This window comes from Ranitomeya imitator, chromosome 3, assembly GCF_032444005.1.
Source record: "Ranitomeya imitator isolate aRanImi1 chromosome 3, aRanImi1.pri, whole genome shotgun sequence".
Taxonomy (NCBI): Eukaryota; Metazoa; Chordata; class Amphibia; order Anura; family Dendrobatidae; genus Ranitomeya; species Ranitomeya imitator.
The window spans coordinates 236,221,084-236,509,441 of NC_091284.1; the positions used below are offsets into that span (position 1 = coordinate 236,221,084).

At 44.7% G+C, this 288,358-nt stretch overlaps 1 protein-coding gene across 1 annotated transcript; it reads right to left on the minus strand.

Annotated features, from left to right (window-relative positions):
- Positions 1-8,268: 8,268 nt before the first annotated feature.
- Positions 8,269-186,851, minus strand: CD34 (CD34 molecule). Its single transcript, XM_069756296.1, has 8 exons — positions 186,649-186,851; positions 114,841-115,029; positions 69,266-69,537; positions 62,712-62,786; positions 50,715-50,850; positions 47,545-47,591; positions 15,071-15,232; positions 8,269-12,448 (listed from the first exon to the last, which is right to left on the minus strand). The coding sequence occupies exons 1-8, from the start codon at positions 186,722-186,724 to the stop codon at positions 12,266-12,268; spliced, it is 1,140 nt and encodes a 379-aa protein (XP_069612397.1). The 5' UTR covers positions 186,725-186,851; the 3' UTR covers positions 8,269-12,265.
- Positions 186,852-288,358: the final 101,507 nt, after the last annotated feature.

Here is a 288,358-nt window from a genome sequence, read left to right on the forward strand (position 1 = left end):
AAAGTTCTCACCACACATCTAGATAAGTTCTTTTGGGGGTCTAGTTTCCAAAATAGGGTAACTTGTGGGGGGTTTCCACTGTTTAAGCACATCAAGGGCTCTCCAAACGCGACATGACCCCCTCAGACCATTCTATCAAAGTCTGCATTTCAAAAGTCACTACTTCCTTTCCGAGCCCCGACGTGTGCCCATACAGTAGTTTATTCCCACATATGGGGTATCAGCATACTCAGGACAAATTGGACAACAAATTTTAGGATCCAATTTCTCCTGTTACCCTTGGCAAAATAAAAATTGGGTGTGAAAAGCTCATTTTTGTGAAAAAAATGATTTTTAAATTTTACGGCTCTACATTATAAACTTCTGTGAAGCCCTTGGGGGTTCAAAGTGCTGATCACACATCTAGATAAGTTCCTTGGGGGGGGTTCTAGTTTCCAAAATGGGGTCTTTTGTGGGGGGTTTCCACTGTTTAGGCACATCGGGGGCTCTCCAAACACGACATGGCGTCCGATCGCAATTCCAGCCAATTTTGCATTGAAAAGTCTAATGGCGCACCTTCCCTTCCAAGCTCTGCCATGCATCCAAACAGTGGTTTACCTGCACATATGGGGTATCAGCATACTCAGGAAAAATTGCACAATAACTTTAGGGGTCTTGTAACCTTGGAAAAATAAAAATTTGGTGTGAAAAGGTAATTTTTGTGGAAAAAATATGATTTTTTAAATTTACAGCTCTATGTTATAAACTTCTGTGAAGTTCTCACCACACATCTAGATAAGTTCCTTCAGGGGTCTAGTTTCCAAAATGGGGTCACTTGTGAGGGATTTCCACTGTTTAGGCACATCAGAGGCTCTCCAAAGGCAGCATGGTGTCCAATCTTAAATCCAGGCAATTTTGCGTTGAAAAAGTCAAACGGCGTTCCTTCCCTTCCGAGCTCTGCCATGCGCCCAAACAGTGCTACCACCCACATTTGGGGTATCAGCGTACTCAGGACAAATTGCACAATAACTTTTGGGGTCCAATTTCTCCTGTTATCCTTGGAAAAATAAAAATATTTGGATCTGAAATAATTGTTTTGTGAAAAAAAGTTAAATGTTAATTTTTTTTTTAAATATTCCAAAAATTCATGTGAAGCACCAGAAGGGTTAATAATCGTCTTGAATGTGGTAATGAGCACGTTGAGGGGTGTAGTTTTAAGAATGGTATCACGTCTGGGTATTTTCTATCATATAGACCCCTCAAAGTGACTTCAAATGTGATGTGGTTCCCAAACAAAAATGGTGTTGTAAAAATGAGAAATCGCTGTTTAAATTTTAACCCTTATAACTTCCTAAGAAAAAAAATGTTGGTTCCAAAATTGTGCTGATGTAAGGTAGACATGTGGGAAATGTTACTTATTAAGTATTTTGGGTGACATATCTCTGTGATTTAAGAGCATGAAAATTCAAAGTTGTAAAATTGAAAATTTTCAACATTTTTGCCAAATTTTATTTTTTTTCACAAATAAATGCAAGTCATATCAAAGAAATTTTACCACTATCATGAATTAAAATATGTCACGAGAAAACAAAGTCAGAATCACCGGCATCTGTGTAAGCGTTCCAGAGTTATTACCTCATTAAGGGACAGTGGTCAGAGTTGTAAAAATTGGCCCGTCATTAACGTGCAAACCACCCTTGGGGGTAAAGGGGTTAAAAACATTGTATATTTTATTATTATTTGCTTGTGCAAACAATTTCACAGTACTCTCCAGAAATACTGAGTCTCAGCCATGTTGTAGAATGACTCTAGTTTCAAGAGTTCCTTACTAACCTCTAGGTTTGTACAATAGTGGTTTCTTTGTTATCTGTCCCATAACGGAGTCTTAGTTTTCATAATTATGTGTGACCCTTAAACCTTTGACTTGTTTATTCTCTGAGCCATGGCCTAGGGATAGAATTAAATATATCCAGCTGTTGAATGTTCATTCATCTTGCCACCTCCACCATTATGGCCAGGTACAGACTAAGTTTTTTCACGGTCCATACATGGGCTGCATTTTCCAGACTGACCAAGGTTCTCCCAACCTGAACTTGTAACCTCGTATGTGACTTCATGGCTGTAACTTCGGACCAGGAGACCCATGATAAGTCTGGACATTGTGGTGCATTTACGATCCCAGAAATATGACCTTCTGAACCTGGCCTTTTTCATATACAGTGGGGCAAAAAAGTATTTAGTCAGTCAGCAATAGTGCAAGTTCCACCACTTAAAAAGATGAGAGGCGTCTGTAATTTACATCATAGGTAGACCTCAACTATGGGAGACAAACTGAGAAAAAAAAATCCAGAAAATCTCATTGTCTGTTTTTTTAACAATTTATTTGCATATTATGGTGGAAAATAAGTATTTGGTCAGAAACAAAATTTCATCTCAATACTTTGTAATATATCCTTTGTTGGCAATGACAGAGGTCAAACGTTTTCTGTGAGTCTTCACAAGGTTGCCACACACTGTTGTTGGTATGTTGGCCCATTCCTCCATGCAGATCTCCTCTAGAGCAGTGATGTTTTTGGCTTTTCGCTTGGCAACACAGACTTTCAACTCCCTCCAAAGGTTTTCTATAGGGTTGAGATCTGGAGACTGGCTAGGCCACTCCAGGACCTTGAAATGCTTCTTACGAAGCCACTCCTTCGTTGCCCTGGCGGTGTGCTTTGGATCATTGTCATGTTGAAAGACCCAGCCACGTTTCATCTTCAATGCCCTTGCTGATGGAAGGAGGTTTGCACTCAAAATCTCACGATACATGGCCCCATTCGTTCTTTCATGTACCCGGATCAGTCGTCCTGGCCCCTTTGCAGAGAAACAGCCCCAAAGCATGATGTTTCCACCACCATGCTTTACAGTAGGTATGGTGTTTGATGGATGCAACTCAGTATTCTTTTTCCTCCAAACACGACAAGTTGTGTTTCTACCAAACAGTTCCAGTTTGGTTTCATCAGACCATAGGACATTCTCCCAAAACTCCTCTGGATCATCCAAATGCTCTCTAGCAAACTTCAGACGGGCCCGGACATGTACTGGCTTAAGCAGTGGGACATGTCTGGCACTGCAGGATCTGAGTCCATGGTGGCGTAGTGTGTTACTTATGGTAGGCCTTGTTACATTGGTCCCAGCTCTCTGCAGTTCATTCACTAGGTTCCCCCGTGTGGTTCTGGGATTTTTGCTCACCGTTCTTGTGATCATTCTGACCCCACGGGGTGGGATTTTGCGTGGAGCCCCAGATCGAGGGAGATTATCAGTGGTCTTGTATGTCTTCCATTTTCTAATTATTGCTCCCACTGTTGATTTCTTCACTCCAAGCTGGTTGGCTATTGCAGATTCAGTCTTCCCAGCCTGGTGCAGGGCTACAATTTTGTTTCTGGTGTCCTTTGACAGCTCTTTGGTCTTCACCATAGTGGAGTTTGGAGTCAGACTGTTTGAGGGTGTGCACAGGTGTCTTTTTATACTGATAACAAGTTTAAACAGGTGCCATTACTACAGGTAATGAGTGGAGGAAAGAGGAGACTCTTAAAGAAGAAGTTACAGGTCTGTGATAGCCAGAAATCTTGATTTTTTGTTTCTGACCAAATACTTATTTTCCACGATAATATGCAAATAAATTGTTAAAAAAACAGACAATGTGATTTTCTGGTTTTTTTTTTCTCAGTTTGTCTCCCATAGTTGAGGTCTACCTATGATGTAAATTACAGACGCCTCTCATCTTTTTAAGTGGTGGAACTTGCACTATTGCTGACTGACTAAATACTTTTTTGCCCCACTGTATATGAATAAACCTTTCCCATTTTAGGTCAATTAGAATAACCATATGTTAGGACTGGCGGAACGCACCAAATTACAGTAATAGAGAATATGAGGTGCGTTCGCAGTCCGGGGTCCACCGTGCAGAGATGACACCTGCTGCTGAGTAATGGCGGACGGACGCTTGCTCACGCATGGGTTAGAGCTCACCCAGTGTGAATAGAAGTGAACTCTGTTGCTTCACAGAGCCACCACAAATACGCTGTGCCCTGTTAGCAGTCACAGGGTGCAGCTGAAAGACATTAGTGGGATCCCTATGAATCACCCCCACTAAACTGGTGATTGGACTCGCTCTGACCCTCGGTGGCTTTTGAGCCTGCGTCTGAGGATGCAGAGTCCAAGCGGGAATTCCCACCCTGCACTGACCGGTTGTCAGGAAAGCGCAGAGATTGCGCACGGAGCCGCAATGGCGGGCACTGCGAAGAGACGCTGTAACGTGTGCTGAGTGTGCAGGTAGCACTGCTGGGTGCTAGGTAGCTTCCACCATTCACGAGCAGTCATCAACACAAGGAATGGGAATGATTAAGGAGCTTTCATCCATCGACAGACATTCAGCTACACACACACGTTGACAAATTTGCACTAGCGCATGGTCGAGCAGCCAGGTGAACCTTTTATAGCAGTAGCAGACCAGGACCTTCCAGATGGTCCAGTAGGAAATGCAACAGGACCTGAACATGTGATCCCCGAGCTCCAATGGGAGGTTGTCCCATGGGCATGCTCAGTATGAGAAAAGCGGCACTTAATCCCAGAAAGGCCTGCTTGCTGCTGATCAGTACTGGCTACAAAGACAGAGCCTGGAAAGGCAGCACTAACCAGTCGCACAATGTCAGCTTGAGCCAGACGCTGGGACTGACGTCTCCACTGAGCAGGTTCCACCGCAGCAGACATGGTTCAAGATTCCCCTTGTGCAGCAGCGGGAACTCGACACCTAACACCATAATTATTAATATTTGCCAGAGTGATGAGAGAATGTTTTAAGGCATTTTTATTACTTATTGCAAAGTCAAAAGTTTACATACACTAAGATTACTATGCCTTTAAACAATTCTGGATAATATCATTTGTTTAGAGTCTTCTGATTCTGTTTTTTAGGCAACATCTGAGTTAATTAGAGACAAACCTGAGGATGTATTTTAATATTTTAATGCACACCTAAAACCCACTGCTTCTTTGTATAACATCATGGGAAAGTCTAAGGAAATCAGACAAGATATCAGGAAGAGAATTGTGGGCTTAGACAAGTCTGGCTCATCCTTGGGTACAATTGCAAGAAACCTGAAGGTGCCTCATTCATCTGTACAAATAATTATACGCAAGTACAAACAAGATGGGAATGTCCAGCCAACATACCTGTGATTCAGGTTTGTAATTGCTATTATTTAAATGTAGCTTTTTTCCTTTCTGGCCAGCAAGCATTAATGTCTGTTAATGTCTGTTTCCTTGCTGGCAGCTGTTGTGTTGCTCATCAACTAATGTTGTTGTTTACCGCTCCCACCATCCTTTAAATAGTCACCTGTCATGATCCCAATGGCAGGGGATCACAAAAGGACAAGCACAAAAACAAAACAAGCTCTAGGGTGATGGAACCTGAGCTGACCGTGATCCTGAACCTAACACACAACTAGCAGTAGCCGGGGAACGTGCCTACGATGATTCCTAGACATCTCGCGCCAGCCGAAGGATTAACTTCCCCTATCAGAAGAAACACAGACCTCACTTGCCTCCAGAGAAACACCCCACAGAAATAGCAGCCCCCCACATGTAATAACGGTGAAATGAGAGGAAAGCACATACGTAGTTATGAAAACAGAATCAGCAAAAATGAGGCCCGCTAAAGCTAGATAGCAGAGGATACAAAAGTGAACTGCGCGGTCAGCGAAAAACCCTACAAAAAACCATCCTGAAATTACTTGAACTCATGTGCCAACTCATGGAACATGAGGAGTAATTTCAGCCCACTAGAGCAACCAGCAGCAAGGATTCACATATCTGCAAGCTGGACTAAGACAAAAATTAAGCAAAACGTGGAACAGGAAAATCAAAACTTAGCTTGTCCTGAAGATTGCAGAAGCAGGTAGCAGAGATAAAAAGACACACTGATTACATTGATAGCCGGCGAGGAAATGACAAGAAAGCCAGGTTAAATAGGAAACTCCCATAACCTGATGGAACAGGTGGAAACCAAAGACCGCAGAGAACACAAGTCACCCAGTACCATCAGTAACCACCAGAGGGAGCCCAAAAACAGAACTCACAACAGTCACCTGATGCATCAGCCGACTGTTGGTAATAGGGCTTTCTATGTAGACCAGCCGTGGAGTTGCAGCTTTCTGGTGTCTGCTCTTAATCTGCTTCTTCTGTGGATTTTGGGGTCCTGTTTACGTATTCTCCGTGGTATGGAGCTTGGCAGCGGAGTATGGAGCAAAGTTTTTGGTATTTACCTTGTCTGTCTCGTGCTTGTCACTATCCCATTTGTTTGTACCATCTGCAATGGTGAGGCAAGTGTCCTTGTCGGCCAGTGTACTAGCCAGGGTATTGTGAGGTGATAGTTATGGATGAGGTATGTGATGGCGGCAGGGGGAAGAACCCACTTAGGGCTTTAGAGGAGTGCAGGGACAAGCTCAGGTTGGAGCTCAGGAGGTGTCCCATTCCTTGTTCCCTATTGTTAGGGCCTTCCTCTCTACTTTACCATCCCATTGTGTGTGCATTGTGCCGTCTTCTGGAATGACCCCAGTTGGGTTATGACAATACCGCTCAGGAAGGAGACAGGTCTTGTGTCCCAGAGATGAACGTGATTTGGTCCGACATGTGCATATCAACCCACGGACAAAGCAAAAATTGAACTTCTTGTATATAATGACCATTTTTACATTTGGAGGAAAAAGGGAGACGCTTGGAAGCCTAAGAACACCATCCCAACTGTGAAACACGTGGGTGGCAGCTTCATGTTGGCGTTATTTCTGAGGATATTGTAGAGTCAATGATAAAAATGAAGGGGTACCAATAACGATGAGCAGGACTATATATATCTATATAAATAATTATGTAAACATCTTTGAAATGCTCACAAAATGTGAAGACTTGACCATCATATCGATAACAGCATGTTGTCCATCCCATTTAAAAATCATGGTTGTTAAATATATGGGCCAACTTTTGCTGCTTTATAGGCTCAACTCATCTCTGAAGACTTTCCACAGGATTTTGAAATGTGTATGTGGCAATTCAGTTAAAAGACAAATTCTGAGGTTGTGCGCTGATGTTAGATGAGAAGTTATGTATCACAACTTGCCATTCCATTTATCCTAATAGAGTTGAGTGGGTTTAAATACAGAACCCTATGCAGACTACCTGAGTTTTTTGTTTGGAAACTCTAAATCATATCTTCATTGACAACACTTTGTGCACAGAGACACTGTATTCCTGGAACAGTAGGGGACTTTCCCTATAGTTTTGCCTCAAAAGTGGCAGCATGCAATAGTCTAAATTGTGCTCATATGCTGTAGCATCAAGATTACCATTAACTGGAAATAAGGGACTTAACAAAACATTGAAATACCGTACCATGCCATATGCATTTTCCGCTGGCTTTTTTCATTAATGGGATTGTTCCACAAAGTACATTTTAAGTTATAGATCTTGGAATAACAATACGCTGTACAATTGGAATAGTTAAAAAAATGTCTGTGTCAAGATAATCTTATAAATATGCCCCTGTTATGTACTGTGTAATGGCTGTGTTTGACTATGCAGAGCTGCTCCGGTTCATGGTCAGCACATACCACTGCCCCAGACCAGAAAAATAAGATAGCATAAGTCAGTTATATTAATTGAGTGTACAAATGAAACAGCAGGGGCTTGCAGCTGCTGCTTTCTGAGGTAACACATTTACCTGCCTGAAGTAACACATTTCCCTTCCTGTTTTATCACAGGAGTGAGTGTTTCTGCCATATCATCAGTTCTGAGAGCTCATCATAAAGTTCATGACATATAAGCTTAGGGTTGCTGGATCTTCTATGAAGAATGAGCATGTCATTTCTTTTAATCACTTCAGGGTTTCAGAACCCCGAGGCTGTTAAAAAAGTGACATAAAACAGAACATTTACACAGAAATATCATTTTGACATTGATGTGCATTATGTTCATTTAATGGGTTTTTTCTGTGGCTTTTTTCAGGCAGATACTCGGCAAAATCAGCCTGAAAAAGACGTCATGTGCACAAACCTTTGATGTGTCTCTGTACAAAGGGAGCAGTTTATACTAAGTCCCTCCTCTGTAGTCGTAATTGCAGTATTGAGTGCTTGTAAGCGAAAAGTGAATATATTGAGAAGTCTGATGACATCTTCTGTACTGTAAATATTATGATTAAACTTTACTTATGTGCACAAAGTGTTGCTCAATAGTTATTAAAAAAAGACAACATACTTTGAAATATAAAGTCATTTATTGAAAGAAGAAAATTATAGCATCACAAAGCTCAGAAATATAGAACAAATCTTTAGGAAAGCAACTGGAAAATTTTAAGAATAAACTTTAAGGCTAAGTTCCAACAATGAGTATTTGGTGAGTTTTTGTAGCATTTCGACAACAATTACCTAAATTACATTCCATGTGCATTCGTTTTTTATGTGCATTTTTCCCCCAAAAAAATTTTTTGCTGCTTTTTTGTCTTTTTCTGGTAGATCATGTCTTAAATAAAACTGCTTTGCAACTTCCTGGTAATTGCCTTTACCAAAACTATTGATGAAGGTCCCTATTCATTATTGCTTTTGCACCTGTGTTTTTTTTACAATTTTTTTGTGTTTCACGCCTTTTTTTTGTTTGCACTCAATTCACATCTTTTATAAAGTCTATTTTATATGTTTCCACCTGTTTTTGCTTTACGCTTTGTGGGTGGAGTCTAGCAATTGCAGATGTTTTAGCCTGATTCCTCAATTGCGACTTTTTAAAAAGTTACAAAATTTACCCCAACTTTGCTACAGTCCTGGTGTATTTTTGAGTATGCCAAACTTTAAGTGCAATTTTTTGTGACTTTTTGTGATTTTTTACTTAGCGCCATGTTCAAGAGTTGCATTTGCCTTTTTGATGAATTTGACACCAAAAACGGCAACTAATTCCACAAGGCAGAAAAGGAAAGTTATTTAAAAAAAATGAAAATGATTTATTGGCACCAAACCAGTGGTGTCGGCACTCAGATTCAAAGGGCTCTCGAGTTGACTCCTTGACTTCCTCTTGATGTTCAATTTGTCCAAAGGTGGGGACAGTGACCCAGCGCTGATTGGGCACCAGAATCACATGTCATAACAACTGCATGAGAGCCCCCGGAACTCAAGTGCCGACACCCCTGGAATAGCGCCAGCATGCTAGGTGAGTATAAGAATTTTTTTATTTTAACGGGGCCAAACGTGGGGCATGGGAAGGGGTTGTCCAATTAGTGGACAACTTCTATAAAAGGGCTTTCCTACGAACAAAGTTAATTTTAATCAGCATTTCAATCATTAGATCTTTAAATAATAATAGTAATAATAAGTTCCATAATTGTATGTGTGTAAATAAAATGCTCCTGTGCTGAGATAATCTAATAAATGTGCCCCTGCTGTGTACTGTGTAATGGCCGTGTCTATCCATACAGGAACATGGTCTGATCATACCACAGCTCCTGGACTTGGAGGGACGCAAAAGAGTATACAGAAAGGACCGCATGGGATCATAAGATTATCTCAGTACAGGAACTTTTTTTTTACACATCCAATTGTTGAAATTATTATTATTCCAAGATTTATTGAGTAAAATGTACTTTGGTCATGGGAAACCCCTTTTAATGACAAGTGCTGATGATTTTAAGACCGCGGCATGCCAATTAATGCTTCAGATGTTACAGTGGAACACAAAAATTGAAACATGCAACATGTCCATTTCCATTGTGGACATCCTGTTTGCATGTACTGTACTATTAAAGAAGAAGGAAGCAACTTTGCAGTAGGTCTTACTTGAAAATGACCTATTGGTTTGCTTCTGAAGCACCTACATAGACTGTGTACCGCATATTTATGGTAACAAACAGCAAAAAGATTTTCTGTTGCGTAATCCAGAGGTCTTGCTTTCCAACATAATTTGTTCTGTTTGTTACCTACTTTTTTGCTTATATACAGTAGGTTGCCATTCACCTACTTTGTGGTGACATATACAGTATTTGGAAGGCTGACTAATATATTTGTTTTCTGTCACCATGAAGATACATAGTCTGCAACTGCAAGGGGCTGTAAAAGTAAAACTGAATTAAAAAAAATAATTGAAAACAAATTGTTCACAAAGTTCAGCATAGCCTTTAACTTGCCAAGTGTTTGAGATGAAGCCTCTCTACAAGTTACCATCAACACAATGCACACTAGAGTCCTTTTTTGTAATCTTCACAAACTGCAATAAAATTCAAACTTTATTATGATCATAGGAACAGTAATGTATTAAAAAAACTGCTTCCCATAGAAACCAATTCAAAATATGTGCCTAGATTCTAAAAACAAAAACACTGCTCTTTTTTTTACTAATTGTGGACATAATCACAATATACATCTATTACTAGTTGCAGAATACAAGATTAGTGGACAATCCACACCATTAATGGACCAGTGTCCGCGTAGGTAGGTGTCTTCTAAAGGTGTGATATTTATAGTGATTTAACGTCTTGATTTGCTGTGAATAATAACAGTACGACATGCCCTTTTTTGACAAAAAGATGATTTAATATACGCAGCTAAAGCTCTTTCAGAAAATTTCAAGAGTAGACGTATAGGGTACTAACTTAACCCAGCCCATACACACTGCATTTTATATGTTACGATCCTTTTTTATACACCATTTGGTAGCCCCTCCAAAAACTGCAAATTAAAGAGTTATCATGGTTTACCCTTAATCACCTCCATTTATTTTTAGACAAATTAACTGATACATACAGGTAGCCATTTCTTGAATTTTTGGGGCGTTTTTTTTTAACAGTGCCACTTCTGTTCATGGTCGGTGTCTAGTACTGCATCTCAGCTCCAGTTATAGTTATCATTTTTATAGCTGTAATTATTTTAGAAAATGTCTCTCGCCAGCTGCTCTTGTAACAGATTATTGGTCCCAGCTTTGGAAAACTGATTCTATGATTATGACATTTTTAAAGAGAATCTGTAATTTGCTAAAAAAAAAGCTGAGTTTAAAACTCTTTTCTGTTTTGTGCTGTATCATTCCATTGTTAATATATTCACATTTGTTTTGTATGGTGCACAGAATGTGAAATCTCTACTTTGCAGACCCACAGGGTGTTTTTTCATAATCTTCTCTGGGGGCATGTACTTTCAGATACTGTCATTCACAGTTCAGCAGCAATTTCACAGTCTCAGATGCTGCTTAGCTGTGATTGGCAGCATTTCGTAGGGAGGGTTGTAAGTACACGCCCCCAAACAATATTCTGAAGAAACGCCCAGTTGGACTGTAAAGCAGAGATTTCACATACCGCGCTCCAAAAGAAACAAATGTGAATATCTCTGTAATGAAGTGATGCAAAACAAAATGTAAAAGTTCAGAAGAATAACGGGAGCTCAGGGATTTTTGCTAGGTATTTAACGCAATTTTTTGAGAAGGTGACAAGTCTTTTTGAAATAAACATTAAGGCAGGGCTCATATAGACATTTTTTTGTTCACTCAACCACATTAAGTTTACATGCCTTAGATATGGTTAAAAATAAGAATGTTAATAAAATACCGTAATTATGATTAAACATCATCAAAAAAGTTGAAACGTATATGACCCAAAAACGTGACTTTTGTGTCTATTAAAATGTTGTCCATGTGGGTACTTGGCAGCAATGACTAATACATCTCTTGCACTGTATGGATGAATTAATGTTTCACCATGCATTTATTAAAAGATGGATATATTGCATCAATGTAAAATTAAAAAATTTGGCTATTTTAATTGATAATTGATAACTTATAAACTGATAGTATGAAAGCATACATGCATTATGTACAAAAATACAGACAGAGAACTTTATATACATTATTCAAATTTTGCCAGCTAATGTTCAAATGAAAGTTTCATACGCTAGGTCACCAGTGATATTAGAGTCAGTGGACAACATATTTTAGATTGAGTGGAAAGAGAATACAAAAATGTTTTTAATGGCTGTTGTAGGCTGTATTGGTGCACCTGAATTTCTAGCTGATTGCATCAGAAAATCAAATTATTAACTGTGTTTGTGATAGAAAATCAAAGAGATAAGGGAAACACAACCTTATAAGAGTTCATCAGATCATAGAGTTCGTAGATCACATTTTTTTTTTTTAGCAACCCTTGACTATAATAATCAATAACAAATGGTATAGTCTGTATCTCCCTTGATGACCAAACAACATTGTATATATTTGTGTACCCATCTTATAATTCAGTATCAGAAACATTGTGTTTCTTAGTTGAATGGCCATTAGTTGCAGTAGGAGACACGGATTGTCCTGTTCCATTCTCCTGGGTCCCACTGTTCGGTTTGTCCTGAGGATGGGAAGATACAGACACCAGAGTGTTTCCTTGGCTGTCCGTTTCGGTACAGTATGGGTCTTCACCCTACACAGACATACAAACAGCAAGCAGGGTTAGTGTGGAAGACATCACAGCCAATCAAAATCTTTAAGCTGTTTCATGCATTAAAAGCAGAAAACTTGATGGCTGTTAGAAAAACTGCATTGTGTAATGATCCACTTATGGCTTGATATGCACTAAGCTTTACATCCAGCATTATTAAGCCGAAAACAATGGAAAGGAGCACAATAAATGTTGCAGACTAAAATGAATACAGTATTATATGCACATTAATGGCACATTTAATTTCTATACAACACTCACATTATAATGCCCAAAGCCTGCTTACTGTCTTCTGTATTAGGATAAAATACATAACAGTTCTACAGTAAGCTGCAGTAAATACAACCTCACTCACCCACTTACTAGTGGACATAGACAGAAGAGAACCCCTGTGAAAAATCAACATATATACCCTTTGCTCAATAGCTTCCCAATTCCCACTGCTTTGGAAGTGGAAATGAACCCTTATACCTCTTGGGCCCATGTGCAGCTGCCTCATTTGCACCAATGATATGTCCGTCCATGATGCCTAAAGCAACTCTGTCATCATATTTCATAATGTATTTCTAGATAGACCTAAAACCTGATGAGGCTTGTGAACTTACTTTGAAAATCCATTGTAAAGTGGTTCACTAATACTTTCTGAAAGTTTAAACTTATTCTCAACCCACTTAGCCAGATTGAGAATTCCACAGCATCGCTCCTCCTTGCTGCTGAGATCTCACACTGCTCAGTACAATCTGCAGCAGGCATGCAGAGTGGGTGGGAGTGAATACACTTGAACTCCTTGGCTCTCAATCTAAAGATGGACTTATACAGTGCTCATTTTCATATCATGATAATACAGCGATTCTGACTTAGATTTTCATTTTAAGTACACCTCATCATGTCTAAAAGATCTATTTAACAATGTGTGTAGTATGTGAAATCTTGTGACAAGTTTAAGCCTGCCCCATACCGAGCAGACAATGGCAGAAAATGCCATAAATAGCCGTGGGTGGAGCTCGACCCATGGCTGTTAACCTGTTATAAAACATGCTAGCATGGGATCATGCTGTTCCACACGTTCAACAGCCTCCTGTGACAGGCTCTGCCATCATGGCACTCCGTTGAAGCCCAGCCTGTGGTTGGACTTCAAAATACACTTTTATATTGCTGTACATAATAAAAATCAAAGTATTGCTGTATATAATATAGGTGATCAGAGATGATCACATGTTTAAGTCTCCTGAGTGGATTAACATAAAAAAAGTTATTACAAATTTTAAAAACATAAACATTTGAATTAGCATACTTTTCACCCATTAAAAATAAAGATAAGACTACACATATTTAGTATCAATACATGCAAAAAAGGTTAATCTATCAAAATCTAAAACTAATTAATAACCATATTGGTAAACACCGCTAACAGGAAAATTTGAAAACACCAAAATGGCATTGTTTTTGTCACTGCAATACGACAATTGAAATATGAAGTGATAAAATTGCTGTATCTATTTCAAAATGGTGTCAATAAAAAATGACTGCTCACCCCGCAAAAAACACAAGCCCTCACACAGCTCTAGCGACTGAGAAATGAATATGTTACAGGTCTCAAAACCAAAACTAATTTACTAATTTTGTTTATCACTAAAATAGTAAAAAAAAATCTATATATATGTTTGATACCTCCATAACCCTACTGACCTAGAAAATCATGTTGGCAGGTCATTTTTGCCAAACAGTGAACGCCATAAAAACAACCCTCCCCCCCAAAAAAAAAAAAAACAGTTGGAATTGCATACATTTATGTGGTCAGAAAAATAAAAAAGCTATGGCTGTTCAAAAATGAAGAAACAAGAAATGGAGGCGTTAGAAGGGTTGTCCACTACTAGGACAACTCCTTCTCAATTATTCACCCCCCTCAATTATTCCCTCCCCCCTTCTCTACTATCTTTACAGGGGGAAGTATTTGCCCCCTTGAAAATAGTAATACCTATACTCACCTCCTGTGCTGGAGCATCCCAGCAGTGTTGGCACTCACGTTTCCAGGGCTTCAATGCCATTGTTGTGACACGTGAGCCCAGCACCCAATCACCACTGGCATCAATGTCCCCTCCTACAGACAAATTGAATATGAAAAGAAAGTCAGGGCTGCAGCTGGTGCTGACTTCCTCTTGATTACTTATATGTCTGAAGGTGGCGACAGTGACACCAGCGGCGATTGAGTGCCGCTCTACCGCACATGAGACCCCAGGAATGCGAGTGCTAACAGAACTGGAATGGCGCCAGCGGATGAAACTTGGATAATTTTCAATACGCTTGTGTGAACCTGATCTCAGAGTGCAGTTCTGGGACTCGAGATCCTTAACAATTACATAGGGGTTAAGGGTTAAGGTAAAAGAGGTAAAGTTTCATATATCCAGTTGTCATATATCCAGAGATTCTCTTTGAACACAAACTTTGATAGTCTTCAGTTCAACTGTTTTTCCAAAAAGTAAAAATAGCTTTTTTATACTTTGTGAACATATTAATCAGATTCTGTATTTTAGGTGATGGAAAAGAATACACAAAATGCCATCTCTACTATTAGGTGCCATTTTGCCAGCTGTATAAACTAACCAGTCTCTGTCTTCCTGGACTCCAGCTCTCTCTATTGGAAAGAAAGTATCCAGCCAGAATAAAAGCCGCCAACAAGACACCGCAAGTGACTAAGGCAATCATAGTTTTTTGTGATCTTGTCTGATGATCAGATATTTGTCCCCATTTCATCTGGATGGGTAACTGCAAATGAAAAATGAGGAAAAAAAGGTAAAATTGTTAAATATTTATGAACAGATGAAGGAGTGAAACTGAATAAAGAAAATATTATGTTAAATAGTGTCGCTACTCTTTTATTCTGTATTTCTTCTATCATGAATACATACAGTAGACCCTCCCAGCAGAGGCCTTCCATCCAGCCAAATCCGACCCCCAGCTTTGCACTGATGAAGGGCAAACATCCTGAAACATGTGTCTGCAAAAGGAGTGTTAGGTTTGGCTGTTTACCTAAGTCATGTGGCAAGGCTCAATAGATATTGACTTTTAGGATTGCTACACCTAATAGGTGACACTAGAGTTCAAGTCCTCTTCCTCTCTAAAGAGGATATTTGCAAAGATTACATCACTTATAGTATCTTGATATCAATCAAGAATACAATTATTTTATCATATTCTCAACCAGCACTCAAGAGTTAAGGCCTCCAAAGCTCATTCTTCACCAGTACTTGTATATAGTTTGTTTTGATAATTTAAATTCTGGAACTGTCCAGTAATCTAATATGATTTCAAATAAAGTTGCTTTCACACACAGGTTTCTTGGAGTAGAAGGCCCATCTATGCGATCTCCCGACCTGAGTTAGGTTCTTGATGCAGTGAGGTCAGGTTGGGAAACTCAATGATTGGGTTGGGACTTCATATGGCAAAATGGTCTGTGATTCACGAATGTCACACACAATTCATTGCAGAAAAGAATTACCGTAGTTGAACTGATAGGCCATATTGAAAATTGGTAGTCTCACACAGTCAAAAAAGCATTGCTGGAAATTTTGAAATCCATTTTGAGCTCAATCTGTTACAGAAATAACAGATTTTCACCTCAGATGTTTCTTTTTAATAATGCATTGGAAAACCTTGATGGATAGTTTTCCAGACGAGATGGAAACCCCCAGAGAGCCAGATGTATTTTTCAACAAAAGGGTAATAGACTAGTAGGAGCTGAAGTAAGAATGCACCACTTTTCTATATCTTATATTGGGCATCAGCATAAATACATAGAATCCAAATAAATTTAAAATTAGGATAATTCCAGTCCGCACCTATATTTTGGTTTCTATTTGCAATATTTTATGCACAATATATTCGGATGGATCATTCAGTGGACCCTATTCATTCTTACAAACTGATACCAATATGGTTCATACAGCACCAGACAATATTATCTGTAATGATTAGTTTTATAAAGAATCAGTCATTGACTGGATCCTGCTTTGAAAAAATGATAGAAGATATCTACTTGTCATCAGTTTTTAGCTTAGAGAACTTACATTCCCTTTATATGTACAGTATCTAAATTGTTAGTAATCCTGTCATGATCCGTTCCAGGGTTTAATCCTGTCTTCCTTTTTTCCGGGTGGATCGTGTCAAGGGTTAACTTTGCTCTGCCTCATTCTGGGTTCAGGTTTGCTATTTGGCACCGATGCATCCTGCTGGCGGTGTCAGCTATAGTTCTGCCTTCGGTGTGTGAACCTGACTCTGGTAGCTCTTGATCTGTCCTGCTGTGATCCCTGACTTATACCGTGTCTGTTGACTCCCTCCGTCTGCCCTTTTCCCAGTGTTTCCCTGTTTGTTGGTTTGATTCTCTGGTTTTTGACTTGACTCATATTCGGACTCGGTCCTGCCTTCTCTCTTTGTCTTATCTGCTTCTGACCGTTGCTGAACCCCCTGGCTTGTTCCTACCATGTATACTGCTGCTACTATTGGTACTTCTGTTTCTGACTTTTTTTTGACTTGGCTTGTCTGACTACTCTCTCGCCACTTGGTGGCATCTGTGCTGCTGCTCTGTGTGTGCTGTCTCACTTCCCTCTCTAGCTCCCCCTGGTGGAGGTTGCACTATACTGCACTGCAGCAGCATGACAATCAAGCTTTTAATTCTACAATTGTTGTTTAGATTCTATTGAAATTCTATTATAATTCAGTATAAAAATGATACAACCATGCACATAGTTTACACATTGATTCAGGTTATGAAGTAAAAATATTCATGTATGTTACATGTTGAATACTACAAATATGAATACAGCTATATGAATATGACCACCTACTGTATATTCAAGATTGAATTGTATGAGTGGTGAGATACTGCCTATGCAGGACCACAACACTATTCACTGTCTATGGGAGCAATTGTAAACATGCATACTGCAACTCCCATAGACCCAGAAATGTGAATTTGGCAGTGGTCATGCATGCAACACTAACACTCCAGGGACATGGTAACTCTGTTCTTGGGAGAACTCACAATTGGTACTCATACATTTATCACCACTAATGTAAAAAGGTGTTTTTTGTGGGATAATCTTTTTAAGGAACATACCATGATTAGTTCAGCAAGTCCCTAAGGCATTCAGCTCATTGAATCTAATGCATGTGCAATTAAAATGAGTATTAATAAAATAATTTGATTAGCCCTGGTTTGTCTTGTGTAGACAGTGATTTTCCACCACTAAGGGTATTTAACCCCTTACTGCCAAAACCAGTTTTCACCTTCTTGACCAGGCCAAATTTTTCTGTTCTGATCAGTGTCATTTTATGAGGTAATAACTCTGGAAAGCTTCAACATATTTAATTTAAGTTTATATGATTTACTAAAAAATTAGAAAATTTGATTCCAAGCTTTGAGTTTTTATGCCCTTTTAGAGGTATGACTATCTGTTGTAATTAATAAATAGCATTTGCCCCATGTCTACTTTCCATTGGCATCATTTTTTTGCAAAAAAAAAAAATATATATATTTATAAATATATTTTAGAGGCGTTAAATAACTAGTTTATTAGGGAACAATTCACATTTGAAGTAACTTTTGGGGGCTGATATGTCAGAAAGTGGTAGTTACATGAATACATCATCAGAACCACCATCAGTGCATAAATACATCACTGGAACCAAAATTTGAATATTTGTGAAAGGATTTTGATTTGGCAAGCCCTAGAGTTATCAAAACAGTAGACAACCACCACAACTGACACTGTTTTGGAAATTACACCCCTCATGAAATAACAAGGTGTGTGATAACTATCTTGAACCCACAGGTCCTTCAAAGAATTTTGTAATATTGGAACCTGAAAATCCCAGGCGTTTCTGTGAGCCCCACAACATCTTTTGGCAGGCGACCCGTCGGCCGTCTGTTGTGCAGGCCTGTTTTAACCCCAGATTTTTTCATATACAGTACATAAGAATAGCTAGACAAATGGGAAGCCATAATTTATTGTGCAACTTCTCCAAAGTATGAGGATACCCCATATGTGTTTGAAAACTACTCTTTGGGCATACGGAAGGGAAGGAGCACTACTTGAATTTTGAGCGCCATTTTGGCAGGAATAGATTGCGGATGACATAATGAACTTATCAACAGCAGTTCAAGAATAGTTTTTATTTATTTATTATTTACATTGTTCACCTTGCGGTAAAAGTGATAAGGCTGTTTTATTCCTCAGGTCAGTACGATTACAGCGATACCACATTTATATAGTTATTTTAAGTTTTGCTACCATCACACTAAAAAATAAATTTTTTTGCATTATTGTATTTTGAAGACTTTAATGTTTTTATTTTTCTTCTGACAAGTCATGTGTGGGTTTCTTTTTTGTGGGATCAGTTGCAGGTTTTTTTGTACCATTTTTGGGCACATAATATTTTTTGATCGCTTACTATTCCACTTTTTGGGAGGCAGAATTAACAGAAAACAGCAAGTCAGGAACTGCTTTTTTATGCCATTCACTGTGTTATAAAAGTGATGAGACAGCTTTATTCTTTGGGTCAGTACAAATACAGCATTATCACATTCATACTGTCTTTTTTTTTAAAGTTTTGCTGCTTTTCCATAAGAAAAACAATTTTGTCTTAAAAAAATAGTTTTTGCGTGGCCTTATTCTAACAACTGTAGCCTTTTTATTTTGTTGCAGATAGAGCTGTATGGTGGCTCTTTTTTGCCGACAATATGACATTTTTAGCTATACCATTTCTATTTAAAAACGCCTTTTTATCACGTTTTATTCCACTTCTTGTCAGCTGTATGATGAAAAAATATAGTTTTTTCTACATTTTTATTTTTTATAGCAGGGGTATCAAACTGCATTCCTCAAGGGCCGCAAACCATGCGGGTTTTCAAGATTTCCTTAGCATTGCACAAGGTGCTGTAATCATGATGTGTGTAGGTGATTAAATTATCGCCTGTGCAGTACAAGGAAATCCTGAAAACATGACCTGTTTGCAGCCCTTGAGGAATGCAGTTTGACACCCCTGTTTTATCGTGTTCACTGTAGGGGTTAAATAGTGAGTGTAACAGGCCACTGTAGTTGGTGTACCTGGAGGTAATTATTTGACCTCAGGCTGCCAAGACAACCATCAGCAGGTGCCAATCGGATGGGGAAGGCAGCCGCCTCCTTCTGCTAGCCTTCTAAATGCTGCAAAAGCTATTGAGGTTCAGGTGTGGGCTCCTGGCGACAATTGTACGGGCACAGCTCTTGTGCCTGTACAATCACCATGATGTACTAGTACATCTAGGCTCGGACTGGCCCCCAGGGTAACAGGGCAATCCCCCGATAGGCCTCTATGCAGATCTGAGCCCCCGCAGTACTTGGCATAATTCACTTGATTCACTCTGTACAGAAAAAAGCAGCATCATATCATTCATTAACTAAACTACCCAGTTTATTATTATATAGAGATATAGGTAAATTTGTGAATGGGGGTAGTGTAATATTGGTATGCAGGTGAAAAGTGGGCCTTGGCACCCCAGTCCGCCACTGGGTACATCCATTTGCAGGAAGTACCTGCAAAATATGGCATATCGGTAAGTCATAAATTGGTAAGGGGTTAATGACCCCGCAGGGCCTTATACCTCAGCACATCCTTTAAACAGCACTTAGGAATAAGTGTGGAGAACATACTGGGGGTGCCAACTGCCACGCTGTTGCATCTGCCATGATCATTTCAAGCACTGATTGTGGACATTTAAAGGGGTTGTCATCTACTTAGGCAACTCCCTCTCAATCACTATGTTCCTCCCCTATAAAATATCAATACCTATACTTACCTGCAGTATCAGCATCGTTCCAGTAGGGTTGACACTGCAATCTCGATGGTCGCATGCCACTATGTCATGAGATCCCTACACCCAATCAGTAGCCACTTCACTATCCCCTACACATGCTCTCACTTCCTCTGGATGTGTGTTTTGCCCATAGGAGGGGAGCATGAAGAGGCCACTGAGTGGCTGATGATGAAACAATATCACAGGATCCCCAGGAGAGCCAGTTCCGACACCACTGGCACCAGACGTGAGTATAGGTTTTATTATTTTATAAAAGGGAATCATATTGGTTGAAAAGTGCTTTTCTGAGTAGTGGCGAATCCCTGTAATATTGCAGTTGTCACTGTCAATAATGACAATGGCCTTTAGAAAGCGAACGCACCAATATTATCTCCATATTTACTCAGTGCGTTCCGCCAGCCCTAACAGTATACTAGCGCCAGGGTCTGGCTAGTAATGGCGGACGAACAGCGACTGCAGCAGTTCATCCTGCAGCTGGAAGGCAGGTTGGCGGCTCTCGAGCGTGCAACCTCAGCTGTGGATGTTACCGCAGTTGCTGTTCAGGCTCCTAGCGTGGCTGCAGCAAGTTTGTCCACTGCCACCCCTGTTCCGACCTTATCCTGCCTTCCGCTGCCTGATAAATACTCTGCTGATTGCAAGTCATGTAGGGGATTCGTGAGCCAGTGCGCAATACACCAAGAGCTCCTGGCAGCACGTTTTCCCACAGAGCGGGCAAAGGTGGAATTCATTATATCCCTTCTGTCAGACAGGGCGTTGGAGTGTGCTACTCCGTTGTGGGAGCATGTCGAACATGTGCTGCAGAGTGGTCCGTTGTTTCTAAGCACACTAAAACAGGTCTTTTTAGGACCTCGAGTCAGCCATGATACAGCGCTCCAAATGCTGGCAATGACCCAGGGCTCATCCATGGTCAGCCATTTTGCCGTCCACTTCCGGACTTTAGCATCTGAGCTGTAGTGGCCAGATAAAGCCCTCATCCCTATATTTTGGAGGGGGCTGGCTGATCATGTGAAGGACGCTTTGGCCACCAGGGAGATTCCCGCCACACTGGAGGAGCTAATAACTGTATCAACTCACATTGACCTTCGTTTTAGCGAGCGGAGGTTAGAGCGAGCCCAGTGTAGGCATCCGAATCACATGAGGCCATGGAGGTGTCATAAGCGGGATCGAAGTCCCAGACCGCTCGTGCACTCAAGGTCTGTCATGTTTGCCGGCAGTCAGGACATCTTACCTCCAGATGTTCCCAGAGGTCGGGAAAACGTCAGCGTCTAGTGGCTGTTGGAGGAGGTACACTAGACACAGTGATATTTTTCTCAAAACTGTCCTTCAAGGGGACAATTACCATAGGCCCATCCACTCTTACAGTCGAGCTTTGCGTGGATTCTGGGACGGAGGGGAATTTTATGTCCTCTGCCTTTGCCCAATGCCACACAATACCCCTGGTGATGCTCGCCAAGCCGGTGACTGTATGAGTGGACACTGCCCTCACAAATAGCACACCAGACCATCCCATTTTCATTATCTATATCTCCATCCCATCAGGAGATTATTTCCCTTCTTGTCATTCCCGAAGGAATAGATGAGATTCTGCTAGGGATACCCTGGTTACGTTACCACTCCCCTCATATAGAGTGGTCCTCAGGGAGAATTTTGGGATGGAGTGAATCTTGTGAGGGCAAATGTCTGAGGGAGTGCGTTCAGGTAGCTACTGCTGAAGTACCCGCAGATCTTTCCTCTCTCCCCAAGCACTATTGGCCCTATGCCGACGTTTTCTCCAAGAGGGCTGCAGAGACGCTTCTGCCCCACCGCCCCTATGACTGTCCTATTGACCTCTTGCCTGGTGCAGAGCCTCATTGGGGTCGAGTCTCTCCCGGAAACGGAGGCGATGTCCCAATACATCCAGGAGAATCTGGCAAGAGGATTCATTAGGAAGTCAGAAGCACGGAGAATTAAGTCCATGCATTGATTACAGGGGTCTTAACGCCATCATCGTTAAGAACAAATACCCTCTGATATCAGAGCTATTCGATAGGTTGCGGGGAGCGAGGGTATTTACTAAACTTGATCTGCGGGGTGCTTACAACCTGATTCGCATCTGTGAGGGGGACGAATGGAAGACGGCATTTAACACCAGGGACGGGCACTATGAATACCTGGTGATGCCCTTCAGGCTCTGTAATGCTCCTGCCATTTTCCAAGACTTTGTGAATTATATCTTCCGGGATATGCTCTCCACCTCGGTTGTAGTCTATCTGGATGATATTCTCATCTACTCTCCAGATATAGACTCCCACCGGAGAGATTATTGCAAAGTCTTTGACCTCCTATGGGCAAACTCCCTCTATGTCAAGTTGGAGAAGTATGTGTTTGAGCAGGAGTCCTTGCCTTTACTTGGCTATATCATCTCCACCCAGGGATTGGCTATGGATCCTGCCAAGCTACAGGCTGTGATGGACTGGCAGGAACCCCATTCTCTCAAAGCGGTGCAGCGTTTTATGGGGTTCATTAATTACTATCGCCAGTTCATTCCCCACTTCTCAACTTTGGTAGCTCCCTTGGTTGCCCTCACCAAAAAGGGAGCCAATCCCAAATTGTGGTCGGAGGAGGTCTCCAAGGCCTTCCTCTCTATTAAGTCCCACTTTGCTAGCGCTCCCATTCTACATCGCCCTGATGTAGATAAACCTTTCATAATGGTGGTGGATGCCTCATCTGTCAGTGCCGGAGCAGTCTTATTCCAGAAGGATGCTCAAGGTCAGAAGCATCCTTGCTTCTTTTTCTTTAAGACCTTCACACTGGCGGAGAGGAATTATTCCATCGGGGACAGGGAGTTGCTAGCTATGAAGATGGCCTTCTCGGAGTGGAGACACCTCCTGGAGGGGGCTCATTTTCCATTCCAAGTCTATACTGACCACAAAATGTGATTTACTTGCAGACTGCCAAGCGGCTAAATTCTCGCCAGGCTAGATAGTCCTTGTTCTTCTCCCATTTCCACTTCACTCTCTGTTATCTGTCCGGGGAGAAGAACATCCGTGCCGATGCTCTCTCGCGCTCCGCAGTATCATCAGTGGAGGAGGAGGAGCCTCGGTTAATTGTCCCTTCAGAGAGCCTGAGGACCGTAGCTCCGGTTTCGCTAGAGTCTGTGCCCCCGGGCAAGACTTTTGTGGCATCAAATTTGTGACCGGAGGTTCTCTCTTGGGCTCACTTGTCCAGGGTGGGTGGACACTTTGGGACCAAAAGGACATCTGAGCTTCTGGCGACAGGGCCGCCATCAGGGCATTACAGCCGTGACTGGCGTATGGGGCCCGGTGAGCAGAGGGGGCCCGCAAGCTGGACACAGGGGGGGGGGCAGAAAGCTGGACACAGGGGGGGCAGAAAGCTGGACACGGGGGGCAGAAAGCTGGACACAGGGGGGGCAGAAAGCTGGACACAGGGGGGGTAGAAAGCTGGACACAGGGGGGGGGCAGAAAGCTGGACACAGGGGGGGGGCAGAAAGCTGGACAGGGGGGCAGAAAGCTGGACACGGGGGGCAGAAAGCTGGACACAGGGAGGGGGCAGAAAGCTGGACACAGGGAGGGGGCAGAAAGCTGGACACAGGGGCAGAAAGCTGGACACGGGGGGCAGAAAGCTGGACACAGGGGGCAGAAAGCTGGACACAGGGGGCAGAAAGCTGGACACAGGGGGCAGAAAGCTGGACACAGGGGGGCAGAAAGCTGGACACAGGGGGGCAGAAAGCTGGATACAGTGGGGGCATCAAGCTGGACACAGGGGGGCATCAAGCTGGACACAGGGGCAGAAAGCTGGGCACGGGGCAGAATGCTGCGCACAGGGGCAGAACGCTGGACACGGGCAGAAAGCTGCACACAGGGGCAGAAAGCTGGACACGGGCAGAAAGCTGGGCACAGGGGCAGAAAGCTGGACACAGGGGCAGAAAGCTGGACACAGGGGCAGAAAGCTGGACACAGGGGCAGATTGCTGGACACAGGGGCAGAATGGAGAAATGGGGCATGATTGGAGACACAGGGGGCAGGATGACAGACATGGCGGCATGACTGGAGACACTGGGGCATGACTGGAGACAGATGGGGCAGAATTGAGACACAGGGGGCATGATTGGAGATGGGGCAGAATGATTATACGGGCATGATTGGAGACACTGGAGGCAGGATTGGAGACAGATGGGACAGGATCATGGGGTAGGATGGATACGATGGAGACAGATGGGGCAGGATGGGGAGATCATATGGGGCAGGATGGATACTCATTAGGGCAGGATGGGAGAACATATGGCTGACGCCAGGAATGAGACACACGGGGGCTAGGATGGCGAATATTATTACCATAGGGGCTAATTAAGGGATATTATTACTGCAGTGATGTATTTATTTTATTTTTTGAGTATACTGTTCTAAATGGGGGGGCGGTCCTATTACTGTGTAGAGTGATACTATGTCGCCTTCTTCATGTGGTGTAATGTAGAAGTTGGGAAAATATAGTAATGTGTTCTGCAAGTGGAACTCGAGATAACGGTGTTATTTCCTGCAGAGACGAGTCCTGGCTGGATGAAGTGATGGCAGTCTGTGCTGGATGAAAGATGAAGGACTTCACCTAGAGACGTCACTGGTGAGTCAGTGTGTTACCTATACACTGACACTATACACTGTATACTATATACAGAGGTCCTGTGTATAATGTCACCAGTGATCACTGGATTACCTATACACTATATACAGAGCTCCTGTGTATAATGTCACTGGTGATCACTGTATTACCTGTACACAGACACAGACACTGCATACTAAGTACAGATCTCCTGTGTATAATGACGCTGATGGTGATAGTATTGTGTTTTTTTTATTATTGATCAGTATTGTAGTATTCAGTCACTATGTGGTGATAATATGTGGTCTGGTCATGATGTTGTGGTATTTGTTCCTTGTATTTGATATTATTCGATCACTGTGGTGGTAATATGTCATCTGGTCATGGTGTGGCGGTATTTGTGCCTTGTAGATAGTATTATAGGTCACTGTGGTGATATGGTGTCTGGTCATGGTGCTGTGGTATTTGTTCCTTGTATGTGGTATAAAATATACCTAAATTGTATTGCATATTTTAACAAATATTTAATAGGTTACAGTAGAGTAGGGCCTGGCCAAAAGTGTCTACCTTGTCATTTTGGTGGCTTAAAAAATCTTTTTGCCAAACCAAAAGCTGCCAGCTATATGTGTGATCTGGTGATGGGAACGGTTAATGTGTGATAGGTGAGAAGTGGAGTTTTTCCAAGAAATAGTCGTGGGACTGTGGACAGTTTGAGGGGTGGAGAGTGGAGGTGGGGCTGGGGTGGAGCCTGGGCGGAGTCTCAAGGGGGCCACCGAAATTTTGCCAGTATGGGGCCCTGAAATTTCTAGTGGCAGCCCTGTCTGGCGAGGACATACTGGTGGCCGCATATGGCCCGTGACGTTGGAGATTATATTCGGGCTTGTGTCTCCTGCGCCAAAAATAAGTCTTCTCGACAACGGACCGATGGGTTAGTTTACCCCCTGCCGGTGGTGGACAGGCCCTGGGAGATGGTCGGCATGGACTTTGTGGTGGGCTTACCCAAGTCCCGTGGCTACACCATTATTTGGGTAATCACCGACCATTTTTCCAAAATGGTGCATTTGGTGCCTCTTCCACGGCTACCTTCTGCACGGGTCTTGGCAGCGTTATTTATGAAACACATTTTCCGCCTACACAGTATGCCGGACAAAATTGTCAGTGACCGGGGTCCCCAGTTTGCGTCTTGGTTCTGTCGTCTACTCACCATCGAGCTGAATCTCTCTTCAGCAAACCATCCCGAGATGAATGGGTTGGTAGAGAGGGCCAACCAGACTCTGGTCACATATCTGCAACATTTTGTTTCTGCCAGGCAAGATGACTGGGCATCCTTGCTACCGTGGGCGGAGTTTGCGCTGAACAACGCTGTAGCCGACTCGACTGGGCAGACCCCATTCCTCCTTAACTACGGCCAGCATCCACGGGTTCCTGTGCCAAAGCCTGTGTCTACCAGCGACTCCAGGATGGCAGACTGGGCTGTGGAGGCACGTGACATTTGGGACCGCAGACAGGATGGTATCCGGGCCTCCAAGGAGAGAATGAGGGTCTCTGCCGATGCACATCGGCGCCCCGCTCCGACCTTTGCTCCTTAGTGTGGCTCTCGGCCCATAATATCAGGCTGCAAGTTGAATCCACTAAGTTTGCACCTCGCTACTTGGATCCTTTCAAGGTCCTGGAACAGGTTAACCCTGTGGTCTACCATCTGGCCCTTCCTCCACACCTAGGTATCACCGACACCTTTCATGTGTCCCTCTTAAAGTCCGTTCACATGTCCCGTTTTTCTGAGTCATCTGCCGGGACATCGGGTTCATCTGCTGGGATTATGAGGTGAACGCTATCTTGGGGTGTAAGGTGGTACGTGGCAAAAAATTTTATTTGGTAGATTGGAACGGTTAGGGCCCAGAGGACAGGTCCTGGGAGTCTGCTGAGCACATTCAGGCTCCGCTGCTCATTGCTGCCTTCGAATGTTGCGAGGTCCAAGGAGGGTGGCCCTAGGAGTGGGGTAATATTAGGTGTCGAGTTCCTGCCACTTCACAGGGGGAATCTCAAACCACCCCCGCTGCGGTCTCCCATTCTTCTCCGGCCGCAGTGAAGCCTGCTCAGCAGAGACATCGGTCCCAGCATCTGGCTCAGGCAGATACTGTGCGCTTGGTTACTGCTGATCTTCCAGACTCAGCCATTGTAACCAGCACTGTTCTGCAGCGAGCAGATTCTCCTGGGACTAAGTCCTGCTTTTCCTCTACTGGGCATGCCCATGGTATAACTTCTCATTGGAGGTCGGGGGTCACATGCTCAGGTCCTGAAGCAGTTCTTATTGGACTACTAAGAAGGTCCTGCAGAGCTTCCTCTATAAAAGGTCCGCATGGCTGCACAGCCATGCGCTAGTATTAACTTAAGTTCATGTGTGTATAGCCACTAGAATTCCGGCACCTCCGGAGAGGAGTTTGCGCGTATGAATTCAGGGCTGGCGTATAGCCTCTAGAATTCCGGCACCTCTGGAGAGGAGTTTGTGTGTATGAATTCAGGGCTGGCTTATAGCCACTAGAATTCCGGCACCTCCGGAGAGTAGTTGTTTGAGTGCTGTTGCTGACTGTGTGACCACTATATGCTCTGTTAGAGAGCTGTGACCCTCTGTGAGGTTAACAGGGGACAGCGTTATCTTTTATCCCGGCGACTCTGTAAAGCAACGGAGTTCGCTCCTATACAGACCAGATGACGGAACCCCTGTCTGTTCAGGCATAATACCGCCATATAGTGCCGCCATTTACTAGCAGCAGGTTCCACTCCTGCACGGTGGACCCTGGGCTGCGAACGCACCAATATTATCTCCATATTTACTCGGTGCATTCCACCAGCCCTAACAGCTAGCTTTCCCTTCTGAGTCCCTTTTGTGCCTATACTTCAGTATCATCATGTATGTCAATGGTGTAGTGGGAAAGACCTACTCAATTTACAGGGTGAATGTTTCTAGCAACACAAGCTGAGCACAATATATTGTGCACTAAGCTGGGATATTTGTAATTTTCACTCTGATAGCTTAAAGGCTCTGACAAAGCAACATGGCTACCAAAACCCAATCTAGCAAAAGCCATGCTCCCAAAGACAAATGGCCACATACCTTGAGAGCCATGCAATATGCCCAAACTCCAGTTAGCACTCATGTTTGACATTTCTGGAGCAGTAAAAACCCATTCAACCATTAACGTCACTAGGAGCACCAGCTTATTATGAATTTTTGTGTACTCAATAATATTTGCAGCTTTCACTCTACGTATTCCTTTACCTGCTTATTTCGGTAAAACAACTTTGTGGTCAACATAGCCACTGGACGTATAGATGAATTCCCTGATGAAGGGGTGGAATTTCCAAAATGGGGTCACATGAGAGATTTTTCTGCTGTTTTGGTAGGAGCTCTGTAGATGTCACCCACAGACGTCAAATAGTGCTCTACCACTTTGAACTTTGTCATGTGGCCAAATTGTAATTTCTATTCACATACTGTATGTAGTATTACTGCTTTTTTAGAGAAATTGTGTAACAGAGTGTGTTCTATTTTTCTCTATTACAAAAAAATTGTAATATTTTATGTTCCCAGCCGAGTTATACAAAATTCAGTAAACACCTGTGTTGTCAAAATGATCAATACATCCGTAAATAAATTTCATGACGGGTGTAGTTTTCAAAATGGGAGTTTCTTGTTGGGGTTTTATGCTTTCCGAGCACCTCAGGGGCTCTGCAAATGGTGCACACAATATATTGAAGCAAAATCTGCATTTGAAAAGTCAAATGAGGCTCCTACCCTTCCGAGCTGTGCCGTAGGCCCAGAGAGCATTTTCCTACCCCACATTGGTATTACAGTACTCTGTAGGAATTGCATAATTAATTGTGGAGTTCATTTTCTCCTGCTACCCCTTGTATAAATTAAAGGGCTAAATGTCTGCACTGATGTCCATCGCAAGAAGATCACAAACATCTACACATAGAAATGAATAATCCCTAAGTGAACTCTTAGTTTACAGAACTGTCAATGGGAAGTCCTGAATTCTGTGTGAAATTAAAAAAAAGAATATAGTAAAGTATATATAATAACAAAATCCACCCAAATGAATAAGTTACAAAAACATGAAGTTCTTAGCTTGCAGCCAGTGCAAATTGCTAACAGATTTTCATGAGCTCAATGTTACCATTTTTTTTATTACTGTGAATCCTGTACAGCATTGTTCTATTTGTCTAGGTTGTTGGATTAATTTGCTCTTTGCACTGAATCCAAAGATGTTGGGTGGATCCATCGAATTTAAAGGTTATAAAACTAGTCACACTGTGCACTAAAATGAACTGCGTATGCCGAATGGATCTATGAAAGTACTCTGCTGACAGATTTGGTATTCTGTACCTCTGTCCAATGTTAAAGGTATATTGATAACTTCGGCCTTAGACAACATTTTTCTAATTTTGGTTATAGACATTACCACAATGAATTTTAAACAAAACAATTCAGGTGCAGTTGAAGTTCAGACTTTCAGCTTTCATTTGAGGATATCCACATTAAAATTGGATGAAGGGTTTAGGAGTTTCAGCTCCTTAACATGTGCCACCCTGTTTTTAAAGGGACCAAAAGTAATTGGACAGATTCAATAATTTTAAATAAAATGTTCATTTTTAGTGCTAGGTTGAAAACCCTTTGTTGGCAATGACTGCCTGAAGTCTTGAACTCATGGACATCACCAGATGCTGTGTTTCCTCCTTTTTGATGCTCTGCCAGGCCTTCACTGCAGTGGTTTTCAGTTGCTGTTTGTTTGTGGGCCTTTCTGTCTGAAGTATAGTCATTAACAAGTGAAATGCATGCTCAATTGGGTTGAGATCAGGTGACTGACTTGGCCATTCAAGAATATTCCACTTCTTTGCTTCAATAAACTCCTGGGTTGCTTTGGCTTTATGTTTTGGGTCATTGTCAAACTGCAGTATGAAGCGACGACCAATCAGTTTGGCTGCAGTTGGCTGGATCTGAGCACACAGTATGTCTCTGAATACCTCAGAATTCATTCGGCTGCTTCTGTCCTGTGTCACATCTTCAATAAACACTAGTGATCCAGTGCCACTGGCAGCCATGCATGCCCAAGTCATCACACTGCCTCCGCCGTGTTTTACAGATGATGTGGTATGCTTTGGATCATGAGCTGTACCATGCCTTCGCCATACTTTTCTCTTTCCATCATTCTGGTAGAGGTTGATCTTGATTTCATCTGTCAAAAGAATGTTCTTCCAGTGCTTTGCTGGCTTTTTTAGATTTTTTTAGCAAAGTCCAGTCTAGCCTTTTTATTCTTGATGCTTATGAGTGGCTTGCACCGTGCAGTGAACCCTCTGTATTTACTTTCATGTAGTCTTCTCTTTATGGTAGATTTGGATACTGATACGCCGACCTCCTGGAGAGTGTTGTTCACTTGGTTGGCTGTTGTGAAGGGGTTTCTCTTCACCATGGAGATTATTCTGCGAACATCCATCACTGTTGTCTTCCATGGGCGCCCAGGTCTTTTTGCATTGATGAGTTCACCAGTACTTAATTTCTTTCTCAGGATGTACCATACTGTAGATTTTGCCACTCCTAATATTGTAGCAATTTCTTGGATGGGTTTTTTCTGTTTTCGCAGCTTAAGGATGGCTTGTTTCACCTGCATGGAGAGCACCTTTGACCACATGTTTACTTCACAGCAAAACCTTCCAAATGCAAGCACCACACCTCAAATCAACTCCAGGTCTTTTATCTGCTTAATTGAGAATGACATAACGAAGGGATTGCCCACACCTGTCCATGAAATAGCCTTGGAGTCAATTGTCCAATTACTTTTGGTCCCTTTAAAGACAGGGGGCCACATGTTAAGGAGCTGAAACTCCTAAACCCTTCATCCAATTTTAATGTGGATACCCTCAAATGAAAGCTGAAAATCTGAACTTCAACTGCATCTGAATTGTTTTGTTTAAAATTCATTGTGGTAATGTCTATAACCAAAATTCAAAAAATGTTGTCTCTGTCCAAATATATATGGACCTAACTGTAGAATCATTACAAACAGAGTGATCTATTTCAAGTGTTTATTTCTGTTAATGTTGATGATTAGGACTTACAGTCAATGAAAACCCCAAAGTCATTATCTCAGTAAATTAGAATAATTACCAAAAACACCTGCATAGGCTTCTTAAGTGTTTAAAAAAGTCCCTTAGTCTGTTTCAGTAGGCTCCACAATCATGGGGAAGACTGCTGACTTGATAGATGTCCAGAAGGCAGTCACTGACATACTCCACAAAGAGGGTAAGCCACACAAGGTCATTGCTAAGGAAGCTGACTGTTCACAGAACACTGTATTCAAGCATATTAATGGATAGTTGAGTGGATGGAAAAAGTGTGGTAGAAAAAGTTTCACAAGCAACCGGGATAACTGCAGCCTTGAAAGGATTGTTAAGAAAAGGCCATTCAAAAATTGAGGAGACTCACAAGGAGTGGACTGCTGCTGAAGTCATTGCTTCAAGAGCCACACACACAGATGAATCCAGGACATGGGTTCAAGTGTTTTGCATTCCTTGTGTCAAGTGTTATGAAAGGCAATTCAGTACTACAATGGACATAGCAGTCAGAGCACATACAGTGATCTGACAATAACCCAAAATCATAGAACGAGCTCTGAGACGTGGGAACTCTGCAGACCGCAATCCCTAATCCTCTCCAAACAACACTAGAGGCAGCCGTGGATTGCGCCTAACTCTGCCTATGCAACTCGGCACAGCCTGAGAAACTAACTAGCCTGAAGATAGAAAATAAGCCTACCTTGCCTCAGAGAAATACCCCAAAGGAAAAGGCAGCCCCCCACATATAATGACTGTGAGTTAAGATGAAAAGACAAACGTAGAGATGAAATAGATTCAGCAAAGTGAGGCCCGACTTTCTTAACAGATCGAGGATAGAAAAGGTAACTATGCGGTCTACACAAAACCCTAAAGAAAACCACGCAAAGGGGGCAAAAAGACCCTCCGTACCGAACTAACGGCACAGAGGTACACCCTTTGCGTCCCAGAGCTTCCAGCAACAAATTAGACAAGCTGGACAGAAAAAATAGCAAACAAATAGCAAAGAAGAACTTAGCTATGCAGAGCAGCAGGCCACAGGAATGATCCAGGGAAAAGCAAGTCCAACACTGGAACATTGACAGGAAGCCAGGATCAAAGCATTAGGTGGAGTTAAGTAGAGAAGCACCTAACGACCTCACCAGATCACCTGAGGGAGGAAACTCAGAAGCCGTAGTACCACTTCCCTCCACCAACAGAAGCTCACAGAGAGAATCAGCCGAAGTACCACTTGTGACCACAGGAGGGAGCTCTGCCACAGAATTCACAACAGTCAAGCCACTCATGACCAATGGAGCAACTGGACTGTTGCTCAGTGGTCCAAGGTGTTGTTTTCAGATTAAAGTAAATTTTGCATTTCATTTGGAAATTAAGATCCCAGAGTCTGGAGGAAGAATGGAGAGGCGCACAATCCAAGCTGCTTGGTGTCTACTGTGAAGTTTCCACAATCAGTCATGTTTTGGGGAGCCATGTCATCTGCTGGTGTAGGTCCTCAGTGTTTTATCAAAACCAAAGTCAGCACAGCCATCTACCAGGAAATTTTAGAGCACTTCATGCTTCCCTCTGCCAACAAGCTTTTTGGAGATGGAAACTTCATTCTCTAGGAGGACTTGGCATCTGTCCTCGCTGCCAAAAGTACCAATATCTAGTTTAAAAGCAACAGTATCACTGTGCTCGGTTGGCCAGCAAACTTGCCTGACCATTGAGAATACAGTGGGGCAAAAAAGTATTTAGTCAGTCAGTAATAGTGCAAGTTCCACCACTTAAAAAGATGAGAGGCGTCTGTAATTTACATCATAGGTAGACCTCAACTATGGGAGACAAACTGAGAAAAAAAAATCCAGAAAATCACATTGTCTGTTTTTTTAACATTTTATTTGCATATTATGGTGGAAAATAAGTATTTGGCCAGAAACAAAATTTCATCTCAATACTTTGTAATATATCCTTTGTTGGCAATGACAGAGGTCAAACGTTTTCTGTAAGTCTTCACAAGGTTGCCACACACTGTTGTTGGTATGTTGGCCCATTCCTCCATGCAGAACTCCTCTAGAGCAGTGATGTTTTTGGCTTTTCGCTTGGCAACACGGACTTTCAATTCCCTCCAAAGGTTTTCTATAGGGTTGAGATCTGGAGACTGGCTAGGCCACTCCAGTGAAATGCTTCTTACAAAGCCACTCCTTCGTTGCCCTGGCGGTGTGCTTTGGATCATTGTCATGTTGAAAGACCCAGCCACGTTTCATCTTCAATGCCATTGCTGATGGAAGGAGGTTTGCACTCAAAATCTCATGATACATGGCCCCATTCATTCTTTCATGTACCCGGATCAGTCGTCCTGGCCCCTTTGCAGAGAAACAGCCCCAAAGCATGATGTTTCCACCACCATGCTTTACAGTAGGTATGGTGTTTGATGGATGCAACTCAGTATTCTTTTTCCTCCAAACACGACAAGTTGTGTTTCTACCAAACAGTTCCAGTTTGGTTTCATCAGACCATAGGACATTCTCCCAAAACTCCTCTGGATCATCCAAATGCTCTCTAGCAAACTTCAGACGGGCCCGGACATGTACTGGCTTAAGCAGTGGGACACGTCTGGCACTGCAGGATCTGAGTCCATGGTGGCGTAGTGTGTTACTTATGGTAGGCCTTGTTACATTGGTCCCAGCTCTCTGCAGTTCGTTCACTAGGTCCCCCCGCGTGGTTCTGGGATTTTTGCTCACCGTTCTTGTGATCATTCTGACCCCACGGGGTGGGATTTTGCGTGGAGCCCCAGATCGAGGGAGATTATCAGTGGTCTTGTATGTCTTCCATTTTCTAATTATTACTCCCACTGTTGATTTCTTCACTCCAAGCTGGTTGGCTATTGCAGATTCAGTCTTCCCAGCCTGGTGCAGGGCTACAATTTTGTTTCTGGTGTCCTTTGACAGCTCTTTGGTCTTCACCATAGTGGAGTTTGGAGTCAGACTGTTTGAGGGTGTGCACAGGTGTCTTTTTATACTGATAACAAGTTTAAACAGGTGCCATTACTACAGGTAATGAGTGGAGGAAAGAGGAGACTCTTAAAGAAGAAGTTACAGGTCTGTGAGAGCCAGAAATCTTGATTGTTTGTTTCTGACCAAATACTTATTTTCCACCATAATGTGCAAATAAAATGTTAAAAAAACAGACAATGAGATTTTCTGGATTTTTTTTTCTCAGTTTGTCTCCCATAGTTGAGGTCTACCTATGATGTAAATTACAGACGCCTCTCATCTTTTTAAGTGGTGGAACTTGCACTATTGCTGACTGACTAAATACTTTTTTGCCCCACTGTATATGGCGTATTGCCAAGAGGAAGATGAGAGACACCAGACCCAACAATGCAAATGAGCTGAGGCTGCTATCAAAGTAAACTGGGCTTCCTTAACACCTCAGTAGTGCCACAGGCTAATCACCTCCATGCCACGGCGCATTGATGCAGAAATTGATGCAAAAGGAGCCCTGACCAAGTAGGGAGTGCATTTACTGAACATACATTTCAGTAGGCCAACATTTCGGATTTTAAAATCATTTTTCAAGCTCGTGTTATAAAGTATTCTAATTTACTGAGATAATGACTTTTGGGTTTTCATTGGCTGTAAGTCATAATCATCAACATTAACAGAAATAAACACTTGAAATAGATCACTCTGTTTGTAATGACTCTTTATAATATGAGTTTCACTTTTTGTATTGAAGAACTGAAAAAAATTAACTTGATTATGATATTCTACTTTTGTGAGAAGCACCTGTATTACAATGCATGGACTGATCACATGTCTCCGGACCCTGAGCATGCCAACTTTATTTATTTTTATGAGGCTGTCATGTGCGGGGTTGTAAAATATGTGGCCAGTCCATGTATGATACTGAGGGGCGATCTAATAACCATGTATAAGTATATAAGGGGACAATACAAATATCTCGCTGAGGATCTGTTTATACCAAGGAAGGTGACGGGCACAAGGGGGCATTCTTTGCGTCTGGAGGAGAGAAGGTTTTTCCACCAACATAGAAGAGGATTCTTTACTGTTAGGGCAGTGAGAATCTGGAATTGCTTGCCTGAGGAGGTGGTGATGGCGAACTCAGTCGAGGGGTTCAAGAGAGGCCTGGATGTCTTCCTGGAGCAGAACAATATTGTATCATACAATTATTAGGTTCTGTAGAAGGACGTAGATCTGGGTATTTATTATGATGGAATATAGGCTGAACTGGATGGACAAATGTCTTTTTTCGGCCTTACTAACTATGTTACTATGTTACTATGTACTGTGATACAAGATCGGACCAATGATCACGTATGTCTGCAAGATCCCTGATACACATTTTTGTAAGAAAACTCTCAGTATAAGGGCAGGTGCAGATGAGTGTATTTACTGTCCGAGTGCGATGTGACAAAACATTTAAGAAAAGTTCAGCTCGGCTACCAGAACCACAGATGAATGGTGGCCCAAACATCCACTGTTTGCTACGCTGTTATCTGCATGACAGCATGGCAAAAATTGCCTCTGATCGGCAGTAAGATCATTACCGCTGTTCAGAGAGCTGTGGTTCCCACGCTGTCAGATGAGATGTGGGAACACAGTCTCAGTGACCAGCGGTAACCTTGATGTTGTCACTGCTAGTCACTGAGGCTACCTCATTCTCCCATGGCTTTCTGCCTGGAGTGGTCGCATCATGGCACCGTCCAGGTTGTAAAGCACATATTGCAGTCATGGATTATGACATGGGACATCTTAACTTCAAACAAGTGAGCAATATGGTTGCTTATTATTTTCTGTATTTTATAGGGGACAAGTGTTTCAATGGAATAGGTGTAAGGTGAGTATAACCTTGTTATTTTTAAATAAATTTGTAAAACGGTGTGGATTTTTTATTTCAAATAGAGGAATTTATTCTAATAATATCAGTCCACAAAATCTACTGATGCCAATGTCTCCTGTAAAAAAAGAAAAATAATAAACAGCGATATCCCTCACCTGTCCGATTTGAAGATAATCCATAATGTCCCACAACAATTCAGATGATTTTGAGAGAAGTCACATCAGTGACCACTTTCCCTATCATCAGGTTTTCACTGACAGGAGTGTAATTGGTCCTGCAGTGTACAGCATTAAGCTCCTGTGAGAAAATTCACCGGAGTTCATAGCTGACTCACTGATTGAATTATCACGCAGCGAGCGGTGCCATAAGTGAGTTCACCAGGGTTAAGCTGTTTGATACGAGATCGGTCCGATGATCAAAGAACTCTGAAAGAACCTTTGTACAAAAATTCTCAGTATAACAGTAGGTGTAGATGAGAGTATTTGTTGTCTGAATGCTAACCGACAAAACATTGGATCACACTCGAAGCAATGTTAGTCTATGGGACTATGCAAATGTTATTATTATTATTTAGTATTGTTATACATTTTTATAGCGCAATTTATTCTATGGCTCTTTACATGTGAAAAGGGGGCAAAAATAGACAAATACAATAAACATGAGCAAGAAAACAAGGCACTAACAGGTACAGAAGGAGGGAGGACCCTTCCCGTGAGGGGTCACAGTCTGCAGGGGATGGGTGAGGATACAATAGGAGAGGGTAGAGCTGGTCGTGTGGCGGTTCAGTAGGTTGAGGATCACTGCAGGCTGTAGGCTTGTCGGAAGAGATGAGTCTTCAGGTTCTTTTTGAAGGTTTCTATGGTTAAGCAAGAGTCTAATGTGTTAGGGTAGAGGATTCCAGAGTATGGGGGAAGCACGGGAGAAGTCTTGGACCCGGTTATGGGAAAAAGAGATAAGAGGGGAGTAGAGAAGGAGATCTTGTGATGATCAAAGGTTGCATGTAGGTAAGTACCAGGAGACCATGTCGCAGATGTATGGATGAGACTGGTTGTGGATGGCTTTGTATGTCATAGTAAGGGTTTAGAGCTGTAGCCTCTGGATGATAGGAAGCCAGTGAGGGCTTGGCATAGGGGAGAGGCTGGGGAATAGTGGGGAGACAGGTAGATTAGTCAGGCAGCAGAGTGTAGGATGGATTGGAGTGGTGCCAGAGTGCTAGAGGGGAGGCCATAGAGTAGGAGGTTGCAGTAGTCAAGGCGGGAGATGATAAGGGCGTGCACTAGTGTTTTTGTAATTTTGTTGTCGAGGAATGCGCGGATCTGGGAAATATTTTTGAGAGTTTGGGACAGCAGGAGGAGGCAAGTGCTTGGATATGTGGCTTGAAAGAGAGGACAGAGTCATCGAGGATCACTCTGAGGCACGGAGCATGCGGGACTGGGGAAAGTGAGCAGCCATTCACATTGATGGATTGGTCTGGTGGAGGGGTAGAATGAGATGGGGGAAAGATGATGAATTCTGTTTTGTCCATGTTCAGTTTTAGAAAGCGACCAGAAAAGAAGGCTAAGATAGCAGACAGACAGTGTGGGATTTTGGTGAGTAAGGAGGTGAGGTCAGGTCCGGATAGGTAGATCTGCGTGTCATCGGCATAGAGATGATACTGCAAACTGTGGGATTCTATGAGCTGTCCCAGGCCGAAGGTGAAGATGGAGAAGAGTAGGTGTCCCATAACTGAGCCTTGAGACACTGAAAGTTCGGTCTGTTAGATATGACGAGATCCAGGATAGGGCCAAGTCTGTGATGCCAAGAGATGATAGAATCTGTAGCAGGAGGGGATGGTCCACAGTGTCAAAGGCAGAAGACAGGTCCAGGAGAAGGAGGACAGAGTAGTGTCGCTTGCTCTTGGCTGTTAGTAGGTCATTGGTGACGTTAGTTAGGGCAGTTTCAGTTGAGTGATGGGGTCGGAAGCCAGATTGTAACCGGTCAAAGAGGGAGCAGGAGGAGAGGTGGGAGGACAGTTAAAGATGAACATGTTGTTCTAATAGTTTTGAGGCATAAGGGAGAAGAGATATTGTGCGATAGCTAGACACAGAGGAAGGGTTGGCGGATTGCACTAAAAATATTTATTAGAGAAGTGCAATCGCAACCCGGGGTCCACCGTGCAGAGATGTAGAACTGCAGCTACTGTGAACAATAACGGAACACACAGTGAGCGATTGCTTTCACACACTGAGTTAAACGTCACTCAGTGAACAGCACATGAAGCTGTGTCACTCGCACACAGAAACGGAATAGATGCTCTGCTATAGAACTGTGTCACTCGCACACAGTAACAGAATAGGAATGACGCTAGATATGATCCCTGTTAACCTCACAGGGTAACGAAGCCTGTACACGGGGTAAGAATCAAACAGTGGTCACACAGTCAGCAAAAGCATTCAATCAACACCTCTCCGGAGATGCGGGAATTCTTATGGCTAAACGCCAGCCCTGATTTCATTCAGACAGTCTCCTCTCCGGAGAACTGGAATTCTAATGGCTTACCGCCGACTCTGAGCACATGCTGATAAAGACCACACTATTGCAATGTCCCATACACACACATAAAGAGATTGATACTAGCACACCAGCGTGCACCCCAGAGGACCTTTTATACGTTCAGGTCATGTCCAGTCGGACAGGACCTTGCTTGTGGACCAATCCGGAGATGCCGCATCACCAGAGCAGCTGACGACCGACCATCAATAAGACATCGCAACATCATGAGCATGTTCAGTAGGGTGATTTCTGGACATAGCCTCCAGAGCATCTGTTTGCCGCTGGTTACCATAGACTTGCCTGGAAAGCCAGCAGTAACCAAACGAACAGCACAAGCCTGAGCAAGATGCTGGGACCGACGTCTTTGCTCAGCAGCACCCACAGCGGCCAAAGCTGAATTTGAGACCGTAGTGGAAGACAAGGCTTGGAATCTACCCTGTGCAGCGGGAGAATCCCGGCATGTAACAAACTCGTTACCTGCATTAAAGCCAGCTGTCTTACATAGTCACCTTTATAAAAGACACCTGTCCACAGACTCAATTAATCAGTTAGACTCTAACCGCTACAACATGGCCAAGACCAAAGAGCTTTCTAAAGATGTCAGGGACAAGATCATAGACCTGCAAAATACAGGAATGTGCTACAAAACCATAAGTAAGACGCTGGGTGAAAAGGAGACAACTGTTGGTGCGATAATAAGAAAATGGAAAAAATCCAAAATGACTGTCAATCGACATCGATCTGGGGTACAATGCAAAATGTCATCTTGTGGGGTATCCTTGATCATGACAAAGGCGAGGGAACAGCCTAAAACTACACGGGGGGAACTTGTTAGTCACCTCAAGGCAGCTGGGACAGCAGTCACCAAGAAAACCATTGGTAACACGTTATGCCTTAAAGGTTTAAAATCCTGCAGTGCCCACAAGGTCCACCTGCTCAAGAAGGCACATGTGCAGGTCCGTCTGAAGTTTGCCAGTGAACACCTGGATGATTCAGTGAGTGATTGGGAGAAGGTGCTGTGGTCAGATGAGGCAAAAATTGAGGTCTTTGAAGGAAGAGAAATGCTGCCCATGACCCAAAGAACACTGTCCCCACTGTCAAGCATTGAGGTGGAAACAATATGTTTTGGGGGTGTTTCTCTGCTAAGAGCACAGGACTGCTTCACCGCATCAATGGGAGAATGGATGGAGCAATGTACCATAAAATCCTGAGTGACAACCTCCTCCCTCCGCCAGGACATAAAAAATGGGTCATGGCTGCGTCTTCCAGCAAGACAATTACCCAAAACATATAGCCAAGGCAAAAAAGGAGTGGGTCAAAAAGAAGCACCCCTTCACCCCAAAGCCTGTTTTCACCTAAGTGACAGGGCCAATTTTTACAATTCTGACCACTGTCACTTTATGAGGTCATAACTCTGAAACGCTTCAACGGATCCTGGTAATTCTGACACTGTTTTCTCGTGACATATTGTACTTCATGATAGTGGTAAAACTTCTTCGATATGACTTGCATTTATTTGTGAAAAAAACAAAAATTTGTCGGAAATTATGAAAATTTAGCAATTTTCAAACTCTTAGTTTTTATGCCCTTAAATTAGAGAGTTATATCACATAATATAGTTAATAAACAACATTTCCCACATGTCTGCTTTACATCAGCACAATTTTGGAAACATAATTTTTTTTTGTTAGGACGTTATAAGGGTTAAAAGTTGACCAGCGATTTCTCATTTTTGCAACAAAATTTGCAAAACCATTTTTTTACGGACCACCTCACACTTGAAGTGACTTTGAGGGGTCTATATGACAGAAAATGCCCAAAAGTGACACCATTCTAAAAACTGCACCCCTCAAGGTACTCAAAACCACATTCAAAAAGTTTATTAACCCTTCAGGTGCTTCACAGGAATTTTTTGAATGTTTAAAAAAATTGAACATTTAACTTTTTTTTCACAAAATTTTTACTTCAGGTCCAATTTGTTTCATTTTACCAAGGGTAACAGGAGAAATTGGACCACAAAAGTCATTGTACAATTTGTCCTGAGTACGCCGATACCCCATATGTGGGGGTAAACCACTGTTTGGGCACATGGCAGAGCTCGGAAGGGAAGGAGCGCCATTTGACTTTTCAATGCAAGATTTGCTGGAATTGAGATCGGAGCCCATGTCACGATTGGAGAGCCCCTGATGTGCCTAAACAGTGGAAACCCCCACAAGTGACACCATTTTGGAAAGTAGACCCCCTAAGGAACTAATCTAGATGTGTGGTGAGCACTTTGAACCTCCAAGTGCTTCACAGAAGTTTATAATGTAGAGCCGTAAAAAAATTTTTTTTTATTAATTTTCACAAAAAATGATCTTTTTGCCCCACATTTTTTATTTTCCCAAGGGTAAAAGGATAAATTGGACCCCAAAAGTTGTTGTGCAATTTGTCCTGAGTACGTCGATACTTCATATATGGGGATAAACCACTGTTTGAGCGCATGGCAGAGCTTGGAAGGGAAGGAGTGCCATTTGACTTTTCAATGCAAAATTGGCTGGAATTGAGATCGGACGCCATGTCGCATTTGGAGAGCCCCTGACGTGCCTTAACAGTGGAAACCCCCCACAAGTGACCCCATTTTGGAAAGAAGACCCCCTAAGGAACTTATCTAGATGTGTGGTGAGCACTTTTAACCCCCAATTGTTTCACTAAAGTTTAGAATGTAGCATTGTGAAAATTAAAAAATCATTTTTTCTTTCCACAAAATGATGTTTTAGCCCGCAATTTTTTTTTCCCAAGGGTAACAGGAGAAATTGGACCACAAATGTTATTGTCCAATTTGTCCTGAGTACGCTGATACCCCACATGTGGGAGGGAACCACTGTTTGGGTGCACGGCAGAGCTCGGAAGGGAAGGAGCGCCATTTGAAATGCAGACTTAGATGGATTGGTCTGCAGGCGTCATGTTGCATTTGCAGAGCCCCTGATGTACCTAAACAGTAGAAACCCCCCACAAGTGACCCCATATTGGAAACTAAACCCCCCAAGGACCTTATCTAGATGTGTTGTGAGAGCCTTGAACCAACAAGTGTTTCACTGCAGTTTATAACGCAGAGCCGTGAAAATAAAAAATATTTTTTTTTCCACGAAAATGATATTTTATCCCCTATGTTTTTATTTTCCCAAGGGTAACAGGACAAATTGGACCCCAAAAGTTGTTGTCCAACTTGTCCTGAGAACGCTGATACCCCATATGTTGGGGGGAACCACTGTTTGGGCACACAGGAGAACTCGGAAGGGAAGGAGCCCTGTTTTACTTTTTCAAAGCAGAATTGGCTGGAATTGAGATCGGACGCCATGTCGCGTTTGGAGAGCCCCTGATGTGCTTAAACAGTGGAAACCCCCAATTATAACTGAAACCCTAACCCCAACCCTAACCCTAGCCCTAACCCTAGCCCTAGCCCTAACCCTAGCCCTAACCCTAGCCCTAACCCTAACCCTAGCCCTAACCCTAATGGGAAAATGGAAATAAATACATTTTTTTACATTTTATTATTTTTCCCTAACTAAGGGGGTGATGAAGGGGGGTTTGATTTACTTTTATAGCGTTTTTTTGGCGCTATTTATTGCAAAAAATAGTTTTTGCATCACCACATTTTGAGAGCTATAATTTATCCATATTTTGGCCCACAGAGTCATATGAGGTCTTGTTTTTTGCGGGACGAGTTGACGTTTTTATTGGTAACATTTTCGGGCAGATGACATTTTTTGATCGCTTTTTATTCCGATTTTTGGGAGGCGGAATGAACAAAAAACAGCAATTCCTGAATTTCTTTTAGGGGGGGCGTTTATACCGTTCCACGTGTGGTAAAATGGATAAAGCAGTTTTATTCTTCGGGTCAGTACGATTACAGCGATACCTCATTTATGTAATTTTTTTTATGTTTTGGCGCTTTTACACAATAAAAACTATTTTATATAAAAAAATAATTGTTTTTGCATCGCATTATTCTGAGAGCTATAACTTTTTTATTTTTCTGCTGATGATGCTGTATGGCGGCATTTTTTTTGCGGGACAAGATGACGTTTTCAGCGGTGCCATGGTTATTTATATATGTCGTTTTGATCGTGTGTTATTCCACTTTTTGTTCGCCTGTATGATAAGAAAGCGTTGTTTTTTGCCTTGTTTTTTTTTTTTTTTTTGCGGTGTTCACTGAAGGGGTTAACTAGTGGGATAGTTTTATAGAGCGGGTCGTTACGGACGCGGCGATACCAAATATGTGTACATTTATTGTTTTTTTTTTTTTTTTACATAAATAAATGGATTTATTGGGAAATGTTTTTTTTTTTTTTTATTTGGGGATTTTTTTTTATTTTTTTTTTACCCATTCTATTTTTTTTTTTTTTTTTACTTTCTAACATTGTCCCAGGGTGGGACATCTCTGTATTAGATCAGATCGTTGATCTGACACTGTGCATAGCACACTGTCAGATCAACGATCTGACAGGCAGCTTAGCTGGCTCTCCAGCGCCTGCTCTCAGCAGGCGCCGGCTAGCCAGGTCACTTCATGACCCGGAAGGAGTCCGGCGGCCATCTTGGATCCAGGGACTCCTTCCGGGTCACCGGAACAACGCGATCTTATTGCGTTGCTCCGGTGGGAGAGCGCAGGGAGCCCCCGTCCCTGCGCGATCCCCCTCTATGCCGCTGTCACTACTGACAGCGGCATCAGAGGGGTTAAATGCCCGCGATCGGCGATAGCGCCGATCGTGGGCATTGCTGCGGGGTGTCAGCTGTCGTATACAGCTGACACCCGCACCCGATCACCGCGGCGCTCAGCGCGAGACCGCGGTGATCGGTGCGCCGTACTAGTACTGCTGCTGGCACTAATGCATTGCCGGCAGCGCAGTACTAGTACGGCGCATGTCGCGAAGGGGTTAAGGTCATGGAGTGGCCTATCCAGTCTCCAGATCTTAATCCCATAGAAAACCTGGGAGTTGAAACTCTGAGTTCCTAAGCGACAGCCTCAAAATCTTAATGATTTAGAGATAAAATGCAAAGAGGAGTGGACCAAAATTTATCCTGACATGTGCGCAAACCTCATCATCAACTACAAAAAATGTCTGACTGCTGTGCTTGCCAACAAGGGTTTTGCCACCAAGTATTAAGTCTTGCTTGCCAGAGGGATCAAATACTTATTTCTAACTGCAAAATGCAAATAACTTTTTATATGTTATACAATGTGATTTTCTGGATTTTATTTTTGATATTCTATCTCTCAATGTTAAAATTACCCTACCCTTAAAATTATAGACTGTTCATGTCTTTGTCAGTGGGCAAACTTACAAAATCAGCAAGGGATTAAATACATATTTCCCCCACTGTAAGGTATATTACTAAAATACAGCTCTGGCAAAAATTAAGAGACCACTGCAAAATGTTCAATTTGTCTGATTTTTCTCTTTTCAGGTATATTTTTTTAGTAAAATGTAAATTGTTCATTTATTCTATAAACTTCCGACAACATGTCTCCAAATTTCCAAGCAATAAATTTTGTATTTTTTTTCTGAAAAGGAGAAATGGTCAAAATGAAAAAAAAGCCCCAGTGCTTTCAAACCTCAAATAACGCAAAGAAAATAAGTTCATAATCACTTAGAAACAACAATACTAATGTTTTAACTCTGGAAGAGTTCAGAAATCAATATTTTGTGGAATAACCATGATTTTTAATCACAGCTTTCATGTGTCTTGGCATGCTTTCCACCAGTCTTTCACACTGCTTCTGGCGCAAAAATATAAGCAGTTCTTTGTTGATGGCTTGTGACTATCCATCATCCTCTTGATTACATTCAAGAGGTTTTCAATGGGGTTCAGGTCTGGAGATTGGGCTGCCAATGACAGGGTTTTGATGTGTTGGTCTCTTAAAGGGAACCTGTCACCCCGAAAATCCGGGGTGAGGTAAGCCCACCGGCATCAGGGGCTTATCTACAGCATTCCGTAATGCTGTAGATAAGCCCCCGATGTAACCTGAAAAGGGAGAAAAAGACGTTATATTATACTCACCCAGGGGCGGTCCCGCTGCTGGTCAGGTCGGATGGGCGTCTCCGGTCCGCTGCGGCGCCTCCTATCTTCTTTCCATGACGTCCTCTTCTGATCTTCAGCCACGGCTCCGGCGCAGGCGTACTTTGCTCTGCCCTCTTGAGGGCAGAGGGTAGTACTGCATTGCGCAGGCGCCGGAAAGGTCAGAGGCCCGGCGCCTGCGCACTGCAGTACTTTGTCTGCCCTCAACAGGGCAGAGCAAAGTACGCCTGCGCCGGAGCCGTGGCTGACGATCAGAAGAGGACGTCATGGAAAGAAGATAGGAGGCGCCGCAGCGGACCGGAGACGCCCATCCGACCTGACCAGCAGCGGGACCGCCCCTGGGTGAGTATAATCTAACGTCTTTTTCTCCCTTTTCAGGTTACATCGGGGGCTTATCTACAGCATTACAGAATGCTGTAGATAAGCCCCTGATGCCGGTGGGCTTACCTCACCCCGGATTTTCGGGGTGACAGGTTCCCTTTAAACTTTGCCAGAGCAGTATATAAAGCATTGAAAATGTGGATGTATTAGCACTGCTAGCCTGGCAGTAAAAGGTGATTATTAGGAATTAGTTACTAAGCCTCATAGTAAAGTCCCCAAAAAACTCAATACGAATAAGATAAATTAAGTTGTTTTAGCTTCTCATGATTGACTTTATGGCTTTCTGCCTAATGCACAAAGATTGGTAACTATTTGCTTTTCATAAAGGTTGCCCATTTTTCTTTAGCATGGCTCATATTTTCATCGTAATATGTAGACATTCATACAACCTCTTGCCTTACAAATCTGCTAAGTGCAGCTCGTAGATCATTTTTTTTTCAGTTGTAACAGAAGGCATTACTCGTCTACTTTCATTAGAAGTCATGTCATTGACTTCTGTTGTAGTATTTATATGTGGCTATGGCTTACAATGTCTCTATAGGTGAAAAGCACAATTTTGGGGCCTTATACATTAAGACAAAATAAAGTATAGGCGTGACTGTCACGGGCAGCCTAGGTAGGCAAAGCTAATAGCCCGGGCCCCTGCGATATCCCTCAGACTAGGGAAACCCTGTCTGTCCATCTCCCAGAGATTACACTGATGGTGTGCTTGTCTGGGCCGCCAGGCCTGACCCTAACTCCTGTTTCAGAACTAATCTGAAACCTCCACCCTCCACCCAGTGATAATTCCACACACCAACCCCTACAGAAAGCACAGACAGGGAAAACCAAAAATGCACCACACGGCAAACACACTCAGGAAAACACTATAATGTGCACAGGGCAAAACAAAACACAAATAGGAAGGATCAAAATGACAAAAGATCATACACCACCAGATATGATATTTGCACTCCAAGACCACCACTCCGAACCGAGATCACCAGGTACAAGACACAAGTTATAATCGGCGACGCCCAAAGTTCAGAAGAACTATTTAAAGGCCGTGGGCGTGACCTAGCCTCCAATCCGAGTACCAGCTAGATTAACCCCGGACAACCTAGATAAAATCTAGCCGGCGCCACTGAGAGCATAGTTGACGAACGAAGAATTACAGCTGTCTGTCAGACGCTCTAGTGTGAACAGCGTCCGACATGACAGTGACCTACAGTCTTATAATTTGGTAACAAAGCATTGCATAGTGTTGCTATGTAAAATCTTGAATTACCATAACATTTTATATCATTCAAGTAAGTTAAAGGGCAACAATCTTTACATTTTTAATTCATAAATCAATAGTAAACATGAAATTAAACTAAAAGTGAAACATGTCTTACATGAGAAGTTTGTTTCTTTCTTCTCCTGGTCTGATCTTTTACTCTCACTCAGTGAAGACAGATTTTCCCATTACTGAGATATAAGAGTTGGTGTTCATAAAGTTCTATGGACTTCTATGAAGCCACAGTTACAGATCTCAATAGAACTTTATGAGCGCCAATTGCCACCTTCTATCTCAAGTAATGAGATAGTCTATTCACTGGAAACAGATTTTACCCATGAATTGAGAATTTTGAGAATGAAAGATCAGTCCGGGAGGGGAAAGAAGCGGATCACTGTGAAAAGATATATTATAAAGTTGTTTTTTTTAATTTTCACATGTATTACTGATTTATGGAAAAAATAAAACGTTGGTCAGTTACTCTTAAAGCATTTTCAACATATGACACTGGCAAATGCAAGGAATACAAATCATGACACCTGCAGCGTGACAAGGTCAAAGTCAGTATATCTTTTGAGATGTTGAGGGTACCAAACAGAAACATGCACTCAGTGAGTGTTTGCATTCACATAGGAGGAAGGAAGTTATTCTTAGGATAAAGTCCAAGATTTAACTGTGATAACTTATGGAAAAACATTCCCTAACAATGAGACATTTCTGTCTATAGAGGAAAAGAGTGTTTTTATTTCCTTTGACCTGTTAGTTTGAAGAAACTTGGTTTTGTAGAAACTTGGCATTTGTTGTGGACTGAATTTTTTTTTCAGGCATTGAATAAATATTTGTTGAACTGAACAGATGAAAGATCTTGAAAAAAAAATGTGCATATGCATGATGCATGATGAGAGGAGAATAAGCCACTGCCATACACTAGAAATGAGTGAATTGTTTCATGCACCTTAGGTCCACATTCTAGGACAGTGCTCTCTAGTCATGGACAGGAGCTGCCGAATTTCTTAACCCTCAGGAATCCTTGGGCTTGGGCTCATCTTTCGATTTACTGTTTTGGCATGTCGTCACCTTGAGTGCCACAGATGACGTCACACCAGGTCAGTGAGTCAAAGGAACATGAAAGGTAAGGAAATTCTAACTGCTCCTGTCCATGGACAGAAATCACCAACCTGGATGGTGGACCGAGGTTGCGCAAAGCAATCCACTGATCTCTACCATACGCCTCACCCACAGAGGCTAAAGTACTAGTCATATGAATTCAAACTGCTGATCCCTACATCATCTGTCATGGAAAAGTCTGGATGTCCCTCATACACATTAGATAGTCAGCTAATCATCCTGATATTGTTTTTTTCAATGTTATGCACATAAACTTTAGGCATATTATTCTGTCAGTTAACAGAGTCACAGTGTGTTTTCAAATACATTTACCTGGTTAATAGATGTATATGTTTCATTTTTAAGCCTGTATTTGGCATCTGAAAGAATAATAATATTATTTTATAAAATTTTTGTGAGAATGAGCATTACAAAGGAATACATGACATTTTTAATAACAATATCAGCACCCTGGTAAAACAGTGTACATACATTGTGAGTCAGCACACCACAATTAATGATTACTTGAACTGCGTTATTGCCCTAAATATTAAAAACATAAAGTATTTAGTTAGTGTTTTTTGATCAAAGAGTGCAAAAGCCATTTAACCACGTCAAGTTTACCTAAATATTGTTCTATAAGATGTTTGGAATAACTTCACTACCAAGCTCCTTCAAAAACTATATCCAAGTGTACCTAAAAGAAATGATGTTTTGAAGGCAAAAGGTGGCCACACCAAATGTTGATTTTGTTTTGTGCATCTCATTTGTTCACTCATTTAATTTATTTTTATGAGAAAAAAATGCAATTAAAATATTTCTAATCCATTTTTACTTTGTCAAAAAGTTTTGCAAAGTATACTCCTTAACTATGAAGTTGCAACACAAAGCAGAAAAAGTGGAAACAACATTTTGAAAATATCTCAAATTATTCAATATTGAGTATTAGTGCCACTCACAGAAATACACGCGCTTACACGCCTTGGCATGCTATCAATGAGGTTGTTAATAGTTGTTGGAGGAATGTTCTGCTACACTGCATACTGTCGTGGTTCCACCCCTCAGTATGTCTGGGATGCAGTTACTGACAGCTTGGCCGTCCAATCTGTTCCAGGGGCGTGCTGAAGCTGTCTGTACTTTGATTGACAGCTTATCCATCCAATCTGGTACAGGGGCATGCTGAGCTGTCCGTGTGTTGATTGACAGCTCCAGTATCCAATCTGTGACTGGGAGGCGTCGTCTGTCTCCAAGTGTTGACTATCCTGGGGGATTGCCATGCTACTTAACTGAGCTGCTTCTCCCAGACCTCTGCCAGACCTACATTCAGCTTGTGAGGTTTGTGCTCCCTGTGCCTTGCGTTCTGTATGCTTGATCATTTGCTGCCTGACGTTGGACTTCATTCTGACCATCTGACTATTTAATTCCTTCTGCTCTGATCTGTTATCCCCCTGGTATTCTGACCAAGGAACGTTACCTGACCACGCTTTTGTCTCTTCGTTCTGTTTATGACATATTCTTCCGGCTTCTGAAATTGGACTCCTTGACCATTCTGACTCACGGCTTGGCTGTGGGAAGTGATTAGCGTCACACATACACTTTGGCATGCAAATAATCAAGCTGATGGCAGCTCCCTTTGTAATTGATAATTAGTGATATCTGAGATTTCTTCAATATGAGACAAATCCAAAGGCATTGCAGACCATGGTAAAATATTTTGGTTATGAAGGCTGTGCACAGTAGCTCAAGCAAAATGTGGTCTTGTGTTGTGCTGAAAAATCACTCCTACGACACTTTGGAGAAATATCCATACCACTGGTTCCAACAACAAAGCACTCTAACTCCAAACTGTTAGAATACCTAGAATTAGGATTACAGAGGTGTGGATACCTTAAACTATGCCACTACACACAATAAGGGAGTAGGACTGGTGTAAGGTTCCCCGACGAATGTATGTGGGCAATGTCATGAAGAGGCCTTCATGAGGGAACACCTGTCCTACTTCTGGGATCATGGTGTAGGACAGAACAATGAATGGTAGTCATATCCTTATGGCCTTCATTTCAAGTACATTAACATTGATTTGGTCATCAAAAGAGTGTTATGGCCATTTCTCTGTATTATTCCAGTAGTCAACACAACAACTCCAAGTGGCATGTTGCAGGTGCTAATGTGAGCAGCCTCTATGGTCTAATGCCACGTTCACACGTTCATCATTTGCTCAGTATTTTATCTCAGTATTTGTAAGCCAAAATCAGGAGTGGAACAATCAGAGGAAAAGTATCATAGAAACACGTCACCACTTCTGTATATATCTCCCACTCCTGGTTTTGTCTTCAAAAATTAAGTAAAATACTGACCAAATACTGAATGTGTGAATGTGGCCTATTTGTGCTACCATGGCTTGCAGCTTCTCGAGACTTGACTCCCCTTGAGCACATCTGGAAAGTGATTGGCTGGCAACTGCAAAAGGAGAGGCAGAGGCCAGCAGTGAATCTTGATGATTTGTATGCCCAATTACTTTCAACGTGTCCGTACATTTCCCAAATAACAATTGATAATCTCATTAATAGAATGCGAAGGCATGTTAGTGTGTGTATTTCTACACATTGTACTCCTACTCTAAATTGAATAAATTGAGATGTTTTGAAAATTTTGTTTCCATTTGTCATTATTTGCATATCATTAACATGTCTATTGATTCTGTGTTGTCCACAAATCCATGACTTTTCCTTGGTGTAGCAATACCAATGTTGAGGCAGGTATACATAAGTACTGTATATACATCATGTACACAGGTGTCCATAAGTATTTGGACAATAGAAAACCGCATCCGCATGTCCTTGCAGAACATCGCATTACAGACTCATGTGTTTTAAAATGGAGTTATCTTCCTCCTTTATGTTTTAAAATCTTCCATATGTTTGGAAAAGCTTTTATTCCATTTTACAATCTAACTTTAAAGGAGTTAGGCCAATTTATGCACATTCAGCCATTGCATTATAAGTGAGGCTAGTCATGCCCCCTCACACCAAACTGAGCCAAACTCTTTGTATAGCCTCCCCATCACACTGAAATGAGAAAGAGCCTGCAAAGAGCAGGCAAGTAATGGCAGACCTCAGTGATATGCCTTCACTTTATGAGATGGGAAAATCTCTTTAATGATATCCTTCACTGAAACTAAAATGCAAAACCTAAACACCAGAGAACATTTCTAGATCATTACTTTGTCACTATTTTGCTCAACTTTTCCTCACGGTGAAGGTGTTTTTAATTGTAGAAGTTTCCACTTCAAAATCCTGTTTACTAAGTCAGCTCTAGTAGAGTGAAAAATTGAGAAACTTACTCTTAAGAAAGTCCACAATTATTATGCAAACCCTCAAACAGCTATTTTGACTCACATATTAATCCTCGGTGTAGATATTTTGAGTGTTTTGGAGTTATACAACTTCTTTTGATGTGTTTTTTTTTTATTTTTTACTTGAGTAATATTTTTTTTAGCTTACCTTCTGAAGTTGGAATCCAAAGGATACATCTTGGTTGCACTTCTGAGGTGTGCACGGTTACATTACACTGAGGGGTGCTCATTATATTACACAGAAAAGATCGTAGGTGTTCTTTCTTGTCATTATCAAGTTTTTCCTGCAAGTGAAGATACATAATCAATATTATCTTAAAGGAGGTGTCCAGGACTTTTGGTATTGATGAAGTATCCTAAGGATACACCATGATTGTAAGTCTGTGGGGATGTGACACACAGCACCCCGGCCAAGCACTTGTTCCCACTGGCGGCGGTTGGAAGTACTCAGTTACATAGCAGCACAGGATACTATAAAGTGGCCTCAGCTGGGTACTGCACATTCACTCCCTGTTCTAGTCATTAGGAGGCAGATGTGCAGTATCTTCCCACAGCCACCATACAGCTGATGGAGCTGTGCTGTGCAGCTGTGCAACTGAGCACTTTTGGCTCTAAATATACTAAAAGGCTATGTGCACAAATTGCGGATTAGGTGTAGGAATTTCTGGTGTGGATTCTGCCTCTCCTGGCAGAAAACGCACCTGCGGATTTGTCGCGGTTTTTGTGCGGTTCTGCAGCGTTTTTGTGCTTTTTTGCTGCGGTTTTCTTGCGGATTTGCTGTGTTTTTTACCCCTGCGGTTTTCTATAATGGAATGGGTACAAAAACGCTGCAGATTCACAAAAAAGAAGTGACATGCTACTTCTTTTAAACCGCAGCGTTTCCGCAGCGGATTTTCCGCAAAGTGTGCACAGCATTTCTTTTTTTCTCATTGATTTACATTGTACTGTAAATCAATTGCGGATCTGCAGCGTTTCTGCACCGCAAAAAATGCTGCGGATCCGCAGACAATCCGCAACATGTGCACATACCCTTAAAGTCAACCAGGGACCAAGTCTCATAGTTGACTAGTCAAAAAATCTGGTCATCTCTTTGTATGTTTGTCTCATAAATGCCGCAGTGTTTCAGAGTCAAACATACCTGGTAGAAATCACACAGCCGCTGTCTAATACCAGCTGTCAGGTTCACTTTAATTGGCCCTATATGAAATATACCCTAATATTTGTGTGCCTAAGATAGAAAATTAGATTGTGAGCTACATGAGGATAAAATAAATAGGGGATAAATAATGCAATTGAACTAAAACCTAAATATTCAAATAAACAGAGTAATCTAATTCCAACATACGTAAAAAATAACAATCCCTGCCAAACTAACAGCTTCATGCCCATTTGTTCAACCAATGCTGATGTCACAAACTGAAGTATAATAAAGAGAGTGGAGCTGCTTTAGGCTACTTTCACACTAGCGTCGGATTCGGCCCGTCGCATTGCGTCGGGCCGAGATTCCGACGCTAGCGTTTGTTGTGCCGCACAACGGGTGCAGCGGATGCATTTCTCCGGCGCATCCGCTGCCCCATTGTGAGGTGCGGGGAGGTGGGGGCGGAGTTCCGGCCGCGCATGCGCGGTCAGAAAAAGCGGTCCGTCGGCTGCAAAAAACATTACATTTAACGTTTTTTGCTCCCAGCGGTCCGCCACAACACGGCGCAACCGTCGCAAGACGGTTGCAACGTGTGTCAATACGTCGCAATGCGTCGGTAATGTAACTCTATGGGGCAAAAACGCATCCTGCAAACAACTTTGCAGGATGCGTTTTTTCCCCTAAACGACGCATTGCGACGTATTAAAAAAAACGCCAGTGTGAAAGTAGCCTTAGCGGTTAGAATGGGCAGGGCGGCCAGTCCCCTTCATACACAGCTCTGATAATGTGTTAAAACAAGACACACTAAATTTTATCAAGGACAATGTGCAAGTGGAACTCCTGGGAACGGCACATGTGAGGATATTTATTGTGAACTGAACAAATCCCTTTAATGAATCTTACATATATTTTATATTTTGTAGACAGGCAGAGATATTTTTTGGAAAAGAGAAAAAACACTAGATATCTCTGGTGATTACAAGATTTCCATTACAAGAACCTGGTTAACAAACCCAAATTCTCAAGATTTGACAGCAGTTAAATGGGTTATCCACTTTTTTAAATGGATGATCTTGTCCTTAGGATAGGACATCAATCAGACAGGTGGGGTGCAACACCTGGCACCCCACAGATCAGCTGTTCCCGGGTGCCAGCAATGGAGGCCGGATTTGATCAATTGTGGATGGAACAGCATAACTCTGTCAACTCTATAGTGGTCACAGAGGGGTAGTGTTCATCTACTCCGCAGCTGATAACATCCATCCATTGCCAAGACACAGTGGATCGGTGGGGCTATAAGGTGTTGAAATGACTCCAATCTGATATTGATATATCATCAATATGAAATTAGTAAACAAGCCTTTTAAGTATTTTTCTGTAACACCTGCATTGACTTGGCTTATTTCCTGCCTTTGTTCCATTCTAATGATAAGACCTTATTTTCATAAAATGTCGTACAAATTTGTTAAAGATTACTTTAACTCCCTTTTTTGTTTTTGAAGTCATTATACAAAACCGACACTATTCTGGATCAGTGCATAACACTGCTCAGAAACAGGAATGCCATTATGTTTTTAACAAGGGTCTAGGCTTTCTTCCATGTCCTTGTGTCATTTATAGAACAATTATAGGAAGGAGGCAAAAATCTGCCCCAAGGGAATATTTACTTGTGAAACTTTGCTAGAAGTAATAGCAGAGGAACTTGTGTTTACAATATGTCTGGCAAGAAAATGTTTGACATTTATACAGTGGGGAAAATAAGTATTTGCTACACTGCCGATTTTGCAAGTTTTCCCATCTACAAAGAATGAAGAGGTCTGTAAATTTTATCATAGATACATTTCATCTGTAAGAGACAGAATCTAAAAATCAAAAACAGAAAATCAAACTGTATGCTTGTTAAGTAATTACTAGTGATGAGCGAATATACTCGATACTCGAGATTTCCCGAGCATGCTCGGGTGTCCTCCGAGTATTTGTAAGTACTCAGAGATTTAGTTTTCAGCGCCGAAGCTGAATGATTTACATCTCTTGGCCAGCTTGATTACATGTGGGGATTCCCTAGCAACCAGGCAACCTCCACCCACATGTACTCAGCCTGGCTAACAGATGTAAATCATTCAGCTTCAGGGCTGAAAACTAAATTTCCGAGTACTTACAAATACTCGGAGGACACCCGAGCATGTTTGGGAAATCTCGAGTACCAAGTATATTCGCTCATCACTAGTAATTACCGTAAATTGCATTTTAACGCATGAAATGAGTATTTGATCACCTACCAACCAGCAAGAATTCTAGCTCTCACAGACCTGTTAGTTTTTCAAGAAGCACTCCTACTCTGCACGCATTATATGTATTAACTGCACCTGCTTGAACTCATTACCTGTAAAAGAGACACCTGTCCACACAATCAATCAATCACACTCCAACCTATCCACCAGGTCCAAGACCAAAATTGTAAAGTTGCACAAGGTTAGGATGGGCTACAGGAAAAACAGCTTGGTGAGAAGAAAACAACTGTAGGCACAATTATTAGAAAATGGAAGAAACACAAGATGACTATCAATCTTCTTCGGTCTGGGGCTTCATACAAGGTTTGGCTTCGTGAGCTATCTGCACAAAAGCTGTTCTACTCTGCATGCACACATGGATTTTTCCTCTCTGAACCCTGTTCACACAGGTAATATACAGATGATCAGGTTTTTAAATACATCAGATAGGGATTGCATACATCAGTTAGGACTGCTCTGATATGGGTATACCGTGAAGTTTGGTAGAGCAGCTTAGTATACATTTTTTGCAAAAAACGTATCAACCAAATACCCTGTTTTTTACATCTTTTACTAGCACTTGCGGATTACTGCAATTTTTTTCAAACTGAGTGTTTTTGGTTTTACTATTCTCTTTTGTGTCTTCAGGTTTCTTGGTGGTGTGTGAACATGTTCCTACAGACTTGTTCACTGTGCAAGTAGCCCATGTGTTCCTGTTTCCATAATTGTTCTCTTGTGTCTACAAGACTGGGGAGTTATCCACCACTCCTCTTGGGCTATCTGCACAAAAGCTGTTCTACTCTGTATGCACACATGGATTTTTCCTCTCTGAACCCTGTTCACACAGGTAATATACAGATGATCAGGTTTTTAAATACATCAGATAGGGATTGCATACATTAGTTAGGACTGCTCTGATATGGGTATACCGTGAAGTTTGGTAGAGCAGCTTAGTATACATTTTTTGCAAAAAACGTATCAACCAAATACCCTGTTTTTTACATCTTTTACTAGCACTTGCGGATTACTGCAATTTTTTTCAAACTGAGCGTTTTTGGTTTTACTATTCTCTTTTGTGTCTTCAGGTTTCTTGGTGGTGTGTGAACATGTTCCTACAGACTTGTTCACTGTGCAAGTAGCCCATGTGTTCCTGTTTCCATAATTGTTCTCTTGTGTCTACAAGACTGGGGAGTTATCCACCACTCCTCTTGGGCTATCTGCACAAAAGCTGTTCTACTCTTTATGCACACATGGATTTTTCCTCTCTGAACCCTGTTCACACAGGTAATATACAGATGATCAGGTTTTTAAATACATCAGGTAGGGATTGCATACATTAGTTAGGACTGCTCTGATATGGGTATACCGTGAAGTTTGGTAGAGCAGCTTAGTATACATTTTTTGCAAAAAACGTATCAACCAAATACCCTGTTTTTTACATCTTTTACTAGCACTTGCGGATTACTGCAATTTTTTTCAAACTGAGTGTTTTTGGTTTTACTATTCTCTTTGTGTCTTCATCTGTAAGAGACAGAATCTAAAAATCAAAAACAGAAAATCAAACTGTATGCTTGTTAAGTAATTACTAGTGATGAGCGAATATACTCGATACTCGAGATTTCCCGAGCATGCTCGGGTGTCCTCCGAGTATTTGTAAGTACTCAAAGATTTAGTTTTCAGCGCCGCAGCTGATTGATTTACATCTCTTGGCCAGCTTGATTACATGTGGGGATTCCCTAGCAACCAGGCAACCCCCACATGTCCTCAGCCTGGCTAACAGATGTAAATCATTCAGCTTCAGGGCTGAAAACTAAATTTCCGAGTACTTACAAATACTCGGAGGACACCCGAGCATGCTTGGGAAATCTCGAGTACCAAGTATATTCGCTCATCACTAGTAATTACCGTAATTTGCATTTTAACGCATGAAATAAGTATTTAATCACCTACCAACCAGCAAGAATTCTAGCTCTCACAGACCTGTTAGTTTTTCTTTAAGAAGCACCCCTACTCTGCACGCATTATATGTATTAACTGCACCTGCTTGAACTCATTACCTGTAAAAGAGACACCTGTCCACACAATCAATCAATCACACTCCAACCTATCCACCATGTCCAAGACCAAAATTGTAAAGTTGCACAAGGTTAGGATGGGCTACAGGAAAAACAGCTTATTGAGAAGAAAACAACTGTAGGCACAATTATTAGAAAATGGAAGAAACACAAGATGACTATCAATCTTCTTCGGTCTGGGGCTTCAAACAAGGTTTGGCTTCATGGGGTAAGGATAATTCTGAGAAAGATCAGGAATCAGCTTTGAAATACATGGGAGTACCTGGTCAATGACCTGAAGAGAGCTGGGACTACAGTCTCAAACATTACCATTAGTAACATAATAAGCCGTCATGGATTAAAATCCTGTAGGGCACGCAAGGTTCCCCCTGATTACACCAGCACATGTAAAAGCCAATTTAAAGTTCGAAAATGAGAATCGCGATGATCCAGAGAAGGCATGGGAGAAGGCTATGTGGTCAGATGATACAAAAACAGAACTTTTTGGTATCAACTCCACTCGCCGTGTTTGGGGGAAGATGAAGGATTAGTATAATCCCAAGATCACTGTCCCAACCATGAAGCATGGTGGGGAAAACATCATACCTTGGGGTGTTTTTCTGCAAAGAGGTCAGGATGACTGCACCTCTTTGAAGGGAGGATGGATGGGGTTATGTATTGTGAGATTTTGACCAACAACCTCCTTCCCTCAGTGAGAGTACTGAAGATGAGTCATGGCTAGATCTTCCAGCATAACAATGACCCAAAACACACACAGCCAGGGCAACTAAGGAGAGGCTAAGTAAGAAGCATTTCAAGGTCCTGGAGTGTCCTAGCCATTTTCCAGACCTGAATCCAATAGAAAATCTTTGGAGGGAGATGAAACTCAATGTTCCACAGTGACAACCCCGAAACCTGGAAGATCTGGAGAAGATCTGTATGGAGGAGTGGGCTGAAATCCCTGCTGCTGTGTGTGCAAATTTGGTCAAGAACTACAGGAAATTTCTGACCTCTGGTACTGCAAACAAAAGATGCTGTACCAAATATTAAGTTTTGTTTTTCTATTGTATCAAATACTTATCTCATGCAATAAAATGCAAATTAATTGTTTAACCCCTTTCTGTCATTGGACGTACTATTCCGTCCATGTGGGGTGGGCCCTACTTCCCAAGGCCTGAATAGTACGTCCAGCGCGATCGGCCGCGCTCATGGGGGGAGCGCGGCCGATCGCGGCCGGGTGTCAGCTGCCTATCGCAGCTGACATCCGGCGCTATGTGCCAGGAGCAGTCACAGACCGCCCCCGGCACATTAACCCACGGCACACCGTGATCAAACATGATCGCGGTGTGTCGGCGGTATAGGGAAGCGTTGCAGGCCCCAGATCCAAGATGGCCGCGGCATCCGGGTCCTGCAGGGAGGGAGGTGGCTTACCAAGTGCCTGCTCAGAGCCGGCGCTAGGTAAGCCCGCAGTGCTCTAAGTCAGATCGCTGATCTGACAGAGTGCTGTGCAAACTGTCAGATCAGCGATCTGTGATGTCCCCCCTGGGACAAAGTAAAAAAGTAAAAACAGTAAAAAAAAAAAAATTCCACATGTGTAGAAAAAAAAAACCTAAATAATGAAAATAATATATATATTATTCCCATAAATACATTTCTTTATCTAAATAAAAAAAAACAATAAAAGTACACATATTTAGTATCGCCGCGTCCGTAACGACCCAACCTATAAAACTGTCCCACTAGTTAACCCCTTCAGTGAACACCGTAAGAAAAAAAAAAAAAAGAGGCAAAAAACAACGCTTTATTATCATAACGCCAAAGAAAAAGTGGAATAACACGCGATCAAAAAGACGGATATAAATAACCATGGTACCGCTGAAAACATCATCTTGTCCCGCAAAAAATGAGCCACCATACAGTATCATCAGCAAAAAAATAAAAAAGTTATAGTCCTCAGAATAAAGCGATGCAAAAATAATTATTTTTTCTATAAAATAGTTTTTATCGTATAAAAGCGCCAAAACATTAAAAAATGATATAAATGAGGTATCGCTGTAATCGTACTGACCCAAAGAATAAAACTGCTTTATCCATTTTACCAAACGTGGAACGGTATAAACGCCTCCCCAAAAAGAAATTCATGAATAGTTGGTTTTTGGTCATTCTGCCTCACAAAAATCGGAATAAAAAGCGATCAAAAAATGTCATGTGCCTGAAAATGTTATCAATAAAAACGTCAACTCATCCCGCAAAAAACAAGACCTCACATGACTCTGTGGACTCAAATATGGAAAAATTATAGCTCTCAAAATGGGGTAATGCAAAAAATATTTTTTGCAATAAAAAGCGTCTTTCAGTGTGTGACGGCTGTCAATCATAAAAATGCGCTAAAAATACCCGCTATAAAAGTGACTCAAACCCCCCTTCATCACCCCCTTAGTTAGGGAAAAATTAAAAAATTAAAAAAATGTATTTATTTCCATTTTCCCATTAGGGTTAGGGTTACGGCTAGGGTTAGGGCTAGGGTTAGGGTTAGGGCTAGGGTTAGGGTTAGGGCTAGGGTTAGGGTTGGGGCTAGGGTTAAGGCTACAGTTAGGGTTGGGGCTAAAGTTAGGGTTAGGGTTGGGGCTAAAGTTAGGGTTAGGGTTTGGATTACATTTACGATTGGGAATAGGGTTGGGATTAGGGTTAGGGGTGTGTCAGGGTCAGAGGTGTGGTTTGGGTTACCATTGGGATTAGGGTTAGGGGTGTGTTTGGATTGGGGTTTCAGTTATAATTGGGGGGTTTCCACTGTTTAGGCACATCAGGTGCTTTCCAAACAGTGCTCCTTCCCATCCGAGCTCTCCCGTGTGCCCAAACAGGGGTTTACCACAACATATGGGGTATTGGCATACTCAAGACAAATTGGACAACAACTTTTGGGGTCCAATTCCTCCTGTTACCCTCGGGAAAATACAAAACTGGGGGCTAAAAAATAATTTTGGGGGGAAAATATTTTTTTTCATTTTCACGGCTCTGCGTTATAAACTGTAGTGAAAAACTTTGGGGCTCAAAGTTCTCACAACACATCTAGATAAGTTCCTCGGGGGGTCTAGTTTCCAATATGGGGTCACTTGTGGGGGGTTTCTACTGTTTAGGTACATTAGGGGCTCTGCAAACGCAATGTGACGCCTGCAGACCATTCCATATAAGTCTGCATTCCAAATGGCGCTCCTTCCCTTCCGAGCCCTCCCATGCGCCCAAACGGTGGTTCCCCCCCACATAAGGGGCATCAGAGCACTCAGGACAAATTGGACAACAACTTTTGGGGTCCAATTTGTCCTGTTACTGTCGGGAAAATACAAAACTGGGGGCTAAAAAATAATTTTTGTTGTAAAAAAAGTTTGTTTTATTTTTACAGCTCTGCATTATAAACTTCTGTGAAGCCCTTGGTGGGTCAAAGTGCTCACCACACATCTAGATAAGTTGCTTAGGGGGTCTACTTTCCAAAATGGTGTCATTTGTGGGGGGTTTCAATGTTTAGGCTCATCAGTGGCTCTCCAAAATGCAACATGGCGTCCCATCTCAATTCCTGTCAATTTTGCATTGAAAAGTCAAACGGCGCTCCTTCCCTTCCGAGCTCTCCCATGCGTCCAAACAGTGGTTTACCCCAACATATGGGGTATCAGCGTACTCAGGACAAATAGTACAACAACTTTTGAGGTCCAATTTCTTCTCTTACCCTTGGGAAAATAAAAAATTGGGGGCGAAAATATAATTTTTGTGAAAAAAAATGATTTTTTATTTTTACGGTTCTGCATTATAAACTTCTGTGAAGCACTTGGTGGGTCAAAGTGCTCACCACACCTCTAGATAAGTTACTTTGGGGGTCTACTTTCCAAAATGGTGTCACTTGTGGTGGGTTTCAATGTTTAGGCACATCAGTGGCTCTCCAAATGCAACATGGTGTCCTATCTCAATTCCTGTCAATTTTGCATTGAAAAGTCAAACGGCGCTCCTTCACTTCCGAGCTCTGCGCCCAAAAACAGTGGTTTACCCCCACATATCGGGTATCGGTGTACTCAGGACAAATTGTACAACAACTTTTGGGGTCCATTTTCTCCTGTTACCCTTGGTAAAATAAAACAAATTGGAGCTGAAGTACATTTTTTGTGAAAAAAAAGTTAAATGTTCATTTTTATTTAAACAATTTGCAGTTTGCAGAGCCCCTAATGTACCTAAACAGTAGAAACCCCCCACAAGTGACCCCATATTGGAAACTAGACCTCCAAAGGAACTTATCTAGATGTGTTGTTGAAACTTTGAACCCCCAAGTGTTTCACTACAGTTTATAACGCAGAGCTGTGAAAATAAAAAAACATTTTTTCCCATAAAAATTATTTTTTAGCCCCCAGTTTTTTTATTTTCCCAAGGGTAACAGGAGAAATTGGACCGCAAAAGTTGTTGTCCAATTTGTCCTGAGTACGCTAATACCCCATATGTTGGGGTAAACCCCTGTTTGGGCACACGGGAGAGCTCAGAAGGGAAGGAGCACTGTTTTACTTTTTCAACGCAGAATTGGCTGGAATTGAGATCGGACGCCATGTCGCGTTTGGAGAGCCCCTGATGTGCCTAAACAGTGGAAACCCCCAATTATAACTGAAACCCTAATCCAAACACACCCCTAACCCTAATCCCAACGGTAACCTTAACTACACCTCTAACCCTGACACACCCCTAACCCTAATCCCAACCCTATTCCCAACTGTAAATGTAGCCCCAACCCTAACCCTAATTTTAGCCCAACCCTAACCCTAACTTTAGCCCCAACTCTAACTGTAGCCTTAACGCTAGCCTTAACCCTAGCCCTAACCCTAACCCTAACCATAGGCCTAACCCTAGCCCTAACCCTAACCCTAGCCCTAACCCTAACCCTAGCCCTAACCCTAGCCCTAACCCTAATGGGAAAATGGAAATAAATACATTTTTTTTAATTTTTTTATTTTTCCCTAACTAAGAGGGTGATGAAGGGGAGTTTGATTTACTTTTATAGCGTTTTTTTAGCGGATTTTTATGATTGGCAGCCGACACACACTGAAAGACGCTTTTTATAGCAAAAAATATTTTTTTGTTATCACATTTTGAGAGCTATAATTTTTCCATATTTGGGTCCACAGAGTCATGTGAGGTCTTGTTTTTTGCGGGACGAGTTGACGTTTTTATTGGTAACATTTTCGGGCACGTGACTTTTTTGATCGCTTTTTATTCCGATTTTTGTGAGGCAGAATGACCAAAAACCAGCTATTCATGAATTTCTTTTGGGGGAGGCGTTTATACCGTTCCGCGTTTGGTAAAATTGATAGAGCAGTTTTATTCTTCGGGTCAGTACGATTACAGCAATACCTCATTTATATCATTTTTTAATGTTTTGGCGCTTTTATACGATAAAAACTATTTTATAGAAAAAATAATTATTTTGCATCGCTTTATTCTGAGGACTATAACTTTTTTATTTTTTCGCTGATGATGCTGTTTGGCGGTTCGTTTTTTGCGAGACAAGATGACGTTTTCAGCAGTGCCATGGTTATTTATATCAGTCTTTTTGGTCGCATGTTATTCCACTTTTTGTTTGGTGGTATGAGAATAAAGCATTGTTTTTTGCCTCTTTTTTTCACGGTGTTCACTGAAGGGGTTAACTAGTGATATAGTTTTATAGGTGGGGTCGTTACGGATGCGGCGATTCTAAATATGTGTACTTTTATTGTTTTTTTTTTATTTAGATAAAGAAATGTTTTTATAGGAAGAATATTTTTTTTGGGGGGGGAATTTTTTGGGGAATTTTTTAAATTTTTTTTTTCATACATGTGAATATTTTTTTTTTACACTATAACATTGCCCCAAGGGGGCATCATGTTATAGTGTAAGATCGCTGATCTGACACTTTGCTGTGCACTGTGTCAGATCAGCGATCTGATATGCATTTCTCCTGGCTTCCCGGCGCCTGTTCTGAGCAGGCGCAGTGAAGCCACCTCCCTGCAGGACCCGGATGCCGCAGCCATCTTGGATCCGGGCCTGCAAGGAGCAGGAGGAGGTAAGAGACCCTCGAAGCAACGTGATCACATCGCGTTGCTCCGGGGGTCTCGGAATCCCACAGGGAGACCCCTACCTGCGCGATGCTTCCCTATACCGCTGGCACACCGCGATCATGTTTGATCGCGGTGTGCCGGGGGTTACTGTGCCGGGGGCGGTCCGTAACCGCTCCTGGCACATAGGGCCGGATGTCAGCTGCGATAGTCAGCTGCGATAGCCCCCCGTGGGCGCGGCCGATCGTTATGACGTACTATCCCGTCGGTGGTCATATGGGCCCACCCCACCTCGACGGGATAGTACGTCATATGTCAGAAAGGGGTTAAGCGCACTTGGGTTTAGACACGATCTCGGGCTTTTGATAAAAAAAATCTTTTTTTTTCACAGACACAAGACTTATCTATTGTAATATATGGTGCTATTCACATGTCCGTGTTTTTTTGTTTTTTTTCACTCAGGCATATTTCTGCACAGTGAAAGTTGTGTGAGCTTTTTCTATGGGTGTTCAGGTGCCCCTGACAACTGGTACATATATTTTTAGTTGCAATTGTGGAGAATGTGCCAATGGTTTACCATACAGAATAGTGTTCAACTATTGTTACTGTTTAGAAACTCACACAAGTTGTTTCGTCTTCATACTGAAAGCAAGCCACTTGCGACATTGATGAAAGGTTTGTAAGGCCTAGGCAAGTCTGCAAAACGAAAAGAAAAGACATTTACGATTTTTTTTTTTCATTTTTTTGTATTGTACATATATCCAAATCTGTATTTCTATAGAGTAAATGTATGTTCAATAAATATTTTCATAATGGCTAAAGTTCTTATTTTCTGTATGCTGCAATACATACTTTAATAAAGTATGTCTGTCTACTGTACTATGCTTTCCTGTTTAATGGCAGCAGGAAATGGGAATAGGTCTGTTCCCACAACTTTTCTAACAGCACAAAAAATGCCCTTTGCCTATTAGGCAATGACAGAGTTATGACAGAATACAGCAGACTATATATTATAAAGGGATTTAATGACCCAGATAAGTGACTGAAGTGGACATACACAAGTGGTCAAAATTGTTGGTACCCCTCAAAAAAAAAAACACAATGGTCACAGAAATAACTTAAATTTGACAAAAGTAATAATAAATAAAAAATCGATGAAAATGAATGAATGAAAGGCAGACATTGCTTTTCAACCATGCTTCCACTGAATTTAAAGAAAAAAATAAAACTCATGAAATAGGCATTGACAGGAATGATGGTACCCTTAACTTAATATTTTGTTGCACAACCTTTTGAGGCAATCACTGCAATCAAACGATTCTTGTAACTGTCAATGAGACTTCTGCATCTCTCAACAGGTATTTTGGCCCACTCCTCCAGAGCAAACTGTTCCAATTTTCTCGTGTTTGAAGGTTGCATTTTCCAGACAGCATGTTGCAGCTCTTTCCACAGATGTTCAATAGGATTTAGGTCAGGGCTCATAGAAGGCCACTTCAGAATAGTCCAATGTTTTCCTCTTAGCCATTCTTGGGTGTTTTTTAGCTGTGTGTTTTGGGTCATTATTCTGTTGCAAGACCCACGACCTGCGACTGAGACCAAGCTTTCTGACACTGGGCAGCACATTTCTCTCTAGAATCCCTTGATAATCTTGAGATTTCATTGTTCCCTGCACAGATTCTAGACACCCTGTGCCAGATGCAGCAAGCACCCCCAGAACATAACAGAGCCTTCTCCATGTTTCACAGTAGGGACAATTTTCTTTTCTTGATATGCTTCATTTTTCCATCTGTGAATATAGAGCTGATGTACCTTGCCAAGAAGATCCATTTTTGTCTCATCTGTCCATAGGACATTCTCCCAGAAGCTTTGTAGCTTGTCAACATGTAGTTTGGCAAATTCCAGTCTGGCTTTTTTATAATTTTTTTTTCAACAATGGTGTCCACCTTTATTGTCTTCAATGAAGTCTACTTTGGCTCATACAATGATGGATGGTGCAATCTGACACTGATGTTCCTGGAGCTTGAAGTTCACCTTTAATCTGTATAGTAGTTTTTCTGGGCTCTTTTGTTACCATTTGTATTATCCGTCTCTTTGATTTGTCATCAATTTTCCTCCTGTGGCCACATCCAGGGAGGTTGGCTACAGTGCCATGAATCTTAAAGGGAACCTGTCATCCCCCCAGGCATTTTTTAACTAAAAGAGGCATCTTGTGCAGCACTAATGCAGCATTCTGTCAAGGTGACTCTTTTAGTTCGGGTCCCTGCAAACGTTGAAATAATCGCTTTTATAATTTGTCCCTGATACCAGTTTCCGCTGCCCCTGGAACTTACAGCGTAGGCGCCGGGGCCGCAGCAGAACACACGGGCGACTGCTGCGTGTTGACTTCCTCAAAGCGGTCTCTGTTGCGGCTGCTGCTCCGACCACGGAAGGTCGTCCTGGAAGCGAGGGACGCACCCCGGTGGTCAATGACAGGGCAGTAAATCCGGGAGCTCCAGTGGGACATTAATGAAGGCAGAGGAGGCGGAGCCCGGGGCGCAGAGTATTGAGTGACGGCTGGGAGGTGTTTCTGTCTGAGGAAAAGACATGCTCCCAGGTCTATTTCAAGGTATAAGGGCAAATTATAGAAGTGATTATTTCAGCGTTTGCAGGGACCCGAACTAAAAGAGCCACCTTGACAGAATGCAGCATTAGTGCTGCACAAGGTGGCTCTTTTAGTTAAAAATGCCTGAGGGGGTGACAGGTTCCCTTTAAATTTCTGAATGATATGTGCAACTGTAGTCACAGGAACTTCAAGCTGCTTGGAGATGGTCGTATAACTTTTACCTTTAACATGTTTGTCTAGAATTTTCTTTCTAATCTCCTGAGACAACTCTTTCATTCGCTTCCTCTGGTCCATGTTGAGTGTGATACACACCATGTCACCAAACAGCACAGTGAGTATCTGTAGCCCTATATACAGCGCCCACTCACTGATTCCAAGATTGTAAACATCTGTGATGATAGTGGACACACCTTGATTTAACATGTTCCTTTTGTCACATTATTTTCAGGGGTACAATCATTTCTGTCCAGGCCTATTTCATGAGTTTTATTTTTTTTCTTAAATCTGTGGAAGCATGGTTCAAAAACAATGTCTTTCTTTCATTTGCTCATTTTCATAGATCTTTTATTTATTATCACTTTTGTCAGATTCAAGTTATTTCTGTGACCATTGTGGGTTTTTCGGTGATTACACAAAGGGTGGCAACAATTTTGACCACGTGTGTATATGTAGCAACCAATGAGTTGCAGATGAGATGGGCAAGCAAAGTGCATCCTTCAAGAATATTGAGACTTCATAAGTCTTCAATACCAAAGACTCATGAGTCTGCTATATTCTTTGGACCATCTGGGCAACAGTAGAATTGATGTGCCTCATACAATTCTTCTAGATCTTCTTGCTAGGGCTCACTCACACAAGATACATTAGATGAGTATTATCTGATGTTTTGACAGATAAGAATCAAATTAATGTTATTCTATGGGGCAGTGCTGATCAGCGTTTTTTTAGGTGTAAGTCAGATCGCACTCATCGAGTCAAGTCTATGGGTGTGTGGAAATCACTCTGCCCTCTGAGTACTGTCCGATTTCCGCAAACTTACACAATAGAGAAATCTTGTTCTCCATCTTCTCCACACCTCTACTATAATTCTCTTCCAGAGAGAATTGGATCACACTAAAGGTACCTTCACACTAAACGATATCGCTAGCAATCCGTGACGTTGCAGCGTCCTCGCTAGCGATATCGTTTAGTTTGACACGCAGCAGCGATTAGAATCCTGCTGTGATGTCGTTGGTCGGGGCTAGAGGGCCAGACCTTTCTTTGGTCGCAGGCTCTCCCGCTGACATCGCTGAATCGGCGTGTGTGACACCGATTCAGCGATGTCTTCGCTGGTAACCAGGGTAAACATCGGGTTACTAAGCGCAGGGCCGCGCTTAGTAACCCGATGTTTACCCTGGTTACCATCGTTAAAGTAAAAAAAACAAACACTACATACTTACCTATCGCTGTCTGTCCCCGGCGCTCTGCTTCTCTGCACTCCTCCTGTACTGGCTGTGAGCACAGCGGCCGGAAAGCAGAGCGGTGACGTCACCGCTCTGCTTTCCGGCTGCCCGGCGCTCACAGCCAGTACAGAGAAGCACAGCGCCGGGGACAGAGAGCGGTAGGTAAGTATGTAGCGTTTGTTTTTTTTACTTTTAGGAAGGTAACCAGGGTAAACATCGGGTTACTAAGCGCGGCCCTGCGCTTAGTAACCCGATGTTTACCCTGGTTACCGGCATCGTTGGTCGCTGGAGAGCGGTCTGTGTGACAGCTCTCCAGCGACCAAACAGTGACGCTGCAGCGATCCGGATCGTTGTCTGGATCGCTGCAGCATCGTTTAGTGTGAAGGTACCTTAAGGTAATACTTGGCTCAAACTCTGAAATGAATTTGATTTGAGTGCCATTTACATAATCAATCAGATTCTCTTGAATGAGAGACTCTACGTGCATGTGTCCCTGGCCTTAAATGAACATATTGGTGACTTACGAGGGGCGATCCAAAAGTAATGATAATCGGTTATTTCTATTGCACACAGAAATTAAAATAAAATGTTTTCTTCTCTCTTAGGTACCCACTAGTCCAGGAAAAAAAAATCACTTAAATAGACCATGATTCCCGGGAGCTACATTCATTTGAATATGAACTGTCGAGGAGTGAACATCAAAATGGAAAAAAACGAGCTCAGAGCTGTCATCAAATACCTCTGCTTGAAAAAAATTACTACCAAAGACATACACAGCGACTTGGTGGAAACATTGAGGGACTCTTCTCCTCCATATTCCACAGTTGCATGCTGGGCCAAGGAATTTAAGCTGGGAAGAACATCGACGGAAGATGAACATCGTGAAGGACGCCCATCCACGTCCCTCAATGAAGAAAACGTGAAAAAAGTTGAAGAAGTTGTATTGGCAGATCGAAGAGTGACTATCAGGCATGTAGCTGAGGTCACAGGGATCTCATATGGCAGTATTCAACGAATCCTTGCAAAAGAATTGCATATGAGAAAGGTCTCCGCGCGTTGGGTGCCAAAAATGTTAACCGACAAGCAAAAGAAGAAACGAGTTGACATTTCAATAGCAAATCTCGAAAAGTTCCAAGCAGACAAGGAAAATTTTTTGTCACGTTTTTTGACCATGGACAAGACCTGGATCCACCACTTTGATCCCGAAACTAAACAACAATCGATGACGTGGAAACGAGCCGATGAACCGACGCCGAAGAAATTCAAAGTGTCAAGCTCAGCAGGGAAGGTTATGGCGTCTGTTTTTTGGGACGCTGAAGGAATTATTATGGTGGACTATTTGGAGAAGGGAGCCACTATTACGGGCTCCTACTACGCAGAACAAATAAGAAGATTGTGGGAGGCTATCAAGGACAAAAGGTGCGGCAAACTGCGGGCTGGAGTGCTGTTTCACCAAGATAACGCGCCGGCTCACAAAGCTGCAGTTGCCATGGCTACCATTCAAGAAGCGGGCTTTGAACGGGTCAAACACCCCCCCCTATTGGCCAGATCTAGCCCCCAGTGACTTCTTTCTCTTTCCTCGGCTCAAGGAACACCTCCGGGGCAAGAAATTTGATGACAATAGCGACGCGATAGCCGCTGTTGGGGATTTTTTTGAGGGTCAAGATCAAGAATTTTTTCTAAGGGAATTCTAAGTTTATAAAAGAGATGGACTAAATGTATAGACTTGTTAGGAGACTATGTAAAAAAAAAAAATTTGACTATATTCATTGTGTTTAGTATTGATTATCATTACTTTTGGATCGCCCCTCGTAAATATTTAACTTATTGCCTTTTGTCAGTGTATGATCTATGGGTTCTGACATTCAGGAACCGCAATATCAGTGTAAGGCCAGGATCACACTGGCATTGATTATCTAATGCTTAAGAATCTTGATACCCCAAGGGTCAACAAAGTGTGATCCGATTCTCTCGGATGTATGAATCATAGCATGGGTGCAGAGATGAGGTATACTGTAACTTAATTTCTCCATCTTCTCTATTGTCTGAGTCCACGGGAATCGGACAGCACTCAGAAGACATCTGAGTGCAGTCCGATGTTTTACATGCACCCATAGACTTGAATACTCATTCAAACTTGCCAAGCCACTTTGCAGCATGCTGAGTTCTTTTCCACACACCAATTCAGTCTGTGAAAAAAAAAAACGGATCTGCACTGCTCCATTATATAACATTGGTCTGAGTGCTGTCTGATAAAACATCAGATAGCAGTCGTTCGAGTTCTATGCTCATGTGAGCGAGCCCTCACATGAGTAAATTTGCTATAGACATAGAGAAATGACCACAATTCTGATTTGTCCTGACCCACTTCTCACATATGAACATAAACGTGTCCATTTCAGCGGTGCCTTTCCTGCAAATGTTACTTCCAGCAAATGGCTCAGGCACAGGAGCCATGACTGGGCCATATGGAATATGTTGGCGCTACTGTAGAGCAAACATCAGATGCAACTATTAAAAACTGAGATAGAGTTGAAATAAAATGATCTATTTTTCCATTAAAAAAAGTTTAATTTTGTAACAGCATTAAAAAAAACTCATAAAGCCGCAAGCACAAGACAATGGTTTCTTCCATTTGTCAGCTTATGCAAAATTTCATCTATAAAATAAAATATACTGCAAAATGTCACTATAAAAATAGACAACTCATAGTGTAAAGAAAACAAGCCTTCATACCGACGCATTGATGAAAAAGTTATGGCTGTCAGACAGCTGGGATGCATAAATGGAAAAATCCTTGTGGTCCACAAGGCCAAAATAGACCTAGTTCTGAAAGATTTAAGTCAGAATGAGGTCCTCCATGAGGTCCTAAAGAAGAGATACTTAATACAATGCAAACGATTTTCCCCATGGAAAATCAACAAGGTAATACGGTACAGTTTTTATGACTAATGACAGAGAATAATTTCGAAGCAGGGTCAATAAGTGCTCTTACCAATGGAACCGATATCCAAAGGTCAGGGTCAACTGTTTTTATTACCATAAACATAGCAATCAACAATGATGATTGTAAAATTAGATGGAAAGTACTAATTCCGATACATGAATGACGCATCTCAACACATACTCACAATGATGCCTGGTGCCGCTGTTGCCTCTGAGGCTGTAGGTTGTACTCTGGTCGGTACAATATGTTTCATTGTTGTGGTCCTAGTTGATTGCACACTCAGAGTTGTCGGTTCTGTACTCGTGGAGGTGATGTTTTCACTATTCTCTACAATTAGATTTCTGCTATTAGTCCCTTCAGTTGTCACAGTTGTGACGGATCCTTGAGGAACTTGTGTTGGAGTTGAGGTTTGGGTATGTGGTTCATTAGTTGCAGCTAATTTTGTTGAAGTTGGTCCTGAAATTATTTAACCATGAAGTTATAGTCAAATGTTAAAATTTTACTAATGCAAAACAATTACTTTATCAATATTATCTCATTGCAAAACAAAATTCAAGAAAGAAAGGGCCTATGTATCTATGTATCTGTTCCAGGGTCCATGGAGAGAGGGCACAGCCTTACCTTTATCAGTAGGCAGTCAAAAGCTGCCGCTCTATGCTCTCCTGAAAAGTGGAAACCTATCATGTCAAAAAATTCTATTAATTTGCAGATATGGGATTAATATGCAGGTTAATAGCGTTCTGAACCCATCCGGAGCTGGGACTTAGAGTTCCACTGCCAAAAGAAATTAACTTTATTCCATCCGGCAGGGTTTGGGTTCAGTCACAGGGCGGCGCCGACGCAGGTTCAGTTACAGATCAGAGAGCAGCGGCTGTATCTGTGCACAAGGAACTGGCTGACAGCCGGCCCTAAAGCTGCGCTCCTGTCAGTCAATGTTGAAGGCGCGTTACAGCCGCCCGCCACTCTCTATACACTGAGCAGTGACTGAATCCGCACAGGCGCCGCCTCCCCGTGACTGAACCTGACCACTCTCGGAAGGAATAAAGTTACGGTAACTTCCTTCTAGCAGTGGGGCTCTAAGTGGCGGTGCTGGGTAGGTTCAGAACCATATTGACCTACAGATTAACCCCATACCTGCAGGTTAATAACATTTTTTCACGTGACAGGTTTCCTTTAAGGGGTTAGAAAGTTAGCCCAATTGTCATGGAAAGGGCATGAAGGGAGAGTAAATCTTTTCATTTGATTTTTTTTTCATGGAAACCCAGTTTGTTTTATGCATGCCACAGCAATTAAGTTTTACAGTTTCTCATTAAAACGAAGAACATGTTAGGAAAGCAGCTAATATGTTGCACATGTCATCCCGCTGTATTTTTTTGGCTTCATCTACTGTATCTGTAAATAATTTTAAATCCTCATCTGCAGAAAATTGGAATACAATATTTTAATCTGTCACCAATACTGACATAACTGCTTGAATTAATAGTTGCATTCCTCATTCAAGAACACTTGTTATATCTGTTCTCATAGCTCAGAGCTGTATTGTGCAGTTTTTCCATTATTCTTTCTAAATATATTTACAAATAAATTGACAACTTGGTGTTACCATTCCCTACACAGTCTGGTACTCAGCACTCATTGGACAGCATCAGAGTATTTAGTAACATTCCCCCCTCCCCCCGACTGATAATAGACAGTTCTTAATTTAGTTATACATAATAATTTATACATAAATAATTTATAATTTATATATAAATTGACAACTTGCCGTTACCATTCCCTACACAGTCTGGTACTGTCAACACTCATTGGACAGCATCAGAGTATTTAGTAACATTCCCCCCTCCCCCCAACTGATAATAGACAGTGCTTAATTTATTTATACATTTCTAGTAGGATTAACCCCTTAAGGACCGAGCCACCTTCTACGTTAACCCATTATCTACCAATGTCCTTTTTTTGGGACACCTAATCTTTAGCTTCTAGCAACAAAGATTTTATAATTTTTATAATTAGGTCCAATTTTTTTTTGTTGTGTTTGTACAATGAATGTTTTCAAAATAGGATATCATGTCATTGTCATTTTTAATTAAATATTGGGACGCCCTTTTCTGAAAAATCAGAAAATTTTAATTTTGCAAATAATGGGTTAATAGCTGAGCCTCATTTTTTAAATCTGACATGTGTCACTTTATGAGATAATAACTCAGGAACACTTTAACATATCCCAGCGATTCTGAGAATGTTTTTCGTGACATGTTGTACTTGGGGAAGAAAGTAAAGGAACTGGATGCACAGGTAGTTTTTTCTTCTATCCTTCCAGTAGACGGGCATGGCACCAGGAGATGGAACAGGATCCTTGATGCAAACAACTGGCTAAGACGATGGTGCAGACAACAAGGATTCGGATTCCTGGACCACGGTGTGAATTACTGGTATGATGGACTCCTCGCCAGAGACGGACTACACCTCAACAAACCTGGGAAACACACATTCGCCAGAAGACTCGCTACACTCATCAGGAGGGCGTTAAACTAGAAGAAGAGGGGACGGGAAGAAAAACATTAGACTCGAACAAAGACGACCCAGGAAAACATACTCTGAAGGGAGGTAAGAACATTTCTAAAACAATCCACAGTGAGGAGATTGGAACAAAACAAAATCCTCTAAACTGCATGCTCACAAACGCCAGAAGCCTGACAAACAAGATGGAAGAACTAGAAGCAGAAATATCTACAGGTAACTTTGACATAGTGGGAATAACCGAGACATGGTTAGATGAAAGCTATGACTGGGCAGTCAACTTACAGGGTTACAGTCTGTTTAGAAAGGATCGTAAAAATCGGAGAGGAGGAGGGGTTTGTCTCTATGTAAAGTCTTGTCTAAAGTCCACTTTAAGGGAGGATATTAGCGAAGGGAATGAGGATGTCGAGTCCATATGGGTTGAAATTCATGGAGGGAAAAATGGTAACAAAATTCTCATTGGGGTCTGTTACAAACCCCCAAATATAACAGAAAGCATGGAAAGTCTACTTCTAAAGCAGATAGATGAAGCTGCAACCCATAATGAGGTCCTGGTTATGGGGGACTTTAACTACCCGGATATTAACTGGGAAACAGAAACCTGTGAAACCCATAAAGGCAACAGGTTTCTGCTAATAACCAAGAAAAATTATCTTTCACAATTGGTGCAGAATCCAACCAGAGGAGCAGCACTTTTAGACCTAATACTATCTAATAGACCTGACAGAATAACAAATCTGCAGGTGGTCGGGCATTTAGGAAATAGCGACCACAATATTGTGCAGTTTCACCTGTCTTTCACTAGGGGGACTTGTCAGGGAGTCACAAAAACATTGAACTTTAGGAAGGCAAAGTTTGAACAGCTTAGAGATGCCCTTAATCTGGTAGACTGGGACAATATCCTCAGAAATAAGAATACAGATAATAAATGGGAAATGTTTAAGAACATCCTAAATAGGCAGTGTAAGCGGTTTATACCTTGTGGGAATAAAAGGACTAGAAATAGGAAAAACCCAATGTGGCTAAACAAAGAAGTAAGACAGGCAATTAACAGTAAAAAGAAAGCATTTGCACTACTAAAGCAGGATGGCACCATTGAAGCTCTAAAAAACTATAGGGAGAAAAATACTTTATCTAAAAAACTAATTAAAGCTGCCAAAAAGGAAACAGAGAAGCACATTGCTAAGGAGAGTAAAACTAATCCCAAACTGTTCTTCAACTATATCAATAGTAAAAGAATAAAAACTGAAAATGTAGGCCCCTTAAAAAATAGTGAGGAAAGAATGGTTGTAGATGACGAGGAAAAAGCTAACATATTAAACACCTTCTTCTCCACGGTATTCACGGTGGAAAATGAAATGCTAGGTGAAATCCCAAGAAACAATGAAAACCCTATATTAAGGGTCACCAATCTAACCCAAGAAGAGGTGCGAAACCGGCTAAATAAGATTAAAATAGATAAATCTCCGGGTCCGGATGGCATACACCCACGAGTACTAAGAGAACTAAGTAATGTAATAGATAAACCATTATTTCTTATTTTTAGTGACTCTATAGCGACAGGGTCTGTTCCGCAGGACTGGCGCATAGCAAATGTGGTGCCAATATTCAAAAAGGGCTCTAAAAGTGAACCTGGAAATTATAGGCCAGTAAGTCTAACCTCTATTGTTGGTAAAATATTTGAAGGGTTTCTGAGGGATGTTATTCTGGATTATCTCAATGAGAATAACTGTTTAACTCCATATCAGCATGGGTTTATGAGAAATCGCTCCTGTCAAACCAATCTAATCAGTTTTTATGAAGAGGTAAGCTATAGGCTGGACCACGGTGAGTCATTGGACGTGGTATATCTCGATTTTTCCAAAGCGTTTGATACCGTGCCGCACAAGAGGTTGGTACACAAAATGAGAATGCTTGGTCTGGGGGAACATGTGTGTAAATGGGTTAGTAACTGGCTTAGTGATAGAAAGCAGAGGGTGGTTATAAATGGTATAGTCTCTAACTGGGTCGCTGTGACCAGTGGGGTACTGCAGGGGTCAGTATTGGGACCTGTTCTCTTCAACATATTCATTAATGATCTGGTAAAAGGTTTACACAGTAAAATATCGATATTTGCAGATGATACAAAACTATGTAAAGCAGTTAATACAAGAGAAGATAGTATTCTGCTACAGATGGATCTGGATAAGTTGGAAACTTGGGCTGAAAGGTGGCAGATGAGGTTTAACAATGATAAATGTAAGGTTATACACATGGGAAGAGGGAATCAATATCACCATTACACACTGAACGGGAAACCACTGGGTAAATCTGACAGGGAGAAGGACTTGGGGATCCTAGTTAATGATAAACTTACCTGGAGCAGCCAGTGCCAGGCAGCAGCTGCCAAGGCAAACAGGATCATGGGGTGCATTAAAAGAGGTCTGGATACACATGATGAGAGCATTATACTGCCTCTGTACAAATCCCTAGTTAGACCGCACATGGAGTACTGTGTCCAGTTTTGGGCACCGGTGCTCAGGAAGGATATAATGGAACTAGAGAGAGTACAAAGGAGGGCAACAAAATTAATAAAGGGGATGGGAGAACTACAATACCCAGATAGATTAGCGAAATTAGGATTATTTAGTCTAGAAAAAAGACGACTGAGGGGCGATCTAATAACCATGTATAAGTATATAAGGGGACAATACAAATATCTCGCTGAGGATCTGTTTATACCAAGGAAGGTGACGGGCACAAGGGGGCATTCTTTGCGTCTGGAGGAGAGAAGGTTTTTCCACCAACATAGAAGAGGATTCTTTACTGTTAGGGCAGTGAGAATCTGGAATTGCTTGCCTGAGGAGGTGGTGATGGCGAACTCAGTCGAGGGGTTCAAGAGATGCCTGGATGTCTTCCTGGAGCAGAACAATATTGTATCATACAATTATTAGGTTCTGTAGAAGGACGTAGATCTGGGTATTTATTATGATGGAATATAGGCTGAACTGGATGGACAAATGTCTTTTTTCGGCCTTACTAACTATGTTACTATGTTACTATGTTACTATGTTACTTCATTTTGGTTGTAAATTTTAATCAATATGATTTGGATTTGTTTATGAAAATTTGACAACAAAAAATAAAAATTTCACAATTTTCAAACTTTGAATTTTTATGCTCTTAACTTAGATAGTTTAGATAGTTCTACACGCAAAATAGTTAATATATAACAATTAGCACATGTCTACTTACATTAGCATATTTTTTTGTCAGAATGGTTCAAAGTTTATCAGCAAATTTCCATTTTTCCAACAAAATTTACTAACATTTGAAGTGACTTTGAGGGACTATATAACATAAAATATCCAAAACGGACACCAATTTAAAAACTGCAACCAGATGAGTGATGAAAATCACATTGAAGAAGTTTATTAACCCTTTAGATGCATCACAGGAATTTAAACAATGAGGAAGGAAAAAAAATAACATTTTACCTTGAAATGTTGCTTTAGCCCTAATTTTTTCATTCATCAGAATAAGAGGAGAAAATGGGAGATTAAATTTGTTTTGCAATTTCTCCTGAGTGCGACTGTACCCCATTTGTTGGGCAAAACTATTGTTTGGGTGGATAGCCGTGCTCAGAATGGAAGGAGTGCCAATTGACTTGGAGAGCAAAAATGTCTGGAATAGATAGTGGATTACATGTCACATTTGCAGAGTAACTGATGTGCTTAACCAGTGGAAACCCTCAACTCTAACCCCTTTTTAGAAACTACAGCCTTCAAAGAACTTGTCGGTGAGGTGTAGTGAGCACCTTGAACCCCCAAGGCACTTCACGGAATTTTAAAACATTGGACCATAAAAACAAAAATTTATTTTTTTCACCAGGAATGTTGTTTTAGCCCCAAATTTTTCATTTTTACCAGCATATTGAACCCTCAGGTGCTTGTGGCGGTTTCCACATTTTAGGCACATCAGGGGCTTTGCAAACACAACATGGTGTTAGGGTTTGGCGGAACGCACCAAATATTTGTTTATAAAGTAATAGGTGCGTTCGCAAACCCGGAGTCCACCGTGCAGGAGTAAAACCCACTGCTAGTAAGTGACGGTACTATATGGCGGTATAAGTGAACTCTGTTACTTCACAGAGACACTTAAGACAAGAGAACGCTGTGCCCTGTTAATCTCACAGAGGAACACAGCTACCAAATAGAGCGAACAGTGGTCATGCAGTCAGAATAGCACACGCAAAACTCCTCACCGGAGGTGCCGGCATTCTAGGGGCTAATTTCAGCCAAACCCTGAAACCACATACATAAGACCACACTGGCGCTAAACACACAACTTAGTTGATACTAGCGCATGGCCGTGCGGCCATGCGAACCTTTTATAGCTGCAGCGACTTCAAGACCTTCCTAAAGGACCAATGGGAACTGCTACAGTATCTGAGCAACTTCAGGACCTTCCTAGAGGACCAATGGGAGCTGCTGCAGTACCTAAGCCATGTGACCCCCGACCTCCAATGAGAGGTCTTACCCTGGGCATGCTCAGAAGGGGAAAAGCAGGACTTAGTCCCAGAGACATCTGCTCGCCGCTGACCAGTACTGGCTACAATGGCTGAGCCTGGAAAGGCAGCAGTAACCATCCACACCGTATCAGGCTGAGCCAGACGCTGGGACCGACGTCTCCACTGAGCAGGCTCCACTGCGCCTGGAGAAGAATGAGAGACCGCAGCAGAGATGGCTCGAGATTCCCCCTGTGCAGAGGTGGGAACTCGACCTATAACAGATGGTATTGACTATCTATTCCAGACAATTTAGCAAAAATTAAATGGTGCTCCTTTATGTTTTTTCCCATAAATGTTGTGTTAGCCCCATAGTTTTCATTTTTACAAGGATAACAGGAGAAAATGGGACATACAATTTGCTGTGAAATGCCTCCTGAGTACGCCGATACCACGTATGTGGGGGAAAGCTACTGTTTAGTGCATGGCAGGTCTAAGAAGGGAAGGAGCGCCCCAGGTCCATTTTGTCCTGTTGATTTTTGGAGTGCAAAATTGTCAGGAAAAGATAACGGATGGCATGTCGCATTTGCAAAGCCCCTGATGTACCTAAACAGTGGAAACCTCCATAAGTGATTTTATTTTGGAAACTATACTCCTCAAGGAACTTATATAGGAGCAGAGAGCATCTTCACAAAAGCATAGGTGCTTCACAAAATTTTAAATCATTGGACTGTGAAAATTAGTAATGATGTTTTTTTCTCCAGAAATGTTTTAGCTCCAAATTTGTAATTTTCACAAAAATAACAAGAGATTATTGACCACATAATTTGTTCTGCAGGTTCTCCTGAGTAAGTCAATACCCCATATGGGCTCAGAAACTCTTATTTGGGCAAATGGCAGGGCTTGGAAGGGAAGGAGCGCTATTTGATTTTTGGAGTGCAAAATTGTGTGGAATAGAATGTGGACGTTATGTCACATTTGGATATCCACTGAGGTAACAAAACAGCAGAAACACAAACAAGTGATCCCATTTTGCAAACTACACCTCTCGAAAAATTCCTCGAGGGGTGTATTCAACATTTTTAACCCACAGGTATTTCACAGATTTGTATAACATTGTGTTAGGGCTGGCGGAAAGCACCGAGTTAATTTGAGAGATGTTATTTGGAGTGTTCGCAGCCCGGGTTCTGGCAAATGGCGGACCTATATGGCGGTAGAAACGCACTCTGTTACTTCACAGAGACGCTGTGCCAGATTTCACTCTGACCCTCAGTGGCTTTTAAGCCCGCGCCAGAGGACGCCCCGAGTCAGCAACTGAGACCTTCGCAACTAAAAATGCGGAACCCTGTTGACTTCACAGGAGTATCCAGCAACTGCCGAGCTGAAGGCAGTGTGTGGCAAAACAAACATACAATCTCCTCACCGGAGGAGCCGGTATTCTAGGGGCTTATTTCAGCCAGGGCCCTAAATCCATGCACACAATCTCCTCGCCGGAGGTGCCGGCATTCTAGGGGCTTATTTCAGCCGAGTCCCTGAACACACATAAATGTGACCACACTGGCGCATGCACATAACTGATTCAATACTAGCGCATGGCCGTGCGGTCATGAGAGCCTTAAATAGCTGCAGCAAGTACAGGACCTTCCAAGAAGGACCAATGAGAGGCTGCTACAGAGCCTGAGCACCTACAGGTCCTTCCTAGAAGGACCAATGGATTTAGCTGCAGTATCTCAACATGTGACCCTCAATCTCCACTGAGAGATCTTACTCTGGGCATGCTCAGAACGAGAAAAGCAGGACTTAGTCCTAGAAGCATCTGCTCGCCGCTGCCCAACACTGACTTCAATGGCAGAAGCAGGAAAAGCAGCAGTAACCCTTTGTACAGAGTCAGACTGAGTGAGACGCTGGGACTGACATCTCTGCTGAGCAGGCTCCACTGCGGCAGGAGAAGAATGGGAGACTGCAGTGGAGATGGCCCGAGATTCCCCCTGTGCAGAGGCGGGAACTCGACCCCTAACATTACCCCCCTCCTAGGGCCCCCTCCTTGAGCCTCACTACGCTCGAAGGCAGCAATGAGCTGCGGAGCCTGAATGTGCTCAGCAGGCTCCCTGACCATAACCCTTCCAGTCCACCAAATAAAATTTTTTGACACGTACCAACTTGCACCCCAAAATAGCGTTCACCTCGTAATCTTCTGTAGACAAACCCGATGTCCTGGCAGATGACTCAGAAATCCGGGCTTAAGGAGGGACACATGAAAGGTGTCGGTGATACCTAGGCGTGGAGGAAGGGCAAGACAGTAGACCACAGGGTTAACCTGTTCGAGGACCTTGAAAGGACCCAAGTAGCGAGGTGCGAACTTAGTGGACTCAACACGCAGCCTGATGTTACGGGCGGAGAGCCACACTAAGTCGCCAGGAGCAAAGGTCGGATCAGGGCATCGGCGGAGGACCTCATTCTCTGCTTGGAGGCCCGGATGGTATCCTGAGTTCGGTCCCAAATGTCCCGTGCCTCCACTGCCTAGTCTGCCACCCTGGAGTCAGCAGAAGACACAGGCATAGGCACGGGAACCCGCGGATGCTGGCCATAGTTAAGGAGGAAAGGAGTCTGACCGGTGGAGTCGGCTACAGCGTTGTTAAGCGCAAACTCTGCCCACGGTAGCAAGGATGCCCAGTCATCCTGCCTGGCAGAAACAAAATGTCGTAAATATGTGACCAGGGTCTGATTGGCCCTCTCAACCAACCCATTCGTCTCGGGGTGATATGCCGAGGAGAGATTCAACTCAATACTGAGTAGACGACAAAGCTCTCTCCAGAACCGAGACGCAAACTGGGGGCCCCGGTCACTGACAATTTTGTCTGGCATACCGTGTAGGCAAAAGATATGCTTGATGAACAACGCTTCCAGAGCCCGTGCAGAAGGTAGCCATGGAAGAGGCACCAAGTGAACCATTTTGGAAAAATGGTCGGTGATCACCCAGATAATGGTGCAGCTACGAGACTTGGGTAAGCCCACCACAAAGTCCATCCCAACCATCTCCTAGGGCCTGTCCGCCACCGTCAGGAGGTAAAGCAACCCAGCTGGCCGTTGCTGAGGAGACTTGTTCTTGGCGCAAGAGACACACTCCCGAACATAGTCCGCGACATCACGAGCCATATGCGGCCACCAGTATGTCCTTGCCAGTAACTCAGATGTCCTTTTGGAACCAAAATGTCCATCCACCCTGGATGAGTGAGCCCAAGAGAGAACCTCCGGACGCAAACTGGATGGTACAAAAGTCTTGCCCGGAGGCACAGACTCAAGCAAAACCGGTTCCACAGTTCTCAGGCTGTCGGTGGGGACAATAAGCCGAGGCTCCTCTTCCTCCTCCTCAAACGATACAACAGAGTGAGAGAGAACATTGGCACGAATGTTCTTCTCCCCAGAAAGAAAATGGAGGGTGAAATGAAACCGGGAGAAGAACAAGGACCATCTGGCCTGGCGAGAATTTAACCACTGGGCTGTCTGCAGGTACACTAAATTTTTGTGATCTGTGAAGACTTGGAAGGGAAAACGAGCTCCCTCCAAGAGATGTCTCCACTTCGAGAAAGCCAACTTCATGGCTAGAAACTCCCTGTCCCCGATGGAATAATTCCTCTCTGCTTGTGAGAAGATCTAAGAAAGGAAGAAGCAAGGATGCTTCCGACCTTGAGCATCCTTTTGGAAAAGGACTGCTCCAGCACCAACAGATGAGGCATCCACCTCCATTATAAATGGCTTATCTACATCGGGGCGATGTAGGATGGGAGCACTAGCGAAGTGTGACTTAATGGAGTTAAAGGCCTTGGAGACCTCCTCAGACCACAATTTGGGATGTGCTCCCTTCTTGGTGAGGGCAACCAAGGGAGCTGTTATGACCTGGTGGTCAGGACAATAATGGACCTGGTGGTTAAGAGCACACGGAATGACCTGATAGTTACTGATAATATAGGACGAGCTCTGAGACGTGGGAACTCTGCTGACCGCAATCCCTAAACCTATCACACACACTAGAAATAGCCGTGGAGTGCTCCTGACGCTCCCTAGGTGCCTCGCCACAGCCTAAGGAACTAGCTAGCCCTAAAGATAGAAAAATAAAGCCTACCTTGCCTCAGAGAAATTCCCCAAAGGAAAAGGCAGCCCCCCACATATAATGACTGTGAGTAAAGATGAAAATTACAAACACAGAGATGAAATAGATTTAGCAAAGTGAGGCCCGACTTACTGAACAGACAGAGGATAGGAAAGGCAGCTTTGCGGTCAGCACAAAAAACTACAAAAAGACCACGCAGAGGGCGCAAAAAGACCCTCCGCACCGACTCACGGTGCGGAGGCGCTCCCTCTGCGTCCCAGAGCTTCCAGCAAGCAAGACAACAATCAAAATAGCAAGCTGGACAGAAAAATAGCAAACCAGAGAAAAACAAGCAGGAACTTAGCTTCTGCTGGGAAGACAGGTCACAAGAACGATCCAGGAGTGAACTAGACCAATACTGGAACATTGACAGGTGGCATGGAGCAATGATCTAGGTGGAGTTAAATAGAGCAGCCAGCTAACGAATTAACCTCGTCACCTGTGGAAGGAACCTCAGAAGCCGCAGCCCCACTCACCACCACCAGAGGAAGCCCATGGACAGAACCAGCCAAAGTACCATTCATGACCACAGGAGGGAGCTTGACAACAGAATTCACAACAGTACCCCCCCTTGAGGAGGGGTCACCGAACCCTCACCAGAGCCCCCAGGCCGACCAGGACGAGCCAAATGAAAGGCACGAACCAGATCGGCAGCATGAACATCGGAGGCAAAGACCCAGGAATTATCTTCCTGACTATAACCCTTCCATTTGACCAGGTACTGGAGTTTCCGTCTCGAAATACGAGAATCCAAAATCTTCTCCACCACATGCTCCAACTCCCCCTCGACCAACACCGGGGCAGGAGGATCAACGGATGGAACCACAGGCGCCACGTATCTCCACAACAATGACCTATGGAATACATTATGGATGGCAAAAGAAGCTGGAAGGGTCAAACAAAACAACACAGGATTGAGAACCTCAGAAATCTTATACGGACCAATGAAACGAGGCTTAAACTTAGGAGAGGAAACCTTCATAGGAACATAACGAGATGACAACCAAACCAAATCCCCAACACGAAGTCGGGGACCCACACAGCGCCGGCGGTTAGCGAAACGTTGAGCCTTCTCCTGGGACAATGTCAAATTGTCCACCACATGAGTCCAAATCTGCTGCAACCTATCCACCACAGTATCTACACCAGGACAGTCCGAAGACTCAACCTGCCCTGAAGAGAAACGAGGATGGAAACCAGAATTGCAGAAAAAAGGCGAAACCAAAGTAGCCGAGCCGGCCCGATTATTAAGGGCGAACTCAGCCAAAGGCAAAAAGGACACCCAATCATCCTGATCAGCAGAAACAAAGCATATCAGATATGTTTCCAAAGTCTGATTAGTTCGTTCGGTTTGACCATTTGTCTGAGGATGGAAAGCCGAGGAAAAAGACAAATCAATGCCCATCCTAGCACAAAAGGCTCGCCAAAACCTCGAAACAAACTGGGAACCTCTGTCAGAAACGATGTTCTCCGGAATGCCATGTAAACGAACCACATGCTGGAAAAACAATGGCACCAAATCAGAGGAGGAAGGCAATTTAGACAAGGGTACCAAATGGACCATCTTAGAGAAGCGATCACAAACCACCCAAATGACCGACATCTTTTGAGAGACAGGGAGATCCGAAATAAAATCCATAGAGATATGCGTCCAGGGCCTCTTCGGGACCGGCAATGGAAAAAGCAACCCACTGGCACGAGAACAGCAGGGTTTAGCCCGAGCACAAGTCCCACAGGACTGCACAAAAGAACGCACATCCCGCGACAAAGACGGCCACCAAAAGGATCTAGCCACCAAATCTCTGGTACCAAAGATTCCCGGATGACCAGCCAACACCGAACAATGAACCTCAGAGATAACTCTCCTAGTCCATTTATCAGGGACAAACAGTTTCTCTGCTGGGCAACGGTCAGGTCTATCAGCCTGAAATTTTTGCAGCACCCGCCGCAAATCAGGGGAGATGGCAGACAAAATTACCCCCTCTTTGAGAATACCCGCCGGCTCAGGAACACCCGGAGAGTCGGGCACAAAACTCCTTGACAGGGCATCAGCCTTCACATTCTTAGAGCCTGGAAGGTACGAAACCACAAAATCAAAACGGGAGAAAAATAGCGACCAACGAGCCTGTCTAGGATTCAACCGTTTGGCAGACTCGAGATAAGTCAAATTCTTGTGATCCGTCAAGACCACCACGCGATGCTTGGCTCCTTCAAGCCAATGACGCCACTCCTCGAATGCCCACTTCATGGACAACAACTCTCGATTGCCAACATCATAATTGCGCTCAGCAGGCGAAAACTTTCTAGAAAAGAAGGCACATGGTTTCATCACCGAGCCATCAGAACTTCTTTGCGACAAAACAGCCCCTGCTCCAATCTCAGAAGCATCAACCTCGACCTGAAACGGAAGCGAAACATCTGGCTGGCACAACACAGGGGCAGAAGAAAAACGACGCTTCAACTCCTGAAAAGCTTCCACAGCCGCAGAAGACCAATTGACCACATCAGCACCCTTCTTGGTCAAATCAGTCAACGGTTTAGCAACACTAGAAAAATTACTGATGAAGCAACGATAAAAATTAGCAAAGCCCAGGAACTTTTGCAGACTCTTCACAGATGTTGGCTGAGTCCAATCATAAATGGCCTGGACTTTAACAGGGTCCATCTCGATCGTAGAAGGTGAACAAATGAAACCCAAAAATGAAACCTTCTGAACTCCAAAGTGACACTTTGACCCCTTCACAAACAATGAATACGCACGAAGGACTTGGAACACCATTCTGACCTGCTTAACGTGAGACTCCCAATCATCCGAGAAGACCAAAATATCATCCAAATATACAATCAGGAATTTATCCAGGTACTCTCGGAAGATGTCATGCATAAAGGACTGAAATACTGATGGAGCATTGGAAAGCCCGAATGGCATAACCAGGTACTCAAAATGGCCCTCGGGCGTATTAAATGCTGTTTTCCATTCATCGCCCTGTTTAATACGCACAAGATTATACGCACCACGAAGATCTATCTTGGTGAACCAACTAGCCCCCTTAATCTGAGCAAATAAATCAGACAGCAGCGGCAAAGGGTACTGAAATTTGACTGTGATCTTATTAAGAAGGCGGTAATCAATACAAGGTCTCAAAGAACCATCCTTCTTGGCGACAAAAAAGAACCCTGCTCCCAATGGTGACGACGACGGGCGAATATGACCCTTCTCCAAGGATTCCTTTACATAACTCCGCATAGCGGCGTGCTCTGGCACAGATAAATTGAACAGTCGGCCCTTAGGAAACTTACTACCAGGAATCAAATTGATAGCACAATCACAATCCCTATGAGGAGGTAGGGCACTGGATTTGGGCTCATCAAATACATCTCGGTAATCCGACAAAAACTCCGGGACTTCAGAAGGGGTGGATGACGAAATAGACAAAAATGGAACATCACCATGTACTCCCTGACATCCCCAGCTGGACACAGACATAGATTTCCAATCCAATACTGGATTATGGACCTGTAGCCATGGCAACCCCAAAACGACCACATCATGCAGATTATGCAACACCAAAAAGCGAATATCCTCCTGATGTGCAGGAGCCATGCACATGGTCAATTGGGTCCAGTACTGAGGCTTATTCTTGGCCAAAGGCGTAGCATCAATTCCTCTCAATGGAATAGGATACTGCAAGGGCTCCAAGAAAAAACCACAGCGCCTAGCAAACTCCAAGTCCATCAAATTCAGGGCAGCGCCTGAATCCACAAATGCCATAACAGAATAGGATGACAAAGAGCAGATCAGAGTAACGGACAAAAGAAATTTCGACTGTACCGTACCAATGGTGGCAGACCTAGCGAAACGCTTAGTGCGCTTAGGACAATCGGAGATAGCATGAGTGGAATCACCACAGTAAAAACACAGCCCATTCCGACGTCTGTGTTCTTGCCGTTCAGCTCTGGTCAAAGTCCTATCACATTGCATAGGCTCTGGTCTATGCTCAGATAATACCGCCAAATGGTGCACAGCTTTATGCTCACGTAAGCGTCGATCGATCTGAATGGCCAAAGACATAGACTCATTCAGACCAGCAGGCATGGGAAATCCCACCATGACATCCTTAAGGGCTTCAGAGAGACCCTTTCTGAAAATTGCTGCCAGGGCACATTCTTTCCACTGAGTGAGTACAGACCACTTCCTAAACTTCTGACAATATATCTCTACCTCATCCTGACCCTGACACAGAGCCAGCAAGATTTTCTCTGCCTGATCCACTGAATTAGGTTCATCATAAAGCAATCTGAGCGCCAGAAAAAACGCATCAACATCACGCAATGCCGGATCTCCTGGCGCAAGGGAAAATGCCCAGTCTTGAGGGTCACCACGCAACAAAGAAAATGATTTTCACTTGTTGAACAGGGTCACCTGAGGAGCGAGGTTTCAAAGCAAGAAACAATTTACAATTATTTTTGAAATTCAGAAACTTAGATCTATCCCCAAAAAACAAATCAGGAATAGGAATCCTAGGCTCTAACATTGGATTCTGAACCACAAAATCTTGAATGTTTTGTACCCTTGCAGTGAGATTATCCATACAAGAGGACAGACCTTGAATGTCCATATCTACACCTGTATCCTGAACCACCCAGAGGTAAAGGGGAAAAGAGAGACAAAACACACTGCAAAGAAAAAAAATGGTCTCAGAACTTCTCTTATCCCTCTATTGAGATGCATTAGTACTTTGGGCCACCTGTACTGTTATGACCTGGTGGTCAGGACAATAATGGACCTGGTGGTTAAGAGCACACGGAATGACCTGATAGTTACTGATAATATAGGACGAGCTCTGAGACGTGGGAACTCTGCTGACCGCAATCCCTAAACCTATCACACACACTAGAAATAGCCGTGGAGCGCTCCTGACGCTCCCTAGGCGCCTTGCCACAGCCTAAGGAACTAGCTAGCCCTAAAGATAGAAAAATAAAGCCTACCTTGCCTCAGAGAAATTCCCCAAAGGAAAAGGCAGCCCCCCACATATAATGACTGTGAGTAAAGATGAAAATTACAAACACAGAGATGAAATAGATTTAGCAAAGTGAGGCCCGACTTACTGAACAGACAGAGGATAGGAAAGGAAGCTTTGCGGTCAGCACAAAAAACTACAAAAGACCACGCAGAGGGCGCAAAAAGACCCTCCGCACCGACTCACGGTGCGGAGGCACTCCCTCTGCGTCCCAGAGCTTCCAGCAAGCAAGACAACAATCAAAATAGCAAGCTGGACAGAAAAATAGCAAACCAGAGAAAAACAAGCAGGAACTTAGCTTCTGCTGGGAAGACAGGTCACAAGAACGATCCAGGAGTGAACTAGACCAATACTGGAACATTGACAGGTGGCATGGAGCAATGATCTAGGTGGAGTTAAATAGAGCAGCCAGCTAACGAATTAACCTCGTCACCTGTGGAAGGAACCTCAGAAGCCGCAGCCCCACTCACCACCACCAGAGGAAGCCCATGGACAGAACCAGCCGAAGTACCATTCATGACCACAGGAGGGAGCTTGACAACAGAATTCACAACAGGGAGCTACCAAAGTTGAGAAGTGTGGAATGAACTGGCGATAGTAATTAATGAACCCCATAAAGCGCTGCACCGCTTTAAGAGAATGGGGTTCTTGCCAGTCCATCACAGCCTGTAGTTTGGCAGGATCCATAGCCAATCCTTGTGCAGAGATGATATAGCCTAAGAAAGGTAAGGACTCCTGCTCGAACATACACTTCTCCAACTTGGCATAGAGGAAGTTTGCCCGTAGGAGGTCGAAGACTTTGCAAACATCTCTCCGGTGGGAGTCAATATCTGGAGAGTAGATGAGAATATCATCCAGATAGACTATGACCGAGGTGGAGAGCATATCCCGGAAGATGTCGTTCACAAAGTCTTGGAAAATGGCTGGGGCCAATATTGCTTGGGGAGAGAGGATGGATCTGTGGGTACCTCAGTAGTAGCAACCTGAACGCATTCCCTCTGACACCTACCCTCACAAGATTCACCCCATCCCAGAATTCTGCCTGAGGACCACTCGATATGAGGAGAGTGGTAGCGTAGCCAAGGTATCCCCAACAGGATCTCATCAATTCCCTCAGGAATGACGAGCAGAGATATTATATCCTGATGGGATGGCGACATGGACAGAGTAAAAGGGATGGTCTGGTGTGTTATCTGTGAGGGTAGTGTCGACCCATTCACCACTCGTACCATTACCGGTTGAGCTAGCATTACCAGGGGTATTGCGTGACGTTGGGCGAAAGCAGAAGACATAAAATTGCCCTCCGACCCAGAATCCACGCAGAGCTCTACCGAGTGAGTGAATGAGCCTATAGCAATTGTCCCCTTAAAGGACAATTTGGAGGCAAACATCGGCATGTCTAGTGTACCTCCACCTATTACCCCTAGACGCTGACGTTTCCTTGACCGCTGGGAACATCTGGTGGCAAGATGTCCTGACTGCTGGCAAACATGACAGACCTTGAGTGCACAAACGGTCCGGGACTTAGATCCCGCTCGTGACACTTCCATGGCCTCATGTGACTCAGGGACCAGGACCGGAGATTCCAGAGGTTTGGCGAAGGTGGGTGCCAGCCCAAACCTCTGCCTACACTGGGCTCGCTCTAACCTCCGCTCGTTAAAACGGAGGTCAATACGAGTAGAGACAGCTATTAACTCCTCCAGTGTGGCGGGAATCTCCCTAGTGGCCAGAGCGTCCTTCACGTGGTCAGCCAGCCCCCTCCAAAATATGGGGATAAGGGCTTTATCCAACCACTCCAGCTCAGATGCTAGGGTATGGAAGTGGACGGCAAAATGGCTGACCAAGGACAAACCCTGAGTCAATGCCAGCAGTTGGAGCACCGTGTCATGGGTGACTCGAGGTCCTAAAAAGACCTGTTTCAGAGTGCTCAGGAACAGCGGAGCACTCTGCACCACATGATCGCCATGCTCCCACAGCGGCGTAGCCCATTCCAGAGCCCTGTCCGACAAGAGAGACACAATAAATCCCAAATTTGCCCGCTCTGTGAGAAAACATGCAGCCAGGAGCTCGAGGTATATAGCGCACTGACTCACGAAACCCCTACAAGATTTACTTTCTTCAGAAAATTTTTCTGGTAGCGGGAGGCGAGATAATGTCGGAACAGGGGTGGCAGTGGACAAGGTTGCTGCAGGCACGCTAGCAGCCTGAACAGCAACTGCGGTTACATCCACAGCTGAGGTTGTGTGTTCGAGAGCCGCCAACCTACCCTCCAGCTGCTGGATGTACCGCAAGGACTGCTATATGTCCGCCATTTACTAGCCAGACCCTGGCGTTGGTATTATGTTAGGGCTGGCGGAATGCACCGAGTTAATTTGAGAGATGTTATTTGGTGTGTTCGCAGCCTGGGGTCCACCGTGCAGGAGAGGACCTGCTGCTGGCAAATGGCGAACCTATATGGCGGTAGAAACGCACTCTGTTACTTCACAGAGACGCTGTGCCAGATCTCACTCTGACCCTCGGTGGCTTTTAAGTCCGCGCCAGAGGACGCCCCGTGTCAGCAGCTGAGACCTTGGCAACTAAGAAATGTGGAACCCTGTTGACTTCACAGGAGTATCCAGCAACTGCTGGGCTGAAGGCAGTGTGTGGCAAAACAAACATACAATCTCCTCACCGGAGGAGCCGGTATTCTAGGGGCTTATTTCAGCCGGGGCCCTAAATCCATGCATACAATCTCCTCGCCAGAGGTGCCGGCATTCTAGGGGCTTATTTCAGCCGAGTTCCTGAACACACATAAATGTGACCACACTGGCGCATGCACATAACTGATTCAATACTAGCGCATGGCCGTGCGGTCATGAGAGCCTTAAATAGCTGCAGCAAGTACCGGACCTTCCAAGAATGACCAATGAGAGGCTGCTACAGAGCCTGAGCACCTACAGGACCTTCCTAGAAGGACCAATGGATTTAGCTGCAGTATCTGAACATGTGACCCTCGATCTCCACTGAGAGATCTTACTCTGGGCATGCTCAGAATGAGAAAAGCAGGACTTCTGCAATGGCAGAAGCAGGAAAAGCAGCAGCAACCCTTTGTACAGAGTCAGACTGAGTGAAACGCTGGGACTGATGTCTCTGCTGAGCAGGAGAAGAATGGGAGACTGCAGCGGAGATGGCACGAGATTCCCTATTTGCAGAGGCGGGAACTCGACCCCTAACACATTGGGCTGTCAAAATGAAAAGTTAATTTTTTCCCACTAAAATATTTTTTCCCCCAAGCCTTTAATTTCAAAAGATATAATAGGAGAAAACAAACCACAAAATTTGTATTCAATGTTTCTTGAGTACGGCAATGCCTCATATGTGGAAAAGCTCAGAAGGGAAGGAGGGCCATATCGGAGTCCAGATTTGCCTGGATTGGTTTGAGGGCACCACATCACTTTGGCAGAGCCTCTTGACGTGTCAGGACAGCAGTACCCCCATAAGTGACAAACTACACCACATGTGTTTTACAACATTTTATACCATTGATTGGTGAAGAAAAAAAATTACATTTTACCAGTATAATGTCGTTTAAGCCCCAGATTTTACATTTTCACAAAGAGAAATAGGTAAAATTATAGCATTATTTGTAACACAATTTCTGTTGAATGTGGCAATATCCCATATGTGGCTGTACAGTACTAATTGGCCACACGACGAACTTCGAGGGACAGAGTGCTATTTGACTCTTACAGAACGAATTTTCATAGAATACCGTAGTTTACAGACTCCATATATAGAGCCCCTAAGTGTAGAGAAGAGCAGAAACTCCTCTCAATTGACCCCAATTTGGAAATTACACCCCTCTGGGAATTTATCTACAAGTGTAGGGAAGATTTTGCTTGCAATATATGTTGTTAAGGGAAAATACAATTATGCCATTGTAATGCACAGAACATTGTAGTGCCTAGTAGGTTGTAGTGTCCGGTACATTGTACCCAGATTGTGCTTCTGGAGACAGGCACCCCTTAAATTAAGTGGGTCTCCTCACTACAGTAATGCCAAACACGTGGATGCTAACAGCGGTTTAGGCACATCGTGGGGCTCTGGAGGTGGGGTATTAGGCAGCGCAGATTTTGCTGGATTTCTTTTGGTGGGAGCCACTTTACTTTTCCAGAGCCTCTGTGCTACCAGTAATGTGGACACTAGACCATCCTATATTTCTGTTAACAGATGACGAGCCTGAGTGAGGATTTGTTTTTTCTGGGATGAGTAGAAGCTTTTATTGGTGGTATTTTGGGATACAGAACATTTTGGATCACATTTATCATATGCTCTACACTGATCACTTACATCAGGGTTCCCATCTTAATCTACAAATAGGTGATTCAGATGAAACCCCAAACAGACTCATTCACCCTGATGAGGCAGCAGAGTTACTCCAGACTCTACGTGGCTTTTATTTGGTGGTATCTGGCTTTTAATAGGTGCACAAACCTGTGGTAGACTGCGCTTTTATGCACATCTAAAAAGACGGGCACTGCCAGATCATAGGCCAGACGGCATCCTCAGTGTCTCCATCAGCCTCATTATACGGAATCTTTTGTCTGGGGTGCCATCTGAATCACGTATTTCAGAGATGATGGAAACTCCAGTGCAAGCACTCAGCGCAGAGTGCAGGATAAATGTGAGCTGACCCTTACTGCGATCTTTGGGAGGTAGAACAAACAAATCAAAAGCTTGTCAAGAATTGGATTTATTTATTTTTACACCGTTCCTCGTGGTATCTGTGATAAGACAACTTTATTCTTCAGGTCGGTACGATTACAGTGATAACATATTTATATCTATTTTAATGTTTGGCTGCTGCCACAGACTAAAAACTTTCTTTTTACAAACACAAGTTTTTGCATTGCCATATTTTGAGAGCTGAAGCAGCGTTATTCTTTGGGTCAGTAGGATCACAGTGATACCACATTTATATAATTTTTTTTATATTTTATCGCTTCTACACATTAAAAATTATTTTATAGAAAAAAATATTGTTTATGGATCATTGTATTCTGAGAGCTATAGCTTTTTTATTTTTCCATTGATGGAGCTGTATTTATTTTGCGGGACAACATGACGTTATTAGTGATACAATTTTTATTTACATTGTTTTTTTTATTGCGTTTTAGTCCACTTTTTTCCAACTGTATGATGAAAAATCACAGTTTTTTTTTTCTTCAGTGTTCACTGTAGGGGTTAACTAGTGTGAAAGTTCTATAGATTAGGTTGTTCCGGATGCAGTGATACAAAATACAGTGACTTGCAAAATTAAATCCCCCATAGGTAAAATGCCAATTTTGCTACATTACAACCCATGTTTATTATATATTATTGCATATATAATATATGTATATTTTTGCAATCTGATTTGTGGGTGATGCAACAGCACTAAATAGTCTAAATTGGTGAATTGAAAAAATATAGGCATAAATGAAATGAATAGTATCAAATAACCAAAAAATTGGCATGTGCAAATTTCCAATCTTTACAAAAACCCAGCATCCTCTAACTGTGTGCAAAAAACAGCAGCCATGGGATATTCTAAGCAGCTCTGATGAAAAAGCTGGAGGCCCCCAAAGCACGAGAAGATTATAAGACAATAGCAAAGTGTTTTCAAGATACGCTTTCCTCAGTTCGAACTATAATTACAAATAGCAGTTGATAGGAACAGTGGAGGTCAAGATAAGGTCTGGGAGACCAAGCAAAATTTCAGTGATAAGTGCTTATTGGATTGTTAGAGAGGCACAGAACTCCTGCTTGACTGCAAAAGACCTTCAGAAAGATTTAGCATACTCTGGAGTTGTGGTACATTGTTCTACTGTTCAGAGACATCTGCACAAGTATGGCCTTCATAAAAGAGTCATCAGAAGAAAATTTCTGTTGTATCTTCACCAGAAAATTCAGGGGCAGAAGTAGACAAAAGAACATCTAAACAAGCCTGATGCATTTTGGAAACAAGTCCTGTGGACCGATGAGGTTAAAATAGAACTCTTTGGCCACAATGATAAAAAGGTATGTGTGGAGAAAAAGGGGCAAAGAATTTCAGGAAAAATATCTTGCCAACTATTAAGCATGGTGGTGGATCAATTGTGCTTTGGGGTTGTGATGCAGCCAATGTCACTGGTAACATTTCATGGGTAAAAGAAAGAAAGGATTCAATGCAATTCCAACAAATTCTTGATGCAACCATAACATCATCTGTAAAAAAGCTTAACTTGAAAAGAGGATGGCTTCTACAAATGGATGATGATCCTAAACACACATGACCCCCACAGTCCCCTGATCTGAACATCATTGAAAATCTGTGGCAATAGCAGTGCATACAAGGTGACCCAGGAATCTCACAAAAATGGAAGAGTTTTACAAGAAAGAATGGATGAAAATCTCTCAAACAAGAATTGAAAGACTCTTGGCTGGCTACAAAAAAGCATTTACCAGCTATCATATTTTCAAAAGGGAGTGCTACTAGGTACTAACCATGCAGGGTGCCCAAACTTTTTCAGCGACCCCTTTTCCTGTTTGCAATTTTTAAATTGTAAAAGATGACAATAAATATATATATATATATATATGTATATATATATATATATATATATATATACATATATATATATATATAGAGAGAGAGAGAATATATATATATATATCTATAATATAACGCTGGGAGCGTCACTCTGTCCGAAGCCTTTATAGACTGCGCAAGTGTCGGCGCAGTCTGGACCCCACAGAGTGACGATCCCAGGAGATCGCGGTATGCGTAAGCACTGAACGCACACCGCGATCTCCAACGGAGAGGCAGGGACGTGGCAGGAGGGTAAGTATAGCTATATTCACCTGTATGTCCCGTTCCAGCGCTGCGCGCCGCTCCATCTTCCGGGTCCTCTGCCTGTGACGTTCACAGTTCAGAGGGCGCGATGACGTGCTTAATGCGCGCCGCCCTCTGACTGAACAGTCACAGTCAGAGGACCCGGAACACGGAGCGGTACGCAGCGCTGGAATGGGACAGACAGGTGAATATAGCAAGTGTCGGGGGCCTGAGCTAGCGGCGACTCCGGCACCTGACCTCCACAGCGTGCCGGTGTCCCTGCCTGCTCAGGCCCCCCAGCACTCGGCGCCCAGTGACAATAGGTGAGTATGGTATTTTTTTTTTAGATATCGCAGCAGCATACGGGGCATATACTATGGAGCATCTTATGGGGCCATCAACATTTATGGAGCAGTGTACGGGGGCATATACTATGGAGCATCTTATGGGGGCCATAAACCTTTATGGAGCAGTGTACGGGGCATATAATATGGAGCACCTTATGGGGGCCATAAACATTTATGGAGCAGTGTATGGGGGCATATACTATGGAGCATCTTATGGGGGCCATAAGCCTTTATGGAGCAGTGTACGGGGCATATACTATGGAGCATCTTATGGGGGCCATAAACCTTTATGGAGCAGCGTATGGGGCATATGGATGGGAGCAGCAAATTACAGAACGGTGGCGCAGGATGGGAGCAGCACATGACAGAACGGGGGCGCATGATGGGAGCAGCACACAACAGAACGGGGGTGCAGGATGGCAGCAGCACATGACAGAACGGGGGTGCAGGATGGCAGCAGCACATGACAGAACGGGGGTGCAGGATGGAAGCAGCACGACAGAACGGGGGTGCAGGATGGAAGCAGCACATGACAGAATGGGGGCGCAGGATGGGAGCAGCACATGACAGAACGGGGGTGCAGGATGGAAGCAGCACATGACAGAACGGGGGTGCAGGATGGAAGCAGCACATGACAGAACGGGGGTGCAGGATGGAAGCAGCACATGATAGAATGGGGGCGCAGGATGGGAGCAGCACATGACAGAACGGGGACGCAGGATGGCAGCAACACATGACAGAATGGGGGTGCAAGATGGAAGCAGCACATGACAGAACGGGGGCGCAGGATGGGAGCAGCACATGACAGGATAGGGGCGCAGGATGGGAGCAGCAAATGACAGAATGGAGGCGCAGGATGGGTGCAGCACATGTCAGAATGGAGGCGCAGGATGGATGCAGCACATGTCAGAATGGGGGCACAGGATGGGAGCAGCACATGTCAGAATGGGGGCACAGGATGGGAGCAGCACATGACAGAATGGGGGCGCAGGATGGGTGCAGCACATGACAGGATGGGGACGCAGGATGAAGCAGCACATGACAGGATGGGGGCGCAGGATGGAGCAGCTCATGACAGGATGGGGACGCAGGATGGAGCAGCACATGACAGGATGGGGGCGCAGGATGGAGCAGCTCATGACAGGATGGGGGCGCAGGATGGAGCAGCACATACCAGGATGGAGACCATATACCAATATAAATGCTCGCCACCCGGGCGTAGAACGGGTTCAATAGCTAGTATATATATATAGAGAGAGAGAGAGAAAAATTGGAACAGCATCTAGTGTTACCTCAAGTATAATGCAGAGCTTTCCCAACCAGCAATCAAATGGTTTCCAATAATAGAGTAAAAAAAGGAAAACAGCACAAAAAAGTTTGAAAAAAAGTGGACTGCTAAAGAAAGGATATCACATCCAAAAGGTTGCCACGCCATTTGGGCAATAAAGTCTACTTTTTATCAAACTTTTTTGTGCTGTTTTCCTATTTCTCTCTCTATATATATATGTGTACACAGTGGGTACAGAAAGGATTCATATCCCTTTAAGTTTTCACTCTTTGTTTCATTGCAGCCATTTGGTAAATTCAAAAAAGTTCATTTTTTCTCATTAAATGTCACTCTGCACCCCATCTTGACTGAAAAAAAACAGAAATGTAGACATTTTTCCAAATTTATTAAAAATTAAAAACTGAAATATCACATGGTCATAAGTATTCAGACCCTTTTCTCAGTATTGAGTAGAAGCACCCTTTTGAGCTAGTACAGCCATGAGTCTTCTTGGGAATGATGCAACATGTTTTTCACACCTGGGTTTGGGGATCCTCTGCAATTCTTAATTGCAGATCCTCTCCAGTTGCATCAGGTTGGATGGTGAACGTTGTTGGACAGCCATTTTCAGGTCTCTCCAGAAATGCTCAATTGGGTTTAGGTTAAGGCTCTGGCTGTGCCAGTCAAGAATGGTCACAGAGTTGTTCTGAAGCCACTCCTTTGTTAATTTAGCTGTGTGATTATGGTCATTGTCCTGTTGGAAGGTGAACCTTCTGCCAAGTCTGAGTCCAGAGCACTCTGGAAGAGGTTTTCATCCAGGATATCTCTGTACTTGGCTTCATCCATTTTTCCTTCAATGGCAACCAGTCATTCTGTCCCTGCAGCTGAAAAACACCCCCAAAGTATGATGCTGCCACCACCATGTTTCACTGTTGGGATTGTATTGGACAGCTGATGAGCAGTGCCTGGTTTTCTCCATATATACTGTTTAGAATTATCACCAAAAAGGTCTATCTTCGTCTTTTCTCAGTCTGGGAGTCCTTCATGTGTTTTTTTTTTTAGCAAACTCTATGCCGGCTTTCATATGCCTTGCACTGAGGAGAGGCTTGCTGCACTGATAGTTGACTTTGTGGAACTTTCTCCAATCTCCCTAATGCATTTGTGGAGCTCAGCCACAGTGATCTTGGGGTTCTTCTTTACCTCTCTCACCAAGGCTCTTCTCCCATGATTGCTCAGTTTGGCTGGGCAGCCAGGTCTAGGAAGACTTCAGGTGGTCCCAAACTTCTTCCATTTAAGGATTATGGAGGCCACTGTGCTCTTAGTAACCTTGAATACTGCGGAAATCCTGTTGTAACCTTGGCCAGATCTGTACCTTGCCATAATTCTGTCTCTGAGCTCCTTGGCCAGTTCCTTTGACCTCATGATTCTCATTTGGTCTGACATGCACTGTTAGGTCTTATGTAGATAGGTGTGTGTCTTTCCAAATCAAGTCCTATCAATTTAATTAAACACAGCTGGACTCAAGTGAAGGAGTAGCACCATCTCAAGGAGGTTCACAAGGAAATGGACAGCATGTGACTTAAATATGAGTGACTGGGCAAAGGGTCTGAATACTTATGGCCATGTGATATTTCATTTTTTCTTTTTGATTAAATTTGCAAAAATTTCTACATTTCTGTTTTTTTTTCAGTGCAGAGTGTACATTAATGTGAAAAAAATGAACTTTTTTGAATTTACCAAATGGTACAATCACAAAGAGTAAAAAATTTAAAGGGGTCTGAATACTTTCCGTACCCAATGTATATTTATTTATTTTTGCCTAAAACACAAAGGAAATATGTCATCTTTAACATTAGGCCTTTTAGAGATTATTTCATCTTCAACTTGCTTAAGTATCCACAATAACAGTAATTTTGACCAGGGGAGCCAAACTTTTACATGCCTCAAAGTACAACCATTATGTTCATGAACATGTAGGAAATGTTGAGAGGCACCTGAGAGGCTTCATTTTGAGCATGTGTTCTGATATGTGTTTTCTTAGTGGGTGCGTAGTACACCCCACATATTATTATTTGCATGCTTCACATGTAATAACATCAATACTGTGAGTAGTACTACAGTTGCTGAAGAAGTTAATTTTAAACTCTTTATTAGTGGAAGTGCAGGTTTTTGTGTTGACCATATAGGGACAAAAACACCATGTTTTTTTGCCACATTTGAAGAACCATTAGTTGATAACTAGTTTTTAGAAGTCTTATTTCTATTAGTATGATAACTTGGAGATATAATGCTACCTAGAGTAAGGTTTAAGGTCCAGGTTTAGACACAAATGTGTAACCTATTTGTAGAATATTTCTGAAGGAATTATCAGTGTACAAAATAGGTAAATATATTTTAACAATATTTGTAATTTCATAGTATGAATTACTATATTGAGCGGAAAAAATTGTAGGATAATTTTCTGTATATTTTGTCTTCTTTTTTGCATGTAAAATATTGATTTTCTGAATTTGAAATTAGGGATCTTTTTTGCCCAGATTACAATTTGCTCTGAATATCCTCTTTTCAAAAATCGGTTATCTATAATGACAAGCTCATGTGAATATTATTTTCTCACAGCCGCGCCATATGATGAGGATGTCATCTATGAAACCTCCATACCAAAAAACATCAGACACATAAGGGTTAAATGAGGTACATAAACTAATCTTCCCACCAATTCATAAAGATATTGGCTAGCAAGGCTGAAAAATTTACACCCACAGAACAGCCTTGGCATTGTAGAAAAAAATTGTTCAGAAAAGAAAAAATATTGTTTGAGAAAAAAAGGTGAGTAACATCAAGTATAAATTGCTCTCAATCCTCAGAATAATCAGTACATTTGCACATTTCATCAGTCAAAGCAACTAATGCTAATTATGCAATATTGAGGTCTATAATGCCTTTATATCACACGTTATCAAAGTATAATTTTCCAACTGTTGAATGCCCTTCATAGCATTTAAAACATGTTTAAAATCATGAATATAGCTGCTGGAAAATAATTGTACCAAAGGTTGAAGTCTGTCATCTAACCACTCACTGAGATTTTCCAACAAGGATCCGATAGCAGACACAATAGGTCTGAATGATGGTGGAAATTTCTCTTTGGGAGAGAATGGGATTTAGGAGTCCTAGGACAGGGACGATTTCAATATTCAGCTTAATTAGTTGTAATACGTTTTAATAAGACCAAGGTGTATGCTTTTATCCTAAGTCATATTGCAAGACTCGATAAAGGATTCATTGTGACTTGTAGGATTGCTGCTTCCATGAGGTGGCGCTGTAGAGTTCAAGTCCTCTTTCTCTCTGAAGAGGCAATTTGTGCCTTCATCCAGAAGTTTTGCTAAAGATTCCTTAATATGGTTAATAGGATCAGAAACCAATGGCTTATAAACCATGCAATCTTTTAACATTAACATTAACTGGACTTCGTGACTGTAGTGGGTAAAACTCTTGATTAGTTAGCCTTTTGGGAAAATTATGATCATGTAATTTTAAAGACTCTTATGTTGATTAATTCATTTTCAGTAGTAGGTTGACTAAAGTTTGGTTCATCAGAAAAAAATTCAAGTTTAATTAAACAAACATATGAGGTCCCACAGTTCCCCCATGCACACAAAATCCCCAACAGTGAACCCAATCAACATCAAAACAATATGGTGCCCTTTAGTATCCATACACAAAATGAATTCCACACAAAGTATGGTGTTCCACAGTGACCCCTCCACAGTATAAGAATCCCAGTCAACCACCACAGTATGATGGTCTCCTCAACCACCCACACAGTATGAAACCTCCACAGCTCACCCCCACACTGTATGATGGACTGACAATCCTCCCACACAGCATATTGACCCTATTAGCTCCTTCATACATTATGATTCCGCCACAGTTTCCCCCCTTGTAGTGACTGACAAAATTAAACAAAATAAATAAATTCTCACTTAGCCTCGTTCCCTTGATGCACTGCAGGAGCGATCTAGTGATGTTATTGCAGTATTTTATTTAACTGCATATGCTTTCTGAGGATCTCCATTCGGCACCAGGTGCCTGAAGTGTTGGGACCCATGTGGCTGTGTGGGCTGTTCTTATTAGGGGTACACCACTGAGACAACACAGTTTAAGTTTAATTAAATAGGCATGTCAAAAGAGATGACAGTGCCTCTTTAATCCCTTAAGGACCAGAGGTATTTTTGGCTTTGCATTTTCATTTCTTGCAGCCCTTCTTCCCAGAGCTTCTTTTATTTTTTGGTCATAATGACCATGTGAGGCTTGTTTTTGAGGGACGAGCTGAACTTTTGAACAACACCATTGGTTTTACCATATCTTTGTACTGGAAAACAGTAAAAAAAAAAAGTGCAATTCCACAATTGTTTTTTGCTTTGTTTTACTAGGTTCACTAAATGCTAAAACTGACCTGCCATTATGATTCTCCAGGCCATTACGAGTTCATAGACACCACACATGTCTTGGTTCTTTCTTATCTAAGTGGTGGAAATAAATTCCAAAATTTGCTAAAAAAAATTGCGCCATTTTCCGATATCCATAGCGTCTCCATTTTTGCGATTTCAGGTTGGGTGAGGGCTTATTTTTTGCGTGCCGGGCTGATGTTTTTAAAGATACCATTTTGGTGCAGATATGATCTTTTGATCGCCCGTTATTGCATTTTAATGCAATGCTGAGCGACCAAAAAAGACGAAATTCTGGCGTTTTAACTTTTATTCTTGTTACGCCGTTTAGCGATCGGGTTAATTCCTTTTTTATATTGATAGAGGCGATTCTGAATGCGGCTATACCAAATATGTGTACTTTTTATTTTTTTTTTTATTTTGAAAGGGGCAAAAGGGGGGTGATTTGTATTTTTATATATTTTTTAATTTTTAAATATTTTTAAAAACATTTTTTTTTAACTTTTGGCATGCTTCAATAGTCTTCATGGGAGGCTAAAAGCTGCCATAACCCGATCACCTTTGCTACATGCAGGCGATGATCAGATTGCCTGTATGTAGCAAAATTGTGGACTTGCTATGAGCGCCGACCACCAGGCGCCGCTCATAGCAATCCGGCAGTAACAACAATTGAGGTCTGCTGGAGACCTATGGTTATCATGCCAACCCATCGGCGACTTCTGGTCATGTTACAATGGGTGCTGATGGGTTGGATTTCCGGTGCGCTTGCCGGAAGTGCGTGTTAAATGCTGCTGTCAGAATTTGACAGCGGCATTTAATGGGTTAACAGCTGCGAGTGGTTCGCTATTCCACCTGCAGCTGTTGCAGGCACATGTCAGCTGTTCAAAACAGCCCACATCAAAGGAAGGGTGTCTGACATCGGTATACTATTACACCTGATATTGGAAAGGGGTTAAAAAGAAAACAGCTTGCTTTCAGTGCTGGACTGGTTTGACAAACATTGCAAGACAGCTATCCATACTTCTACTTTCTACTTAAAACTAGAATAATAATTACAACTTTCTGTTAGAAAAATTATAAAAAAAATTATAAAAAAGATTAAAAAATAAGAAGAATGCTGGCCTAAAAGCTTCAATATGTTTCAATACGGAGTTTAGAGAGGACATTTTTATAATTTTCAAGATTTTTTTTCTGTTAAAGAATCATACAGATAGTTTAACATTAGACTAAGTGATAACATGAATAATGAATTATATTTTCAGGAATTGCTAACAGCTTTGAAGATTAAAGGCCAGCCTCCTAGAATTACAAGTGGTATTACTAAGAGTTAGGAAGGACATTATGGGTTTAGAGGGAGGAAGGTGGAGTATTACAAAGTAAATACTTAGTAGTGCAGAAAAATCTTGGTGACGGTAATTGGTTTTGGTAACAAGGGTGATGAAAAGCTTATTGAGAATGTGACTATGAATAGAAACAGATGGGTATAGCTTTGGTGATACGTACTAGTTAAAGGCAAGAATGAAATGGGTTTCCCAGGCTTACGACATTGATGACCTATTCTCTGGATAGGTCATCAATATCATATAGATGGGGGCTAGCAATTTAAACTAAAAAGGTAAAATTGATTTAAAGAAACTTTAATCATCCCCACACCGAGCATGTATTTCCCATATTTAATTGTATTTTAGAACATTACCTTATTTTTCGCTTTGTAAGACGCACTTTATTTCCCCCAAATTTGGGGGGGAAATGGGGGTGCGTCTTACAAAGCGGATATACCTTGTCTCCCGGTACTTTCCTGCACGCAACCTCCGATCCTCACAAGATCTCCTTCTCTACTCCCCTCTTATCTCCTCTTCCCACAAGATTTCTGTCGTGCATCCCCCCTACTCTGGAACTCTCTACCACAACATATCAGACTCTCGCCTACCATCGAAACCTTCAAAAAGAACTTGAAGACCTACCTCTTCCGACAAGCCTACAACCTGCAGTAACCACCGATTGACCTAATCGCTGCACGACCAGCTCTACCCTCACCTACTGTATCCTCACCCATCCCTTGTAGATTGTGAGCCCTCGCGGGCAGGGTCCTGTATTGTTCAAGACTATTGTACTTGTTTTATTATGTATGCCCCTCCTCACATGTAAAGCGCCATGGAATAAATGGAGCTATAATAATAAATATTAATAATAATAATATACCGCTTACCGTTACCATTGCAGGCTGGGATGAGGGGGTGTCCGCCGCCGCTGCCCAGGTTGTCCACTTCTGCGCAGGGTGATGCTGGAGTCTCCGGTGCTGTGGGGGGCTCTGCCGACATTTTGTGAAAGGCCAGAGCCCCCCGGCAGTTCGTTTATGCTTTCCTGTGCGACGGACTCCAGGAAAATGGCCGCCGGGACATCGGGAGATGAGATTTCAGCGCTGAGATTTCATCTCTCGAGATCTTGGTCCCAAGATCTCCATCTGCACATGAGCCGCCTCCCGGCGGCCATTTTCCTGAAGTCCACCTCATAGGAAAGTATGGACAAACTGCCGGGGGCTCTGGCCTTTCACAAGATGTCGGCAGAGCCCCCCGCTGCCCCGAAGACACCCCCGCAGCACCGGAGGCACCCTTGCAGCACCGGCAACACCCCTGCAGCACAGAAGACACCCCTGCATCACAGGGACCCCCCTGCAGCACAGGGCACCTGCACACCCCCTCATACCAGCCTGTCTCCTCCAGCAGCGACCCTGGGACCCCGCTTCACTGCAGCCACCACCCCCCGGTAAGCAATAAGATGCATGGATTATTAGAAGAAGTTTTTTCCTATTTTTCTCCTCAAAATATGGGGTGCGTCTTATAATCCGGAGCATCTTACAAAGCGAAAAATACGGTAAATCTATCCAGATCATTCCAGAAAATGATATAGAAGCCTTGTGTGAGTGCATTTATGGCTGTGTTCAACTGAGTGCCTAAAATATCAGACCAAATCTACTATATAAAGCTGAATGTGTGTGTGTGTGTGTGTGTATGTGTGTATGTCCGGGATTGGCATCTGCACCGTCGCAGCTACAGCCACAAAATTTTGCACAGTCACACGTCTGGACCCCGAGAGCGTCATAGGCTATATTGTGAGGCGAAATTTTAACCCCGCGCGTTCCAATTCACCAAACAATTTTGCCCCTATCTACATAATGGGGAAAAAAGTGAAAGGAAAAGTGTTGGAGGCGTCGCAGCTACAGAAACAAAATTTTGCACAGTCACACGTCTGGACCCTGAGAGCGTCATAGGCTACGTTGTGAGGTGAAATTTTAACCCCGCGCTTTCCAATTCACCAAACAATTTTGCCCCTATCTACATAATGGGGAAAAAAGTGAAAGGAAAAGTGTTGGAGGCGTCGCAGCTACAGAAACAAAATTTTGCACAGTCACACATCTGGACCCTGAGAGCGTCATAGGCTACATTGTGAGGTGAAATTTTAACCCCGCGCTTTCCAATTCACACAATTTTGCCCCTATCTACATAATGGGGAAAAAGTGAAAGGAAAAGTATTGGAGGCGTCGCAGCTACAGCCACAAAATTTTGCACAGTCACACGTCTGGACCCTGAGAGCATCATAGGCCATGTTGTGATGTGAAATTTTAACTCCGCGCTTTCCAATTCACCAAACAATTTTTCCCCTATCTACATAATGGGGAAAAGTGAAAGGAAAAGTGTAGGAGGCAAATTGACAGCTGCCAGATGTGAACAAGGGGGACTTAAAGAATGAGAGCGATGGCGCAAAAGAGTATATACCGATCAGTTGCTAAGGTGGGGCCCCGACATGAGATACTCACCACACATGGGGATATGAACACACACACAAAATGCGCCACACACTACCACGTGCTTGAACACATATATCACCCTCAGCACACATTTCACCACACATACACCAACCTCGCCACATAAAAGTCGAAACACAAAAGTCGCCGCTCAAAACTCACCACGCGCAAAACTCGCCACATGCAAAAACTAGGCTCCCGCAAAACTCGCCACAAGTGCAAAACTCACCTCATGGAAAACTCGCCACACGCAAAACTTGCACACGTGGAAAAATTGCCACATGCACAAAATTTGCAACACATGCAAAAGTTGCCTCACACAAAACTTGCACATACTCAAAAGGCACCAGACATAAAACTCACCACGCGCAAAACTCGCCATGCGCAAAACTTGCTGCACACAACTTGCTACACTAACCTGTTACATGCAACTCGACACACAAAAAGTTGCTACACGCATGTTGCCACACAAAACTCATCTCACAAAAGTCGCTACATGCATGTCGCCACACACAACTCTACACACACAACTTGACAAACGAAACTCGCCCTAAAACACACACAAGTCTGGTATTAGCCTTCAAAAATAAAAATCTGATTAATAAGCAGACAAACTACAAGAGCAACAAATGTACCATATAGGAAATACAGCAGCTGTCAGTCACATGACCTGTCTATTATGTGTATGTGTGAGCTAATATATACTGCCAGGGGGAGGGCTTCCTGTTGGCTGGGGATTTATCAGGCTGCCAATTTATCTTACAAATACTGAGGTAAAAATACTGAGCAAATAACGTGTTAACGAGGTCTAATACAGGAGATCACACAGGTATATACTATATACAGGGGAGATGACACACAGATATATACTATATACAGGAGAGATAACACACAGGAATATACTATATAGAGGAGGAGATGACATACAGGTACATACTATATACAGGAGGAGATGACATACAGGTATATACTAAATACAGGAGGAGATGACACACAGGTATATACTATATACAGGAGCAGATTACCTACAGGTATATACTATATACAGGAGGAGATGACATACAGGTATATGCTATATATAGAAGATGACATACAGGTATATACTATATACAGGAGGAGATGACACACAGATATATACTATATGCAGGGGAGATGACACACAGGTATATACTATATACAGGAGGAGATGACATACAGGTATATACTATATATAGAAGGAGATGACATACAGGTATATACTATATATAGGAGGAGATGACATACAGGTATATACTATATATAGGAGGAGATGACATACAGGTATATACTATATATAGGAGGAGATGACATACAGGTATATACTATATACAGGGGAGATGACACACAGCAGGTATATACTATATACAGGGGAGATGACATACAGGTATATACTATATACAGGAGATGACATCCAGGTGTATACTATATATAAGGGAGATGACAAACATGTATATACTGAGGTGAAAATGAGAGGTGTGAGGTGAAAATGAAAAGGTGTGAGTGCAAAATGAGAGGAGTGAGGGAAAATAGTGTAGTGATCGGAAAATGACAGATGTGAGGTCGAAATGACAAGTGTTAGGGGGGAATGAGAGGAGTGAGGGAGAAAATGAGAGGTGTGAGGGAGAAAATGAGAGATGTGAGGGGGAAAATGAGAGGCGTGATGGGAAAATAAGAGAAGTGACGTGCTATAACTAACCACAGATATTTACTATGCCCAGGCAACGCCGGGCTCTTCAGCTAGTACTTACATAAATTACAGACAGCCAACACTGTCTCTGTATAAAGCTGCATATGCTTGTCCACACAGTGGACAAGTACAGGAGTGGCCTAATATTACAATCACTACTGTGCTCCATAAAACAGTTTTTCTGTGTGGAAAGCTGTGTGCCCTAGTATATAGGCTAAAATTAGTCTGTGAGCGGTCGATATGTGCATATAGACAGCAGAGGGCCTAAAATACAGCTGTGTGAACCTAACTCCATGTGACCACAACTCCAGGAGACGTGAAAGCTGAGTTATTGGGTCCTCACATTGAAGTTGGCATTGACTGGTGGTTATCAGTTACCAGTAGTTTTCTTTCTACGATCAAAAATATAAACTTTAGGCCTCATTCAGACACCCGTGACTCTCATATTTGTTCTATCCATGTTTTTATTGGATAGAACAGGTACCCATTATATTCTATGGGGCTGTTCTCAGGTCCATGTTTTTTTGCAGGTGGTCCACAAAGAATCATGGAGACATGTCTGTTTTTGATCCAAGTCAAAATTACCTATACAAGTGTATGGGTCTGTGAAAATTAGACAGTACATGGATGGCATCAGTGTGTCATCCATGTGATTTCAATGTTAACTTTGTAATGAATAGGAGAAGCTTTGTGACTTTTTTTATCATAAAGTGGATATGAAAGCATATACAACCCATTTAAAAAGCTAGTTTTTTGTCATTTAAAAATAAATCATACCAAGAAAAATAATTTCAGGTCTTTTTCTATATTTAATGTCAGCCTTAATCTTTATAAATCCATTGAGAAACAACCTGAATTTTAGGGTATGTGCACACGTGTAGAGCTCCTCTGCGGATTTTTCCGCATCGGATTTGATAAATCCGCTGCGGTTTTTACTGCGAATTTATCGCGTTTTCTATTGCGGATTCCTCTGCGGATTTACATCTGCAGTTTTCTATGGAGCAGATGTAAAAACGCTGCTGATTCTGCACAAAGAATTGACATGCTGCGGAAAATAAAATGCTGCATTTCCGCGCGTTTTTTTCTGCAGCATGGGCACAGCGTTTCTGGTTTCCCATAGGTTTACATTGTACTGTAAACTCATGGGAAACTTCTGCGGATCCGCAGCTGCGGAAACGCTGCGGATCCGCAGCAAAATTCGCAAAGTGTGCACATACCCTAAAGAATGTAAGTCCGCAAGGACAGCGTCCTCTCCCCTCTGTACCAGTCTGTCACTGTAAAATTGCTTACTGTAAACAATATCTAAAACTCTATATGTAACCCCTTTCTAATGTACAGCACCATGGAATTAATGGTGCTATATAAATAAATAATAATAAATAATAATAATAAAGGGGTAAAATAAAAGTAAACTAAAATAATGTGGTTGCATAAGTGTATACACTCTCATATAATTAGAGATGTGCCTGTGTTTATAAGTAGCCAGTCACATTTATACTCATGATAAATAGCAGTCTGTGCACAGCTGCCAACATTTACAAGGATCCTAATTAACTCTATATTTAACTCTATATAAAGTTTAGCTGTTATATTAGGATATTACTGACCTGTTCTTAGTTGCATTTTACAGGAAAAGACGTGGTCCTTAATCAGCTTACAACACAGCCAAGGGATATTATTATTGAAAGTTATCAATCAGAAGAAGGGTACCAAAAAAAACCAAGGCTTTAGATAAATCATGGAACATTGTGAAGATTGTCAACAAGAAGTGTCTTACATTTGCCACAATAGTAATATTAACTAGAACTGAATGTCCCTCAAACATTAATGAAGAGATTAGAAGAAAATGAAAGGCTGCCAAACAACCTACAGCAACATTGAAATGAGCTGCAGGAATTTCTGGCACATACTAGTTGTAAACTGCATGTGACAACAATTTCCCATATTCTTCATATGTCTGGCATGTGGGTACGGTGGTAAGATAGATGCCTTTTTTTCTTAAAAAGAAAAATATCCAAGCCCTGTTACGTTTTGCCAAAACCTACATCAATCTGCCATAAGTATGTGTGAAAATGTGTTATGGTTTGATGAGACCAAGTTACAACTTTTTGGTCATAATTTCAAAAGCTATGTTTAGCACAAAGCCAACACTGCATATCACCAAAAGATTACCATGCCCGCAATAAAGGCAGCATTATACTTTGTGGCCTGTTTTTCTGCAGGTAGAAATAGAGCTTTTCTCAAGCTGAAGAGAGTTATGAACAGTTGCAAATATCAGTCAATTTTGCAGCAAAGCCTTCAGGCCTTTGCTAAAAACCTAAGCTAAAGAGGAATATCACCTTGCAACGCTGAGTCACATCTCACACACATGCCGTGAGTCGGGGAATTCAAGTAGTCTGAGGTCAAGAGCCATGACGGTATGCCATAAATCGAGGGAAGAGACAAAGGCACAGTCAGGTTACAGTCCAGGGTCAGAATTCCAATGTCAGAGTGTGTCAAGGCAAAAGGAGTAATACAAATGGGTAGTCAAAGGGCAAATCCAAGCTCCGGCAACAAAGACCAGACTATTAGGCTATATTCACACTTTGCGGATTTTGCTGCGGATCCGCAGCGGATTTGACCGCTGCGGATCCGCAGCAGTTTCCCATGAGTTTACATTTCAATGTAAACCTATGGGAAACAAAAAACGCTGTGCACATGCTGCAGAAAAATCCGCGCGGAAACGCTGCGGATTACATTCCGCAGCATGTCACTTCTTTTCTGCGGATTTTCAGCTGCTCCAATAGAAAACTGCAGTTGAAAATCCGCAGAAGAAAACGCAGTAAAAACCGCGATAAATCCGCAGTAAAAACCGCGATGGGTTTTCACTGCGGATTTTGCAATTCCGCTGCGGAAAAATCCGCAGTGGAATCTGCAAAGTGTGCACATAGCCTTAGAGTTCAGAACACAGAGCAACACACCACTGAATTGAAAGCTAGCAATAGTCCCAGCATAGCCAACTAGCTAAATGGCCAAGCAATCACCCTGAAAGGGTGACACCAGAAAGATTTCCAGCAGGCCTCATCAAATTGGGCTGCAAGTAAATCCCATACACAAAACTGACAGCTCAACAAGCCTCTGTCTGCATACTATAGGATGACCAAGCTGTCACTCACAATGCTGACAGCCCGGCATGCCACTGCAATCCATAGGACAGCTGAGCTTTCACTCACTGCATCCCTAGGACATAGTGATTACCTGGATGTGACAACCTTTTACCTCGACAACAACCCTAAAAGTACCTCCACATCAATAAAAGAATGGCTTCGCCAGAAAACGATCACAGTTTGGAATGGCCCATCCAAAGCTCTGACCTGAATCCAATTGAAAATCTGAGGATGACCAGAAGAGGGCGCTGGACAGAGGAGATGTTCTTGCACTCTGAAAACCTGGAGTGCTACTTTAAAGAAGAGAGGACAAAAATGGACAATTCTAGATGTGCCATGTTGATAGACTCCTACCCAAAAAGACAGAATGTTTTCATAAATTCACAGCGTACATGAACAAAGTATTATTTTAACCCCTTCCCAACCTTTGACGCACCGTATGCGTCATGATGAAAACCTGTGCCAATCCGACCGGTGACGCAGCATATGCGTCATGGCCGGATTGGGCGCCTGCAGCCCGGGTGAAAGGGTTAACTGTAATTTCACCTGGCCTGCAGGGACAGGAGGAGTTGTATTTTAGCCCAGGGGGGGTGGCTTCACCCCCCCCACGTGGCTACGATCGCTCTGATTGGCTGTTGAAAGTGACGTTTCACTTTCACTTTCAATCAGAGCGATAGTAATATTTCACCAATGAAAATTGGTGAAATATTACAATCCAGCCATGGCCGATGCTGCAATAGCTTCAGCCATGGCTGGAGATCGTGATCTGACCCCCCAACCGCCATCAATCGCCTCCCCTCCGGTCCTCCGTCTTGTCATTTCATGTCCTCCGCTCCCCTCCGTCCTCCTGTCCGCTCCCCCCGCTGTCCGATCACCCCCCCACTGTCTGATCCCCCCATCATACTTACCGACCTCCCTTGTCCCTCCCGGCTGCTGCATGGGCGCCGCCATCTTGGAAAATGGCAGGCGCATGCGCAGTGCGCCCGAGGAATCTGCTGGCCGGCAGATTCGTTACAAGTACATTTTGATCGCTGTGATAGGTTCTATCACAGCGATCAAAATAAAAAAAATAATAAATAACCCCCCCTTATCACCCCCATAGGTAGGGACAAAAATAAAATAAAGAATTTTTTTTTTTCTTTGCACCACTAGGGTTAGGGTTAGGGTTAGTTCACACTGCGTCTAAGCAGTCCGTTAGACGGACTACGTTACACCACGGCATACACGCGGTGTAAAGTAGTCCGTTACGGCCACCATTGACAGCAATGTCGGACGCACCACTAGCGCACGCCCACAATGGGTGTACGCTAGGGATGTGCCATCATTGAGTGACGGACCCGGAGACGCGGGCTGCAGCGTTTCCGGGTCCGTCACTGCTAGCGCAGATAGAGCTAGCAGATGCTCTATCTGCGCTAGCGAGATGCAAACGTCAGCACTTGCGCTAGCAGCAGCCCGTTAGCATATGTGCTGAATGGGCTGCTGCTAGCGCAATGTGAACCTAGCCTTAGGGTTAGGGTTTGGGTTACGGCTAGAATTAGGGTTAGAACTAGGGTTAGGGTTAGAATTAGGCTTTGTGCACACAGTGCGGATTTGGCTGCGGATCTGCAGCAGATTTGGCTGCGGATACGCAGCGGATTGGCCGCTGCGGATTTGTAGCAGTTTTCCATCAGGTTTACAGTACCATGTAAACCTATGGAAAACCAAATCCGCTGTGCCCATGGTGCGGAAAATACCGCGCGGAAATGCTGTGTTGTATTTTCCGCAGCATGTCAATTCTTTGTGCGGATTCCGCAGCGTTTTACACCTGTTCCTCAATAGGAATCCACAGGTGAAATCCGCACAAAAAACATTGGAAATCCGCGGTAAATCCGCAGGTAAAATGCAGTGCCTTTTACCTGCGGATTTTTCAAAAATGGTGCGGAAAAATCTCACACGAATCCGCAACGTGGGCACATAGCCTTAGGGTTAGGGTTGGAATTAGGGTTAGGGGTGTGTTGGGGTTAGGGTTGTGGTTAGGGGTGTGTTGGGGTTAGGGTTGTGATTAGGGTTATGGCTAGAGTTGGGATTAGGGTTAGGGGTGTGTTGGGGTTAGTGCTGGAGTTAGAATTGAGGGGTTTCCACTGTTACGGCACATCAGGGGTCTCCAAACGCAACATGGCGCCACCATTGATTCCAGTCAATCTTGCATTCAAAAAGTCAAATGGTGCTCCCTTCCTTCTGAGCCCCGACATGCGCCCAAACAGTGGTTTACTCCCACATATTGGGTACCAGCATACTCAGGACAAACTGGGCAACAATTATTGGGGTTCAATTTCTCCTGTTACCCTTGTGAAAATAAAAAATTGCTTGCTAAAACATCATTTTTGAGGAAAGAAACATGATTTTTTATTTTCACGGCTCTGCGTTGTAAACTTCTTTGAAGCACTTGGGGGTTCAAAGTGCTCACCATATATCTAGATAAGTTCCTTTGGGGGTCTAGTTTCCATAGAGGGGTCACTTGTGGGGGTTTTCTACTGTTTAGGCACATCAGGGGCTCTGCAAACGCAACGTGACGCCCGCAGACCATTCCATCAAAGTCTGCATTTCAAAAGTCACTACTTCCCTTCCGAGCTCCGACGTGTGCCCAAACAGTGGTTTACCCCCACATATTGGGTATCAGTGTACTAAAGACAAACTCAGCAACAACTATTGGGGTCCAATTTCTCCTGTTACCCTTGTGAAAATAAAAAATTGCTTGCTAAAACATCATTTTTGAGAAAAGAAACATGATTTTTTATTTTCACGGCTCTGCGTTATAAACTTCTGTGAAGCACTTGAGGGTTTAAAGTGGTCACCACACATCTAGATAAGTTCTTTGGGAGGTCTAGTTTCCAAAATGGGGTCACATGTGGGGAAGCTCCAATGTTTAGGCACACAGGGGCTCTCCAAACGCGACACGGTGTCAGCAAACGATTGGAGCTAATTTTTCATTCAAAAAGTCAAATGGCGCTCCTTCCCTTCCGAGCCCTACCGTGTGCCCAAACAGTGGTTTACCCCCACATGTGAGGTATCAGTGTACTCAGGAGAAATTGCCCAATATATTTTAGGATCCATTTTATACTGTTGCCCATGTGGAAATGAACAAATTGAGGCTAAAAGAAATTTTTTGTGAAAAAAAAGTACTTTTTCATTTTTACGGATCAATTTGTGAAGCACCTAGGGGTTCAAAGTGCTCACTATGCAACGAGATAAGTTCCTTGGGGGGTCTAGTTTCCAAAATGGGATCACATGTGGGGAAGCTCCAATGTTTAGGCACACAGGGGCTTTCCAAACGCGACATGGTGTCCGCTAATGATTGGAGCTAATTTTTCATTCAAAAGACAAATGGCGCTCCTTCCCTTCCGAGCCTTGCCGTGTGCACAAACAGTGGTTTGTGACCACATATGAGGTATCGATGTACTCAGGAGAAATTGCCCAACACATTTTAGGATCCACTTTATCCTGTTACCCATGTGAAAATGAAAAAATTGAGGCTAAAAGAATTTTTTTGTGAAAAAATAGTACTTTTTCATTTTTACGGATCAATTTGTGAAGCACCTGGGGGTTTAAAGTGCTCACTATGCATCTAGATAAGTTCCTTGGGGGGTCTAGTTTCCAAAATGGGGTCACATGTTGGGAAGCTCCAATGTTTAGGCACACAGGGGCTCTCCAAACGCGACATCGTGTCCGCTAATGATTGGAGCTAATTTTTCATTCAAAAGTCAAATGGTGCTCCTTCCCTTCCGAGCCTTGCCGTGTGCACAAACAGTGGTTTGTGACCACATATGAGGTATCGATGTACTCAGGAGAAATTGCCCAACACATTTTAGGATCCATTTTATCCTGTTACCCATGTGAAAATGAAAAAATTGAGGCTAAAAAATGTTTTTGTGAAAAAAAGTACTTTTTCATTTTTACGGATCAATTTGTGAAGCACCTGGGGGTTCAACGTGCTCACTATGCATCTAGATAAGTTCCTTGGGGGGTCTAGTTTCCAAAATGGGGTCACATGTTGGGAAGCTCCAATGTTTAGGCACACAGGGGCTCTCCAAACGCAACATGGTGTCCGCTAATGATTGGAGCTAATTTTTCATTCAAAAGTCAAATGGCACTCCTTCCCTTCCGAGCCTTGCCGTGTGCACAAACAGTGGTTTGTGACCACATATGAGGTATCGATATACTCAGGAGAAATTGCCCAACACATTTTAGGATCCATTTTATCCTGTTACCCATGTGAAAATGAAAAAATTGAGGCTAAAAGAATTTTTTTGTGAAAAAAAAGTACTTTTTCATTTTTACGGATCAATTTGTGAAGCACCTGGGGGTTCAAAGTGCTCACTATGCATCTAGACAAGTTCCTTGGGGGGGTCTAGTTTCCAAAATGGGGTCACATGTTGGGAAGCTCCAATGTTTAGGCACACAGGGGCTCTCCAAACGCGACATCATGTCCGCTAATGATTGGAGCTAATTTTTCATTCAAAAGTCAAATGGTGCTCCTTCCACTCCGAGCCTTGCCGTGTGCACAAACAGTGGTTTGTGACCACATATGAGGTATCGATGTACTCAGGAGAAATTGCCCAACACATTTTACGATCCATTTTATCCTGTTACCCATGTGAAAATGAAAAAATTGAGGCTAAAAAATGTTTTTGTGAAAAAAAGTACTTTTTCATTTTTACGGATCAATTTGTGAAGCACCTGGGGGTTTAACGTGCTCACTATGCATCTAGATAAGCTCCTTGGGGGGTCTACTTGTGGGGAAGCTCCAATGTTTAGGCACACAGGGGCTCTCCAAACGCGACATGGTGTCCGCTAAAGATTGGAGCCAATTTTTCATTGAAAAGTCAAATGGCGCTCCTTCCCTTCTGAGCCCTGTCGTGCGCCCAAATAGTGGTTCCTCCCCACATATGGGGTATCGGTGTACTCAGGACAAATTGTACAATAACTTTTGGTGTCCAGTTTCTCTTTTTACTCTTGGGAAAATAAAAAAATTGTTGCTAAAACATCATTTTTGTGACTAAAAATTTAAATGTTCATTTTTCCTTCCATGTTGCTTCTGCTGCTGTGAAGCACCTGAAGGGTTAATAAACTTCTTGACTGTGGTTTTGAGTACCTTGAGGGGCGCAGTTTTTAGAATGGTGTCACTTTTGGGTATTTTCAGCCATATAGACCCCTAAAACTGACTTCAAATGTGGGCCCTAAAAAAATGGTTTTGTAAATTTTGCTGTAAAAATGAGAAATCGCTGGTCAAATTTTAACCCTTATAACTTCCTAGCAAAAAAGAATTTTGGTTCCAAAATTGTGCTGATGTAAAGTAGACATGTGGGTAATGTTATTTATTAACTATTTTATGTCACATAACTCTCTCGTTTAACAGAATAAAAATTCAAAATTTGAAAATTGCAAAATTTTCAAAATTTTAGCCAAATTTCCATTTTTTTCACAAATAAACGCAAAAATTATCGACCTAAATTTACCACTATCATGAAGCCCAATATGTCACGAGAAAACAGTCTCAGAACCGCTAGGATTCGTTGAAGTGTTCCTGAGTTAAAACCTCATAAATGGACACTGGTCAGAATTACAAAAAACGGCCAGGTCTTTAAGGTCAAAATAGGCTGAGTCATGAAGGGGTTAAGGATGGGCATATTTATGCAACCACATTATTTTATTCTTCTTTTTCAGCCAGAAAATATTTGTTTTCCAATTGAATTATACAGATTATGAGTTTCATTAAAAGTAGAAAAAGTTCTGAAATTATTCTTTGTGATTTTTTACATGACAAAAAACTGGCATTTTAACAGGGATGTATAGCATTTTTATATCCACATGAAAATCACAGATGGTAAAAAATGTCACATGCACCAAATGCTGTCACCAGAATCTAAAATACTGATGAAAACTGGTCCATGTGTTTTTAAGTAGAGACAAAATCACATGATGTATGTCTGAATGAGGCCTTATGTGGTCTCTTTTTATCATTAAAAAGAAATACCAAGTGACCAAAATCAATCCAGTGAAAGGACAAAGCTAATACGCCCAAGCTTCATTTTTATTGGAGTTGATTATGCTTATACTGTAGTACTGTAAGGAGGAAGACCAGGCTGCAAGTATCTGTATTGAGTCGGGTCTGGAACTTGTTATGATCTGGTGGCCTTGGAGCAGCATGAGACGTACTCTGGAGAGGGTGGTCCCTGTACTGACCGCAAACCCTGAACCTAGCAGCGCAACTAAAAGCAGCCATGGGGGGTACCTAACACTCCCTAGACCCCTCGGCACAGCCTAAGATCTAACTACCCCTAAAGACAGAAACAGGAAACCTATCTTGCCTCAGAGAAAATCCCCAAAGGATAGATAGCCCCCCCACAAATATTGACTGTGAGAGGAGAGGGAAATAACATACGCAGATATGAAATCAGATTTTAGCATAGGAGGCCATACTAGCTAAAAAAGAAAGGATAGAACAGAGTACTATGCGGTCAGTATAAAAACACTAGAAAATATCCACCGCAGAAAATACGGATCACCACATCTGACTAAAGACATGGGGGGTATATCTGCATCTCCAGAGAAATAGCTAGGCTGCAAAAAATCCATCACAGACCAAGCTGGACAAGACAAAAACATGAAAATGCACAGAACTATAAGGTCCACTGCAGGTGGACAGCAAAAACAAAGTCAGGACTTATCTTTGTAGAAAAACACAGACACTGGAAAGACCAGCAGGGAAGTGAATCCTTCAAGAACAATGGACAACTGGCACTGACTAAAGGATCCTGCAAAGCTATGTACCCCAGTCAGTCCTGCAATTAGTAGATACACATGTCCACTCCTGCAATCCAGGCACAACTGCATTACCCTCTACAACCACCGGAGGGAGCCCAAAAGCTGAATTCACAACAGGAACTGCTGAGGCTGCCTCCCTTGTTTACCAGGGGAAGACAAAAAGGAGTGGACAGGGGCACTGACCCGGAAACTGGGAAAGCGGTTATAAGTGAAAGCGCGCGCAGCGACGTGCAGTTTCCTGTCGGCGGTGACAGATGCAAGGTGCATTCGCAGCGGGCTCTGAGGGGTGCGCAGAAAGGCCGCGACGATGCCAGGACGATGCTGGAGCCCACCGCAGTAATAAGGAAAGAGCCGGGAGCCCTGTTCAGTTAAGCATCCCAAGCCAGCCTAAGAGCCAGGGCAGAGTTCAGGACTATGCGCTGCTACCCTTGTTGTCGGACCGTGGTCTGCAGGACCTTGCTGGAGAAGCAGCGCGCCAGTGGTTGTCGGCGCTTCAGTCTTGGCGGGAAAAGACAGCGCGCAGCATAGAGAGAAAAGTGCAGAGCGCCGTGTAGCTGACAGAGATCGAGGTGCCGTGTGCTTCATGACTGTGAGTACAGCGCACGGGCCGCAAAGAGAGAACTAAGTACTGGATAGACTTTTGTAACCCACCTTACCAGCATATACTTCCCAACCCATGGGAGAGCCTGATTGTGCTGCGGCCTTGTTTGCTTCCGCCGCATATGTTCATGGACTAGGGGCTCATTGGAAGGTACCGGACACCGACCACTGCCGTCAGAAGATGGACAGTTTTTTGCAGGACCCCAATGGAACAGCACCGCGCCAGCTGTTTGTTGAGGTCGTCACCTGCTCTTGCCACGGCCTGGAAGACGACTGACAGGCAAAGTTGATCTAACATAAACTGCCACTATCTTTTCCCTTGTTTTCACTGACTCTGCACATGTTTTTACAGTTGAACTGTTTTTGTACTCCCTACATGGAATATTCCCCTGTTAAGTAAAATTGTTGACCCTTGCTCTGTCTCCTGTCCGTCACTGCATCCCGCAACCTGCTTACAGTACAATAATGTCTTCCATTTGCAAAGGTGGCCATAAAACCATGTCTGTTGTCTAATGGATCTAAACAATGCACTAGAGATCCAAGTGATTTATCACAGAAAACATTATGAGCTGTAATGTGCAGCATTAAATGTACAGTATAGTATAAGAAATAATGGGTCCATTACCTGTAGCTATGCCATCTGTAGGTCCTGATAACCGGGTTGAGGGCGCACTTGATTGTTTAATGGTAGTACTGTGTATGGTCTCTTTAGTAGACTTAATTTCTGTGAAAATCGTAGTGGAAACAGTGGCTGCAACAGATTTTTCTGTAGTAGTTGGTAGTGTTGTGGTTGTTGCTGTGACATCAGCAGATACTGAAAAAGATTTAAAAATAGTAATATAAGTGAATATTATATATAGTATACATATATACTGTATATACAGTACATACCAAATGTTTGGACACACCTTCTCATTTAAAGATTTTTTCGTATTTTCATGACTATGAAAATTATACATTCACACTGAAGGCATCAAAACTATGAATTAACACATGTGGAATTATATACTTAACAATAAAGTGTGATGTGAAACAACTGAAGTTATGTCTTATATTCTACGCTCTTCAAAGTAGCCACCTTTTGCTTTGATGACTGCTTTGCACACTCTTGGCATTCTCTTGATGAGCTTCAAGAGGTAGTCACCAGGAATGGTCTTCCAACAATCTTGAAGGAGTTCCCAGAGATGCTTAGCACTTGTTGGCCCTTTTGCCTTCACTCTGGGGTCCAGCTCACCCCAAACCATCTCGATTGGGTTCAGGTCTGGTGACTGTGGAGGCCAGGCCATCTGTCGTAGCACCCCATCACTCTCCTTCTTGGTCAAATAGCCCTTACACAGCCTGGAGGTGTGTTTGGGGTCATTGTCCTGTTGAAAAATAAATGATGGTCCAACTAAACACAAACCAGATGGAATAGCATGCCGCTGCAAGATGCTGTGGTAGCCATGCTGGTTCAGTATGCCTTGAATTTTGAATAAATCCCCAACAGTGTCACCAGCAAAGCACCCCCACACCATCACACCTCCTCCTCGAGGCTTCACGGTGGGAACCTGGCATGTAGAGTCCATCCGTTCACCTTTCAAGTGTTTATTTTTTATAATATTGATGAGTATGGCTTACAGCCAATGAAAACCCCAAAGTCATTATCTCAGTAAATTAGAATACTTTATAACACCAGCTTGAAAAATGATTTTAAAATACGAAATGTTGGCCTACTTAAATGTATGTTCAGTAAATCCACTCAATACTTGATCAGGGCTCCTTTTGCATCAAATTCTGCATCAATGCGGCGTGACATGGAGGCGATCAGCCTGTGTCACTGCTGAGGTGTTATGGAAGCCCAGGTTGCTTTGATAGCAGCATTTAGCTCGTCTGCATTGTTGGGCCTGGTGTCTCTCATCTTCTTCTTGACAATACCCCATAAATTCTCTATGGGGTTAAAGTCAGGCGAGTTTGCTGGCTAATCAAGCAGAGTGATAGTGTTGCTTTTAAACCAGGTACTAGTACTTTTGGAAGTGAGGACAGGTGCCAAGTCCTGCTGGAAAATGACATTTCCATCTCAAAGAAGCTTGTTGGCAAAGGGAAGCATGAAGTGCTCTAAAATTTCCTGGTAGATGGCTGTGCTGACTTTGTTCTTGATAAAACACAGTGGACCTACACCAGCAAATGATATGGCTCCCCAAACCATCACTGATTGTGCAAACTTCACAATAGACCACAAGCAGCTTGGATTGTGTTAAATTGTGTACCTCTCCACTCTTTCTCCAGACTCTAGGACCTTGATCTCCAAATGAAATGCAAAATTTACTTTCCTTGTGGAGTGTGATAAGGTACCGTCACACTGAAACGACGCTGCAGCGATACGACAACGATGTCGATCGCTGCAGCGTCGCTGTGTGGTCGCTGGAGAGCTGTCACACAGACAGCTCTCCAGCGACCAACGATCCCGAAGTCCCCGGGTAACCAGGGTAAACATTTTATGTTACTAAGCGCAGGGCCGCGCTTGGTAACCCGATGTTTACCCTGGTTACCAGCGTAAACGTAAAAAAACCAAACATTACATACTTACATTCCGTGTCTGTCCTCCGGCGCTTTGCTTTCCTCTGCACTGTCAGCGCCGGTCAGCCGGAAAGCAGAGCGGTGACGTCACCGCTGTGCTTTCTGGCTGGCCGGCGCTGACACAGGATGCAGGAGGAGTGCAGAGAAGCACAGCGCCGGGGACAGACAGCTGAAGGTAAGTATGTTTTTTTTTTTTTTAAGTTTACGCTGGTAACCAGGGTAAACATCGGGTTGCTAAACGCGGCCCTGCGCTTAGTAACCCGATGTTTACCCTGGTTACCAGTGAAGACATCGCTGAATCGGCGTCACATACGCCGATTCAGCGATGTCAGCGGGAGATCCAGCGACAAAATAAAGTTTCAGACGATCTGCTACGATGTACGATTCTCAGCGGGGTCCCTGATCGCAGTAGCGTGTCAGACACAGCGAGATCGTAACGATATCGCTGGAACGTCACGGATCGTGCCGTCCTAGCGATCAAAGTGCCACTGTGTGACGGTACCCTTAGTGACTGCCTTCTGGACATCTGTCAAGTCAGCAGTCTCCCCATAATTGTGGAGCCTACTGAAACAGACTAAGGAACCTTTTTAAATGCTAAGGAAGCCTTTGCAGGTGTTTTTTGTTAATTTTTCTAATTTACTGAGATAATTACTTTTGGGCTTTCATTGGCTGTAAGCGATTATCAACATTAACAGAAATAAAAACTTGAAATAGATCACTCTGTTTGTAATGACTCTATATAATATATGAGTTTCACTTTTTGTATTGAAGAACTGAAATAAATTAACTTTTTGATGATATTCTAATTTTGTGAGAAGCACCTGTATATAGCATAATGTACACATAGTCCTTGTTATTTCTGTGCGCTATATGTGGTTCCAGTCCTCAGTAAAATATAAAATAGAAAAAAACATCCATGCCAGTACTTTTAATATTCAAAGTACAACATACGCGCTACAACATACATACAAGGTCAACAGGTTGATTTTAATTTTTGCAAAAAATATGGATTTTCTATTTTAGTTAAATACAATTGAGACCAGAAGTTACATACACTATATAAAAAGACACTTATGCATGATTTTCTCAATATCTGACATGAAATCAGAATAAGCCTTTCATGTATTAGGTCAATAATGATTACCATAATTCTTAATATTTGCCAAATGCCAGAATAATGAGAGAGAGACACTGTTTTAAGGCATTTTTATTACTTAAAGCAAAGTCTAAAGTTTACATACATTTCATTAGTATTTGGTACCTTTGCCCTTAAACTGAATGACTTGGGTCAAACGTTTGGGCTATCCTTCCACAAGCTTCTCACAATAGTAGGTCGGAATTTGGGCCCATGCCTACTGACAACACTGATGTAACTCATACAGGTTTGTAGGTTGCCTTGCTCGCACCTGCCTTTCCAGATTTTCCCATAGATTTTCAATAGGATTGAGATCAGGGCTTTGTGTTGGCCACTCCAAAATATTGACTTTGTTATCCCTAAGCCACTTTGTTACCATTTTGGCAGTATGCTTTGGGTCATTGTCCATTTAGAAGATCCAATTACACCCAAGCTTTAACTTCCTTTCTGATGTATTGAGATGTTGCTGCAGTATTGCCACATAATCTTCTCTTCATAATAAATCTTCATAATTTTCTCATTATGCTATCTATTTTGTGAAGTGAACCAGACTCTCCTGCAGCAAAACAACTCCACAATATGATGCTGCACACCTTGTTTCACAGTTGGGATGGTGTTCTTAGGCTTCCAAGCTTCTCCCTTTTTCCTCCAAACATGACAATGGTCATTATGCCCAAAATTTTAGTTTCATCAGACCACAGGACATGTCTCCAAAATTAAGGTCTTTGTTCCTGTGTGAATTCGCAAACATTTATCTGGCTTTTTTATGTTTCTTTTGGAGTAATGGCTTCTTCTTGGCAGAGTGGCCTTTCAGCTCATGTTAATACAGTACTCCTTTGACTGTGGATATTGACACAATCTTACCAGCTTGCGCCATCATCTTCACATTGTTTTTTGCTTTTGTCCTTTTTGTAGATATGCACATGTCGGACCAAAGCATCTCTGGGACACAGAACCCATCTCCTCACTGAGTGGTATGATGGCTGGACATTCCCATCTTGTTTGTACAGATGAACGAGTCACCTTCAGGTATTTTGAAATTGTACCCAAGGATGAGCCAGACATGTGAAAGTCAACAATTCTCTTCCTGATATCTTGGCTGATTTCTTGAGAGATTCCTATGATGCTACACAAAGAAGCAGTGTGTTTCAGGTGTGCATTAAAATACATCCACAGTTGTGTCTCTAACTCAGATGCTACCAAAAAATCAGAAGCTTCCAAACACATAACATCATCATATGGGCAGTCCAGAATTGTTTAAAGACATAGTAATCTTAGTGTATGTAAACTTTTGACTTTGTAGTGAATAAAGTAATAAAAATGCCTTAAAACATTCTCTCTCTCTCATTATTCTGGCATTTAGAAAATATTAATAATTATGGTAATCCTAATTGGCCTAAAACAGCAAAGGTTTATTCTGATTTCATATCAGATATTGAGAAAAACATGCATATGTATCTTTTTATATAGTGTATGTAAACTTCTTGTTTCAACTGTAAATAAATATGACATAATTAGACATGGACCCCTCTACAAAACCATCACTAGCCTTTAAACTCGACAGCTAAGGCTAGCTTCTTAAAATGAAGAGAGAAACACATTCCCAATACTGAAAGTGCTTCACAAGGTGTTTCTTTATCAGACCTACCCCAAATCCACTCAAGATGTTAAATTCAAATTTCAGTAACTGCCACCTCCCACTAATTCCGGAGTTCAAAGCTATTTATATTGGCCATTGGTCTGGGTTAATGCAGTTTTTGGTGCAGTTTATGATGAAGTTTTCTTAGTTTAGGTTAGGAGAACATCAGTAAACTAGAACATGTATAACGGATACATTGATATTTCTCTTTTCTTTTGGACTGTCTCCTGGAATAATAAAATAATAAATAATAAAAAAACTGCATAAAATAATTAATCCAAAGGAATTTGGACCTTGTAGCCTGCCCCTTACATGTGCTTTTTCAACTATATAGTTAACACTTTCCTACCTAAATAACAGGATGGGATTTCATAGAGTGTTATCTATATATAGTGCTGCATAACTGAGTACTCCCCTTTGAAAAGTAAGATTTGAATCAATATCTCACTGAACACAAAAACAATTTCCAAAATTTTGACAAGACTGAGTTTCATAGAACATTTTAGGTTAATAATATAACTTTTGTTACAAAATCTTCAGGTTTACTCTGATGCAAAAATGAATACACCCACATCAAAAACTATTACATCTAGTATTCTGTATGACCTTTGTGACGACACTGCATTTATTCCTAATTAGGCCAGACGTATTTTCCAGTAGGTCAAGAGACATAAAACATTGATCATATGAACATCCTGAAAGTTGACTCTTGAATTTATGTATATTGCACGTGTGACGGCACAGCATTTGTTCTTGAGTAGGCCAGACATTTCTTTCGGTGGGTCTAGACACCTAAGTCATTGTTCGTATGAACCTGAATGTTGACTCTTGAACTTATATTTGTGGCAACTTATTGTGCTGCTATCCTTGGAAGACAGGAACGCAAAGTAATTGAACAATCTATGCTTGCTAAAATGTTGATTACCCATTGTATAAGTCCATGCAGATTGTTTAACTGTGAACATTGATGGAAAAACTATGTAGATTGATTGAATGCTCGAACAATGAGAGTTGACCTCATCCCACCTTTCCCTCTGACTTGTGAATGATGGCCTGAAGGATAGATGTGGGTATAAAAAGAACCTCTATGCTATTGCAGGGAGACTCTACATGACAGTAGAAAAGACACCATGGCTCCAACCAGAGGAATATAGATTTGAGACACTCTATGGAAGTCAGCTAAAGAGACCACGGCACCAAGCTGGAGGAATAGACAGATGTGTGATTTCGATCATTGTTTCATTCGAAAAGTACAGGTTTTTGCATCTTTTTAGCACCAAAAGTCGCAAATGCTTTAAAAAGTTGCAAAAATGCACTGAATTGAACACTCCTCTCGAAACCCTACTTCAGGCAAGGACTGGAGTGAGAGAAGTCAAAAAATGCAACATTTGGTGAAAGTCGCATTTCATGAATTTGACCCATCTGGAGTTTAGCAAAGTTCTTGAGTAAAAATAATAATAAAAAAGATTTAAAAAATAAAGATTAAACATAGAGGGACCGAATCATCAAGACCAGCATGTTCACGCCAGTCTTGATGATGAGATGGGTTGGAGTAAAATGTTTCTGATTCATGAAGAGACATACACCTCTTCGTGAATCAGGAGAGTCAAATGAGTGGCTTACACCTCTGTGTGCACCTCGTCACAAATCCTTCTTCAGTCCATGCTGGAGTAAGATTTGTCGCATAACAAAGACCATGTCACATCCTTCCCCAGCCCTACTGACTTTGTCAGAGTCGAGCGAAAATGGCGGAGAATGGAAAGGTTGCATCATTTTAGTGCTGCCTCCAAGTTTACCAAATTTTGTGACTTTTCAAAGCTTTTTACACCAGAATTCAGGAGTAAAGGCTTTTATGAATCACTCCCATAGGGTATAAGGCAAAAATACTAAAGCCATTAAAGAGGAGTAAAATACTAAAAAAAAACTGGAGATATGTGAATGATGAGGCCAATATATGCAGTATATCAGCTTATATATCCGTGTAATTGCGCAGTCCACCATTTATTTTGTTCACATTCTTAATAGTGACAACCACCGTCTTTTTCAAAAACGAATGAAAGGTTGGCATTACATCATAATGGACTAGTAATTTATTCTTGTTTAGAGTCCTGACCTGTAAAATTATATATGATTAAAGGATTAAGCCACACAAAAACGTATCTTTGCCATCGCGCTGATCTCTGCCAGATGTGTTTCTACAGCTTACTCCAGATGCTATATAAACATGCGCTCTGGGCTAGTTCTGTGGAATGCCATTAACCTTTTTTCTGAAACAGTTAATTTACTTTTTCTTCCCTCCCCATTTTTATTTTTTTTCCTGTTAGTTAAGAATAACATTTTTATTACTGATTTACAGTACATGTGCCATTTAAAACACAAACATTTCTTATATTGAAGGATAACATCGCATATTGTACATCTATGTATAAGTTACACCTTTTATAAACTTCTTTCAAAATATGTGATGAATGGAAAAAGAAAGTCTCAGTGAAGACAGGCAATGGGAAGGTTTGTGATGAGGTAATTTTCCAAACGCTGTTCTCAAATCTAGGAGTTCCTAAATTACACCTTCATCCATCAATCCTACGTCAGCATCATGCATAAGCTATGTAGCAACACACTATCTCTCAGAAGAGAACGGGGGATGTGCCTGGCAGAATTTACAGCCAATTCTGTTTTTTTAAACTTTGAATTTTTCAAATATCTCAAATAATTTAATTAGATAGAAACATGAAAATAGCTCCATAAATCTGGTGACCTTTTCTCATTCGACCTGTAATCTATATGAAGTACTTCAGGTAGTCAATTAACTAGGGATATATAAAGTTGTAAATTACTAATTGTTTTTGTCTTGGTCATGCAGGGGGAGATTATTGATACTGGTGTACTGTAAAAATGATGAGTAGTATAAAGATTAAACTTTTTTTACCTATATAGGCGTGCCAATATTTCCAAGAAATTGCAGTACAAAGCAAGAGAATAATGTAAAAATCTCCATAAAAGAAAACTGCAGCTGGCAAATGGTAAAATGTAAAAACCCATATCAAAGTTTGTATGCACTCTATGGATTTTGCCAGTGATTTTATTTGGAGATTTTGGCAGGAAAGACAAAATCAGTAAGCTTGTCTACTTCTAAGGAGGTTAAAATATGGATGCATAAAATACTTTCTTTCCAAGTGAATTAGGTCTTTAAAAATCTCTTTATACTTGGTGAAAAAGAAGTAGTAGAAAGAAAGCTGTGGAACTGAAAAAGAGCAATGGGATCTAAGCTGGTGGTAAGTGGTAATTTGGTGCGATAACATTTGCTCACCTGGTAGAGTTGTGTGATACACAACAATAAGAACTTGGAAGTAATCAGCTGCTACAGACTCATGGGTTGAAAAACCATAAATGCTAAGGGAGAGAATAAGTTGTTCCAATACACTGCTGACAAAAATCCACAGGAGACTTGATAAATAGGGTGTGGTTTTTAATATTTACGCGTTTTAAAGACACATGACTTCTTCATCAGGCTAAACCACACTGGACGACTTTGAAAAGCATAATTAGCAAAAACCGCATCTAATTATTGAGTTTCCTGGATTATACCTGTGGAATGTCATCAGCAGTGCAGAGGAACCACTTAGTCTCTCCCTTGGCATGCTGAAAAAAAAGACTCAGCATGTGAATTTACCTAGCAAATTGCCTCGATAGCCAGTCTACATCTTCAGATAAGTTTGGGAGCTTCAGATAATTTGATATTCTTCACATTCATACATGCTGTCTACGAGTAGATATGTTTTACCTAACCCACTGAAATGTGTTTCCCCTTTCTCTAAAATATCCAAATCCTTGAAAGGAGAAAGCAAAAAATGTATTTTAATTTGGACAGAAATGGTAACAGCTTCCAACGCTTCCAGTGTGTTCTCTAGAGAATTCCAACACAAATACATTATATAAACTAGTTTATATAAAAATGTAATTATTCTCAAATCAGAGACATCAGTCATATACATGCCAATGCCGAACTCAAATTGACCACCCCATTCTTAACGTCAGTCACCTCATCAGCAAAACAAATTGCCCATCATGTTCTGAACGCCAATGACCTTAATGACAAGCAAATTGCCCACCATATTCTGAACGCCAGTGACCTTAATGACAAAACAAATTGCCCAAAATATTCTGAACACCAGTGACCTTAATGGAAAAACAAATTGCCCAGCATATTCTGATCGCCAGTGACCTCAATGACAAAACAAATTGTTCACCATATTCTGAACGCCAGTGACCATAATGACAAAACAAATTGCCCACCCCATTTTTGAACACCAGTGACATTATTGACAAAATAAATTGGCCACCCCATTCTGATAACTACTAGTGATCTCAATGACAAAACAAATTGGCCACCTGCTTTTGACTGTAATTGTTTGCTTTACTTAGCTAGAAATCAGATAAAAAGTACCTTCTACAGTATGTATTGGTTTAGGTTAACTATAGGTTTGTAATTTAGGAACCGAGTTATGGCTGCTAGAACCATATTATTAATCATATTTTTCCAAAGATTTAATGATTGTGAATGAATAAAAAATTTAAATTAAGCAGTGACAGAATATCCTGTAATAAAGAATGAATAAAAAAGAATGCTCTGCTTGAAGACTGTATTTTCCTACTAATAGTATATACATTATCAAACAGTAGGGCAGATAATGGCTCGGCATGGGGGAAAAAAAAGAAGTTATAATGTCTATTATGCAAATGTTACACTCAAGAGCTCAAGAGGTCACCTTCAAGAATACAAACAATTCTGCACTGAATAGAAAGAAATTGTCATATAATGTGTATGAAAACACTGTAAGAAGCATCTAAGAGAAATGCTGCTTTTAGATGATCTGAGAACGATTAACGATTCACCACTTTAAGATCATCTATTGCTGAGAACATTGATAGTTTACAAACCCAATTCCAAAAAAGTTGGGACACTGGGTAAAATGTAAAGAAAACAAGAATGCAATGATTCAGAAATCTCTTATAGCCATATTTTATTCACAACAGAACTTTATCAACTTTATTTACATTTTTCAATTTTATTTGAAAAAATTAGCTAATATAGAAAATGATGGGAGCAACACATCTCAAAAAAGATGAGACAGGTTTAACTAAAGGTTGGAAAAATAAGTGGTACTAATGAAAAATAGCTGGAGGGTCAATTTTTATCTAAGGCACATGACTTTATAAGAAGAGCATGGTAGAGAGGCAGAATCTCTCAGAAGCAATAATGGTCAGAGTTTTGCTAATCTGTGAGCAACTGTGTCTATAAATTGTGGAACAATTTGAAGAACATATTCATTAAAGTAAAATTGCAAAGACTTTCCCAGATCTACAGTACATAAAATCATCATAAGCTTCAAAGACTCTGGGGAAATCAGTTACACAAAGGACAAGGACAACTATCAATATTGTATGCTTGAGATCTTTGGGACTTCAGGTGACACTGCATTAAAAACAAGCATGATTTAGTAATCACTGAATGGGTTCATAATCACTGAATGGGTTCATAAATACTTCCAAAAATCAATGTATGAACACAGTTTTCCTTGCACGTAACAAATGCAAGTTAAAGCTCTATCACACAAAAACAGCAGATATCTACGCCCTACCTCCATGCCGAGTTTTAATTTTGTCTGGTTATGATTGCCATATTGTCCACCTGAATACTCTACACAAGCAGATTCTTATGCAGATCAGTGTCCAGCCCATAGTCCTGAGCAGCTCATTTACATATAAAAAACATAGATTCCTCTGGAATAAAACAGATATTAAATCACAAATGTCAAGGTGTCATTTTATTCAGCTTCCTATGACCTACAGGCCCATATACAGTAGATGGCTTAGGATGGTTGATCCTACTGACAGATTCCCTTTAAGGCTAATTTTATCCCAATGATTTTTTTCTTACCCTAAAGTTTATTAAAAGTTATATTTAATAGTTCTTTCCTTGGAATGGGGTTGCATTAGTACTTATGGCATAGGAAGCTCACACATCATGAAAGGCACTACCAATGGTGAGCATTATATACAGGTTTTAGAACAACAAATGCTTTATCCCGATTACATCTATTTCAAAGAAGGCCTTGCATATTTCAGCAAGACAATGCAAAAATACATACTGCATCCATCACAACAGCATGGCTTCACAAAAGAAGAGTTTGGGTGAGGATCTGGTGCCTGCAGTCCAGACCTTTCACATATAAAAGAGTTGAAACCAAAAATCCAGCAAAGAAGTACTAGGTCTGTTGAGCATCTAGACAAGAATGGGACAACATTCCTCTCTGAAAGCTCCAACAATTTGTCTTCTCACTTCTCAGACATTTGCAGACTGTTAATGGTTGACACGGTCCTGTCCCAACATTTTTGAGATGTGTTGCTTCCACCAATTTCTAAATTAGTTAATTTTTTCTAATTTTTTTAAATGGAAAAATGGCAAATTTTCATCTTCTGATCTGTATTTTATCTTCTGCTGTGAATAAAATATGGCTATCAGAGATTTTCAAATGATTATGTTCTTGTTTTCTTTACATTTTACACAGCGTGACAACTTTTTTTGGAATTGGGGCGATACAAAAATTATTAATTTATACTAAAAAAAAAACACTCACTACAAATTTTATTTCCAGAAAAAACAGCAATTTCCAGCATAAATTATTATAAAATATCTACATGAATTTCATTATTTTCCAGTATTTGTTATGTACTTAAGCTGACCTAGACCTCATAAGATTGTTAAACATCTGATGATTCATCTTAACCCAGCATGATCTGAGAGAGCCCTAAAGCAGTGCTTCCAAAACTGTGAGGCTAGCCAGCCAAGTGTTGGTGAGGTGTATCTGGGGAGGCATTTTTCATAGAACTGATCATTTGCCGTACAATGCTTTAATTGATGTTTAGCAACTCTTCTGGTTCATTTCATACTTATTGTAATGGTATACAAAACCTACAAGAAACAAAATGAGTAAGAACCCTGCTGTAACTAAATAAGCAAAAAGCAAAAGTGCATTTAAAGAACACGGGTTTGTTAGCAATACTGTTTTTGATCAAAAATAGCATAAAAGCCATTCCACCGTCGACAAGGTTACCCTGATCGGGACGGTCCTATGCTGTCTAATATTAAAAACCTTACCATGTTTCAGAGTTGATCTCAATGTGTGAATAAGGGCAGACAAAAGAACCAGGTCCCGACCTATGGACACCAGTCTGGGGAAGCCTTTAAATGTAATTTGCAGCTCAGAAGAGCTTTTCTTTGTATTTTTGCATTCTTTGCAAGCTGTGGGGTGGCCTCCCTCTTCTGAGCTGGAAAATACATTTAAAGGCTTCCCCAGACTGGTGTCCACAGGATGGGACCCGGTCCTTTTGTCTGCCCTTATTCACACACAGAGGTCAACTCTGACACATGGTAAGGTTTTTAATATTAGACAGCGTAGGACCATCCCGATCAGGGTCACCTTGTCGATGGTAGGATGGCTTTTATGCTATATTTGATCAAAAACAGTATTAATAATAATAATAATAATTTTATTTATATAGCACCAACATATTCCGCAGCGCTTTATAAATTATAGAGGGGACTTGTACAGACAATAGACATTACAGCATAACAGAACTCACAGTTCAAAATAGATACCAAGAGGAATGAGAGCCCTGCTCGCAAGCTTACAATCTATAGGAAAAGGGGAGACACGAGAGGTGGATGGTAACAATTGCTTTAGTAATTCGGACCAGCCATAGTGTAAGGCTCAGGTGTAAAGCTGCATGAACCAGTTAACTGCCTAAGTATGTAGCAGTATAGACACAGAGGGCTATTAACTGCATAAAGTGTATGAGAACATGATGCGAGGAACCCAATTAATCTTTTTTTTTGAATGGGCCACACAGGGATAGTTAGGTTAATGTGTTGAGGCGGTAGGCCAATCTGAACAAATGAGTTTTTAGGGCACGCTTAAAACTGTGGGGATTGGGGATTAATCGTATTAACCAAGGTAGTGCATTCCAAAGAATCGGCGCAGCACGTGTAAAGTCTTGGAGACGGGAGTGGGAGGTTCTGATTATTGAGGATGCTAACCTGAGGTCATTAGCGGAGCAGAGGGCACGGGTAGGGTGGTAGACAGAGACCAGAGAGGATATGTAGGGTGGTGCTGAGCCATGGAGTGCTTTGTGGATGAGGGTAGTAGTTTTGTACTGGATTCTTGAGTGGATGGGTAACCAGTGTAATGACTGGCACAAGGTAGAGGCATCGGTGTAACGGTTGGTGAGGAATATGATTCTGGCTGCAGCATTCAGGACAGATTGGAGTGGGGAGAGTTTGATAAGAGGGAGGCTGATTAGTAGAGAGTTACAATAGTCCAGACGAGAATGAATAAGTGAAACAGTAAGAGTTTTTGCAGAGTTGGAAGTAAGAAAAGGGTGAATTCTAGAAATGTTTTTGAGATGCAGATAAGAGCGAGCCAGTGATCGGATGTGGGGGGTGAATGAAAGCTCGGAATCAAGTATGCCCCCTAGGCAGCGGGCATATTGCTTTGGAGTAATTGTGGAACCGCACACGGAGATGGCAATGTCAGGCAAAGGTAGGTTAATATAGGGAGAAAACACGAGGAGTTCAGTTTTTGACAGGTTCAATTTCAGATAGAGGGAGGACATGATGTTAGAGACAGCGGTAAGACAATCACTGGTGTTTACTAAAAAGGTTGGCGTGATAACTGGAGAAGAATTGTATAATTGGGTGTCGTCAGCATAGAGATGGTACAAATCTACTGATTGTTTGTCCAATAGGGGCAGTACACAATGAGAAGAGGAGGGGGCCTAGGATTGATCCATGAGGAACCCCAACAGTAAGGGGAAGGTGAGAGGAGGAGGAACCAGCAAAAGATACAGTGAAGGAGCGGTCAGAGAGATAGGAGAACCAGGAGAGAACGGTGTCCTTGAGGCCGATGGAGCGGAGCATAGTGAGGAGGAGCTGATGATCCACAGTGTCGAATGCTGCGGAGAGATCCAAGAGAATTAGCATGGAGTAGTGACCATTAGATTTAGCTGTTAGTAGGTCATTAGAGACTTTAGTGAGGGTAGTTTCAGTAGAGTGTAAAGAGCGGAAACCAGATTGAAGAGGGTCTAGAATAGAGTTATCTGAGAGATAGCGGGTAAGACGGGAGTGGACCAGGCACTTGAGGAGTTTATAGAAGGGAAGGGAAGATTAGAGACAGGTCTATAATTAGTGGCACAGTTTTGATCGAGGGATGGTTTTTTAAGTAATTGATGTATGATGGCATGCTTAAATGAGGATGGAAAAATACCGGAAGTGAGAGAAAGGTTGAATATTTTTGTTAGGTGAGAGGTGACAGCCAGGGAAAGGGACTGGAGGAGATGTAACGGAATGGGGTCACTGGTGCAAGTGGTTGGTTGCGAAGATGCAAGGAGCCTGATTACTTCTTCTTCTGTAACTGGTTCAAAGTCAGAGAGTGAACTAGATGCAGTGGGGGAGGGAGGACAGTGCATGGTATGAAGAGATTGGGAGATGATTTCCTGTCGAATGTGGTCAATTTTTTCTTTGAAGTAATTGGCCAGATCGTCAGCATGGAGATCTGTGGTTGGGGCCTGCACTCTTGGGTTGAGTAGGGACTGGAAAGTGTCAAAGAGACGTTTAGGGTTATTGGACAGCGAGGTGATGAGGGTGTTGAAATAGGTTTGTTTGGAGAGGTGAAGGGCAGAGTTGTATGTTTTTAGCATGAACTTATAATGGATGAAATCTTCGGGTAGATTAGATTTTCTCCACAGACGTTCGGCGCACCTGGAGCACCGCTGCAGGAAACGTGTTTGCAGCATGTGCCACGGTTGTCGCCGTCTGTGCTGAGTTGCTTTATGTATAGGAGGAGCAGCTTCATCCAGGGCACTTTGCAGGGTTTCATTGTAATGCTTCAGAGCAGAATCAGGACATGAGATGGAGGAGATTGGGGCCAATGAGGACTGCAAGTTCTTCATAAGTTTCTGGGTGTTAATGGCCTGTATGTTTCTATAAGTGTGGAAAGTGGGGGTGACCTGAGCGGGATGGCAGTTCTTGATAGAGAATGAAAGAAGGTTGTGGTCAGAGAGTGGGAGAGGGGAGTTTGTGAAATCATCCACTGAGCAAAGCCGGGAGAAGACCAAGTTGAGGGAGTTTCCATCTTCATGCGTTGGAGAGTTAGTATGCTGCGAGAGGCCGCAAGAGGAGGTTAGAGATAAAAGGTGAGAAGCAGCTGGGGAGAAGGGAGAAGCAATGGGGATATTGAAATCACCAATGATGAGGGTGGGGGTGTCACAGGAGAGAAAATGTGGAAGCCAGGTGGCAAAGTGATCCAGGAACTGATGAGAGGGGCCGGGAGGACGATACACCACCTCCACTTGCATGGACAAGAGGATGTAGAGTCTGACAGCATGGACCTCAAAGGAAGGGAAGACAAGTGAGGGTACTTGGGGGATAACTTGGAAGGTACATTTGGGTGAAAGGAGCAGACCAACGCCTCCACCTGCTCTGTTGATCTTGGGGTATGAGAAAAATGTAGTCCACCATATGAAAGAGCAGCAGCAGCGGTGGTGTCTGACTGCTGGATCCAAGTTTCAGTAAGAGCCAGGAGATTAAGAGAATTAGAAAGGAAGAAGTCATGGATGAAGGAGAGTTTATTACATACAGAGCGAGAATTCCAAAGGGCAAAATTGAAAAACACAGAAGGCATGCATGGAATATTACTAAGGTTAGAGGGGTTTCTGAGTGTAGCAGTTGGGAGGTTTGATTGGCTATAACATGGTGGGCCGGGGTTAGGAGAGATGTCACCAGCGACTAGGAGAAGGAGGATAGAAAGAGTGAGCAGATGGTTAAGTGATTTGTGAGAGCGTCTCTTGTGTTGGATGGTGGGACTGAATGGATCTGTGCTCTTGAGCAATGTGAACAGAGCATGAGTGCTATACATAGGAGAGGCAAGGACAGAGGGGCCGATATGGATGGAGTGTAGAGAGTTAATGCAAATTAAAAAATGCAGTATTACCAAGAACCCTGTGTTATTTAAATACATTTTTACTTTTTACTTATTTAACTACAGCAGGGTTTTTAGGTTTTTACTCATTTTGTTCCTTGTAGATTTTGTATGCTTTATGGCCAATGTGAACATGTGCTGCATGTATACCAACTTAAACCAAGCTCAATTTTTTTATTGTAATGGTATATTTAGTTCAGAAGAAAAAAATGGGAACCGTGGAGACATGAAAGTCAGTGGGTGCTCTTGTCCGCTGGCTTGGTTGTCTTTAGGAAGACTGCATGGGCCAGGGCTCTTCCAATTGATGGCCCGTCCTTCCCCATGGGCAGAATACTACTCAGACAGCCCAGAGTGAGGGTATAACACTGCAGTAATACTTTATTGGGTCACCAACAGTCAGCAACATATAGTAAAGTCCTAGCAAATACATCACGCTGGTTTTACGAGGTTTAGAATATCTGCGACTTCGAACCAAACCAGTAGCACTCCGCTTTTGGTGGGCACCCACAGAGAGAAAGTAGTGGCAAGCTTAGGAAGCTGACCAATTACAGTGAGGTATGTAGTCAGGGGACCTAATTGTCCCACCCTAGGTTCTCAAAACATCTTCATGGGTACAGTGATGGGTAGTGGAGCAGATTTGTATTCCATGAGTTGGTGCCTTGGTTCTTTGGCTGCTTTTCTATATGGAATAATTAAGAATAAACGTTGTGTCATCACAGGAACATTTCAGAGTTGTGTAGGAAACAACATTCACTACATATGTGAGACCCAAACATGATGTTGGCCTGTAAGGTGAGGCCCAAGCTTTTTCTTGGTCTGTCTGATGAGGCCACATTAAAATTAGTTTTAGAAGCACGATCCTAAACAGTGTAATATCACTATAGCCATCAAGTTGCACCATAAATGTTCAGTGGAGCAAAGGTCAGATGACTGTGAAGGGAAGTCCATAACCCTTTTCTGGTCTTCAAGTACTTTGTGTAATACTTTGATGTGTTATTCAAAATACTTTGGTGCAATTCATTCTAACGATAGTGCTAGATATAGCATTATTACTACATACGTGATACATTTCATTACTGTATATAGATTGGAATTGCCATGTAGCGACTAGTGATGGGCGAGCACTAACATGCTCGGGTGTTCGTTGCTTGGGTAGAGCAAATTGGAATGCTCGGGTGCTCGACTCGAGCAACAAGCCCAATGTAAATTTTTGGAAACTTGAGCATTTTTCCGGCGTCCCCCCAGCTGTCTTCAGAGGGACTAGTAAATGGGGAAATCTATGGGAACAGTGCTCAAATGACATGACTTTTGGATATGGGATGGACCCCACTCCTTCTTAAAACCACCATAACTACTGTAAACCTAGGTACTAAAATAAATACACAAAGCGCATTATTTTGGTTGTCAAAATGGCCACAGCTTTTATTCAAATCACAGGATTAAATAATAACAGTAGGAGTCAGGTGGAATGCTAGTAAATTGGGATTCACAAGTACTGCGATATCCCCAGCTGTCTGACATACAGCATCAGGACAGAGAGCCATAATGGGGCGGCACGCACTGGCTTGCCATTCAAGCAGAGCCAGTAAACTTTTAGGGCACCAATGACCCTATTATCCTCACTCCTGTTCTTAACCACTGTGCCCGCCCCTGATTGATGTTACCATTACAACGTCCTTGAGGCTGGCCACCAAAGCTGAGCCTGCTCACCACCATGAGGTTTTACATCCTCTATTAGTCAAAATGAGTCCACCTTAACTTGTCTGCAACTTCCACCTGACTCCTAAACCGCAAAGCCGTGACGGGTTATAAATTCCAAGTCTCATTTGACACCTTTTTTTTTTTAATAATTAAATCATTTTTGTAAACTTAAAAACTAGGAGTCCCTACAAAAGCATTAATGGGACTAAACTTGGCAAACCCCCGACTCACAAAGAGTCATCCTACAGCGCTCAGGAGAGGAAAAACCACGTGTGGCAGAAACCTCCAGGGAACCATGGCTGAAGGATTGCCCTCCCCTTGGGCTTAGAAGGTTACCACAAATAATAACTCTTTATAGTCAATATACAATTGAACCTGGTACAAGATATACAATGACAAATTCAAAAATACAATAAAGCATTTATCATTATACAAGCAATAATTAAAAAGTTTAAGGACAGAGATGATAAACAGGGCGGGAGGGCGGGTAATGTTTCCTCCTGCCCATCCTGTGAGAGAAAGAGGGAGAACCAGAGTTGCCTCCCCTATATAAGCCCCACCCTCCTCACAGTAATACACCAGGCACAAACATCTAAACTAAGTCTTAAAGTAACAACTCTCTTGTTTAAAATCTACACTGCAATACAAACAAAGGCTGCAGGAGTTCTCAGTCCACCCATCCCCAAGTCATGTCCATTTCCGTCTCCGGTGGTTTCTTGGGAACAGCATGGGGAAGTCCCCTGGAAGCATTTCTAACTCCTAGGTCACTGCTGTGAACAATGTTTTCAAAGTCTTACGCCACTTTTACAGACTCACAATAAAACATACAAAAACAAAACCAAAATGGATTTTCCTGGGAAATATATTAAGGAACATCCTTTCCAGGCTAATGACTTGTATATAAAGCAAAATAAATAACTGAAAACAAAAATGCTCCTCCACACCTTGGGCTATGTTCAAACATAGCGTTTTTTATGCGTTTTTGAACTTCAGCATTGCTTTCAACCAAAACAAATGCATTCACTGGGAATTGTCATTTTAACATTTTACAACCTTATCTGGCCATGTGGTGTGTGAAACATCATCAGACACATCCTGTTTCATTTATGAAGGAGGGACTCTGAAAGTCATAAAGTCTATTTTTATAGTGCCATCAGGCAGCCTTTAATATTCTTAAAGGGCCAGCAGTCGGCCCTCACTATTCTTAGAGAGCCATCAGCTGGCTATGCTTTGTTGTTCCCATTATTAAACAGTGGGTCTCCTATACTGTTTTGCGTATGCAGTGAGTGGCAGGGCTGCCCAAAATTTGGATGCACCCCAATACCCCTTTGAAGAGACATACAGGAGGGCCTCCTGAAAACAATGTTCCCATTACTAGGAAGTGGGTCTCCCATACTGTTGGCCTATGCAGTGAATGCAAGGGCTGCCAAAAATTTAGATGCACTCCAATGCCCTTTTTAAGAGATGTACAGGAGGGCCTCCTGAAAACAATGTTCCTATTATTAGGAAGTGGGTCTCCCATAGTGTTTGCCTATGCAGTGATTGCAATGGCTGCCAAAAATTTGGAGGCACTCCAATGTCCCTTGGAAGAGACGTGGAGGAGGGCCTCATAAAAAAAATGCTCCCATTAGAAAGGAGCAGGTCTCCTAGACTTGTAATGCCCATGCACTAAGTGTATGGGCTGACCAACATTTACCCTTGGGGGGTATACATAAACATACTGTATACCAATTTTTTTTTCACGGGCATCATAAACACCCTTTAAAAAAATTATGTGGATGTTGCATCACGGACCGCAGTCACCCTGGTGATAAGGTGGTGGAGGATGAGGATGAGTAGAAGGAGGAGGACAACAGCAAATAGCCAAAATCAGGAAGGGTATACCCATGTGTGGGTGTGAAGAGGTGCATGGGAATACACCTCCCAAAAAAAAGACACTGGATTTGAGTTTATGTTATGCTGCTATCATTCGGTGGTGTTGAGAAGTCTGGCCCAATCCAGCCCTTGTTCATTTTTATAAGAGTCAGCCTGTCAGCATTTTCAGTTGACAGATGGATGTGCTTATCAGTTATAATTCCACATGTGGCACAAAAAACCTGCTCTGACAAAACGCTAGCAGCAATGCAGACCAGGACCTCCACGGCGTAGAGAGCCAGTTCATGCCACGTATCTAGCTTGGATACCAAATAATTATAAGGTACAGAGGAATCACGGAGGACGTTGGTACAATCAGCAAGGTACTCCCTCAGCATCTTCCCAACTTTGCACTCCTTGTGAGTGTACCCCATGCCTCAGGGCCTGTGCGATGGGAGGGTCTGAGAAAACTTTCCCAGCACTTTGACAATGTTCCCCTGCCTCTGCTGGATTGGAGTTGTGTCTCTCTTGCCTGTATTCCTTCATTGTCCCACGAAGTGTGACCTCTGCCGCCAGCGTTTTCAGATGGAAATTTTTTAATAATTCCGCGACAAGGGCCTTCTGGTACTGCCCCCATTTTAGTAGACCTGTCCACCTCGGGAATAAGAGACAGAAAGTTCTTGTAGTGTGGGTCTAAAAGTGTCACCAACCAGTAATGACTGTCACCCAAATTTTTGAGAATGTGAGGGTCACATTCAGCGTAACATAATCTCAGCCATGCGTACCAGACTGCTAAATGGCAAGACTTCTGTGTCCTCATCAAGAGGACACTGACCATGTTCTTCTCCTCCTCCTTGTCCTCAGGGCATCCATGCTGAACAGGCGGTATGACAGTTGTGTAGGTAGTACTGTCTATAGCGCATAAAATTAGCTCCTGTTCTTCCTCCTCCTCCTCTTCCTCATTGTCACCCAATCCACATTGGGATGAGATGAGGCTGGGCTGTGTGTAATTACCCTGTACGGTTCCTTGCTCCATGTCATCGTGCTCAGCCTGCAATGCATCCTCTTTGATTGTGAGCAGAGAGCATTTCAAAACACAGAGAAGTAGGATGGTGAACCTAATTATGGTATCATCGCTCAAAGTTTTGGAGGATGGTACATATCTCTGACATCCATGTCCACTCCAGAGGTCTTATGTGTGGAGTCTGAACTGAATACGGAGGGCCTTGTTAATGCTGGTAGTCAACAACTGCCCTCTTCTGCTCACAAATCTTTTCCAACATCTGCAGTGTAGAGTTCCAACACGTGGGGACATCATACATCTGTCAGTGAGCTGGAAGCTGCAAACGATGCTGAAGCATGGCAAGGGTGGCAGAAGCTGTAGCTGATTTTCTAAAATGGGCACACAGGTGGCATATTTTGACAAGCAGATCTGGCAGCTCCAGGTAGGTTTTGAGAAACCGCTGAACCACGAGGCAAAGCACATGGGCCAGGCATGGTACGTGTGTAAGCTCGTCTTGCCTCAGAGCTGCCACCAGGTTCTGGCTATTGTCACACCCGACCATGCATGGCTATAGGTTCAGTGATGTCAGTCACAGATCTGCCTGCTCTTTCAGAGCTGTCCACAACTCTTCAGCATTGTGCGGTTTGTCACCTAAGCAGATTAGCTTCAGCACAGCCCGTTGCCGCTTGGCTGAGGCTGTGCTGCAGTGCTTCAAGCTTGTGACTGATGCGGTCATTTCGGAGATTGAGGCTGAAGAGGAGGAGGATGAGTTGCAGAAGCTGTAGACTGTGGGGGCAACCCTGATTGACCTAGGGCCTGAAATCTTCAGCGTCAGGAGGACATGTTCCATCCCAAAGTCCAACTAGGTCCCGGCTTCCACTATACCCAGTTTGCTGTCAGCAAAATTTACCATCCCTGCCCACAAGCACTTGTCCACGTGTCCGTGGTTAAGTGGACTTTCCCAGTAACTGCATTGTTGAGGGCATGGCTAATGTTGTGGGACACATGCTTGTGTAATGCGGGGACAGCACACTGGGAGAAATAGTGGTAGCTGGGGACAGAGTACCAAGGGACGACCGCCATCATCAGGTTGTGGAAAACATCTGTCTCCACGAGCCTAAAAAGCAACATTTCGAGCGGAAGCAGGTGCATAATGTGTGAATTCAGTAGTGTGGCCTGTGGGGCACTGGCTGCGTATTTGCGCTTGCGTTCCAAGGACTGGGGTATGGACAACTGAACACTGTGCTAGGACAAGGACATGGACATGCTTGCTGATGGTGCTAGTTGAGTGTGTGCAATGAGTGAGTTCCCAAGCAGAGAATGGAGTATCTGTCCATATGACCACAATAAACCGTACATTCTGTAGAGCTGGCATTTAAGGAAGAGTGGACAATGAAAAGCCTTTACTTACACAGAAAAATTGTAAGGCTCATTTACAATTTGCCAAAATACATGTGGGAGACTCTCCAAATGTATGGAGCAAGGTGCTATGGTTAGATGAGACAAAAATGCAACTGTTTGGCCAAAAAGATAAATGCTATGTCTAGTGCCAAATCAACACAGCTCATAAATCCAAGTACACCATCCCCACAGTGAAACATGGTGGTGATAGCGTCATGCCATGGGTATGTTTTTTTGCAGCAGGCACTGAGAAAATGGTCCGAGTTGAGGGGAAGATGGATGTTGCAAAATACAGGGGTATTCTTGAGCAAAACCTGTTTCAGCCTGTCTGTGATTTGATTCTGGGATCGAGGTTCACCTTCCAAAAAGATAATGAACCAAAGCATGCTGCTAAACCATGTTGTTTAAGGGGAAATGTGTAAATGTTTTGGCGTGGCCTAGGCAAAGCCCAGACCTTAATCCATTAGTGAATCTGTGGTCAGACGTGAAGATAGATATTAACTAGAGGAAACCATCTAAGGCCCCTTTCACACTTCAGTGTCTCCGATACATGTAGTGACAGTTTTCTCACGTACCAGAGACACTGACACACGTAGACCCATTCAAATTAATGGGTCTATGCACATGTCAGGGAGTTTTCACGGACTGTGTGTCCATGTGCAAAACACGCAGACATGTCCGTTTTCACCCGGACACATGGGCCGCAAAACGTGCCACACACATATGCATAGATGGCCACCAGGGGAAGTAGCGCTACTGTAAGCCGCTGTTCCCTGGTGGCTGGTGCTGAAGCCGGCTCTCATCCATTCTCCCCTGCTCTGCTGGCGAGCAGCGCGAGCTGGGGAGAATGAATGAATGAAAAACCCGATGTGGGGTGCCCCTATGTTTTTAAACCAACCCGGCAAAACTCATAGTTGCGGGTTGCTATTCTCAGGCTGGTAAGGGGCCATGGATAATAGCCCCCTCCCAACCTAAAAACAGCAGCAAGCAGATGCGCAGATGTACAGTTTACGACCGGATGCAACCGCCCCAGCTGTAAACCAATGGGGAATGAATGAGAAGCAACGGGCACTGGCTCAGTAACTAGTGGTGACATCACTGAATCTGTGTTCGCTGCTGGCATGAACTCCTGTGACCTCAGGACCTTGGGAGAATACAAGTGATGAGGTCACAGCAGTTCAAGCTCTGTCACAGTGACCTCATCACTCATGCATTCTCCCACGGTTCTGAGGTCACAAGAGTTCATGCCAGCAGCGAGCACAGATTCAGTGACGTCACTGCTAGTTACTGAGCCTGTGCTTGCTGCTTCTCATTCATTCCCCAGTACTTTGCAGACAGGGCAGTCACATCTTAACAATGCTCCAGTTGTAAACGGTACATTCCCCAGATATGGCTTACGCCATGGGACTGAACACCAGAAAGGTATTGTATTTTGCTGGTTCATTATTTTTTTTTCAGGAGATCGAGGGTGTCACTTGGATTAGCAGAGTAATAAGGTTGGCAAAACTGTGTGGTGTATGATTTCATTAAAATACTTTATTCTTACTGTGTGGTGTTTATTTAACCGTTTACCAACTATAGGATTAGTAAGCCGGACTTACTATGCTGGGCTTAATGTCACCTTATAATAGGAAGGTCACATTAACCCCCCATTACCCCACTTACCACCTCTAAAGAGCACGTGGGAAAACTGGGCAAAGCTCCAGAATTGGCGCATCTAATAGATGCGCCTTTTCTGGGCTGCTGCAGGCTGCTGTTTTGAGGCTAGGGGGGTCATATCCATGGCCCCTTACCAGCCTGAGAATAGCAGCCCGCACCAGTGAGTTTTGCCGGGTTGGATTAAAAACATAGGGGGACCCCACGTCGGGTTTTTCATTAATTCATTCTCCCCTGCTTGGGAGGATTTGACCATGAGCTTCATGTTATGCCACTGAATTATCACAATGTTCGTCGGGAGCTTCATGATATGGGTTTCAATGGCTGAGTATTTGCATGCAAGTCTTGTGTCACCAAGCATTGGATGGAGTGGTATAAAACACTGCAACTGAACTGTGGAAGATTGGAGATATGTTTTTTGGACAGACAATCACGCTTTTCTTTCAAGCAATCTGATGGATAAGTCTGCATTTGGACACTGCCTGGAGAACATTATCTGCCTGACTGCATTGAGTAAACTATAAAGTTAGTGGAGAAGAGATTGCTTTAGGCCTGTTTTTCATTGGTTGGCATAGATTGCTTAATTCTAGTGAAGGGAAATATTAATTCAGAATACCTGGCAGCTGTATGCTTCCAACTTTGAAGAACCATTTTTGGGCAGACCCTTTCTTATTCAAGAGTGACTATGAACCAGTGCCCAAGGTAAGTTCTCGAATGGCATGCTTGGGTAAGTTTGGTGTGGAAGACTTGACTGGTCTGACTGAGCCCTGGCTTCAATCCCATTGAAAACCTTTGGGATGAACTAGAATAGAGATTGTGAGCCAGGTCCTAACAGCAGTGTCTGACATTATAAATGCTCTTCATGAAAAGTGGACAAAAACTCCCACAGACAAACTTCCTGGAAGAGTGGGAGGTGTTAAAGCTGCAAAAGGTGGACTCACTTCATACTACTACCTATGGATTTAGAATGGGATAACATGAAAGCTCCAGGACAAGTTCTTTTGGTCCATATAGTGTATAAGCTTCTGACCAAAACTAAGGGTGATTTAATTTCTGAGATCAGGAAGCTACAGAGTTGTGATCTGTACATGTGTCCATGCTAACACTTTCATTATTGCTTTGAATAATAAAAGTGCTGATCCATGCTGTCGATACAGAAGACTTCCATAAACAGTACCTCTGTCATATCAAACTTAATGCAGCCCTGAAGCCACATAAGCACTTTAGACTCTGTAGATAACATCTGAAATTCTCTGTTCTTGTTCTCCTGAGCTGTGAGGTCTGATGGGCCGAAATCTCAGTGATGGAGCTCAGCATCTAATCTAATCTTACAGTTGTTTTTTTAATGAACATTTGCTTTTTTAGCAGGGAGATTAAACAGAGTCCAAAACAAAGCTCATAGTTAAGGCATGGCGGTGACGTGATGGAAGAAATGGATGGCCAGGTCTGGGAGAGCTGCAGACTCAGCGGTCTCACAGTGACTGAGGGTTAAAGGTGGGGCGGGCTAGAAGTACGAAACAACAGTCTGCCAATGCCAGAAGTCAGAAGGATACCTACTTTAAAGTTCGGATGTACTTTTGCATTGGTGTGCGTAGATGACTAGTTTACATTACGTTACTTTCAAATGTACTCAATTTACGGTACTATCAATTCTTACAATTTACTATGTTTATTTTTCAGCTTCCAAAGGAAATACAGAGACCTTTTATTCTATCAATAGGTTTAACTAAGGTCAGATACAGTACTTAACCAACCTGTCATCACAATAGGCATAATACAGAAAGATAAGAAAATGTGTATTTGGTTATAGAGATGATATCTAATAACAGGACGACCCAGTGCTCAAAGGATCAGGGTGTTGAGCATGCCTATTCATTTTCTAGGTGGGACTAACATACAGTCATAAAGCTGCAGGTGCATAAGGTGATGATTATGGGGATGCAGATTAAATTTAGATTTCCCACATTCATAGGATATAGAAATGTGTCCATGGTCAACAAATATACGTGGTTTGAGATTCCTTTCTGGGAGACTTCCTCTTAGATTTGTCATGTAACCATCCTACTATTGTGAATATCAAAAATTGTTAATAAAAACTTAAATAAGAAAATATTATTATAACACATGCAAGATTTTATTACAGTCATGCAAACCTAGGATTTTAAAACATACCAAAAAGGTGTCAATATGCCAATTACTCCCTGGAGCAACAGAGCTGAAGTGGTTATCCAGGTCTATATATTTTTTTACTAAGAACTAACAGACAAGAAGTTGTTAACATCCTGCCTATTGTGCCAACCTTTGCTGGCTCAGAGCAGTCCCAGACTGCTCCTACATGTGACTCAGCTATTGACACCGACAGAGCAGCTCCTTCTCTTCCACTTTGTTGACGGGGCATCACTGCTATCACTCTGCCTAACTGCAGGGAGCATGATGTTGGCAGTCACGCCCTGCCGACAGAGCAACAATGAAGAAAAAGATCTGCTCTGTTGACGTTGAGTAGCTGAATTGCCGGCAAGAGCGGTCGGTTACCACTAGGAGCCGGCGCCGGGTAGAACAGACAGGTAGTTGGCTCTGTTAGCAAGTACCCGTTTGTTAGTTTTTAGCCTCGTAGAAAAATAAAATATAGTAGTTTTTGGACAACCTCTTTACAACCTCATGAATCTAAGATTCTGGAAGACATGACATTGCTGCGAGGAATTTCTACTTTCTGAAGAATATTGCTCTTATGGCAGACTTATGTCCCTTCATTATAGGGCATTTTACTTAAATGACTTGAGTTGTATCTTACTATAAACAGACATGACATTCCTTCTTGCCTTCCCGACACTCCTATCTTCCCCTTTTAAATTTAAATTTTGCCTCTCTCTTTACCTTCTCTCTCTCTGCGCTCTGTACTCCCCCTCTCTCTTCTCCCTGACTTGCTGGTATCTTGCATATCTTTTCTATAGCTAGTACCATGTCAAAGATTTGGGGGTTCAATAGCAATGGGGAGCATGCATCCTGCTGTCGGTTAACAACTTCATGATACCTACTGATTTGTACGTTTTGAAATTTTCCTTTCTAACATGTTAATTATTGGCTGCTTTGTACCATATTACACACAAGGGTTCTTTTCTCCCTCTCTCATTATGACCTCTTTCACTTTTTTTTGCCTAAAAAAAATAATTTATAATAAATGAATATGCCAGACTCCGCATATACTCAATGGTCTCCCTACTGCTCCGTTTGCATGGCTGACTCAAGATTTTCTCACCCTGGTTACCTATATAATACTCATCATTTGAAACAACTAAATATACATCACCTTCAATTTGTGCTGCCTGATGACAAGTCCATAGACAGCCAGGACACAAGGAGATGTCAAAGATTACATTATTTTTCCGTCAAATACTTGTGTCAAAAGAAAAAAAATGGTCCCTGAAATTTCAGAATTCTTTCTATTTGTTAAACATCATTTTTCTTCTTGAAAATATTTTTGGGAAAAAAAAACATTTACCCTAATTTTAAGAGTACATGTTTGGTTATGTGTAGCAATGGGAAATTACTAACATTATCCTTGACAGTGATATTAATTAAGCCTCATCAATCAGTAACGATGATGAATGGCTACAGATTTTCTGCTCTCTGAATAGAGACTGAGTACAATGTGACTTGGAGGCCCGAGACATATCTTGTTTAAAGTTTAATATCCTGTAGCCCACCCAAGAAAGTTTATTTAGTGTAGGTATTGCCTAATTAAACCATGCACACATGCTAAACATTTTTAGAATTCAGCTATAGGGTATCTATCTAACCTTCTATGTACAAGAAAGTGTACTGGTAATACTCACAAGCGGCGTCTGATAGTGCCGCCATAATTACATGAGTAAGAACAATTCACTCTTTTCACTCTGTTTTAATAAAAATGAAATAACAAAAAACATAACCCAAGGTAAAGTATGAGGACCCAGAGCACTATCATAAAGCAAAAAAAAATGATGTATAGAGCGCAGGACAAAAATTATAATGAATAAAATATAGCTTTAATTGCAGACTAGTTGGCCTGTTTGAAATTTTCGCACAGTGGTTGTCGGGGGCACAGGCAATTTCAGGAAAATTAAGCTGGTCAAATGTAAATGTATTTAATGAGATTATGAACACAGAAAGGTATGTGTCTCACTGACATATATATATATATATATATATATATATATATATGTTTTCACGAACATTTGAGCCCATGGATCCATTGTATGTCCATTTTGCATACGGATGTCGCACGGATGTTTACATGTGAGAAAATTGCATCCTCGCACTGCACACGGATGACATACAGATCACTGTTCAGGGAACATTTCTGCGATTGTCGTCAGTGTAAAACGGACCGATTTTTTATACGTTGTGTGTGACTCCAACCTAAAGGACATCCCCCAACATTAAACATGATGGTATTTTACTTACTGATCAGAAGGGGTCTGACTGTCAGGACCTTGCAAAAGAACAGGGGCAGCAGCATTTTTTCCCCTCCACAGCAGCACTGCCATCTGTCTTCAGTGTAGGGAAGTGCAACACAACCCTATGTATGTGAACGGAGCAGCTCCCTGTACAGCAGTGCCACTTTGACAGTAAAAATGATGAAAGAGAATTGATCCCATAACTGAGCGTATTTACACCATTGTATAATAATTGGGAATATCCCTTTAAAAAAAAAGTAATATCTGCAGATTATTTTACCTTTTTCTTTCCCTACGGTTGGATTTTTTATTTCAATCTTTGCAAGGTTGTTTCCACCAATCACTCCCATCGGGAAAAAATGTACAGTCTGAGTTATGTCAACGCTGCAGTTTTTTACTTGGAAAAAGAGGTGACTCCAGGTCACCAATAAGCTGCAACCTTAGAAGGAAGATAGACTTTTCAATGACTGTCCAATAATACGGAAAATCTGATGGTTCAGAACCTGTCTGGTCCCTTTTAGGTTGCATTAATTTATATCTTCAGTTTTATAGGGAATCTGTCACCTCATTTTGGCCCTGTAAACTGCGTCCACCACCATTAGGGGCTTATCTACAGCATTCTGTAATGCTGTAGATAAGCCCCCGATGTAACCTGAAAGATAAGAAAAACAAGTTAGATTATACTTACCCAGGGGCGGTCCGGCGTGGTCCATGTCCGATGGGCGTCACAGGTCCGGGTCCAGCACCTCCCATCTTCATGCGATGACGTCCTCTTCCTTGCTCTTTGCAGGTCCTGCACAGGCGTAATTCTCTGCCCTGTTGAGGGCAGAGAAAAGTACTGAAGAGTGCAGGCGCCGGGAAAGGTCAGAGAGGCCCAGCGCCTGGGCACTGCAGTACTTTACGCTGCCCTCAACAGGTCAAATCAGCACGCCTGTGCAGGAGCCTCAACAGAAGCAGGGAGGATGATGTCATCGTATGAAGATGGGAGGAGCCGGACCAGGACCGCGACGCCTATCGGACCCAGACCGCCCGTGTGTAATCTATCTTGTTTTTCTTATCTTTCAGGTTACATCAGGGGCTTATCTACAGCATTATAAAATGCTGTAGATAAGCCCCTGATGGCGGTGGTCGCAGTTTATAGGGCCAAAATGAGGTGACAGATTCCCTTTAAAGCAAAAGTCTTAAACAGGTAAAGTTTTACTTTTATTCTACTTCCACTTATGTAGAAAATATTTTATATGTACCTGCCTAAAATCGGTTGGGCAAGGAGTTTGGCAAGCTGGAAAGCCGCCAAGGCAAATGTTAGGATTTGTTTTAGCTTTGTATTAGTATGCTTTGGGGTAGTGTGGTGCCACCTGCAGGTCATTTTTCCTTACTGCAGTTTTATGAAAATTAATGTTTAAAGAGTATTTTGTGATCACATCATGGATGTGTGGTTTGTTTGGTTATATTCTTGCTGAAGGGGGCAAGTTTACCTTTCAAATGGTGTATCATTTGTGTGTGTGGGTGCAGTATGAACAGCAGATACAACATAATCACCGAAAAAGAGTGTTTTGAAATAATATAGAAGGATACATTTAAAAAGACATGGGCAGTGTCAGACTGGGGTGCCAAGAGTAACAAATTTACCTATATCTCTATATAATAATAAACTGGGTAGTTTGATTAATGAACGATGAGATGCTGCTTTTTTTTCTGTACAGAGTGAATCAAGTGAATTATGCCAAGTACTGCTCATACAGTGGGGTTGGGGGCCCACCGAGGGATTGTCCTGTTACCCTATGGGCCAGTCCGAGCCTGGACATTGGTATAAGTATTCAACACAATAGATCAGGGCCACCATTAGGGCATTACTACCCTTACTGGAGCATGGAGCCAGATGAGCAGAGAGGGCCTGCAACGGGCCCCCTCTCTTCTTCTCAACGGGCCCCAGCGGCAGGATTCTGCCGCTTCAGTAACTCATCGCGCGTCTTCAGACAAACGATCAGTAAAACCTGTTGTTGTGCAGTAGATTCCTCTGGCACGACAACAGTTAACAGCAGCCAGCTAATCAGGCTGACAGCTGACATCAGCGGGCACGTTGCCAGCGTATGACATCGAGTGGAGATGTCATACGCAGATTCATCGAGTGGAGGACATCGCTAGATCTTGGCCAGGTAAGGGAAAACGTTTACATTTTTTTGCAAAGCCGTGATCTGGGGCTGCCTTATACACTATGGGGCAGGGCTGCATTATACTATGGGGCAGCATTATACTATGGGCCTGGGCTGCCTTATACACTATGGGGCTGCATTATTTCATGGGGCTGCCTTATACACTATGGGGTTGCCTTATACACTATGGGGCTGCATTATGCTATGGGGCAACCTTATACACTATGGGGCTGCCTTATACACTATGTGGCTTCATTATACTATGAGGATGCCTTATACACTATGGGGCTACATTAAACCCCTTTGGGAGTGCATTATACCCTTATGGGGGTCCATTATATTATGGGGGTACATTATACTACTATGGGGTTGCATTATACCCCTATGGGGCTACATTATACCCCTATGAGGCTGCATTATACCCCTATGGGGCTGCATTATTTTGCTATGGGGCTGCATTATAACACTATGGGGCTGCATTATACTGCTATGGGGCTGCATTGTACTATTATGGGGCTACATTATACTACTTTATATGACTGTGGGATGCATTATACTATTATGGATGACTATGGGGGCTATATGGAGAGACATAAGGCAGAATGGGTGTATTACTGTTACTGGTGCAAATGAAAGGATATTATTTTTGAGGATACTGTTTTCAGTGAAGGGGAGGAGAGGTCCTGTTACTGTGCAGGGCGAAATGGTCGCTTTTTTCTTAATCTGGCATAGTATAGAGGTTGGGTAAAAATTGGGGAATGTGCTCTAGATAACTGTGTTATTTTCTGCAGAGACGAGTCCAGGCTGAAAGAAGTAATGACGGTCTGACCTGGATGAAGAAGAAAAGCGAAGATGAAGAACTTAAACAAGAGACGTCACCGGTTAGTCAGTGTGTTACCTGTACACTTACACTATATACTGTATACTATATACAGAGCTCCTGTGTATCATGTCACTAGTGATCACTGAATTACCTGTACACTGACACTATACACAGAGCTCCTGTATATAATGTCGCTGGTGATCACTGTATTACCTGTACACTGACACTATATACAGAGCTCCTGTATATAATGTTGCTGGTGATCACTGTATTACCTGTACACTGACACTGAATACAGAGCTCCTGTGTATAATGTCACTGGTGATCACTGTATTACCTGCACACAGACACTGTATATTAAGTACAGATCTCCTGTGTATAATGGCATTAGTATTGTTTTTTTTATTGATGATCAGTATTGTAATATTCATCACTATGTGGTGGTAATAAGTGATCTGGTCAAGGTGTGGTGGTATTTGTTTCTTGTATGTGTTATTATTTGGTCACTGTGGTGGTAATATGTGATCTGGTCATGGTGTGGCAGTATTTGTTCCTTGTATGTGCTATTATTCGGTCACTGTGGTGGTAATACGTGGTCTGGTCATGGCGTGGTGGTATATGTTCCTAGTGTGTGGTATTATTGGTCACCATTTGGTGGTAATATGTTATTTGGTCATGGTGTGGTGGTATTTGTTACTTGTATGTGCTATTATTTGGTCACTGTGGTGGTAATATGTGGTCTAGTCATGGCGTGGTGGTATATGTTCCTAGTGTGTGGTATTATTGGTCACCATTTGGTGGTAATATGTTATTTGGTCATGGTGTGGTTGTATTTGACCCTTGTATGTGATATTATTGGTCATTTTTAAAATTGAAAAATTTGTAAAAATATACCTACAATTTTATTGTATATTTTAACAAATGTTTAATAAGTTACAGTAGAGTAGAGCCCTGTCAAAAGATTCTACCTTATCGTGGTGGCGGATTAAAAAATCTTTTGGCCAAAAAAAAAGCTGATGGCTATGTATGTGATTTGGTGATGGGAACTGTTAATGTGTGATTGGTGAGGACATGATGCAGAAGTAGAGTTTTTCCAAGAGAAGGTGGTGGAACTGTGGAAGGTTCGAGGTGTGGAGGCGAGGCTAGGGTGAAGCCTAGGGGGAGCTTTAACGGGGTCTCAAAAATTTTACCAGTATGGGACCCCAAAATTCTTAGTGGCAGCCCTACAGTAGATATAAAAGCACGTGCTGGTGGGTGAACCAATTGGAAAACCTCTATGGATAAATAGTAACTGGACAAAAAATAATTTTGTTATATTCAAACAGTATAGAAAAACAAATAATAATACAAAGTTACAGATGATAAAGAAATCCCAATGAAGTGCTAGAAAAAAAAATAATTCCCTGCAGATACAGTAAAGTACATACTAAAGTAGCAAAATTTGGCAACTCGCCCACGAAACACACCCAATTACCTTTTTTCTTAATAAATTAGAAACATTTTGTAGTTTACGTCTGTAATGTGTAACTTGTAGTTATATTTTTTTCTATTAATTGACAAATCTGTCTTGTGAGCAAAATTCAACAGTCATCAAATCTTGACAGTTTCTATAAACATTTTTGAAACAATACTAACTAAGGTGAGGCATATGCCCCAAAATGTCAATTTTAATAATAAAGATTTCATTTTAATTGATTCAATCCCTTATTTATGTTTTCTCATTGTCTAATATATCAGAATCTGTTTCATCAAACAACATCTGTCAATCAGGTTTAAGGCCTAATAGGTTTATACAAATAATCCCTTTTATTGGAATCTCATGCAGGATGTCGGTCATAAGAAAATAAACACATGCAAAATGAAAGGCTAATAGCCCAAAGTGGCAGTCTCGGGTGTATGGCTGCTACATAAGCATGGTTTCAATGTCAACTGGGCATCCTTATTACTAAGAATCAACCTTAGTAATAAAAAAAAAGAAAGCAAAAAAAAAACAAAACCAATTGATAAAACTAAAAAAAACACTTAAAGGGAACCTGTCTGCAAAAAAATTGTATTTACCTGCAAGCATATTTGTAATCAGCATGTAAATACTGATTTCGGGATCATTCAGACAAGCATATAATATGGATGTGTGCTGTCTAAGTAAACATCAGACAGTACTCGGACCTATGTTATTCAATAGAGCTGTTTGGATGACAGTTTATTTTACTTGGACTGAATAAGAGATTTGCCCATCATGTCTATGGGTGTGTAAAAAAAATTGGTTCAACTGTGTAGCATCTGTTTTCTACCGATCCATTGCCATTATTAATATGGGGAAACTGTATTGTTTATGTGCACTTTAAGCTGTTAATGTATAAAATTGTATATCACATGGATGTCAAATGGACATAAAAAGCAAACACACAGATGTTACCATACATGAACGGTGCTCTGACATATAAAGACACACGGATGTTATATGCTTAAAAATTGTCCAAGTTTTCTGGATGAAACTCAGATGATTTTTCATACACTCATTTGATACTTGAGTTAAACATATTCGACTAATCTAATTTGGAAGTGCAGCTGCAGGGAGGAAATTAAATCATATTCTCCCTGCATCCACTCACTTTCAGTCAATATGGCGATACCAAGGTAGTGTAGCTATCACTACACAACCAATATCCTGCAATCATTATTTCTGCCCTCTGTTTTACTCACCAGCTCTGCACCCATAACGCAGAATAGGTTTTCAGTCAAGATACAGGAGGGGTGATTACAGTGTGCTCGCTGTGTGGTGAGAACTGACTGCTCACTGCCTTGGTACTGCCCACTTGACTGGAGGCGGGCAGACGCATGGAGAATATAACTACATTTGTATTCTAAAAACCCCACTTACATTTAGACAGTTAATCATGTTTAAACTCTATTTCCACTATCCAGGTAAATACCCTTTATTTTGCCTATTGAATGTATGGAAAAATGAATGTATGGATTACATTTTTTTCTCATTTGATTGAAAAACATGCACTTTATATAACAGTTGGTTAAATCATTGGTAACTGTTACAAGGTCTACTTGAGATAAATGAACCCACTAGGTTGCAATGGATTGAAGTCTAGGGGATTATATGGGTTTACCCTTTAACTTCTGTATCAATATCTGGACTTCAAAGGACCCTACCCCATAGTAGACTCTATTAGAAACAACTGACATATTGAAGATGCTAATATATGGCACTAAAGCAGGAGAAAGGAAGCAAAATCAGACAGGATGGGGTCAGGGCAAGCAAAACAATAGGTGTAAAGAGGAAACAAGCAGAATCAATGCCAAGAGGTGACAACAAAACATTTGCATGGATCTGATTCCAAAGCTTAGACAATGGGAAATTGGAAATGGATTCTTAAAATGCCTATGACTGCTTGTAATTGACTGTAGGTTAAGTGCTTTTTCACATTCTGGCCCTTTAAGTATCAAGGAGTCATGCAGAAGCAATGGTGGTGAAAGGGCAGTCATGCACTATGAGGGCCAAGAAGAAAATGTAGCAAGAAATATACTTAGGTCCTGAAAACACACATTGGCCTGTTTATTATAGCCAGCAGCATATGTTATGTAAAGTGGTAATTACACAGAGGTTAGTGATGTCAGAACTCTGGAATTAATAAAAAGATGAACATTAGAGAATTCAGATCTCAACACATAATGAGTAAGTGATGTGATCTCATGTTTCACAGAAGGGAACAAAAAACAGAATTAAAGCTGACTCCATAATCCACGATCACAATCGTGTCCTTGATGTCCCATAGTGTTCCTCATAAGCACACAAAACCAACTTTTATTCTCACTGCTTGGCATATGCAAGTTATCTCAGACTAGTCTGGTAGGACATCACCTTCACAGAATAGTCTGGTGTCTCGAATTATACCCCCTTTGGAGTGACGGACAGTCTCTACACATGGGCCCTGCAGTAGGCAAAACGCATGTTTGGGTTATATTCACACATGGTGTAATCCACACCTAAAATCCACACAGTATAGTGTGTTTGCATATGTTTCAGAGACCCATGATGTAGAAGGTATGTTACAGATCTTCAAATTCACTCATTGCCCTATCTGTTGGGTAGATTTCACTCCTTGCAAGTCAAAGGATAAAGGTAGAATTAAGGTGTTACTGTCATTCTATTTAAATAGATCTCTAGAACGTGATGAGACTAGTGTACTTTCTTTTAAAATTCATGTCAGAATGGCTATAGAATCCTCAAATTGAAATGAGTAATTTATGAATAAAGCTAGATGATCATCTTAATATTAGCCAGGGAAAACTTAAAGGGAACCTGTCACCCCGTTTTTTGAGATTGAGATATAAATACTGTTAAATAGGGCCTGTGCTGTGCGTTACTATGGTGTATGTAGTGTACCCTGATTCCCCATGTATGCCGAGAAATACATTACCAAAGTCGGCGTTTTCGCCTGTCAATCAGGCTGGTCTGATCAGGTGGGCGTGTTCACAGCGTTCTTTTCTTCCCCAGGTTTCCGTTGGTGGCGTAGTGGTGTGCGCATGTCCAAGGTCCGGATTCCCTGTGCCCACGTGAAGACACAGCGCGCGATCTGCGCTGTCATTCCTTTCATCGGTGCGGGCGGCCATCTTCCTGGGGCCGCGCGTGCGCAGATGTAGTGCTCTGCTGCACGGGGCTTCAGGAAAATGGCCGCGGGATGCCGCGCGTGCGCAGAAGAGATCGCGGCGGCCATTTTCCCAAAGCCGAGTTTGCATCTCGGCTTTGGGAAAATGGCCGCCGCGATCTCTAATGCGCACGCGCGGCATCCCGCGGCCATTTTCCTGAAGCCCCGTGCAGCAGAGCACTACATCTGCGCACGCGCGGCCCCAGGAAGATGGCCGCCCGCACCGATGAAAGGAATGACAGCGCAGATCGCGCGCTGTGTCTTCACGTGGGCACAGGGAATCCGGACCTTGGACATGCGCACACCACTACGCCACCAACGGAAACCTGGGGAAGAAAAGAACGCTGTGAACACGCCCACCTGACCAGACCAGCCTGATTGACAGGCGAAAACGCCGACTTTGGTAATGTATTTCTCGGCATACATGGGGAATCAGGGTACACTACATACACCATAGTAACGCACAGCACAGGCCCTATTTTACAGTATTTATATCTCAATCTCAAAAAACGGGGTGACAGGTTCCCTTTAAGAAAAATCTTAGGCCACGTCCACACAATCAGTATTTGGTCAGTATTTTACATCAGTATTTGTAAGCCAAATCCTTTAGTGGGTGATAAATACAGAAGTGGTGACGTGTTTCTATTAGTGCTCTTTTCCACTTGCGAGAAAAACGGACGAGTTCAATCTGATAAAAAATCGGATTGTACTCGGACCAATGTTATTCAATGGGTGACATCTCATCTGCGATTTTTTCTCAGCTGCAATCAGACTGATAAAAAAATCGCAGCATGCTGCGTATTGCTGCGGTTCTCGGACGAGACTCACCAATGTAAGTCAATGGGTGCGAGAAAAAAATCGCACAGCACTCGGACCATGCGAGTGCTGTCCGATTTTTACGCACCAGTGTCCTTTCAAAATCCAGCAATTCAGCACGGTGTACAGTAAAATCACACTGACAGGTCAGAATAGAATTTATATACAGTATATAAGAGGCATCGTGATTACTCGCTAATCCTGCCCCCTGCACAGTAGCTCCGCCTCCCACCACATCACCACACATAATCTTGCCCCCCACCCCATTACTAGAGTTGAGCGACCTTGACCTTTTTAGAGTCGAGCCGGGTTTTGCGAAACCCGACTATGTCCAAAGTCGGGTCGAGTGAAATCGGCCGATTATGACGTAAAGTCGGGATCGACCGAAACACGAAACCCAATGCAAGTCAATGGGGCAGCATAGTCGGCAGTGAGTGGGGGCCAGGAAAACACCTAGAGTGGCCATTTTAATGTCAAAACCATCCATTCTTCTTAATGAAGCTTGTCAAGCGTAATTTACCTTATAATAATTGGAAGGCATTTGAAATTGGGGGTCATTTGGCTAAAGTTGTGGGGGGTAGGGCTGGTTCAAGTAATTAGTGGGCCCAGGAAATCTGGACCACGTCACGGCAGTGGAGCAGGGAGAGGTAAGTATTTCAACTTTGCAAGTGCTGTGAACCTGAGCAAGCAGGGGGGGCCCACTCGTTGGCATTGGCACTGGCACAGGGCCCCTCAAAGTACAGCGGTGTGTTTGCACGGCGGGGGCGCCTCCCACCGGCAGCAACACTTTTGCGTACTATGAGAGGCCCTGTGCCAGTGACGTCGCCAACTAGTATTCCTCCCCCCACCTGATGAAGGAACCTGCACTTTCATCTGCACCTTCCTCTTTGTCCCCGTGTAAGGTGGTATGGTATGCGGGAAGAGCAACCTGACTTTCAGCAGGGTCACAATGTTGTTGTGTAGCGTGCACGGGGAATGTTGCGTTATGGGTCAATGTACCAGCAGACTCATCTATCACTGGCTGGGCAATGGGCACGATGAAGTGGAAACACAGATATAGGCCCAAAGAAGAAAGTGGGCTAAATGCAGTTCAAAATTGGTAACACAGGAATAACCAGGGGGCATTGCAGTGGAGGACAACTGGAATGAGAGGCTGACACAGAGAGTAGGGCCAAATCAGTAAGTAGTCGAAATGCAGTTCAAAATTGGCAACCGTAGTAAACAGGCGGCACAGCTTTGTTCAGTGGAGGAGAACAGCAAGGAGTGGCAGACACCGATAGTAGGCCCCAAACCAACTAGTACGCCAAATGCAGTTGTTCCATTTAACCACAATTTAATGAGAGCCTGAAGATAGAAGCTCAGGAAAGGCAACCTGGGGAACACCTTGGAGTGTAACACACCATCTCTCTCCACCCCATACCCATTTTGTATGGCCTAATGCAGTGTACTTTTCTACAACTACTAAACGAGAGTCGGAAGACCGAAGCAATGGCAAGGAAACCTGGGGAACACCTTAGAGTGTAACACACCCTCTCTCTACACCCCATACCCAATTTGAAGGTCTAATGCAGTGTAGTTTCCAAGAACTACTAAACGAGAGCCGGAAGATCGAAGCTCAGGAAAGGCAACCTGGGGAACACCTTGGAGTGTAACACACCCTCTCGCTACACCCCATACCCAATTTGAAGGCCTAATGCAGCGTAGTTTCCAACAACTACTAAACGAGAGCCGGAAGATCGAAGCTCAGGAAAGGCAACCTGGGGAACACCTTGGAGTGTAACAAACCCTCTCTCTACACCCCATACCCAATTTGTAGGCCTAATGCAGCGTAGTTTCCGACAACTACTAAACGAGAGCATGAAGATCGAAGCTCAGGAAAGGCAACCTGGGGAACACCTTGGAGTGTAACACACCCTCTCTCTACACCCCATACCCAATTTGTAGGCCTAATGCAGCGTAGTTTCCGACAACTACTAAACGAGAGCATGAAGATCGAAGCTCAGGAAAGGCAACCTGGGGAACACCTTGGAGTGTAACACACCCTCTCTCTACACCCCATACCCAATTTGTAGGCCTAATGCAGCGTAGTTTCCGACAACTACTAAACGAGAGCCGGAATATCGAAGCTCAGGAAAGGCAACCTGGGGAACACCTTGGAGTGTAACACACCCTCTCTCTACGCCCCATACCCAATTTGTAGGCCTAATGCAGCGTAGTTTCCGACAACTACTAAACGAGAGCCGGAATATCGAAGCTCAGGAAAGGCAACCTGGGGAACACCTTGGAGTGTAACACACCCTCTCTCTACACCCCATACCCAATTTGAAGGCCTAATGCAGTGTAGTTTCCAAGAACTACTAAACGAGAGCCGGAAGATCGAAGCTCAGGAAAGGCAACCTGGGGAACACCTTGGAGTGTAACACACCCTCTCGCTACACCCCATACCCAATTTGAAGGCCTAATGCAGCGTAGTTTCCAACAACTACTAAACGAGAGCCGGAAGATCGAAGCTCAGGAAAGGCAACCTGGGGAACACCTTGGAGTGGAACACACCATCTCTCTACACCCCATACCCAATTTGAAGGCCTAATGCAGAGTAGTTTCCAAGAACTACTAAACGAGAGCCGGAAGATCGAAGCTCAGGAAAGGCAACCTGGGGAACACCTTGGAGTGTAACACAACGTCTCTCTACACGACGGAAGGGCTGATTCTTAGGAAGGAAGGCTGTTGGAAATAAGCATTGCGCGTCCGAGGGTGATTATATTCTTATTAGGTATATACTCACCCTCGGACGCGCCCTGCTTCTTTATTTGGAATGAATGTTTATTTGCAATGTGGTGTTGACTTTCTCTATTATTTTGGTAATTAATGATTTTATTATTTTCATTATTTTGCATCTTCTCGGCAATAATATAAAGAAGACGCGACAGGACAACACTCGGTGGATGCCATATGTGTGTTTTCAATTTAAAAAAACTTTCAGTTAACTACTTGCAGGAGAAAGTAATTGTAGCTGGTGGCCATTTTTAGTACTGTACCAGATTTTAGTTGTGTGTTTGTTTTTAATGTTAAAATGTCTGCATTTGATATCTCACCAGTATTTTCTTTTTTATAAGCAAAATACTTATTTTTATATTTTCTGATGTTGGTTCCAAGGGTACACGGCCAGCAGTGCCCTGGTCAGTGTAGTAGTAGTTGAAAGAATGGACCGCAGACAGGCATCGAAGGCCTAAAATAATAACACATGGCTGTAGGCAATTTTAAATTGGTTCCAGGGGTACACGGACAGCAGTGGTGTGGTCAGTGGAGGCCTAGTGGAAGGAGTGACCGCAGACAGGCATCGAAGGCCTAAAATAATAACACATGGCTGTAGGCAATATTAAATTGGTTCCAGGGGTACACGGGCAGCAGTGACCTGGTCAGTGTAGTAGTAGTTGAAAGAATGGACCGCAGACAGGCATCGAAGGCCTAAAATAAAAAAATTGGGCTGGCTGTAGGCAATTTTAAATTGGTTCCAGGGGTACACGGGCAGCAGTGGTGTGGTCAGTGGAGGCCTAGTGGAAGGAGTGACCGCAGACAGGCATCGAAGGCCTAAAATAATAACACATGGCTGTAGGCAATTTTAAATTGGTTCCAGGGGTACACGGGCAGCAGTGACCTGGTCAGTGTAGTAGTAGTTGAAAAAATGGACCGCAGACAGGCATCGAATGCCTAAAATAATAACACATGGCTGTAGGCAATTTTAAATTGGTTCCAGGGGTACACGGGCAGCAGTGACCTGGTCAGTGTAGTAGTAGTTGAAAGAATGGACCGCAGACAGGCATCGAAGGCCTAAAATAAAAAAATTGGGCTGGCTGTAGGCAATTTTAAATTGGTTCCAGGGGTACACGGACAGCAGTGGTGTGGTCAGTGGAGGCCTAGTGGAAGGAGTGACCGCAGACAGGCATCGAAGGCCTAAAATAATAACACATGGCTGTAGGCAATTTTAAATTGGTTCCAGGGGTACACGGGCAGCAGTGACCTGGTCAGTGTAGTAGTAGTTGAAAGAATGGACCGCAGACAGGCATCGAAGGCCTAAAATAATAACACATGGCTGTAGGCAATTTTAAATTGGTTCCAGGGGTACACGGACAGCAGTGGTGTGGTCAGTGGAGGCCTAGTGGAAGGAGTGACCGCAGACAGGCATCGAAGGCCTAAAATAATAACACATGGCTGTAGGCAATTTTAAATTGGTTCCAGGGGTACACGGACAGCAGTGGTGTGGTCAGTGGAGGCCTAGTGGAAGGAGTGACCGCAGACAGGCATCGAAGGCCTAAAATAATAACACATGGCTGTAGGCAATTTTAAATTGGTTCCAGGGGTACACGGACAGCAGTGGTGTGGTCAGTGGAGGCCTAGTGGAAGGAGTGACCGCAGACAGGCATCGAAGGCCTAAAATAATAACACATGGCTGTAGGCAATTTTAAATTGGTTCCAGGGGTACACGGGCAGCAGTGACCTGGTCAGTGTAGTAGTAGTTGAAAGAATGGACCGCAGACAGGCATCGAAGGCCTAAAATAATAACACATGGCTGTAGGCAATTTTAAATTGGTTCCAGGGGTACACGGACAGCAGTGGTGTGGTCAGTGGAGGCCTAGTGGAAGGAGTGACCGCAGACAGGCATCGAAGGCCTAAAATAATAACACATGGCTGTAGGCAATTTTAAATTGGTTCCAGGGGTACACGGACAGCAGTGGTGTGGTCAGTGGAGGCCTAGTGGAAGGAGTGACCGCAGACAGGCATCGAAGGCCTAAAATAATAACACATGGCTGTAGGCAATTTTAAATTGGTTCCAGGGGTACACGGACAGCAGTGGTGTGGTCAGTGGAGGCCTAGTGGAAGGAGTGACCGCAGACAGGCATCGAAGGCCTAAAATAATAACACATGGCTGTAGGCAATTTTAAATTGGTTCCAGGGGTACACGGACAGCAGTGGTGTGGTCAGTGGAGGCCTAGTGGAAGGAGTGACCGCAGACAGGCATCGAAGGCCTAAAATAATAACACATGGCTGTAGGCAATTTTAAATTGGTTCCAGGGGTACACGGACAGCAGTGGTGTGGTCAGTGGAGGCCTAGTGGAAGGAGTGACCGCAGACAGGCATCGAAGGCCTAAAATAATAACACATGGCTGTAGGCAATTTTAAATTGGTTCCAGGGGTACACGGGCAGCAGTGACCTGGTCAGTGTAGTAGTAGTTGAAAGAATGGACCGCAGACAGGCATCGAAGGCCTAAAATAAAAAAATTGGGCTGGCTGTAGGCAATTTTAAATTGGTTCCAGGGGTACACGGACAGCAGTGGTGTGGTCAGTGGAGGCCTAGTGGAAGGAGTGACCGCAGACAGGCATCGAAGGCCTAAAATAATAACACATGGCTGTAGGCAATTTTAAATTGGTTCCAGGGGTACACGGACAGCAGTGACCTGGTCAGTGTAGTAGTAGTTGAAAGAATGGACCGCAGACAGGCATCGAAGGCCTAAAATAAAAAAATTGGGCTGGCTGTAGGCAATTTTAAATTGGTTCCAGGGGTACACGGGCAGCAGTGACCTGGTCAGTGTAGTAGTAGTTGAAAGAATGGACCGCAGACAGGCTTAGAAGGCCTAACATAACAAACTTGGGCTGGCTGTAGGCACTTTTAAATTGGTTCCAGGGGTACACGGGCAGCAGTGGTCTGGTCAGTGGAAGTCTAGTGGAAGGAGTGACCGCAGACAGGCTTCCAAGGCCTAACATAACAAACTTGGGCTGGCTGTAGGCACTTTTAAATTGGTTCCAGGGGTACACGGGCAGCAGTGGTCTGGTCAGTGGAAGTCTAGTGGAAGGAGTGACCGCAGACAGGCTTCCAAGGCCTAACATAACAAACTTGGGCTGGCTGTAGGCACTTTTAAATTGGTTCCAGGGGTACACGGGCAGCAGTGGTCTGGTCAGTGGAAGTCTAGTGGAAGGAGTGACCGCAGACAGGCTTCGAAGGCCTAACATAACAAAATTGGGCTGGCTGTAGGCACTTTTAAATTGGTTCCAGGGGTACACGGGCAGCAGTGGTCTGGTCAGTGGAAGTCTAGTGGAAGGAGTGACCGCAGACAGGCTTCCAAGGCCTAACATAACAAACTTGGGCTGGCTGTAGGCACTTTTAAATTGGTTCCAGGGGTACACGGGCAGCAGTGGTCTGGTCAGTGGAAGTCTAGTGGAAGGAGTGACCGCAGACAGGCTTCGAAGGCCTAACATAACAAAATTGGGCTGGCTGTAGGCACTTTAAATTGGTTCCAGGGGTACATGGGCAGCAGTGTATGGTCAGTGGAAGTCTAGTGGAAGGAGTGACGGCAGACAGTCTTCGAAGGCCTAACATAACAAAATTGGGCTGACTGTAGGCACTTTTAAATTGGTTCCAGGGTAACACGGCCAGCAGTGGCCTGGTCAGTGTAGTAGTTGTAGAAAGAAGGGACCGCAGACAGGCTTCGAAGGCCTAACATAACAAAAATGTCAAAACAATGGTATTGTCAGTGCCAGGCATTGAAGGATGTCAGCGGCTAGACTACACATTGGTGAAGCTGTGAGAGATAATTTTGCTAGTGGTAGAGCACTGTTTTAGCTGGGGGGGGGAACTGTCTTGTGGCCGGCGGTACAGGCACAGGGCCCCTCATATTACAACGGTGTGTCTGACGTTGGGTGCGCACCACCACCGCCAGAGACACTTTATTGTACTATGAGGGACCCAGTGGCAGTGCCGTCGACCAAAAGCGGCCACACCCACCTCTTCAGACAAACAGCACTCTCAAGGGTCCAAGCGCAAAGTGGCGATAGCACGGCCCCGTGTGGGGAGTTTGGCCATTTCGTGAGGTGGAAACATGTCGTATGCTGGACAATCAGGTGAAGAAAATTACGAGATTGGAAAAGTCATTCAGAATAGTCCACAGGCAAGACCTTTTCATAGGAAAGCTAGGTGTCAGCCGGGCAGGGTGGGGCAAAAGATTTTGAAATCCAGTTGTGGTTCATTTTAATGAAGGTTAGATCATCTACATTTTGGGTAGCCAGACGAGTCCTTTTTTCTGTTAGTATTGAACCTGCAGCACTGAATACTCTTTCTGATAGGACACTAGCTGCCGGGCAAGCAAGCTCCTGCAATGCATATTCTGCCAATTCTGGCCAGGTGTCTAATTTGGATGCCCAGTAATCAAATGGGAATGACGGTTGAGGGAGAACGTCGATAAGGGATGAAAAATAGTTTGTAACCATACTGGACAAATGTTGTCTCCTGTCACTTTGAATTGATGCTGCAGTACCTGTCCTGTCTGCGGTCATAGAAAAATCACTCCACAACCTGGTCAGAAAACCCCTCTGTCCAACGCCACTTCTGATTTCTGCCCCTCTAACACCTCTGGTCTGCTGGCCCCTGGAGCTCGTGTGAGAACGATCACGGGCGCTGTGTGCAGGGAATGCCAGAAGCAAACGGTCAACAAGAGTTGATTGTTTTGTTGCTAATATTAGTTCCAAGTTCTCATGTGGCATAATATTTTGCAATTTGCCTTTATAGCGAGGATCAAGGAGGCAGGCCAACCAGTAATCGTCATCGTTCATCATTTTTGTAATGCGTGTGTCCCTTTTGAGGATACGCAAGGCATAATCCGCCATGTGGGCCAAAGTTCCCGTTGTCAAATCTGCGGTTGTGCTTGGTTGAGGGGCAGTTGCAGGCAAATCTACGTCACTTGTGTCCCTCAAAAAACCAGAACCCGGCCTTGCCACGCCACCAATTTCCCGTGCCCCCGGGAAAGCTTCCTCATTAAAAATATACTCATCCCCATCATCCTCCTCATCCTCCACCTCCTCTTCGCCCGGTACCTCGTCATGTACACTGCCCTGACCAGACAATCGCTGACTGTCATCAAGGCTTTCCTCTTCCTCTGGTGCAGACGCCTGATCCTTTATGTGCGTCAAACTTTGCATCAGCAGACGCATTAGGGGGATGCTCATGCTTATTATGGCGTTGTCTGCACTAACCAGCCGTGTGCATTCCTCAAAACACTGAAGGACTTGACACATGTCTTGAATCTTCGACCACTGCACACCTGACAACTCCATGTCTGCCATCCTACTGCCTGCCCGTGTATGTGTATCCTCCCACAAAAACATAACAGCCCGCCTCTGTTCGCACAGTCTCTGAAGCATGTGCAGTGTTGAGTTCCACCTTGTTGCAACGTCTATGATTAGGCGATGCTGGGGAAGGTTCAAAGAACGCTGATAGGTCTGCATACGGCTGGAGTGTACAGGCGAACGGCGGATATGTGCGCAAAGTCCACGCACTTTGAGGAGCAGGTCGGATAACCCCGGATAACTTTTCAGGAAGCACTGCACCACCAGGTTTAAGGTGTGAGCCAGGCAAGGAATGTGTTTCAGTTGGGAAAGGGAGATGGCAGCCATGAAATTCCTTCCGTTATCACTCACTACCTTGCCTGCCTCAAGATCTACAGTGCCCAGCCACGACTGCGTTTCTTGCTGCAAGAACTCGGACAGAACTTCCGCGGTGTGTCTATTGTCGCCCAAACACTTCATAGCCAATACAGCCTGCTGACGTATGCCAGTAGCTGCCCCATAATGGGAGACCTGGTGTGCAACAGTGGCAGGTGCGGATGGAGTGTTTGTGCGACTGCGGTCTGTGGACGAGCTCTTGCTTCTGCAGGAGGACGAGGAGGAGGAGGAGGAGGGGGTGCGAACGGCTACAGACAACTGTTTACTAGACCGTGGGCTAGGCAGAACTGTCCCAAACTTGCTGTCCCCTGTGGACCCTGAATCCACCACATTTACCCAGTGTGCCGTGATGGACACGTAACGTCCCTGGCCATGCCTACTGGTCCATGCATCTGTTGTCAGGTGCACCTTTGTGCTCACAGATTGCCTGAGTGCATGGACGATGCGCTCTTTAACATGCTGGTGGAGGGCTGGGATGGCTTTTCTGGAAAAAAAGTGTCGACTGGGTAGCTCGTAGCGTGGTACAGCGTAGTCCATCAGGTCTTTGAAAGCTTCGCTTTCAACTAACCGGTAGGGCATCATCTCTAACGAGATTAGTCTAGCTATGTGGGCGTTCAAACCCTGTGTACGCGGATGCGAGGCTAAGTATTTCCTTTTTCTAACCATAGTCTCATGTAGGGTGAGCTGGACTGGAGAGCTGGAGATCGTGGAACTAGCGGGGGTGCCGGTGGACATGGCAGACTGAGAGACGGTGGGAGATGGTATTGTTGCCGCCGGTGCCCTAGATGCAGTGTTTCCTACTACGAAACTGGTGATTCCCTGACCCTGACTGCTTTGGCCTGGCAAAGATACCTGCACAGATACAGCAGGTGGTGCGCTAAATGGTGGTCCTACACTGCCGGAAGGGATGTTGCGTTGATGACTAGCTTCATTGGCCGAGGGTGCAACAACCTTAAGGGACGTTTGGTAGTTAGTCCAAGCTTTCAAATGCATGGTGGTTAAATGTCTATGCATGCAACTAGTATTGAGACTTTTCAGATTCTGACCTCTGCTTAAGGAAGTAGAACATTTTTGACAGATGACTTTGCGCTGATCAATTGGATGTTGTTTAAAAAAATGCCAGACTGCACTCTTTCTAGCATCGGATACCTTTTCAGGCATTGCAGACTGAGCTTTAACCGGATGGCCACGCTGTCCTCCACCAGGTTTTGGCTTTGCCACGCGTTTTGGGCAAGATACGGGCCCGGCAGATGGAACCTGTGGCGATGTTGATGCCTGCTGCGGCCCCTCCTCCTCCTCTGCTTCAGAACTGCTGCCGCCTGCACCCTGTTCCCCCAATGGCTGCCAATCGGGGTCAAGAACTGGGTCATCTAATAACTCTTCTTGTACCTCCTGCGCAACTTCGTCTGTGTCACCGTGTCGTTCGGTGGTATAGCGTTCGTGATGGGGCAACATAGTCTCATCAGGGTCTGATTCTTGATCAGCACCCTGCGAGGGCAATGTTGTGGTCTGAGTCAAAGGACCAGCATAGTAGTCTGGCTGTGGCTGTGCGTCAGTGCACTCCATGTCAGATTCAATTTGTAATGGGCATGGACTGTTAACTGCTTCACTTTCTAAGCCAGGGACGGTATGTGTAAAGAGCTCCATGGAGTAACCCGTTGTGTCGCCTGCTGCATTCTTCTCTGTTGTTGTTTTTGCTGAAGAGGACAAGGAAGTGACTTGTCCCTGACCGTGAACATCCACTAACGACGCGCTGCTTTTACTTTTACCAGTTTCACGAGATGAGGCAAAAGAGCTAGAGGCTGAGTCAGCAAGATAAGCCAAAACTTGCTCTTGCTGCTCCGGCTTTAAAAGCGGTTTTCCTAATCCCAGAAAAGGGAGCGTTCGAGGCCTTGTGTAGCCGGACGACGAACCTGGCTCCACAGCTCCAGACTTAGGTGCAATATTTTTTCCCCCACGACCACCTGATGCTCCACCACTACCACTACCCTCATTACCAGCTGACAATGAACGCCCCCGGCCACGACCTCTTCCACTAGACTTCCTCATTGTTTTAAAAACGTAACCAAACTAACGTTATTTGTTGCAGTCACACAACTTACACGGTGAGCTATAACTTCAGTATGATTTAGCTACCCCTTTACAGGTTGGTGAGACCACAGCGAAAATCAGGCCCAATGTTACACACTCTTTTTTTGGTGGCTGCAAATTAGAGAGATGCCCCACACGCAGGACTGTCACTGAAGCACAAATGTTAATATTAATGTCACACTATTATTTTTTTTTTATTTTTATTTTTTTCAGGAACACTTTAGAAACCCCCCAAAAAAAAAAAAAAATAGATTTTTGCAGGGAGAATTTAGAAAACAAATGTAACAAACTATATGCTTTCTATGGGCCACTGAGTGAGAGATGACGCACACAGGAATCAGGAGTGGCACACAAGCCCAGAGGCCAATATTTTTCTACCAATGATTGATGGAGTTATTTTCTCTGGTAGATTTTGGAACCCAAATCAAGGAAAAAAAATGTAGGCTTTCTATGGACCACAATTGGAGAGAGAGAGAGAGAGAGATGGCACACCCAGGAGTCAAGACTGGCACACAAGCAGAAAGGCCAATATTAATCTCCCACTGTTTTTTTTTTTTTTTTTTTTTTTTTTTTTTCAGGGAGACTTTAGAAAAAAAAATAATAAAAAAAATATGATTTTATCAGGAAGAATTTAGAAACCAAATAAAATAAAATGATTTTTTCAGGGAGAATTTATAAAACAAATAAAAACAAAAATAGGCGTTCTATGGCCCACTGACTGAGAGATGACGCACACAGGAGTCAGGAGTGGCACACAAACCCAGAGGCCAATATTTTTCTACCAATGATTGATGTAGTTATTTTCTCTGGTAGATTTTAGAACCCAAATCAAGGAAAAAAAATATAGGCTTTCTATGGACCACAATTGGAGAGAGAGAGAGAGAGAGAGAGAGAGAGAGAGAGAGAGAGAGAGAGATGGCACACCCAGGAGTCAAGACTGGCACACAAGCAGAAAGGCCAATATTAATCTCCCACTGTTTTTTTTGGTTGTTTTTTTTTTTTTTTTTTCAGGGAGACTTTAGAAAAAAAAATAATAAAAAAAATATGATTTTATCAGGAAGAATTTAGAAACCAAATAAAATAAAATGATTTTTTCAGGGAGAATTTATAAAACAAATAAAACCAAAAATAGGCGTTCTATGGCCCACTGACTGAGAGATGACGCACCCAGGAGTCAAGACTGGCACACAAGCAGAAAGGCCAATATTAATCTCCCACTGTTTTTTTTTTTTTTTTTCAGGGAGACTTTAGAAAAAAAAATAATAAAAAAAATATGATTTTATCAGGAAGAATTTAGAAACCAAATAAAATAAAATGATTTTTTCAGGGAGAATTTAGAAAACAAATAAAACCAAAAATAGGCGTTCTATGGCCCACTGACTGAGAGATGACGCACACAGGAGTCAGGAGTGGCACACAAACCCAGAGGCCAATATTTTTCTACCAATGATTGATGTAGTTATTTTCTCTGGTAGATTTTAGAACCCAAATCAAGGAAAAAAAATATAGGCTTTCTATGGACCACAATTGGAGAGAGAGAGAGAGAGAGAGAGAGAGAGAGAGAGAGATGGCACACCCAGGAGTCAAGACTGGCACACAAGCAGAAAGGCCAATATTAATCTCCCACTGTTTTTTTGGTTGTTTTTTTTTTTTTTTTTTCAGGGAGACTTTAGAAAAAAAAATAATAAAAAAAATATGATTTTATCAGGAAGAATTTAGAAACCAAATAAAATAAAATGATTTTTTCAGGGAGAATTTAGAAAACAAATAAAACCAAAAATAGGCGTTCTATGGCCCACTGACTGAGAGAGAGAGAGAGAGATGGAACGCTTAGTACTGGCACACAAGCCCAAAGGGCAATATTAATCTCCCTTTTTTTTTCCAGGGAGAATTTCTAAAACCCAAAAAAAAAATAAAATAGGCTTTCTATGGCCCACTATTTGTGAGAGAGATGGGACGCTCAGGACTGGCACAGATGGCACGCTCAGGACTGGCACAGAAGCCCAGAGGCCAATATTAATCTCCCTTTTTTTCTGGGAGAATTTATAAAACCAAAAAAATATTTAAATAGGCTTTCTATGGCCCACTATTTGTGAGAGAGATGGCACGCTCAGGACTGGCACAGATGGCACGCTCACAACTGGCACACAAGCCCAGAGGCCAATATTAATCTCCCTTTTTTCAGGGAAAATTTATAAAAAAAAAAAAAAATTAAATAGGCTTTCTATGGCCCACTATTTGTGAGAGAGATGGCACGCTCAGGGCTGGCACAGATGGCACGCTCAGGACTGGCACACAAGCCCAGAGGCCAATATTAATCTCCCTTTTTTTCAGGGAGAATTTATAAAACCCCCCAAAAAAATAAAATAGGCTTTCTATGGCCCACTATTTGTGAGAGAGATGGGACGCTCAGGACTGGCACAGATGGCACGCTCAGGACTGGCACAGAAGCCCAGAGGCCAATATTAATCTCCCTTTTTTTCTGGGAGAATTTATAAAACCAAAAAAATATTTAAATAGGCTTTCTATGGCCCACTATTTGTGAGAGAGATGGCACGCTCAGGACTGGCACAGATGGCACGCTCAGGACTGGCACACAAGCCCAGAGGCCAATATTAATCTCCCTTTTTTTCAGGGAGAATTTATAAAACCAAAAAAAAAAATAAATAGGCTTTCTATGGCCCACTATTTGTGAGAGAGATGGCACGCCTAGGGCTGGCACAGATGGCACGCTCAGGACTGGCACACAAGCCCAGAGGCCAATATTAATCTCCCTTTTTTTCAGGGAGAATTTATAAAACCCCAAAAAAAATAAAATAGGCTTTCTATGGCCCACTATTTGTGAGAGAGATGGCACACTCAGGACTGGCACACAAGCCCAAAGGCCAATATTAATCTCCCACTGTATTTTTATCAGGGAGAATTTATACACCCCACAAAAAAAAATACAGAAAAATGAAAAGGCTTTCTATGGCCCACTATGTGAGAGAGATGGCACACACAGGGATGGCACTCTAGCAGAAATGCCAAATTGCCAATCTTAATCTCCCACCAAAAAAAAAAAAAAAAAAAAAACAGGGAATGTCCTACAATTACTATCTCCCTGCCTGCAGTAATCTCAGCCAGGTATGGCAGGCAGCTACTATCTCCCTGCCTGCAGTAATCTCAGCCAGGTATGGCAGGCAGCAATAAGGAGTGGACTGATGCACAAATGAAATAAAAAGTGTGGACAAACAAAAAAGATAGCTGTGCAGAAAGGAAGGAACAAGAGGATTTGTGCTTTGAAAAAAGCAGTTGGTTTGCACAGCGGCGTACACACAGCAATGCAGCTATCAGGGAGCCTTCTAGGGCAGCCCAATGAGCTACAGCGCTGAGGGGAAAAAAAAAAAAAAAAAAATTCCACTGTCCCTGCACACCGAGGGTGGTGTTGGACAGTGCAAATCGCTGCAGCACAAGCGGTTTTGTGGTTAATTGACCCTGCCTAACGCTATCCCTGCTTCTGACAAAGCGGCAGCAACCTCTCCCTAAGCTCAGATCAGCAGCAGTAAGATGGCGGTCGGCGGGAACGCCTCTTTATAGCCCCTGTGACGTCGCAGACAGCAAGCCAATCACTGCAATGCCCTTCTCTAAGATGGTGGGGACCAGGACCTATGTCATCACGCTGCCCACACTCTGCGTTTACCTTCATTGGCTGAGAAATGGCGCTTTTCGCGTCATTGAAACGCGACTTTGGCGCGAAAGTCGCGTACCGCATGGCCGACCCCGCACAGGGGTCGGATCGGGTTTCATGAAACCCCGACTTAGCCAAAAGTCGGCGACTTTTGAAAATGTTCGACCCGTTTCGCTCAACCCTACCCATTACCACACACAATCCCGCCCCCACCACATTACCACACACAATCCCGCCCCCAACACATTACCACACACAATCTGCACCACATCACCACACACAATCATGCCCCCCACCACATCACCACACATAATCCCGCCCGCCCACCACATCACCACACATAATCCCGCCCCCACCACATCACCACACATAATCCTGCCCCCAACACATCAGCACACAGAATCCCACCCCCCAACACCACACATAATCCCGCCCCCCATTACCACACATAATCCCACCCTCCACCACATTACCACACATAATCCCACCCCCCACCACATCACCACACATAATCCCGCCCCCCACCACATCACCACACATAATCCCGCCCCCCACCACATCACCACACATAATTCCGCCCCCCAACACCACACATAATCCCGCCCCCCCATTACCACACATAATTTCGCCCACCCACCACATTACCACACATAATCCAGCCCCCACACCACATCACCACAGATAATCCCCCCACCACATCAACACACATAATCCCGCCCCGCGATCACATTACCACACATTATCCCGCCCCCACACCACCACACATAATCCCCCCACCACATCACCACACATAATCCCACCCCCACATCACCACACATAATTCCGCCCCCCAACAGATCACCACACATAATCCCGCCCCCCACCCCATTACCACACATAATCCCCCCACATCACCACACATAATCCCGCCCCCCACCACATCACCACACATAATCCCACCCCCCACCACATCACCACACATAATCCCGCCCCCCAACACATCACCACACATAATCCTGCCCCCCACCCCATTACCACACATAATCCCGCCTCCCCACCACATCACCACACATAATCCCACCCCCCAACACATCACCACACATAATCCCGCCCCCCACCACATCACTACACATAATCCCGCCCCCGCACCACATCACCACATATAATCCTCCCCACCACATCACCACACATAATCCCACCCCCCACCACATCAGTACATATAATCCCGCCCCCCACCACATCACCACATATAATCCCGCCCCCCACATGACCACACATAATCCTGTCCCCCACCACATCACCACACATAATCCTGCCCCCACCACATTACCACACATAATCCTGCCCCCCACCCCATTACCACACATAATCCCGCCCCCCACCACATCACCACACATAATCCCACCCCCCCACCACATCACCACACATAATCCCACCCCCCACCACATCACCACACATAATCCCGCCCCAACACATCACCACACATAATCCTGCCCCCCACCCCATTACCACACATCCCGCCTCCACACCACATCACCACACATAATCCCGCCCCCCACCACATCACCACACATAATCCCGCCCCCCACCACATCACTACACATAATCCCGCCCCCGCACCACATCACCACATATAATCCTGCCCCCCACATCACCACACATAATCCCGTCCCCCCACCACATCACCACACATAATCCTGCCCCCACCACATCACCACACATAATCCCGCCCCCCACCACATCACTACACATAATCCAGCCCCCGCACCACATCACCACACATAATCCCGCCCCCCACATCACTACACATAATCCCGCCCCCGCACCACATCACCACATATAATCCTGCCCCCCACATCACCACACATAATCCCGTCCCCCCACCACATCACCACACATAATCCCGCCCCCCACCACATCACCACACATAATCCCGCCCCCCACCACATCACTACACATAATCCCGCCCCCGCACCACATCACCACACATAATTCCGCCCCCCAACACCACACATAATCCCGCCCCCCCATTACCACACATAATTTCGCCCACCCACCACATTACCACACATAATCCAGCCCCCACACCACATCACCACACATAATCCCCCCACCACATCAACACACATAATCCCGCCCCGCGATCACATTACCACACATTATCCCGCCCCCACACCACCACACATAATCCCCCCACCACATCACCACACATAATCCCACCCCCACATCACCACACATAATTCCGCCCCCCAACAGATCACCACACATAATCCCGCCCCCCACCCCATTACCACACATAATCCCCCCACATCACCACACATAATCCCGCCCCCCACCACATCACCACACATAATCCCACCCCCCACCACATCACCACACATAATCCCGCCCCCCAACACATCACCACACATAATCCTGCCCCCCACCCCATTACCACACATAATCCCGCCTCCCCACCACATCACCACACATAATCCCACCCCCCAACACATCACCACACATAATCCCGCCCCCCACCACATCACTACACATAATCCCGCCCCCGCACCACATCACCACATATAATCCTCCCCACCACATCACCACACATAATCCCACCCCCCACCACATCAGTACACATAATCCCGCCCCCACCACATCACCACATATAATCCCGCCCCCCACATGACCACACATAATCCTGTCCCCACCACATCACCACACATAATCCTGCCCCCACCACATTACCACACATAATCCTGCCCCCCACCCCATTACCACACATAATCCCGCCCCCCACCACATCACCACACATAATCCCACCCCCCACCACATCACCACACATAATCCCACCCCCCACCACATCACCACACATAATCCCGCCCCAACACATCACCACACATAATCCTGCCCCACACCCCATTACCACACATCCCGCCTCCACACCACATCACCACACATAATCCCGCCCCCCACCACATCACCACACATAATCCCGCCCCCCACCACATCACTACACATAATCCCGCCCCCGCACCACATCACCACATATAATCCTGCCCCCCACATCACCACACATAATCCCGTCCCCCACCACATCACCACACATAATCCTGCCCCCACCACATCACCACACTTAATCCTGCCCCCACCACATTGCCACATATAATCCCTCCCCCACCACATCACTACACATAATCCCGCCCCCCACATCACCACATATAATCCCGCCCCCCACATCACCACACATAATCCCGCCCCCACCACATCACCACACATAATCCCGCCCCCCACCACATCACCACACATAATCCCGCCCCCCACCATATTACCACACATAATCCCACCCCCCACCACATCACCACACATAATCCTGCCCGCCACCACATCACCACACATAATCCTGCCCCCCACTACATTACCACACATAATCCCGCCCCCCACCACACTACCACACAGAATCCCGCCCCCACCACATTACCACACATAATCCCGCCCCCCACCACATTACCACACATAATCCCACCCCCCACCACATTACCACACGAGGCTCCATCCACACACATTACCACACGAGCCTCCGTCCACACACATTACCACACGAGGCTCCGTCCCCCCACATTACCACACGAGGCTCCCTCCCCACACTGTTATTAACTTCATTTTAAGTTAATTTACCACCTGCGTAAGCGTTATTGAATGTTGTCATTATTTACTTTACTTTAATCACCAGCAGCGTTAATTAGATAGCAATGAGCGCGCCGAGCGTTAGCTGGCTGGAAAAAGCTAGTAGATATATATATATATATGTAGGTGTCTCAGTGACATATATATACATATATACAGTGGGGCAAAAAAGTATTTAGTCAGTCAGCAATAGTGCAAGTTCCACCACTTAAAAAGATGAGAGGCGTCTGTAATTTACATCATTGGTAGACCTCAACTATGGGAGACAAACTGAGAAAAAAAAATCCAGAAAATCACATTGTCTGTTTTTTTAACATTTCATTTGCATATTATGGTGGAAAATAAGTATTTGGTCAGAAACAAAATTTCATCTCAATACTTTGTAATATATCCTTTGTTGGCAATGACAGAGGTCAAACGTTTTCTGTAAGTCTTCACAAGGTTGCCACACACTGTTGTTGGTATGTTGGCCCATTCCTCCATGCAGATCTCCTCTAGAGCAGTGATGTTTTTGGCTTTTCGCTTGGCAACACGGACTTTCAACTCCCTCCAAAGGTTTTCTATAGGGTTGAGATCTGGAGACTGGCTAGGCCACTCCAGGACCTTGAAATGCTTCTTACAAAGCCACTCCTTCGTTGCCCTGGCGGCGTGCTTTGGATCATTGTCATGTTGAAAGACCCAGCCACGTTTCATCTTCAATGCCCTTGCTGATGGAAGGAGGTTTGCACTCAAAATCTCACGATACATGGCCCCATTCATTCTTTCATGTACCCGGATCAGTCGTCCTGGCCCCTTTGCAGAGAAACAGCCCCAAAGCATGATGTTTCCACCACCATGCTTTACAGTAGGTATGGTGTTTGATGGATGCAACTCAGTATTCTTTTTCCTCCAAACACGACAAGTTGTGTTTCTACCAAACAGTTCCAGTTTGGTTTCATCAGACCATAGGACATTCTCCCAAAACTCCTCTGGATCATCCAAATGCTCTCTAGCAAACTTCAGACGGGCCCGGACATGTACTGGCTTAAGCAGTGGGACACGTCTGGCACTGCAGGATCTGAGTCCATGGTGGCGTAGTGTGTTACTTATTGTAGGCCTTGTTACATTGGTCCCAGCTCTCTGCAGTTCATTCACTAGGTCCCCCCGCGTGGTTCTGGGATTTTTGCTCACCGTTCTTGTGATCATTCTGACCCCACGGGGTGGGATTTTGCGTGGAGCCCCAGATTGAGGGAGATTATCAGTGGTCTTGTATGTCTTCCATTTTCTAATTATTGCTCCCACTGTTGATTTCTTCACTCCAAGCTGGTTGGCTATTGCAGATTCAGGCTTCCCAGCCTGGTGCAGGGCTACAATTTTGTTTCTGGTGTCCTTTGACAGCTCTTTGGTCTTCACCATAGTGGAGTTTGGAGTCAGACTGTTTGAGGGTGTGCACAGGTGTCTTTTTATACTGATAACAAGTTTAAACAGGTGCCATTACTACAGTTAATGAGTGGAGGAAAGAGGAGACTCTTAAAGAAGAAGTTACAGGCCTGTGAGAGCCAGAAATCTTGATTGTTTGTTTCTGACCAAATACTTATTTTCCACCATAATATGCAAATAAATTGTTAAAAAAACAGACAATGTGATTTTCTGGATTTTTTTTCTCAGTTTGTCTCCCATAGTTGAGGTCTACCTATGATGTAAATTACAGACGCCTCTCATCTTTTTAAGTGGTGGAACTTGCACTATTGCTGACTGACTAAATACTTTTTTGCCCCACTGTATATATATATATATATATATATATATATATATGTATATATACCCATTCTATGTGTATATATCTATTCTATCTTTTCTATTCTAATCTGTCAGTGTGATTTTACTGTACACAGCACTGATTTGCCGGCTTTTCAAAGGACACCGGTGCGTAAAAATCGGACAGCAATACGGATGTCATACGGATGTCATACGGATGTTGCGATAAAAAAAAATCGCATGACACTCGCATGACAATCGCATGATTTTCCTCCGTTTTTTCGGTCCGTAAATCGGACCGTTTTTTTTCTCTCAAGTGGAAATGAGCCCTTATACTTTTTCTCTGATTGTTCCACTCCTGGTTTTGGCTCACAGATATTGATGTAAAATAATGACGAAGTACTGAACGTGGCCTTAGGCTGGAATCGCATCTTATGCATTTATTCTGGCACAGATTTTCAAAGTAAGGACATCAGCCTCATCCCATTTAAGAGATTTATTTAATAATTTTTCTTTGTTAAAGATACCCTTTAAAATCCACATGTAGCACATAGATTACCATTTTTCAGTGGATTTAAGGCAGTTTCTACAGTGGGAACATAGAGTCTGATTCATTAACTCTGGCACATACAAAAGGCACGCAGGAGTAAGATGTGTCAAACCCATTAGGAGCTGCCCATACAGTTGTGCTCAAAAATTTGCATACCCTGGCAGAATTTTTGCTTTCTTGGCCTTTTTTCAGAGACTATGAATGATAACATCAAAACTTTTTCTCCACTCATGATTAGTGGTTGGGTGAAGCCATTTATTGTCAAACTACTGCGTTTTCTCTTTTTAAATCATAATGACAACTCAAAACATCCAAATGACCCTGATCAAAAAATTACATACCCTGGTGATTTTGACCATGCAGCCCATTTTTCTTCAAGTGCCTACTTATTTTACATCTTAAAACAGCCACATTGTTAGTTTTCAGATTCCAGTAGTTCAGCTGATGCTATTTGTGGGTTTTTCTTTGCAACCTTTAGGCCGTGGTCACAATCGAGAGTGCAATGCAAGAAACTCGTGTGAGTCTTTCACATCAATACCTGACACTGCCGCTGGCACTCGGGACCAGAGCATTCAGCTGCATAGAAATACATGCAGCCGCACACTCTGGTCCCGTGTGCCAGCGGCAGTGTCGGGTATTGATGCGAGAGACTCACGCAAGTTTCTTGCATTGCACTCGCAAGTATGACCCCGGCCTTAGTAGCCATTCAGATCCATTTGTGTCAACTTCTGTGCATGTTATCAGGCCAAAATCACCAAGGTGTATGAACTTTTGATCAGGGTCATTTGGATGTTTTGGGATGTCATTATGATTTAAAAAGAGAAAACACTGTAGTTTGACAATAAATGGCTTCACCCAACCACTAACCATGAGTGGAGAAAAAGTTTTGATGTTATCATTCATAGTCTCTGAAAAAAGGCCAAGAAAGCAAAAATTCTTCCGGGGTATGTAAAATTTTGAACACAACTGTAACTAAATGATTTATACGCAACTAATCACTGGTGTGCGGTTCTAGAGACTGAAATTTGTTTCTAAGGTAAGTTTCACCACTAAAGTGGCGTAACTTTTCAAGTACCGTATTTATCAGGCGGGTTTCGTGAAGCATCATACTGCCCATGCTCCACTCATACTGCCCATGGTCTGCCGACTTTGGCGGATCTTGCCAGTACTGGCATGAAAATGCTAAAAGTAGCCAAATATTTGCACAAAAGTTTTACGACTTTTTCACAGTGGCTTATGTAAAAAATCTAGTGAAAACACTTTGAGGAGTCGTGACCTTAGACTATTCGTTTTAAAGGGCTCTTACTAACTGTAGTGGGAGTTTTTATAAAGTATGTACATATCTAAATCTAACGTGTCAGATTGTTTCTTGGTATTTAATCTGCATATCACTTCTGATATATACAAGTTTTATCTGACATGTTGCTTGATTTACTTTATGCACTTCTTACTCCCTAGGAATAACACAGATATGAAAAGGCAAGGCACTTGGATTATGAAAGATATAGTACGTTACAAATGGAAAAAAAGGAATAGTCATAGGAAGATCTAAAATAGACACAATTGTCCCACAATAGCAGCGACCTGGGAGTCTGTTCTAAATTAGTCAAAAAAACTTCAAGTATGACATGGGGAAGGAACCAGAAGGGTGGGACCTACTGCCCTCTGGAAACAACTGATAAAATATGTCCCCTTTTCACTCCCTGCCAGACAGGATGCGGGTGAAGTGCGTTCAAAGGCATGCAGGAATAAACATAGGAAACCCGTGTGCACCATGACATCACTCCGACCTGGTACCGTCTCTCCTCAGACAACTGACTGGCCGGAATCATCACTGATAAGACAAAGGATTGTGAGATGGATCACACTAGGTGTGTCGTGCTGAAAGTGCCTGCTTATCACATTACTAGAAATTTTCCAAAACATTACAACAAAAAGATATATTTTATCAACAGTATATAACACAGCTATAAAGTTAGAACTGAAATCCTAAAAAGACAAATATAGTGGATGCGTAAAGAATCACTGATCGGTGATATATCGTGTTGCGTGGAACAATCATCAGCACTTTATGACGACTCTAATATTCAACATGTTTCATTTCTGGGACTGAACGTCATTCTTTAAGAAAGGTCTTTATCACATTGTAAAAAGTGTAAGCAGGGCCGGACTGTGACTAAAATTCAGCCCTGGCATTTGAAGTCACACAGGCCCACTTGTCACATGGTGACTGTATAATATCTTTGTACACTTGTAGGTTACAAGAAGTGAGGGGAGTGTAACACGACTTTGTAACATATAATTACAGCTGTATGCAGCATTACAGCTCAGTCCCCATAGAATGTAATGCAGCCAGTTCCCATAGAATGTAATGCAGCACAGCCCCCATAGAATGTAATGCAGCACAGCCCCATAGAATGTAATACAGCCCAGCCCCATAGAATGTAATGCAGCACAGCCCCCATAGAATGTAATACAGCACAGCCCCCATAGAATGTAATGCAGCACAGCCCCCATAGAATGTAATGCAGCCCAGCCCCATAGAATGTAATGCAGCACAGACCCCATAGAATGTAATGCAGTACAGCCCCATAGAATGTAATGCAGCCAGTTCCCATAGGATGTAATGCAGCACAGCCACCATACAATATAATGCAGCCCAGCCACCATAGAATGTAATGCAACCCCCCCAATAGCCCCACAATCCAGCTATCACTCATTGATATATAATAATAATAAAAAAAAAACACTCTACTCACCTTTCCTCTTGCCCCGCGCTGCTCCAGCCTCCGGTCTCAGCAGCTGCATTCTGCCCGTCCGGTCACACAGCAGGTGCGCGATGATATGACATCATCGCGCACCCGCAGTGTCAGCGGCAGGCAGAGCGGCGAATGATGGGAGAGAGAGCGACAGCAGACGCTCTATCTCCTCCATCATTGCATTCAACTGTACCGGCGTCTATGACGCCGGTATAGTTGAATGCGGGACCGGGAATGTGCCGACAGCGGGGGGAGTGTGCTGACAGCAGCACACTCGAGCGGCCCACTACTGCCACCGGCCCTTCTGGCATTTGCCAGAACTGCCTGATGGCCAGTCCGGCCCTGAGTGTAGGGCTGCTCTCAGGAATCTTGGCAGTCCGGTTAGTAGTATATATAAGTACAAGCCTTTGTTTTTCAATCTTTTCTACATATTTTCATGCCAAACTCCTGATGGTTTCTTAATACGACACAGGTTTAACATAATGGTATACATTTCCCACGGTTGGATGATATCAAAGTGGGCAAATTCTTAATTTCCCGAGATAATCAATCTTAAAGGGAAATTGTTACCAAGTTTTCCCAATATAAAGTATGTACAGCACCTTTAAGCCCTTTTTCTCAATAATATGTTATGCTGTAAATAATAAATAAATCTTTATTTTTATATAGCGCTAACATATTCAGCAGCGCTTTACAGTTTGCACACATTATCATCGCTGTCCCCGATGGGGCTCACAGTCTAGATTCCCTATCAGTATGTCTTTGGATTGTGGGAGAAAACCGGAGTACCCGGAGGAAACCCACGCAAACACGGAGAGAACATACAAACTCTTTGCAGATGTTGTCCTGGGTAGGATTAGAACCCATGACTCCAGCGCTGCAAGGCAGCAGTGCTAACCACTGCGCCACCATGCTGCCCATGCTGTATGTACAGTTTGTCCGCAATCCATTCTGCAAAGCACAAAAAAGACCTTTTAATGTACTCACAGATAAGGCAGTTTGGTCTGATGGACATCTATGATCTTGATCTGGCCCGCCTCTCTTCTTATGATCGCTGTCCTCCTTCCCTGCTTCATCTGAACAAGGGTAGAGCAAAGTATTGTAGTACGCATGCACCAGTTTTACTTATGAGTCATCGGCGCTCTGTGGCCTTTCCCAGCACATGCGCAGTAAGTACCTTGGCATGCCAAAGAGAAGTACGCCTACACAGGAGTGTGTTAGGGGACACGGTGTGGATGAGGTAGGACGCATCCCACCTTAAGCAGGGAAAGAGGATTGCAATCATAAGAAGACAAGGCGCTGGATCAATACCAAAGACATCCATCGGACTGGACTGTGCCGTCTGTGACTCTAATAAAAGGTCTTTTTTGTGCTTTGCAGATGGGATTGCCGACATTCATACAGCATACTAGAATGCTGTAAAAGGGGGCTTAAAGGTGCTGGTCGTACTTTATATTGGAAAAACCAGGTGGCAGATTCCCGTTAAAAAAATCAATTCTGGCACACAACAGAAAACAATACCCATTACACTTTAGTAGTGCTCAGCAAAAAGACAGAGAGTTCAGAGAACAATTGCAAAACACATAAGTAGGATATATTGCGGAACTCACTAGTACATTAAAATTCAGCAGACTTTATTTCAAAAACATAAAAGTACAGCAAGGAAGCATGTGGAACACTAAGAGCCTATGGACCATACAAGCATTTCACGCCTGACACACGCTTCGTCCTGGACCCTACTATGTGTTTTGCAAATTATTAAGGGCTTCCAATCCAAGGACCTCCATCATCCCACCACCACTACATGATGCACCCCAAAATAGGGGTTTGAATCTTGGCATCTCTGACGATCAGTGGATTAAGGGTTCACTTATTTATTTATTATGCATTGCTTATATAGCACTATCATATCACACTGTACTTACAGAGATCATCATCACTGTCCCTGATGGGGCTCACAATCTAAATTCCCTATCAGTATGTCTTTGAAGTGTGTGAGGAAGCCGGAGAACCAGGAGGAAACCCACACAAACACAGGGAGAACATACAAGCTCCTTGCAGATGTTGTCCAAGGTGGGATTTGAACTCAGGACCCCTGCAGTGCTAACCACTGTGTCATCATACTGCCATACATTATACTATCAGGAGTGGTTGTGCTGGAAAAACAGCTCAGTCTAATTCACGGAAATGGAATTCATATATAGCAGCAAATAAAAAAATTCAAAGCTGTGTCTGGCAAATAATTTTGGGAATGAGATGCTCCCTGGTGTGTCATGGCCATTTCAAACAGCTAATCCAATCTCTAGATTTGGACCCCCAACACTCTGATACTGATGGCCTGTCCTAAAGGTAGTCCATTAATATTAGGGTTACTGTTTTTGACCGTGATTACACTACATGAGATTGAAAAGAGGGTCATGCTACAGGCTATGAAACATAAAACTGGGCAGAAGTCTTAGCTTCACAACCCGAACAAAAACTTTTACATAGTAGTTTAGCATTCCCAATAATTTGAGACTTGTGCATCCACTTTTAGGCACAGAGGAGTTTATGTTGCACCAATTAATTTAGGGGCAGTCAGCTCGTGTGACTTGCAGTTAAAATGTATGATGGATGGATTTCCGTTGTGGGTAAACGTACTTTAGATCTAAAATGTAGCGTGAAATTATGGATGGCATATCTGCACATGCAGATAAACAGATGTCTAAGAAGATATGTTGTCGGGAGACTAAGTAATGTGTGGTTTGCTATCTCTTCTAAGTGTGCACATGTTGTTCGTACAACAGTTTGCTAATCGGTGATTTGATTGTGTTAGGAAATATAACAACTTATAGGGAATTAGTAAGTGGTTGACTGAATGGAGAAAGACGCAAGAAGCCATAAAGTTAAAACTTAGTACTTGAATAATGTTTTCCACCATTTTGTTCTAACAAATATATAATCGAGCAGTAAAGAAAAGACAGTTATATTGCATTAAAGACTTGAGACAGAGATGGATTATTTGCTGGGAATAAACTGACTGAGAATCCAAAATACATTCTTTGATATTAGACTATCCTTGTTGAGCATACCAAGTTGACATAGGGAGACTTATAAGCCATGTAATGCGCCTCCAGACATTTAAATGTGCAAATATCATCTTCAGAGGACTGGATCTCTACTGACACCTATGAAGGAAGAAGTTCCGAAAATCAATATGAAGCTTTTAAAAGGTCCTTGACTTAGGATAAAATGCCAAACCAGAATCTCTATTTGCAGACACGTGTTTCTGGGTTTTTGCTTCTCATTAGTGCAAAGTAAAAGGGCAAAAACCATGAAATATGTGTTCTCTTCCTCTTTGAAGAGGTTATTTGCATATTCAAATTCCCAAGGTAGTACTGCAAAGACTATAAATCTCCTTGTGCCAACTTCGCATTCTCCACAAGGAGAATAGACCTCGTGTCTGAGGCCTCAGTCTGTGCCTTAAAGTCAACTTCTTTAAACTAATTCTGTTTATTTTTGGCCTGCCTGAGGGCAATTACATCTGGCTGATACTGAAAAGTGCGCTGTAGTCCACTTGATCTGAATGTCCTTAAGGGCAAGTGTAGACGACCTCATTTTTGGTGTGACGGCGGTAGTTTGACCAAAAATTGGATTGTACTTGCACTAATGTTATTCTCTAAGGCTAGGTTCACATTGCGTTAGCAGCAGCCCATTCAGCACATATGCTAACGGGCTGCTGCTAGCGCAAGTGTCTGCGCTACATCACGCTAGCGCAGATGGAGCATCTGCTAGCTCCATCTGCGCTAGCAGTGACGGACCCGGAAATGCTGCAGCCAGCGTCTCAGGTCCGTCACTCAAAAGACGGCACATCGATAGCGCACGCCCATTGTGGGCGTGCGCTAGCGATGCGTTCGCATTGCATTCAATGGCGGAGTTAACGGACTATGTTACACCGCGTTATGCCGCGGTGTAATGTAGTCCGTTTAACGTAGTCAATGAACGCAATGTGAACCTAGCCTAATAAGGGCAGTGCACATGTCATATTTTTTCCTCGAACAAAGACAGTCCGAGATAAAGATCGCAGCATGTCCGAGTTTGAGCTAATATTTGGATCGCATTTGTCCATGCAATAGTAAAATAGGCTGTATGCATAAAATGCTCCTTTTAATTAGAGGATAATAAAGCCATTTTGCCATTGATCATGAAAGTCTATACACCAGCCTCACCAGGTCTCAGAGATATTTAATACTGTAATCCGGTTGCTAGTTTACAAACTATCAAATTCATTGTTTTTAGGGAGACAAGTACTTTAGACCATGGTTAAAGGGAATCTGTCATAAGATTTCACAACAAAAACTGCAAACACTATTAATTTGACATCTCTTACCTGATGAGGCTGATGTTGTTTTGATAATTCATGTCAGAATCAATGTGTAGTCCTTTGTGAAAGTTGCCCAATATTAACATCAGCAACCTATAACTTAATGTGTTGATCCATAGAAAGGCAAAACCCCATGAAGGAGATGCCAATTGCCCCACATAAGGGAAAAAATCCTTCCTGACTCCTCATACGGCAATAAGACTAGTCCTGGATTAACATCCTGTCACAGAATCTAGTGCCATGACCTGTAATATCGTATTCTTTAAGAAAATCATCCAAGCCTCCTTGTAATTTAGTAGTGAATTAACCATTACTAATTTACAATATCATGTGGCAGATATTTCCATAGTCTCACTGCTCTTACAGTAAAGAATCTGCATCTGTGATTATGATTAAACCTTCTTTCCTCTTGACGCAGAGGATGCTCCCATGTCACGTTTCCGGGTTGCAGGCCTGGGTGTAAAAATGTTTTGTACATTGTAATTATATCGCCTCTAAGCCTTTGTTTTTTCAAACTGAATAACCCTAAGTTTCTGATTTAAATTTACAAAGTGAGCACATCTGCTTCATCAAGTCTAAGAGATCATTAGTGGGGAAATAAGTATTTGATACACTGCCGATTTTGCAAGATTTCCCACCTACAAAGAATGGAGAGGTGTGTAATTTTTATCATAGGTACACTGCAACTGTGAGACCGAATCTAAAAATAAAAAAAACAGAAAATCACATTATATGATTTTTAAATAATTGCATTTTATTGCATGAAATAAGTATTTGATCACCAACCAACCAGCAAGAATTCTGGCTCCCACAGACCTGTTAGTTTTTCTTTAAGAATCCCTCCTTCTCTGCACTCATTACCTGTATTAATTGCACCTTTTCGAACTCCTTACCTCTATAAAAGGCCCCTGTCCACACACTCAATCAATCAAATGCCAACCTCTCCACCATGGCCAAGACCAAAGAGCTGTCTAAGGACACCAGGGATGAAATCACAGACCTGCACAAGGCTGGGATGGGCTACAGGACAATAGGCAAGCAGATTAACGAGAAAGCAACACATGTTGGCTCAATTATTAGAAAATTTTAGAAACAAGATGACTGTCAGTCTTCCTCAGTCTTGGGCTCCACGCAAGATCTCGCCTCGTGGGTAAGAATGATTCTGAAAAAGCCCAGGAATCAGCCAAGAACTACACTGTAGGACCTGCTCAATATCCTGAAGAGACCTGGGACCACAGACCCAAAAATTACAGTTAGTACCAAACTAAGCCGTCAAGGATTAAAATCTTGAAGGGCATACAAGGTCCCACTGCTCACACCAATACATGTCCATGCCCATTTGACGTTTGCCAATGACCATCTGGATGACTCAGAGGAGGTATGGATGAAGGTTGTGTGGTCAGATGAGACCAAAATAAAATTTTTTGGTATCAACTCCACTGTTTTGGTATCAACTGTTTCAAGGAAGAAGAAAGATGAGTACAACTCCAAGAACTTCGTCCCTACCTTGCAGCATTTTGTGGGAAACATCATACTTTGGGGGTGATTTTCTGCAAAGCGGTCCAGATGACTGCACTGTCTTGAAGGGAGGAAGAATGGGGTCATGTATCGCAAGATTTTGGCCACCAACCTCCTTCCCTCAGTAAGAGCATTGAAGATGGGTCATGGCTTGATCTTCCAGCATTACCATGACCTGAAACATACAGCAAGGGCAACTAAGGAGTGGCTCCGTAAGAAGCATTTCAAGGTCCTGGAGTGGCCTAGCCAGTCTCCAGACCTGAACCCAATAGAAAATCTTTGGAGGGAGCTGAAACTCAATGTTACCCGTTGACAACCCCGAAACCTGAAATAGGTGGAGAAGATCTGTATGGAGGAGTGGGCAAAAATCCCTGCTGCAGTGTGTGCAAACTTGGTCAAGAACTACAGGAAACGTCTGATCCCTCTAATTGCAAAATTAAGGTTTCTGTACCAAATATTAAGTTTTGTTTTTGCATTGTATCAATTACTTATTTCATGCAATAAAGTACAAATTAATTATGCAAAAAACACATTATGTGATTTTCTGCATTTTTTTTATATTCTGTCTCTCACAGTTGAAGTGTACCCATGATAAAAATTACAGACCTCTCCATTCTTTGTAAATGGGAAAACCTGCAAAATCTGCAGTTTATCAAATACTTAGTTTCCCTACTGTATTTATTAATTAGAGTTTGTATTGTGAAATCTGGTGACAGATCAGCTTTAATCCTCCGTTTGTTGTATGTTATGTTGTCCATTTACTGCAATTACATGTCAATTATTGCAGTAGAAGATACAAACCAGCACCGATGAGATGCAGAACTGTCCAATTATCAGTTTAATGTATTTACAAAATATAATTAAACTGTTACTCAAATGTCAACATGTGCTACATGGGAAAGAACCAAGTCTTCTCCAAAGTCCTGATATTTCCACACTGGAGACACAATTCGTGCCAAACTTGTTTTAAGTTTCCTTAACATCAAAGCAAGGCTAAATTGGTTGCAAGTGGTGTATTCTGTTCCATTGCTGATTTTTTTTTCTATAGTTCTGGCACTTTCTCAAATTCATTTACACATCTGTAGTGTGAGGCTCAAGTAACTTAATGGAAACATTAAACAGGAAGGGCGTTCCTTAGCACTGTTTTTGAGAAATGATGGAGACTGGACAATGTTCGCACGTGTCCCTCCACCTGGGCCACAAATTTATTAGTAAGGCGAAGGGCAACTGTTAACTCTTTTCCAATAAATATGTCAATGCTTCTAATAAATTCACAAAATATATAAATGTAACTGGTACAAAGAGGAACGTCATATAAGAAGAAGCAGCGGTGATGTGCACTGTAGTGATGATGACCACACTGATTCAGCCAATACAGAAACACCAGAGCTGTGGCAGTGAATTGGACCCAGCGAGGGAGAGTATTATTTTAAGCTAGCACTGATCAATAGACGCCAGAAGTCTGTGAGCCGAAAAGCTCTTTAAACGACCACTGGTCCAACTATCATTAGATTCATGCTGTCTAAACTACTGGCATCATGAATCAGAGTCTGGCTGGGCAATTACAGTCAGGTTTGTTTTACTAAGAAATGCAGTAGTATTATATAAGGAAATCATAGTTTAAAATACCAGCCAGGGACTATAGAGAGACCCGGGACAGCTTCTCTCTGCCCCGCTTCTGTTGATTTACAGGTCTGTCTTATTTGTGACATGGGAAGAGACATGAGAAGTGCCAATCTATTGGAACCAGCAGGCCTGTGGAGTTGGAGTCGTGGAGTTTGAGTCGGAGTCGGCGTCGATTTTGGTGGAATTGGAGTCGGTATAAAAGGGACCAACTCTGACTCTGGCAATATATAATAAATTTGGCACAGTAGTACATTGCAGGATGTGCTGCAAATGTTTTCATAATAATTTGTGAAAATTATGAAATGTCCTAAAAATGTCTGATCTGTTCCTGATCTCAGGATCACAGCTTTTATTTGAAATGAATCTGTGCTGCACTTTATGTACATGCTCAATAGTGAAGCAGTGCTGTGGAGTCAGAGTTGGAGTTAGAGTCGGAGTCAGAGTCGGAGTCGGTGGTTTGGCTTACCGACTCCAGAGTCCTGGGAGCAGGGTGGGAAGAAGCCAGATTAATCAGGTCTCTCCCTATTTTTTCCATTCTCTGAAATGCATAGTTTAAAAAGGTTCCCTCCAAGACATCTTATTTGAGGTTAACTGCAGTATCAGACATGCCACAGTACAAAGCATAGCTGCAGTACCCAACAACCAGACATGCTTCAGTGGATTGATAAACGCTGAAGAAGCCCTTATGCTCGTGGGAATACAATGGATGCTTCTTCCTGCTGACTTGTGTGGGTCCTGAAGTTCGGCCCCAACTTACTGCACATTAATGGCCTATGATTAGGGTAGACCATCAATATACTATAGATTTTAGAAAGAACCTTTAAATGCCTTGTAATATAAACACACTTTAGTATTTTTATGTGAGTTGCAGATGAAGCCCCTGTTATCTTCTAACATTTTTTTCTGATATCTCAGAAAATTACTGACATGTCATTGTAAAGCTGAGAAAAACATTTTTATATTTTCCAATTGCTACATGTGGGTGTTCTTTTTCCACATGCATGGATCCTCCTTATTAAAGTCATTGGAGACAGTGGCCATTCACCTAAAGGTAAAAGTCCCAGGGCAGCATATTACTGCTGCAATTATTGGTTCCAATTGGATAATAGGCGCTCTAAACGATAAGGTGCTCTCAAATCTATTCAAGAGGAGAGCGCTGCTTTCATCTTTCTCCACATGCTCTGCCCCTCTATGGGGAGACAGTCAGGCACTCACTGCCCTTATGGGCATGGAAAAGCAGTGGCGGGGTTATAAATACACCAGATAACAAAAAAAAGTTACTAAAAAGGTTTATGCCTAATATCAAACCTACACTTCACTAAGAGGCCACTATAAATTAAAACTATACATTATATTTATTCAAAAGGTACATATTGAAACTTGATAATTAATTCCCAAAAGATTAAAATCACACCCAACACACAGCAGCTAGGTAATTTATTCAGTTACTTACAGTAACAGTACCTTATGTGCCTCAGTTAGTCAATTTCATTAAAGCCTGGCAATACTGTAGGTTGATTTAAATCAGAACCATATGCTCCAAAAGTCTGCCCAACATGTTTCACTAAGTTTCTAGCATCATCAGGGGATTGGTACAATGGTGTGGTTCACTCTTTTCAAGAGATCAATGCAGTGCCCCGAGGTGGTTAAGCATCTATCAGACACAGAAGTGTACATACAAATCATGGGCCCCCATAGCAAAAGTCCTATTTTAAACCCCCCACACATTGAAGCATGTTGATGTTCTTAAACCCTTTCATCACCCCCATACAGCATGATGCCAACAAAAATGCCCACCAATCACAGTATGATACCCCACAGTGCCTTCCACACACACACACATGTGATGACCCCACAATTCCCTTCTCCCACAAAGTATGATACCCTGACAGATGCCACACACAGAATGAATCCCCCATAGTAACTCCAAAACAGTATGATGGCTCCCACAGTTCCCCACACACAGTATGATGGCTCTAACCAGTCCTCCCACACAGGATGAGGCCTCCACATAGTCTCCATAAAGTAGTACAGTAGAATGGTCCTTTATACAGTAGCGTGGCCCCCACACAGTATGATGAAACCCCGCAACCCTGCACACAGTATGATGGCCCCACACAGCCCTCCAGTAAGTGTGATGAACCCCACACCGCCTTCTGCACAGAAAGGTTGCCCCCCACACAGCTCTTCACACTATATAATGGCTCTGACACTGTATATAAGCCCTCATACTGAATAATGGCTTCCCACAGCCTACCTCATAGAATAATTTTCTACTACACTGTATAACAGCCCCCACACAACACAATGCCCCCCACATAGCACACCACAGAGTATAATGGCCCCCTACTTAGCCTTCCAAATAGTATAATGGCCCCCTCATAGCCATCCAAACAGTATCATAGCTCTATGGCTCTCATGTAGCACAACAAACAGTATAATGTAATGGCCCCTACACAGCCTTCCAAATAGTATAATGGCCCCCCACATAGCCCTCCAAAGAGTGTGATCACCTCCATTAGTACAATGTACTCATTGATTTAAAAAAAGAAAGAAAACTACTCGCCTCTTTCCGTCACTCTGCAGCTCCGATCTCTGCAGCATGTGCTCTGAAGCTCCGTAGCGCAGGCGCGATGCAGTGACATCAGAGCTCAAATGCACAGGGAGAATAATGGAGGAGATCGCTGACAGCTCCCTGCGCCATCACTGCTTTCAAATGTATCTGGATTATTGATCCAGATACAGTTGAAAGTTTGGTGTCGGGTGGGTCACGTTGAGTTATGGCCACCTTTAGCAGTACACCACTGATCAGACATTATAGTAGATCCCGTGGATATGCACGTATTTATTTACTTATATAGCACCATTAATTCCACAGAGCTTTACAGACATCAGCATCACTGGCCCCATTGGGGCTCACAATCTAATGCATAAATGTCTAAGATGGGAATACAACATATATTCACTAAATAAAGTTTTTACATCTATTGATGATCTGGAGATATGTAGATCATGCTTATCCATGTTCAGACTGTTGATAGCATTGTTCTCCTGGAGCTAAACCGGTGGCCGACCTATCAGATGGCGGCCCTCACACAGAGAATATAGGAGTGCTTGGCCAAGCGAGCTCTCCTGTGTATGGGAGAGCCAGACAAGATCACTTGAAGTATCATTTGGCTGACAGCCATCTAATGTGTATGGGCAGCCTTAGTGTCCGTGATGTAACATCCAGCACAGCGAGATTGTGAGATGGATTCTGAGCTCAAGTAAGAAGCAAAAGCTCAGGCAAATGTATTTATACTGCTTCACTCAGTTATGTAGACATATTGCCAACCTATGACATTAGGACAGATGGACTCCATCAGCATCCCCCAAAATTAATGCAGACCACACACCAGACATTCTAAGTAAAGATACATGCCCCTGGCCATAGCCCCATTATATAGACTTGACAGTATACAGAAATCTATATGGACCTCAGGGTTTACAGATCCCATATCAGACCCCATAGTATACAAACTACCCTCTACCATAAAAATTAAAATTGGACTCCACGTTATACAAACTCCCCTGTATATACCGACTGCAGACCGGACCCTAATGTACATAGACACTAGACTGGACCGCGCTGGATACAAAGACAGCTGGCAAAGCCCTATTGTATACAGATCCCAGACCAGATCCTAGTGTATGTAGACAACCTCATACTGCATATACTGTATAAAGTCCTAATACTTTCCAGCACCATCTCTCTTTTTACTGTCTGACTTTTTGAAACCTCTGCAATCTAACTCTACCTTTCCAAATTCTACACTGTACTCTGGTTGTATTTTGGCTGTACTACTCTGCTTGCAACACTTCCAGCCTCTCCCATTCAGACCTGACACCTACACAATGGTTTCCCTGCAGCACCTTCCTCTTGTCAATTGAACCTCTACACTTCCACTGATGTCCGACCACGCCTTCCTCACTCTACTCATGCTGAGTTGGTTAGGGCTCGCTCACACTGGCGAGTAGTATCTGATGATTCTCTCATGCGAGAGAATTGGATGGTACATGCAAATGACCCTCGGATCAAACTCTTCTGCGAGCGTGAGTTGAGTACGACATTTTACTATGATCCGATTCTCTTGCATGCGAGAATCAAATCGTAGGTGCGGAGAAGATGGAGAACTTAATTTCTCCATTCTGCGGGTTGGCATATGTGGGACTGCACTCAGATACCATCTGAGTGCAGTCTGATGTTTTGCATGCACCCATAGACTTGTATGGGTGTGCGCTGCCAATCGCAGCATGCAGCTATTTTTTTCTCATGCCGACTCGGTATGAGAAAATAAACGCTAGTCTGCACTGCTCTATAGTATAACATTAGAGCTAGTGTTATCTGATAAAACATCGGATAGCACACATCCAATTTATACACTGGCTACTCGCCAGCCCTCGAGCGCTCCTACCAATGTGGCAATTGAGGTTTGGTGTTCCGCCACTACCAGGTGCTCCCCCTTTTTTATTTGTAGTGTGTACCCCCTGAGGGTACAAAGCGTTTCGCCAGTGGTACGCCTGCAGTAGGTTGAGAGCTGCTGCCATAGACAGCTAAATACTGTAAATACTTGTTTATTGTATGACATTATATGTTCAGTCAATAATGACACAATAATTGAATGGTGCCTATTCATTCATTGAGTGCATTTGTATTAAGAAGTATAGTGGTCCAGCGATGTGCCATTTGTACCAAGCTTGCCAACACTTTTTCTGACACATTCAAATTTGCGCACGTCTTGGAAGAAGAGGAGGTGGCAAATATATTGAACATACGCTATCCAACTTACTTGCAAAAGAATTCCACTGCCCTTCTGCACAAAGCGACATTGAGATATTCCAGGTACAATTCTGTAGAAATCGGAGCCGACTCAGCAACTAAATTGTGCTGATTTGATTTATGCAATTGACATTGCGCAAAAAAAAAATCCATACCTGCTTTAGAGTACAGCGCAGTATGGGATTGTAGGAAGATTGTACACTATACTTTCCTGACAACTCTGCAGAATACCAGTGCCACACAATGGAGCATCTATAGCAAGTTATCTCATGCAGGTACTGCTACTCACCAGGCAAAGTCAGGAGGCTTATCAGAGCCAGTAGGATGTTCCCCTTTGTCCAGGTCCTAAGATTGCAGGGAAGCATCTTGTGTGTCAGGAGTAGTCTGAGCAGAGGGAAGCAGCTCCTGGGTTGCAGTGAGTGAGTGCCCTGCAAGGTCAGAGCTGCACAGAGAGAGTGTTGTGTGTGTTCCAGCCTCCAGCACTAGTGAGGTGGAGTTACAAAGATCCCATGTTTCATATGATATGTTATGTGCCCCCCTTCCATGCAATTACGTAAAGTAGGGGGAGGATTAACCTTTCGTGCAAGGATATCTCCTACTTCTCCAACTTAAACCCTCCACAGAAACAGTAAATATCACCACTGGATAGAAGGTGATGACCATTCTTCGCTTTTTCTCTTTACTATTGAGAAATACTGGACATTATTTATTTATTGTATTACCTTGTATTCTGTAGAAAAGCAAAAAATTCAGATTAGTTGTATTCTACGAGAAAGAACACTTTTTAAAGGGGTTTATAACAAAACTGGTACCCAAATGGCTGCGTAGAATTAAAAAAAAACAAAGACAAACACTGCTCACCTAACCAGGATCCAGTTTTGTGAAAGTAGAAACCTCCTTTAAATGAAAGTGAGTACTCTGATTTGTGACGAATATGAAGCAGCTTCATTATGGTTTAAAATGATCATATTTATTTAAATATTTAGAATTGAGAGTCCTCAGTAGTTGATACCTTTTAATTGCTAACGTATAATGACCACGGACAAGATAAAGATCCCCAATTCACATCAGGACTACAAGATCCCAGGTACTTTCAGCTGCGTCACTTCTAATGTGGTGCACCTAATTATTTGTACTAAATGTCCAACTGGTGGTCTGTATGTGGGGGAGACAGGGCAGAAGCTTAGAACAAGAATGAACTCCCATCGCCATACAATAAGAGAAAAAAGAATGGATCTACCTGTAGCAATACATTTCTGTCTCCCAAATCATAACATTATGGACATGAAATTACTTGTATTGAAAGGAAACTTCAAATCGCAGAAAGACAGGAGAGTCTGGGAATATAAACTGATGACGACCTTTGACACTCACACTGCAGGAATGAATGTGTCACATGGATTTATGTCTTTTTACATCAACTAAGGAACTTGCCCCTCAGACCATGAAGGGTCATTACAACAGAGACCCTAATCACAGGACAATAAAACAATCCTTATCTAAGAATTGGCCCAATATTTATGGACGTAACTGTTTATCACCCATGGTAATTCTGCTTCATGTCACCTGGCTTATCCATGGTTTTTTTTCCCCTCTTTATTTTTTTTCCCTATACTATGTTGTGCATAAATATGTGATTCTTCAGAATTTGTTTTAGTCTTTGCCTGATGAAGAGACCTGTGTAGTCTCAAAAGCTTGCAATTTGTTACCATCTTTTCAGTTAGCCATTAAAAGGTATCAACTACTGAGGACTCTCAATTCTAAATATTTTTCTATCCACTGGCTAACACGGTACCAAGATATATTTCTTTCCTGTATCATATTTATTTAAAATTTCACATTGTACTATATTACATTGTAAATATTTCATTCATTCATATTTCATTCATTCATTCATATTTCATAGCTATTTACATTGTAAATATTTCCAAGTTATCTCCTAGGTTTTGGACCGACATATTTCTTGAAGGGGTTTACTGAGACTTCAACCACTTGGAGATGAAGTTGGAGCGGCCCGTCAGGGCAGTGGGGTACTCGGTACCGGGTCCTTCGGTTCTCAAGGGGATGTCACGGTGGCTGATCCGGTCCGTGGCCCTGGGACGTCCGTGTAAAAGGGAGGAAAGGTCTTTAAAGGGATATGTTCGTGATGCCACCTGTGGTATTCGGTCAGCGTGACTGACGCTGCTTTAAGGATGTTATGGCAGCTAGATGGTATACCTTCCCACAGGTGAAGTATGTCCCCAGGGCTTCCCAGTGTTTAGATGGTGGATGGCGTGAGGCACAGTGAAGAACGAGGTCACAAGGTTGCAGTCTCTTTACCTTTTACTGAAGGCTTCAGCATCCACAGTCCAGAGCACCAGATCACAGGGCTGGCAGAGTCTGGCCAGTTTGGAGGCAAATCAAGAGTCCCCTTGTCCAGCTAGAAATCAGTAGCCTTCCTCTAGTGCCTTGGTGTTGTAGTACATTACTGCTAAGCTTCTTATAAGGTCCTCACAGATGTTGTAGATGTGATCAATGTTATGTCTCTCTCTCTGTCCCCCAGATGGATAGGACAAACCCGTATGACCGGTGGCTTTAGGTGGGTGCCACCTTGCCTCCTGGGTATAGGGCGGATCAGTAACTTGCAATTAGCTGTCCTGCCGGTCTCTGGAGCAAGGTTTAAAGGACTATTGCTCCCTCGGTGTTTCGGCTACCGGGATCCTGTGCCTAAGAAGGAGGCAGCCTGTGCAGGGCAGAACTCCTTCTGGTATCCACTCCTTTGGTATGACTTCTTCACCATCTCTACAATACAGTTCTCTGTTCGTGTCCTTTCTTAGGAACTGCCGCACGAGGGGCAGGCACAGCTCCGTGACCTTCCGTCTGGATCTCTGACAGGGACCAACTACCTGAGCAAAGCTCAGCCAGCAACTGCCTAACTCCCTCTCCAGGCCACCAGTTTTACCTAAGAGTGAGGAGTGCCCTAATAAATAGGAGCATAGCTCCCCATGGTGGACTGGAGTATGAAATGTGTTGTATGTTTGTGATACCAGGATTTCAGTTTCCTTCTTTGCCTCCAAACGTAACATCACTCCCCCTAGAGGGAAATGACATTACTGCAACGACCAGAACCCTGGGGTGCTGCATAACCATAGTTCATGCTTGTTTGTTTCTTCTCCTCACCTTCTAAGAGTTATAACTCTTCCTTTTCCATTAAAACAGCTGATAGTGTTGAATTTGGTAGCATTGAACAAAAACAATTTCACCATTTTGTGCTTACGATATTCAATTTGTATCAAAGTGTCGTTATAGTGATATCAAATATTACTTTTATTTTTCGCTTGATAGAGTTATATGAGTGCAGTCTATGGAATATATATATATATATATATATGCATATATATATATATATATATACTGTTCTAAAAAATAAAGGAAACACTTGAACAACACAGTGTAACTCCAAGTCAACCACACTTTTGTGAAATCCACATGAAGCAACACAGATTGTGAATCATTATCTCCTGCTGTTGTGTAAATGGAATAGTCAACAGGTAGAAATGATGAACAATTTGCAAGTCAACCCCTATAAAAATGGTTCTGCATGGGGTGTCCACAGACCATTTCTCTGTTCTCATCCTTTTTAGCTGTTGTTTTGGTCACTTTTGCATTGTGTCATTGCTCTCACCGCTAGTGGCACTATACAGTAGGGCGAGGTGGTGTCTACAACCCACAGAAGTTGCTCAGGTAGTGCAGCTCATCCAGGATGGCACATCAATGTGAGCTTTAGCAAAAAGGGTAGCTGTGTCAGCAAAATGTCTAGAGCATGGAGCAGATAACAAGAGACAGGCCAGTACACCAGAAGACGCAGAGAGGGCCATAGGAAAGCAACAACCCAGCAGCAGGACCTTTACCTAATCCCTTGTGCATGGAGGAACAGGAGGAGCAGTGCCAGAGCCCTGCAAAATGACTTTAAACAGGCCACTAACATCCATATGTCTGCTCAAACTGTCAGAAAGAGACTTCATGAGGGTGGTGTGAGGTGCTTACAGCCCAACACTGTGCAGGGCGATTGGCATTTTCCAGAGAACACCAACATTGGCAGATTCCACATTGGCCCCGTGCTCTTCATGGATGAGAGCAGGTTCACACTGAACACTTGTGACAGATGTAACAGAGTCTGAAGACGCCGTGGAGAACATTCTGCTGCCTGCAACATCTCCCAGCATGACCGTTAGGCAGTGGGTCAGTAATGGTGTGGTGAAGCATTTATTTGGCAGACCGCACAGCCCTCCATGTGCTAGCCAGAGGTGCCCTGACTGAGATCCTCAGACCCAATGTGAGACAAGGTGCATTGGCCCTGGGTTCCTTTTTATGCATGACAGTACTCTGTGTGCCAGCAGTTCCTGCATGATGAAGGCATTGATGCAATGGACTGGCATAAATCCACCAACGCCACATTGTACCACAGACTGTCCAAGAGTTGACTGATGCTTTAATCCATGCCTGGGAGGAGATCCCTGAGGAAAACATCCACTGCCTCATCAGGAGCATGCCCCGGCATTGAAGTGAGGTCATACAGGCACGAGGAGGCAATACACACTGCTGAGTATCATTTACTAAGTATATACTGTATATACATTTATATATATATATATATATATATATATACACTGCTCAAAAAATAAAGGGAGCACTAAAATCCAACATCCTAGATATCACTGAATGAAATATTCCAGTTGTAAATCTTTATTCATTACATAGTGGAATGTGTTGAGAATAAATAAAACCTAAAATGATCAACATAAATCATAACTAATATCCCATGGGGGTCTGGAATTGGAATGATGCTCAAAATCAAAGTGGAAAATGAAGTTACAGGCTGATCCAACTTCATTGGAAATGCCTCAAGACAAATGATGCTCAGTAGTGTGTGTGGCTTCCACGTGCCTGTATGATCTCCCTACAATGCCTGGGCATGCTCTTGATGAGATGGTCTCTTGGGGGATCTTCTCCCAGACCTGGACTAAAGCATCCGCCAACTCCTGGACAGTCTGTGGTGCAACGTGACGTTGGTGGATGGTGCGAGACATGAGGCCCCAGATGTGTTCAATTGGATTCAGGTCTGCGGAATGGGCAGGCCAGTCCATAGCTTCAATGCCTTCATCTTGCAGGAACATCTGACACACTTCAACCACATGAGGTCCGGAATTGTCCTGCATTACGAGGAACCCACGGCCAACAGCACCAGCATATTGTCTCACAAGGGGTCTGAGGATCTCATCTCGGTAACTAATGGCAGTCAGGCTACCTCTGGCGAACACATGGAGGGCTGTGCGGCCCTCCAAAGGAATGCCAACCCACACCATTACTGACACACTGCCAAACCGGTCATGCTGAAGAATGTTGCAGGCAGCAGATCGCTCTCCACGGCGTCTCTAGACTCTGTCACGTCTGTCACATGTGCTCAGTGTAAACCTGCTTTCATCTGTGAAGAGCACAGGGCGCCAGTGGCAAATTTGCCAATCTTGTTCTGTGGCAAATGCCAAGCATCCTGCACGGTGTTGGGCTGTGAGCACAACCCCCATCTGTGGACGTCGAGCACTCAGACCATCCTCATAGAGTCGGTTTCTAAGTGTTTGTGCAGACACATGCACATTTATGGCCTGCTAGAGGTCATTTTTCTGGGCTCTGGCAGTGCTCCTCCTGTTCCTCCTTGCACCAAGGCTGAGGTAGCAGTCCTGTTGCTGGATTGTTGCCCCCCTATGGCCCCCTCCACGTCTCCAGGTGTACTGGCTTGTCTCCTGGTAGCGCCTCCAGCCTCTCGACACTACGCTGACAAACACAGCAAACCTTCTTGCCACAGCTCGCATTGATGTGCCATCCTGGATGAGCTGCACTACCTGAGCCACTTGTGTGGGTTGTAGAGTCCGTCTCATGCTACCACGAATGTGAAAACACAACCAATATTCAAAAGTGACCAAAACATCAGCCAGAAAGCGTTGGTACTGAGATGTGGTCTGTGGTCCCCACCTGCAGAACCACTCCTTTATTGAGTGTGTCTTGATAATTGTCAATAATTTCCATCTGTTGTTTATTCCATTTGCACAACAGCATGTGAAATTGATTGTCAATCAGTTTTGCGTCCTAAGTGGACAGTTTGATTTCACAGAAGTTTGATTTACTTGGAGTTATATTCTGTTGTTTAAGTGTTCCCTTTATTTTTTGAGCAGTGTATATATAATATATATACATATATATATATATATATATATATATATATATATATATATATCATATTTTTAATGGGCAAAGAATGTTATAAAATAAGAAGGTGATGAAATCGCTTTCCAAAAGTGATGATATCATTTTCTTTGGTCATCTGACTGAGACGCATGACTGACTGCTCTGATCACGTGACTGAAACAGGACATAATTCAATACATGGCTGATGACATTACGTTTCAGGCACTTGACAATTGCAGCCAATCATAGTTGTCTGGGGGCACGAAAGAGCTGAACATCATCATTTCCACTCTCTGTGGACAGAGCAAGGCCAGTGACTGATGAAATACACTAGGACAAGTTAGAATTTATGAGTATACCTTGTTTTATCATTTTTAGAATATTTCCTGTCTCTGAAGGACAATTTTGTAAATCGGACCACCCATTTAGGCATTTTTTAATAACATTACCACTTTCATGACTATCTACTTGGAAGGTTTTATTGAATTCATGATTTGAAAAAGCATTTTTAGAACCTACGGTAAATTTCTATTATAGTAATCATTTTCTATCATAGTAATCATAGGAAGGTGTTCCTTCTTTACTTGAAGACAATGTCATACATTTTTATAGGAAATTCTGCTGAGAGCCTTGAAATGTAACTGTATTTTCAAGTAATTTTTCAGAATAATCTGTGCTGTGTATGTACATGAGGAATAACACTGTATCTGGCCATTGTATGTCTTGTAGCTTGCATTTTCAGTAGTTTTGAACTGTAGAGGTTTTTCTCTTAAGTTTTCTAACTCCCAGCTAGTAGGAGGAGACTAGCTGCTGTTGTTTCCTCTATGGACAGCACAGTATACAGGGATGGATTCCTGCTCTTCATTCCTTAGTTAAAACATAGAAGCAGCAGCAGCATAGGGGAAAATATACAGCAATCTTGAGCTGTATAGAAGTGAATCCAGATCTGGAAGGAGGTAAAAGACTTGTTACAAAGCTCAGCACAAACTTCTGTGCCTCCCACTGTCTGTTTTCTCGCTGTGCTGCTCACTCCTTCTTCCCATTACCCTCTCCATATATTATAACAGACTGTGCAATCTGATACCTCAATGTGCTGGCAGGACATCTTATCTTGAGCAAGATGGAGTTGAGCTATCCAGGTAGTATAGGAAGAAGTGGCTCATTAGTGGAGAAGAAAAGAGAATTCTCTGATATGATTTATTAGAAAGTTTCTTTTGTTCACATTTACGATTGATTAATGCAAAGTTTATTGGAAGTACAGTTCCTTTTTAATCTGGCCATGCATTCAGACAAAAGCTTATGCATTTGGTGGATGGCATGTAGACTTTATGCTGCAATTTGTGTTGATCTCTGGTGTATTTTTCCTAGTAAATGTCACCCAGTGTGTGTTTGGTCTGCAATTATTGTACCTTTTAATTTATCAGACTTCTGCATCACGGTAGTGCAGGACCATATTTACGCACCTGAAGGCGAGTGCCTAAAGTGGCAGGTTGCAGGGGGCAGTGCTACCGCGAGGAAGAATATTTTTTTATTTATTTTTAATTTCTCCCTTCATACCAGTGCTCTACCAAGTATGATACTCTTTAAACAGTCATAGGCTCTTGTCTCCTGAGCTGTACACGTCTAAGAGGTCCTTTGAGCAATTAATGGGGGTTCTCAGGCTCTCCACTGATCTTCCCAAGATAAAGAGCTGAAAACATATTAAAAAAATCAAAAAGCTACTTTACTATTTAAAGGAAACCTGACAGCAGGATTTACCCATAATAACTAATTACAACACTACAAAAGTTATTAAACCCTGATTTCTAGCAACCCCAATGTTAAGGGAAAGTTGCTAGCGTAATAATAAAATCAGCATTTTATTCTTGTTTTGCTGCATATTCTAATTAGCTTGACTAGTCGGACTGGAGTGCACTTAGCGGTTCTGATTACCCATTGTGATCAAATTCAAAGTTTGAATATGGGCAGCTAAAGTACAAATATTAGGACAATAATACATTCTGAGGATGGACTGTCAGTTGGATTGGGCGGTATTGTTTCAGAAAATGTTTTCCTTCCATTGGCATCATGGATTACTTCAAGATGCGGAATGTGTACTGACCCCTGCTATGGCCCTTTGACTGACACATGACCTATCGGCAATTTTACTTATTAAGCTCCACCAGTGCTGCTAATAAATGTTCTTGAGGAGCCCTGCTCCGGCTGAGACTATGCCCTCCTTGTTATACAAGATAAATTCATTATGTAGAAAAACATAAACATCGCTAATTAGCTTCCTGCGTTTCCCCGGAGATCTGGTCACGTTATAGTTTCACATTGCAGACACAATATTGTAGGCGAAGGAAATGCAGATTGCCTTATACAGCCCAGAGTCAACTTGTTGCTGAGCAACGCAGCTGAATGTTCTTCATTTCCTTTATATGTATGTTTTACAATTGAATTTAGATGAAGTACGACACGAGCGAGCGTGGTGAAAAAAAGGAAACTGCATGGAAGTTTTATGCAGTTCTCCGCAGCAGCTGGAGGTAAGAACAGACGATCAGTCGGGACGCCTGGTGTCAGACTCCCAATATTCTGATATTGATGATCTATCCTAAGGACAGATTTTCAATAGTATTTGCTCTGACTTTGCCAATAGATCTCTCATTTTTTTAAAATTATACTACCACAAGACATACAGTGTCAGACTGGTGTGCCAAGGGCCCACCAGTCACCAACTCCAGGGCCCCACTTTTCAACTACATGCAAATGGGCAGCACGGTGGCGCAGTGGTTAGCACAGTAGCCTTGCAGCGCTGGAGTCCTGGGTTCAAGCCCCACTAAGGACAACATCTGCAAAGAGTTTGTATGTTCTCTCCGTGTTTGCGTGGGTTTCCTCCCACATTCCAAAGACACACTTGATAGGGAATTTAGATTGTGAGCCCCAACGGGGACAGCGATGAAAATGTGTGCAAACTGTAAAGCGCTGCGTAATATGTTAGCGCTATATAAAAAATAAATAAATAAATGTGACATTATCCTTTATCACAAATTAACATAACAATGAACTGGTTAGATTGCTAAATGAATAAGATGCTGCCATTGTTTGTATATACTGATGCAAGTATCTTTTGATGAGTACCGCTCATATAAGATGGTGGTGGCCCACTCTTGCATATAGGCACAGCAGTGGATTCTCCAGTTCTCCTATGGGCCAGTCCAAGCCTGGCAATCATATGGCTGTGCGGTACAGATTTGTAATATGGCACTCATATTGTACTCATAGACTGCTCTATACTTCTGTGGCAGAATTCTATGAGGCTGTATGTTGTACTTATTTCCTCCACAGGGATTGCTTCTAAAGAAAAGTAATGGGCCTCAGAAAGATGCCACATGGTGGCACAGATTCTGTTTAGAGGCACAGCTGAGAACATGAGAACACCAAATGTGGAAAATGCTCTAGGAAAGCCTCCTGTGTATACATTAATCAATCTATGCATCCTCATTCCACTGTATGGCAACATAGACTTGTATGTCATGACACATTTATATTTTATTATATAGAACTAGCTATTGAACCCTTTCTACGCCCAGGTGGCGGGCATTTACATTGGTATATGGTCTCCATCCTGGTATGTGCTGCTTCCATCCTGTGCCCTAATCTTGTCATGTGCTGCTACCATCTTGCGCCCCCATCCTTTCATGTGCAGCCCCCATCCTGCACCCTCATCCTGTTTTATGCACCTCCATCTTGTCATGTGCTACTCTCTTCCTGAGCCCTCATCTTGTCATGTGCTCCCATCCTGCACACCAATCCTGTCATGTGGTGCTCCCATCCTGCGCCCCATTCTGTAATGTACTGCACCCATCCTGCGCCCCAATCCTGTCATGTGCTGCTCCCTTCCTGCGCCCCACCCCGTCATGTGCTGCACCCATCCTGCGCCCCATCCTGTCATGTGCTGCTCCCATCCTGCGCCCCAGTTCTGTAATGTGCTGCTTACATCCTGCGTCCTCATTCTGTCATGTGATGCTCACATCCTGCGCCCCCATCCTGTCATGTGCTGCCCTCATCCTGCATCCCCAAGCTGTCATGTGCTGCTCCCATCCTGGGCCCCCATGCTGTCATGTGCTGCTCCCATCCTGCGCCCCCATTCTGTCATGTGCTGCTACCATCCTGCGCCCCCATTCTGTAATGTGCTGCTACAATCCTGCGCCCCCATTCTGTAATGTGCTGCTCCCATCCTGCTCCCCCATTCTGTAATGTGCTGCTCCCATCCTGCACCCCCATTCTGTAATGTGCTGCTTCCATCCTGCGCCCCCATTCTGTAATGTGCTGCACCCATCCTGCGCCCCAATCCTGTCATGTGCTGCTCCCTTCCTGTGCCCCACATCCTGTTACATGCTGCATTCATCCTGCGCCCCCATCCTGTATATGGTCTCCATCCTGGTATGTGCTGCTTCCATCCTGTGCCCTAATCTTGTCATGTGCTGCTACCATCTTGCGCCCCCATCCTTTCATGTGCAGCCCCCATCCTGCACCCTCATCCTGTTTTATGCACCTCCATCTTGTCATGTGCTACTCTCTTCCTGAGCCCTCATCTTGTCATGTGCTCCCATCCTGCACACCAATCCTGTCATGTGGTGCTCCCATCCTGCGCCCCATTCTGTAATGTGCTGCTCCCATCCTGCACCCCCATTCTGTAATGTACTGCACCCATCCTGCTCCCCAATCCTGTCATGTGCTGCTCCCTTCCTGCGCCCCACCCCGTCATGTGCTGCACCCATCCTGCGCCCCATCCTGTCATGTGCTGCTCCCATCCTGCGCCCCAGTTCTGTCATGTGCTGCTCCCATCCTGCTCCCCTGTTCTGTCATGTGCTGCTCCCATCCTGTGCCTCCGTTCTGTCATGTGCTGCCCCCTTCCGGTGCTCCTGTTCTGTCATGTGCTGCTCCCGTCCTGCGCCGCCGTTCTCTAATGGCTGCTCCCATCCTGCGCCCCAGTTCTGTCATGTGCTGCTCCCATCCTGCTCCCCTGTTCTGTCATGTGCTGCTCCCATCCTGTGCCTCCGTTCTGTCATGTGCTGCTCCCATCCGGTGCTCCTGTTCTGTCATGTGCTGCTCCCATCCTGCGTCGCCGTTCTGTAATGGCTGCTCCCATCCTGCTCCCCCATTCTGTAATGTGCTGCTTACATCCTGCGTCCTCATTCTGTCATGTGATGCTCACATCCTGCGCCCCCATCCTGTCATGTGCTGCCCTCATCCTGCATCCCCAAGCTGTCATGTGCTGCTCCCATCCTGGGCCCCCATGCTGTCATGTGCTGCTCCCATCCTGCGCCCCCATTCTGTCATGTGCTGCTACCATCCTGCGCCCCCATTCTGTAATGTGCTGCTCCCATCCTGCACCCCCATTCTGTAATGTGCTGCTCCCATCCTGCACCCCCATTCTGTAATGTGCTGCTCCCATCCTGCACCCCCATTCTGTAATGTGCTGCTCCCATCCTGCGCCCCCATTCTGTAATGTACTGCACCCATCCTGCGCCCCAATCCTGTCATGTGCTGCTCCCTTCCTGCGCCCCACATCCTGTTACATGCTGCATTCATCCTGCGCCCCCATCCTGTCATGTGCTGCTCCCATCCTGCTCCCCTGTTCTGTCATGTGCTGCTCCCATCCTGTGCCCCAAATCTGTCATGTGCTGCTCCATCCGGTGCCCCCGTTCTATCATGTGCTGCTGCCATCCTGCGCCCCCATTCTATCATGTGCTGCTCCCATCCTGCGCAACCATCCTGTCATGTGCTCCCATCTTGCGCCCCAATTCTGTCATGTGCTCCTGTCCTGCGCCGCCATTCTGCATTGGCTGCTCCCATCCTGCTCCCCCATTCTGTCATGTGCTGCTCACATCCTGCGCCCCCATCCTGTCATGTGCTGCCCTCATCCTGCATCCCCAAGCTGTCATGTGCTGCTCCCATCCTGGGTCCCCATGCTGTCATGTGCTGCTCCCATCCTGTGCCCCCGTTCTGTCATGTTCTGCTCCCATCCGGTGCCCCCGTTTTGTTATGTGCTGCTTCCATTCTGCGTCCCTGTTCTGTCATGTGCTGCTCCCATCCTGTGCCCCCGTTCTGTCATGTGCTGCTCCCATCCGGTGCCCACGTTCTGTCATGTGCTGCTCCCATCCGGTGCCCACGTTCTGTCCTGTGCTGCTGCTCCCAACCTGGGTCCTCATGCTGTCATGTGCTGCTCCCATCCTTTTCCCCTTTTCTGTCATGTGCTGCTCCCATCCTGTGCCCCCGTTCTGTCATGTTCTGCTCCCATCCGGTGCCCCCGTTCTGTTATGTGCTGCTCCCATCTTGCGTCCCTGTTCTGTCATGTGCTGCTCCCATCCTGTGCCCCCGTTCTGTCATGTGCTGCTCCCATCCTATGCCCCATTCTGTAATGTGCTGCTCCCATCCATATGCCCTGTACGCTGCTCCATAAAGGTTGATGCTCTAGGAAAGCATCCTGTGTATACATTAATCAATCTATGCATCCTCATTCCACTGTATGGCAACATAGACTTGTATGTGATGACACATTTATATTTTATTATATAGAACTAGCTATTGAACCCGTTCTATGTCCGGGTGGAGAGCATTTATATTGGTATATGGTCTCCATCCTGGTATGTGCTGCTTCCATCCTGCGCCCCTAATCTTGTCATGTGCTGCTACCATCTTGCGCCCCCATCCTTTCATGTGCAGCCCCCATCCTGTGCCCTCATCCTATTTTATGCACCCACATCCTGTCATGTGCTGCTCCCATCCTGCGCCCTAGTTCTGTCATGTGCTGCTCCCATCCTGCTCCCCTGTTCTGTCATGGGCTGCTCCCATCCTGTGCCCCGTTCTGTCATGTGCTGCTCCCATCCGGTGCCCTCCGTTCTGTGATGTGCTGCTCCCATTCTGCGCCCACATTCTGTCATGTGCTGCTCCCATCCTGTGCAACTGTCCTGTCATGTGCTCCCATCTTGCGCCCCAATTCTGTCATGTGCTCCCGTCCTGCGCTGCCATTCTGTAATGGCTGCTCCCATCCTGCTCCCCCATTCTGTCATGTGCTGCTCACATCCTGCGCCCCCATCCTGTCATGTGCTGCCCTCATCCTGCGTCCCCAAGCTGTCATGTGCTACTCTCATCCTGGGCCCCCATGCTGTCATATGCTGCTCCTTTCGTGTACCTCATGCTGTCATGTGCTTCTCCCATCCTGTGCCCCCATGCTGTCATGTGCTGCTCCCATCCTGCTTCCCTGTTCTGTCATGTGCTGCTCCCATCCTGTGCCCCTGTTCTGTCATGTGCTGTTCCCATCCAGTGCCCTCGTTCTGTTATGTGCTGCTCCCATCCTGTGCCCCCGTTCTGTCATGTGCTGCTCCCATCCGGTGGCCCCGTTCTGTGATGTGCTGCTCCCATCCTGCGTCCCTGTTCTGTAATGTGCTGCTCCCATCCTGCTCCCCGTTCTGTCTTGTGCTGCTCCCATCCTGCGCCCTCGGTCTGTCATGTGCTGCTCCCATCCTGCATCCCTGTTCTGTCATGTGCTGCTGCCATCCTGCGCCCCCGGTCTGTCATGTGCTGCTCACATCCTGCTCCCCCATCCTGTCATGTGCTGCGCTCATCCTGCATCCCCAAGCTGTCATGTGCTGCTCCCATCCTGGGTCCCCATGCTGTCATGTGCTGCTCCCATCGTGCGTCCCTAATCTGTTATGTGCTGCTCCCATCCTGCGCCCCATTCTGTAATGTGCTGCTCCCATCCATATGCCCCATATGCTGCTCCATAAAGGTTGATGGCTGTTGTGAATTCTGTGGCAGAGCTCCCTCCTGTGGTCACAAGTGGTACTTCGGCTGATTCTCTCTGGGAGCTTCCGTTTGTGGAGGAAACTGGTACTGCTGCTTCTGAGTTTCCTCCCTCAGGTGATCTGGTGAGGTCGTTAGGTGCTTCTCTACTTAACCCCACCTAATGCTTTGATTTATGCTTCCTGTCAATGTTCCAGTGTTGGACTTGTGTTTCTCTGGATCATTCCTGTGGCCTGCTGCTCTGCATAGCTAAGTGCTTCTTTGCTATTTGTTGCTATTTTTTCTGTCCAGCTTGTCTAATTGTTTTGCTGGAAGCTCTGGGACGCAAAGGGTGTACCTCCATGCCGTTAGTTCGGTACGGAGGGTCTTTTTGCCCCTTTGCGTGGTTTTCTTTAGGGTTTTGTGTAGACCGCAAAGTTATCTTTCCTATCCTCGTTCTGTCTAGAATATCGGGCCTCACTTTGCTGAATCTATTTCATCCCTACGTTTGTCTTTTCATCTTACTCACAGTCATTATATGTGGGGGGCTGCCTTTTCCTTTGGGGTATTTCTCTGAGGCAAGGTAGGCTTATTTTTCTATCTTCAGGCTAGTTAGTTTCTCAGGCTGTGCCGAGTTGCATAGGGAGCGTTAGGCGCAATCCACGGCTGCCTCTAGTTGTGTTTGGAGAGGATCAGGAATTGCGGTCTGCAGAGTTCCCACGTCTCAGAGCTCGTTCTGTTATTTTGGGTTATTGTCAGATCACTGTGTGTGCTCTGACCTCCATGTCCATTGTTATACTGAATTGCCTTTCATAACAGTACAGGAAGCCCAAAGTACTAATGATTCTCAATAGAGGGAAAAAAGAAGTTCTGAGACCATTTTTTTTTCTTGGCATTGTGTTTTGTCTTTTTTTTCCCCTAGACATTTGGGTGGTTCAGTACACAGGTGTAGCGATGGACATTAGAAGTCTGTCTTCATTTGTGGATCAGCTCTCGGCAAGAGTACAAAAGATTCAAGACACTATTGATCAGAAATCTATGTTAGAACCAAGAATTCCTATTCCTGATTTGTTTTTTGGAGATAGAACTAAGTTTCTGAGTTTCAAAAATAATTGTAAGTTATTTCTGGCCTTGAAACCTCGTTCCTCTGGTGATCCAGTTCAACAGGTTTTGATTATTATTTCTTTTTTGCGCGGCGACCCTCAGGACTGGGCATTTTCTCTTGCGCCAGGAGATCCTGCATTAAGTAATATCAATGCGTTTTTCCTGGCGCTCGGATTGCTGTACGATGAGCCTAATTCAGTGGATCAGGCAGAAAAGAATTTGCTGGCTCTTTGTCAGGGTCAGGATGAGATAGAGGTATATTGCCAGAAATTTAGAAAATGGTCAGTGCTCACTCAATGGAATGAATCTGCGCTGGCAGCTATGTTCAGAAAGGGTCTCTCTGAAGCCCTTAAGGATGTCATGGTGGGATTTCCTATGCCTGCTGGTTTGAATGAGTCTATGTCTTTGGCTATTCAGATCGGTCGACGCTTGTGTGAGCGTAAATCTGTGCACCATTTGGCGGTATTACCTGAGCTTAAACCTGAGCCTATGCAGTGCGATAGGACTTTGACCAGAGTTGAACGGCAAGAACACAGACGTCTGAATGGGCTGTGTTTCTACTGTGGTGATTCCACTCATGCTATCTCTGATTGTCCTAAGCGCACTAAGCGGTTTGCTAGGTCTGCCACCATTGGTACGGTACAGTCAAAATTTCTTCTGTCCGTTACCTTGATCTGCTCTTTGTCATCATATTCTGTCATGGCGTTTGTGGATTCAGGCGCTGCTCTGAATTTGATGGACTTGGAATATGCTAAGCGTTGTGGGTTTTTCTTGGAGCCCTTGCAGTGTCCTATTCCATTGAGAGGAATTGATGCTACGCCTTTGGCCAAGAATAAGCCTCAATACTGGACCCAGCTGACCATGTGCATGGCTCCTGCACATCAGGAGGTTATTCGCTTTCTGGTGTTGCATAATCTGCATGATGTGGTCGTGTTGGGGTTGCCATGGCTACAAGCCCATAATCCAGTATTGGATTGGAAATCCATGTCGGTGTCCAGCTGGGGTTGTCAGGGGGTACATGGTGATGTTCCATTTTTGTCAATTTCGTCATCCACCCCTTCTGAGGTTCCAGAGTTCTTGTCTGATTACCGGGATGTATTTGATGAGCCCAAGTCCGATGCCCTACCTCCGCATAGGGATTGTGATTGTGCTATCAATTTGATTCCTGGTGGTAAATTCCCAAAAGGTCGACTGTTTAATTTATCCGTGCCTGAGCACACCGCTATGCGCAGTTATGTGAAGGAATCCCTGGAGAAGGGGCATATTCGCCCGTCATCGTCGCCATTAGGAGCAGGGTTCTTTTTTGTAGCCAAAAAGGATGGTTTGCTGAGACCTTGTATAGATTATCGCCTTCTTAATAAGATCACTGTTAAATTTCAGTACCCCTTGCCTTTGTTGTCTGATTTGTTTGCTCGGATTAAGGGGGCTAGTTGGTTCACCAAGATTGATCTTCGTGGTGCGTATAATCTGGTGCGAATCAGGCGAGGCGATGAATGGAAAACTGCATTTAATACACCCGAGGGTCATTTTGAGTATCTAGTGATGCCATTCGGACTTGCCAATGCTCCATCAGTGTTTCAGTCCTTTATGCATGACATCTTCCGAGAGTACCTGGATAAATTCCTGATTGTGTACTTGGATGACATTTTGATCTTCTCGGATGATTGGGAGTCTCATGTGAAACAGGTCAGAACGGTTTTTCAGGTCCTGCTTGCTAATTCTTTGTTTGTGAAGGGATCAAAGTGTCTCTTTGGTGTGCAGAAGGTTTCATTTTTGGGGTTCATCTTTTCCCCTTCTACTATCGAGATGGATCCTGTTAAGGTCCAAGCCATCCATGATTGGACTCAGCCGACATCTCTGAAAAGTCTGCAAAAGTTCCTGGGCTTTGCTAATTTTTATCGTCGCTTCATCTGCAATTTTTCTAGTATTGCCAAACCATTGACCGATTTGACCAAGAAGGGTGCTGATTTGGTCAATTGGTCTTCTGCTGCTGTGGAAGCTTTTCAAGAGTTGAAGCGTCGTTTTTCTTCTGCCCCTGTGTTGTGTCAACCAGATGTTTCTCTTCCGTTCCAGGTCGAGGTTGATGCTTCTGAGATTGGAGCAGGGGCTGTTTTGTCGCAGAGAGGTTCTGATTGTTCAGTGATGAAACCATGCGCTTTTTTTTCCAGGAAGTTTTCGCCTGCTGAGCGGAATTATGATGTGGGCAACCGAGAGTTGCTGGCCATGAAGTGGGCATTCGAGGAGTGGCGTCATTGGCTTGAAGGAGCTAAGCATCGCGTGGTGCTATTGACTGATCATAAGAACCTGAATTATCTCGAGTCTGCTAAGCGTTTGAATCCTAGACAGGCTCGTTGGTCGCTGTTTTTCGCCCGTTTTGACTTTGTGATTTCGTACCTTCCGGGCTCTAAAAATGTGAAGGCTGATGCTCTGTCTAGGAGTTTTGTGCCCGACTCTCCGGGTTTATCTGAGCCAGCGGGTATCCTCAAGGAAGGAGTAATTGTGTCTGCCATCTCCCCTGATTTGCGGCGGGTGCTGCAAAAATTTCAGGCTAATAAACCTGATCGTTGTCCAGCGGAGAAACTGTTTGTCCCGGATAGGTGGACAAATAAAGTGATCTCTGAGGTTCATTGTTCGGTGTTGGCTGGTCATCCTGGAATCTTTGGTACCAGAGAGTTAGTGGCTAGATCCTTTTGGTGGCCATCTCTGTCGCGGGATGTGCGTTCTTTTGTGCAGTCCTGTGGGATTTGTGCTCGGGCTAAGCCCTGCTGTTCTCGTGCCAGTGGGTTGCTTTTGCCCTTGCCGGTCCCGAAGAGACCTTGGACACATATCTCTATGGATTTTATTTCAGATCTTCCCGTCTCTCAAAGGATGTCAGTCATTTGGGTGGTCTGTGATCGCTTTTCTAAGATGGTCCATCTGGTACCCTTGTCCAAGTTGCCTTCCTCCTCTGATTTGGTGCCATTGTTCTTCCAGCATGTGGTTCGTTTGCATGGCATTCCAGAGAATATCGTTTCTGACAGAGGTTCCCAGTTTGTTTCAAGGTTTTGGCGAGCCTTTTGTGGTAGGATGGGCATTGACTTGTCTTTTTCCTCGGCTTTTCATCCTCAGACTAATGGCCAGACCGAATGAACCAATCAGACCTTGAAAACCTATCTGAGATGCTTTGTTTCTGCCGATCAGGATGACTGGGTGTCCTTTTTGCCTTTGGCTGAGTTCGCCCTTAATAATCGTGCCAGCTCGGCTACCTTGGTTTCGCCATTTTTCTGCAATTCTGGGTTCCATCCTCGTTTCTCTTCAGGACAGGTTGAGTCTTCGGACTGTCCTGGTGTGGATACTGTGGTGGACAGGTTGCAGCAGATTTGGACTCATGTAGTGGACAATTTGACCTTGTCCCAGGAGAAGGCTCAACGTTTCGCTAATCGCAGACGCCGTGTGGGTCCCCGACTTCGTGTTGGGGATCTGGTTTGGTTATCTTCTCGTCATATTCCTATGAAGGTTTCCTCTCCGAAGTTTAAACCTCGTTTCATTGGTCCTTATAGGATTTCTGAGGTTATTAATCCTGTGTCTTTTCGTCTGACCCTCCCAGATTCTTTTTTCATACATAACGTCTTCCATAGGTCATTGTTGCGGAGATACGTGGCACCTATGGTTCCATCTGTTGACCCTCCTGCCCCGGTTTTGGTGGAGGGGGAATTGGAGTATATTGTGGAGAAGATTTTGGATTCTCGTGTTTCAAGACGGAAACTCCAGTATCTGGTTAAATGGAAGGGTTATGCTCAGGAGGATAATTCCTGGGTTTTTGCCTCTGATGTCCATGCTCCCGATCTTGTTCGTGCCTTTCATGTGGCTCATCCTGGTCGGCCTGGGGGCTCTGGTGAGGGTTCGGTGACCCCTCCTCAAGGGGGGGGTACTGTTGTGAATTCTGTGGCAGAGCTCCCTCCTGTGGTCACAAGTGGTACTTCGGCTGATTCTCTCTGGGAGCTTCCGTTTGTGGAGGAAACTGGTACTGCTGCTTCTGAGTTTCCTCCCTCAGGTGATCTGGTGAGGTCGTTAGGTGCTTCTCTACTTAACCCCACCTAATGCTTTGATTCATGCTTCCTGTCAATGTTCCAGTGTTGGACTTGTGTTTCTCTGGATCATTCCTGTGGCCTGCTGCTCTGCATAGCTAAGTGCTTCTTTGCTATTTGTTGCTATTTTTTCTGTCCAGCTTGTCTATTTGTTTTGCTGGAAGCTCTGGGACGCAAAGGGTGTACCTCCGTGCCGTTAGTTCGGTACGGAGGGTCTTTTTGCCCCTTTGCGTGGTTTTCTTTAGGGTTTTGTGTAGACCGCAAAGTTATCTTTCCTATCCTCGTTCTGTCTAGAATATCGGGCCTCACTTTGCTGAATCTATTTCATCCCTACGTTTGTCTTTTCATCTTACTCACAGTCATTATATGTGGGGGGCTGCCTTTTCCTTTGGGGTATTTCTCTGAGGCAAGGTAGGCTTATTTTTCTATCTTCAGGCTAGTTAGTTTCTCAGGCTGTGCCGAGTTGCATAGGGAGCGTTAGGCGCAATCCACGGCTGCCTCTAGTTGTGTTTGGAGAGGATCAGGAATTGTGGTCTGCAGAGTTCCCACGTCTCAGAGCTCGTTCTGTTATTTTGGGTTATTGTCAGATCACTGTGTGTGCTCTGACCTCCATGTCCATTGTTATACTGAATTGCCTTTCATAACAGATGGCCACCATAAAATGCTCCATAGTATAATATGCCCGATTTGCGGCTCCATAATGGTTTATGGCCCCATAAGATGCTGCATAGTATAATATGCCCCGCATGCTGCTGCAATTAAAAAAAATAATAAAATAAATGACATACTCGCCTATCGTCGCTGGGCGCCGAGTGTCGGGGGCCTGAGCAGGTGGGGACAATGGCGCACTATGGAGGTCAGGTGCCGGAGCCGCTGCTGGCTCAGGCCCCCGCCACTTGCTATATTCACCTGTCCCCGTTCCACCGCTGCGCACCGCACCATCTTCCGGGTCCTCTGGCTGTGAATATTCAGTCAGAGGGCACGCACTAACTACGTCATCGCGCCCTCTGACATGAACGTCACAGCCAGAGGACGCGGAAGACTGAGCGGTGCACAGCGGTGGAACAGGGACAGGTGAATATAGCATATACTCATCCTCCTGGCACGTCCCTGCTTCTCTGTCAGAGATCGCGGTATGCGTTCAGTGCATTTGACAGCGGCATTTAACTAGTTAATAGGTGAATCGCGATTCCTCCTGCCTCTATTGCGGGCACATGTCAGCTGTACAAAACAGCTGACATGTCCCGGCTTTAATGCCGGCTCACCGCCGGAGCCCACATCAAAGCAGGGGATCTGACGTACTATCCCGTCTGATGCTGCCTATGCAGCATCAATAGTAAAAAGATCTAATTTTAAAATTAGCGCTTTACATGTGAGGAGGGGTATGCATAATAAAACAAGTACAATAATCTTGAACAATACAAGTCACAACTGGTACAGGAGGAGAGAGGACCCTGCCCGCGAAGGCTCACAATCTACAAGGGATGGGTGAGGATACGGTAGGTGAGGGTAAAGCTGGTCGTGCAGCGGTTTGGTCAATCGGTGGTTACTGCAGGTTGTAGGCTTGTCGGAAGAGGTAGGTCTTCAGGTTCTTTTTGAAGGTTTCGATGGTAGGCGAGAGTCTGATATGTTGTGGTAGAGAGTTCCAGAGTAGGGGAGATGCACGAGAGAAATCTTGTATGCGATTGTGGGAAGAGGAGATAAGAGGGGAGTAGAGAAGGAGATCTTGTGAGGATCGGAGGTTGCGTGCAGGAAAGTACCGGGAGACAAGGTCACAGATGTATGGAGGAGACAGGTTGTGGATGGCTTTGTATGTCATGGTTAGGCTTTTGTATGTCATGGTTAGGCTTTTGTTCTGGAGTCTCTGGGTGATGGGGAGCCAGTGCAGGGATTGGCAGAGGGGAGAGGCCGGGGAATAGCGGGGGGACAGGCAGATTAGTCGGGCAGCAGAGTTTAGAATAGATTGGAGGGGTGCAAGAGTGTTAGAGGGGAGGCCACAGAGCAGGAGGTTACAGTAGTTGAGGCGGGAGATGATGAGGTCATGGACTAAGGTTTTTGCAGATTCGTGGTTGAGGAATGAACGGATCCGTGAAATATTTTTGAGTTGGAGGCGGCAGGAAGTGGACAGGGTTTGAATATGTGGTTTGAAGGAGAGATCAGTGTCAAGGATTACCCCAAGACAGCGGGCTTGTGGGACTGGGCAGAGTGGGCAGCCGTTTACTGTAATGGATAGGTTCATTGGGGAGGTCATGTGAAATGGGGGAAAGATGATGAATTCTGTTTTGTCCATGTTAAGTATTAGAAATCTAGCGGAGAAGAAGGATGAAATGGCGGATAGACATTGAGGGATTCTGGTTAGTAGGGTGGTGATATCTGGTCCAGAGATGTAGATCTGTGTGTCATCAGCATAGAGATGATACTGAAAGCCGTGAGATTCTATGAGCTGTCCCAGGCCAAAGGTGTAAGTGGAGAAGAGCAGGGGCCCTAGAACTGAACCTTGTGGGTCTCCGACAGATAGGGGGCGAGGTGAGGAGGTGGTGTGTGAGTGGGAGACGCTGAATGTCCGGTCAGTTAGGTATGATGAGATCCAGGATAGGGCCAAGTCTGTGATGCCAAGGCATGAGAGGGTGTGCAGCAGCAGGGAATGGTCCACTGTGTCAAAGGCAGAGGACAGGTCCAGGAGGAGGTGGATAGAATAGTGTCGCTTGCTCTTGGCGGTTAATAGGTCATTGGTGACCTTAGTTAGGGCAGTTTCAGTGGAGTGGTGTGACCGGAAGCCGGATTGAAAGCGGTCGAAGAAGGAGCAGGAAGATAGATGGGACGACAGTTCAAGATGGACGTGTTGTTCCAGTAGTTTTGAGGCAAAGGGGAGAAGTGATATAGGGCGATAGCTAGATACAGAGGATGGGTCAAGAGAGGGCTTTTTGAGGATAGGTGTGATTGAGGCATGTTTAAAGCTTGAATGGAAAACGCCAGTTGTTAGTGATAGGTTGAAGAGATGGGTTAGGGTTGGGATGAAGACTGTGGTGAGGTTTGGGATGAAGTGAGATGGGAGTGGGTCAAGTGCACAGGTGGTGAGATGCGATCTTGAGAGTAGAGTGGAGAGTCCGTCTTCTGTAATGGTGGAGAAGTTGGTTTTGGAGGTGGAGGGCAGGGTAGTTGGGAGGAAGGGCTCTGGGGGTTGTTGACCAAAACTGTCTCTGATGTTCTCAATCTTCTGCTTGAAAAATGAGGCAAAGTTTTCAGCTGAGATGAGTGAAAAGGGAGGAGGTGCTGGGGGGCGGAGGAGAGAATTGAAGGTGTTGAATAACTGTTTAGGGTTGTGAGACAGGGAGGATATGAGAGATGAGAAGTAGGTTTGTTTAGCTGTGGCGAGTGTGGTCTTGAAATTAGTGAGGGACTGTTTGAATGTGATGAAGTGCTCGTTGGAGTGGGATCTTTTCCATCTGAGCTCAGCAGTCCTGGAAGCTCGCCTCAGTTCTTTGGTCAGGCGGGTGTGCCAGGGCTGTCTGTTGATTTTGCGAGCTTTGTTATGTGTGAGAGGGGCAAGAGATTCCAAGGCTACAGCTATTGTGGTGTTATATAGAGCGGCAGCGTCATCCGCATTGTGTAGGGAGCTTATGTCTGTGAGAGGGTGGAGGGATTCAGAGAGTGAGTGAAGATCGAGGTGTTTAAGATTTCTGCGAGGGTGTGAAAGTTTGTGGGGTGGGGATTGTAGACAAGAAGTGGAGAGGGAAGAGAATGTGAGTAGGTTGTGGTCAGAAAGAGGAAGAGGTGAGTTCGAGAGGTTAGATAGGGAGCAGAGGCGGGTGAAGATGAGGTCCAGTGTGTGACCATCTTTGTGGGTGGCTGTAGAAGACCAATGAGCAAGGCCAAAGGAGGAAGTGAGAGATAGAAGTGTAGTGGCAGCTGAGAGGGAAGTGTCAATGGGGATGTTGAAGTCGCCCATGATGATAGTGGGGATGTCAGCGGCGAGGAAATGGAGTAGCCAGATGGTGAAGTGGTCAAAGAAGGTGGTGGCTGGCCCTGGGGGATGGTAGATGACAGCCAGTTGGAGGTTGGAGGGGGAGTAGATGCGCACGGAATGCACCTCAAAGGAAGGGAGGGTAACAGAGGGCGGAAGTGGGATTGGGGTGAAGGAGCAGTTATCTGACAGGAGAAAACCAACTCCTCCGCCATGCTTGCCGCTGGTGCGAGGGTGTGAGAGAGGTGGAATCCACCATAGGAAAGCGCGGCTGGAGAGGCTGAGTCAGAGGGGGTGAGCCAGGTTTCAGTGATGCCAAGGAAGGAAAGTTTGTTATTGATAAAGAGGTCGTGGATAAATGACAGTTTATTGTAGACAGAGCGTGCATTCCATAGTGCTCCAGATAGGGAAATTGGGGGAGTGGGGGCTGGATGAATGGGTATGAGGTTACTGTGGTTGCGAGGACGTGTAGAGGAAATGAGTGTGGGGATGTGATGAGGAGGGCCAGGATTTGGAGATATGTCACCAGCAATGAGGAGCAGCAGACTGAGCATTAGAAGGTGTGAGCTGGATAGGTCATGATGTGGCCGTGTGTGCCTGGAGAGAAAGGATTGTATGTGGAGGAATAGTTCTGTGGAGGAGGTGAGGTGGCTGGGGAGGATTGAGGAAGAAATGACTAGTTCCTTACTGGGGGGAGGGACTACAGGAGATAGGATGAAATAAAGTAGTATGGGGGTGAATGTTAAAAGAAACTGAAACATTATAGTGGTTTTCTATTCCTTTACCTTCCAGTCAATTCCAGTCCAATTCTAGTCTAATTCATAGCAATTAAAAATCTGCAATTTAAAAGATGCAATTTCTAAGATGGTCAGACACGTCTGGTGAGACTCATGGCTTTGAAGTTATGTGCACTTAAGGGCTCACAGCTGAGAGAGGGGATGTGGGTGTGTGTGTCCAGAGCACATGTTCACAGTTAAGCCAGTTCATAAAGAGGGGGTGGGGTAGATGACCACTCAGGTATGCAAGGAAGAGGCAGGAGGAGTGAAATACATATGGATAGAAAATAACGGGTAAGCAAAGCATGCCATGTGGGAATTATATGCACTTCACATAAACAGACATTGCAGGAAAAGCAGAGTAGATGAGCGGCATACCAGGTGGGAATTATATGCACCTCACATAAACAGACATTGCAGGAAAAGCAGAGTAGATGAACGGCATACCAGGTGGGAATTATATGCACTTCACATAAACAGACATTGCAGGAAAAGCAGAGTAGATGAGCGGCATACCACAATATATATATTGTGATGCAGCGGTAGGACCATATACAGTGAAATGGCAGTGACCCAAGCAAGTTCAAACAAAACGTTCTTTTATTGTGTTACTTCACACAGTCAATATAGTATTCAGCTTCTTCATACAGTCTGCATGGCTATATGACGCAGTCAATACACAGGCCGAACTTCCCTCTGTCCAGTTTCCCTGGGTGACCGCACGCCGGTAACAAGTCTCTGTACTCACTCAGCACACTGCACTCTTTATCCTCTGTAGTGCAGCCGGGTACACATAAGACAGCCCAAGACGCAGGGTGTCAGTCTCTCTGGTTCCTTTAGCCTCTGTGCTGCTCCACACAGAGAGAGCTCTGCAGACAACTGCCTTGTCTGCTTCCAAGAACACACTGACACACCTCCCCCAGTACTACAGGGCTTTTTAATCAGTCACTGCTTCACTATTCTAATTACAGCCACACCTGTGTCTGTAGTACGGCCTTATGGCCTCACTACACTTCCTTGCACATTCTGGAGAGCACATACAGCGCCCCCTAGCTGTAACTTGGGTCACTGCCTCACATATCCTCCCCCCCGTTCATACCTGTGGGGTTGAACATTTGTTACCCCGTAAGGGCGAAAGACAGGGCATCGGTATGCCCCCCTGACATCCCCGCTCACTACATTAAGAAACCAAAGTAGGGATCGGAACCATCGCTCAACACACGCATCCCTCCCCTTTGCGTTTCTCCTCCATATTTCATTACGGGACCACCCACCCTGATCTCCATTGCAGAAGCCAAACCCTCTTTTCTGATTAACCGCAGATTTGGGCCAGTTTTGGGTGGTCTTTACTTTGTTTACTTCAGGTTCACTAACCCCACGGGTCATCCTGTCACCTGAGTTTCTGCTTTCGGGCCCCTGGTACCGCTTCCTCTGTACCCTTACCCGTGCCTCAGTGACTATATCACGCTGAAATGCCACAGACCACGCTGGCAACTCTGGGCATACTGAATATCTGTACTACGCCGCACCCGAACCGGAGCCTCCCGACAATGCTGTCTAGTGAGCACTCTATCAAATTTACTCTGACCCCCGACCCCTTCCTTGACCCCTTCCTCGTGTGCACGTCCCCAGTCGCCTCTGCGATCGTACACTCTCGGCTCTTCTCATACCTGCGTCTTTTATATCTGCGTCTCCGAAAGAGACCCTGGATCTGAGCTGTCCCAACCTTACCAGGGAACACCTCCAGCTCAGGGTTCAATGGGGTCCCCACAACCTCTACTGCCACAACCTCTAGAGGGAGCCTATCGGGATTACACTCTAATCCTAAATTGGCGACCCCTGTGGCATACATCTTATGATCTTTGGGTTCTATGCCCGAAACAACATCTTTAGCTTCTCCTGCCGCTACCTCTAGGGGAAGCCTATCGGGATTACACTCTGTCCCTAGGTTGGCAACCCCTATGGCAGGTATTTCAACATCTTTGGGTTCTGCACCCGGTATAACTTTTTCCATGAGAGGGTTTACCCTGGTCTCCCACAGGGGCCAAAACAGGGGAAAATCTCTTCCCAACACAGTCCCATAGGGAAGGGTCTTTGCCACTCCCACCACATGTCTAATGTCTTCACATGGTGTAGAAACATTGACCTCCACGGTCCGGGGGTTCTCCTGGATTTCCCCATGGATACCCATCACCTCCACTTTCTGTCCATTGGTGTTGTCCCCAGCAACAAGGGAACGATGGACCAGAGTCACTTTACTCCCCGTGTCCAGTATAGCCTCTGTTCGGCACCCATTCACAAGTACCTGGCACAATTCTGGTTCGCCGCCAGCTGTGCCCCTAGTGGTGATACAGACAGGCCGGGCACACATAGACTCCTGACCAGTGTTCCCACAGTCCACAGACTTAGATGTTACTGAACAGTTACTAGCCCCATGCCAGGGCTCTGGTGCAACGTCCTGAGTGGACGTATACCGCTCAATCAATTCTATCAGCAGTTCCAGGTGGCCTAGGTCCCTCAGCCCGACCCAAAGCTGCATGGTGGCCGGCAGAGCCCTCACCATCTGATCAGCCACGATTCTCTCCATCATCTCATATGGAGAACAGAACTCAGGCTGGAGCCACTCCTACACCAATCGCAACAAGTCACTTGCTTGAGACCTGGCAGACCGAGTCTCTACATAGGACCACTGGTACACCCAATGATCGCCCCTTACCTTTGGGGTCTCTTCAGGACCCTGCTGTTCACCCCTCACATTAGAGGTCTCCACTTTATATCGTTGAAGCTCTGCTAGCTCCCTCAGAATTGTCTCCTGCTGCCGCTGCTGCTGCTGCTGCAAAACCTCTTGCTGGGAATGTTGAAACTGCAGCGTCTCTTGTTGAAGCCTTTGCTGACTGAGCACAACCTGCTCCAAAAGTTCCTCCATTTTTCCAGCTGGCTCAAACTGTAGCCTTGCAGGCTTAATCACTGACATGCAGCACGCTCTGGGTATGCCTCAATTCACATGGCCCGCATTTTTTCCACCATATGTGATGCAGCGGTAGGACCATATACAGTGAAACGGCAGTACCCAAGCAAGTTCAAACAAAACGTTGTTTTATTGTGTTACTTCATACAGTCAATATAGTATTCATCTTCTTCATACAGTCCATTAATAATGCATGGCTATATGACGCAGTCAATACACAGGCCGAACTTCCCTCTGTCCAGTTTCCCTGGGTGACCGCACGCCGGTAACAAGTCTCTGTACTCACTCAGCACACTGCACTCTTTATCCTCTGGAGTGCAGCCGGGTACACATAAGACAGCCCAAGATGCAGGGTGTAAGTCTCTCTGGTTCCTTTAGCCTCTGTGCTGCTCCACACCGAGAGAGCTCTGCAGACAACTGCCCTGTCTGCTTCCAAGAACACACTGACACACCTCCCCCAGTACTACAGGGCTTTTTAATCAGTCACTGCTTCACTATTCTAATTACAGCCACACCTGTGTCTGTAGTACGCCCTCATGGCCTCACTACGCTTCCTTACACATTCTGGAGAGCACATACAGCGCCCCCTAGCTGTAACAGGGGTCACTGCCTCACTATATATATATATATATATATATATATATATATACATACACTATATATATATATAGAGAGAGAGAGAGAGAGCTATATATGTAGCTTTTTCGCCATAAAAGGAGGGGGCCCCAGACACATTTCTTGCACAGGGGTCTCAAGCGGTCAGTGTCCGTCTTTGCCATTTGGTGTTACCAGTCCTGGTCCAGCGTTGAATCTCATCTCTCCCATATGTTTTCTTGTGTATCAGACAATCACCCCTTAGATGATATGTTGCTAGCACAGTATACCACAGGCAGACAGCAGTTGGCGGCCTGGAAATTACAAAAGTACTATTATTCTGCTACATTTCTATAGTATTATTGTTTCAACTCTGCTACATAGTAGTCACCAATACTCCAATACCACTGTTTAAACTCCACTGTATCTTAGTTACTACTACAAGAACAGATTTCTAGATTGTGAGCCCCATCGGGGACAGTGATGATAATGTGTGCAAAACTGTAAAGCGCTGCGTAATATGTTAGCGCTATATAAAAATAAAGATTATTATTATTAAGAACACTGCTGTTCCAGATCTACTGAAGTTGGACTCTGCTACAACCATTCTATGGTTCTAGTTTTGCAACATGTGGTCTTCACTAGAAACAACTCCACTGTTCTTCATTTGGCATCTGCTGCAATACAGTGTTCCAGTTTTGCTACATTGGTTTTATCTTACTATAAGGGGCTATAAGTCAGTCCGAGTTCGGACCATAATGCATGGACTGGACAAGGGTCCCCTGACCCGAGCGTGACAGCTTCATAGAAGTCACGATCAGGTTTAGAGATCCGCAGCATTGCAGTCCAATCTCGGACTGATTTATACGAATGTCTGAATGTGAACTTGCAATTCACTACATTTTGAACACTGCTGAGCAGAGGCGTTAGGTAGGGGCTCATCTCAGGGGGACTAAATATCTGAGTCTACCTCTAACCAGTAACCTTGATTTCAACTATGGTGGCACACCCTGATATTGGCATAGGGCCACCTTTGAATGTGTTAGTAATCAAGAAGGGGTGAGAGATGCGGCTGGCTCTGACTTGCTCTTGATTACTAATACGTCCGAAGGTGGGAACAGCGACGCCAGTGCTGATTGGGTTCAGGGCTCATGTGTCATAACAACCGCATTTAAGCCCCGGGAAAGCGAGAGTGGACTCTCCTGGAACGGAGCCGGCCCTGATGGTGAGTATAAGTTTTTTATTTTCATAGGGGCAAACATTCAGATTGAGAAGGGTCCTAGTAATGGATAAATCTGTAAGACAAGATATTGCTGCATATGCAGACCATTTCCCTGCATACAGGTCTGTCAAGAGATGGCTGATTATTTTAACAACATGCTAGAAGAGGACACTTCAACATCCTACAGTACATTTACTGTACCTGAAATTTGAAGCAGTTAACATAACAAATAATTTTCCCACTACAGCCTCAACTGGCAAGTAAACCCAACATCTACTTTCCTCCACCCATAACAAAGGGAATTAATAAAAGCTTCCCGACTCACTTTCCCGCGCTCTTCATAGACGCCAAATTACATCACAACCTAAATGAATCCATATGCGGCTTGCACACGATGTCTCTGACACACACCTCTTCTGTCACACACTACTTCACTCATCTGCATGGCCATTAGTCAAACTGAGGACGAGTTAAAGAATAAGGCTGGAGTCACAGTAAACGTTTGAAAAATCATTCCAAGTCTCCCTGCCGAGAGTTGCATGAGTGCAATGTGAGTATCATGTGAGTACAATCTGATTTTTCACACCTAGCATCCAATTTACATCCAAACGCAGAGCGATTGCTATCCAATTGCAATGTGATTTTAACATGATCTTTTACATAGAACAATTCTCTATGTCATTTACACATCGTTTTCAAAGGAAATATTTGACATAACACACACACATGTATATACACTGCTCAAAAATATAAAGGGAACACTCAAATCCCACATCCTAGATGTCACTGAATTAAATATTCCAGTTTAAATCTTTATTCATTACATAGTGGAATGTGTTGAGAACAATAAAACCTTAAAATTATCAACGGAAATCACAACTAATATCCCACGGAGGTCTGGAATTGGAATGATGTTCAAAATCAAAGTGGAAAATGAAATTACAGGCTGATCCAACTTCAGTGGAAATACCTCAAGACAAGGAAATGATGCTCAGTAGTGTGTGTGGCCTCCATGTTCTTGTATGAGCTCCCTACAATGCCTGGGCATGCTCCTGATGAGGCAGAGGATGGTCTCCTGAGAGATCTCCTCCCAGACCTGGACTAAAGCATTCACCAACTCCTGCACAGTCTGTGGTGCAATGTGACCTTGGTGGATGGTGTGAGACATGATGTCCCAGATGTGTTCAATCGGATTCAGGTATGGGGAATGGGCGGGCCAGTCTATAGCTTCAATGCCTTCATCTTGCAGGAACTGCTGACACACTCCAGCCATATGAGGTCTGGCATTGCCCTGCATTAGGAGGAACCCAGGGCCAACCACACCAGCATATGGTCTCACAAGGGGTCTGAGGATCTCATCTTACGATACGATACGATACACTTTATTGATCCCGTGGGAAATTATGGTATCACAGCAGCACGACTTAAATCATAAAAATCATAAAGGAATTACATAGTTGACATGTTTGTTGACAGAAGAACATTATACATTATACATTAGAATAGGACATACACAACAAGTGAACTGAAATGTAGAGAAATAAGTAGACATTCACCTTGGTGATTTAACCCTAATGTTATTGTTGTACATTCCCATGGCAGTTGGCACAAACGATTTCCTATATTTTTCCTTCTTACACCTCAGAAGTATTAGCCGGTTACTGAAGGCGCTCTTCTGTCTCATGAATAGCTCATATAGTGGATGTGCATTATTGTTCATAATTGCCATACACTTTTTCAGAGTTCTTTTCTCCACTACCTCCCCAAAAGAGTCCAGATTGCAGCCCACAGCAGAACTTGCCTTCTTAATAATCTTATTCAGCTTATTAGCATCAGAGGCCCGCACACTACTACCCCAGCACGTGATTGCAAAAAAGATGGCACTTGCCACTACAGATTGGTAGAACATTTCTAACATTTTTCTACCCACATTAAAAAAATCTTGGTACCTAATGGCAGTCAGGCTACCTCTAGCGAGCACATGGAGGGCTGTGCAGCACTCTAAAGAAATGCCACTCCACACCATTACTGACCCACTGCCAAACCGATCATGCTGAAGGATGTTGCAGGCAGCAGATCGCTCTCCACGGCGTCTCCAGACTCTGTCATGTATGTCACATGTGCTCAGTGTGAACCTGCTTTCATCTGTGAAGAGCAAAGGGTGCCAGTGGCGAATTTGCCAATCCTGGTGTTCTGGGGCAAATTCAAAGCATCCTGCATGGTGTTGGGCTGTGAGAACAACCCCCATCTGTGGACCTGGGGCACTCAGACGATCCTCATGGAGTCGGTTTCTAACCATTTCTGCAGACACATGCACATTTCTATATAATAAATAATTTGGCACTCAACTTGTAAGCCGTAGTAGCTTGAAAGGTTATATTTATTGCAGTCCAAAATATAAACGTTATAGGTCCATGTATATGGAGGCTAAATCAGAAAAGACCTGTAGGGAGAATGGTCTACCTAATAGATAGGGATAAGTATCCGTGGTAGGTATATAAATAAAATACCGTAAAGATAAAAAAATAGGTATACTAACCAGGTGAACCATAACGTATAGTGGGTCAACCAAATATAAGGCTTCACCTGATGCCAGTAGCTTGGCCAAGTCAGAACCAAGAAGATAAAGGGACCAGACCTAGAAAGGTACTGTATATGTATGTAATATATAAGAAGGAGTATACTGCGTATGTATCAGTATTATATATACCACTAGAGGCTCACCCAAATAGTAGTTCACTGTGATAGATATTATAGGAAAGGAGATGGCGTTCCAACATATATGGCAAACCTAAAATATATGTGAGAAAAAAGTGAGCGCGGTCCCAAAAAATGATAAGAAGAAGGAAGGCAGGTGTTTACCAATGAAGACCTGTGTTATAGCGCTGTTAGTGCGGTATCCGCTATATGGATGTTAGCGCACAGGTACATGGGTGTGCCTGCAATATACATAAGTATAAGGAGTGCGGTATAGAGATAATAAGCTCCATTCTTTTCTTTACCCATTATCTCTATACCGCACTCCTTATACTTATGTATATTGCAGGCACACCCATCTACCTATGCGCTAACATCCATATAGCGGCAGATACCGCACTAACAGCGTTATAACACAGGTCTTCATTGGTAAGCACCTGCCTTCCTTCTTCTTATCATTTCTTGGGACCGCGCTTTCCTATAATATCTATCACAGTGAACTCTACGTTATGGTTCACCTGGTTAGTATACCTATTTTTTAACCTTTACAGTATTTTATTTATATACCTACCACCGATACTTATCCCTATCTTTTAGGTAGACCATTCTCCCTACAGGTCTTTTCTGATTTAGCCTCCATATACATGGACCTATATTGTTGCCTACTTTTCTATACCACAAGAGCAGTCAGGTGTGATATATTTTCCTTCTCACCCTTCCGGGTTTTTCACCTTACCATTGTTATATTTTTCAATTGGAATCTTTCATTTTTACTTTGTTTTATACGATTATGGTCCCTTATATTGTTCTGTTCTGTGTAATGTTTAAATGCAGTTTACTGAAAAAGGTCTCTTTTGGACTGAAACGTTTATATTTTGGACTGCAATAAATATACCTTTTCAAGCTACTACGGCTTACAAGTTAAGTGCCAAATTATTTATTATATACTTACTGGTTTGGGGAACCTATCTTGTGCTCCAACACAGCTGTGTCATGATATACTTCACTACATGCACATTTGTGGAGGTCATTTTGCAGGGCTCTGGCAGTGCTCCTCCTGTTCCTCCTTGCACAAAGGCTGAGGTAGTGATCCTGCGGCTGGGTTGCTGCCCTCCTACGGCCCCCTCCACGTCTCCTGGTGTACTGGCCTGTCTCCTGTTAGCGCCTCCAGCCTCTGTACACTACGCTGACCGACACAGCATACCTTCTTGCCACAGCTCATATTGATGTGCCATCCTGGATGAGCTGCACTACCTGAGCCAATTGAGTGGGTTGTAGAGTCCGTCTCATGCTACCACGAGTGTGAAAGCACAACCAGCATTCAAAAGTGACCAAAACATCAGCCAGAAAGCATTTGTACTGAGATGTGGTCTGTAGTCCCCACCTGCAGAACTACTCCATTATTGAGTGTGTCTTCATAATTGCCAATAATTTCCATCTGTTGTCTATTCCATTTGCACAACAGCATGTGAAATTTATTGTTAAACAGTGTTGCTTCCTAAGTGGACAGTTTGATGTCACAGAAGTTTGATTTACTTGGATTTATATTCTGTTGTTTAAGTGTTCTCTTTATTTTTTTGAGCAGTGGATATACTGTATTATATATATATATATATATATATATATATATATACTGTATATATATAATAGGCAGATAGACAGAGAGATAGATAGATAGATAGATAGATAGATAGATAGATAGATAGATGTAAGCCCGCAAGGGCAGGGTCCTCGCCCCTCTGTATCAGTTCTGTATCAGTCTGTCATTGTTAGTTTGTTTACTGTATGTGATATTTGTAACTTGTATGTAACCCCTTCTCATGTACAGCACCATGGAATCAATGGTGCTATATAAATAAATAATAATAATAATAGTAATAATAATAGATAGATACCGCATATACTCGAGTATAAGCCGACCCGAGTATAAACCGACCCCCCTAATTTTGCCACAAAAAACTGGGAAACTTAATGACTAATAGCCACACTAAGGTGGCACAAATATCAGTTTTGTAGACTACCATTGTCAGATGTCTTAATGTCTTAATCATGGCTTAATCATGGATTAAGACATCCAGTTGAAACGCATCAGAATAACGCTGCCACTCCATGAACTTTTTATGCGTGATGCTGTGTAATACTTTTTGAGTGGTTTACCATTATCTATATTTTAAATATGAAGAAATAAACACGAATTTTTACTTGAATTTCCTGCTGGATTTATCGTATTTTCTCCTGTGGACTGTGTGCTCCTACCTCCGTGCAGGAACAGATGAGAGGTGGCAGATTTCCAGGTGAGCTGACTACTTGTTGTGTTTTTGTATTATGGGTGCAGATGGGATCGGCTAAGGAGCAGAAAGGCACTGGCAGGTGCGGGATGGACCAGGTGTTAGACAGATGGGCTCTGGCAGGTGCGATCTGGACCAGCTGATGGACAGAATTGTGCAGACAGGTACGAGCAGATGGGCACAGATAGGTAAGCAGACGGGTAAAGGGTAGACAAGCAGACAGGTGGACCTGGGGAACCTGACAGCTAACAAGCATGCAAGGCAAACTAACAACTTAGCTCAGGCTCCTCCATATTGGAGGAGAAGCCTTAGATAGAAGGTGTCGACCAGCTATAGGTTGGGAATACCTTAGGTTGATGCCGGCTGTCCCTTTAAGAGGGAGAGAGCATGTGCGTGTGCCCTCTAAGCATATTTCCCGGTCCCACAACTGAACCTTGGTAGACACCGACACATAAGGGGCGAGATGAGGAGGTGGTGTGTGAGTGGGAGACACTGAATGTCCTGTGTGTTAGGTACAAGGAGATCCAACAAAGGGCCAAGTCTGTAATGTCAGCTGATCAGAAAGTCTGTACTAAGATAGAATGGTCCACTGTGTCAAAGATGCCAGGTCCAGAAGAAGGTGGAGGACAAACTCGCGTCACTTTTATTTGGAAGTTGGTAGGTCATTGGCGACTTTAGTCAGGGCAGTTTCAGTGGAATGGTGCGGTCTGAAGTCAGATTGTAAGCCGTCAAAGAGGGATCAAGAGGAGAGGAGGGAGGACAGTCCAAAATGGACATGTTGTTCCAGTAGTTTGGAGGCATAGGGGAGAAATGATGTGGGGCAATAGGTAGACACAGAGGATGGGTTAAAGGTGGTCTTTTTGAGGATGGATGTGATGGAACATGTTTCAATCATGATGGAAGACACAATTTGTTAGTGACAGATTGAAGAGATGGATTTTGCTTGTGATGAAGACTGTGGTAAAGTTTGGAATGAGATGGGACGTTATTGTGTCAAGTTCACAGGTGGTGAATCAAAGTATTCAGCTGAGATGAGGGTAGAGGGAGTGGGAAATAGTGGGCGCAGGAAAGAATTGAAAGTACTGAATAGCTGTTTAGGGTTGTGAGACACGTATGATATGAGGTATGAGAAGTCAGTTTGTTTTGGGGCCGCGGCGTGGATCTCCTTTGTTTGCCACTACATGGGTAAGGACTCGGGGTGGGTTTTCCCTTTTGACTGCCTACCTAGCTATTAGATTGGAGCCTGTGTGCAGGGCTCGGGGACCTTATCATATGGACTCATTATAATCTACATAGACCCTACATACTGTGGTCCTATACCTGTTTACCTCTTGCACAATGCACTTTAGAATGACAATAATGGCATCATGGTCTTCCACGCTGTGTTCATCTGTGCTACCTTCACTGTTGTGAATTCTGCTTTTGGGCTCCCTCCGGTGGTTGTATGTGGTAATGTAGTTGTCTCTGGGCTGCAGTCCTGGACAGGTGTATCTGCTGATTGCAGTTCTGACTGGGGTATTTAGGTTTGCAGGACTCATTAGTCCTTGCCAGTTGTCAATGTTTCTTGGGAAGTGTTGGATCCCTCTCTGGCTTCTCCTGCTTAGCTGCCAATTCAGCAAAGATAAGTGTCTGTTTCTTTTTCTATGGCACACAAGCTGTGTGTTGTTTTTTGATTGTATTCCTGCTCTGAGTTTAGTAGTCTCTGGAGTTGCAAATATACGTTCCACGTCTTTAGTTAGATGGAAGAATTTTTTGTATAATCTGCTGTGGATATTTTTGGAAGGGTTTTAATACTGACCGCACAGAACTCTGTCCTATCCTTTCCTATTTTAGCTAGAGTGGCCTCTTGTGCTAAATCCTGTTTTCTGACTGTGTGTGTCTTTCCTCTCCTACTCACAGCCAATATTTGTGGGGGGCTGCCTATCCTTTGGGGTTCTGCTCTGAGGCAAGGTAGTATTCCTATTTCCATCTTTAGGGGTATTTAGTCCTCCGGCTGTGACGAGGTGTCTAGGGCTTGTTAGGTACACCCCACGGCTACTTCTAGTTGCGGTGTTAAGATCAGGATTTGCGGTCAGTATAGTTACCACCTACTCCAGTGAAAGTTTTCATGCTGCTCCAAAGGTCACCGGATCATAACACTTCACCTTCTCTTTATTTGTAATAAATCGTTATTGGACTATAATTGTTTGATATTTCATTGTTGTAAAATTTTTGTAACTAATAAACTTGTTATGTCTTTATGGACATATACTCCGTCTTCTTCTCTATGATATTGTTTTGTAGCAGTCAGAATTTGCACAGCATTTTTACAACTTCTGTTAGTGGACGGGCAACTCTGCTCCCTTTCTTTGGCAGCCATACAATGGTATGCTTTGTAGATGAGGGCCAGAAAGAACATGTGCTCCAGTATATGACAGGCGCTGTATCAAGTGGCCTCTGCTCCTCTTCCTCCACCTTTACATCACACACAGTTCAGTCCTCAGTGGTAGAACCTCAATTAACCTTTTTTCGCCCACATTACAAGAACCACAGATGTCTGAGTCTGCAGATCTCTTCACACATTGTATGCCATGGGCATACGAAAAGTACTCTAAAGACTCAGAGTCAAGAGGAGGAAATCATCTGCCCCAATGGCCACATTTTTTCTCACTTTGATCCATGGCCAGACAAAGTTTTGTCTGAGCATAAACTAAACCCACGTCAACAGACGTTAACCCCGTTGGGGGAAGGTGATCCATTTGTGACAAGACTCAGATATTTGAGGCACCTGCGGACTGTACTATGCTGTATAGGCATAAAGATGTGGAGGGTGACTCTCAGGGCGAGGAGTGGGAGAACAGAGAGGATAGCGATGAGGTAGTAGATCACACTTGATGTAAACCCAGAGGGATGCAGCTGAGTAGCTCAACAGAGGAGGAGGAGGAGGAAGACGAAGAGGTTATGTAGACACAGAGTTATGCAACCACAACAAGCAATGCATTCTGAGGCCCAACTCTGGCAGTGGACAGCAGTGTTCAAGCTTCTGCAGTTGGCTGGCTTTGGTCTTTTTTTCAGATAAGCAAAAATCTAAAAAATCATGTTATCTGTCAACTTTTTTAAAAACAACCTAGTAGAGCAAAAAAAAAAATGAAATAATTTCAGTACTACATGCATGACCTGGCACATGCACGATCAAAATGCGTTAATCTGGGAATGTCACTGTGCTAAAATGCAGACTATACCAAAAAATAAAATGGCCTAGGTGTGTGGCACTTCCAAAATTAATAATAACCTATCAAAAATTGGGAAGCATATACCAAAATAAAAGAATAATTTTTATTGAAGCACATAAGTAAACTACATTAAAATAGATAGGGACATAGTTGCAAAAAATACTACCAGTTACAAATGCATGCTCAAAAAATGATAGCTAGTGCTAAAAAGTCCACCACAATTCAAGAAAGATAACTAACACAATGTCTAACCTAATAAATCATTTTCAAACGGTAACACTTTAGTAGGTGTAGAAAGTATTTGCATAGGTAATAGTAGGCAATATGCCTTACTCTCAGTACCAATATAAGTTTAAGGCAAATACAGCTATAATGTGCAAAGAAAGGTTTTTTTGATTTGCTGGTCAATATAACAGCAAAAGGATTCACCAAAGTGTATAAAATGCAAGAATGTACAAAATCTAGGCAAAAAAAAGAGTACCATGCATAATTTGTGGTAAATAACTAGAGAGGTGACATGAGGCAGCAAAATATGAATCATAATCAGGACAATTATATGTAAAAATAAAGGAACCAGTGTTAATAATTAATTGCCCAATTGAAATTTCTGCCATGGATTCCAAAAAATAAGACCGGTTACCAAATAACTAACATAAAAGGGGGAAGGAAAAAATCCTACGGATAACCAATGGTCTGTAAAAATTATGCTTTATTGTGCAAGGCATAGAGGCGGTGACAGCGACGGATGATCACCAAACATGAAAAAAGAAGGGGCACATTACACATTACGGGTACAAAATGCATAGCAACGCATGTTGAATTCACCCATATACATATCATTTTAAGTTGCATGCGGATGAGTACCGTCCCAGCTCCAAAAGGAGCCTGAACACATCTAAAGACAAAATCAGTATATGTCATACAGGTAAGAAAAACGGTAATCCATCACCCAGAACATGCATGCAAGTGCAGGCAGGTAGGGGATCCCAGCGCCCGCCCCAACGCGCATTTCGGTAAACCGTCGTCAGGGGGCACATAAAACAGTCAAAAGTTACCAAGTTTAAGATAATCAAAAAAAGCAAAAATAATGATGACTCTGCTCTCCAGAGTTTACAACCTACAATGAGGTGGGGGTGATACCAATTACAGGTGCTTATTTACAATTATGGTACAACCATCGTGGTACAACCATCGTGAGGAAATGGGGGGTAGATAAAGTCTGCATGAGCCTTTTGGGTACGGTTGAGTTTGATGGTGTATTATGTTCAGAGAAGTAGAGAATAATAATAATTTTAATTTTATTTATATAGCTGTTATGACCTGGTGGTTAGGAGCTCCCGGAATGACCTGATAGTTAAACCTCATACAGGACGAGCTCTGGGATGTGGGAGCTCTGCTGACCGCAAGCCCTAATCCTATCACACACACTAGAAATAGCCGTGGAGCGCTCCTGACCAGACCTAGGTGCCTCGTCACAGCCTAAGAAATATCTAGCCCTAGAGATAGAAAATAAAGCCTACCTTGCCTCAGAGAAATTCCCCAAAGGTAAAGAAAGCCCCCCACATATATTGACTGTGAGTAAAGATGAAAGTCACTAACGCAGAGATGAAACAGGTTTCAGCAAAGGGAGGCCAGACTTACTAAATAGACAGAGGATAGGAAAGGTAACTTTGCGATCAGCACAAAAACCTACAAAAGACCACGCAGAGTGTGCAAAAAGACCTCCGCACCGACTCACGGTGCGGAGTAGCCACTCTGCATCCCAGAGCTTCCAGCTAGCAAGACAAAATCATGATAACCAGCTGGACAAGAAAACAGTGAACAAATAATGACTATCAGGAACTTAGCTTCTGCAGGAGAAGGCAAGTCACCAGAGAGATCCAGGAGCGAACTGAACCAATGCAAAAACATTGACAGCTGGCATGGAGTAACGATCCGAGAGGAGTTAAATAGAGCAGCCAACCAAAGGATAAACCACGTCACCTGTGTAAGGAACCTCAGAAGCAGCAGCTTCACTTATAGCCACCAGAGGGAGCCCATAAACAGAACCCGCCGAAGTACCATTCACGACCACAGGAGGGAGTCCGACAACAGAATTCACAACAGTACCCCCCCCTTGAGGAGGGGTCACCGAACCCTCACCAGAGCCCCCAGGCCGATCAGGATGAGCCAAATGAAAGGCACGAACAAGATCGGCAGCATGAACATCAGAGGCAAAAACCCAGGAATTATCTTCCTGACCATAACCCTTCCACTTGACCAGGTACTGGAGTTTCCGTCTCGAAACACGAGAATCCAAAATCTACTCCACCACATACTCCAACTCCCCCCCCCGACCAACACCGGGACAGGAGGATCAACGGAGGGAACCATAGGCGCCACGTATCTCCGCAACAACGACCTATGGAACACATTATGGATGGCAAAAGAAGCTGGAAGGTCCAAACGAAATGACACAGGATTAAGAACTTCAGAAATCTTATATGGCCCAATGAAACGAGGCTTAAACTTAGGAAAGGAAACCTTCATAGGAAGGTGACGAGATGACAACCAAACCAAATTCCCAACACGAAGTCGGGGACCAACACAATGCCGGCGGTTAGCGAAACGTTGAGCCTTCTCCTGGGACAATGTCAAATTGTCCACCACATGAGTCCAAATCTGCTGCAACCTGTCCACCACCGCATCCACACCAGGACAGTCCGAAGGCTCAACCTGCCCTGAAGAGAAACGAGGATGGAAACCAGAATTACAGAAAAAAGGAGAAACTAAAGTAGCCGAGCTGGCCCGATTATTAAGGGCGAACTCAGCCAAAGGCAAGAAGGACACCCAATCATCCTGATCAGCAGAAACAAAGCATCTCAGATATGTCTCCAAAGTCTGATTAGTTCGTTCGGTTTGGCCATTTGTCTGAGGATGGAAAGCCGAAGAAAAAGACAAATCAATGCCCATCTTAGCGCAAAAGGACCGCCAAAACCTCGAAACAAACTGGGAACCTCTGTCCGAGACGATGTTCTCTGGAATGCCATGCAAACGAACCACATGCTGGAAAAACAATGGCACCAAATCAGAGGATGAAGGCAATTTAGATAAGGGTACCAAATGGACCATCTTAGAAAAGCGATCACAAACCACCCAAATGACCAACATCTTTTGAGAAACAGGGAGATCAGAAATAAAATCCATGGAAATATGCGTCCAGGGCCTCTTCGGGATCGGCAAGGGCAAAAGCAACCCACTGGCACGAGAACAGCAGGGCTTAGCCCGAGCACAAGTCCCACAGGACTGCACAAAAGAACGCACATCCCGTGACAAAGAAGGCCACTAGTGTTGAGCATTCCGATACCGCAAGTATCGGGTATCGGCCGATACTTGCGGTATTGGAATTCCGATACCGAATTCCGATACTTCCCGCGTATCGGATACCGGAATCGGAAGTTCCCAGAATTCAAACTGCACGCAGCAGCCAATGAGGAATGAATGGAAGTTTGGGCACATCCTGTTTAGCATGGTGGGCATGTAAGTACTGGCAAGGCTGTGATTGGCTGCTGAAATGATGTCACTCTGCACTATAAAAAACGCTGCCGCCATTTTGCGCTCACTTTGCTGTGATTTCAGTTAGGGACAGGACGCTGTGTTCTAACTGAGGGCCAGTTGAGATAGCTAATTGCTTTATTTTGCTTTCCCAAGGCTAATTTAGCAAAACGCTGTGTGTTGTTCACTGTTCACCTTGCTCTTGCCTTGCAGCGCTGTTTTAACAGCGTTCTGCAAGGTCTCTGTGTGTGTGTGTGTGTGCAGCTCACTCTGTAGTCTGTGTGCAGCCATATACCCGGTTGTATTCAGCTCAGGGGGGGTTCACACTGCCTCATACAGTTCTATCCATTGTCCTTTTTTGCTCATAGTGCAACCTGCTGCACATTTTTTCTAAAATTTCCTATTAGTGTTTTTCCACCCGTCTCCAGCTAAATTGTGGAAAAACACTACATAGGATAACCTAGAGGGGGGTTTTTGGGCCTTGCAGCGCCGTTTACGGCTGTCTGCACGGTCTCCGTGTGAGCGCAGCTCACCCTGTAGTCTGTGTGCAGCCACAGCCGGTTGTATTCAGCTCAGGGTAAGTCACTGCCTCATACCGTGAAAAAACTTGTCCTTTTTTTCAAATAGTGCAGCCTGCTGAAAATTTTTCCAAAAATTTCCTATTAGTGTCTTTCCACCCGTCTCCAGCTAAATAGTGGAAAAACACTACATAGGATAACCTAGAGGAGGGTTTTTGGGCCTTGCAGCGCCGTTTACGGCTGTCTGCACGGTCTCCGTGTGAGCGCAGCTCGCCCTGTAGTCTGTGTGCAGCCACAGCCAGTTGGATTCAGCTCAGGGTGCGTTACTGCCTCATACCGTTAAATAACTTGTCCTTTTTTTCAAATAGTGCAGCCTGTTGAAATTTTTTTTTTAAATTTCCTATTAGTGTCTTTCCACCCGTCTCCAGCTAAATAGTGGAAAAACACTACATAGGATAATCTAGAGGAGGGTTTTTGGGCCTTGCAGCGCCGTTTACGGCTGTCTGCACAGTCTCCGTGTGAGCGCAGCTCGCCCTGTAGTCTGTGTGCAGCCACAGCCGGTTGGATTCAGCTCAGGGTGCGTTACTGCCTCATACCGTTAAATAACTTGTCCTTTTTTTCAAATAGTGCAGCCTGTTGAATTTTTTTAAAAAAATTTCCTATTAGTGTCTTTCCACCCGTCTCCAGCTAAATAGTGGAAAAACACTACATAGGATAACCTAGAGGAGGGTTTTTGGGCCTTGCAGCGCCGTTTACGGCTGTCTGCACGGTCTCCATGTGAGCGCAGCTCGCCTTGTAGTCTGTGTGCAGCCACAGCTGGTTGGATTCAGCTCAGGGTGTGTTACTGCCTCATACCGTTAAATAACTTGTCCTTTTTTTCAAATAGTGCAGCCTGTTGAAAATTTTTTTTAAAATTTCCTATTAGTGTCTTTCCACCCGTCTCCAGCTAAATAGTGGAAAAACACTACATAGGATAACCTAGAGGAGGGTTTTTGGGCCTTGCAGCGCCGTTTACGGCTCTCTGCACGGTCCCCGTGTGAGTTAAACTCGCTCTGTAGCCCGATGTGCAGAAAAAAAAAAAGTAAAGTTCACCAAACACCACTTAACACTTGTGTAGGCCACATTTTATAAATAATAAAGTCTAGTCCACACTTTACAACATTAGTGTTTCTTACACCTGTTAGGAGGAGCATTTCAGGAATATGCACACTAAGGCCTTAGTACTTTTCTGCTTATCTTTATCTGTCAACCAAGATGAAGAGGGTAGGGAGTAAGGCACGTGGGCATGGGCGCGGAGCAGGGAGAGGAGCAGGGAGAGGACGTGGTGATTCTGTGCCTGCTGCGGGCACCGGTGACTCATCATCACTCAGTTTCAGCAGGGAACAGTCCTTCATGCGTAGCTTTGTCGGAGAGCGCCGTGCACCGCTGCTGCGTGAAGATCAAATTGAAGCCGTTGTTGGATGGATGGCAGCTAACGCATCGGCATCGACTTCAATTAGTGCCACATCCTCTCAGGCACAGACCACTGGAGAGCAGCCATCTGTCTCTTCACCACCTGCCAAATTGGCCAGGCAGTCAGAGAGCCCAGGACAGGAGCCGTCTCTACTTCTGTTCTCTGAATCTCTTGGCTTGGAAACAGGGGGCCAGCCAAGCAGCATTGGAGAAATGGAAGAAGAGGCAGTGTGCAGTGATGCCCAACAGCGTTGTCTCTCTGACTCTGAAGAGGCGGGTGGGCCAGTGCCTGCGGTGACCACAGCACAGTACGCATCTGATGATGAAACTCAGGTGCCGCTTTCTGGTGCGTACTGTGCTGCCGAGACTACCCAGGAGGAGCAATTGGTGGCAGAGGGTAGTGGAGATGATGAGGCCGTTGACCCATCATGGCGTGAGGAACAGGAAGGTGGTGGGAGCAGCTCTGAGGAAGAGATTCCCCTTACGGGCCAAAGAGGGAGAGGGAGGGGGAAGACTGCGGAGCCTGTAGCCTCCACTTTGGCACCCGTTAGGAGTCTGTCTCTTTCAAAAGCCAAAAAGGGCGCTCCCAAGACTTGCAGTGCCTGGTCCTTTTTTGACACAGTTGCAGATGACATTTGTTTTGTCAAACGCAAGCTGTGTCATCAGAAAGTCAAAAGAGGTAAAAGTGTGAGCAACCTCAATACCACAAATATGTGGAAACATGTGCGGACCAGGCACGCGGTGGAGTTACAAAAACACACTGAAGACCTAGGCCAACCAACAGCGGCAGCTACCACCTCTTCAGCTCGTGTTGCTTCTTCCTCCAGCTCACGCACAGCTGGTTTGGCTTCCTCCCAGGATCGCCATGGAAGAACCTCTGGCACTGTTGTCCAGAGACCTAGTGTAATTCCACCAACAGCACCACATTCCCAGTCATCCTCACACTCCCAGTCTACTCTACAGCCATCGGTAGTACAGGCATGGGAGAAAAGGCGGGCATTCTCGGCCAACCACCCCCGAGCACAGGCTCTGAATGCAGGCATTGCCAAACTTCTGTCCCTGGAAATGCTCTCGTTCAGGCTGGTGGAGACTGACAGCTTCCGTGACTTGATGGCATTGGCAGTCCCACAGTACAAGGTGCCCAGCCGCTTTTACTTCAGCAGGCAAGCTGTCCCTGCCCTGCACAAGCATGTGGAGGGACACATAAAACACGCGCTACTGAACGCCGTCAGAAGCAAGGTCCACCTCACCACCGATGCGTGGACCAGTCAACATGGACAGGGGCGATACATTTCCCTCACTGCCCATTGGGTTACTGTTGTTGAGCCAGGTACAGATCGTGCGAGTGGCGCAGGACGTGTCCTGCCCACTCCAAGGATTGCAGGAATCCAGTCTGTACGCATTGACTCCTCCTCATACACAAGTTCCACAGAATCATCGCTGCAGGAGCCGTCACAGTCCACCTCCACATGGACCCGTGAACGTGTGCCTATGACCGACATGAGCACAGCCGTGGCCAAACGTCAACAGGCCATCTTGAAACTAGTTTCATTGGGGAATCGAAGCCACACAGCGCAGGAGCTCTGGAATGCCATCAAGCAGGAGAGCGATGTGTGGTTAGTGCCAGCGAATCTCCAGCCAGGCATGGTAGTGTGTGACAATGGCCGAAATCTGGTGGCAGCTTTGGCCATTGGCAACCTCACTCACATCCCTTGTCTGGCACATGTGCTCAATTTGGTTGTGCAGAGTTTTCTGAGGGACTATCCGGATCTTGATGCACTGCTGCACAAGGTCCGCCTAGAGTGTGCTCACTTGCGACGTTCCAGCTTGGCAAGATCCCGCATTGCTGCTCTGCAGCGCCGATTCCGCCTTCTGGAACACCGCATCATATGTGACCTACCTACCAGGTGGAATTCCACGTTACATATGTTGGAGCGGTTGTGTGAGCAGCAGCAAGCAGTTATGGAGTACCAGCTGCATCAGGCGCAAAGAAGTCGCAGTCAGCGCCGATCAGACTTCACAACCACAGAGTGGGCCACTATGAAGGACGTCTGCCAGGTTTTGCGTCCTTTCGATTATTCCACGCGGATGGCAAGTGCAGATGATGCACTAGTCAGCATGACTGTCCCCCTTATCTGCCTGCTTCAACAAACTTTGCAAGCATTAAGGGATGATGTTGTGGAAGAGGTGGAGGATGAGGAGTCACCTTTTCCATCAGCTTCTGGAGAGTCAGCGCCATGTGGTTCCTCACAAAGGGGTACGCAGGGGCCACTTTGTGAGGGGGATGAGGAGGAGTCAATGGAGGAGGAAGAGCTCCGTCCAGAGGAGGGAGTGAGACAATTGTCCAGTGGTCAGTGTGTACAGCGAGGGTGGGGTGATGACGAGCGGGCAGAGATCATGTCTCAAGCAGGGGACAGCGTTTCTGGGCCAGTTGGCATTCTGCAGCACATGGTGGATTTCATGCTGCAGTGCCTGAGAAACGACCGCCGCATCGACCACATTCTCAACATGCCTGATTATTGGGTGTTCACCCTCCTCGATCCTCGCTACCGGGACAACGTCCAAAACCTCATCCCAGCGTTGACCCGGGAGCGTAAAATGCGGGAGTACCACGACACACTGGTGAATTCCATCATCTTCTCCAGTCCAACTGAGAGGAGTGCTGCTAGTGCTTTACAAAGCAGCTCAGTACGTCGAGGCAGTGGGGGAGGCTCTGCACAAAGAGGGAGCAGAAGCAGTGCCTCTGCCCAAGGCAAGCCCAGTATGGCACAACTGTGGCAAACTTTTGTGTGCCCGCCCCAAATGTCTACACCATCACCGGCGGCTCCAGTCAGCAGGAGGCAACGGTTCCGTCAGATGGTGACAGACTACATGGCTTGCCCTCTTTCTGTACTCCCAGATGGCTCTTCCCCGTTCAAGTTTTGGGTCTCTAAGCTGGATACATGGCCAGAGCTAAGCCAGTATGCATTGGAGGTGCTGGCTTGCCCTGCGGCTAGTGTCTTATCGGAATGTGTCTTTAGTGCCGCAGGTGGTGTACTAACAGACTGTCGCATGCGACTATCCTCCGATAACGTTGACCGGCTTACTTTCCTGAAAATGAACCAGGCCTGGATCTCGCAGGAATTTGCCACTCCTCTGCCTGATTAAGTAATTGGGTGTCATCCAGGTCTCCTGATGTGTTCATCTGTCTACCACCTGAACTGGTATTCCTGGGCTCCAACACCGCAAGTTGCGGCTCAGAAGTGCAGGCTGCACAGTCAAAACATACGACCCAGTGTTATTGGGTTTCAGTAACGTCAGCTGATCCCCAGCTGTGTAGCCGGCAATGTGTCCTGCGACCGCCACACTGGCACAACAACCTAAATGTAAGGGAACCTGTCATCCCCCTCCCCCCCGGCGTTTGTTACTGAAAGAGCCATCTTGTGCAGCAGTAATGTTGCACAAGGAAAAGGTAGCTCTTTTAGTTTAGCTCCTTGCACACGCAGAACTTAACACTTATAAAATGTGTTCACTGATACCGTTATACCGTCCCGGAGCTGGGACTTTCCTTCATAATGTGACGCAGCACAGCCGTCATTCCTACCCCCTTGGTGCCATGCGCAGCCAGCCTGACACCAAATTATGTCAGAAGACAGGCAGCGCAAATTGGGCATGGCCAAGGGATAACAGACCAGCGCAGGCTCCGTGACAGCTTAAAACAACGCTGAGGAGGCAGCGCACGGCACCAAGGGGATAGGAGTGACAGCTGTGCTGCGTCCCATTACGAAGGAAATTCCCACCTCTGGGACGGTTTTATGGTATAAGGGGACACATTTTGAGTGTTTACTCCTGTGTTTGCAAGGAGCATAATTAAAAGAGCAACCTTTTCCTTTTGCATCCTTGGTGCTGCACAAGATGGCTCTTTCAGCTACAAACGTCTGGGGGGGGGGGTTAAAGGTTCCCTTTCAACTTGCTCCAATCAGGCTTCGGCCTACACTATGTTCCTCTGCTCCTCCTGCTGTCCCTGGGCTCTAACACCGCCAGTTGGTGCCTGGAAGTGCTGTCTGCACAGTCAACAGTCGCTCCTCTGTTATTGGGGTTCAGTAACGTCAGCTGATCCCCAGCTGTGTGTGCGGCAATACCTCCAATCTGCTCCTCCTGCTGTCCCTGGGCTCTAACACCGCCAGTTGGTGCCTGGAAGTGCTGTCTGCACAGTCAACAGTCACTCCTCTGTTATTGGGGTTCAGTAACGTCAGCTGATCCCCAGCTGTGTGTGCGGCAATACCTCCAATCTGCTGCTCCTGCTGTCCCTGGGCTCTAACACCACCAGTTGGTGCCTGGAAGTGCTGTCTGCACAGTCAACAGTCGCTCCTCTGTTATTGGGGTTCAGTAACGTCTGCTGATCCCCAGATGTGTATCCGGCAACGTGTCATGCGACCGCCACGCTGGCACAACAAAAATGTAAGGGAACCTGTCCCCCCCCCCTAGGCATTTGTTACTGAAAGAGCCACCTTGTGCAGCACTAATACTGCACAAGGAAAAGGTCGCTCTTGAAATTATGCTCCTTGGAAACGCTGAACTACACACTCATGTAATGTCTCCCCTCACACCGTCAAACCGTCCCGGAGGTGGGACTTTCCTTTGTAATGTGACGCAGCACAGCCGTCATTCCTACCCCCTTGGCTCCGTGCGCTGCCTCCTTAGCGTTGTTTGATTCTGTCATGGACCCTGCGCTGTTATGTTATCCCTTGGCCATGCACAGTTTGCGCTGCCCGTCCTCTGACATCATTTGTTGTCGTCCTGGCTGCGCCTGTGCGTCCACGCTGCCCGAAATGCCACCTCGCAGTGTCGTCTAATGTGATCCCACAGTGGGCATGGTATCCATGGCCATGCGCAGTGCATATACTAGCCTCTCACTCCCCTTCTTCACGCTTCTTCAGACTAGGCGGCGTCAGCTGATCTCTAATAGCATGCCACGGCCGTGACGCCGCACAGTCTGAAGAAGCAGGAAGGAGGTGAGTGAGAGGCGATGATATGCACTGCGCATGCCCTTGGATCCCTGGCCCGCAGTGGGATTACATTAGATGACACTGCGAGGTTGGATCTCGGGCAGCTTTGACGCACAGGCACTGCCAGCCTGACACCTAAATGATGTCAGAAGACGGGCACCGCTAACTGTGCATGGCCAAGGGATAACATTACAGTGCGGGCTCCGTGACAGAACCAAACAACGTTGAGGAGGTGGCGAACGGCACCAAGGGGGTTGAAATGACGGCTGTGCTGTGTCACATTACAAAGGAATGTCCCACTTCCGGGACGGTTTAACGGTGTGAGGGGACACATTATATGAGTGTGTACTTCAGCGTTTGCAAGGAGCATAATTTTAGGAGCCCCCATTTTCCATGTGCAGTATTACTGCTGTACAAGATGGCTCTTTCAGCAACACATTCCTGGGGGGGGGGGTTAAAGATTCCCTTTCAACTTGCTCCCCTGCAGGCTTCGGCCTACACTCTGCTCCTCTTTGATTAACTGGGTTTCAACACTGTCAGTTGCCACCTGGAAGTGTTGTCTGCACAGAAAAAACACTAGCTGATGTGTCAGTGGGGTTCGGCACCGCCAGCTGTTCCCCTGCTGTGTAGTGGGCAACGTGTCCAGCACAAGCCACGCTGGCACAACAGAACAAAAGCTGCCACCAGTGCAGGCTTCAGCCTACACTCTGCTCCTCTCCTCCTCCTGCTGACCCTGGGCTCTAACAACGCCAGTTTTTGCCCGGATGTGCTAGCTGCACAGATAAAAACACCAGTCAATGTGTCAGTGGGGTTCAGCACCGCCAGCTGTTCCCCTGCTGTGTAGCTGGCAACGTGTCCTGCAAACGCCATGCAGGCACCTGAACTGAAATTAAAGGGAACCTGCCCCCACCCCCCCAGGTGTTTCTATGTATAACAGCCACCTTGTACAGCAGTACTGCTGCATTTGTACAAGGTGGCTGACTTTTTCTCCTTGCCCACGTTGAATTAAACACGTACAAAATGTGTCTCATTACAGACCATTACAATGTCCCTGAGGTGTGACTTTCCTTTTTACTGACACGCAGCACCCCCTTTGGTAGCGCTGCCCGTCTTCTGACATCATTGGTTGGCTGCCTGTGCCTGTGCGTCCGTCCTGCCCGACACAACCCCCCTCGTTGTCTCATATATTTTGACTGCGAGGGTGTGATTGATGGGCATGTGCAGTGCATATGTTCGCCTGTCTTAACTCATCTCCTTCCGCCTTCTTCAGACTGTGCGGCCTCATGGCCGTGGCAGGCGATAAGGGATCAGCTGAGGCCGCCCAGTCTGAAGCAGATGTAAGGACATGTGTGAGCGGCGAACATATTTACTGCTCAAGGCCACGAATCCCAGCCCCGCACTGTGACTTTATGAAAAGACACTGCGTGTCTGGGATTCATGGCCATCGTTAACTGCACCACCAACATGAAATGAGGTCATAAGACGGGCAGCGCTAACTGCCCATGGCCAAGGGCTAACAAGAGCGCAGACTCCTGTACAGCAAATAACAACGCTCAGGAGGCTGCGCCCAGCACCAAGGCGTTATTTTTGGATAAAAGGCAGGGAGCCAGCACACCGAGGAAATGCAGGAAGCACGGATCTCCGTCCTGACGTGACATGAAGAATATCCAAAAAAACGAAAAGATGATCCAGCTTCCAGATAAAATATAAAAGTTTAATCCAACATATTAAAATAAGGAGACGACTCCTGGGACGGCATCATGCACATAGTAAGGCGAGCCTCCAATACAGTTCTACTGTACAATGGGCAACCGATAACCGCACCGGCCAACATGAAATGAGGTCATAAGACAGGCAGCGCTCACAGCGCATGGCCAAGGGATAACAAGAGCACAGACTCCTGTACAGCAAATAACAACGCTCAGGAAGCTGTTATGTTTGCTAATGACAGGTGTTATGAAGGCAATCCAGAAACACAGTGTGCTTAGCGATCAGAGCGCACACAGTGATGTGACAAATACCCAAAAATACAAGAACGAGCTCTGAGACGTGGAAACTCTGTAGACTGCACACCTGATCCTATCCTAAACACAACTAAAAGCGGCTGTGGATTGCGCCTAACAACTACCTAGGCAACTTGGCACAGCCTAAGAAACTAGCTAGCCTGAAGATAGAAAAATAGGCCTGACTTGCCCCAGAGAAATTCCCCAAAGGAAAAGGCAGCCCCCCACATATAATGACTGTGAGTAAGATGAAAAGACAAAACGTAGGGATGAAATAGATTCAGCAAAGTGGGGCCCGATATTCTAGGACAGAGCGAGGACAGTAAAGCGAACTTTGCAGTCTACAGAAAACCCTAAAGCAAAACCACGCAAAGGGGGCAAAAAAAACCCACCGTGCCGAACTAACGGCACGGCGGTACACCCTTTGCGTCTCAGAGCTTCCAGCAAAACAAAAGACAAGCTGGACAGAAAAAAAGCAACAAAAAAACAAAAAGCACTTAGCTATACAGAGCAGCAGGTCACAGGAACAATCAGGAGAAGCTCAGATCCAACACTGAAACATTGACAAGGAGCAAGGATAGCAGCATCAGGCGGAGTTAAGTAATGAAGCAGTTAACGAGCTCACCAGAACACCTGAGGGAGGAAGCTCAGAAGCTGCAGTACCACTTGTGACCACAGGAGTGAATTCAGCCACAGAATTCACAACAGTACCCCCCCCTTGAGGAGGGGTCACCGAACCCTCACCAGAGCCCCCAGGCCGACCAGGATGAGCCGCATGAAAGGCACGAACAAGATCGGAAGCATGAACATCAGAGGCAAAAACCCAGGAATTATCTTCCTGAGCATAACCCTTCCATTTAACCAGATACTGGAGTTTCCGTCTAGAAACACGAGAATCCAAAATCTTCTCCACAATATACTCCAATTCCCCCTCCACCAAAACCGGGGCAGGAGGCTCAACAGATGGAACCATAGGTGCCACGTATCTCTGCAACAACGACCTATGGAATACATTATGTATGGAAAAGGAGTCTGGGAGGGTCAAACGAAAAGACACAGGATTGAGAACCTCAGAAATCCTATACGGACCAATAAAACGAGGTTTAAATTTAGGAGAGGAAACCTTCATAGGAATATGACGAGAAGATAACCAAACCAGATCCCCAACACGAAGTCGGGGACCCACACGGCGTCTGCAATTAGCGAAAAGTTGAGCTTTCTCCTGGGACAAGATCAAATTGTCCACTACCTGAGTCCAGATCTGCTGCAACCTATCCACCACAGAATCCACACCAGGACAGTCCGAAGACTCAACCTGTCCTGAAGAGAAACGAGGATGGAACCCAGAATTGCAAAAGAATGGAGAAACCAAGGTAGCCGAGCTGGCCCGATTATTAAGGGCGAACTCAGCCAACGGCAAAAAGGACACCCAATCATCCTGGTCTGCAGAAACAAAACATCTCAGATATGTTTCCAAGGTCTGATTGGTTCGTTCGGTCTGGCCATTAGTCTGAGGATGGAAAGCCGAGGAAAAGGATAGGTCAATGCCCATCCTACCACAAAAGGCTCGCCAAAACCTTGAAACAAACTGGGAACCTCTGTCAGAAACAATATTCTCAGGAATGCCATGCAACCGAACCACATGCTGAAAGAACAAAGGTACCAAATCAGAGGAGGAAGGCAATTTAGCCAAGGGCACCAGATGGACCATTTTAGAAAAGCGATCACAGACCACCCAAATGACTGACATCTTTTGAGAAACGGGAAGGTCAGAAATGAAATCCATCGAAATATGTGTCCAAGGCCTCTTTGGGACCGGCAAGGGCAAAAGCAACCCACTGGCACGAGAACAGCAGGGCTTAGCCCTAGCACAAATCCCACAGGACTGCACAAAAGTACGTACATCCCGTGACAGAGATGGCCACCAGAAGGATCTAGCCACTAACTCTCTGGTACCAAAGATTCCAGGATGACCAGCCAACACCGAACAATGAAGTTCAGAGATAAGTTTATTAGTCCACCTATCAGGGACGAACAGTTTCTCTGCTGGACAACGATCAGGTTTATTCGCCTGAAATTTTTGCAGCACCCGCCGCAAATCAGGGGAGATGGCAGACACAATGACTCCTTCCTTGAGGATACCCGCTGGCTCAGATAAACCCGGAGAGTCGGGCACAAAACTCCTAGACAGAGCATCCGCCTTCACATTTTTAGAGCCCGGAAGGTACGAAATCACAAAGTCGAAGCGGGCAAAAAATAACGACCAACGGGCCTGTCTAGGATTCAAGCGCTTGGCAGACTCGAGATCAGTCAAGTTCTTATGAATACCACCACGCGATGCTTAGCTCCTTCAAGCCAATGACGCCACTCCTCAAATGCCCACTTCATGGCCAGCAACTCTCGATTGCCCACATCATAATTACGCTCAGCGGGCGAAAACTTCCTGGAAAAGAAAGCACATGGTTTCATCACTGAGCAATCAGAACCTCTCTGTGACAAAACCGCCCCTGCTCCAATCTCAGAAGCATCAACCTCGACCTGGAACGGAAGAGAAACATCTGGCTGACACAACACAGGGGCAGAACAAAAACGACGCTTCAACTCCTGAAAAGCTTCCACAGCAGCAGAAGACCAATTAACCAAATCAGCACCCTTCTTGGTCAAATCGGTCAATGGTTTGGCAATGCTAGAAAAATTACAGATGAAGCGACGATAAAAATTAGCAAAGCCCAGGAACTTTTGCAGACTTTTCAGAGATGTCGGCTGAATCCAATCCTGGATGGCTTGGACCTTAACTGGATCCATCTCGATAGTAGAAGGGGTAAAGATGAACCCCAAAAATGAAACTTTCTGCACACCGAAGAGACACTTTGATCCCTTCACAAACAAAGAGTTAGCACGCAGGACCTGAAAAACCATTCTGACCTGCTTCACATGAGACTCCCAATCATCTGAGAAGATCAAAATGTCATCCAAGTAAACAATCAGGAATTTATCCAGATACTCACGGAAGATGTCATGCATAAAAGACTGAAACACAGATGGAGCATTGGCAAGTCCGAACGGCATCACTAGATACTCAAAATGACCCTCGGGCGTATTGAATGCAGTTTTCCATTCATCTCCTTGCCTGATTCTCACCAGATTATACGCACCACGAAGATCTATCTTAGTGAACCAACTAGCCCCCTTAATCCGAGCAAACAAGTCAGATAACAATGGCAAGGGATACTGAAATTTAACAGTGATCTTATTAAGAAGGCGGTAATCAATACACGGTCTCAGCGAACCATCCTTCTTGGCTACAAAGAAGAACCCTGCTCCCAGTGGTGATGACGATGGGCGAATATGTCCCTTCTCCAGGGATTCCTTCACATAACTGCGCATAGCGGCGTGTTCGGGCACGGATAAATTAAATAATCGACCTTTAGGGAATTTAATACCAGGAATCAAATTGATAGCACAATCACAATCCCTATGCGGAGGTAGAGCATCGGACTTGGGCTCTTCAAATACATCCTGATAATCAGACAAGAACTCTGGGACCTCAGAAGGGGTGGATGACGAAATCGACAAAAATGGAACATCACCATGTACCCCCTGACAACCCCAGCTGGATACCGACATGGAATTCCAATCCAATACTGGATTATGGGTTTGTAGCCATGGCAACCCCAACACGACCACATCATGCAGATTATGCAACACCAGAAAGCGAATAACTTCCTGATGTGCAGGAGCCATGCACATGGTCAGCTGGGCCCAGTATTGAGGTTTATTCTTGGCCAAAGGTGTAGCATCAATTCCTCTCAATGGAATAGGACACCGCAAAGGCTCCAAGAAGAACCCACAACGTTTAGCATAATCCAAATCCATCAGATTCAGGGCAGCGCCCGAATCCACAAACGCCATGACAGAAAACGACGACAAAGAGCATATCAAGGTAATGGACAGAAGGAATTTGGACTGTACAGTACCAATGACGGCAGACCTAGCGGACCGCTTAGTGCGCTTAGGACAATCAGAAATAGCATGAGTGGAATCACCACAGTAGAAACACAGACCATTCAGACGTCTGTATTCCTGCCGTTCAACTCTAGTCATAGTCCTATCGCACTGCATAGGCTCAGGTTTAACCTCAGGCAGTACCGCCAAATGGTGCACAGATTTACGCTCGCGCAAGCGTCGACCGATCTGAATGGCCAAAGACAAAGACTCATTCAAAGCAGCAGGCATAGGAAATCCCACCATGACATCCTTAAGAGCCTCAGAGAGACCCTTTCTGAACAAAGCTGCCAGCGCAGATTCATTCCACTGAGTGAGTACTGACCATTTCCTAAATTTCTGACAATATACTTCTATATCATCCTGACCCTGGCACAAAGCCAGCAAATTTTTCTCAGCCTGATCCACTGAATTAGGCTCATCGTACAGCAATCCGAGCGCCAGGAAAAACGCATCGACACTACTCAATGCAGGGTCTCCTGGCGCAAGAGAAAATGCCCAGTCTTGAGGGTCGCCGCGCAAAAAAGAAATAATAATCAAAACCTGTTGAATAGGATTACCAGAAGAATGAGGTTTCAAGGCCAGAAATAGCTTACAATTATTTTTGAAACTTAGAAACTTAGTTCTATCTCCAAAAAACAAATCAGGAATAGGAATTCTTGGTTCTAACATAGATTTCTGATCAATAGTATCTTGAATTTTTTGTACATTTATAACGAGATTATCCATTGAAGAGCACAGACCCTGAATATCCATGTCCACACCTGTGTCCAGAATCACCCAAATGTCTAGGGGAAAAAAAAAAGTGAACACAGAGCAGAAAAAAAAAAAAAAATGATGTCAGAACTTTTTCTTTCCCTCTATTGAGAATCATTAGTTGGGCTCCTTGTACTGTTATGTTTGCTAATGACAGGTGTTATGAAGGCAATCCAGAAACACAGTGTGCTTAGCGATCAGAGCGCACACAGTGATCTGACAAATACCCAAAAATACAAGAACGAGCTCTGAGACGTGGAAACTCTGTAAACTGCACACCTGATCCTATCCTAAACACAACTAAAAGCGGCTGTGGATTGCGCCTAACAACTACCTAGGCAACTCGGCACAGCCTAAGAAACTAGCTAGCCTGAAGATAGAAAAATAGGCCTGACTTGCCCCAGAGAAATTCCCCAAAGGAAAAGGCAGCCCCCCACATATAATGACTGTGAGTAAGATGAAAAGACAAAACGTAGGGATGAAATAGATTCAGCAAAGTGGGGCCCGATATTCTAGGACAGAGCGAGGACAGTAAAGCGAACTTTGCAGTCTACAGAAAACCCTAAAGCAAAACCACGCAAAGGGGGCAAAAAAAACCCCACCGTGCCGAACTAACGGCACGGCGGTACACCCTTTGCGTCTCAGAGCTTCCAGCAAAACAAAAGACAAGCTGGACAGAAAAAAAGCAACAAAAAAACAAAAAGCACTTAGCTATACAGAGCAGCAGGTCACAGGAACAATCAGGAGAAGCTCAGATCCAACACTGAAACATTGACAAGGAGCAAGGATAGCAGCATCAGGCGGAGTTAAGTAATGAAGCAGTTAACGAGCTCACCAGAACACCTGAGGGAGGAAGCTCAGAAGCTGCAGTACCACTTGTGACCACAGGAGTGAATTCAGCCACAGAATTCACAACAGGAAGCTGCGCCCAGCACCAAGGTGTTATTTTTGGACACCTGTGCCGCGTCTCCTTAAAAAGACAAGTCACGCCTCCAATACAGTTCTACTGTGCAATGGGCAAAATTGTGTACGTCTTTCATTCTGCGTGTGCAATGAGCAAAATTTAAAGAGCAACCTCTCACTTGTGGAGCATTACTGCTGCACAAGTTGTGGCTCTTCTACATTGTAACACCTGAGGGTGGGTTAAAGGTTACCTTTGAAATTGGTTCAATTAGGCTTAGACCTACACTCTGCTCCTTTCCTCCTCCTGCTGACCCTGGGCTCAAACACCGCCAGTTTCTGCCCGGACGTGCTAGCTGCACAGAGAAGAACACCATCCAATGTGTTAGTGGGGTTCAGCACCGCCAGCTGTTCCCCTGCTGTGTAGCCGGCATCGTGTCCAGCACAAGCCACGCTGGCACAACAGACCAAACGCTGCCACCAGTGTAGGCTTCGGCCTACACTCTGCTCCTCTCCTCCTCCTGCTTACCCTGGGCTCTAACACCGCCAGTTTTTGCCCGGACGTGCTAGCTGCACAGAGAAAAACACCAGCCAATGTGTTAGTGGGGTTCAGCATCGCTAGCTGTTCCCCTGCTGTGTAGCCGGCATCGTGTCCAGCACAAGCCACGCTGGCACAACAGACTTAAAGCTGCCACCAGTGTAGGCTTCGGCCTACACTCTGCTCCTCTCCTCCTCCTGCTGACCCTGGGCTCTAACACCGCCAGTTTTTGCCCGGACTTGCTAGCTGCACAGAGAAAAACACCAGCCAATGTGTTAGTGGGGTTCAGCACCGCCAGCTGTTCCCCTGTTGTGTAGCCGGCATCGTGTCCAGCACAAGCCACGCTGGCACAACAGACCTAAAGCTGCCACCAGTGTAGGCTTCGGCCTACACTCTGCTCCTCTCCTCCTCCTGCTGACCCTGGGCTCTAACACCGCCAGTTTTTGCCCGGACGTGCTAGCTGCACAGAGAAAAACACCAGTCAATGTGTCAATGGGGTTCAGCACCGCCAGCTGTTCCCCTGCTGTGTAGCCGGCAACGTGTCCTGCAAACGCCATGCAGGCACCTGAACTGAAATTAAAGGGAACATGCCCCCCCCAGGTGTTTCTATGTATAACAGCCACCTTTTACAGCATTACTGCTGCATTTGTACAAGGTAGCTGACTTTTACTCCTTGCCCACGTGGAACTCAACACGTACAAAATGTGTCTCATTAGAGACCATTACAGTGTCCCTGAGGTGTGACTTTCCTTTTTAATGACACGCAGCACCCCCCTTGGTAGCGCTGCCCGTCTTCTGACATCATTGGTTGGCTGCTTGTGCCTGTGCGTCCGCCCTACCCGACACAACCCCCCTCGTTGTCTCATATATTTTGACTGCGAGGGTGTGATTGATGGGCATATGCAGTGCATATGTTCGCCTGTCTTCACTCATCTCCTTCCGCCTTCTTCAGACTGTGCGGCCTCATGGCCTCGGCATGCGATAAGGGATCAGCTGAGGCCGCCCAGTCTGAAGCAGGTGTAAGGATATTTGTGAGCGGCGAACATATTTACTGCACAAGGCCATGAATCCCAGCCCCGCAGTGTGAATTATTGAAAACACACTGGGGGTCTGGGATTCATGGCCATCGATAACCGCACCGGCCAACATGAAATGAGGTCGTAAGACAGGCAGCGCTCACAGCGCATGGCCAAGGGATAACAAGAGCACAGACTCCTGTACAGCAAATAACAACGCTCAGGAGGCTGCGCCCAGCACCAAGGCGTTATTTTTGGACACCTGTGCCGCGTCTCCTTAAAAAGACAAGTCACGCCTCCAATACAGTTCTACTGTACAATGGGCAAAATTGTGTACGTCTTTCATTCTGCGTGTGCAATGAGCAAAATTTAAAGAGCAACCTCTCACTTGTGGAGCATTACTGCTGCACAAGGTGTGGCTCTTCTACATTGTAACACCTGATGGTGGGTTAAAGGTTACCTTTGAAATTGGTTCAATTAGGCTTCGGCCTAAACTCTGCTCCTCTCCTCCTCCTGCTGACCCTGGGCTCTAACACCGCCAGTTGGGGCCTGGAAGTGCTAGCTGCACAGAGAAGAACACCAGCCAATGTGTTAGTGGGGTTCAGCACCGCCAGCTGTTCCCCCGCTGTGTAGCCGGCATCGTGTCCTGCAAACGCAACGCAGACACAAAGCTGCCTCCAGTGCAGGCTTCGGCCTACACTATGCTCCCCCTGCTTACCCTTTGCTCCAACACCGCTAGTTGGGGCTCTAGGAAGACAATCTTGAATAGGCAACGCATCCGGGTTCCATCACCGCCAGCTGGTTCTCGAACAGTGTTTTTGTCACGGGTACTCCCTCGTGCCCAGCCTGGTTCCATCACCGTCAGCTGTTTCCGGGTAGTGTCAAGCTCACTGAGACGCCTATGCTTGCCCCGTCGTGTTGCGGTCGGGTTAGCCAACTCCAGGGTGCCTCCAGTTTAGGAGCTTCCTATGTGGGCTGCGTGAATTGGCAGTCAAGGCTGGTTCTGTATTGCCAGTAGGCCAAGCTCCCCCTGTAGGACTGTTGGGGTTCGGTAACTGTGGCTGCCTCGCGGCCTAGCTGTTCTCTCCTCTCCTGTGGACCTTCTGGTCCACCACCTGGTTCCAGCACCGTCAGCTGGTTCCGGGCAGAGCCTTTGGCTTAGGTGCCTCCTCCTGGGTATCCGAGTTCCGCCAACGTCAGGCGGTCCTTGGTAGTGCTTTTAAGAGCGGGCACCTACAGCTTAGTAACCGGGTTCCAGCACCGTCAGCTGGTCCTCGGTGCCATTGGCTCTTGCACACTGGGGCAACGCATCCGGGTTCCAGCACCGCCAGCTGGATCTCGGCAGTGTTTTTGTCACGGGTACTCCCTCGTACCCAGCCTGGTTCCAGCACCGTCAGCTGTTTCCCGGTAGTGTCAAGCTCACTGAGACACCTATGCTTGCCCCGTCGTGTTGCGGTCGGGTTAGCCAACTCCAGGGTGCCTCCAGTTTAGGAGCTACCTATGTGGGCTGCGTGAATTGGCAGTCAAGGCTGGTTCTGTAGTGCCAGTAGGCCAAGCTCCCCCTGTAGGACTGTTGGGGTTCGGTAACTGCGGCTGCCTCGCGGCCTAGCTGTTCTCTCCTCTCCTGTGGACCTTCTGGTCCACCACCTGGTTCCAGCACCGTCAGCTGGTTCCGGGCAGAACCTTTGGCTTAGGTGCCTCCTCCTGGGTATCCGAGTTCCGCCAACGCCAGGCGGTCCTTGGTAGTGCTTTTAAGCGCGGGCACCTACAGCTTAGTAACCGGGTTCCAGCACCATCAGCTGGTCCTCGGTGCCATTGGCTCTTGCACACTGGGGCAACGCATCCGGGTTCCAGCACCGCCAGCTGGTTCTCGGCAGTGTTTTTGTCACGGGTACTCCCTCGTGCCCAGCCTGGTTCCAGCACCGTCAGCTGTTTCCGGGTAGTGTCAAACTCACTGAGACGCCTATGCTTGCCCCGTTGTGTTGCGGTCGGGTTAGCCAACTCCAGGGTGCCTCCAGTTTAGGAGCTACCTATGTGGGCTGCGTGAATTGGCAGTCAAGGCTGGTTCTGTAGTGCCAGTAGGCCAAGCTCCCCCTGTAGGACTGTTGGGGTTCGGTAACTGCGGCTGCCTCGCGGCCTAGCTGTTCTCTCCTCTCCTGTGGACCTTCTGGTCCACCACCTGGTTCCAGCACCGTCAGCTGGTTCCGGGCAGAGCCTTTGGCTTAGGTGCCTCCTCCTGGGTATCCGAGTTCCGCCAACGCCAGGCGGTCCTTGGTTGTGCTTTTAAGCGCGGGCACATACAGCTTAGTAACCGGGTTCCAGCACCGTCAGCTGGTCCTCGGTGCCATTGGCTCTTGCACACTGGGGCAACGCATCCGGGTTCCAGCACCGCCAGCTGGTTCTCGGCAGTGTTTTTGTCATGGGTACTCCCTCGTGCCCAGCCTGGTTCCAGCAAAATCAGCTGTTTCCTGGTAGTGTCAAGCTCACTGAGACGCCTATGCTTGCCCCGTCGTGTTGCGGTCGGGTTAGCCAACTCCAGGGTGCCTCCAGTTTAGGAGCTACCTATGTGGGCTGCGTGAATTGGCAGTCAAGGCTGGTTCTGTAGTGCCAGTAGGCCAAGCTCCCCCTGTAGGACTGTTGGGGTTCGGTAACTGCGGCTGCCTCGCGGCCTAGCTGTTCTCTCCTCTCTTGTGGACCTTCTGGTCCACATCCTGGTTCCAGCACCGTCAGCTGGTTCTCGGCAGTGTCTTTTGCTCTTATACCTTCTGCTCCCCATCCTGGTTCCAGTACCGTCAGCTGGTTCCGGGCAGAGCCTTTGGCTTAGGTGCCTCCTGCTGGGTATCCAAGTTCCACCAACGTCAGGTGGTCCTTGGTAGTGCTTTCAGGCACGGGTACCTCCTGCTTAGTAACCGGGTTCCAGTAACATCAGCTGGTCCTCGGTAGTTCCATTGGCTTTTGGACCTTCGGCTACCCATCCGGGTTCCAGTACCGTCAGCTGGTTCTCGGCAGTGTCTTTTGTTCTTGTACCTTCTGCTCCCCATCCTGGTTCCAGTAACGTCAGCTGGTTTCGGGCAGAGCCTTTGGCTTAGGTGCCTCCTTCTGGGTATCCGAGTTCCGCCAACGTCAGGCGGTCCTTGGTAGTGCTTTTTAGCACGGGTACCTCCTGCTTAGTAACCGGGTTCCAGTAACGTCAGCTGGTCCTCGGTAGTTCCATAGGCTCTTGAACCTTCGGGTAGCCATCCGAGTTCCAGTTCCATCAGCTGGTTCTCGGCATTTTCTCAGCCTTCTTGTACCTTCTGCTACATTTCCAAGTTGAAGACCCTAAAGACGACGACCCGGAAGACCACCCCTAAGATGACGACGACACCAGAGACGACAACCAGTGAGATGACGACGACCCTGGAGATGACGACCCTGAAGACCACCCCGATGACGACGACGACGACGGCGGAGACGATGACCCTGGAGACGACGACCCTGGAGACGACGACATGGAAGACCGAGAAGCAGAAGAACAAGAGGCTGCAGAACAAAGAGCAGAAGAACATTAAGCATAACACTTAATATCAGAGCAAAAGATATTATCTAAATTATATGCAGAAGAAGACTAAGCAGTGTATGGGGGTGAGTCCGTTCCTCCTCGTGGTGCCCCTAGATAAAGCCTGATGCTGCAGGCCAAACTGAACGTGGACAAATGTAACTTTTGTGACAGGCAGAACGGAAGGTGTAATCTTCAAACTTTTATAGATAACAACTATGGGAATGCCTGTCACAAATGAGAATATGATGAAGAAGTAGAATAGGAAAAATAATAATAGTTGAATAAAATGAATATGTAGAATAGGAAGAATAATAATAGTTGAATAAAATGAATATGAAGAATGTAATAAAAAAAAAATAGGTAGAAGATGAAGAAGAAGATGAATAAGGTGAAGAAGAAGTTGATGTCAAAGATGCTGATGATGATGAAGATGAAAGTGTGGGAAAAGTAAAAAAAAAGATGGGGAAGGGCGTGGAATAGTGAAACATCAATATCTGACAAAATAAAAAAAAATTTACATAGTCAATATCTTTGTCACTCCGAACGTCTTTAACCCCTTCCCGACCCATGACGCCACGTAGGTGTCATGAAAGTCGGTGCCAATCCGACCCATGACGCCTATGTGGCGTCATGGAAAGATCGCGTCCCTGCAGATCGGGTGAAAGGGTTAACTCCCATTTCACCCGATCTGCAGGGACAGGGGGAGTGGTAGTTTAGCCCAGGGGGGGTGGCTTCACCCCCTCGTGGCTACGATCGCTCTGATAGGCTGTTGAAAGTGAAACTGCCAATCAGAGCGATTTGTAATATTTCACCTATTATAACTGGTGAAATATTACAATCCAGCCATGGCCGATGCTGAAATATCATCGGCCATGGCTGGAAATACTAATGTGCCCCCACCCCACCGATCGCCCCCCCAGCCCCCCGATCTGGCCGGTACACTGCTCCGGCTCCCCTCCGTCCAGTGCTCCGCTCCCCCCGTGCTCTTGTCTGCTCCCCCCGTGCTCCAATCACCCCCCCGTGCTCCAATCACCCCCCCTGCACTCCGATCCACCCCCCCCCGGTGCTCCGTTCCACCCCCCCGTGCTCCATTCCAGCCCCCCCGTGCTCCGTTCCACGCCCCCCGTGCTCCGTTCTACCCCTCCCGCGCTCCGATTCCCCCCCCGTGCTCCGATCCCCCCCCCCCCCCGTGGTCCCCTCCCACCCCATCATACTTACCGATCCAGCCGGGGTCCCGTCCGTCTTCTCCCTGGGCGCCGCCATCTTCCAAAATGGCGGGCGCATGCGCAGTGCGCCCGCCGAATCTGCCGGCCGGCAGATTCGTTCCAAAGTGAGTTTTGATCACTGAGATATAATCTATCTCAGTGATCAAAATAAAAAAAATAATAAATGACCCCCCCCCCTTTGTCACCCCCATAGGTAGGGACAATAAAAAAATAAAGACATTTTTTTTTCCCACTAATGTTAGAATAGGGTTAGGGTTAGGGTTAGGGTTAGGGGTAGGGTTAGGGTTAGGGTTAGGGTTAGGGGTAGGGTTAGGGGTAGGGGTAGGGTTAGGGTTAGGGGTAGGGGTAGGGTTAGGGGTAGGGGTAGGGGTAGGGTTAGGGCTAGGGTTAGGGCTAGGGGTAGGGTTAGGGTTAGGGTTTCGGTATGTGCACACGTATTCTGGTCCTCTGCGGATTTTTCCGCTGCGGATTTGATAAATCCGCAGTGCTAAACCGCTGCGGATTTATGGCAGATTTACCGCGTTTTTTTCTGCGCATTTCACTGCGGTTTTACAACTGCGATTTTCTATTGGAGCAGTTGTAAAACCGCTGCGGAATCCGCACAAAGAAGTGACATGCTGCGGAATGTAAACCGCTGCGTTTCCGTGCAGTTTTTCCGCAGCATGTGTACAGCGATTTTTGTTTCCCGTAGGTTTACATTGAACTGTAAACTCATGGGAAACTGCTGCAGATCCACAGCGTTTTCCGCAGCGTGTGCACATACCTTTAGAATTAGGCTATGTGCACACTGTGCGGATTTGGCTGCGGATTGGCCGCTGCGGATTCGCAGCAGTGTTCCATCAGGTTTACAGTACCATGTAAACATATGAAAAACCAAATCCGCTGTGCCCATGGTGCGGAAAATACCGCGCGGAAATGCTGCGTTGTATTTTCCGCAGCATGTCAATTCTTTGTGCGGATTCCGCAGCGTTTTACACCTGTTCCTCAATAGGAATCCGCAGGTGAAATCCGCACAAAAAATACTGGAAATCCGCGGAAAATCCGCAGGTAAAACGCAGTGCCATTTACCCGCGGATTTTTCAAAAATGGTGCGGAAATATCTCACACGAATCCGCAACGTGGGCACATAGCCTTAGGGTTAGGGTTGGAATTAGGGTTGTGGTTAGGGTTGTGATTAGGGTTATGGCTACAGTTGGGATTAGGGTTAGGGGTGTGTTGGGGTTAGTGTTGGAGGTAGAATTGAGGGGTTACCACTGTTTAGGCACATCAGGGGTCTCCAAACGCAACATGGCGCCACCATTGATTCCAGCCAATCTCGTATTCAAAAAGTCAAATGGTGCTCCCTCACTTCCGAGCCCTGACGTGTGCCCAAACAGTGGTTTACCCCCACATATGGGGTACCAGCATACTCAGGACAAACTGCGCAACAATTACTGGGGTCCAATTTCTCCTGTTACCCTTGTGAATCTAAAAAAATGCTTGCTAAAACATAATTTTTGAGGAAAGAAAAATTTTCACGGCTCTGCGTTGTAAACGTCTGTGAAGCACTTGGGGGTTCAAAGTGCTCACCACATATCTAGATAAGTTCCTTGGGGGGTCTAGTTTCTAAAATGGGGTCACTTGTGGGGGTATCTACTGTTTAGGCACACCAGGGGCTCTGCAAACGCAACGTGACACCCGCAGACCATTCCATCAAAGTCTGCATTTCAAAAGTCACTACTTCCCTTCTGAGCCCCGACGTGTGCCCAAACAGTGGTTTACCCCCACTCATGGGGTATCAGCGTACTCAGGAGAAACTGGACAACAACTTTTGGGGTCCAATTTCTCCTGTAACCCTTGGGAAAATAAAAAATTCTGGGCTAAATTATTATTTTTGAGGAAAGAAAATGTATTTATTATTTTCACGGCTCTGCATTATAAACTTCTATGAAGCACTTGGGGGTTCAAAGTGCTCACCACACATCTAGATAAGTTCCTTTCGGGGTCTAGTTTCCAAAATGGGGTCACTTGTGGGGGGTTTCTACTGTTTAGGCACATCAGGGGCTCTGCAAACGCAACGTGACGCCCGCAGAGCATTCCATCAAAGTCTGCATTTCAAAACGTTACTACTTCAATTCCAAGCCCCGGCATGTGCCCAAACAGTAGTTTACCCCCACATATGGGGTATCACCGTACTCAGGAGAAACTGGACAACAAATATTGGGGTCAAATTTCTCCTGTTACCCTTGGGAAAATTACAAAATTCTGGGCTAAATAATTATTTTTGAGGAAAGAAAACGTATTTATTATTTTCACGGCTCTGCATTATAAACTTCTATGAAGCACTTGGGGGTTCAAAGTACTCACCACACATCTAGATAAGTTCCTTTCGGGGTCTAGTTTCCAAAATGGGGTCACTTGTGGGGGGTTTCTACTGTTAAGCCACATCAGGGGCTCTGCAAACGCAACGTGACGCCCGCAGAGCATTCCATCAAAGTCTGCATTTCAAAACGTTACTACTTCAATTCCAAGCCCCGGCATGTGCCCAAACAGTAGTTTACCCCCACATATGGGGTATCACCGTACTCAGGAGAAACTGGACAACAAATATTGGGGTCAAATTTCTCCTGTTACCCTTGGGAAAATTACAAAATTCTGGGCTAAATAATTATTTTTGAGGAAAGAAAACGTATTTATTATTTTCACGGCTCTGCATTATAAACTTCTATGAAGCACTTGGGGGTTCAAAGTGCTCACCACACATCTAGATAAGTTCCTTTGGGGGTCTAGTTTCCAAAATGGGGTCACTTGTGGGGGGTTTCTACTGTTAAGCCACATCAGGGGCTCTGCAAACGCAACGTGACGCCCACAGAGCATTCCATCAAAGTCTGCATTTCAAAACGTCACTACTTCACTTCCGAGCCTCGGCATGTGCCCAAACAGTGGTTTACCCCCACATATGGGGTGTCAGCGTACTCAGGAGAAACTGGACAACAACTTTTGCGGTCCAATTTCTTCTGTAACCCTTGGGAAAATAAAAAATTCTGGGCTAAATTATTATTTTTGAGGAAAGAAAACGTATTTATTATTTTCACGGCTCTGCATTATAAACTTCTATGAAGCACTTGGGGGTTCAAAGTGCTCACCACACATCTAGATAAGTTCCTTTGGGGGTCTAGTTTCCAAAATGGGGTCACTTGTGGGGGGTTTCTACTGTTAAGCCACATCAGGGGCTCTGCAAACGCAACGTGACGCCCACAGAGCATTCCATCAAAGTCTGCATTTCAAAACGTCACTACTTCACTTCCGAGCCCCGGCATGTGCCCAAACAGTGATTTACCCCCACATATGGCGTATCAGCGTACTCAGGAGAAACTGGACAACAACTTTTGGGGTCAAATTTCTCCTGTTACCCTTGGGAAAATAAAAAATTGCAGGCTAAAAGATCATTTTTGAGAAAATAATTTTTTTTTTTTTATTTTCATGGCTCTGCGTTATAAACTTCTGTGAAGCACTTGGGGGTTCAAAGTCCTCACCACACATCTAGATTAGTTCCTTTGGGGGTCTAGTTTCCAAAATGGTGTCATTTCTGGGGGATCTCCAATGTTTAGGCACACAGGGGCTCTCCAAACGTGACATGGTGTCCGCTAATAATTGGAGCTAATTTTCCATTTAAAAAGCCAAATGGCGTGCCATCCCTTCCGAGCCCTGCCGTGCGCCCAAACAGTGGTTTACCCCCACATATGGGGTATCAACGTACTCAGGACAAACTGGACAACAATATTTGGGGTCCAATTTCTCCTATTATCCTTGGCAAAATAGGAAATTCCAGGCTAAAAAATCATTTTTGAGGAAAGAAAAATTATTTTTTATTTTCATGGCTCTGCGTTATAAACTTCTGTGAAGCACCTGGGGGTTTAAAGTGCTCAATATGTATCTAGATAAGTTCCTTGGGGGGTCTAGTTTCCAAAATGGGGTCACTTGTGGGGGAGCTCCAATGTTTAGGCACACAGGAGCTATCCAAACGCGACATGGTGTCCGCTAACGATGGAAATAATTTTTCATTCAAAAAGTCAAATGGCGCTCCTTCCCTTCCGAGCCTTACCATGTGCCCAAACAGTGGTTTACCCCCACATGTGAGGTATCGACGTACTCGGGAGAAATTGCCCAACACATTTTAGGATCCATTTTATCCTGTTGCCCATGTGAAAATGAAAAAATTGAGGCTAAAAGAATTTTTTTGTGAAAAAAAAGTACTTTTTCATTTTTACGGATCAATTTGTGAAGAACCTGGGGGTTCAAAGTGCTCACTATGCATCTAGATAAGTTCCTTGGGGCGTCTAGCTTCCAAAATGGGGTCACTTGTGGGGAAGCTCCAATTTTTAGGCACACGGGGGCTCTCCAAACGTGACATGGTGTCCGCTAAAGAGTGGAGCCAATTTTTGATTCAAAAAGTCAAATGGCGCTCCTTCCCTTCCAAGCCCTTCCGTGCGCCCAAACAGTGGTTTACCCCCACATATGAGGTATCAGCGTACTCAGGACAAATTGGACAACAACTTTCGTGGTTCAGTTTCTCCTTTTACCGTTGGGAAAATAAAAAAATTGTTGCTAAAAGATAATTTTTGTGACTAAAAAGTTAAATGTTCATTTTTTCCTTCCATGTTGCTTCTGCTGCTGTGAAGCACCTGAAGGGTTAATAAACTTCTTGAATGTGGTTTTGAGTACCTTGAGGGGTGCAGTTTTTAGAATGGTGTCACTTTTGGGTATTTTCAGCCATACAGACCCCTCAAACTGACTTCAAATGTGAGGTGGTCCCTAAAAAAAATGGTTTTGTAAATTTCATTGTAAAAATGAGAAATCGCTGGTCAAATTTTAACCCTTATAACTTCCTAACAAATAAAAATTTTGTTTCCAAAATTGTGCTGATGTAAAGTAAACATGTGGGAAATGTTATTTATTAACTATTTTGTGTCACATATCTCTCTGGTTTAACAGAATAAAAATTCAAAATGTGAAAATTGCGAAAATAGGCTGGGTCATGAAGGGGTTAAAAAAAAATCATGCTATTCTATTTGATTGGGCTAAACCTCTATGCCTTCAATGTCTCTGCCACCTCCCCAAATACATCCTGCATTATTCTTAGTTGTTTTCCTTCATGTAGAATGAACCTACAAGGAAAGAAAGGGTTTATTTTGATTCCGATATTTTGGTCCCATTGACTTGCATTGGGATCGGGTATCGGTATCGGCGATATCCGATATTTTTTGAATATCGGCCGATCCAATCCGATACCGATACTTTCCGATATCGGAAGGTATCGCTCAACACTAAAGGCCACCAAAAGGATCTAGCCACCAAATCTCTGGTACCAAAGATTCCAGGATGACCAGCCAACACTGAACAATGAATCTCAGAGATAACTCTACTAGTCCATCTATCAGGGACAAACAGTTTCTCCGTAGGACAACGGTCAGGTCTATCAGCCTGAAACTTTTGCAGCACACGCCGCAAATCAGGGGAAATGGCATACAAAATTACCCCTTCTTTACGAATACCCGCCGGCTCCGGAACACCCGGAGAGTCAGGCACAAAACTCCTTGACAGGGTGTCAGCCTTCACATTCTTAGATCCCGGAAGGTATGAAACCACAAAATCAAAACGGGAGAAAAAGAGCGACCATCGAGCCTGTCTAGGATTCAACCGTTTGGCAGACTCGAGATAAGTCAAATTCTTGTGATCCGTCAAGACCACCACGCGATGTTTAGCTCCTTCAAGCCAATGTCGCCACTCCTCAAATGCCCACTTCATGGCCAACAACTCCCGATTGCCCACATCATAATTGCGCTCAGCAGGCGAGAATTTTCTCTGCCTGATCCACTAAATTTGGTTCATCATAAACCAATCCAAGTGCCAGAAAAAACGCATCAACATCACGCAATGCAGGATCTCCTGGCGCAAGGGAAAATGCCCAGTCTTGAGGGTCACCACGCAACAAAGAAATAATGATCTTTACCTGTTGAACAGGGTCACCAGAGGAGCGGGAGTTTACAATTATTTTTGAAATTCAAGAACCTAGATCTATCCCCAGAAAATAAGTCAGGAATAGGAATTCTAGGCTCTAACATAGGATTCTGAACCACAAAATCTTGAATGTTTTGTACCCTTGCAGTGAGATGATCCAAACAAGAGGACAGACCTTGAATGTCCATATCTACACCTGTGTCCTGAACCACCCAAAGGTCTAGGGGAAAAGAAAGACAAAACACAGTGCAAAGAAAAAAAATGGTCTCAGAAGTTCTCTTATCCCTCTATTGAGATGCATTAATACTTTGGGCCAGCTGTACTGTTATGACCTGGTGGTTAGGAGCACCCGGAATGACCTGATAGTTAAACCTCATACAGGACGAGCTCTGGGATGTGGGAGCTCTGCTGACCGCAAGCCCTAATCCTATCACACACACACTAGAAATAGCCGTGGAGCGCTCCTGACCAGACCTAGGCGCCTCGTCACAGCCTAAGAACTATCTAGCGCTAGAGATAGAAAATAAAGCAAACCTTGCCTGTGAGAAATTCCCCAAAGGTAAAGGAAGCCCCCCACATATATTGACTGTGAGTAAAGATGAAAGTCACTAACGCAGAGATGAAACAGGTTTCAGCAAAGGGAGGCCAGACTTACTAAATAGACAGAGGATAGGAAAGGTAACTTTGCGATCAGCACAAAAACCTACAAAAGACCACGCAGAGTGTGCAAAAAGTACCTCCGCACCGACTCACGGTGCGGAGTGGCCACTCTGCATCCCAAAGCTTCCAGCTAGCAAGACAAAATCATGATAACCAGCTGGACAAGAAAACAGTGAACAAATAATGACTATCAGGAACTTAGCTTCTGCAGGAGAAGGCAGGTCACCAGAGAGATCCAAGAGCGAACTGAACCAATGTAAAAACATTGACAGCTGGCATGGAGTAACGATCTGAGAGGAGTTAAATAGAGCAGCCAACCAAAGGATAAACCACATCACCTGTGTAAGGAACCTCAGAAGAAGCAGCTTCACTCATAGCCACCATAGGGAGCCCATAACCAGAACCCGCCGAAGTACCATTCACGACCACAGGAGGGAGTCCGACAACAGAATTCACAACATATAGCGCCAACATATTCCGCAGCGCTTTACAAATTAATAAGAATAAGCTATATATATAAAGGACTTTGATTAGGGAACATGATAGGCCACTCTAAACAGATGTGTTTTTTAGGGAGCACCTAAAAATGTCTAAGTTGTGGTTATACGCCTAATTTCATGGGGGCAAAGGTTAAAAGGTGAGTCATCTAGGTACGAGATTAAACTGAACTGGACATAGTCCAGATCAGGGGTGTTACTGTCTTTCTGTGTCTCAGAGTTTGAAAGTTGTGAGAGGCCACGAGAATTGACTAGAGATAGAAGCTGGGATGCAGTTGGGGAGGTAGAGCTGTTGAAGTCTCCCAGGATAATGGTAGTCAATTCTGAGGACATGAAGTGTGGCTGCAATGCAGTGCTTATGCCTCCTCCACCTCCTCTATGTCCTCCACCTGTGCCCTCAACCTCTGCCTTAATTAAACACAGGTTATCACACTGCAGAGAGAATCCCTCCCCCACTTTCTGTACTGCACAGCCAGGGCTCACCGTAATTAGGCAGTGTTTACAATAATATACCTTGGAGATCACAGTCACACAGATCAATAGTCGTGGACAGCTATCCTTGCTGAGTCTGAGAAATGGCTGTGTACACTCAACCTGGAGCCAGGGAAGGTCATGAGCGATAACGGTGCAAACCTTGTGGCGGCCCTATGTCGGGCCAAACTTACACATGTGCCTTGCATGGTTCGCATCCTCAACAAGATGGTACAGCAATTCCTCCGCCACTGTCCCAGTCTGGATGCACTGCTGCAAAAACCACTGTCGTGCTGACTTCCACCATTCCACTTTAGTTGGTATAGAGATCTTTTAGACTACTGGTTAACCGGTTGATATGCGATAAGACCACACCGTGGTATTAAACTCTGCACGTGTTGCAGCAACTGTTGCAGCAGCGCTGAGACCTGGTGCAGGAAGACATTTTTCATAGCCTGGCACAACGGACATGGTGCAATTCACACTTGCGTACTGGATAAAAATGAAGGACCTCTGCACCCTTCTGTATGTTTTCTAAGGCTACTAAGATGATTAGCGATGATGATGCCATCATCAGCATCCCTATTACTGGCATCTACATGCTGGAGCACACTTTAAATAATGTGAATGAGCAGGTGGTGATTTTGGTCCAGGGGAAAGAGGAGGAAGCAGAGGAGCATGCCTTTAAGGTTAACAACATCTATAAGTTCAGGTCTGCTGTCTCACAGACGTTTGCCATGGGAGGAACAAATGGAGAAGGACCATGAAAAGGACAAGAAGAAAGAGGTGATGAATGCACAACAGTTAGGAGATGAAGACGATAATGATTCCCTCTATTTTGTCTGTGGTTGTCAGGAGGGGATGGAGGAAGAAAGCTTGAGTGTTATACCACCACCAACACACTGTGAAGTTGGACCTCATGAAAGAGACAAACTCATGAGCACCTTCTTGCAGCAATATCTGCAACATGATTGTAACCCGTATAGGTATGATTTCAAATAATGCTGACTATTGGGTTGCCAGTGTGTTCTAGCCACAATATAAAAGTAAATTTTGTCTGTTGCTTCCCCCCCTAGAAAGGGACGCACCCCTGCTGCAGTATCAAAACATGCTGGAAGACAATCTTGACAGTGGTTTTCCCCAACAAAGCAGTGAGGCACACAGTTTGAATAGCAGTGATAGCCTTCCAACCACAGAAATGTTCAGTTGTCATTGCAAAAACATTAGCAGTCTTATAGCGCTGTAGTCCTGTGTTACAACCCCACCAAGGACAGCATCTGCAAAGAGTTTGTGTGTTCTACCCATGTTTGTGAGGGTTTACTTCCAGTAATTATTATTCTACCCACATTACAAAGACATACAGAGAGTAAATTTAGATTGTGAGTCCCAATGATGACAGTGCCTGTAATGTCTGTTGAATTATTGGAGCTTTATAAGTGATACAACTCCCCCAATAATTGAAAGTGATGCTCAGCCACACTCAGGTGGCACACATATCAGATTCGTAGATTACTATTATCAGAAAAATGTGCAGGAAAGATATATATCTTGGTACCGTGTTAGCCACTGGATAGAAAAATATTTAGAATTGAGAGTCCTCAGTGGTTGATACCTTTTAATGGCTAACTGAAAAGATGGTAACAAATTGCAAGCTTTTGAGACTACTCAGGTCCCTTCAACAGACAAAGACTAAAAAATTCTGAAGAATCACATATATATGCACAACACAGCACAGAAATAATGCCATAGATAAGACAGGTGACGTGAAGCAGAACTATCATTATGTGAGTGATAAACAGTTATGTCCATAAATTTTGGAACAGTTCATAGATAAGGAGTGTGAATGTTTTATTGTCTTCTGATTGGGGTCTGGTTCTATGTTATGATGCCCCCACATCGTCTGAGGAGCAAATTCCTTAATTGATGTAAAAAGACATAAATCCATGTGACACATTCATTCCTGCACTGAGTGTGTCAAAGGTCATGATCAGCTTATATTCCCAGACTCTTCTGTCTCTCTGAGATTTGAAGTTTCCTTTTAATACAAGTAATTTCATGTCCATAATGCTGTGATTAGGGAGACAAAAATGTATTGCCACAGGTAGATCCATTCTTTTTTCTCTTATTGTGTGGCAATGACTATTCATCCATGTTCTCAGTTTTTGCCCTGTCTCCCCTACATACAGACCCCAGTTGGATATTCAGTACAAATTTTTAGGTACACCACACTAGATGTGATGCAGCTGAAAGTACCTGGGATCCTGATGTGAATTGGGGATCTTTATCTTGTCTGTGGACAGGTTTTACATTTTTTCTGGTTGTAAGGAAGGGTTCCTGCAGCTGTTTGAGAGGACAGGGAGCTTCTGACAATGATACTTCTTAGATTTGGGGGCTGCCTAAAACACAGTAGTGGGGGTCTGGAAAAATGGATTGTAAGCGGGCATCTTTTTATAGTAAAGGTAATTTCCGTGCAGCTCCCCTTAGCACCTCCAGATTTGGATTGTAGGTTACTACTAGAGGCAACCAATTATTTTCTTCTTTAGCTTTGTAATGTAGCAGGTGATTCCTTGATATTCTGGTTGCTCTTGTAATTTGGTTTTGAATTGTTTTTGGATGGTAGCCCTGATTCAAAAAGGTCTTTCTGAGGTGACCAAGGTGTTCATCCCTATCCATGGGGTTGGAACATATACGATTGTATCTGATGGCTTGGCTGTAGACAATAGAGTTTTTTATGTGTTTTGGATGGAAACTGTCCCATTTAAGGTATGTTGGGCGGTCGATTGGCTTCTGATACAGGGATGTTTCTATTTCATTATTCTGCAGCTTAATGATGGTGTCCAAGAAGTTAATTTCAGTGCAGGAGTAATTGAGTGTTAACTTGATGGTGGGATGAAATTGATTAAACTGTTCACGGAACGTCTTTAGCTGTGGCTCAGACTCCATCCAGATTATTAAAATATCATCAATGTAGCGGTGGTAGGCCAGAGGCCTGATGGGACAAGAGGACAAAAAGTCGCTTTCAAGCTTGGCCATGAAAAGATTTGCATACTGTGGGGCCATTTTACTTCCCATTGCTGTGTCAGTCTCCTGTAAATATATCTTGTTATCAAATTCAAAGTAATTGCAGGTGAGGATGAATTTGATAAGTTTCACCACAGAATCAACATCAGTCCCTGTGTTTTAAAGGAAGAATTTGCAAGCATTTAATCCATCCTGGTGTGGGATATTAGAGTACAAAGATTCCACATCCATGGTGGCCAGGATGGTTCCTTCTGGTAGAGGACCTATTGCTGATAGGTTATTCAATAGGTCAGTTGTGTCCTGAATTAAGCTGGGTGTATCTTTTACCAGTGGTTTAAGATTACCCTCTACCCATCCAGATACCTGCTCAGTAAGGGTGCCCACACATGAAATGATTGGTCTTCCTGGATTTCCAGATTTCTGGATTTTGGGAAGCATGTAGAATTTCCCTATTCTTGGACTTCGTCAGGCAGACAAGATACCAACTTGTTTAGTTCCTTGTAATAGTCCTGTGTAGGATCCGACTCCAATTTTTTGTAGTAGCGTGTGTCCATAAATTGTCTGTGTGCTTCCTTTATATAGTCTGATGTGTTCATCATGACTGTTGCACCGCCCTCATCAGCAGGTTTAATGATTTCTTTGTTGGTTTTCAAAGACTGTATGGCCTTTCTCTTCTGGGCACTAATGTTGGATGCTTGTCTCCTGTTAGTATCTATGATGGTGGATTTTGTCTGAAGGAGTCTATATATTTATCCAAATGAGGGTTGCGTCCAGGTGGAGGTGTCCAGTCTGACCTCTTCTTTGTTGTTAGGATCCCTTTTCCTTCAGTCCGAGTGTTTTCTGAATCTTCTGTATCATTGAAATATTCCCTCAGGCGCAGTCTCCTGAAAAAATGTTCCATATCACTGCAGAGTTCAGTTTTATCCAGGCCCTTAGTAGGACAAAATGAGAGTCCTCTGGAAAGCACGGCCAGCTCCACTTTGTTGGGTTTATAATCTGAAAGATTAATGACACAGATGCTTTTGTGTCTGGAATGGGGTGGTTGTCCAAATTGTCAGGTTTTGGCTCTCCACAGAATCAGCATCAGTCCCTGTGTTTTCCAGGAAGAATTTGCAGGCACTTAATTCATCCTGGGGTGGGATATTAGAATACAAAGATTCCACATCCATGGTCGCCAGGATAGGGTGGTTCCTTCTGGTAGAGGACCTATTGCTGATAGTTTATTCAATAGGTCAGTTGTGTCCTGACTAATGTTGAGCGATACCTTCCGATATTGGAAAGTATCGGTATCCGATTGGATCGGCCGATATTCAAAAAATATCGGATATCGCCGATACCGATATCCGATCCCAATGCAAGTCAATGGGACCAAAATATCGGAATTAAAATAAACCCTTTCTTTCCTTGTAGGTTCATTCTACATGAAGGAAAACAACTAAGAATAATGCAGGATGTATTTGGGGAGGTGGCGGAGACATTAAAGTCATAGAGGTTTAGCCCAATCAAATAGAATAGCATGTTTTTTTTTTTTTTTTAAAGACATTCGGAGTGACAAAGATATTGACTATGTAAATTTTTTTTTTATTTTGTCAGATATTGATGTTTCACTATTCCACGCCCTTCCCCCTTTTTTTTTTTTTTTAATTTTCCCACACTTTCATCTTCATCATCATCAGCATCTTTGACATCAACTTCTTCACCTTATTCATCTTCTTCTAAATTTTTTTTTTTTTTTATTACATTCTTCATATTCATTTTATCCAACTATTATTATTCTTCCTATTTTACTTTTACATCATATTCACATTTGTGACAGGCATTCCCGTAGTTGTTATCTATAAAAGTTTGAAGATTACACCTTCCGTTCTGCCAGTCACAAAAGTTACATTTGTCCGCGTTCAGTTTGGCCTGCAGCATCAGGCTTTATCCAGGGGCACCACGAGGAGGAACGGACTCACCCCCATACACTGCTTAGTCTTCATCTGCATAGAATTTACATATCTTTTGCTCTGATATTAAGTGTTATGCTTAATGTTCTTCTGCTCTTTGTTCTGCAGCCTCTTGTTCTTCTGCTTCTCGGTCTTCCATGTCGTCGTCTCCAGGGTCGTCGTCTCCGCCGTCGTCGTCTCCGCCGTCGTCATCTCCGCCGTCGTTGTCTCCGCCGTCGTCGTCATCGGGGTGGTCTTCAGGGTCGTCATCTCCAGGGTCGTCGTCGTCATCTTAGGGGTGGTCTTCCGTGATGTCGTCTTTAGGGTCTTCAACTTGAAAACGTAGCAGAAGGTACAAGAAGGCTGAGAAAATGCCGAGAACCAGCTGATGGAACTGGAACTCGGCTGGCTACCCGAAGGTCCAAGAGCCAATGGAACTACTGAGGACCAGCTGACGTTACTGGAACCCAGTTACTAAGCAGGAGGTACCCGTGCTAAAAAGCACTACCAAGGACCGCCTGACGTTGGCGGAACTCGGATACCCAGAAGGAGGCACCTAAGCCAAAGGCTCTGCCCGGAACCAGCTGACGTTACTGGAACCAGGATGGGGAGCAGAAGGTACAAGAGCAAAAGACACTGCCGAGAACCAGCTGACGGTACTGGAACCCGGATGGGTAGCCGAAGGTCCAAGAGCCAATGGAACTACCGAGGTCCAGCTGACGATACTGGAACCCGGTTACTAAGCAGGAGGTACCCGTGCCTGAAAGCACTACCAAGGACCACCTGACGTTGGTGGAACTCGGATACCCAGAAGGAGGCACCTAAGCCAAAGGCTCTGCCCGGAATCAGCTGACGGTACTGGAACCAGGATGGGGAGCAGAAGGTACAAGAGCAAAAGACACTGCCATGAACCAGCTGACGGTGCTGGAACCAGGTGGTGGACCCGAAGGTCCACAGGAGGGAACAGCTAGGCCGCGACGCAGCCGCAGTTACCGAACCCCAACAGTCCTACAGGGGGAGCTTGGCCTACTGGCACTACAGAACCAGCCTTGACTGCCAATTCACGCAGCCCACATAGGAAGCTCCTAAACTGGAGGCACCCTGGAGTTGGCTAACCCGACCGCAACACGACGGGGCAATGCATAAGTGTCTGTGAGTTTGACAGTACCCGGAAACAGCTGACGGTGCTGGAACCAGGCTGGGCACGAGGGAGTACCCGTGACAAAAACACTGCCGAGAACCAGCTGGCGGTGCTGGAACCCAGATGTGTTGCCCCAGTGTGCAAGAGCCAATGGCACGACCGAGGACCAGCTGACGGTGCTGGAACCCGGTTACTAAGCTGTAGGTGCCCGCGCTTAAAAGCACTACCAAGGACCGCCTGACGTTGGCGGAACTCGGATACCCAGGAGGAGGCACCTAAGCCAAAGGCTCGGCCCGGAACCAGCTGACGGTGCTGGAACCAGGTGGTGGACCCCAAGGCCCACAGGAGAGGAGAGAACAGCTAGGCCGCGAGGCAGCTGCAGTTACCGAACCCCAACAGTCCTACAGGGGGAGCTGGGCCTACTGGCACTACAGAACCAGCCTTGACTACCAGTTCACGCAGCCCACATAGGAAGCTCCTAAACTGGAGGCACCCTGGAGTTGGCTAACCCGACCGCACCACGACGGGGCAAGCATAGGCGTCTCAGTGAGCTTGACACTACCCGGAAACAGCTGACGGTGCTGGAACCAGGTTTGGCACGAGGGAGTACCTGTGACAAAAACACTGCCGAGAACCAGCTGGCGGTGCTGGAACCCAGATGCGTTGCCCCAGTGTGCAAGAGCCAATGGCACGACCGAGGACCAGATGACGGTGCTGGAACCCGGTTACTAAGCCGTAGGTGCCCGTGCTTAAAAGCACTACCAAGGACCGCCTGACGTTGGCGGAACTCGGATACCCAGGAGGAGGCACCTAAGCCAAAGGGTCGGCCCGGAACCAGCTGACGGTGCTGGAACCAGGTGGTGGACCCCAAGGCCCACAGGAGAGGAGAAAACAGCTAGGCCGCGAGGCAGCCGCAGTTACCGAACCCCAACAGTCCTACAGGGGGAGCTGGGCCTACTGGCACTACAGAACCAGCCTTGACTACCAGTTCACGCAGCCCACATAGGAAGCTCCTAAACTGGAGGCACCCTGGAGTTGGCTAACCCGACCGCACCACGACGGGGCAAGCATAGGCGTCTCAGTGAGCTTGACACTACCCGGAAACAGCTGACGGTGCTGGAACCAGGTTTGGCACGAGGGAGTACCTGTGACAAAAACACTGCCGAGAACCAGCTGGCGGTGCTGGAACCCAGATGCGTTGCCCCAGTGTGCAAGAGCCAATGGCACGACCGAGGACCAGCTGACGGTGCTGGAACCCGGTTACTAAGCTGTAGGTGCCCGTGCTTAAAAGCACTACCAAGGACCGCCTGGTGATGGCGGAACTCGGATACCCAGGAGGAGGCACCTAAGCCAAAGGCTCGGCCCGGAACAAGCTGACGGTGCTGGAACCAGGTGGTGGACCCGAAGGCCCACAGGAGAGGAGAGAACAGCTAGGCCGCGAGGCAGCCGCAGTTACCGAACCCCAACAGTCCTACAGGGGGAGCTGGGCCTACTGGCACTACAGAACCAGCCTTGACTACCAGTTCACGCAGCCCACATAGGAAGCTCCTAAACTGGAGGCACCCTGGAGTTGGCTAACCCGACCGCAACACGACGGGGCAACGCATAGGTGTCTCAGTGAGTTTGACAGTACCCGGAAACAGCTGACGGTGCTGGAACCAGGCTGGGCACGAGGGAGTACCCGTGACAAAAATACTGCCGGGAACCAGCTGGCGGTGCTGGAACCTGGATGCGTTGCCCCAGTGTGCAAGAGCCAATGGCACCGAAGACCAGCTGACGGTGCTGGAACCCAGTTACTAAGCTGTAGGTGCCCGCGCTTAAAAGCACTACCAAGGACCGCCTGGCGATGGCGGAACTCGGATACCCAGGAGGAGGCACCTAAGCCAAAGGCTCTGCCCGGAACCAGCTGACGGTGCTGGAACCAGGTGGTGGACCCGAAGGCCCACAGGAGAGGAGAGAACAGCTAGGCCGCGAGGCAGCCGCAGTTACCGAACCCCAACAGTCCTACAGGGGGAGCTGGGCCTACTGGCACTACAGAACCAGCCTTGACTACCAGTTCACGCAGCCCACATAGGAAGCTCCTAAACTGGAGGCACCCTGGAGTTGGCTAACCCGACCGCACCACGACGGGGCAAGCATAGGCGTCTCAGTGAGCTTGACACTACCCAGAAACAGCTGACGGTGCTGGAACCAGGTTTGGCACGAGGGAGTACCTGTGACAAAAACACTGCCGAGAACCAGCTGGCGGTGCTGGAACCCAGATGCGTTGCCCCAGTGTGCAAGAGCCAATGGCACGACCGAGGACCAGCTGACGGTGCTGGAACCCGGTTACTAAGCTGTAGGTGCCCGCGCTTAAAAGCAATACCAAGGACCGCCTGACGTTGGCGGAACTCGGATACCCAGGAGGAGGCACCTAAGCCAAAGGCTCGGCCCGGAACCAGCTGACGGTGCTGGAACCAGGTGGTGGACCCCAAGGCCCACAGGAGAGGAGAGAACAGCTAGGCCGCGAGGCAGCCGCAGTTACCGAACCCCAACAGTCCTACAGGGGGAGCTGGGCCTACTGGCACTACAGAACCAGCCTTGACTACCAGTTCACGCAGCCCACATAGGAAGCTCCTAAACTGGAGGCACCCTGGAGTTGGCTAACCCGACCGCACCAGGACGGGGCAAGCATAGGCGTCTCAGTGAGCTTGACACTACCCAGAAACAGCTGACGGTGCTGGAACCAGGTTTGGCACGAGGGAGTACCTGTGACAAAAACACTGCCGAGAACCAGCTGGCGGTGCTGGAACCCAGATGCGTTGCCCCAGTGTGCAAGAGCCAATGGCACGACCGAGGACCAGCTGACGGTGCTGGAACCCGGTTACTAAGCTGTAGGTGCCCGCGCTTAAAAGCACTACCAAGGACCGCCTGACGTTGGCGGAACTCGGATACCCAGGAGGAGGCACCTAAGCCAAAGGCTCGGCCTGGAACCAGCTGACGGTGCTGGAACCAGGTGGTGGACCCCAAGGCCCACAGGAGAGGAGAGAACAGCTAGGCCGCGAGGCAGCCGCAGTTACCGAACCCCAATAGTCCTACAGGGGGAGCTGGGCCTACTGGCACTACAGAACCAGCCTTGACTACCAGTTCACGCAGCCCACATAGGAAGCTCCTAAACTGGAGGCACCCTGGAGTTGGCTAACCCGACCGCACCACGACGGGGCAAGCATAGGCGTCTCAGTGAGCTTGACACTACCCGGAAACAGCTGACGGTGCTGGAACCAGGTTTGGCACGAGGGAGTACCTGTGACAAAAACACTGCCGAGAACCAGCTGGCGGTGCTGGAACCCAGATGCGTTGCCCCAGTGTGCAAGAGCCAATGGCACGACCGAGGAACAGCTGACGGTGCTGGAACCCGGTTACTAAGCTGTAGGTGCCCGCGCTTAAATGCACTACCAAGGACCGCCTGACGTTGGCGGAACTCGGATACCCAGGAGGAGGCACCTAAGCCAATGGCTCGGCCCGGAACCAGCTGACGGTGCTGGAACCAGGTGGTGGACCCCAAGGCCCACAGGAGAGGAGAGAACCGCTAGGCCGCGAGGCAGCCGCAGTTACCGAACCCCAACAGTCCTACAGGGGGAGCTGGGCCTACTGGCACTACAGAACCAGCCTTGACTACCAGTTCACGCAGCCCACATCGGAAGCTCCTATACTGGAGGCACCCTGGAGTTGGCTAACCCGACCGCACCACGACGGGGCAACGCATAGGTGTCTCAGTGAGTTTGACAGTACCCGGAAACAGCTGATGGTGCTGGAACCAGGCTGGGCATGAGGGAGTACCCGTGACAAAAACACTGGCGAGAACCAGCTGACGGTGCTGGAACCCGGATGCGTTGCCTATTCAAGATTGTCTTCCTAAAGCCACAACTAGCGGTGTTGGAGCAAAGGGTAAGCAGGGGGAGCAGAGTGTAGGCCGAAGCCTGCACTGGAGGCAGCTTTGTGTCTGCGTTGCGTTTGCAGGACACGTTGCTGGCTACACAGCGGGGGAACAGCTGGCGTAGCTGAACCCCACTGACACATTGGCTGGTGTTTTTCTCTGTGCAGCTAGCACGTCCGGGCCCCAACTGGCGGTGTTAGAGCCCAGGGTCAGCAGGAGGAGGAGAGGAGCAGAGTGTAGGCCGCAGCCTAATTGAACCAATTTCAAAGGTCACCTTTAACCCACCCTCAGGTGTTTAAATTTAGAAGAGCCACATCTTGTGCAACAGTAATGCTACACAAGTGAAAGGTTGCTCTTTACATTTTGCTCATTGCACACGCAGAATGAGATACAGTAGAACTGTATTGTAGGCGTGACTTGTCTTTTTAATGACACGCAGCACAGGTGTCGAAAAATAACGCCTTTGTGCTGGGCGCTGCTTCCTGAGCGTTGTTATTTGCTGTACAGGAGTCTGCGCTCTTGTGTTATCCCTTGGCAACGCCCTGTGACTGTGAGCGCTGCCAATCTTCTGACCTCATTTCATGTTGGCCGGTGCGGTTAGCGATGGCCATGAATCCCACACCCACAGTGTGATTTCTAAAATTCACACTGCGGGTCTGGAATTCCTGGCCTTGTGCAGTAAATATGTTCGCCGCTCACTCATGTCCTTACACATGCCTCAGACTGTGCGGCCTCAGCTGATCCCTTATCGCATGCCGCGACCATGAGGCCGCACAGTCTGAAGACGGCGGAAGGAGATGAGTTAAGACAGGCGAACATATGCAGTGCACATGCCCATCAATCACACCCTCGCTGTCAAAATAAATGAGACAACGAGGGGCGTTGTGTTGGGCAGGGCGGACGCACAGGCACAGGCAGCCAACCAATGATGTCAGAAGACAGCGCTACCAAGGGGGGTGCTGCGTGTCATTGAAAAGGAAAGTCACACCTCAGGGACAATGTAATGGTCTCTACTGAGACACATTTTGTACGTGTTGAGTTCCACGTGGGCAAGGAGAAAAAGTCAGCCACCTTGTAAAAATGCAGCATTACTGCTGTACAAGGTGGCTGTTATACATAGAAACACCTTGGGGGGGGGGGGCCAGGGTCCCTTTAATTTCAGTTCAGGTGCCTGCATGGCATTTGCAGGTCACATTGCCAGCTACACAGCAGGGTAACAGCTGGCGGTGCTGAACCCCACTAACACATTGGCGGGTGTTTTTCTCTGTGCAGCTAGCACATCCAGGCCCCAACTGGCGGTGTTAGAACCCAGGGTCAGCAGGAGGAGGAGGAGAGGAGCAGAGTGTAGGCCAAAGCCTGCACTGGTGGCAGCTTTTGGTCTGTTGTGCCAGCGTGGCTTGTGCTGGACACGATGCCGGCTACACAGCAGGGGAACAGCTGACGCTGCTGAACCCCACTAACACATTGGCTGGTGTTTTTCTCTGTGCAGCTAGCACGTCCGGGCCCCAACTGGCGGTGTTAGAGCCCAGGGTCAGCAGGAGGAGGAGAGGAGCAAAGTGTAGGCCGCAGCCTAATTGAACCAATTTCAAAGGTCACCTTTAACCCACCCTCAGGTGTTACAATGTAGAAGAGCCACACCTTGTGCAGCAGTAATGCTCCACAAGTGAAAGGTTGCTCTTTAAGTTTTGCTCATTGCACACGCAGAATGAAAGACGTACAAAATTTTGCCCATTGTACAGTAGAACTGTATTGGAGGCGTGACTTGTCTTTTTAATGAGACGCAGCACAGGTGTCCAAAAAATAACGCCTTGGTGCTGGGCGCTGCTTCCTGAGCGTTGTTATTTGCTGTACAGGAGTCTGCGCTCTTGTGTTATCCCTTGGCAACGCCCTGTGACTGTGAGCGCTGCCAATCTTCTGACCTCATTTCATGTTGGCCGGTGCGGTTAGCGATGGCCATGAATCCCAGAGCCACAGTGTGTTTTCTAAAATGCACACTGCGGGTCTTGAATTCCTGGCCTTGTGCAGTAAATATGTTCGCCGCTCACTCATGTCCTTACACCTGCTTCAGACTGTGCGGCCTCAGCTGATCCCTTATCGCATGCCGCGGCCATGAGGCCGCACAGTCTGAAGAAGGCGGAAGGAGATGAGTTAAGACAGGCGAACATATGCAGTGCACATGCCCATCAATCACACCCTCGCTGTCAAAATAAATGAGACAACGAGGGGCGTTGTGTTGGGCAGGGCGGACGCACAGGCACAGGCAGCCAACCAATGATGTCAGAAGACGGGCAGCGCTACCAAGGGGGGTGCTGCGTGTCATTGAAAAGGAAAGTCACACCTCAGGGACAATGTAATGGTCTCTACTGAGACACATTTTGTACGTGTTGAGTTCCACGTGGGCAAGGAGAAAAAGTCAGCCACCTTGTACAAATGCAGCATTACTGCTGTACAAGGTGGCTGTTATACATAGAAACACCTAGGGGTGGGGGGCAGGCTTCCTTCAATTTTAGTTCATGTGCCTGCGTGGCGTTTGCAGGTCACGTTGCCGGCTACACAGCAGGGGAACAGCTGGCGTTGCTGAACCCCACTAACACATTGGCTGGTGTTTTTCTCTGTGCAACTAGCATGTCCGGGCAAAAACTGGCGGTGTTAGAGCCCAGGGTCAGCAGGAGGAGGAGAGGAGCAGAGTGTAGGCCGAAGCCTGCACTGGTGGCAGCTTTTGGTCTGTTGTGCCAGCGTGGCTTGTGCTGGACACGATGCCGGCTACACAACAGGGGAACAGCTGACGCTGCTGAACCCCACTAACACATTGGCTGGTGTTTTTCTCTGTGCAGCTAGCATGTCCGGGCAAAAACTGGCGGTGTTAGAGCCCAGGGTCAGCAGGAGGAGGAGAGGAGCAGAGTGTAGGCCGAAGCCTGCACTGGTGGCAGCTTTTGGTCTGTTGTGCCAGCGTGACTTGTGCTGGACACGATGCCGGCTACACAGCAGGGGAACAGCTGACGCTGCTGAACCCCACTAACACATTGGCTGGTGTTTTTCTCTGTGCAGCTAGCATGTCCGGGCTCAAACTGGCGGTGTTAGAGCCCAGGGTCAGCAGGAGGAGCAGAGTGAAGGCCGAAGCCTAGTAGAACCAATTTCAAAGGTCACCTTTACCCCCCCCTCAGGTGTTACAAAGTACAAGAGCCACACCTTGTACAGCATTAATGCTGCACAAGTCAATGGTTGCTCTATGAATTTATCTCATTGCACACGCTGAATAAAACACGTACACAATTTAGCCCAGTGTACAGTAGAACTGTAGTGGAGGCGTGACTTGTCTTTTTAATGACACGCAGCACAGGTGTCGAAAAATAACGCCTTTGTGCTGGGCGCTGCTTCCTGAGCGTTGTTATTTGCTGTACAGGAGTCTGCGCTCTTGTGTTATCTCTTGGCAATGCCCTGTGAGCGCTGCCCGTCTTCTGACCTCATTTCATGTTGGCCGGTGCGGTTAGCGATGGCCATGAATCCCACACCCACAGTGTGATTTCTAAAATTCACACTGCGGGTCTGGAATTCCTGGCCTTGTGCAGTAAATATGTTCGCCGCTCACTCATGTCCTTACACCTGCTTCAGACTGTGCGGCCTCAGCTGATCCCTTATCGCATGCCGCGGCCATGAGGTCGCATAGTCTGAAGAAGGCGGAAGGAGGGGAGTGAAGACAGGCGAATATATGCACTGCTTGTGCCCATCAAGCACACCCTCGCTGTCAAAATAAATGAGACAACGAGGGGCGTTGTGTTGGGCAGGGCGGACGCACAGGCACAGCCAGCCAACCAATGATGTCAGAAGACGGGCAGCGCTACCAAGGGGGGTGCTGCATGTCATTGAAAAGGAAAGTCACACCTCAGGGACAATGTAATGGTCTCTACTGAGACACATTTTGTACGTGTTGAGTTCCACGTGGGCAAGGAGAAAAAGTCAGCCACCTTGTACAAATGCAGCATTACTGCTGTACAAGGTGGCTGTTATACATAGAAACACCTGGGGGTGGGGGGCAGGCTTCCTTCAATTTCAGTTCATGTGTCTGCGTGGCGTTTGCAGGTCACGTTGCCGGCTACACAGCAGGGGAACAGCTGGCGTTGCTGAACCCCACTAACACATTGGCTGGTGTTTTTCTCTGTGCAGCTAGCACTTCCAGGCTACAACTGGCGGTGTTATAGCCCAGGGTCAGCAGGAGGAGGAGAGGAGCAGAGTGTAGGCTGAAGCCTGCACTGGTGGCAGCTTTTGGTCTGTTGTGCCAGCGTGGCTTGTGCTGGACACGTTGCCGACTACACAGCAGGGGAACAGCTGGCGGTGCTGAACCCCACTGACACATCAGCTAGTGTTTTTTTCTGTGTAGACAACACTTCCAGGTGGCAACTGACAGTGTTGAAACCCAGGGAATCAAAGAGGAGCAGAGTGTAGGCCGAAGCCTGCAGTGGAGCAAGTTGAAAGGGAACCTTTAATCCCCCCCCCCCAGGCATTTGTTGCTGAAAGAGCCATCTTGTACAGCAGTAATACTGCACATGGAAAATGGTGGCTCCTAAAATTATGCTCCTTGCAAACGTTGAAGTACACACTCATATAATGTGTCCCCTCATACCGTCAAACCGTCCCGGAAGTGGGACTTTCTTTTGTAATGTGACACAGCACAGCCGTCATTCCAACCCCCTTGGTGCCGTGCGCCACCTCCTCAACGTTGTTTGGTTCTGTCACGGAGCCCGCGCTGTAATGTTATCCCTTGGCCATGCACAGTTAGCGGTGCCCGTCTTCTGACATCATTTAGGTGTCAGGCTGGCAGTGCCTGTGCGTCCAAGCTGCCCGAGATCCAACCTTGCAGTGTCATCTAATGTAATCCCACTGCGGGCCAGGGATCCATGGGCATGCGCAGTGCATATCATCGCCTCTCACTCACCTCCTTCCTGCTTCTTCAGACTGTGCGGCGTCACGGCCGTGGCATGCTATAAGGGATCAGCTGACGCCGCCTAGTCTGAAGAAGCGTGAAGAAGGGGAGTGAGAGGCTAGTATATGCACTGCGCATGGCCATGGATACCAGGCCCACTGTGGGATCACATTAGACAACACTGCGAGGTGGGATTTCGGGCAGCGTGGACGCACAGGCGCAGCCAGGACGACAACAAATGAAGTCAGAGGACGGGCAGCGCAAACTGTGCATGGCCAAGGGATAACATAACAGCGCACGGTCCATGACGGAATCAAACAACGCTAAGGAGACAGCGCACGATGCCAAGGGGGTAGCAATGACGGCTGTGCTGCGTCACATTACAAAGGAAAGTCCCACCTCCAGGACGGTTGGACGGTGTGAGGGGACACATTACATGAGTGTGCACTTCAGCGTTTGCAAGGAGCATACTTTCAAGAGCGACCTTTTCCTTGTGCAGTATTAGTGCTGCACAAGGTGGCTCTTTCAGTAACAAACGCCTAGGGGGGGGGGACAGGTCCCCTTACATTTTAGTTGTGCCAGCGTGGCGGTCGCATGACACGTTGCCGGATACACAGCTGGGGATCAGCTGACGATACTGAACCCCAATAACAGAGGAGCGACTGTTGACTGTGCAGACAGCACTTCCAGGCACCAACTGGCGGTGTTAGAGCCCAGGGAGAGCAGGAGGAGCAGATTGGAGGTATTGCTGCACACACAGCTGGGGATCAGCTGACGTTACTGAACCCCAATAACAGAGGAGGGACTGTTGACTGTGCAGACAGCACTTCCAGGCACCAACTGGCGGTGTTAGAGCCCAGGGAGAGCAGGAGGAGCAGATTGGAGGAATTGCCGCACACACAGCTGGGGATCAGCTGACGTTACTGAACCCCAATAACAGAGGAGCGACTGTTGACTGTGCAGACAGCACTTCCAGGCACCAACTGGCTGTGTTAGAGCCCAGGGAGAGCAGGAGGAGCAGATTGGAGGAATTGCCGCACACACAGCTGGGGATCAGCTGACGTTACTGAACCCCAATAACAGAGGAGGGACTGTTGACTGTGCAGACAGCACTTCCAGGCACCAACTGGCGGTGTTAGAGCCCAGGGAGAGCAGGAAGAGCAGATTGGAGGAATTGCCGCACACACAGCTGGGGATCAGCTGACGTTACTGAACCCCAATAACAGAGGAGGGACTGTTGACTGTGCAGACAGCACTTCCAGGCACCAACTGGCGGTGTTAGAGCCCAGGGACAGCAGGAGGAGCAGATTGGAGGTATTGCCGCACACACAGCTGGGGATCAGCTGACGTTACTGAACCCCAATAAAAGAGGAGCGACTGTTGACTGTGCAGACAGCACTTCCAGGCACCAACTGGCGGTGTTAAAGCCCAGGGACAGCAGGAGGAGCAGAGGAACAGAGTGTAGGCCGAAGCCTGATTGGAGCAAGTTGAAAGGGAACCTTTAACCCCCCCCCAAGACGTTTGTAGCTGAAAGAGCCATCTTGTGCAGCAAGATGCAAAAGGAAAAGGTTGCTCTTTTAATTATGCTCCTTGCAAACACAGAAGTAAACACTAAAAATGTGTCCCCTTATACCGTTAAACCGTCCCGGAGGTGCGAATTTCCTTCGTAATGGGGCGCAGCACAGCTGTCATTCCTATCCCCTTGGTGCCGTGCGCTGCCTCCTCAGCATTGTTTTAAGCTGTCACGGAGCCTGCGCTGTTCTGTTATCCCTTGGACATGCCCAATTAGCGCTGCCTGTCTTCTGACATAATTTGGTGTCAGGCTGTCAGTGCCTGTGCGTCCACGCTGCTCCAGATCCCACCTCGCAGTGTCATCTAACGTAATCCCACTGCGGGCCTTGGATCCATGGGCATGCACAGTGCATATCCTCGACTCTCACTCCCCTCTTTCCCTCTTCTTCAGACTGTGCGGTGTCACGGCCGTGGCATGCTATTAGGGATCAGCTGACGGCGCACAGTCTAAAGAAGGCGGAGGGAGATGAGCGAGAGCCCGAGGGGAAGATATGCACTGCGCATGCCCATGGATCCCAGGCCCGCAGTGTGATTCAATCAGAAGGCACTGCGAGGCGGGATCTCGGGCAGCGCGGCCGCACAGGCGCAGCCAGCCTGACACCAAATTATGCCAGAAGACAGGCAGCGCAAATAGGGCATGGCCAAGGGATAACAGAACAGCGCAGGCTCCGTGACAGCTTAAAACAACGCTGAGGAGGCAGCGCATGGCAGCAAGGGGGTAGGGATGACGGCTGTGCTGCGTCACATTACGAAGGAAAGTCCCAGCTCCGGGACAGTATAACGGTATCAGTGAACACATTTTATAAGTGTTAAGTTCTGCGTGTGCAAGGAGCTAAACTAAAAGAGCTACCTTTTCCTTGTGCAGCATTACTGCTGCACAAGGTGGCTCTTTCAGTAACAAACGACGGGGGGGGGGACAGGTTCCCTTCCATTTAGGATGTTGTGCTAGCGTGGCGGTCGCAGGACACATTGCCGGCTACACAGCTGGGGATCAGCTGACGTTACTGAAACCCAATAACACTGGGTCGTATGTTTTTACTGTGCAGCCTGCACTTCTGAGCCGCAACTGGCGGTGTTGGAGCCCAGGAATAGCAGTTCAGGTGGTAGAAAGATGAACACAGCAGGAGACCTGGATGACACCCAATTACTTAATCAGGCAGAGGAGTGGCAAATTCCTGCGAGATCCAGGCCTGGTTCATTTTCAGGAAAGTAAGCCGGTCAACGTTATCGGAGGATAGTCGCATGCGACGGTCTGTTAGTACACCACCTGCGGCACTAAAGACACGTTCCGATAAGATACTAGCCGCAGGGCAAGCCAGCACCTCCAATGCATACTGACTTAGCTCTGGCCATGTATCCAGCTTAGAGACCCAAAACTTGAACGGGGAAGAGCCGTCTGGGAGTACAGTAAGAGGGCAAGCCATGTAGTCTGTCACCATCTGACGGAACCGTTGCCTCCTGCTGACTGGAGCCGCCGGTGATGGTGTAGACATTTGGGGCGGGCACACAAAAGTTTGCCACAGTTGTGCCATACTGGGCTTGCCTTGGGCAGAGGCACTGCTTCTGCTCCCTCTTTGGCCAGAGCCTCCCCCACTGCCTCGACACACTGAGCTGCTTTGTAAAGCACTAGCAGCACTCCTCTCAGTTGGACTGGAGAAGATGATGGAATTCACCAGTGTGTCGTGGTACTCCCGCATTTTACGCTCCCGGGTCAACGCTGGGATGAGGTTTTGGACGTTGTCCCGGTAGCGAGGATCGAGGAGGGTGAACACCCAATAATCAGGCATGTTGAGAATGTGGTCGATGCGGCGGTCGTTTCTCAGGCACTGCAGCATGAAATCCACCATGTGCTGCAGACTGCCAACTGGCCCAGAAACGCTGTCCCCTGCTTGAGACATGATCTCTGCCCGCTCGTCATCACCCCACCCTCGCTGTACACACTGACCACTGGACAATTGTGTCGCTCCCTCCTCTGGACGGAGCTCTTCCTCCTCCATTGACTCCTCCTCTTCCTCCTCACAAAGTGGCCCCTGCGTACCCCTTTGTGAGGAACCATGTGGCGCTGACTCTCCAGAAGCTGATGGAAAAGGTGACTACTCATCCTCCACCTCTTCCACAACATCATCCCTTAACCCTTGCAAAGTTTGCTGAAGCAGGCAGATAAGGGGGACAGTCATGCTGACTAGTGCATCATCTGCACTTGCCATCCGCGTGGAATAATCAAAAGGATGCAAAACCAGGCAGACGTCCTTCATAGTGGCCCACTCTGTGGTTGTGAAGTCTGATCGGCGCTGACTGCGACTTCTTTGCGCCTGATGCAGCTGGTACTCCATAACTGCTTGCTGCTGCTCACACAACCGCTCCAACATATGTAACGTGGAATTCCACCTGGTAGGTAGGTCACATATGATGCGGTGTTCCGGAAGGCGGAATCGGCGCTGCAAAGCAGCAATGCGGGATCTTGCCAAGCTGGAACGCCGCAAGTGAGCACACTCTAGGCGGACCTTGTGCAGCAGTGCATCAAGATCCGGATAGTCCCTCAGAAAACTCTGCACAACCACATTGAGCACATGTGCCAGACATGGGATGTGAGTGAGGTTGCCAAGGGCCAAAGCTGCCACCAGATTTCGGCCATTGTCACACACTACCATGCCTGGCTGGAGATTCGCTGGCAGTAACCACACATCGCTCTCCTGCTTGATGGCATTCCAGAGCTCCTGCGCTGTGTGGCTTCGATTCCCCAATGAAACTAGTTTCAAGACGGCCTGCTGACGTTTGGCCACGGCTGTGCTCATGTCGGTCATAGGTAAACGTTCACGGGAGGTGGACTGTGACGGCTCCTGCAGAGATGATTCTGAGGAACTTGTGTATGAGGAGGAGTCAATGCGTACAGACTGGATTCCTGCAATCCTTGGAGTGGGCAGGACACGTCCTGCGCCACTCGCACGATCTGTACCTGGCTCAACAACATTAACCCAATGGGCAGTGAGGGAAACGTATCGCCCCTGTCCATGCTGACTGGTCCACGCATCGGTGGTGAGGTGGACCTTGCTACTGACGGCGTTCAGTAGCGCATGTTTTATGTTTCCCTCAACATGCCTGTGCAGGGCAAGGACAGCTTGCCTGCTGAAGTAAAAGCGGCTGGGCACCTTGTACTGTGGGACTGCCAATGCCATCAAGTCACGGAAGCTGTCAGTCTCCACCAGCCTGAATGAGAGCATTTCCAGGGACAACAGTTTGGCAATGCCTGCATTCAGAGCCTGTGCTCGGGGGTGGTTGGCCGAGAATGCCCGCCTTTTCTCCCATGCCTGTACTACCGATGGCTGTAGAGTAGACTGGGAGTGTGAGGATGACTGGGAAGGTGGTGCTGTGGGTGGAATTACACTAGGTCTCTGGACAACAGTGGAGGAAGAGGCAACACGAGATGAAGAGGTGGTAGCTGCCGCTGTTGGTTGGCCTACGTCTTCACTGTGTTTCTGTAACTCCACCGTGTGCCTGGTCCGCACATGTTTCCACATATTTGTGGTATTGAGGTTGCTGACACTTTTACCTCTTTTGACTTTCTGATGACACAGCTTGCATTTGACAAAACAAATGTCATCTGCAACTGTGTCAAAAAAGGACCAGGCACTGCAAGTCTTGGGAGCGCCCTTTTTGGCTTTGGAAAGAGACAGGCTCCTAACGGGTGCAAAAATGGAGGCTACAGGCTATGCAGTCTTCCCCCTCCCTCTCCCTCTTTGGCCCGTAAGGGGAATCTCTTCCTCTGAGCTGCTCCCACCACCTTCCTGTTCCTCACGCCACGATGGGTCAAGGACCTCATCATCTCCACTACCCTCTGCCACCAACTGCTCCTCCTGGGTAGTCTCGGCAGCACAGTACGCACCAGAAAGCGGCACCTGAGTTTCATCATCAGATGCGTACTGCGCTGTGGTCACCGCAGGCACTGGCCCACCAGCCTCTTCAGAGTCAGAGAGACAAAGCTGTTGGGCATCACTGCACACTGCCTCTTCTTCCATTTCTCCAATGCTGCTTGGCTGGCCCCTGTTTCCAAGCCAAGAGATTCAGAGAACAGAAGTAGAGACGGCTCCTGTCCTGGGCTCTCTGACTGCCTGGCCAATTTGGCAGGTGGTGAAGAGACAGATGGCTGCTCTCCAGTGCTCTGTGCCTGAGAGGATGTGGCACTAACTGAAGTCGATGCCGAGGCGTTAGCTGCCATCCACCCGACAACAGCTTCAATTTGATCTTCACGCAGCAGCGGTGCACGGCGCTCTCCGACAAAGCTGCGCATGAAGGACTGTTCCCTGCTGAAACTGAGTGACGACGAGTCACCGGTGGCCGCAGCAGGCACAGAATCACCACGTCCTCTCCCTGCTCCGCGCCCACGCCCACGTGCCTTACTCCCTGCCCTCTTCATCTTGGTTGACAGATGAAGATAAGCAGAAAAGTACTAAGGCCTTAGTGTGCTTATTCCTGAAATGCTCCTCCTAACAGGTGTAAGAAACACTAATGTTGTAAAGTGTGGACTAAACTTTATTATTTTTCAAATGTGGCCTACACAAGTGTTAAGTGGTGTTTGGTGAACTTTACTTTTTTTTTTTTCTGCAAATCGGACTACAGAGCAAGTTTAACTCACACGGGGACCGTGCAGACAGCCGTAAACGGTGCTGCAAGGCCCAAAAACCCTCCTCTAGGTTATCCTATGTAGTGGTTTTCCACTATTTAGCTGGAGACGGGTGGAAAAACACTAATAGGAAATTTTTATTAAAATTTTAAACAGGCTGCTCTATTTGAAAAAAAGGAAATTTTTTTTCAAGATATGAGGCAGTAACGAACCCTGAGCTGAATCCAACCGGCTATGGCTGCACACAGACTACAGGGCGAGCTGCGCTCACACCGAGACCGTGCAGACAGCCGTAAACGGCGCTGCAAGGCCCAAAAACCCTCCTCTAGGTTATCCTATGTAGTGTTTTTTCCACTATTTAGCTGGAGATGGGTGGAAAAACACTAATAGGAAATTTTTTTTTAAATTTTAAACAGGCTGCTCTATTTGAAAAAAAGGAAAATTTTTTTCAAGGTATGAGGCAGTAACGAACCCTGAGCTGAATCCAACCGGCTATGGCTGCACACAGACTACAGGGCGAGCTGCGCTCACACCGAGACCGTGCAGACAGCCGTAAACGGCGCTGCAAGGCCCAAAAACCCTCCTCTAGGTTATCCTATGTAGTGTTTTTCCACTATTTAGCTGGAGACGGGTGGAAAAACACTAATAGGAATTTTTTTTTTTAATTTTAAACAGGCTGCTCTATTTGAAAAAAAGGAAAATTTTTTTCAAGGTATGAGGCAGTAACGAACCCTGAGCTGAATCCAACCGGCTATGGCTGCACACAGACTACAGGGCGAGCTGCGCTCACACCGAGACCGTGCAGACCGCCGTAAACGGCGCTGCAAGGCCCAAAAACCCCCCTCTAGGTTATCCTATGTAGTGTTTTTCCACAATTTAGCTGGAGACGGGTGGAAAAACACTAATAGGAAATTTGAGAAAAAATGTGCAGCAGGCTGCACTATGAGCAAAAAAGGACAACTGTGTGAGGCAGTGTGAACCCCCCTGAGCTGAATACAACCGGGTATATGGCTGCACACAGACTACAGAGTGAGCTGCACACACACACACACACAGAGACCTTGCAGAACGCTGTTAAAACAGCGCTGCAAGGCAAGAGCAAGGTGAACAGTGAAGAACACACAGCGTTTTGCTAAATTAGCCTTTGGAAAGGAAAATAAAGCAATCAGCTATCTCAACTGGCCCTCAGTTAGAACACAGCGTCCTGTCCCTAACGGAAATCACAGCAGAGTGAGCGCAAAATGGTGGCAGCGTTTTTTTATAGTGCTGAGTGACATCATTTCAGCATCCAATCACAGCCTTGCCAGTAGTTACATGCCCACCATGCTAAACAGGATATGCCCACACTTCAATTCATTCCTCATTGGCTGCTGCGTGCTGTTTGAATTTCGGGAACTTCCCATTCCGGTATCCGATACGCGGGAAGTATCGGAATTCGGTATCGGAATTCCGATACCGCAAGTATCGGCCGATACCCGATACTTGCGGTATCGGAATGCTCAACACTAGTCCTGACTGAAGCTGGGTGTATCCTTTAGATATATGTAAGGATAGTAACACGGGTAGTTGACTAAAAGACAGTAAAGGACTGCCGGTATCGGTGGCCTACTGCTACAGGCAACACACATGAAGGAGACCCAACACGGAATCTACAAATGTACAAAAATTTGTGTCAGACACTAACAAAGTGGCATCAATTTTACCACAGTGGAAATAGTATAATGGGGACTGACAGGTCTTCCACTACACCCAACCCAGCAGATGGACACGCAAGCAGGACTGTTCACATTTCCATAAATTATTGTTAACATCTCCAGCAACAGCAGGCACATAAGCCCCACTAAAGATATCAGAGACTGCAATTACTCAAGAACAATGCAGAACACAAAAATCTACAACAGAGGTGTCAAACTGCATTCCTCGAGGGCCGCAAACAGGTCATGTTTTCAGGATTTCCTTGTATTGCACAAGGTGCTAGAATCATTCTGTGCAGGTGATTAAATTATCACCTGTGCAATACAAGGAAATCCTGAAAACATGACCTGTTTGCGGCCCTCGAGGAATGCAGTTTGACACCTCTGATCTACAACATCCAGTAACAGAAGTTGTCAATTGTCTTTGGAAAGGATGTCACGTTAGTGGTTCACTAGTGCTTTCAGAAACATTAATACCTACCCCACATACTCCTCGAACACCAAGCCTAATCCCCCTTCCTCCACAAGTTCACCTTTTCCAGTAATGCTGCTCAGATAGTGTGCAAAGGTAACTAAAAATAGATATTTTATTCTGCTCAACCTCTGCACACAGCTGAATTTCAGCGGCACAAAATTAGAAGGTGAAATATGACGTGATTAATCACGCTACTCACAGCAGAAAGAATTGTTTCAGCAACAGAAAAATTCTAATTTTTTTTATGCGCGTTACGTCTGCAGACAGGTTCATATCACCGCCACAAAATGACAACGTGGGACATGGCGGGCTGTATCATATTCAGCAACAGAAAATTTTTTAATTGTTTTTAATGCTTGTTACGTCTCCAAACAGGTTCACATCACCACCACAACATGACAATGGGGGATACGGCAAGCTGTATCACATTCAGCAACAGAAAATATTATAATTTTTTTTAATGTGCCTTAGGTCTGCAGACAGTTTCATATCACCACAGCACTAAATGACAAGGTGGGATAAAGCCGGCTATTTGAAATTTAGGTAGTGAAAAAATATTAATTAGAATGCTATACTCGTGCATGGAGCACATTAGAAGCAGTGCACTTGTAGGACATGTGCCCTGCAGACTTTGTGGGCCTCAGTAATATGAAAAATGCTGGAAGGTAAATTTAACAGCCACAGTGGACACTAGTTAACTACTCTATCTGACGTGATATACAACCACCTAGCTAACTTGCTAAAATGTGGGATACAGCAAGGCTTTTGCGCATTCAGCTAGTGAAAAAAAATTAATTAGAATGCTATACTTGTGCATAGAGCACAACAGAAGCAGTGCACAACACGCACCCTGCTGGCTTTCTTTGTGAACCTCAGTAATGTCCAAAAAAGAAAAAAAAATGCTGGAAGGTAAATTTAACAGCCACACTAGACAGTAGCTAGCCACACTATCTGACTGATAAACAACCGCCTAACTAACTAGCTTAAATCTTGCTGTTAACAGAGCCAGCATCAGGAGCAGCCTCTCTGCGCTGTTAGTGTCAAAATGGCAATAAAACAAGATGTCCACTATTTATATGGAGAGGGACATGTCATTTAAGCAGCCAATGACACAAGCCGTTGCGTCAGGACATTGTGGGTACTTCCTGCGCCCTGACTGGCTAGTCGCAATCTGCACACATAAAGAAAAAAATAAATCACTGTTTAAAAGAACACCGCACCTCTTAGCTCTGCAAGCCCCCTCCCCTCATCAAACACGTGCCAAATGCTCATGATGCACCACCATTATCGTTGCTAAAGTGCTGAAAATACTTTTGTGCCACTGCAAATATTTTCCTGCACTTTTGCTGAATGTTACTGATTTTTACCGATTTTGTAAAATTTTGCTCATGTTTCTGATTACGAATCGGAATGTGACATATTCATGCTGAATTTATGTTTGGCGATTGTTTTCCGAACAAATTTGCTCATCACTGTCATGGATGACATTTTTGTAGGTCTACTTGACTGTGTTTTTGTTTTTACAGAGCTCCTGATTTTCCATTTGTTAATCACTGTTTATCAATTCCTTGAATATCTTTTTGCATCCCTTTCCTGTTTTATACAGTTCAATCACCTTTTCCCATAGATCCGTTGACAATTCTTTTGCTTTCCCCATGACTCACAATCCAGAAACATCAGTGGCTGGATGAAAGATGCAAGAGTCTGTCTGGATCCCAGAAACTCACTTAGCTGTTATGTACATGCACTGATTACAAGCAAACAGGTCACAGGTGAGGATGTTACCTTTAGCCATTTAAACCCATTTGTGTCAACTTCTGTACATGTTATCAGGCCAAAATTCCCAGGGTATGTGAACTTTTGATCAGGGTCATTTGGATGTTTTGGATTGTCATTATGATTTAAAAAGAGAAAGAAAAGTAATTTGACAATAAATGGCTTCACCCAACCACTAACCATGAGTGGAGAAAAGTTTTGGTGTTATCCATCATATTCTCTGAAAAAAGGACAAGAAAGCAAAAATTCTACCAGGGTATGTAAATTTTTAAGCACAACTGTAGATAGAAAGAAGAAAAGCCAGCAATTCATCTGCTGTGTACTATAAAATCATTGCAGGAGCCGACAGGATAGAAGAGATAGATTACATACAGTAAATACATATAGAATAGGTAGATATAAAGATGTCTGTGACAAATACAACTAGTACAGTGTGTGCTGCTTACTGTACATGTATTTAATTAACAAAAATTATTTTTCAGAAAAAAATGGCGTGGGATCCCGCACAATTTTCGTAACCAGCAGAGGGAAAGCCGATGGCTGGGGCTGATGTTTATAGCCTGGAAAGGGGAGCTCACAACTGTATACTTAGCCTTTACTGGCTATTAAAATGGGGACCCTAAAAAAATGACGTTGGGTCCCCCTTTAATTAATAACTAGCAAATGCTATGCAGACAGCTGCGGGCTGATATTAATAGTCTAGAAAGGGGCCATGGATACTGACCCCTAAAGGCTAAAAACATCAGCTCTCAGCTGAACCAGAAAAGTTGCATCTCTAAGGTGCACCAGTTCTGGCACTTAGCCTCGCTCTGGAGTGATAGTTGGTTCTTTTACCTTCACTCTGCCGTCCAGATCACCCCAAACCATCTCGATTGGGTTCAGGTATGGTGAGTGTGGAGGCCAGGTCATCTGGAGTAGCACCCCATCACTCTCCTTCTTGGTCAAATAGCCTGGAAGTGTGTTTGGGGTCATTGTCCTTTTGAAAAATAAATGATGGTCCAACTAAACGTAAACCGGATGGAATAGCATGCCGCTGCAAGATGCTGTGGTAGCCATGCTGGTTCAGTATGCTTTCAATTTTGAATAAATCCCCAACATTGTCACCAGCAAAGCACCCCCCACACCATCACACCTCCTCCTCCATGCTTCCATGAAGAAGTGTGGACGAAACGCGCGTCAGGGTCCAGGGACATGGCACTTATCTCACACATAGTAAGTATAGTGTTTATCATCTTTTTATTCATTGCTTTCCATGGCAACTTAGGACTGGTTGAATCTTGTCTATTTGAGCTTAATACTGATGTCTATATGATTAATTGTAGTGGCATGAGGAATTTATATTAAGCTGACTATTGGATTAGGCATACCTTTGTATACTGATTGTGGTTCATAATTAATGGATCACTATATAATTGTTATCATGGAGCAAATATGCTGTCATTTTTTTTATTAATTATGTATACTCTGTGTGATTAAAGGGACACTGTCACCTGGATTTGGAGGGAACAATCTTCAGCCATGGAGGCGGGGTTTTTGGGTTTTTGATTCACCCTTTCCTTACCCGCTGGCTGCATGCTGGCTGCAATATTGGATTGAGTTCATTCTCTGTCCTCCATAGTACACGCCTGCACAAGGCAAGATTCTCTTGTGCAGGCATGTACTACAGAGGACAGAGAATGAACTTCAATCCAATATTGCAGCCAGCATGCAGCCAGCAGGTAAGGAAAGGGTGAATCAAACACCCAAAAACCCCGCCTCCATGGCTGAAGATTGTTCCCTCCAAATTCAGGTGACAGTGTCCCTTTAAAGAGATCAGTAGCTGGATAGTCCCTCACATCTGAGGTATTTGGTTAATTGTTATTGTAGTTTAAGGTACATTTTTAAATTATTTAATAAAAATTATTTGAATTGAAAATATAGATATTGTGCTTTTTCTGTACACTTCCTTCGGGAGCCTATGGTGATACGGACGGAATTTAATAATAATTTTTTTTATTTTTAGTAGTTTTATAGGAACCAAAATATAAGACTTTTCTTCATCTCTAATATACAGTTGACATAGAAATACACTGCTATATACAATGTATCTCTATGTACTTGTATAATCTGCTTCTGGGCTCACTGCCTCTAATACAGCACAAGATTACCAAATTCTCCAATCTACATCAATACTTATCTCTATGTACTTGTATAATCTGCTTCTGGGTTCACTGCCTCCAAGGCCGGTTTCATATGATATTTCCAGTACTGGTAAACACGGTTCCAGAGATATCTGTGTCCGTGTGTCCATGTGACACATCCGCGTCGCATCAGGACCACACGGATGGCCACTAGGAAGCAGCACTACAGTAATCGTTGTCCCCTGCATATGGTGCTGAAGCCGGCTGTCATCTGTTCTCCCCTGCTCGGCCGGCAACCAGCATAAGCTGGGGAGAAGGGATGAAAGAAAAAAATTACATGGGGTCCCCCCTATATTTTATAACCAACCCAGAAAACTCACAGATGTGGGCTGCTATTCTCAGGCTGGTAAGGGGCCATGATATGGGCCCCCAGCCTAAAAAAAGCAGCCCACAGCTGCCCAGAAAATGCGCATCTATTAGATGCGCCAATTCTGGAGCTTTGCCTGGTTCTTCCCACTGCCCTGTAGTGGTGGCATATGGGGTATTGAAGGGTTAACGTCACCTTCATATTGTAAGGTGACATTAAGCCAGTTTAGTAATGGAGAGGTGTCAATAAGACACCTCTCCATTACTAATCCTACAGTTGTTAAAGGGTTAATAATACCCACAGTAAGAAAAAAGTCTTTTAATAAAATAAAACAATACACAGTTTTTTCCATCTTTATTCTTCTGCCATTCCAAGCGAAGCCATCATTCTCCTGTAATAAATCATAAAATAATAAACCAACAATATACCCATACCTGTCTGCTGTACAGTCAAGTCCGACACAGTAATCCGTATGTGGGGGCATTTTCAGTTTACAACCGGGAGCACTGCTAATGCATCCAGGAGTGGCTATAAACGACTGGGGAATGAACGAAATTATGACTAGCGGTGACGTCACCGAAGCTGCACCCCCTGGTGGCATGAACTCAAATGAATTCTTCAGCGTGGGAAAATCATGGGAGAGGCAGGGTTATTTAAAAAGTGGAACACTCCCTGCTTTAGGGAGATGAGGAAAATAGATAGAAAAGAGTAATAAGTGAAGTCCAAGCCAGGGGGCTGAGAAGCACAAGAGATTACACACTTTTGGGCAGCATGCAGATGGCCACCATTAACTTTAGCGGACCTTTCTGGGATGTCCAGTGCCTAGGGCCCAAATTAGGTACAGAGGAGCATATCTTAATCACTTTCCAGAAGGGAAAGTCAGACGGTGAACTGTTTTAGAAAGGTGGGTCGGAACCCATGAGAACTGCAGAGCCGAACAGAGTATTCCAGAGGTCAGGGGTGCCAAACAAGGGATAACGTGTAATGCAAAAATTGTGAATGTAACATTGTACAGTGCTGTGACTAAGGCTGGAGTCACACTAGCGAGAAATACGGACGAGTGCTATGCGATAAAAAAAATCGCATAGCACTCGATCAATGTTAATCTATGGGGCAGCTCCCATCATCGGTTGTTTTTTCATCTGTATTATACGTGCATAGGAAATTGCAGCATGCTGCGATTGTCACCATATTACGCCTGAAATACACCAATGAAAGTCTATGGGTGCGAGAAAAACTCGCACACCACACAGACCATCAGTGTGACTTGCGACAAAAACACACTGGTGTCCTGTAGAAAAGAAGGCAATTCAGCGCAGCCTAAGTGACATTAGCGGTAGTCACTGATCATGCGCATACTTCCTGCCTGACGCAGTGAACTTGACAGCGTGGGAAAATGTTCAAAAACCTTCCCACGTTAATGAGTTCATGTCCAGTCAGGCGGGGAGGCTGTGCAGGCAGCTTTTCATTCATTCCTCCGTGGTTTACAGCCCGGCTGGTAGCATTAGCACCGCTCTGGGTTGTAAACTATTTAACCCCTTGAGATGGATTATAGCGTGGGACTTGACTGTACACCAGACAGGTATGGGATATTGTTGCTTTTTTATTTTGCTTTGTTTGTTTTTTTTACAGAAGAACAAGGGCCTCGCTTGGACTGAGAGTGTAATAAAGATGTTAAACCTGTGTGTTTCATTATTTTAATAAAAAGACTTTATTCTTAATGTGTGTGGATTTTTAACCCTTTCATACTATTGGATTAATAATGAATAGGTTGTCTTATTGACACCTCTCCATCACTAACCAGGCTTAATGTCACCTTACAGATGCGCTTTTTCTGGGGGCAGATTTTTTTTTAGCGGGGGGGGCAATAACAATGGTCCCTCTCTAGGCTATTAATATCTGCCCTCAGTCACTGGCTTTCCCTCTCTGGCAGAGAAAATTGCACGGGAGCCCACGCTAGTTTTTTCTGTGAATTAATCCTTTAATTTAATACCTACAGCTCCAAAATTTTACACATACACACTACTAACATTATTAGACTGGGATATATAAAACTCTAATGGATATGCAATGGTTTACTGTATTTAAACCATGTCTCATATACTGTTGGGTTCTGTAATGATTTTACAAATGCCGACAATTGAATTATCGGCTATTATGCTATCTAGCTCTGTATGAAATGTAAATATATACATATGTCTCACTGACATACATATACAGACTATATTTATATGTTTGCGTGAATATTTGAGGTCATGGATCCATTATATGTCCATTTTGCAAGCCGGCGAGAAAATCTCGCCATACTGATGCCATACGGAAGATATACAGATGTCACACGGATACTTTAATGAGAAAAAATTGCATCCTCGCATTGCACACGGATGACATACGGATCACTGTTGGGGAACATTTCTGCGAATCTCGCCCATGAAAAATGGACCATTTTTTTTTATACATTGTGTGTGACTTCAGCCTAAGATGAAATTTAGACTCATCAGTAAAATTAAACAGTTTGAAAAGAATCAAGGGTCTCCTGTTCAATGTGTGCCTGCTCCTGGTTCCGGGATCGTGGAGACAACAGAGGCTTCCGGTCAAACCATGAGTGTTATAATGTACACCCACAGCATAAGGGAAATGGGACACTACAGGGAGGGCCATTTACATGGATGCACTTAAATAAAACAGGAATGGTTGGTGAAGGATATCATCTTCCTGTTTGTGGCACATTAGTATATGGGAGGGGGAAAACTATTCATGATGGGTAGTGACTATGGTGGCCATTTTGAAGTCGGCCATTTTGGATCCAACTTTATTTTTTTTCGATGGGAAGAGGGTCATGTGACACATCAAACTTATTGAGAATTTCACAAGAAAAACAATGGTGTGCTTGGTTTTAACGTAACCTTATTCTTTCATGAATTATTTACAAGTTTCTCTTTGTTTACAGCCATTGACATGTCACAGAGTTTAACACCTGAGAAGTGGATAGAAATTGTGTTGATGTCTGGAGAACACAGTACCCGGGTCATTGCAGCAGATTTCAATGCAAGACACCCTACGAGATCACCCATCTCCCATGCTACAGTTAGCAAACTGCTTGCCAAATTTCATGAAACAGGTTCAGTTTTGGATTTGCCAAAATGTGGACGCAAGAAAACTGTCACTAATGAAGAAACATGAGTCCTAGCTTCATTCAGCAAGAGCCCACAGTGTAGCTCTCGCCGCATGTCGCTGGAGAGTGTCATCAGTTGAACATCCCTTCGGCGGATATTAGCTACTCACAAATTGCACCCTTACAAAACCTAGCTGCTGCAGCATCTCAACGAGGATGACCCAGATTGGTGCGCTGAATTTGCAGAATGGGCGAAACAAAAATTGGAATAGGACCCTCAGTTTACACAGAACATTATGTTCAGTGATGAGGCAAACTTTTTGTGAATGGTGAAGATAACAAACAAAACCAACGCTATTGGGCAATGCCACTGGATATCTGAAATTACTACATGATGATGTGTTGCCCTCTTTATGCACTGAAGATGGCACGTTCTCTGAGTTTTTACAGCAAGATGGTGCACCACCACATTATGGGTGTCAGGTCCGAGCATTCCTACAATTTCCTGGAAAGTGGATTGGTCATCGTGGGCCAGTTGAATGGCCACCAAGGTCTCCCGATCTGACCCCCTTAGACTTTTATCTTTGAGGTAATCTGAAGGCAATTGTCTATGCTGTGAAGATACGAGACATGCAGCATCTGAAACAACAGATACTGGAAGCCTGTGCTAGCATTCCTTCTGTGGTGTTGCTATCAGTGTGTCAAGAGTGGGAAAAGAGGGCTGCATTGACAATCCAACACAATGGGCAGCACTTTGAGCACATTTTATAAGTGGTCATAAACTTGTGAATAACTCATGAAAGAATAAAGTTACCTTAAAAACAAGCACACCATTTTTTTTGTGTGAAAGTTTTAATAAGTTTGATGTGTTACATGACCCTCTTCCCATTTGAAAAAAATAAATTGGATCCAAAATGGAAAACACCCATTTTGAAAAGTTTCCCCCTCCCATATACTAATGTGCCACAAACAGGAAGTTGATATCACCAATTATTCTCATTTTATTTAAGTGTATCTATATAAATGGCACACCCTGTATTTTCTTATGGGGTGCCAGGGTGAGGGAACACAGAAGCCCCTTGTCCATGACTACCGCCCTTTGCACCTTACATATTCAGTACCAGTGGATTGTACTGCATTTTGTGTACTCCGCCATAAACAGCAGCCATGTGTTTCATGGCCAGTTGCATCAATGATTTGAACATAAGCGATGTATAGTGTCATGTAAAAGTTTGGTCACCTCTGGTAAAAATTACTGTTATTGTGAACATTTAACCAAGTTGAAGATGAAATGATTTCTAAAAGGTCTAAAGTTTCACAATACACCCTATCCTTGTGATTAAGGCGACGTTTGAAAAAGACCAGGGACATGTCGAAATGTGAAGTACGACTTGACGCTTTATATTCTTCTACCCAGCACTTTGGAGAACTATTGTACTGTAACTAAATAAATACAAACTATCATTTAAATAATCCTCAGTGCGAGTGTGGCTGATTTCCTGCCATTTTACTTAATTTGGATTTTCCAGTTCAGACATCACCCCTGTAATAGCGTGCCAACCTCCACGGACTCACGGACAGGAAGGGAGAGAGTAGGGAAACTTGAGTACAGTTATCCCCCGTACCTGTGTACTTGTGTTGGCTGTTACTGTATATTTAAGTAACAAAAAATTTGTGTACCATGTATAGCACTTTATTCACTTTAGGTGGCATTTTTTCGAGAATATCTTTATATTTTTAATAAACATTGAATTTTTAAATTTGTTGTTTATGTCACTCAAGGTTACTCATCACTGAACCATGCTAAAATGACAAGCCACATCCAGGTACCCAGTCCGACCCACATGCACAGATGAAACACCATGTTTTACAGTGATATGACAACACTGGATACAATATGGCAAAAAGCACAAAGGTTAAAACAGTTCAAAACTTATGTATATAATATTAGCATCATAATTTGTCATTATTATCAATGAACCAGCTTTCACATATTCAAAGATTATGAGTTTGAGTTTTTAGTTAATCTTAAAAACACTTTTCTACTGAGCCCCATTTTACTACAATCCCATCGCTCACGGCCCTACAGTTGCTAGAAAAGGGGTCTATGTTCATGGCAGAGTTAGTAGCTTTCATGTATCTCACATAACAAAAAAATATAAGACAGCCTGAGACAGAGATATTTGTACTGTAAAGCTGGCTGTACACAAGAGTGATCACATCAATACAGTACAGTTCATTGATGGCATTATATACACTACAGATCATGTTGGCCAATGAACTGCACTGGTTGCATGGCACAGCGGCTCAATGTAGCCCAGCACAGATCATTGGCTCCAACAC

Bases quoted from the DNA above. Each gene is read 5' to 3' on its own strand.
- CD34 (XM_069756296.1), bottom strand. From the start codon at position 186,724: ATGCTTCCCTGCAATCTTAGGACCTGGACAAAGGGGAACATCCTACTG. The intron at 50,851-62,711 runs GTGAGTTTCTAA...CTTCACTTGCAG, and splicing joins ATGAAGACGAAACAACTTGT to GAAAAACTTGATAATGACAA. The intron at 15,233-47,544 runs GTAAATGTATTT...TTTCATTTGCAG, and splicing joins CATATACATCTATTAACCAG to TTACCCATCCAGATGAAATG.